Source organism: Ranitomeya imitator, chromosome 2, assembly GCF_032444005.1.
Source record: "Ranitomeya imitator isolate aRanImi1 chromosome 2, aRanImi1.pri, whole genome shotgun sequence".
Classification (NCBI taxonomy): Eukaryota; Metazoa; Chordata; class Amphibia; order Anura; family Dendrobatidae; genus Ranitomeya; species Ranitomeya imitator.
The window spans coordinates 402,740,464-402,984,256 of NC_091283.1; the positions used below are offsets into that span (position 1 = coordinate 402,740,464).

The 243,793-nt window shown below is 43.8% G+C and overlaps 1 protein-coding gene across 1 annotated transcript; it reads left to right on the forward strand.

Moving 5' to 3' along the window:
• Nucleotides 1-114,257: 114,257 nt before the first annotated feature.
• Nucleotides 114,258-237,477, forward strand: PIK3R5 (phosphoinositide-3-kinase regulatory subunit 5). Its single transcript, XM_069750641.1, has 19 exons — nt 114,258-114,394; nt 183,377-183,492; nt 186,496-186,596; nt 201,685-201,753; nt 202,096-202,234; nt 202,316-202,385; nt 206,100-206,274; nt 206,685-206,841; nt 207,690-207,770; nt 209,100-209,862; nt 209,993-210,149; nt 212,033-212,152; nt 212,435-212,554; nt 213,355-213,448; nt 215,670-215,746; nt 215,827-215,920; nt 216,694-216,776; nt 233,597-233,709; nt 236,184-237,477. Exons 2-19 carry the CDS (start codon nt 183,390-183,392, stop codon nt 236,323-236,325), a joined length of 2,658 nt encoding a protein of 885 aa, XP_069606742.1. The 5' UTR covers nt 114,258-114,394; nt 183,377-183,389; the 3' UTR covers nt 236,326-237,477.
• Nucleotides 237,478-243,793: the final 6,316 nt, after the last annotated feature.

A 243,793-nucleotide genomic window follows, 5' to 3' on the forward strand; every position in this document is an offset into this window, starting at 1 on the left:
CCCATCGGTCATCATCAATCGCCCCCAGGTCAGCCTCCCATTTCGCCCTTGCTCTAATAGGGTGCTCCGCCAGAAAAGAAAATAGAAGGAATTCATATATTCCCGAAATCACCCCCTTCGTGCCTCCCCCTTCAAGGATAAAATCCAGCATAAGATCCACCTGAATTTCAACAGGCCCTCTCTTACACTGTGCCCGGTACGCATGAGAAAGACGACGGTATTGGTACATCTCAGACTCCGGGAGTAAAAATTCTTCCTGCAATATCTCAAAGTCTCTAATTCTACCCTGATGTAAAATCTGGCCCATCCGAGAAATGCCTGCCTCCCTCCAAATATGAAATCCCTCCATCTGTCTAAACTCCTGTAGGACACAGTTGTTCCAAATGGGTGAGAATCTAGTGAGTGCCCGTACACCCCTAATTCCTTTAACTTTATCCCACACCTTGTGAATGAGCCTTACAGTGCAAAATTTAGAACCTTTCTCACGGAAATGTCCCCCCTCTAGGCCCTCACTCAACACCTTTGTCCCAATCAATGATCTCAGGCTGCAAGGTGCCCGCATCCCACCTGACCCATCTCCCCATCCCTTGAAATGCTGACACTGTGAGGCCAAAAAATACAACCACGGATTGGGCAATGCCACCCCTCCCTCCGTCTTTGGTCTCTGTAGGGTTTCCTGTTTAAATCTGGGGCTCTTCCCACCCCAGATCAGCTCACCAAACAAAGATCTAATCCTCCGAAACCTATTCTGCGATATCCATATAGGGGAATTGTGCAACACATAGAGTAACTGCGGCATCACAATCATCTTTATCAGGTTTATCCTACCAATTACCGATAAGTGTAGCTTTTTCCACGCCTGGACCTTGGTACGTATCTTACGCAGAAGAGGTGCCAAATTCAGTTCCTCAAAGCTAGTCAGAGGGAGTGCGATCTGAATCCCCAAGTACTTAAATTTCTCAACTAGCCTCAACCTTGTGACAGAGTCCCCCCCATCACCGTCCCCACTATCCCCATCTATCAACATCATATTCGATTTGTCCCAATTGATCCTTAAGCCCGAATAACTCCCGAATTGAATGTCCTTTTCTTAACAATCCTTTTAAGGCTGCGGCTATCCTGGTTGCTTGTGCACCATTTTCTACCACACTTTTTCCTTCTACTCAACTTTCCATTCATAAGCTTGGATACAGCACTCTGTGAACAGCCCGCTTCTTTAGCAATGACCTTTTGTGGCTTACCCTCCTTGTGGAGTGTGTCAGTGACTGCCTTCTGGACATCTGTCAAGTCAGCAGTCTTCCCCATGATTGTGGGGCCTACTGAAACAGACTAAAGGACCCTTTTTAACACTTAGGAAGCCTTTGCAGGTTTTTTGTTAATTATTCTAATTTACAGAGATAATGACTTTTTGGTTTTCATTGGCTGTAAGCCATAATCATCAACATTAACAGATATAAACACGTGAAATAGATCACTCAGATTGTAATGACTCTATATAATATGAGTTTCACTTTTTGTATTGAAGAACTGAAATAAATTAATTTTTTGACGATATTCTACTTTTGTGAGAAGCACCTGTACACCATGTTACAAATTATTATGCAAATTCCATTTTTCTCAGATTTTCCTAAATGGTCGGTGCAAATGACAGTCAGTATAATAAAAGTCATCACCCGTTAGAGTATACATGGAATTTTATTGAAGAAACCTCCCAATGATAACAGTATAATCTCCAAAATAAATAAAAACTCAAAATGCATTGTTCCAAATTATTAGGCACAGCAAAATTTCTAAACATTTTTTATGTTTTAAAGAACTGAAAATGCTCATTTGTGGAATTTGCAGCATTAGGAGGTCACATTCACTGAACAAAAAATCTATTTAACTCCAAAACATCCTATCAGGCCAAGTTACATGTTAACATAGGACCCCTTCTTTGATATCACCTTCATAATTCTTGCATCCATTGAACTTGTGAGTTTTTGGAGAGTTTCTGCTTGTACATCTTTGCATGAAGTCAAAATAGCCTCCCAGAGCTGCTGTTTTGGTGTGAGCTGCCTCCCACCCTCATAGATCTTTTGCTTGATGATACTCCAAAGGTTCTCTATAGGGTTGAGGTCAGGGGAAGATGGTGGCCACACCATGAGTTTATCTCCTTTTATGCCCATAGCAGCCAATGACTCCGAGGCATTCTTTGCAGCATGAGATGGTGCTTTGTCATGCATGAAGATGATTTTGCTCCTGAAGGCACGTTTCTGCTTTTTATACCATGGAAGATAGTTGTCAGTCCGAAACTCTATATACTTTGCAGAGGTCATTTTCACACCTTCAGGAACCTTAAAGGGCCCCACCAGCTGTTTCCCCATGATTCCAGCCCAAAATATGACTCCTCCACCTCCTTGCTGACGTTGCAGCCTTGTTGGGACATGGTGGCAATCCACCAACCATCCACTACTCCATCCATCTGGACCATCCAGGGTTGCTCGACACTCATCAGCAGGGGCGGATTATAATGAGGTCAATCTGGGCGGTAGCCCAGGGCCCAGTGGTGTGGAGGGGGCCCTGGGCAACCGCTCAGACTGACCGCCGCCATCAGGGCATTATTGCCCTGACTGGCGTATGGACCCGGTGGGCAGAGGGGGCCCGCATCGGGCCCCGTCTCATCTGCTCACGGGCCCCTACCGGTGCTGTGGCAGTTTAATGCTATTGACGTGCGGGCGCGCACCCGCACGTCAATAGTTAACAGCCGCCAGCCCATTGGAGGCTGGCAGCTGAAGTCAGCCGCAGCGTGCACGTTGCCGGCGTTTGATGTCATTGTCAGTCGCTGGCAAGTGGAGGGAGCTTCGCCGCTGGAGTGCGGACAGGTGAGGAGAACTCGTTTTTTTTTTTTTTTTTATTGCTAACGGCAATCCGGGAAACCATTCTGTGTCCATTAAGTGATCAATATTTCTGCATTGATGCCAATTTATTTTCTTAACCTAAACCACATTTCGGAGGATTTCAGCTTTCAAAAAAATAATTTATACAACCAATAGATGAATTTAATGTCAAGTTATAAGCTTTTGTTTACATAACATGGATAAGCGACATAACTTCTGTCAGGGAGTGTACACTGTATACTATATACAGAGCTCCTGTGATCACTGTATTACTTCTACACAGACACTGCAAACTAAGTACAGATCTCCTGTGAATACTGGCACTTATGGTGATAGTATTGTGTTGTTTTTTTTTCTTCTTCCTAACTGAAGGGTAAATTGACTAGATCAATGGATGTTTGACAGGTTATAGTTTCACACAGCAACTATTTTTCTGGAATAATCTGGTTCAGGTATAAGATGACCCCGTCGCATGACCCCGTCACATGACCAGGGGCCCACAGTGTCTGAACAGCCCGGGGCCCTGACTACCCTTAATCCACCCCTGCTCATCAGTAAACAAGACTGTTTGAAAATTAGTCTTCATGTTTATCTGGGCCCACTGCAACCGTTTCTGCTTGTGAACACTGTTTAGGGGTGGCCGAATAGTAGGTTTATGCACCACAGCAAGCCTTTGACGGATCGTACACCTTAAGTTTCGAGGGACTCCAGAGGCACCAGCAGATTCAAATAACTGTTTGCTGCTTTGTAATGGTATTTTGGCAGCTGCTCTCTTAATCCTATGAATTTGTCTGGCCGAATCCTTCCTCATTATGCCTTTATCTGCATGAACTCTGTCTGTCCTCTGTTTCAGTCACAAATCTCCTCATAGTATGATGATCACTCTTAAGTTTTCGTGAAATATCTAATGTTTTCATACCTTGTCCAAGGCACTGCACTATTTAACGCTTTTCAGCAGCAGAGAGATCCTTTATATTTCCCATATTGCTTGAAACCTGTGGCCTGCTTAATAATGTGGAAGATCATTTTTAAGTACTTTTCCTTTAATTAGAATCACCTGGAAAACTAATTATCTCATGTGTTTAAGATTGATTTCAGTGATCCATTGAGCCCTGAGACACAATACCATCCACGAGTTTATTTGAAAAAACAAAACAATTAAATCTTTGTGACACTTAAATTCAACTTGCATAATAATTTGGAACATGGTGTATATGTTGAAAGAAAACGTCATAGTTGGTGTTTCAATAGTTTAAGATCTCCACCCTATGTTTAAAGAGTTAGTAAAGGTGTTGTATTAAGTAAGAAAAGTTATCCTGTCCTGTGGATAGGTGAAATTTTGTTGATCACTTGGGGTTCCAATGATCTAAAAAAAGGGACACATTGGAGTCATATCTAAATAGAGAAGCAGCCAAGCAGGCACACCTTCGCTCTAGTTATCATCAATGGGACTGGTGGAAATATGCTGATAACCAAGGGCTCTGAATGGACAATGAATGGAGCAGAAGTGTGCATGCTTGAATGCGTAGATCCCCATTCTTGGGATCAGTGATGGTCACTGCGGTCGGACTTCTAACAATTATCAAGTCATCGGTCGCTCTCTGACCGGTGGTGATGATATCTTTTGTTGGTTCCTCCTCCTCTCACCTTCCCCTTACTGTTGGGGTTCCTTAAGGATCAGTCCTAGGCCCCCTCCTTTTCTCTTTGTATGCTGCCCTTATTAGACAAACAATCAGTAGATTTGGTTCTCTATGCTGATGACACCCAATTATACACTTCTGATATCACGCCTGCCTTTTTAGAAAACACCAGTCATTGTCTTACCGCTGTCTCTAACATCATGTCCTCCCTCTGTCTGAAACTGAACCTGTCAAAAACTGAACTCCTCGTGTTCTCTCCCTCTACTAACCTACCTTTGCCTGACATTGCCATCTCCGTGTGCGGTTCCACCATTACTCCAAAGCAACATGCCCACTGCCTTGGGGTCATTCTTGATTCCGAGCTTTCATTCACCCCCACATCCGATCACTGGCTCGCTCTTCTTATCTGCATCTCAAAAACATTTCTAGAATTCGCCCTTTTCTTACTCCGACTCTGCAAAAACTCTTACTGTTTCACTTATTCATTCTCGTCTGGACTATTGTAACTCTCTACTAATCGGTCTCCCTCTTACCAAACTCTCCCTGCTCCAATCTGTCCTGAATGCTGCAGCCAGGATCATATTCCTCACCAACCATTACACCGATGCCTCTACCTTGTGTCAGTCATTACACTGGTTACCCTTCCACTCCAGAATCCAGTGCAAATCTATTACCCTCATCCACAAAGCACTCCAAGGCTTAGCACCACCCTACATCTCCTCCCTCGTCTCAATCTACCACCCAACCCGTGCTTTCCGTTCTGCTAATGACCTGAGGTTAACATCCTCAATAATCAGAACCTCCCACTCCCGTCTCCAAGACTTTTCACGTGCTTCGCCAATTCTTTGGAATGCACTACCCAGGTTAGTACGATTACCATAACATGTGGGGAGGGTGCAGCGGCTAGTGGGATCGCACTGTTATCCCACTTCAGGAGGCAGAAAAATGTCCCTGCTGCCGGAATCCAGTGCTGGGGAAAGCACATGGTCCCGATGATTAAAGTGCAGTGAATATTCATTAGCTGCTTCCCCACCCACCTGTCAGCTGAGCAGTGAGGGGGGAGCAGCAAATGAATAGTCCTTCACTGAAACAGGGACACACATGGTTTCCCCAGAGCTGGATTCCTGCAGCAGCTGGGGAGATCTGTGTGTCCGCAGGAGGAGGCGGCAGCAGCAGGGGGCCAGAGGGGAGACACAAGATCGCTGTATACCTGCCTGGCTGTGCTGGATGCTGCGACATAAGGACCTGTGTGATGTCATGAAGTGGGCGGGCTGAAGCATCACATGATGGCACAGAGCCCTCCCTCTTCTGATGTCATCACAGGTCCTTCAGACTCTCCACTAGAATCTGAAAGCTTACTCTTATGACTTGTGCTGTGGAGAGGCAACAAAAGGGAGGGCTCTGTGTGTGTGGTCATGGGATGCTCCAGCTTTTCACCTCACCACAGTGTGGCTGGCTGCCACAATTAAAAGGTTAGTCTTTACAACACACAATAAAGCACTCTGCCGCTCCTGTGTTGAACTGTAACTCCCAGCATGCCAAAGGATCTGCAGGACATGCTGGGAGTTATAGTTCTCCCAATGGGATCTTAAAGCAGCACTCCAGTGTTATTTTCAGTTCTGGAGTGGTGCTTTAAATATAAGCCCTCTGCCCCCATTCTTATACTTACCCTCCAGCGTCTTCACATGGTACTTTACAGACACCACACAGGTCCCACAGCACCATCTTCTACCCGCAGCTTCCAACATAATAACATACTATTATATATAATAACACCACATATAATAGTATGTTATAAAATTTTATGACTTTTTTTTTTTTTTGCTTCAAATATTTTTTTCCCTATTTTCCACCTCTAAATCCTGGGTGCGTCTTATAGTCCGGTGCGTCTTATAGTCCGAAAAATACAGTAATCCCCAATCCCCACAGTTTTAAGCATGCCGTAAAAATGCATTTGTTCAGACTGGCCTACCGCCTCAACGCATTAACCTAACAGTCCCTGTGTGGCCCATTCAAAAAACTTAAACCATAATCAGGTTCCTCGCATCATGTTCTCACACACTTTATGCAGTTAAATAGCCCTCTGTGTCTGTACTGTTACATATTTAGGCTGATAACTGGTTCATGCAGCTTTACATGAACACCCGATCCTTACACTTTGGCTGGTCCGAACAACGAAAGCAATTGTTACCATCGACCTCTCGTGTCTCCCTTTTTCCTATATACTGTAAGCTTGCGAGCAGGGCCCTCACTCCTCTTGGTATCTATTTTGAACTCTGATTATTGTTATGCTGTAATGTCTATTGTCTGTACAAATCCGCTCTATAATTGTAAAGTGCTGCGGAATATGTTGGCGCTATATAAATTAAAATGTTTATTTTTTTTATTTTTTTTGGGGGGGTGGGTTAACTCCTTAGCGACCAGAAGTATTTTTGCCATTATGATTCTCCAGGTCATAATGAGTTCATAGACACCAAACATGTCTAGGTCCTTTTTTATCTAAGTGGTGAAAAAAATTTTAAAACTTTGCTAAAAAAAAATTATTGTTTGATTTGAACTTTTATATATATTTTTAAAAACTTTTTTTTTTTTTTACTTTTGGCATGCTTCAATAGTCTCCATGGGAGACTAGAAGCTGTCACAACCCGATCGGATCTGCTACATGATGATCAGATCGCCTCTATGTAGATAGAATTACTCACTTGCTATGAGCGCCGACCACCGGGTAGCGCTCATAGCAATCCGGCAGTAACAACCATAGAGGTATCCAGGAGATCTCTGGTTGTTATGCCAATGAACCAGTGACCCGCGATCACATGACGGGGGTCATTGGTGGGCGGATTTCCGGCCCGATGACCGGAAGCGCAAGTTAAATTCCGCTGTCAGATGCGCTGACAGCGGCATTTAAGGGGTTAATAGCCACGGATGGATTGCGATTCCACCCGCGGCTATTCCGGGCACATGTCAGCTGTTCAAAACAGCTCACATGTCCCAGGAAAGATGTGAGCTCACCGCCGGAGCCCACATCAAAGGGAGGGAGTCCGATGTCGGTGTAAATATATGCCCAACGTCGGAACGAGGTTGTTTTATGGTGTTCTTTGCCATTTATAGCAGCACATTTTTCAAAATGGTGCACACAATATGATGATTTTTTTGCAAAATAAAAAATGCTCGTTATTTTTATCTTTTTACATCATTTGAGAGCAGTAGCCAGATCTGTTAAAATGTCTCACTCGACTCTCACACTTGTACAAAAATGTGGGATATACAAATGAGGGGGTTGAACGGAGGGGAAGTAGAGTACATTTGTGCAAAAATGTGACTTTTTAAAAAGTAGCAAATGATGAATTGGTCGAAAACACACCCAAAATGGTGAACAGAGCAAACACCCCCCTCCCAAACCCCCCAGAAAAGTAGAAAATCGACTTAAATATAGGTACAACATAAAACCAGAAAAAAAAACAGACAAAAAATATACAAATATGAATTGGGCTCAAAATGCCTGCATACACAATGTCCATTTTTCAATTTTTTTGTCCAATTTCTGTATTAAAAAAAAATTGTAAATTACTAAATAAAAAGACATAAAATGTATGCTCCCCAATATACTGTATATCCTGCATGGTCTATGTACAATAAGGTGGGGGAGAGGTGTCATTTCTTAAAAAAAAAATGATGGACCATGGCAAAGTTAATTTCTTCTTTCTTATTTGTCTTTCTTTTTCATTTTCAATTTTTTTTAAGTTTTTATTTTACCTGCTATTTTTTTATTATTATTTTATTTATTTTTTATTGTTATGTCCCTCAATCTGTTAATCCTTGTTTAGCCGGTGTGGGGGAATTCTCCTACATCTCACTCTCTCTCCTTTGCCAGTCCCTTAATATTCAGCCTGAAATAGATGGAAAACCAAGCGATTTGACCTTTGTTCTGCCCCGATTTCCAGACTGAATAGGCCTTTAATGATTTTAATATTGATTCGACAAAAGCTAGCAGACAACTTTGTCTTGGGGGTAACAATGTTGTCTGAAAGGCCGGGTTGTAGAAGGCCCAAATGTCACTTTCTGTTGATCTGGTGGATGGTTTTCCTGTTTTATTCGAATTTCTGTAGGAAGGGAGTCATTTTCACATAATGTGCGGACCCTCGGAGCTCCCTCTTGGGCCCAAAATGAACCAATGTGACCTCTTTTGCGGAGGAGTAATGCCGAGGAGTGGGAGAAAGACTTAAGTGAAAGATTTCTTTGGACTTGAAGGATACATTTGCTAATTTATAGAATATATTTGAAAAATACTAGACGATATACAGAATAAACAAAAAAACAAAACAAAAGATAGTCTCCTCCGACTATGGCTAAATAGAAAAACATAAAAAATTGTTCTTAGCCCTTTTTAATTTGACTTTTAGCTGAGGCCTAGAGTTAAATTTAGAAGGACTTAAGATTTTAATCACTGGTCCTGTTATAAAAGCGCTATGCAATCACTGAGTAATGCAAGAATCACATTTGTAAGAAGACTTCCTTCACACGTAGGGCCGTATTGATCAGTTGCAGGTTATTTTGCTTTGTGGTATTCATTGACGGTTTTGCTCCAGATTCTGCACATGGATTATGAATTCTTACACAAAACCAAAAATAAATTTTTTGTCCTAAACCATTTTTTTGCGACTTTTTAGTACAAAAAGTCGCACGTTCCGCTGATATGTTGCCAAAATTTATTACAAAAATTTTAGACATACAAGTGAAAGTAGTTTAAACCACAAATCATGTCCAGCATAACGGACAAAAAAACAAGAAAAAAGGAGAACACCTACAATCAGGGCTTTGAAAAAGGCACAAATGAAAAGAAAAATGAGACGCAAGTGAAAAACAGGCAAAAACTAACCGAAACTGGACAAAAAAGGCACAAATGCAACATAGTTTCTTCTTTTTGCTTGGAAAAAATGCTCAAATGAATAGTGGGCTTCAAAGTGACATCTGGTCATATAAAAGCAATAATAAAAGATAACAAAAACAAAAATTCACACCAGACCCTCGCTCTGTAACAAAGAAAAAATAATAAACCAACAATATACATACCTTCCGATGATCTGTCACGTCCCACAATGTAAATCCATCTGAAGGGGTTAATTTTTTTTTTACAGGCAGGAGCTCTGCTATAATGCAGCTGTGCTCCTGACTGTAAAACCCCAGCGAATGAATGTAAAGTAGTTCAATGACCTGTAGTTACCTTAATTCGCGGTGATGTGCCCTCTGCTGGTTGTCCTCATATGAACTCGAGCCTGGGAACTTTTCTGATTTTTTCCCACGCTCGAGGGACATCCAGCAGAGGGCGCATCACCGCGAATGAAGGTAACTACAGGTCATTGACCTACTTTACATTTATTCGCTGGGGTTTTACAGTCAGGAGCACAGCTGCATTATAGCAGAGCTCCTGCCTGTAAAAAAAAATAACCCCTTCAGATGGATTTACATCATGGAACATGACAGATCATCGGAAGGTATGTATTATTTTGCTCTAATTATTGTATTGTTAACGTTGTTACTTATGACTTTTGTGTTTGAAACTGTTAAACTGTAAAGCGCTGCGGAATATGTTGGCGCTATATAAATAAAGATTATTATTATTATTATATTGTTGGTTTATTATTTTTTCTTTGTTACAGAGCGAGGGTCTTCAGGTGGATTACCAGGATAATAAAATATTCAAACAACCTGTGTTTTTATTTCATTAAAAGACTTTTTAATAATGTGTTTGTGTTTATTTTAACCATTTCAGACTATTGGATTAATAATGGATAGGTGTCATAATTGACGCCTCTCCATTATTAATCTGGCTTAATGTCACCTTACAATAGCAAGGTGGCATTAACCCTTCATTACCCCATATCCCACCGCTACACGGGAATGGGAAGAGAGTGGCCAAGTGCCAGAATAGGCGCATCTTCCAGATGTGCCTTTTCTGGGGTGGCTGGGGGCAGATGTTTTTAGCCAGGGGGGGGCCAATAACCATGAACCCTCTCCAGGCTATTAATATCTGCCCTCAGTCACTGGCTTTACTACTCTGGCGGAGAAAATTGCGCAGGAGCCCACGTCAATTTTTTTCCGCCATTTAACCCTTTAATTTAATAGCTAGAGCGCCCAAATTTTGCACATACACACTACTAACATTAGTAGTGTGGAATATGCCAAAAAAAATGGGAATATGACATGGTTTACTGTATGTAAACCATGTCTCATATCATGTCGGGTTTTGGAAGGAGATAGCAAAAGCCGGCAATTGAATTACCAGCTTTTAAGCTATCTCGCGCTGGATGAAATATTAATATATATATAGTGTCTCCCTAACATATATATATATATATATATTTATATATATATATATATATATTTATATATATATATATATATATATATATATATATATATAGACGGTACATATGTTTTTATTATTTTTTGAGCACATGGATCCCTTGTATATCCGTATGTCGGTTTTGCAAGCCTGCGAGAAAATCTCGCAGTACGGATGCCATACGGATTACATACGGGGGATGCCATGCGCAAAATACGCTGACACACCCTGCCTACGGAGGAGATACAGACCACTATTTTGGGGACTTTTCTGCGTATTACGTCCGTAAATTACGGACCGTATTTTTATACGCTGAGTGTGACGCCGGCCTTGGGCTGCTGTCACACTATCAGTATTCAGTCAGTATTTTACATCAGTATTTGTAAGCCAAAACCAGGAGTGGGTGATAAATGCAGAAGTGGTGACATGTTTCTATTATACTTTTCCTCTATTTGTTCCACTCCTGGTTTTGGCTTACAAATACTGATGTAAAATACTGACCAAATACTGATAGTGTGACGGCAGCGTTAGGCCACGCAGGCTGCTCACAGTAGCACCAGCAACATGCAACTTGGTATTACCATATTGAAAAACGGCTTCTGGGAGACTTCAAATAAATAGCCTCTTCTTGGCATTGCCCATGTAGTCTCCTGATGGAGACAGGAGGCTAGAAAGGAGGTATATCCTCTTCAGTGATGAAACACACTTTTGTCTTGGACACAATGATCGCTGGAGATTGATCTGAAAACTATGTGGGCAACGCCATGAAGAGGCCTTCTCAAGGGAGCATCACATCAACTCTACTTTCAGGATTATGGAGTGGCATAATGTGTGGTAGATAGACCCCTCTAGTTTTCATTCTAGGTACACTATTAGCTCTACGTTAAATTGATTTGATCATGGAACCAGTGGTGCGGTCATTTCTCCAAAGTGTCCCAGGAGCTGTTTTCCAACAAGACATGGCCTGAACGTTCTACTATGGCCTGCAGCATCTCCGGACTTGTGTCCCGTAGAGCACCTCTGGGGTGCCATTGGTCGGTGATTACACACGAGCTGCCAGCAGTGAATCTGATGATTTGCCCAAAGTGCATTCAGCGCAGCAGAACATTTCTCAGACGACCATTAATGACCTTACTGACAGTAGCCGAGGCTGTAAGTGCCGGGATTTCTGCATGTGGTGCTCATACTCCAGATGTTTTGAAAATTTTGTTTCCATTTTTCAACACTTTGCAGATCACTTATATGTCTATCCATCCTGTGATTTCCATAATTTCATGACTTTTCCTCCTCAGTGCTTCAATTTCAATGTTGAGGAGTGTGTTTAACTACATGTTTAGCATAATAGGGTTAATCTCCATGTTAATAGCGTTATGAACGTGCCCGACCGCTTTACTCAAAGTGCAGCACCTGGGAGAAAATGAACCTTATTTCTTCTGTGAGCAGCCGGTTTTCAGTCATGCAGTCACCACTCATAACACTGAGAGCAGTGGCTGTAAGCATGCCCTGCAGAGCTGCCTGTCAGTCAAAGTGCTGGGGTGTGCTTACAGCCACTGCTCACAGGTGACGAGAGCCACACCGACAGGCCTATATGACTGAAAGTCGGCGGCTCCCAGGAGAAATTATATCCTTTTTCTCCCGGTTGCCGAACTGAAAATACAGTACCCGAGAAAAAAAGGACTTTATTTGGGCGCCTTCATAACGTGATTAACCCGCAAATTAACCCTACATCTACAGGTTAATAGCATTATCGAACCCAATAGGTTTGCTTGAAATGCAGCAGATTTTATGAACAAAAATAAACAAAGGAAAAAACGCAGGATTTACATCCTTTGGAATTCAGACATTATCGTGGAAACCTGATTAATTGGAAAGGTTAAGATTGGGGATCACCATCCCATCCGAATGCCACTACTGCTAATACAGTTAGCCGAAACAGCAGTGACTCAGCTGTGTCCCTTCCCCGTTACAGCTCGGACTGGGCAGGGATCGGCCATATTGAGCAGGGGACTGCAGCTCTGACTTCTTCTGGAATCCAGTTACACAGGTAATAATATATTGTCAGCTAAAATCAGAAACTTACATGTGTTCTCAATGGGAGGTTCCAATTGTCACTTGTCGGTAATTAAGTCATCGCTGTTAAATACTAATGCTGGACTAAGTATTTCTTTTTTTTTTGAGTGAATGGTGTAATTTAATCTCTATTCACATGAATGGAAGCAAAGTGCCATTTGAAAAGTTAATGTCAAGAGACCTACATGATAGAGAAGTTGCCCAACTAGATGGTCAGCCAGACCATATCTCGCCCTAGAGGCACTTGTACGCAGAACAGTTTTAGGCTATGGCTGGTTTTCAAGAGAAGATATATAGCCTATGTTCACATGGAGTGAAAAAGTCACACCTAAAAAAACACTTTCTAAAATGTTTTTTGGGGGCAATTTTATAAAAACATTTTTTCAGCCTTTTTTTTCAGCTTGTTTTTTCATGCAATTATATAGATGTTTTTATTGAACCTCGCCAAAAAGAGGTGCTAAAATAAACAGTAAAAAATAGCAATTTACAGACAAAAAAAAACCCCCAAAGAATTGACATGATGTATTAAAAATGAGCGGAAAAATGCAGCATGTTCAACCAATAGGTGCATCTTCTCATTCAATTTGATGCCTTTTTTCATATGGATTTTGATGCAGAATATAAGCCAAAAAATGCATTAAAAACCCCTCTATGTGAACATATCCATAAATGGAGAATGATTTTGCCCAATTTTTATCCTACTCTTGGATTGATCTCACCAGTGCAAGTCAATGGGTCAAATGAAAAAATTGCACAGCACTCGGAAGCCAACCGTCTGCTGTCCTTTTTTTGGGGGCTGTTTGATATGAGAAGGTTAAGAAAAGTTCATAATTTTCGGGAGGTTTTTTCAGAGAAAAATTGGTAACACTCTGATGGTAAAAATTGAAACACCTATCACACGACGATGAAACTGATCAAAAAACACTGATGACTATATATTTAATTTGTATTTCATGTTTTTCTTATTTAATTATATTTTATTTATGGTTGTGTCTTTTATTTCAATTTATTTTTTCTTATTTGTATTACATTACTAAATACGTTTTATTTGTATTATATTATGCATGTATATATATATATATATTTATATATATATATATATAGACGGTACATATGTTTTTATTATTTTTTGAGCACATGGATCCCTTGTATATCCGTATGTCGGTTTTGCAAGCCTGCGAGAAAATCTCGCAGTACGGATGCCATACGGATTACATACGGGGGATGCCATGCGCAAAATACGCTGACACACCCTGCCTACGGAGGAGATACAGACCACTATTTTGGGGACTTTTCTGCGTATTACGTCCGTAAATTACGGACCGTATTTTTATACGCTGAGTGTGACGCCGGCCTTGGGCTGCTGTCACACTATCAGTATTCAGTCAGTATTTTACATCAGTATTTGTAAGCCAAAACCAGGAGTGGGTGATAAATGCAGAAGTGGTGACATGTTTCTATTATACTTTTCCTCTATTTGTTCCACTCCTGGTTTTGGCTTACAAATACTGATGTAAAATACTGACCAAATACTGATAGTGTGACGGCAGCGTTAGGCCACGCAGGCTGCTCACAGTAGCACCAGCAACATGCAACTTGGTATTACCATATTGAAAAACGGCTTCTGGGAGACTTCAAATAAATAGCCTCTTCTTGGCATTGCCCATGTAGTCTCCTGATGGAGACAGGAGGCTAGAAAGGAGGTATATCCTCTTCAGTGATGAAACACACTTTTGTCTTGGACACAATGATCGCTGGAGATTGATCTGAAAACTATGTGGGCAACGCCATGAAGAGGCCTTCTCAAGGGAGCATCACATCAACTCTACTTTCAGGATTATGGAGTGGCATAATGTGTGGTAGATAGACCCCTCTAGTTTTCATTCTAGGTACACTATTAGCTCTACGTTAAATTGATTTGATCATGGAACCAGTGGTGCGGTCATTTCTCCAAAGTGTCCCAGGAGCTGTTTTCCAACAAGACATGGCCTGAACGTTCTACTATGGCCTGCAGCATCTCCGGACTTGTGTCCCGTAGAGCACCTCTGGGGTGCCATTGGTCGGTGATTACACACGAGCTGCCAGCAGTGAATCTGATGATTTGCCCAAAGTGCATTCAGCGCAGCAGAACATTTCTCAGACGACCATTAATGACCTTACTGACAGTAGCCGAGGCTGTAAGTGCCGAGATTTCTGCATGTGGTGCTCATACTCCAGATGTTTTGAAAATTTTGTTTCCATTTTTCAACACTTTGCAGATCACTTATATGTCTATCCATCCTGTGATTTCCATAATTTCATGACTTTTCCTCCTCAGTGCTTCAATTTCAATGTTGAGGAGTGTGTTTAACTACATGTTTAGCATAATAGGGTTAATCTCCATGTTAATAGCGTTATGAACGTGCCCGACCGCTTTACTCAAAGTGCAGCACCTGGGAGAAAATGAACCTTATTTCTTCTGTGAGCAGCCGGTTTTCAGTCATGCAGTCACCACTCATAACACTGAGAGCAGTGGCTGTAAGCATGCCCTGCAGAGCTGCCTGTCAGTCAAAGTGCTGGGGTGTGCTTACAGCCACTGCTCACAGGTGACGAGAGCCACACCGACAGGCCTATATGACTGAAAGTCGGCGGCTCCCAGGAGAAATTATATCCTTTTTCTCCCGGTTGCCGAACTGAAAATACAGTACCCGAGAAAAAAAGGACTTTATTTGGGCGCCTTCATAACGCGATTAACCCGCAAATTAACCCTACATCTACAGGTTAATAGCATTATCGAACCCAATAGGTTTGCTTGAAATGCAGCAGATTTTATGAACAAAAATAAACAAAGGAAAAAACGCAGGATTTACATCCTTTGGAATTCAGACATTATCGTGGAAACCTGATTAATTGGAAAGGTTAAGATTGGGGATCACCATCCCATCCGAATGCCACTACTGCTAATACAGTTAGCCGAAACAGCAGTGACTCAGCTGTGTCCCTTCCCCGTTACAGCTCGGACTGGGCAGGGATCGGCCATATTGAGCAGGGGACTGCAGCTCTGACTTCTTCTGGAATCCAGTTACACAGGTAATAATATATTGTCAGCTAAAATCAGAAACTTACATGTGTTCTCAATGGGAGGTTCCAATTGTCACTTGTCGGTAATTAAGTCATCGCTGTTAAATACTAATGCTGGACTAAGTATTTCTTTTTTTTTTTGAGTGAATGGTGTAATTTAATCTCTATTCACATGAATGGAAGCAAAGTGCCATTTGAAAAGTTAATGTCAAGAGACCTACATGATAGAGAAGTTGCCCAACTAGATGGTCAGCCAGACCATATCTCGCCCTAGAGGCACTTGTACGCAGAACAGTTTTAGGCTATGGCTGGTTTTCAAGAGAAGATATATAGCCTATGTTCACATGGAGTGAAAAAGTCACACCTAAAAAAACACTTTCTAAAATGTTTTTTGGGGGCAATTTTATAAAAACATTTTTTCAGCCTTTTTTTTCAGCTTGTTTTTTCATGCAATTATATAGATGTTTTTATTGAACCTCGCCAAAAAGAGGTGCTAAAATAAACAGTAAAAAATAGCAATTTACAGACAAAAAAAAACCCCCAAAGAATTGACATGATGTATTAAAAATGAGCGGAAAAATGCAGCATGTTCAACCAATAGGTGCATCTTCTCATTCAATTTGATGCCTTTTTTCATATGGATTTTGATGCAGAATATAAGCCAAAAAATGCATTAAAAACCCCTCTATGTGAACATATCCATAAATGGAGAATGATTTTGCCCAATTTTTATCCTACTCTTGGATTGATCTCACCAGTGCAAGTCAATGGGTCAAATGAAAAAATTGCACAGCACTCGGAAGCCAACCGTCTGCTGTCCTTTTTTTGGGGGCTGTTTGATATGAGAAGGTTAAGAAAAGTTCATAATTTTCGGGAGGTTTTTTCAGAGAAAAATTGGTAACACTCTGATGGTAAAAATTGAAACACCTATCACACGACGATGAAACTGATCAAAAAACACTGATGACTATATATTTAATTTGTATTTCATGTTTTTCTTATTTAATTATATTTTATTTATGGTTGTGTCTTTTATTTCAATTTATTTTTTCTTATTTGTATTACATTACTAAATACGTTTTATTTGTATTATATTATGCATGTATATATATATATATATATATATATATATATATATATATAATTTTTTTAAGGATTTCATGCATTGATCTTCATTTGAACAGGACCAAAAAATATTAATACACCAGAAATTATATATATATATATATATATATATATATATATATATATATATATATATATATATATATATATATATATATATATATATAAGGATTTCAGGCATTGACTTTAATTGAAAACATTACTAAAGGTAAAATAAAGAGAGAGAGAAGATTTTTCAAGGATTTCATGCATTGGTTTTCTTTCCAATAGGGCAGAAATTGCTAAAAAATATTAATAAGCAAAAAACCCATAACATAATATATAGATAGATAGATTGATAGATAGACAGATATATATATTTATTTAACATCTTTGTCTTAAAGGATTTCATGACTTTTTAGGGCACAAATTGCATAAAATACTAATACCCCCCAAACCCTCCACCTAAAATATATATATATATATATATATATATATATATATATATATATATATAATTTATTTCTTCATTCCAATAGGGCAAACATTGCTTAAAATATTAATAAATCGTGGTAAAAATGATAAAATATTTGATTTTTCGATATTTGTTAAGGCTTTCATGCATTGGTTTAATTGGTTTTCATTCGAAAGTGAAAGAACTAAACAGTTTAGAGCCAAAATTGCTGAAAATAATACAAAAAATTAAATATATTTATTTACATATATAAAACAGAAAATTATAATAACTTTGATAGCAACTTAGAAATTAATTACTATAAAATTTAGACGTGACTCAAATTTTATTCCCTGTCCTTGCAATTTTTGCTTTCCAATCAAAAAAATATATATTATTCATTGCATGTAAATGTCAATATATACTGTAAAGTTTAAGCATTCCTTAAAGTATTATCATTATATCAATGTCAGGCATAAATAACACAAACACATTACGTCCTTTAAAATAATAATAAAAATAAATAAAATTCTGTTTTTCATGTTCACAACTCGCATCCATTTTGATTATTTTTTTGCGCGGAGGAAGCATAACCTAACTCCGCAATATTTATAAGTTTTGCGTGACAGCAATAATTAAATACGAGATACAATGGTATATCATTTGGGTTCCCCCCACCCTGCTCACAACACAAAAGGAGATCATGGTAAAAATGCTATTATTTTTTTTTTCCTGGCCCAGCAAGTAAAAAAAAAAATGTACGTTTTGTGGAAATCCTGGTATGAGACCGTTTTGGGCTGTTTCATTTGGAGAGTGACAGCTCTATTCAATTGTCGGCAAATAGCATTTTGTGTGTCTCTCTGGGGCTTTTTTCTTGAAGATTAGCCTGTGGGGGATGAATGGTGAGCATTATTCCAACCACTTGGTATTCTGAAATGCCAAAATAATTACCAGGGACTAATTCAAAGCATTTAGTAATTCCCAAAAAAGCAAATAAAAAGCAAGAAAAAAAAAGAAGCTTTTATTTAACGATAAAAAAGTAACTTTGTTCCTTTTTATTTTTAGATTAAAAAATATCTTTGGTTGTACGCTCCTTTTTTTGCTATAATATGGTCCTATGAAGTCACGATGGGAATGATTGGGACGTATCGGGATTGGCGCGGAGGTACGAGATGACAAATTGCTCATTTTCTTACCTTCTGTGATTTTTTGGGGGGGTTCTTCCCTCACGAGATACCAAGTGATGCTACATCAAGAAGTTCCTTCTAAAATCTGCAGCCACGTGTTGCGGGGAGCATCGTCCCTTGTGTTTTCCACCTGCTGTGGGTCTGGGTGTGACATTCCTAAGTGCTGGTAAGGGGTATCCAAGCTTTAGGAGGGGTGTGGAGAGCGGAGGGGGGCAGCGGCCTGAAGTGGTACTCTGCCCCGGACGGAGAGGGGTGTTTGGGGGGGATTTCATGGTTCTGTGGTTCCCAAAGAGTCTGAATCCAGGGAATAAGATCAGCTGCTCCTGTGTGCACAGGGACGAAAGAAAGAAACAGAAGCTTTTACAGTAGGAACAATCGCACAATAAGACGTGTTTATTTTCCACCCACATTTACCCGATTCCCCTCTGGAAACATAAATGTCATCATTCGCAGAAAGGATACAAATGTCTTACACATGGAAAGTGTGGGTTTAAAAATAAAAAGATGCCTTTAAAGGATTTTTATATTTCATTAATTCATTATTGCTCACTTAGGGCTTGTTCACATTCAGTGCTTATTTTATTATCTGTGAGGACAAAATGCAGCATTTTAAAGGAACAGCAAAATGAATGAGACTTCTATTTTTTAACCTTTCTTTGCATTTTTTTCTTCTTCTAAAAACAGTCACTTTCTAGACACTAAACACCATGTGTTTCTCATTGGGATTAAAATGGCTTAGCACCAAAAAACACCTATCTAACATTTATCTTTCCCTCCACCTATCTATCTATCTATCTATCTATCTATCTATCTATCTATCTATCTATCTATCTATCTATCTATTTATATCATATTGATCTATCTATCTAGTTATTATCTATCTATGATAAAAACATATATGCAAAAACAGGGTGCAAGGCCTCCCAGACAACTATCCCATTGTCATATAGATATTTCAAGTGGGTCACCCCAGTGTTGTTCAACATTTTTTTAAATGATCTAGATAAGAGAACTGATGGTAAACGAATTAAATTTGAAGATGATGCAAAGCTAGATGGGAGAGCTAACAATAAAGAAGACAGAGAAAGGATTCAGAAGGATCTAGATAAGCTGGAACAATGGGCAGCCACTAATAGAATGGTATTTAATAGTTGAGAAATGCAAGATTTTACATCTGGGCAAGAAAAACAAAAATTACATCTACAGAATGGGAGGAATAGAACTAAGCAACAGCACGTGTGAAAAAGACAAATAGATCACAGACAGCACGTGAGTCAACAGTGTGATGCAGCAACAAAAAAGGCAAGCACAATTCTAGGATGTATTAAGACAAGCATAGAGTCTAGATCACGTGAAGTCATTATCCCCCTCTACTCCTCCTTGGTCAGGCCTCATCTGTAATATTGTATCCAGTTCTGGGCACCACATTTCAAAAAAGACCTTGAAAAACTGGAGCAAGTTCAGATAAGAGCTACCAGGATGGTATTTTGACTGCAAAGTATGTCCTATGAGGAACAGTTAAAGGATCTGGAAATGTTCAGCTTGCAAAAAAGGCTAAGCGGAGACTCAATAGCTGTCTACAAATATCTGAAGGGCTGTCACAGAGGGATCATCATTATTCTCATGTGCACATGAAAACACGTGAAGCAAGGGAATGAAACTGAAAGGGAGAAGATACAGATTAGATATTAGAACAAAAATTTGACAGTGAGGGTGATCAATGAGTGGAACAGACTGCCACGGGAGGTGGTGAGTTCTCCTTCAATGGAAGTCTTCAAACAAAGGCTGTTTTAGTGAATCCTGCACTGCATTGATATTTAATAGGGAGGATGGATGTGATGACCCCGGAGGTCCCTTCTCTTCAGGAAGGCTGTTGACTGTCTGCTTTTCTTTTTTGCATCTATCTATCTATCTATCTATCTATCTATCTATCTATCTATCTATCTATCTATCTATCTATCTATCTATCTAACTATCTATCTAATATCTGTCTATCCCATGTCTATGTATCTATTATCTATCTATCTATCTATCTATCTGTCTATCTATCTATCTATCCCATATCTATCTATATATCTCTCTATCTATATATCCAATATCTATCTCATATCTATCTATCGCATATCTATCTATCTATCTATCTATCTATCTCATATCTATCTATATATCCCATATCTCTCTCATATCTATCTATCTATCTATCTCATACCTATCTATCTATTTATCTATCCCATATCTATCTATCTATCTATCTATCTATCTATCTATCTATCTATCCCATATCTATCTATCTATCTATCTATCTCATATCTATCTATCTATCTATCTATCTATCTATCTATCTATCTATATATCCCATATCTCTCTCGTATCTATTTATCTATCTATCTATCTATCTATCTATCTATCTCATATCTATCTATCTATCTTTCTATCTATCCCATATAATAATAATAATAATAATAATTTTTATTTATATAGCGCCAACATATTCCGCAGCGCTTTACAAATTATAGAGGGGACTTGTACATACAATAGACATTACAGCATAACAGAAATACAGTTCAAAACAGATACCAAGAGGAGTGAGGGCCCTGCTCGTAAGCTTACAAACTATGAGGAAAAGGGGAGACACGAGAGGTGGATGGTAACAATTGCTATAGTTATTCGGACCAGCCATAGTGTAAGGCTTGGGTGTTCATGTAAAGCTGCATGAACCAGTTAATTAATTTTTTTTTTTTTTTAATATAGGCCACACAGGGATCGTTAGGTTAATGCATTGAGGCGGTAGGCCAGTCTGAACAAATGAGTTTTTAGGGCACGCTTAAAACTGTGGGGATTGGGGATTAATCGTATTATCCTAGGTAGTGCATTCCAAAGAATCGGCGCAGCACGTGTAAAGTCTTGGAGACGGGAGTGGGAGGTTCTGATTATTGAGGATGCTAACCTGAGGTCATCAGCGGAGCGGAGGGCACGGGTAGGGTGGTAGACTGAGACCAGAGAGGAGATGTAGGGTGGTGCTGAGCCATGGAGTGCTTTGTGGATGAGGGTAGTAGTTTTGTACTGGATTCTTGAGTGGATGGGTAACCAGTGTAATGACTGGCACAAGGTAGAGGCATCGGTGTAACGGTTGGTGAGGAATATGATCCTGGCAGCAGCATTCAGGACAGATTGGAGCGGGGAGAGTTTGGTAAGAGGGAGGCCGATTAGTAGAGAGTTACAATAGTCCAGACGAGAATGAATAAGTGAAACAGTAAGAGTTTTTGCAGAGTCGAAAGTAAGAAAAGGGCGAATTCTAGAAATGTTTTTGAGATGCAGGTAAGAAGAGCGAGCCAGTGATCGGATGTGGGGGGTGAATGAAAGGTCAGAATCAAGGATGACCCCAAGGCAGCGGGCATGTTGCTTTGGAGTAATGGTGGAACCGCAAGCGGAGATGGCAATGTCAGGCAAAGGTAGGTTAGTAGAGGGAGAAAACACGAGGAGTTCAGTTTTTGACAGGTTTAGTTTCAGATAGAGGGAGGACATGATGCTAGAGACAGCGGTAAGACAATCACTGGTGTTTTCTAATAAGGCAGGCGTGAGAGGACTTTCACAGCATTTCTGGGAGAGCAAGTCGCCTCATAGGGAAGAAAGCAGCTCAGCCACTGAGGTGTAACTATCTATCTATCTATCTATCTATCTATCTATCTATCTATCTATCTATCTATCTATCTATCTATCTATCTATCTAATATCTGTCTATCCCATATCTATGTATCTATTATCTATCTATCTATATATCCCATATCTATCTATCTATCTATCTATCTATCTATCTATCTATCTATCTATATTCAGTGGCCAGTGTCAGGCAGCTGCTACAAAGGCAAATAAAATAATGGGATGCATTAAAAGAGGCATATCTATCTATCCCATAGCTCTCTCATATCTATCTATTTCATATCTATCTATCTATCTATCTATCTATCTATCTATCTATCTATCTATCTATCTATCTATCTATCTATATATCCCATATCTCTCTCGTATCTATTTATCTATCTATCTATCTATCTATCTATCTATCTATCTATCTATCTATCTATCTATCTATCTCATATCTATCTATCTATCTTTCTATCTATCCCATATCTATCTATCTATCTATCTATCTATCTATCTATCTATCTATCTATCTATCTATCTATCTAATATCTGTCTATCCCATATCTATGTATCTATTATCTATCTATCTATATATCCCATATCTATCTATCTATCTATCTATCTATCTATCTATCTATCTATCTATCTATCTATCTATCTATATTCAGTGGCCAGTGTCAGGCAGCTGCTACAAAGGCAAATAAAATAATGGGATGCATTAAAAGAGGCATATCTATCTATCCCATATCTCTCTCATATCTATCTATTTCATATCTATCTATCTATCTATCTATCTATCTATCTATCTATCTATCTATCTATCTATCTATCTATCTATCTATCCATCCATCTATCTATCCATCCATCTATCATCTGCAATGGAAAATCCACTCTGACTCTCTGTAACAAACACCTCCATATCTCAGTGGCACTATTATTTCTGATAAAATGACAGTCACCATAATGAAAACCTGACAGTCTATGTGTCTTTCAGGCACCATAGGTGATTGAACGTATTTGGCCTTTTGGTGTAAAAGAGCCACCCACACAGCAGAATCTGTTCAGATGATTGACACACTGTCGGGGCATTTTTCTCCTTTAAAACAGTAGAGTAAGTTGTAAGTAATGGTGGTGACAAACTAAAAAAAAATGTGATGAGCCAGCTGACTATATGTAGATATTTCCCAAGAGATAACAGAGGCAGCTTATATTTAGAACTGATTTTACTGGAGGTAATGTGGTAGATAACTATATACAGTTGTGAGGTAAATGGGTCAGCCAGTTCCTTATAGACGAACATTTGCAGACTGGCAGTTTCTCAGTGTGATATTGGCTGCTTTCAAGTTCTCTCTCTGTGGAGACCCTCCCTCAGTTACACCTCAGTGGCTGAGCTGCTTTCTTCCCTATGAGGCGACTTGCTCTCCCAGAAATGCTGTGAAAGTCCTCTCACAATGGCGGCTGTCCGCTGCCTTCCCTTCTATCTCGCAGTGGCAGGGCTCAGATCCATGTAGAGGCCTGTCTCCTGTCAGATTAAAGATAAACTTGGCACACACGTCGTGAGATGCAGTGAGAATTTAATAAAGTAGAGTACATACAGTAGACGTTTCAGTCAAATTTCAGACCTTCATCAATGTACTAAATAAAAGAAAATAAACCAAGTAAAATAAAGTATATACAAAAGGGTATTCAATATTAGGTCAGGTGGTAATAGATAATCGAGTGACAATATTGATTAGCACAATACGGAGCGTAAGAATAGCAACATAAGAATTGCAATTGGTATAGCCGTAATACGTGCAAACAGTTATATGCAAATCCTAGCAAAGAATTGGATGTTTGTTGTGAATTCTGCTTTTGGGCTCCCTCCGGTGGTTGTAGGTGGTAATGCAGTTGTCTCTGGGCTGCAGTCCTGGACAGGTGTATCTGCTGATTGCAGTTCTGACTGGAGTATTTAGGTTTGCAGGACTCATTAGTCCTTGCCAATTGTCAATGTTTCTTGGGAAGTGTTGGATCCCTTTCTGGCTTCTCCTGCTTAGCTGCCAATTCAGCAAAGATAAGTGTATGTCTCTTTTTCTATGGCACACAAACTGTGTGCTTGTTTTTTGATTGTATTCCTGCTCTGAGTTTAGTAGTCTCTGGAGTTGCAGATATACGTTCCACGTCTTTAGTTAGATGGAGGAATTTTTGTATAATCTGCTGTGGATATTTTTGGAAGGGTTTTAATACTGACCGCACAGAACTCTGTCCTATCTTTTCCTATTTTAGCTAGAGCGGCCTCTTATGCTAAATCCTGTTTTCTGACTGTGTGTGTCTTTCCTCTCCTACTCACAGCCAATATTTGTGGGGGGCTGCCTATCCTTTAGGGTTCTGCTCTGAGGCAAGATAGTATTCCTTTTTCCATCTTTAGGGGTATTTAGTCCTCCGGCTGTGACGAGGTGTCTAGGGCTTGTTAGGTACACCCCACGGCTACTTCTAGTTGCGGTGTTAAGATCAGGATTTGCGGTCAGTATAGTTACCACCTACTCCAGTGAAAGTTTTCATGCTGCTCCAAGGTCACTGGATCATAACAGATGTTATCCGGGTGAAATGTTCAACAGTGTGGTAAATCTAGCCATCATGACTAATAGGTGTGTGAAAAACACAGATGTCAGGAGAAGAAAATTGAAACGTACCTTCACTAAAGAGCTTATGGGTTTGTGGGTCACATAGGGTTAACAACCTAAAAAGATGGGGAGGAGAGCATGCCGTTGGTCACTAAAGAGTCCGGTACCATATAGCAGTGGGTGGTGCCCCGATAATATTACATACCCCCCTTGTGGTAAGGCGTCAGTCTTAGCAAGAGTCGTGTCCGGCACTGTGGGATTGAGATAGGAAAGTCTCAGTTGTGCCTCATAGTGCAGTAGTGCTGCGTTATCATGCGGGGATAACTTACCAAACCGGTAGGAGTGACGGACGCAGTATCCACCGCTAGTCCAATGTGTGGGGAAAGTGTCCGGGGGGTCCATTATATGGCGTGTTCGTTCCCTGATTGCGGAATCCGCACGGCCGGAAGTGACTAACCGGAAGTGACGTGGTGGGTTTGAGTGATGGTGTTCTGCGTTCCACCTTGCAAGAAGTGGGTGAAGTTTGCGTTCCACATTGGTGCATGCGCTTCAGAAATCTATGGACTGCCGCTATTGCATGGCTAGTAGCTATATGCCAAAAGTGAGGGAAGACGTGGTGATCCTGGAGACATTGGTGGTTAGTTAGTACAGGCGGTGGCTGGGGGCAGGTGTTTTAAGCCAGGGGGGGGGGCCAATAACCGTGGACCCTCTCCAGGCTATTAATATCTGCCCTCAGTCACTGGCTTTACTACTCTGGCGGAGAAAATTGCGCGGGAGCCCACGCCAATTTTTTCCCCCATTTAACCATTTAATTTAATAGCTAGAACGGCCAAATTTTGCATATACACACTACTAACATTAGTAGTGTGGAATATGCAAAAAAAAAGGTGATATGAGATGGTTTACTGTATGTAAACCATGTCTCATATCATGTCAGGTTTAGGAAGGAGATAGCAAAAGCCGGTAATTGAATTATCGGCTTTAAAGCTATCTAGCGCTGTATGAAGTAATAATATATATACATATATGTGTCTCACTGACATATATATATATATATATATATATATATATATACAGTGGGGCAAAAAAGTATTTAGTCAGTCAGCAATAGTGCAAGTTCCACCACTTAAAAAGATGAGGCGTCTGTAATTTACATCATAGGTAGACCTCAACTATGGGAGACAAACTGAGAAAAAAAATCCAGAAAATCACATTGTCTGTTTTTTTATCATTTTTTTTGCACTTTATGGTGGAAAACAAGTATTTGGTCAGAAACAAACAATCAAGATTTCTGGCTCTCACAGACCTGTAACTTCTTCTTTAAGAGTCTCCTCTTTCCTCCACTCATTACCTGTAGTAATGGCACCTGTTTAAACTTGTTATCAGTATAAAAAGACACCTGTGCACACCCTCAAACAGTCTGACTCCAAACTTCACTATGGTGAAGACCAAAGAGCTGTCAAAGGACACCAGAAACAAAATTGTAGCCCTGCACCAGGCTGGGAAGACTGAATCTGCAATAGCCAACCAGCTTGGAGTGAAGAAATCAACAGTGGGAGCAATAATTAGAAAATGGAAGACATACAAGACCACTGATAATCTCCCTCGATCTGGGGCTCCACGCAAAATCCCACCCCGTGGGGTCAGAATGATCACAAGAACGGTGAGCAAAAATCCCAGAACCACGCGGGGGGACCTAGTGAATGAACTGCAGAGAGCTGGGACCAATGTAACAAGGCCTACCATAAGTAACACACTACGCCACCATGGACTCAGATCCTGCAGTGCCAGATGTGTCCCACTGCTTAAGCCAGTACATATCCGGGCCCGTCTGAAGTTTTCTAGAGAGCATTTGGATGATCCAGAGGAGTTTTGGGAGAATGTCCTATGGTCTGATGAAACCAAACTGGAACTGTTTGGTAGAAACACAACTTGTCGTGTTTGGAGGAAAAAGAATACTGAGTTGCATCCATCAAACACCATACCTACTGTAAAGCATGGTGGTGGAAACATCATGCTTTGGGGCTGTTTGTCTGCAAAGGGGCCAGGATGACTGATCCGGGTACATGAAAGAATGAATGGGGCCATGTATCGTGAGATTTTGAGTGCAAACCTCCTTCCATCAGCAAGGGCATTGAAGATGAAACGTGGCTGGGTCTTTCAACATGACAATGATCCAAAGCACACCGCCAGGGCAACGAAGGAGTGGCTTCGTAAGAAGCATTTCAAGGTCCTGGAGTGGCCTAGCCAGTCTCCAGATCTCAACCCTATAGAAAACCTTTGGAGGGAGTTGAAAGTCCGTGTTGCCAAGCGAAAAGCCAAAAACATCACTGCTCTAGAGGAGATCTGCATGGAGGAATGGGCCAACATACCAACAACAGTGTGTGGCAACCTTGTGAAGACTTACAGAAAACGTTTGACCTCTGTCATTGCCAACAAAAGATATATTACAAAGTATTGAGATGAAATTTTGTTTCTGACCAAATACTTGTTTTCCACCATAATATGCAAATAAAATGTTAAAAAAACAGACAATGTGATTTTCTGGATTTTTTTTCTCAGTTTGTCTCCCATAGTTGAGGTCTACCTATGATGTAAATTACAGACGCCTCATCTTTTTAAGTGGTGGAACTTGCACTATTGCTGACTGACTAAATACTTTTTTGCCCCACTGTATATACCTATTCTATGTGTACACATTTATTCTACCTATTCTAATGTAAGCTGTCAGTGTGATTTTACTGTACACCGCACTGAATTGCCGGCTTTTCTCTCTAACACCGCTGCGTATTTCTCGCAAGTCACACTGCTGGTCCGTGTGTAATCCGTATTTTTGGGGCTTCCATAGACTTTCATTGGCGTTTTTTTTTGCGCAATATGGATGCGATTTTCTACGGCCGTAGAAAGCCGTATAATACGGATCAGTAAAATACGGCAGATAGGAGCAGGGGCATAGAGAATAATTGTGCCGTTTGTTTGGCGAGTTTTACAGACGTATTTTCTGCGCTCTTACGTCCGTAAAACTCGCTAGTGTGACACCGGCCTCATTAGTCATGATGGCTAGATTTACCACACTGTTGAACATTGCACCCGGATAACATCCAATTCCTTCGCTAGAATTTGCATATAATTGTTTGGACGTATTACGGCTATACCAATTGCAATTCTTATGTTGCTATTCTTACGTTCCGTATTGTGCTAATCAATATTGTCACTCGATTATCTGTTACCACTTGACCTAATATTGAATACCCTTTTGTATATACTTTATTTTACTTGGTTTATTTTCTTTTATTTAGTACATTGATGAAGGTCTAAAATTTGACCGAAACGTCTACTGTATGTACTCTACTTTCTTAAATTCTCACTGCATCTTACGACGTGTGTGCCAAGTTTATCTTTAATATTGTACGGCTTGGGCACCTACTTGAGCACCACAAATATAGTAGTGCCTACAGTCTTGTTTTCAATTACTGTCTCCTGTCAGAGTCTCACTTACCAGTCCTTGCTGTCATCACCATCTTTTTTTGACTGACTCAAATCTTAAGGTACCGTCACACTAGACGATATCGCTAGCGATCCGTGATGTTGCAGCGTCCTCGCTAGCGATATCGTCCAGTGTGACAGGCAGCAGCGATCAGGCCCCTGCTGTGCTGTCGCTGGTCGGGGAAGAAAGTCCAGAACTTTGTTTCGTCGCTGGACTCCCCGCAGACATCGCTGAATCGGCGTGTGTGACACCGATTCAGCGATGTCTTCGCTGGTAACCAGGGTAAACATCGGGTTACTAAGCGCAGGGCCGCGCTTAGTAACCCGATGTTTACCCTGGTTACCATCCTAAAAGTAAAAAAACAAACGCTACATACTTACCTACCGCTGTCTGTCCTCGGCGCTCTGCTTCTCTGGTCTGGCTGTGAGCACAGCGGCCGGAAAGCAGAGCGGTGACGTCACTGCTCTGCTTTCCGGCTGCCCGGCGCTCACAGACAGACCAGAGAAGCAGAGCGCCGAGGACAGACAGCGGTAGGTAAGTATGTAGCGTTTGTTTTTTTACTTTTAGGATGGTAACCAGGGTAAACATCGGGTTACTAAGCGCGGCCCTGCGCTTAGTTACCCGATGTTTACCCTGGTTACCGGAGACCTCGGGATCGTTGGTCGCTGGAGAGCTGTCTGTGTGACAGCTCTCCAGCGACCAAACAGCGACGCTGCAGCGATCCGGATCGTTGTCGGTATCGCTGCAGCGTCGCTAAGTGTGACGGTACCTTTACAGTTAGCTCCTCCGCATAACATGTGACTTTCTAAGAAGGTTGACTGCACTGCAGAGGCGTACCTAGGGTTTTGGTTTGGGGGGGACGAAGCTTCTGAGTGGGCCCCTAACCAGGTAACCTTAATTACAACTCGGTGACACGCCCTAATAGTGGAGGAGAACCTCAGCAGATGACCGCGATGTTACTGACGATAATCTCTATATAAAGACCAATATGGATATTACCGCCATATGGTCAGTGCTAAAGAAAAAAAGAAGAGAACAGGCAGCCATATGGTCCCATAAAAAATAACACTTTATTGAAAAACATTAAAATAACACCATACACAGAACAGGGGTACAGTAGGGGATACAGAGGCAACCAAATGGCAAATGCAAGAAAACAGACCAAAACCAGGTCCAAGGACCGTGCTGCTATGTTATTATAGCATTACATACCATCTCCCCGCATGAAAATGTAAACAGTACATAGTCCAGCAGATCTAGGGCAAGTGCCCTCATAAGGGGGATACACAGTAGGAGTTACGCATCTATCAGCATATACATAGCGGATGACATACCTCCAATAAACAGCACAGGTACAAGGAGCGGCAGGCCTGACCCCGACGCGCGTTTCGGAGCGCGCAGCTCCTTCATCAGGGGGTAGCCATACACAGTATGGCACACATAAATATGTGCCGCCGACAGGAAGTCAATATAGCGTGCAGAAACGCCCCCATAAGCACAGCCAGGCACCGGGCGGCGCGCGCCACCTCCAACATGGCCGCCGGCACCGGAAACACGTGGGGCCCCACGTGACCGGCGCCGGACGGCAGAAGCAGGCGCGCGCACCAACCCAGACCCCAGCGCGTGCGCACACGAAACCGGGCATCGCGCCGCCATCTAGAAATAGGTATGGAAGGGCGGAAGTGCAGAGTACAATACATATATGATACTGCACAAATTCCCCACAGATAAATGCCATAAAGGGAAATAGATACAGGATCAGTGTACTAATAAACAAGCCATAGAGAACATAAGTAAACAAAAATATGCAAAAAATAAATAATAACTAAATAAGTACACATAACTACAAAACGGACATAAGGCTAGTATTAACAGCCCGAACAACAATCCCTCTTATTAGCGTATAGAACACAACCATATGGGCAGTATACAGTTACAAAACGTGCATATAAATACTAAACATACAAATAAACATAAAGGGGCGGAAGCAACAAGCATAAGCATATAAATATATGTATATATACACACAAACAAGCGTGTTAAATATAATACAACAACTATACAAGATAACATTGTAGATGATAACAGGCTCCAAATTTTGACACGCAGACGAACACTGTCAGCAGCATCATATATATATGATTGCAAACCATCACCACTACATAAACAAAAGATAAAAACGAGAATTAAAATCAGATATAAAAGAAAAAACATTCGCCATGGATGACAAAATGATGTAAAATGCACAAGCAAATGTGGATCACAGGAATGGGGCAAAAGAAATATTTTCATTTAACCCGTCAGGGTAAATCGTACGCAGTGTCCAGATCCACCTTGACTCAAGTTGAGCAAGGCGTTTGGACAACCCACCGCCACGAATATTAATGTTGAGCAAATCTATGCCACGCACCCTCAACGACGCTGCATCGCAGGAGTGGAAGTCTCTAAAATGTCTTGGTAGTGTTTTGAGAGTGGTAACATCAAGACATGTGGTTGCCGCCTGAATACCGAGCACATGTTCTCTAACTCTGACCTTTAACTGCCTCGTGGTCAAACCAACATATATAAGACCACAAGGGCAGGTGGCATAATATATAACGTATCTAGATGTACAAGTAATACGTTTTTTGATGATGTAATTCTTACTACCGTCAGAGCTAGAGAACGATGAACAACGCTCAACATTAGGGCAGGCAACACACTTACCACATGGAGAACAACCACTCCGCGCAGCAGCGCCGTCGAGGAACGTTGGCACAGTCTGGCCAACATAGTGGCTATGGGTGAGCTGATCCCTCAAGTTTCTAGCACGCCGAAACGTCATAAGAGGATATTTAGGGAGAAACTTCTTGATTATAGGGTCAGCCTGCAAGATTGGCCAAGCTCTCTTCATTGCCAGTCGCATATCAGCATGCCTAGAATGGTAAGATGTAATAAACCTAATTTGATTACCGCCACTCCGATTGCCAGAATTATCTCCGTAAAGGAGACCATCCCGATCCGAGTGTTTAGCCCGATGATAGGCTTTCTTGAGAACACGCCTGCTGTATCCCCTCGCCAGGAAACGAGACGTGAGTTCGCCTGCCCGACTAATGAAATCTTGTTCACTAGAGCAGATGCGCCTCAAACGCAAGAACTGACCCACAGGGATTGCCTTGATCATATGTGGAGGATGACACGATGAGGCATGCAGGAGGGTATTAGTGGCAGTTGGTTTACGGAAAATATCCGTTTGTAGCCTACCCTCCGCATCCCTTTTAATCGTGACATCCAAGAAATCGATCCTCTCATTATCCCACACCGGGGTGAGACGAATGTTGAGGTCATTGTTGTTCAACTCAGTGACAAACCGCGCAAGGTCGACGGAGGTGCCCTGCCAGATAAAGAAGATATCGTCGATGTAACGTGTCCATAAAAGGACACGCTCAACCGACCCCTGTTTATCTGACAGGAAGAGGTCCCTCTCCCACATATCCAGGAAAAGACAGGCATAGGAGGGCGCAAAGGCCGCTCCCATGGCCGTCCCCTGGATCTGTAGGTAGAAGGACCCCTTAAAGACAAAAAAAAAAAAAATTATGTGTGAGAGTGAACTCTAGTAGCTCCAGGATGAGATCCCTCAATGATGGAGCAAGAGTCGAGGTATTCAGAAAATAGCGGACAGCACGAATGCCATCCTGATGCCGGATGTTGGTGTAGAGGGATTCAACATCAACTGAAGCCAGCAGAGTATCACTCTCTAAACACAATCCGTCGACCCTGCGCAACAAGTCACCAGTATCCTTGAGGAACGAGGGCAAGGAGGACACAAATGGCTGAAGGTAGAAATCGATCCATCCGTTCACGCGCTCAAGGAAATTCCCCCTCCCTGACACAATTGGTCGACCAGGTGGCACCAATGCGTCCTTATGTATCTTTGGTAGGAGATAAAGGGTAGAGATAGTAGGCTCCTTAACAACAAGCGCCGAAGCCAGCTCACGGGTGACAACACCGCCGTCCAAAGCCCTCTTAATGATGGAATCCAATTTGGAGGCAAATGCTGAGAGGGGATTATACGTTAGCTTCCTATAACAAGTAGTGTTATTCAATTGTTTGAAAGCCTCCCTCTCATACATTTGCTTAGGCCAGACGACGACGTTGCCACCCTTGTCAGCCGGCTTCAGCACTATATCGGGCAATTCCTGTATATACCTCAAACGTACCCTTTCTTCCTTGGTAAGATTGTCCCTCCCACCAAATCTGATGCGGAGGGTAGGCTACAAACGGATATTTTCCGTAAACCAACTGCCACTAATACCCTCCTGCATGCCTCATCGTGTCATCCTCCACATATGATCAAGGCAATCCCTGTGGGTCAGTTCTTGCGTTTGAGGCGCATCTGCTCTAGTGAACAAGATTTCATTAGTCGGGCAGGCGAACTCATGTCTCGTTTCCTGGCGAGGGGATACAGCAGGCGTGTTCTCAAGAAAGCCTATCATCGGGCTAAACACTCGGATCGGGATGGTCTCCTTTACGGAGATAATTCTGGCAATCGGAGTGGCGGTAATCAAATTAGGTTTATTACATCTTACCATTCTAGGCATGCTGATATGCGACTGGCAATGAAGAGAGCTTGGCCAATCTTGCAGGCTGACCCTATAATCAAGAAGTTTCTCCCTAAATATCCTCTTATGACGTTTCGGCGTGCTAGAAACTTGAGGGATCAGCTCACCCATAGCCACTATGTTGGCCAGACTGTGCCAACGTTCCTTGACGGCGCTGCTGTGCGGAGTGGTTGTTCTCCATGTGGTAAGTGTGTTGCCTGCCCTAATGTTGAGCGTTGTTCATCATTCTCTAGCTCTGACGGTAGTAAGAATTACATCATCAAAAAACGTATTACTTGTACATCTAGATACGTTATATATTATGCCACCTGCCCTTGTGGTCTTATATATGTTGGTTTGACCACGAGGCAGTTAAAGGTCAGAGTTAGAGAACATGTGCTCGGTATTCAGGCGGCAACCACATGTCTTGATGTTACCACTCTCAAAACACTACCAAGACATTTTAGAGACTTCCACTCCTGCGATGCAGCGTCGTTGAGGGTGCGTGGCATAGATTTGCTCAACATTAATATTCGTGGCGGTGGGTTGTCCAAACGCCTTGCTCAACTTGAGTCAAGGTGGATCTGGACACTGCGTACGATTTACCCTGACGGGTTAAATGAAAATATTTCTTTTGCCCCATTCCTGTGATCCACATTTGCTTGTGCATTTTACATCATTTTGTCATCCATGGCGAATGTTTTTTCTTTTATATCTGATTTTAATTCTCGTTTTTATCTTTTGTTTATGTAGTGGTGATGGTTTGCAATCATATATATATGATGCTGCTGACAGTGTTCATCTGCGTGTCAAAATTTGGAGCCTGTTATCATCTACAATGTTATCTTGTATAGTTGTTGTATTATGTTTAACACGCTTGTTTGTGTGTATATATACATATATTTATATGCTTATGCTTGTTGCTTCCGCCCCTTTATGTTTATTTGTATGTTTAGTATTTATATGCACGTTTTGTAACTGTATACTGCCCATATGGTTGTGTTCTATACGCTAATAAGAGGGATTGTTGTTCGGGCTGTTAATACTAGCCTTATGTCCGTTTTGTAGTTATGTGTACTTATTTAGTTATTATTTATTTTTTGCATATTTTTGTTTACTTATGTTCTCTATGGCTTGTTTATTAGTACACTGATCCTGTATCTATTTCCCTCTATGGCATTTATCTGTGGGGAATTTGTGCAGTATCATATATGTATTGTACTCTGCACTTCCGCCCTTCCATACCTATTTCTAGATGGCGGCGCGATGCCCGGTTTCGTGTGCGCACGCGCCGGGGTCTGGGTTGGTGCGCGCGCCTGCTTCTGCCGTCCGGCGCCGGTCACGTGGGGCCCCACGTGTTTCCGGTGCCGGCGGCCATGTTGGAGGTGGCGCGCGCCGCCCGGTGCCTGGCTGTGCTTATGGGGGCGTTTCTGCACGCTATATTGACTTCCTGTCGGCGGCACATATATATGTGTGCCATACTGTGTATGGCTACCCCCTGATGAAGGAGCTGCGCGCTCCGAAACGCGCGTCGGGGTCAGGCCTGCCGCTCCTTGTACCTGTGCTGTTTATTGGAGGTATGTCATCCGCTATGTATATGCTGATAGATGCGTAACTCCTACTGTGTATCCCACTTATGAGGGCACTTGCCCTAGATCTGCTGGACTATGTACTGTTTACATTTTCATGCGGGGAGATGGTATGTAATGCTATAATAACATAGCAGCACGGTCCTTGGACCTGGTTTTGGTCTGTTTTCTTGCATTTGCCATTTGGTTGCCTCTGTATCCCCTACTGTACCCCTGTTCTGTGTATGGTGTTATTTTAATGTTTTTCAATAAAGTGTTATTTTTTATGGGACCATATGGCTGCCTGTTCTCTTCTTTTTTTCTTTAGTATATTCCTATTGGCAGTTGGCCCCTTTATTATCCATTTAGCATATTTTGCATATGGTACTTTCACTTTACTCTATCATTATCTGAGTTTATAATATGCTGGCTTCAATGTTATTTTGTCATATGGTCAGTGGTAGATACCAGCCCTACAGAACATATAAGAGATCACAGCACAGTTACAGATAATCTCTTACCGCTGACGTCCTTTCTGATGGAATCGTTCACTTTTCCCATCTTTTCCATCTGGCCCAGACCGACATGACAACTTCTTCCAGCAACGACTCGTCTGCAGAGAATACAACGAAGACATATTTAACTTCTCATATTCCAGCCCCAACACCATCTATTCCCAACCTGCACAAACTCCTCATCCTGCTTATACCCCAATACTGAGCCACTGCTGCCATCTGTGACCCTATTACTGCCCCTGATACCCCAATACTGAGCCGCTGCTGCCGTATGTGTCCCATTTACACGTCCAGATAATTCTGGTACCGGAAAAATCGGTACCGGAATTATCTGTGTCCGTGTGCCGGTGCGTTTCTGTGGCACATCAGTGTGGCACACGTGCGGCACACATGTGCCGCCCGTGTGCCCACTGGGTACCACACGCACCGTGCCGGAGACAGCGCTAAAGTTTAGCGCTGTCCCCTGCATCGTGCTGAAGCCCCATTCATATCTTCCCTGCAGCAGCGTTTGCTGCAGAGAAGATATGAATAATAGTGTGTAAAATCCAGATCCAGGTCCCCAGCCCCCTCCCACCCCCTTCCCCGCTGCGATTAAAATACTCACCCAGCTCCCGGCTCCCTCGCTGCTTCCTGTCCTGGCCGCACCTTGTACTGTATGAGCGGTCACGTGGGGCCGCTCATTTACAGTAATGAATATGCGGCTCCACCCCTATGGGGGGACAGGAAACTGTCACCTCACGTACCGGAGCCACTGACGTGTGAAAGCGGCCTAACATTCATTGAAGATCTAAATGATGACATAATGACATCACTGGAAATTAAAAATGAGAGAAACGACAGTTCAAAAACTGAAAGTCAAGAGATGCAGCTCCATACAGACACAGAACCAAGACGCTCAATAATTGAAAACAAGGGAAGACCACCTCAACGTCTTTCATACAAGGCAAGTACAAATAAAATTTATGAACCTACATCTTGGGAGGACATATCTCAACTTTCAGAAGAAGAGGCCAACAAATGGATAAAGGCTGCAGAAACAGAAATAAAATCCATGCATGATTCAAAGACATGGACACTGACAGAGCTACCAGGAGAAAAAAGGGCTATAGGATGTAAATTGGTTTTAACCCATTTACCCCCAAGGGTGGTTTGCATGTTAATGACCGGGCCAATTTTTACAAATCTGACCACTGTCCCTTTATGATGTAATAACTCTGGAATGCTTCAACGTATCCCGGTGATTCTGACATTGTTTTCTCGTGACATGTTTCATGATAGTGGTGAAATTTCTTTGATATGACTTGTGTTTATTTGTGAAAAAAATTGAAATTTGACGAAAATGTTGAAAATTTTACAACTTTGAATTTTCATGCCCTTAAATCACAGAGATGTCACACAAAATACTTACCGTATATACTCATGTATAAGCTGAGTTTTTCAGCACATTTTTTTGTGCTGAAAATGCCCCCCTCGGCTTATACACGAGTCATTGTACCAGGGGGTTGGAGGGGGAGCGGCAGGAGCCGGCGGCTGTCACATCATACTCACCCACTCCTCACGCGATCACTGCAAGTCCTCTCTGCATCACTCTGTTGTTCCGGCGAGGCAGCTTCTTCCTGTGTTCAGCGGTCACGTGGTATCGCTCATTAAAGTAATTAAAATGGATGCGTCTCCGCTCCCATTGGCGTGGAGCGCATATTCATTAATGAGCGGTACCACGTGACCGCTGAACACAGGAAGCAGCTGCCGGACGTGCAGCAGCAGTGCAAGCAGAGTGAGGAGGAGGGGAGCCGAGCGGAGCCATGCATACAACGGGGAGGACAGAGGAGCCATGCATACAACAGGGGGATGACAGAGGAGCCATGCACACAACAGGGGGAGGACGGAAGAGCCGTGCATACAACGGGGAGGGCAGGGAGCCATGCACACAACAGGGGGAGGACAGAAGAGCCATGCATACAACAAGGGAGGACAGAGGAGCCATGCCTACAACAGGGGGAGGACGGAGGAGCCATGCACACAACAGGGGGAGGATGTCCTGCACCTGCCTTTTTTTGCTGATTTCATTATATTGTGTTTTTGAATTTTTTTTGACCATTTTTTTGCTTTTTTCATCTCTGTTCTTATATTATTGTTTTCCCACCTGCATTGTAGGGTGAGATAGGGCAGTGAGGGTTAGTCCACGTTGAGTGGGGGCACCAAAAAATCGTTATTAGGGTGCCAACCTCCACAGCCAGGCAGGTGACAGGAAAGGTTATTGCAGGGTATGCGCTAGACCTTGGTCAATTTTTAGGCAGAATTTTTTTTGCTGCCATATAGCACTGGGTTGGTGTGTGTTTTTAGATATATTGTTATAATAAAGTTTGTTTTAAGGGGATTCATGTTCACTAAGCTTGATTCTAGTTCCCAGTATGATACGTATTTTTTCTAGGAGGATGGAAGAGCCATGCATACAACGGGGAGGACAGGGAGCCATGCATACAACGGGGAGGACAGGGAGCCATGCACACAACAGGGGGAGGACGGAGGAGCCATGCATACAACAGGGGAGGACAGAGGAGCCATGCCTACAACAAGGGGAGGACGGAGGAGCCATGCACACAACAGGGGGAGGATGGAAGAGCCATGCATACAACGGAGATGAAAAACAGGGAGCCATGCACATAACAGGGGGAGGACGGAAGAGCCATGCATAAAAAGGGGATGACAGGGAACTATGCATACATCTGGGGGAGGACGGAGGAGCCATGCATACAACAGGGGGAGGACGGAGGAGCCATGCATACAACGGGGGGAGGACAGAGGAGCCATGCATGCATGTTTTCCATGGCAAAATTAGGTGCCTCGGCTTATACTCATGTCGGCTTATACTTGAGTATATACAGTAATAAGCAAAATTTTCCACATGTCTGCTTTACGTCAGCACAATTTTGGAACCAAAATTTTTTTTTTGTTAGAAAGTTATAAGGGTTAAAAGTTGACCAGCAATTTCTCATTTTTGCAACACCATTTTTTAGGGACCACATCAAATTTGAAGTCACTTTGAGGGGTCTATAGAATAGAAAATACCCAAAAGTGACACCATTTTAAAAAGTGCAACCCTCAAGGTGCTCAAAACCACATCGAAGAAGTTTATTAACCCTTCAGGTGCTCCACAGGAATTTTTGGAATGTTTGAAAGAAAATGAACATTTAACTTTTTTTCACAAATTTTTACTTCAGATCCAATTTGTTTTATTTTTCCAAGAGTAACAGGAGAAATTAGACCCCAAAAGTTGTTGTACAATTTGTCCTGAATACACTGCCACCACATATGTGGGGATAAACCACTGTTTGGGCGCACAGCAGAGCTCGGAAGGGAAGGAGCGCCGTTTGACTTTTCAATGCAAAATTGGCTGGAATTGAGATCGAACGCCATGTCGCGTTTGGAGAGCCCCTGATGTGCCTAAACAGTGGAAACCCCCCCTAAAGTGACCTCATTTTGGAAACTAGACCACCCAAGGAACTTATCTAGATGTGTGGTGAGCACTTTGAACCCCCAATTGTTTCACTAAAGTTTATAATGTTGAGCCGTGAAAATAAAACAGTCATTTTTTTTCCACAAAAATAATCTTTTAACCCACAATTTTTTTATTTTCTCAAGGGTATCCAGAGAAATTGGACCCCAAAAGTTGTTGGGCAATTTGTCCTGAGCACTGTGCATGACAAGAAGTTTCTCAGCTCGGGTAACCCGGATGTCGTCATGACCACATCGGGCTACCATGTAAGCGATCAGGACCCTGCGTCATGCTGTGGTGTCTCCCCCCATCATGCCACGGGTCTCTGATCCAAAGACAGAGGGGCTGTTAGCCCCTCTGCTGGCTCCGGAGCGCTGCGATCATGTTTGATCGCAGCGTTCTGGGGGTTGCTTGTGTCAGCTGAGAGAATCAGCTGACAATTGTCAGCGCTCCCCCTGGGAGTGCTGCTGATCGCAAGTGATATACTATTCTATCCATGGGAATTAAGTCCCAGGTTACATGGATACCGAGCAAGATTCATAGGTAAAGGCTATTCTCAGAAATATGGAGAACACTATGATGAAACATTTGCTCCAGTGTCAAACACACCACAATCAGAACTTTGCTTGCAGTTGCAGCAATGAAACAAATGCAGTTGAAACATCTGGATGTAAAGGCAGCATTTCTGAATTGAGAATTTACAGAATACATTTCCATGGAACAACCCCCAGGATTCAAGGATAAGAGGAAACCAAACATGGATTGTAAGCTATGGAAAAGTATATATGGTTTAAAACAAGCCACTAAATCGTGGAATGATAAAATCACAGAAGTACTCATAAATGAACATTTTCAAAGAAGCAAAGCGGATCCTTGTTTATATACAAAGACAGACAGATGGATCTATGTGCTTATATATGTGGACAATATTTTAGTTTGTTTTGAAAAAGAAAGGAATGAAGCGGAGAGAGTGAAAACTTTAGATCAATGCTTCAAGATCAAAGATCTGGTAAATGTGAAATGGTACCTAGGAATACAGATAGAAAGAGAAGAAGACCGAAGAAGACGGGAGTTTCCTTCTTAATCAAAATCACATTATTCAAGACATAATCGAAACATTTGGATTGAAAGATGCAAAATCAGTAAAGTCTCCAATTGAAACCAACTATCTGAAGGAAATAAATAGTGAACAGAATCTGTTACCGAATAATGAACAATACAGAAAGGCAATGGGAAAATTATTATATCTTGGGACTGTTACAAGGCCAGACATTGCAGCAGCAGTGGGAATTTTGAGCAGGAAGGTGTCAAAACCAAGCAAAATGGACTGGAATGCAGTGAAGAGGGTAATCCGTTATTTGAAAGGGACTAGCAGTGTTAAACTGAAACTACCTGCAAGTGAGAAATGCATTTTAACAGGATACGTTGATGCAGACTGGGCTGGAGATCCAATTGACAGGAAATCTACCAGTGGCTATCTTTTATTCCTCTAAGGCAGACCAATTAGTTGGACTAGTAAGAAACAATATAGTAACACTGTCGTCGACAGAAGCAGAATATGTCACCGCGTCACATGCCAGTCAGGAAGTTCTATGGTTAAGACAACTGCTAACAGACTTAGGACAAAAACAATTGGGACCAACAAAGATGTATGAGGACAATCAAGAATGTCTAGTTCTTGGTCAGATGGAAGGAGTTAATCCAAGAATTAACCCCTTTCTGCCATTAGACGTACTATTGCGTCCATGTGGGGTGGGCTTTACTTCCCAAGGACGCAATAGTACGTCATATGCGATCGGCAGCGCTCACGGGGGGAGCGCCGCCGATCGCGGCCGGGTGTCAGCTGTTGATCGCAGATGACATCCGGCACTATGTGCCAGGAGCGGTCACGGACCGCCCCCGGCACATTAACCCCCGGCACACCGCGATCAAAGATGATCGCGATGTGCCGGCGGTACAGGGAAGCACCGCGCAGGGAGGGGGCTCCCGACGGGCTTCCCTGAGCCCCCTGCAGCAACGCGATGTGATCGCGTTGCTGCGAGGGTCTCACCTCCCTCCCTGCTCCCTCCAGCCCCGGATCCAAGATGGCCGCGGATCCGGGTCCTGCAGGGAGGGAGGTGGCTTCACAGAGCCTGCTCAGAGCAGGCACTGTGAAGGCTGCAGCGCTGCATGTCAGATCAGTGATCTGACAGAGTGCTGTGCAAACTGTCAGATCACTGATCTGTGATGTCCCCCCCTTTGACAAAGTAAAAAAGTAAAAAAAAAAAATTTCAAATGTGTAAAAAAAAATAAAAAAAATATATTCCAAAATAATGAAAAAAAAAATAAAAATATTATTCCCATAAATACATTTCTTTATCTAAATAAAAAAAAAAAAACAATAAAAGTACACATATTTAGTATCGCCGCGTCCGTAACGGCCCGACCTATAAAACTGGCCCACTAGTTAACCCCTTCAGTAAACACCGTAAGGAAAAAAAAAAAAAAAAACGAGGCAAAAAACAACGCTTTATTATCATACCGCCGAACAAAAAGTGGAATAACACGCGATCAAAAAGACAGATATAACTAACCATGGTACCGCTGAAAACGTCATCTTGTCCCGCAAAAAACGAGCCGCCATACAGCATCATCAGCAAAAAAAAAAAAAAGTTATAGTCCTGAGAATAAAGCGATGCAAAAATAATTATTTTTTCTATAAAATAGTTTTTATCGTATAAAAGCGCCAAAACATAAAAAAATGATATAAATGAGGTGTCGCTGTAATCGTACTGACCCGAAGAATAAAACTGCTTCATCAATTTTACCAAATGCGGAACGGTATAAACGCCTCCCCCAAAAGAAATTCATGAATAGCTGGTTTTTGGTCATTCTGCCTCACAAAAATCGGAATAAAAAGCGATCAAAAAATGTCACGTGCCCGAAAATGTTACCAATAAAAACATCAACTCGTCCCGCAAAAAACAAGACCTCACATGACTCTGTGGACCAAAATATAGAAAAATTATAGCTCTCAAAATGTGGTAACGCAAAAAATATTTTTTGCAATAAAAAGCGTCTTTCAGTGTGTGACGGCTGCCAATCATAAAAATCCGCTAAAAAACCCGCTATAAAAGTAAATCAAGCCCCCCTTCATCACCCCCTTAGTTAGGGAAAAATTAAAAAAATGTATTTATTTCCATTTTCCCATTAGGGCTAGGGTTAGAGTTAGGGCTAGGGTTAGGGCTAGGGTTAGGGCTAGGGTTAGGGTTAGGGCTAGGGTTAGGGCTAGGGTTAGGGCTAGGGTTAGGGCTAGGGTTAGGGTTAGGGATAGGGTTAGGGCTAGGGTTAGGGCTAGGGTTAGGGCTAGGGTTAGGATTAGGGTTAGGGCTAGGGTTAGGGCTAGGGCTACAGTTTGGGTTGGGGCTAAAGTTACAGTTAGGGTTTAGATTACATTTACGGTTGGGAATAGGGTTGGGATTAGGGTTAGGGGTGTGTCAAGGTTAGAGGTGTGGTTAGGGTTACTGTTGGGATTAGGGTTAGGGATGTGTTTGGATTAGGGTTTCAGTTATAATTGGGGGGTTTCCACTGTTTAGGCACATCAGGGGCTCTCCAAACGCGACATGGCGTCCGATCTCAATTCCAGCCAATTCTGCGTTGAAAAAGTAAAACAGTGCTTCTTCCCTTCCGAGCTCTCCCGTGTGCCCAAACAGGGGTTTACCCCAACATATGGGGTATCAGCGTACTCTGGACAAATAGGACAACAACTTTTGGGGTCCAATTTCTCCTGCTACCCTTGGGAAAATACAAAACTCGGGGCTAAAACATATTTTTTGTGGGAAAAAAAAAGATTTTTTATTTTCACGGCTCTGCGTTATAAACTGTAGTGAAACACTTGGGGGTTCAAAGTTCTCACAACACATCTAGATTAGTTCCCTGGGGGGTCTAGTTTCCAATATGGGGTCACTTGTGGGGGGTTTCTACTGTTTAGGTACATTAGGGGTTCTGCAAACGCAATGTGACGTCTGCAGACCATTCCATCTAAGTCTGCATTCCAAATGGCGCTCCTTCCCTTCCGAGCTCTGCCATGCGCTCAAACGTTGGTTTCCCCCAACATACGGGGTATCAGCGTACTCAGGACAAATTGGACAACAACTTTTGGGGTCGAATTTCTCCTCTTACCCTCGGGAAAATACAAAACTGGGGGCTAAAAAATAATTTTGGGGGGAAAGATTTTTTTTTTTTATTTTCACGGCTCTGCGTTACAAACTGTAGTGAAACACTTGGGGGTTCAAAGCTATCACAACACATCTAGATGAGTTCCTTAGGGGGTCTAGTTTCCAAAATGGTGTCACTTGTGGGAGGTTTCTACTGTTTAGGTACATTAGGGGCTCTGCAAATGCAATGTGACACCTGCAGACCATTCCATCTAAGTCCTCATTCCAAATGGAGCTCCTTCCCTTCCGAGCCCTCCCATGCGCCCAAACAGTGGTTCCCCCCCACATATGGGGTATCAGCGCACTCAGGACAAATTGGACAACAAATTGTGGGGTCGAATTTCTCCTGTTACCCTCGGGAAAATACAAAACTGGGGGCTAAAAAATAATTTTTGTGGGAAAAAATTTTTGTTTTATTTTTACGGCTCTCCATTATAAACTTCTGTGAAGCCCTTGGTGGGTCAAAGCGCTCAGCACACATCTAGATAAGTTCCTAAGGGGCTCGGGACCATAGCACCGGCTATCCTGCACGTTACACAGTCGGTCTTTTCATGACATAGCAGTCACACTACAGGTAACCAGAACTGTCACTTTGGAATTTCTCTCTACATTGGGTATACTAATTGCAGGCTTTGGATTAGTGCTTAGCGCACACACCAGATATATTAGCAATTTCTGCATTATTCTGGCATAAAAGTCATGCACAGTTAGTCCCTATACTATGTAGGTAGTTGCTTGATTCCAGGACAATATATTCCTTTGAAGGTTTCTGGTTGCTATCTATATATATTCTTTACATCTTGATACCCGTTAGCACTTTGCTGTAGTTGTCATGACCTTATGGTAATATTACCGGTGCATTATATTTGGTTTTACGGTACTGTGCTGTGTTGACTCTATGTAGCTACATAGCTCTTATACCCCTGTGTACAGGAACCATTTTCGGTGCTATTTTTTCTCCCGTTGTAATCTGGTGTTTTTGTCACCACCCCCCTGTCTATTTTGCTCTTTTTCACTTATTTTATTATTGTTGTATTCTGATTTAATTATGTAATAAAAATTTACCTCTTTAATATAAAAAATAATTCCTTTCACTTCTTCTTCTGTTGTGGGATACCACACCAGGATATGTGTTTATGTATATCGAAGTGACCATAAGCAATATTGTGGACTATGGGTATATTAAGTTCCTAAGGGGGTCTACTTTCCAAAATGGTGTCACTTGTGGGGGGTTTCTACTGTTTAGGTACATTAGGGGCTCTGCAAACGCAATGTGACACCTGCAGACCATTCCATCTAAGTCTGCATTCAAATGGCACTCCTTCCCTTCTGAGCCCTCCCATGTGCCCAAACAGTGGTTCCCCCCACATATGGTGTATCATCGCAGTCAGGACAAATTGGGCAACAAATTTTGGGGTCCAATTTCTCCTGTTACCCTCAGGAAAATACAAAACTGGGGGCTAAAAAAATAATTTTTGTGGGAAAAAAATTTTGTTTTATTTTTACAGCTCTGCATTATAAACTTCTGTGAAGCACTTGGTGGGTCAAAGTGCTCACCACACCTCTAGATAAGTTCCTTAGGGGGTCTACTTTCCAAAATGGTGTCACTTGTGGGGGGTTTCAATGTTTAGGCACATCAGTGGCTCTTCAAACGCAACATGACGTCCCATCTCAATTCCTGTCAATTTTGCATTGAAAAGTCAAACGGCGCTCCTTCCCTTCCGAGCTCTCCCATCCGCCGAAACAGTGGTTTACCCCCACATATGGGCTATCAGCGTACTCAGGACAAATTGTACAACAACTTTTGGGGTCCAATTTCTTCTCTTACCCTTGGGAAAATAAAAAATTGGGGGCGAAAAGATAATTTTTGTGAAAAAATATGATTTTTTATTTTTACGGTTCTACATTATAAACTTCTGTGAAGCACTTGTTGGGTCAAAGTGCTCACCACACCTCTAGATAAGTTCCTTAGGGGGTCTACTTTCCAAAATGGTGTCACTTGTGGGGGGTTTCAATGTTTAGCCACATCAGGGGCTCTCCAAACGAAACATGGCGTCCCATCTCAATTCCAGTCAATTTTGCATTGAAAAGTCAAATGGCACTCCTTCGCTTCCGAGCTCTGCCATGCGCCCAAACAGTGGTTTACCCCCACATGTGGGGTATTGGCATACTCAGGACAAATTGTACAACAATGTTTGGGGTCCATTTTCTCCTGTTACCCTTGGTAAAATAAAACAAATTGGAGCTGAATTAAATTTTTTGTGAAAAAAAGTTAAATGTTCATTTTTATTTAAACATTCAAAAAATTCCTGTGAAGCACCAGAAGGGTTAATAAACTTCTTGAATATGGTTTTGAGCACCTTGAGGGGTGTAGTTTTTAGAATGGTGTCACACTTGGGTATTTTCTATCATATAGACCCCTCAAAATGACTTCAAATGAGATGTGGTCCCTAAAATAAAATGGTGTTGTAGAAATGAGAAATTGCTGGTCAACTTTTAACCCTTATAACTCCCTAACAAAAAAAAATTTTGGTTCCAAAATTGTGCTGATGTAAAGTAGACATGTGGGAAATGTTACTTATTAAGTATTTTGTGTGACATATCTCTGTGATTTAATTGCATAAAAATTCAAAGTTGGAAAATTGCGAAATTTTCATAATTTTCGCCAAATTTCCGTTTTTTTCACAAATAAACGCAGGTACTATCAAATAATTTTTACCATTGTCATGAAGTACAATATGTCACGAGAAAACAATGTCAGAATCACCAGGATCCATTGAAGCGTTCCAGAGTTATAACCTCATAAAGGGACAGTGGTCAGAATTGTAAAAATTGGCCCGGTCATTAACGTGCAAACCACCCTTGGGGGTAAAGGGGTTAAACACATTGATAGGAAGTTTCACTTCTTGAGAGATCACCAGGAACAAGGAATCCTAAATTTAGAGTACTGCCCAACTGAAGATACGACAGCAGATATTATCACAAAGGCATTGAATGCTGAAAGTCCTCAGAGACTGATGAAGATATTAGGCTTAACTGAATAAGTCCTTACTGTTGAGAAAGGATGTTGGCAGATATGCAACAGATACAGACTTATTTGTGTGCATGAGGAGTTTACACTTTTCTGACAGTAGATGGCGATGTTACTGTTATATGCTTAGTTGAATGTAATGCATATACTTGTTGTACTTTGGTTTCACTTTCTCTCTGATAAAAGGTCCTTTCGACTTCCTGTTATGCTGTATTAAGAAGCTGATACATGTACCTCATGTTCTGTGTAGATAAAAGTTGAATTACCCCATATAATCTACTTTCACAATTTTTTTCTGCGACCAAACTATGCAACATTCAATGGCATTGAGATCTGAGAAGCTTCCTGACCCAAAATGTCAATGTTTTTTCCATTGAGTCACTTAGTCATCACTTTTGCCTTTATATTGTCTCCTTCATGAATGTATAAGCCATTGTTCATCACCAGATTGTCCTGGATGATAGAAGTTGCTCTTGGAGGAGCTTCAGAGTTCATTCTTTATTTATGGCCTTGTTCTTATGGAAAATTGTGAATGATTCCTCTCCATGGATAAGAAGCCCCCACACATGAATGATCTCTGGACTATTTACTGTTAGCAGAGGAGTCATGGCAATGCTCATTTTTTCTTCCATGCAGAATCATTCTTCCATTTGTCCCACACAATCTGAAGTGGCTTCATCAGAGAAAATATTGATCAAGTAAATTCCTGACTTCCACAACTTTTCCTTCTTGGTGTTCGAATTTAAATGTTGAGGAGCATAGATGGCTAGCATTACCCCTTTTGCCCCTGCAGTAAGTCAGAGTATAAAATGAAACCCCTTGTTCTCCAAAGCGTTTTGATCGCTGGGGGCGCAACCACTTTGATCCCCACAAATCCAAAAATAGGCTTCCAAAATACCTTTATAGACTGGAGCAGTGCCATCCATGCGCACCATTTATTAGTTATGGGTCTGACGTACATTGCAGTCCTATAGACAATGAATGGAGCAATTACACCTATGCACAGCCACTGCTCCATCCCAAAAGGGTTAGTTCTGAAAACTTTTTTCAGCATAGAACAACCTCTATAATAGTAACCATAGCTGGCGTACGTTACTTCATTATATATTTGCCAACACTTTTATAGCAGCGGCATTTTAATGTGATGTTTCTACAAATAATAACATGGTTGTACCATACATAAGATACACCCATTGATAGAAATGGAGATCAATTATTGACCCCCACTCAAAAACTGGGAACCTCTCAACTGCTCTCAGTGAAATGAAAGTTGAGCTAGAGCACCTCCGATTCATTCATTTTCTATGCGACTGACGATAATTGTCAAATGCAGTACTCAAGTATTTCCAGGTGTCTAACGTAAAATTAATGGAGTGGAGGTGTAAATGCGAGATCACTGATCAATTCAGACAAAGCAGAGCCCTTTTTCCGATATTGTACCTCTGTGGTGATACTTAATATACTCAGATATATGACTCAGATATACGGCTGCTTGATATTCATCGAATTTTTATTAGCTTCTTACAAGATGTCACATGTGGAAGTTCCCAACAGTGAAGTGGCCCTGATGATGATGATGGGTCCTGGACTCACGGAGATTTGTCCATCAGTACTCAGGAGAGGAAAAAACCCCAGTGGAGGAAACCTCTAGTGAACCATGGCTGATGGACTGATCTTCTCCTGGGTGGTGTTGGATAATTGTAGCATATGCCATAGATCGGGGGGAATATACCAGTAGGCTCACTTATTCTGTGATTACATCTGACTGCAGAAAGTAATGAGAACAGAGCCCGAGACCGTTTTCTTCATTGTACTGAAGCATTGCTCATCTGCTCCTGACATGGTGCCTACCATATCATTGACTTGTCATAGCCGTCACCTCCAGCTGCACCCCATCTTCTTTGTGGAGGCACAGTGAGACCTCCGCTCTGGAGCAGTGATCTGCAGAAAGAGGAAATAAAACTGATCATGGAGCAGCCGAATATTACATGCACACGATTTACTTTTGTCACTTCTAGTGGAGCCTATACATTGCCGTAAATGGGAGCCCCCTTAGAGGTGGCTGCAGGCAGTCATGATGTGACGATAGTTGTGTGAAGATGCAGGGGATTTGGATTATTAATGGTCACGAAATGGTCACTTTTCCTCTCATCTTCCTGGAGAATCTCACCCGTAAACTATTCGATGTCATCACATGCTCTCGCACTCTTGCAATCTCCTGTAATAATCATCTTACCTTATGTAAGGTTTTGTGGTTGCACAATGTGATCCGTCTCTAATCGGGAGTCACCGGTGAGATCAGGAGAGGGCCGCACTGTACGCCTCGGTTTCCCCATTACAGTCTCTGGTGACATGAACGATCCGATCTGCTGCAATGTTCTGCATCGGGTCCTTGGTACATTGTTATGTAGAGCAGGAGACAACGACTGTGCATGCATCGCTGTGTCCAACAGAAACAGGAAAATACATAAATATTGTGAGACAGAACATCAATCTCCAATGAGGATACAATGGGAAATACTCATCAACATGTCTGACAGGAACTCTGACCTTTTTTCCCACAACAACTTATCAGAGCACCGCTTTCATTCTGCCAGAGCTAAGTAACCCATTTACAACCTATGACATATAGGCACATCATATGTCACCTCCCCCTGCTTGATGCGGGCTCCAGTGCTGAGCCTGCATGTTGTTCTGCACATGCCAGCTGATTTAATCAGTTGTCATGTGCCCCTAACAGCCGTGGGTGCAATCGTGATCCAACCACATCTGTTAACATGTTAAATGCCACTGTCAATCTCAGCGGCATTTAACATGGACGCTCAGGAAGCGTGTCATAAGACCTGCCTATCGGCACCCCGTCACATGTTCGCTGGGCACCGATGGGTTGGCATGACAAGAGAACCCTGTGGTTGTCATTTCTGCCCTGCTATGAGCACGGCCCAGTGGCCAGCCTTCATAGCAGATAAGCATTTCTGCTACACATAGCAGGGTTAAAGTCCTGGTTAGTGTAGCACAAGTGACTAGATGTCAGAGAAAAGATATGCAAAACTGGGGATCTCATAAAAACTATAGAAATGTATTTAAGAGATGCATGTTATATACACTACCGTTCAAAAGTTTAGAGTCACCCAGACAAATTGTGTTTTCCATGAAAACTCATACTTTTATTAATCAAATGAGTTGCCAAATGAATTGAAAATCTAGTCCAGACATTGACAAAGTTCAAAAAAAAGATTTTTATTTGAAATAATAATTTTCTCCTTCAAACTTTGCTTTCGTCAAAGAATGCTCCCTGTGTAGCAATTACAGCATTGCAGAGCTTTGGCATTCTAGCAGTTAATTTGCTGGGGTAATCTGGAGAAATTTCACCCCATGCTTCCAGAATCCCCTCCCAAAAGTTGGTTTGGCTTGATGGGCACCTTTTGGGTACCATATGGTCAAGCTGCTCCCACAAAAGCTCAACTGTAGCTGGTGACTGCGCTGGCCACTCTATTACAGATAGAATACCATCTGCCTGCTCTTTCCCTATAGTTCTTGCATAATTTGGAGGTGTGCTTTGGGTCATTGTCCTATTGTAGGATGAAATTGGCTCCCATCAAGCGCTGTCCACAGGGGATTGCATGGTGTTGCAAAATGGAGTGATAGCCTTCCTTATTCAAAATCTGTTTTACCTTGTACAAATCTCCCACTTTACCAGCACTAAAGCAATCACATTACCTCCACCATGCTTGACAGATGGCGTCAGTCACTCTTCCAGCCTCTTTTCAGTTGTTCTGCATCTTAGAAATGTTCTTCTGTGTGATCCAAACACCTCAAACTTGGATTCGTCTATCCATAAGACTTTTTTCCAATCTTCCTCTGTCCAATGTCTGTGTTCTTTTGCCCATATTCATCTTTTCCATTTATTAGCCAGTCTCAGATATGGCTTTTTCTTTGCTACTCTGCCCTGAAGGCCAGCATCCCGGAGTCGCCTCTTCACTGTAGACGTTGACACTGGCGTTTTGAGTGTATTATTTAATGAAGTTGCCAGTTGAGGACCTGTGAGACGTCGATTTCTCAAACTACAGACTCTAAAGTACTTGTCTTGTTGCTCAGTTGTGCAGCGGGGCTTCCCACTTCTCTTTCTACTCTGGTTAGAGCCTGTTTTTGCTCTCATTTGAAGGGAGTAGTACACACTGTTGTAGCAAATCTTCAGTTTCTTGGCAATTTCTCGCATGGAATAGCCTTCATTTCTAAGAACAAGAATAGACTGTCGAGCTTCACATGAAAGTTATTTTTTTCTGGCCATTTTGAGAGTTTAATAGAACCAGCAAATGCAATGCTACAGATTCTCAACTAGCTCAAATGAAGGTCAGCTTTATAGTTTTTCTAATCAGCCAAACTGTTTTCAGCTGTGCTAACATACTTGCTCAATGGTTTTCAAGGGTATTCTGTTATGTTTGCTAATGACAGGTGTTATGAAGGCAATCCAGAAACACAGTGTGCTTAGCGATCAGAGCGCACACAGTGATCTGACAAATACCCAAAAATACAAGAACGAGCTCTGAGACGTGGAAACTCTGTAGACTGCACACCTGATCCTATCCTAAACACAACTAAAAGCGGCTGTGGATTGCGCCTAACAACTACCTAGGCAACTCGGCACAGCCTAAGAAACTAGCTAGCCTGAAGATAGAAAAATAGGCCTGACTTGCCCCAGAGAAATTCCCCAAAGGAAAAGGCAGCCCCCCACATATAATGACTGTGAGTAAGATGAAAAGACAAAACGTAGGGATGAAATAGATTCAGCAAAGTGGGGCCCGATATTCTAGGACAGAGCGAGGACAGTAAAGCGAACTTTGCAGTCTACAAAAAACCCTAAAGCAAAACCACGCAAAGGGGGCAAAAAAAAACCACCGTGCCGAACTAACGGCACGGCGGTACACCCTTTGCGTCTCAGAGCTTCCAGCAAAACAAAAGACAAGCTGGACAGAAAAAAAGCAACAAAAAAAACAAAAAGCACTTAGCTATACAGAGCAGCAGGTCACAGGAACAATCAGGAGAAGCTCAGATCCAACACTGAAACATTGACAAGGAGCAAGGATAGCAGCATCAGGCGGAGTTAAGTAATGAAGCAGTTAACGAGCTCACCAGAACACCTGAGGGAGGAAGCTCAGAAGCTGCAGTACCACTTGTGACCACAGGAGTGAATTCAGCCACAGAATTCACAACAGTATTCTAACCATCCATTAGCCTTCTTACACAGTTAGCAAACACAAAGTACCATAGGAACACTGGAGTGATGGTTGTTGGAAATGGGCTTTTATACACCTATGAAGATATTGCATTACAAACCAGACGTTTGCAGCTAGAATAGTCATATACCACATTAACAATGTATAGAGTGTATTTCTGAATCATTTAATGTTAGCTTCATTGTAAAAAAAACTGCTTTTCATTCAAAAATAAGGAAATTTCTAAGTGACCCTAAACTTTTGAACGGTAGTGTACATCTTACAAACAAACAAATTAAAATGCTAAAAAATGCACATGGAGCACCCCCAGACACAGGGCCACGGGTTACTCGGTACCGGTCCTCTCTATCTCGGTTCTAGGGTTGTCACGGTGGCTGGACCCGGTCCGTGACCCTGCTAAGGGGCGTCCAATGAAAGAGGTGATGAAAGTCGGCTAAGGTTTCGTGACACCACCTGTGGTATTCGGTCAGGGTGACCGACGCTGCTTGGGGTCCACTGGGGTGATGTAATGGCAGCTAGATGGTATACCTTCCCACAGGTGAAGTATATCCCCAGTAGTGTAAGTGGTGATGATGTGAGGCGCAGTTAATAACGAAGACACAAGGTTGCAGTCTCTTTACCTTTTACTGAAGACTTCGGGATCTGCAATCCGGAGCACTGCTAACAGGGCTGGCTGAGACCGGCCGGTCCGAAGGCACATCCAGAGTTCCCTTTGCAGGTGGAAATCAGTGCCTACCACTAGCGCCTGTGTGTTGTAGTTCTTCCCTGCTGAGCATTCGGGATAGTCCTCACAACTTTCGTGTTCGTTCTTTCTCTCTCTCTCTCCATCCCCCAAGTTTATCTGGATAGAACGCACCCATTTGACGGGAAGGCTCGGAGCTATTCTGGGACCCTAGAGACGCCCCTCTCCACGCTTGCCCCCTATGTCTTCTTAGGTGATGTATGGTAGACAGCCAACCTATAATCAACTGTCCTGCTGTTATTTGAAGTAACGCTTGGAGTCAGTTACTTCCTCGGTGTTCCAGCCACCGTCTACGCGCCTCAGTAGGATGTTGCCGTTCTCGGGGCATGACTCCTACTGGCTCTCCTTTGTGCTTTGATCTCGTTTCTCACTTCTCCACAATATCCTTCTCTTCGTGTCCTTTCTTAGGATGCCGCCGCAAGGTAGTGCAGGCGCGGCTCCGTCACCTTCTATCCTTTCTGCTAGGTACCTGCCAGGAACCCACCCCTGACAGGTCCTCCCTGGAACTCTCCCAGGCTGCGTTCTGTCCTATCTTCCTATCCGACCCCCAGTTTTACCAGTGTGAGGAGTGGCCTAATACATAGTGTCTTTTGCTCCCCCTGGTGGCCGGAGTGTGAAGTGTAATGTGTGCTTGTGATACCTGGTCAGGTGAACTCCTTTAGTGCAATCAGACATAACATCACTCCCCTCAGTGGCAGAGCGACATTACTGCAACAACCAGGACTCTGGGGCACTGCACACACAGGCCACAACATAATTCAACAACATGTGATAAGGGCTCATACAAAACCTTTGTCAATCATGATGTTTGTAAGGAGACTGAACCTGTCAAAAACTGAACTCGTGTTCTCTCCCTCTACTAACCTACCTTTGCCTGACATTGCCATCTCCGTGTGTGGTTCCACCATTACCCCCAAGCAACATGCCCGCTGCCTTGGGGTCATACTTGATTCCGAGCTTTCATTCACCCCCCACATCCGATCACTGGCTCGCTCTTCTTATCTGCATCTCAAAAATATTTCTAGAATTCGCCCTTTTCTTACTTTCGACACTGCAAAAACTCTTACTGTTTCACTTATGCATTCTCGTCTGGACTATTGTAACTCTCTACTAATCGGTTTCCCTCTTACCAAACTCTCCCCGCTCCAATCTGTCCTGAATGCTGCTGCCAGGATTATATTCGTCACCAACCGTTACACCGATGCCTCTACCTTGTGCCAGTCATTACACTGGTTACCCATCCACTCAAGAATCCAGTACAAAACTACTACCCTCATCCACAAAGCACTCCATGGCTCAGCACCACCCTACATCTCCTCTCTGGTCTAAGTCTACCACCCTACCCGTGCTCTCCGTTCTGCTAATGACCTGAGGTTAGCATCCTCAATAATCAGAACCTCCCACTCCCGTCTCCAACACTTTTCACGAGCTTCGCCAATTCTTTGGAATGCACTACCCAGGTTAATAACATTAATCCCCATAGTTTTAAGCGTGCCCTAAAAAGGCATTTGTTCAGACTGGCCTACCGACTCAACGCATTAACCTAACTATCCCTGTGTGGCCCATTAAAAAAAAAACTTAAATCTTAATCAGGGTTCTCGCATCATGGTCTCATACATTGCATGCAGTTAATAGCCCTCTGTGTCTGTACTGTTACATACTTAGGCTGTTAACTGGTTCATGCAGCTTTACATGAACACCCGAGCCTTACACTATGGCTGGTCCGAACAATGAAAGCAATTGTAAAGGCCCCGTCACACATAGCGAGATCGCTAGCGAGATCGCTGCTGAGTCACAAGTTTTGTGACGCAACAGCGATCTCAGTAGCGATCTCGCTATGTGTGACACGTACCAGCGATCAGGCCCCTGCTGTGAGATCGCTGGTCGTGTCGGAATGGCCTGGGCCATTTTTTGATCGTTGAGGTCCCGCTGACATCGCTGAATCGGCGTGTGTGACGCCGATTCAGCGATGTCTTCGCTGGTAACCAGGGTAAACATCGGGTAACTAAACGCAGGGCCGCGCTTAGTAACCCGATGTTTACCCTGGTTACCATCGTTAAAGTAAAAAAAAACAAACGCTACATACTTACCTACCGCTGTCTGTCCTCGGCGCTCTGCTTCTCTGGTCTGGCTGTGAGCGCCGGGCAGCCGGAAAGCAGAGCGGTGACGTCACCGCTCTGCTTTCCGGCCGCTGTGCTCACAGCCAGACTAGAGAAGCAGAGCGCCGAGGACAGACAGCGGTAGGTAAGTATGTAGCGTTTGTTTTTTTTTACTTTAACGATGGTAACCAGGGTAAACATCGGGTTACTAAGCGCGGCCCTGCGCTTAGTTACCCGATGTTTACCCTGGTTACCGGGGACCTCGGGATCGTTGGTCGCTGGAGAGCTGTCTGTGTGACAGCTCTCCAGCGATCAAACAGCGACGCTGCAGCGATCCGGATCGTTGTCGGTATCGCTGCAGCGTCGCTATGTGTGACGGGGCCTTTAGCATCCACCTCTCGTGTCTCCCCTTTTCCTCATAGTTTGTAAGCTTGCGAGCAGGGCCCTTACTCCTCTTGGTATCTATTTTGAACTGTGATTTCTGTTATGCTGTAATGTCTATTGTCTGTACAAATCCCCTCTATAATTTGTAAAGCGCTGCGGAATATGTTGGCGCTATATAAATAAAATTATTATTATTATTAAGGAGACAAACTCCACGCATATCACTTCTTCCTCAGGTACAAATGACAAAGAGCTCATTGACAATATATATACCAAGTATAAATGATTTGAAATTAGTTACCAACTGCCGGAGGGAAAACACGAAAACACTGGCATCCGAGCATTCCAGGAAGTGATGCAAATAGTTAAGTCAAGGTCGCATGTATGGCATTGGCCAATGAGAGATGAGACGCAGCCAAACGTGGCAAAATAACACATACCAGTACTGGCGGAAGTAAAGCATGTGGTAACTGCTACGTATGCATGCCCGGCCACCGTAAAGACCGCAAGTCAATGTCTGAGTACCTTACAAAATGACCTACGATACTACAACTAAAGATGATCATTGGTATAAACATGCCGAAAGTAATAAATACGACAAAATGGCAAAACCAATATGGAATCAGCACTTAAATCAGACTCATATAATATTATTATATGCGTATACTAAATAATAAATAAGAGACCACCTAGTTAGAAGAATAGATAACTTACCGAAATTATGAAGTAGAGGAATACACACGAAGAGTTACGGTAAGTATAAAATTTATGACATAAACCCAATTTGTGAGATCACTTACTATAGAGTGTAAGTTGACATTACCACAAAGTGTAATTAATTATTTATTTATGACCCAATACTATTAATTGTGAACATTTCTTCAAGTTACAAAGTGCAAACAGTAAATTGTATGAAAGAGATGAGGACCATAATGTCCAAAATCCAAGCCAGGGATGACCAAGTGAAATCTGGAAAAATATTTAAAAAAATAAATTAGAAAACTGCAAGTGAATATGTCATACATAAAACAGCAATTTAATGAAAACCTAGGTTTCTTTGTAAAAACCTATGGAGCGCCCCCCGACACAGGGCCACGAATTCTCGGTACCGGGCCTCTCTGGTTCGGTTCTGAGGCTGTCACGGTGGCTAGACCCGGTCCGCGACCCTGCTAAGGGGCATCCAATAAAGGTGGTGCAGTCTGTCAGGGGTTCGTGACGCCACCTGTGGTGTTCGGTCAGGGTGACCGACGCTGCTGTGGGGTCCGCTGGGGTGATGGAATGGCAGCTGGATGGTAAACCTTCCCACAGGTGAAGTATGTCCCCAGGGCTTCCCAGTAAGGTGGATGGTGATGGTGTGAGGTGCAGTCAATAACGAGGACACAAGGTTGCAGTCTCTTTACCTCTTTACTGCAAACTTCAGGATCCTCAATCCAGAGCACGTTTAACAGGGCTATCTGAGACCGGCCGGTCCGATGGGCACTTCCAGAGTTTCCTTCTCAGATGGAAATCGTTGCCTACCACTAGCGCCTGTGTGTTGTAGTCCTACCCTGCTGAGCATTCGGAATAGTCCTCACAACTGCTGTTCTCGTTCGTTCGTTCTCTACAGCTCTCTCTCTTTCTTTAGTTCCAGATGTTACTAGTTTCTCGTCCCCCAGTATGTTTTGGCTAGGACGCACCCGTATGACGGGAAGGACTGGAGGTCGTCCGGGACCCTAGTGACGCCCCTCTCCCACTGTTGCCCCCTATGTCTTCGTAGGAAATTTAAGGTAGACAGCCAACCTATAATTAACTGTCCTGTGGAGTTCGAAGTAAGGCCTAGAGTCAGTTACTCCCGCGGTGTTCCAGCCACCGGCTACGCGCCTCAGTAGGATGTTGCCTCAGTCTCAAGGCACGACTCCTACTGGTACTCCTTTGTGCTTGATCTCGTTTACACTGTTCCACAATATCCTTCCCTTCGTGTCTCTTTCTTAGGATACCGCCGCAAGGTAGTGTAGGCGCGGTTCCGTTACGTTCTGTTCTGTTCGCTAGGCACCTGCCAGGTTCCCACGCCTGACAGGGACCCCTGTGTCTTCTCCCTGCAACACCCCCTGCCATGGGATGTTGCCTGAATCAAACCCCAGTCAGCTTCTGACTAACTTCCTCCCCAACCCCTAGTTTTACCAGTGTGAGGAGTGGCCCAATAAATAAAGCCTTTTTCTCCCCCTAGTGTGAAATGTAATGTGTGCTGGTGATACCTGGTCAGTAGAATTCCTTCAGTGCCATCAGACATACCATCACTCCCCTTAGTGGCAGAGTGTCATACTGCAACGACCAGATCTCTGGGGCGCTGCACCTACATACAAGAGTTCCTCACTATCATTCTCAATATTAACATTACTATATTTTTTAGAGAGGTATGGTGACTAAAAAAAATGCATTCCTAGCTTTCAGAGTTTTTTTTCTCTTTATGGGCTGGGTTAATTAATCTTGTAATTCTATTTTTTTCATTTCTTTATTTTTAGTGGTGGATGAATTTTTAGATTTTTATTAACTTTTTTATTTATTTATTCAACCTGCGGTTACCTGATCACTTATATTAATTTTTCTCTTTAAAAATTCTTGATTTTTAATGGTGAACTTTTGTGGTGTTTTTTTATTTTAGTTTTTTTTTTTACTTTATTCAATCTGCAGTTGTCTGATCACTTACACTACATACCACAGTATTGCAGTATGTATTTGAGCTTGAGAGGAGCACCAAGATGGCAGCAATAAGGGTGCTTTGAAATTTCGTCCCGTGGTAGATTGGAGCTGGCGTGCATGTGCACTGGGAATGAGTTAAATGCTGTCAAGAGTGATTGACAGCAGCACAGCGCAATCTCAATGGTTCAGCCATATGCAAGCTATGGAATACAGCCGTCCGACCGGTCGTGTGAAGAGGGGGCTCAGCTCCTGCGCCAGCTCCACACACGGTTATCCCAGCACAGGATATACAGTTACCTCTATATGCTTAATCAGATTGATCGTGTTGTCTGGTCAGAATATATTAATAACCTATACATAGCATATCGAATAGGTTGAGGACCAACCCTTGGCACCCCCATGATCAGTTATTACAAGCCACTGCCAAATGTAACCACATTCAACAAAGCTTCTCTGCACAGCCCCCTTCAATGTGTAGTGTAGCAGCCGCTGCCAGGTACTGCAGAACAGCTCCTATTCAGGAGAATCAGCATGTCCTGCAGTACCCAGGAGTGGCGGGTTCCACCCATTTTTTTGTTTCTTCTGCTGTCTATGTAATATAGGGCTGGGGCATTAATACACTTACCAATTGCTGTTTTCCCCAAGTTCCTGCGCTGCTCCAGTCCAATGCTAGGGCTAGGGCTCGTGAGCGTTGCTCTTCTTTGTTGGCTCACACAGGGACTGTTGTGCAGAGAGTCGGAAATTGTCACGTTGACCTAGAATAGGAGCTGTAAATCAGGAAAGACAGCGATCGGTAAGTATAGTAATACACCTAGGGCCGTATTTAGAGTTTCTGCTGCCCTAGGCACTTTTAGTGCTGCCTCCCCCATTGGTGAGTATGACACTATCGGCAGTGACTTTGGCAATAATTGCTGATGTGAACGTAGCCTTTTGCAGCAGATCCAGCAGTTTTTCCGCATCTGCTGCGTAACGGATCACTTACGGCAACAGTGCGTTCGGCCTCATTCATTCCCTATGGGACTTGCGGACATGTGTGGCACTTGCGGTTTTGTCGCGATCCGGCAAATGCGGTATTTGCAGCAATAGAAAAAAAACACGCTGCTAGCAGTGTTTTTTTTTTTGTCTCACGGCATGTGCAAAACCTCAAGTGCTGCACATGTCCGCGAGTAGCCATCACTACCTGTCCCTGCACCTTGCTAGCTCATCCCTAACCATCTCTCCCTGACCTAAAACTACACTATAAAGCTTTAGGAAAACAATTTATTACCTGACATATTCCTATAATAATGAGGGCTCCAGGCTTCACTGCCTGTGCTGCACTGTGTACAGACATCCCTCTACTGGACCCGGTAATCACCGCTCGCAGTAGCATACCGGCAGAGGTGTATCTAGGGTTTCTGGCACCCGGGGCAAGAGTTCATTTTATTGCCCCCCCCACAACCACCACCAAGGACATATGCGATTTGCACACTTAGTCATGTACCCACGAGCTCCTCTCCCCAATGCTCTCAATGTTCAGTGAAAAACTGAGAGAAGCAGGAAGAGAAGCTCGTTGTCACAGGACTATAAGGGTATGTATGAAAGTCGCATATGAGTGAAGTGTCCATGTGACGACTACTGGAACCTGCAGAGCTGAATCCTGACATCGCAGCTTCTGAATTCTCACAACCAATGCACTGCACACTTTTAGGATTCTTCCTTGCTGGTGGACAGTCATGTCAGCACAAGCATGCGATTTGTATACTTCTGACCACATTCCGACTAGACATGCCCGGCCTCGCTCAGTTCATTTTCATTGAGTGAGGCCACATATGTCTAGTCAGCATGTGACCTCATGTATGTAAATCACCAGCACGAGAGAATCCTGACAGCGTGCAGTGCGCACTGTGAGAAGTCATAAGTCTGCAGTCACAAAGAATAACTGCAGACTCATTACAAACCTGGACATCCCCTTTAATGCTCCAAACACAAATAAAAACATGACAGTTAGTCAGTATCACAAATAACATTTATATCCAGGTACCTTATAGATGACGTCGCCTCTGGAGTCGTTCTCCTTCTTTTCTTCATCTTGTCCAGACCCCATGATGAGTTTTCTCATCCACAGCCGTCTCTGCAGACTTCCATCTTCTCCGCTCTTTTGCAGAAAATCTCCACATGACGCCCTTAAAGATATAAGCGTTATTATGATCCTGAATAAAAAATTGCCCCTCATTATATTGTCTGCACAAAATATGACCCCCACACTGTCCCTCGCATGCTCTTCACACTGACCTCTCCTTTCCATACCGGCCCCCTCTTCACACTGTCCTCTCACACTGTGTACCCCTCCCCCCCCCCCCCCCCCGTACTCTCTCATCACACTTCTTCCTTGGTATACTGTCCCCTCCTGGCTGTGCCCTTACACTGTCCCTCCATTCTACGCCCCCACTACTCTGTTTCTATTCTGTGCCCACTCACTTTTCTCCCCCATACTGTCTCCTCATACTATTCCCCTCCCTCTTCATACTGTCTCCTCTCACATCCCCCTGTTCACCATACTGTCTCCTCATATACTTACCCCCTCACTTTTTATACTGCCTGCTCACACATACCCCCGACTCCACATTCTGTGTCTGCACACATCCCATCTCCCTCACTCCCCGAACTCTGTTCACATACATTTTTCACATCGCTACTCATACTGTGTCCGCATACATTCCCCCATTCGCTCCTCATAGTATCTGCACCCATCGCCCATACTGATTCCTCATATATGCCCCCCATACTGTTTCCTCAGATATGCCCCCCATTCCCCTCTACTGTTTCCTCATACATGCCCTCATTGTCCTATATTATTTCTTCATACAAGGCCCCAATCTTGTATGCATGGCTCGGCTTCCCCCCTCCCATCTTGAATGCATGGTTCGGCTTCCTCTCTGTCTCATCTTGTATGTATGGCTCTGCTCCCCCTGTCCCATCTAGTATGCATGGCTCGGCCCCCCTCGTCCCATCTTATATGCATGGCTCTGCTCCCCCCATCCCATCTTGTATGTATGGTTCTGCTCCCCTCATCCAATCTTGTATGTATGGCCCTGCTCCCCCATCCCATCTTGTATGTATGGCTCGGCTCCCCCCGTCCCACCTTGTATGTATGGCTGTGCTCCCCCGTCCCATCTTGTATGTATGGCTGTGCTCCCCCCGTCCCATCCTTGTATGTATGGCTCTGCTCCCCCATCCCATCTTGTATGTATGGCTCTGCTCCCCCCGTCCCATCCTTGTATGTATGGCTCTGCTCCCCCCGTCCCATCCTTGTATGTATGGCTCTGCTCCACCATCCCATCTTGTATGTATGGCTCTGCTCCCCCCCTGTCCCATTTTGTATGTATGGCTCTGCTCCTCCCGACCCATCTTGTATATATGGCTCTGCTCCGCCCCGTCTTGTACATATGGCTCTGCCCCCCCGTCCCATCCTTGTATGTATGGCTCTGCTCCCCCCCCCCGTCCCATTTTGTATGTATGGCTCTGCTCCCCCCGCCCCATCTTGTATGTATGGCTCTGCTCCCTGTCCCATCTTGTATGTACGGCTCTGCTACCCCATCCCATCTTGTATGTATGGCTCCCCCATCCATCCCCCATCCTCCTCCCATCCTCCTCCGTCCTCCCATCATCCTCCTTCATCCTCCCCCAAAAAAACACACAACTTGCTCAGGTGCCCCCCCCCCCGCATCCTGGCGCCCTAGGCACGTGCCCTCAAGTGCCTAGTGGCAAATACGGCCCTGAATACACCTACACTACATAGATATATAGACAGGATTAGGTAAAAAGATATAGTTGGGAGTGCTTCTTTAACCACCAGAAATAACGCTGTTGACCTGGAGAGGTTATTTTCTCCCTGCTGCATTCAGTTGCATGCAGGAGTCGGGCAGGTTAGTTACGCTATTTACCTGTAACCCCATATGTGCAGGTTAATAGTGTTATTTCTGGTGACAGGTTCCCTTTAAGAATGCCACAAACAGGGTTACTATCATGTTCTAGATGTATGGCTCCCTCTTGTGGTACGTTTTGTGTACTGGACCAAAAAGAAGGTATTTCTGTATTATATTGCAAGTTAAAGGAATTCTGTCACCAGGCGTTTGCTTTCTAATCTGATAGCATAATATAGAGAAATAGACCATGATTTCAGCAATTTCCCTCATATCACTTACTGGGCTGCTGGCTGCAGTTTCAATAAAATCACTGATTTATCCACAGGAGATTATCTCTAAAGGACTAGTAAACCTGCTGTCAGGTAGTCCTCCATATTTATTAGCTCTATATAACCCCGCCCCCACCACTGATTGGTAGCTTTCTTCTTATGCACAGTGTACAGCGGCCAATCAGTGGTGTGGGTGGGGTTATACAGAGTTCAGCATTCAGAGAACTGCTGGATCTGCAGTAGAAAAACTGTGATTTTATCAAATGGCAGCAAGCAGCCCAGTAAGTGACACGTCACTGGAATCAGGGTCTCAGCCCCTACATCATGCCGCTGTCAGATTGGGGAGAAAAAACCTGGTGACAGATTCCCATTAAAGGTTGTACAGAGTTAGAAAAACATAGCTACTTTCTTTCAAAAACAGCACCACATCTGTCCATATGTTTTGCATGGTATTGCAAATCAAATCCATTCAGTTTAAGAGAGCTAAGCTGCAATACCAGACACAACCCATGACAGGCATCTGCTTGTGGAAGATGGCAGCCATCTTTTTGTAATCCCGGACAACCTCTAACTCGAGGAGCACTTTGAATCTCGCTGACAAGTTATTAGCAGCTGTACTCACGTGCTGTATGTTTGATATAAAAGAAAATTCTTGACATCTTGGCTCTGGAATGGCATGGTACAGTCAATACCCCAATCTTAATATTGAATAGGCTTTGTTTTACTATTCTCTATTATTATACTTCAAACCAGTTCCGTGAGTTTCCAGTAGGTGGCACTGTAGTCCAGTGTAAAGATGGAGTTTGTATTGAAAAAAAAAATGATGGTGGCACAAAATACCTTCTTATTACACTGGTCAACACAAAAAAAATCATCAGCAAAGGTGATATGTCTGTTTTATGGAGTTTGATGTGCTGATTCCAAAAATATGCTTAGTTTTGCTCTATCACATAAAGTTTCTGAGATAGAAGTATTTTTATTATTATGTTATTTCTGCATTTTCAATGTATCTGGTTTTTCCTATGTTATTCCCATTTCTATGCTTGTCTTACTTAATTGTGAATTTTCTTACAGGGACAACATCAGTAAAGGTTTTAGCGACCTTTATGGGAAGGAGTATTGACAGTGCAGCAGTAGCATAGCTACCGGGGGGCAGTGGGTGCGGGCGCCCTGGGCCCAGTGTTCTGAGGGGGCCCACCCGGAGCTACGCTACTGTAACGGTACCGATACAGTTACTTTCTATGGCAGAGCAGGGAGAATCGATCTCCCTCTCCCTGCTCTGCCACCCGGCCGCTGTGCAGCCCCTGAGCAGGCGGGGGGGCCCGGTGCCAGCAGTGGGCCCCCGCTGTCATCGGAAGATCAGCTGTACCGGCATTTAGCCTATACAGCTGATCACAATGATGAGGGAAGGAGCGCTACGCTCCTTCTCCCATCATCCCCCTGTCAGTGTCGGCGTCTGACATCGCCGACACTGACAGCGGGCGCGATGACGTCACTGCCCTGTGCCCGCTGTCAGGAGATCAGCGGGAGCAGCGCAGGAACCAGGAAGAAGAAAGGTGATTATTTATTTTTTAATGGGTGCTGCTGCCATATTACACGGTCTGTCTATGGGGGGTGCTGCCTTATTACAGGGTCTGCCTATGGGGGTGCTGCCTTATTACAGGGTCTGACTATGGGCTGTTGCCTTATTACAGGGTCTGCCTATGGGGTGTTGCATTATTACAGGGTCTGCCTATGGGGGTGCTGCCTTATTACAGGGTCTGCCTATGGGGTGTTGCCTTATTACAGGGTCTGCCTATGGGGGTGCTGCCTTATTACAGGGTCTGACTATGGGGGCTGCCTTATTACAGGGTCTGACTATGGGGGCTGCCTCATTACAGAGTCTGACTATAGGGGTGCTGCCTTATTACAGGGTCTGACTATGGGTGCTGCTGCCTTATTACAGGGTCTGCCTATGGGGGCGCTGCCTTACTACAGGGTCTGACTATAGGGGTGCTGCCTCATTACAGGGTCTGACTATGGGAGTGCTGCCTTATTACAGGGTCTGCCTATAGGGGTGCTGCCTTATTACAGGGTCTGCCTATAGGGGGGCTGCCTTATTACAGGGTCTGACTATGGAGGTGCTGCCTTATTACAGGGTCTGCCTATGGGGTGTTGCCTTATTACAGGGTCTGACTAAGGGGGCTGCCTTATTACAGGGTCTAAAAGGAGGGTTTTTGGCGTGCACTCAGCCTGAATAGAGCGAGGTGCCGGTGTAATGGACCAAAGGCCCCTATATAATAAAATTAAAATTCACCGCACTCTCTTAGGATAATAATGAAAAGGTTGTGCCAATTTATTAGAGTATACTAGGAGCGCAACAGAATATTACAGTATATGCGATTAACAACGTTTCGGCTCCACCAGAGCCTTTGTCACGTATTCGCTTATTTCAGGCACAAGATAGTGTACAGATGGGGTTACCCCGATATTGCAGGTCCACACTACCCGAAGGGAGCCTCATTTAGAGTACTGAGTGTATTATCCAAGCTCACCGCTGGGATTCTTTACCCCATCTGTACACTATCTTGTGCCTGAAATAAGCGAATACGTGACAAAGGCTCTGGTGGAGCCGAAACGTTGTTAATCGCATATACTGTAATATTCTGTTGCGCTCCTAGTATACTCTAATAAATTGGCACAACCTTTTCATTATTATCCTAAGAGAGTGCAGTGAATTTTAATTTTATTATTACAGGGTCTGACTATGGGGGCTGCCTTATTACAGGGTCTGACTATGGGAGCTGCCTCATTACAGAGTCTTACTATACAGGTGCTGCTTCATTACAGGGTCTGACTATGGGGGCTGCCTCATTACAGGGTCTGACTATGGGGACTGCCTTATTACAGGGTCTGAATATGGGGGTGATGCCTTATTACAGGGGTTGACTATGGGGGCGCTGCCTTATTACAGGGGCTGCCTTTTTACAGGGTCTGACTATGGGGGTGCTGACTTATTACAGGGTCTGACTATGGGGGTGCTGCCTTATTACAGGGTCTGACTATGGGGGTGCTGCCTTATTACAGGGTCTGATTATGGGGGTGCTGCCTCATTACATTGTGTGACTATGGGGGTGCTGCCTTATTACAGGGTCTGCCTATAGGGGTGCTGCCTTATTACAGGGTCTGCCTATAGGGGTGCTGCATTATTACAGGGTCTGACCAGGGCCGGACTGGCCATCGGGCAGTTCTGGCAAATGCCGGAAGGGCCGGTGGCAGTAGTGGGCCACTCGAGTGTGCCGCTGTCGGCACATTCCCCCCGCTGTTGGCACACTCCCGGCCCCGCATTCAACTATACCGGCGTCATAGACGCCGGTACAGTTGAATGCAATGATGGAGGAGAGAGCATGTCTGCTGTCGCTCTCTCTCCCATCATTCCCCGCTCTGCCTGCCGCTGACACTGTGTGACCGGGCGGACAGACTGCAGTTTCTGAGACCGGAGCCAGGAGCAGCGCGGGGCAAGAGGTAAGGTGAGTAGCGTGTTTTTTAAAAAATTATTATTATATATCAATGATAACTGGATGTGGGGCTATTTGGGGGGGGGGGGGGGGGCTGCATTACATTCTATGGGGGCTGTGCTGTATTACATTTTATGGGGTCTGTGCTGCATTACATTCTATGGGGTCTGTGCTGCATTACATTCTATGGGGTCTGTGCTGCATTACATTCTATGGGGGCTGTGCTGTATTACATTCTATGGGGTCTGTGCTGCATTACATTCTATGGGGGCTGTGCTGCATTACATTCTATGGGGGCTGTGCTGTATTACATTCTATGGGGCTGTGCTGCATTACATTCTATGGGGGCTGTGCTGTATTACATTCTATGGGGCTGTGCTGCATTACATTCTATGGGGGCTGTGCTGTATTACATTCTATGGGGACTGGCTGCATTACATTCTATGGGAGCTGTGCTGCATTACATTCTATGGGGACTGGCTGCATTACATTCTATGGGAGCTGTGCTGTATTACATTCTATGGGGCTGTGCTGTATTACATTCTATGGGGGCTGTGCTGTATTACATTCTATGGGGCTGTGCTGTATTACATTCTATGGGGACTGGCTGCATTACATTCTATGGGAGCTGTGCTGCATTACATTCTATGGGGACTGGCTGCATTACATTCTATGGGGGCTGTGCTGTATTACATTCTATGGGGCTGTGCTGCATTACATTCTATGGGGGCTGTGCTGTATTACATTCTATGGGGCTGTGCTGTATTACATTCTATGGGGACTGGCTGCATTACATTCTATGGGGGCTGTGCTGTATTACATTCTATGGGGACTGGCTGCATTACATTCTATGGGAGCTGTGCTGTATTACATTCTATGGGGACTGGCTGCATTACATTCTATGGGGACTGAGCTGTAATGCTGGATACAGCTGTAATTATATGTTATATAGTCGTGTTACACTCCCCTCACTTCTTGTAACCTACAAGTGTACAAAAATATTATACAATCACCATGTGACAAGTGGGCCTGTGTGACTTCAAATGCCAGGGCTGAATTTTAGTCCCAGTCCGGCCCTGGGTCTGACTATGGGGATGCTGCCTTATTACAGGGTATGCCTATATGTGGGTGCTGCCTTATTACAGTGACTGCCTATGGGGGCTGCCGTATGCTATAGAGTCTGCCTATAGGGAGTGCATTATACTATATTGTGGACTATTTGGTGCATTATGCTACTGTATATGGAGGCTATCTAGGGGGCCATCATACAGTATGGAGATTACAGTGTGGGGGTCATTTTATATTGTTGGAGCCATCAAACAGTTTGGGGGCTACTAAGGGGTCAGTATACTGTGTGGGTGGTACTATACAGTGAGAGAGTATCATGCTGTGTATAGGGGAGCTGTACAGGGGGAGACTCGGGACTTTATTAAATATAAAGTGGGCAATTATTGTTATAGGGGAACTCAGGTTTCTGTGGCTATCAAAGGGACCCACAGGGCATTATTACTTTCTAGGGGCAAAATATGGCCACTGTTTTCTCCGGCACTTGCACCCAGCATTACTACATTATAGAGGGGTGCGTTAGAATTTAGAGGGCACAGAGAACCACACAGCAGGTGCAGTCATAGGGACACATACGGCAGCAGCGGCTCAGTTTTGGGGTATCAGGTGCAGTAATAGGGACACATACGGCAGCAGCGGCTCAGTATTGGGGTGTCAGGGGCAGTAATAGGGTCACATACGGCAGCAGCGGCTCAGTATTGGGGTATCAGGTGCAGTAATAGGGACACATACGGCAGCAGCGGGTCAGTATTGGGGTATCAGGGGCAGTAATAGGGATACATACGGCAGCAGTGGCTCAGTATTGGGGTATCAGATGCAGTAACAGGGACACATACGGCAGCAGCGGCTCAGTATTGGGGTATCAAGTGCAGTAATAGGGACACATACGCAGCAGTGGCTCAGTATTGGGGTATCAGATGCAGTAATAGGGATACATACGGCAGCAGCAGCTCAGTATTGGGGTATCAGGTGCAGTAATAGGGACACATACGGCAGCAGCGGCTCAGTATTGGGGTATCAGGGGCAGTAATAGGGTCACATACGGCAGCAGCGGCTCAGTATTGGGGAATCAGGTGCAGTAATAGGGTCACATACGGCAGCAGCGGCTCAGTATTGGGGTATCAGGTGCAGTAATAGGGACACATACGGCAGCAGCGGCTCAGTATTGGGGTATCAGATGCAGTAATAGGGACTCATACGGCAGCAGAGGCTCAGTATTGGGGTATCAGGTGCAGTAATAGGGACACATACGGCAGCAGCGGCTCAGTATTGGGGTATCAGGTGCAGTAATAGGGACACATACGGCAGCAGCGGCTCAGTATTGGGGTATCAGGGGCAGTAATAGGAACACATACGCAGCAGCGGCTCAGTATTGGGGTATCAGATGCAGTAATAGGGACTCATACGGCAGCAGAGGCTCAGTATTGGGGTATCAGGTGCAGTAATAGGGACACATACGGCAGCAGCGGCTCAGTATTGGGGTATCAGGGGCAGTAATAGGGTCACATATGGCAGCAGCGGCTCAGTTTTGGGGTATCAGGTGCAGTAATAGGGACACATACGGCAGCAGCGGCTCAGTATTGGGGTGTCAGGGGCAGTAATAGGGTCACATACGGCAGCAGCGGCTCAGTATTGGGGTATCAGGTGCAGTAATAGGGACACATACGGCAGCAGCGGCTCAGTATTGGGGTATCAAGTGCAGTAATAGGGACACATACGCAGCAGTGGCTCAGTATTGGGGTATCAGATGCAGTAATAGGGATACATACGGCAGCAGCAGCTCAGTATTGGGGTATCAGGTGCAGTAATAGGGACACATACGGCAGCAGCGGCTCAGTATTGGGGTATCAGGGGCAGTAATAGGGTCACATACGGCAGCAGCGGCTCAGTATTGGGGAATCAGGTGCAGTAATAGGGTCACATACGGCAGCAGCGGCTCAGTATTGGGGTATCAGGTGCAGTAATAGGGACACATACGGCAGCAGCGGCTCAGTATTGGGGTATCAGATGCAGTAATAGGGACTCATACGGCAGCAGAGGCTCAGTATTGGGGTATCAGGTGCAGTAATAGGGACACATACGGCAGCAGCGGCTCAGTATTGGGGTATCAGGTGCAGTAATAGGGACACATACGGCAGCAGCGGCTCAGTATTGGGGTATCAGGGGCAGTAATAGGAACACATACGCAGCAGCGGCTCAGTATTGGGGTATCAGATGCAGTAATAGGGACTCATACGGCAGCAGAGGCTCAGTATTGGGGTATCAGGTGCAGTAATAGGGACACATACGGCAGCAGCGGCTCAGTATTGGGGTATCAGGGGCAGTAATAGGGTCACATATGGCAGCAGCGGCTCAGTTTTGGGGTATCAGGTGCAGTAATAGGGACACATACGGCAGCAGCGGCTCAGTATTGGGGTGTCAGGGGCAGTAATAGGGTCACATACGGCAGCAGCGGCTCAGTATTGGGGTATCAGGTGCAGTAATAGGGACACATACGGCAGCAGCGGGTCAGTATTGGGGTATCATGGGCAGTAATAGGGATACATACGGCAGCAGTGGCTCAGTATTGGGGTATCAGATGCAGTAACAGGGACACATACGGCAGCAGCGGCTCAGTATTGGGGTATCAAGTGCAGTAATAGGGACACATAAGCAGCAGTGGCTCAGTATTGGGGTATCAGATGCAGTAATAGGGATACATACGGCAGCAGCAGCTCAGTATTGGGGTATCAGGTGCAGTAATAGGGACACATACGGCAGCAGCGGCTCAGTATTGGGGTATCAGGGGCAGTAATAGGGTCACATACGGCAGCAGCGGCTCAGTATTGGGGAATCAGGTGCAGTAATAGGGTCACATACGGCAGCAGTGGCTCAGTATTGGGGTATCAGATGCAGTAATAGGGACTCATACGGCAGCAGAGGCTCAGTATTGGGGTATCAGGTGCAGTAATAGGGACACATACGGCAGCAGCGGCTCAGTATTGGGGTATCAGGTGCAGTAATAGGGACTCATACGGCAGCAGAGGCTCAGTATTGGGGTATCAGGTGCAGTAATAGGGACACATACGGCAGCAGCGGGTCAGTATTGGGGTATCAGGGGCAGTAATAGGGATACATACGGCAGCAGTGGCTCAGTATTGGGGTATCAGATGCAGTAACAGGGACACATACGTCAGCAGCGGCTCAGTATTGAGGTATCAAGTGCAGTAATAGGGACACATACGCAGCAGTGGCTCAGTATTGGGGTATTAGACGCAGTAATAGGGATACATACGGCAGCAGCAGCTCAGTATTGGGGTATCAGGTGCAGTAATAGGGACACATACGGCAGCAGCGGCTCAGTATTGGGGTATCAGGGGCAGTAATAGGGTCACATACGGCAGCAGCGGCTCAGTATTGGGGAATCAGGTGCAGTAATAGGGTCACATACGGCAGCAGCGGCTCAGTATTGGGGTATCAGGTGCAGTAATAGGGACACATACGGCAGCAGCGGCTCAGTATTGGGGTATCAGATGCAGTAATAGGGACTCATACGGCAGCAGAGGCTCAGTATTGGGGTATCAGGTGCAGTAATAGGGACACATACGGCAGCAGCGGCTCAGTATTGGGGTATCAGGTGCAGTAATAGGGACACATACGGCAGCAGCGGCTCAGTATTGGGGTATCAGGGGCAGTAATAGGAACACATACGCAGCAGCGGCTCAGTATTGGGGTATCAGATGCAGTAATAGGGACTCATACGGCAGCAGAGGCTCAGTATTGGGGTATCAGGTGCAGTAATAGGGACACATACGGCAGCAGCGGCTCAGTATTGGGGTATCAGGGGCAGTAATAGGGTCACATATGGCAGCAGCGGCTCAGTTTTGGGGTATCAGGTGCAGTAATAGGGACACATACGGCAGCAGCGGCTCAGTATTGGGGTGTCAGGGGCAGTAATAGGGTCACATACGGCAGCAGCGGCTCAGTATTGGGGTATCAGGTGCAGTAATAGGGACACATACGGCAGCAGCGGGTCAGTATTGGGGTATCAGGGGCAGTAATAGGGATACATACGGCAGCAGTGGCTCAGTATTGGGGAATCAGATGCAGTAACAGGGACACATACGGCAGCAGCGGCTCAGTATTGGGGTATCAAGTGCAGTAATAGGGACACATACGCAGCAGTGGCTCAGTATTGGGGTATCAGATGCAGTAATAGGGATATATACGGCAGCAGCAGCTCAGTATTGGGGTATCAGGTGCAGTAATAGGGACACATACGGCAGCAGCGGCTCAGTATTGGGGTATCAGGGGCAGTAATAGGGATACATACGGCAGCAGTGGCTCAGTATTGGGGTATCAGATGCAGTAACAGGGACACATACGGCAGCAGCGGCTCAGTATTGGGGTATCAAGTGCAGTAATAGGGACACATACGCAGCAGTGGCTCAGTATTGGGGTATCAGATGCAGTAATAGGGATACATACGGCAGCAGCAGCTCAGTATTGGGGTATCAGGTGCAGTAATAGGGACACATACGGCAGCAGCGGCTCAGTATTGGGGTATCAGGGGCAGTAATAGGGTCACATACGGCAGCAGCGGCTCAGTATTGGGGAATCAGGTGCAGTAATAGGGTCACATACGGCAGCAGCGGCTCAGTATTGGGGTATCAGATGCAGTAATAGGGACTCATACGGCAGCAAAGGCTCAGTATTGGGGTATCAGGTGCAGTAATAGGGACACATACGGCAGCAGCGGCTCAGTATTGGGGTATCAGGTGCAGTAATAGGGACACACACGGCAGCAGCGGCTCAGTATCGGGGTATCAGGTGCAGTAATAGGGACACATACGGCAGCAGCGGCTCAGTATTGGGGTATCAGGTGCAGTAATAGGGACTCATACGGCAGCAGAGGCTCAGTATTGGGGTATCAGGTGCAGTAATAGGGACACATACGGCAGCAGCGGCTCAGTATTGGGGTATCAGGTGCAGTAATAGGGACACATACGGCAGCAGCGGCTCAGTATTGGGGTATCAGATGCAGTAATAGGGACTCATACGGCAGCAGAGGCTCAGTATTGGGGTATCAGGTGCAGTAATAGGGACACATACGGCAGCAGCGGCTCAGTATTGGGGTATCAGATGCAGTAATAGGGACTCATACGGCAGCAGAGGCTCAGTATTGGGGTATCAGGTGCAGTAATAGGGACACATACGGCAGCAGCGGCTCAGTATTGGGGTATCAGGTGCAGTAATAGGGACACATACGGCAGCAGCGGCTCAGTATTGGGGTATCAGATGCAGTAATAGGGACTCATACGGCAGCAGAGGCTCAGTATTGGGGTATCAGGTGCAGTAATAGGGACACATACGGCAGCAGCGGCTCAGTATTGGGGTATCAGGTGCAGTAATAGGGACACATACGGCAGCAGCGGCTCAGTATTGGGGTATCAGGGGCAGTAATAGGAACACATACGCAGCAGCGGCTCAGTATTGGGGTATCAGATGCAGTAATAGGGACTCATACGGCAGCAGAGGCTCAGTATTGGGGTATCAGGTGCAGTAATAGGGACACATACGGCAGCAGCGGCTCAGTATTGGGGTATCAGGGGCAGTAATAGGGTCACATATGGCAGCAGCGGCTCAGTATTGGGGTATCAGGTGCAGTAATAGGGACACATATGGCAGCAGCGGCTCAGTATTGGAGTATCAGGGGCAGTAATAGGGTCACATACGGCAGCAGCGGCTCAGTATTGGGGTATCAGGTGTAGTAATAAAGACACATATGGCAGCAGCGGCTCAGCATTGGGGTATCAGGGGCAGTAATAGGGTCACATACGGCAGCAGCGGCTCAGTATTGGGGTATCAGGTGCAGTAATAGGGACATATACGGCAGCAGCGGCTCAGTATTGGGGTATCGGGCAGTAATAGGGACACACACGGCAGCAGGGGCTCAGTATTGGGATATCAGGTGCAATAATAGGGACACATACGGCAGCAGAGGCTCAGTGTTGGGGTAACAGGTGCAGTAATAGGGACACATACAGCAGCAGCGGCTCAGTATTGGGGCATCAGGTGCAGTAATAGGGACACATACGGCAGCAGCGGCTCAGTATTGGGGTATCAGGGGCAGTAATAGGGACACATACGGCAGCAGCGGCTCAGTATTGGGGTATTAGGTGCAGTAATAGGGTCACATACAGCAGCAGCGGCTCAGTATTGGGGTATCAGGTGCAGTAATAGGGACACATATGGCAGCAGCGGCTCAGCATTGGGGTATCAGGGGCAGTAATAGGGTCACATACGGCAGCACCAGCTCAGTATTGGGGTATCAGGTGCAGTAATAGGGACATATACGGCAGCAGCGGCTCAGTATTGGGGTATCAGGTGCAGTAATAGGGACACATATGGCAGCAGCGGCTCAGTATTGGGGTATCAGGTGCATTAATAGGGACACATATGGCAGCAGCGGCTCAGCTTTGGGGTATCAGGGGCAGTAATAGGGTCACATACGGCAGCAGCGGCTCAGTATTGGGGTATCAGGTGCAGTAATAGGGACATATACGGCAGCAGCGGCTCAGTATTGGGGTATCAGGTGCAGTAATAGGGACACATACGGCAGCAGCGGCTCAGTATTGGGGTATCAGGTGCAGTAATAGGGACACATACGGCAGCAGCGGCTCAGTATTGGGGTATCAGGTGCAGTAATAGGGACACATATGGCAGCAGAGGCTCAGTATTGGGGTATCAGGTGCAGTAATAGGGACACATACGGCAGCAGTGGCTCAGTATTGGTGTATCAGGGGCAGTAATAGGGACACATACGGCAGCAGCGGCTCAGTATTGGGGTATCAGGTGCAGTAATAGGGACACATACGGCAGCAGTGGCTCAGTATTGGTGTATCAGGGGCAGTAATAGGGACACATACGGCAGCAGCGGCTCAGTATTGGGGTATCAGGTGCAGTAATAGGGATACATACGGCAGCAGCGGCTCAGTATTGGGGTATCAGGTGCAGTAATAGGGACACATATGGCAGCAGCGGCTCAGTATTGGGGTATCAGGTGCAGTAATAGGGACACATACGGCAGCAGGGGCTCAGTATTGGGATATCAGGCGCAGTAATAGGGACTCATACGGCAGCAGGGGCTCAGTATTGGGATATCAGGCGCAGTAATAGGGACTCATATGGCAGCAGCGGCTCAGTATTGGGGTATCAGGTGCAGTAATAGGGACACATACGGCAGCAGCGGCTCAGTATTGGGGTATCAGGTGCAGTAATAGGGACACATACGGCAGCAGGGGCTCAGTATTGGGATATCAGGCGCAGTAATAGGGACTCATACGGCAGCAGGGGCTCAGTATTGGGATATCAGGCGCAGTAATAGGGACTCATATGGCAGCAGCGGCTCAGTATTGGGGTATCAGGTGCAGTAATAGGGACACATATGGCAGCAGCGGCTCAGTATTGGGGTATCAGGTGCAGTAATAGGGACACATACGGCAGCAGGGGCTCAGTATTGGGATATCAGGCGCAGTAATAGGGACACATACGGCAGCAGCGGCTCAGTATTGGGGTATCAGGTGCAGTGTGAGACTGGCCTTACACTGTTACTCACTGTGATTATATCTGTCTTGTGATCTAGGATTCTGTATCCTTTGCAATTGTCACTATATCAGACACATATTCCTTCAATGGCTCCGTTTTGAAGTTTGGGGCGTTCTTCGGAATAAACACAAAAACTTTGCAACCAAAAACTCTTATATTAATCTTTATTTTTATATAGCGCTAACATATTCCACAGCGCTTTACAGTTTGCACACATTATCATCGCTGTCCCCGATGGGGCTCACAATCTAAATTCCCTATCAGTATGTCTTTGGAATGTGGGAGGAAACCGGAGTACCCGGAGGAAACCCACGCAAACACGGAGAGAACATACAAACTCTTTGCAGATGTTGTCCTGAGTGTGATTAGAACCCAGGACTCCAGCGCTGCAAGGCTGCTGTGCTAACCACTAAGCCACCATGGTTTCTTACCATGCCACGGTTTATATGTTTTTTTCCAGTTTTCTTGCAAAAAGTCTATTTTGTAGATACAGTAAGTAGCTGTCATTGCTGCTGCACCTCAATATTTCTCTGGTAGTTTGGAGGCTGTTAGCATATATCTTATCATTTCAGAGTTCTGTTTTTCCTTTCTGCTTCCCCGTTCTGTTCAGGTGTGTAGGGAATAGTATTTTGATGCTCTACTCCATTCTGTCTTAAGTAGTTTTCTATTTGGTGTCCTGTAAATTCACCTCCATTATCACTTCTGATGATGATTGGCTTCCTCTGAAACTTGTTATTTGACTTTGTCACATAGTCTTCTAATTTTTCAAAAACTTCACTTGTGTTCTTTATCAAGTACGTGACTGTGTAACTTGAGTAGTTATCTATGAGGATCATCATCTTTTAGCTCCTGATATGGTTACTTTCATGAGTCCACTTAAATCAGTGTGTAGCAGTCAAGTAGTCTTGTGCTTTTTGTCTCACTCTCTTTAGGATCCGTAGGCAAATCATCAACGTGTGCACATACCCTCACTGTCTTCATAGTTCCTCCTTGGGGATGGATCTGGCATCTCTCTGCTCTCATGTACATAAATTAAACAAACAATTCTTTTCTCTGGACGCCACCAAATCTCATGACCTCCATGTTCGCAGGCAGCAGCCCTAGCTATGTGCCACAGGCCACATTGATGAAGATTGAAGAATTTCATAATCTTAAGCTGTACTTCTGGCAGGGAAACCTGAAGCAGATGATACAGGCACATAGAGATACCTCTGTACATAGCAGTGTATCTTTATGTCCCTGTATTCTAGAGGTGAAGAAAAACTCAGTTTTTTTGTTTCTACAAAACTGTTAAAAAATAATAAGAAAAAAATTACACAAACGTCATTTTCTCTTTTTTTTTGTGAATCTCCCCAGGACTTGTACCCAAAGCCTCTATAATCGCAGACAACAGCTAAAAATATGATCCACGGGTTCCAGTGACATAAATGGGAGAATTTTCTATACTTAAGCTGTATTGCAAGCAGCAACCCCAGAAGATAATACTGGTACATAGAGATACACCTTTACATAGCAAGTATTTCTATGTCCCTGCATTTTAGAGGGAAAACAAAAGAAAGCATTTTTTTTTCTCCCTATAAAATTACTAAAAAATAATGAAAAACAATTACAATATGGACATTTTTAATGTGCTTAAAACATTATTAAAATAAGAAAAATCACAAATCAGCAAAAAATAAGGAAATATTTGGTGTGGTCTAAAAACATGTCGTGATTTTTTTCTCTATTAAACCCATTAAAATGTAATAAAAATGTAATGCTGAGGCTATGTTCACACGTAGCATATATGCTGCGTTTTTTCTACTGCTTTTTTTCCGCACATTTTCTGCAGATGTCTGCACCAAATGATGAAATAACAATCCTCTCTGATTATTGAGTGTTTGCTGTGTTTCTTTTCTGCATTTTTGGTGCAAATGTGAATCCATGTCTTTAATGCATTTTTAATACCACAGAAAAGTTTTGATTCTCCTCTTAAAAATGCTATTTTTTTTAATTAACATGCGTTTTTGTTTTTTTCAGGCTAGGCTTTACATAGGAGCTTATAGTGAAAAAGCACCAAAACCGCACAGTTCAGGAGTGTCTTTATTTGTACCAAGTGAAATCACATCCACTTTGCTTGGGTAGGTAAGGCTACTTTCACACTCGCGTCGGCCCATCGCAGTGTGTCGGGCCGATGTACCGACGCATCCTGTGACAACGCAGCACAACGAGGACAGCGGATGCATTATTACAACGCATCCACTGCCCCATTGTGAGTTGCAGGGAGGAGGGGGCGGAGTTCCTGCCGCGCATGCGCGGTCGGAAATGGCGGACACAACGCAACAAAAAACGTTACAAGCAACGTTTTTTGGTGCCGACGGTCCGCCACATCACGACGCAACCGTTGCACGACAGTTGCGACATGTGGCAATGAGTCGCTAATACAAGCCTATGGAGAAAAAATGCATCCTGCAAACAACTTTGCAGGATGGGTTTTTTCTGCAAAACGATGCAATGCGACGTGCATCGTACGACGCTAGTGTGAAAGTAGCCTTAGCCGTGTTCACATATAGCGCAAATGCTGCATGTTTTCTGTTGCTTACTTTGCACAGAAATTGTGCTGTGTTTAACTGTTCAAGCAAACTGGATTTGACTTCATGAAAACTGCGCCCGCTGTGCGTTAAGAACGTTGCTGAACTGTGTGGTTTTGATGCTGTTTTTTTCTCTAGAGGCTTCTATATTGAGACTAAAGAAACACATGTAAAATACTGCAGATACTTTTTTAAGTACAGAATCAAAGCTTTTCTGTACTATTAAAAACACTTAAAAACACTCACTGTGCATTCTGCCAAATAGTGACACCCACACTGTCCATCTTACGATTCATTGCCGTTTCTATAAAAAATAATGCCTCCACACCATCCCCCTTGTAAATTATAATGACACCCCATCCCTTCCTCATGAACTATGGCCACCACACTCCTTTATGAACAATAATTGTTAAACCCTCCTTCCTTAACAACTATGGCCTATACACTGTCCGCCCTACACACAGTACCTGCGTTATAAACTATAGCCTCCACCTGCCCCCATCGTCAGTGCCCCTCCCCACAATTCCCCCTCAGTATATACCACTCCTCCTCAGGGTTTACAGTAAAAATTCCTTGTATCTTTAGCTTCACTAAGGAATTCTTACCTTCCCCTCCTTTGTGGCGCTCTATCACATACAGTTTGCACCCCATGTACTACGCACATACAGCCTGTTCCCCCAACTCCAATGTCCCCCACATACATCCTGCACCTCCATGTATCGCTTACATACAGTCTACACCCCCAGATGTACCCTCCACATACATCCTGCACCCCCTCATATAACCTACATATACAGCCTGCACCCCCTCATGTAACCCACATATACAGCCTGCATCCCCATGTCCCCCCACATACAGCCTTAATCCCCATGTACCCCCACATACAGCCTTAATCCCCATGTACCCCCACATACAGCCTTAATCCCCATGTACCCCCACATACAGCCTTAATCCCCATGTACCACCAGATACAGCCTTAATCCCCATGTACCCCACATACAGTCTTAATCCCCATGTACCCCACATACAGCCTTCATCCCATGTACCTCTCATGCACAGCCTACACCCCCATATGTACCCCCTTAGAGCCTGTACCTATGTACCACCACATATAGCTTACACCCCCACATACAACCTGCACCCCATGTACCCCCCATGCACAGCCTACAGCCCCATATGTACCCCCATAGAGCCTGTACCCCCTGCATACAACCTATACTCCCATAAAGCCTGCACCCCCATATGTACCCCCATATAGCCTGCACCCTAATATATACCTCCATATAGCCTTCACCCCCATATGTACCCCATATGGCCTGCACTCCCATATGTACCCCCATATAACCTGCACCCCCATATGTACCCCCATATAGCCTGCACTCCCATATGTACCCCCATATAGCCTGCACCCTAATATATACCTCCATATAGCCTTCACCCCCATATGTACCCCATATAGCCTGCACTCCCATATGTACCCCCATATGACCTACACCCCCATATGTACCCCCATATAGCCTGCACTGCCATATGTACCCCCTTATAGCCTGCACCCTAATATATACCTCCATATAGCCTGCACCCCTATACATAACCCCACATATTAGCCTGCACCCCCCATATGTACATCCGTTAGAGCCTGCACCCCCAAGTACCCACAAACACAGCCCGCACCCCCATATGTAGCTCCACATATACCCTGTATGTACAACCACATGACCTCACCATACGTATCCCGCACATAGCCTGCACCCTGTATGTACCCCTGTTCTCTAATTACCTGTCACCAGTGCCCCTTCTTTTGCTGCTTTCTGCCCTGGAAAACATTTCACTTCCTGAAACCTGTAGCATGGCTCCATCCATAAGAGTCACACAGGCATGACGTCTTCACAAGTCCTTCACCTCTAGGATTTATCTTCTGTCAGGGCAGGGAGCTGATTGGTGCTTCTCTCCTCCCTCCCTTAAAAAAATGGCCATTTTGATGACTAGTCCAGCAGAGGTAAGAAGAATTCAAAATAAAGTTTCCCTCCTTCATGATGGCCCAGACCCCGCAACCAGCCGCACTAGGCACCCTAGTGGCAATTATGGCCCAGTCTTTCTAGAATCACATGAAGAGACAGAAGGATTTGTACAAGTGACATCCACAGAAGATCTGGGGTCAGTTCTCCCAGATGTTTGGAACAACCTCGTGCCGAGCTCCTTCATAACCTGTGTACAAGTGACAAGTACCGAGAAGAAGAGATGAAGGCAAAGGGCGGTCACCACATACTGATGGGATTTAGTTTTTTAATAATTGTGTTAATTGATGAAATTATACTATTAACCCTTCTATTTCTGAAAGCTTTTTACTTTGCAGCATTCTTTTCAAACCTGCCTAAAACTATTGCACGTTGCTGTCTACATCATACAGAGTTTGAAATATACACATTGGGTAAATGTTTTTTTTTTTTATTCTGGGTGGAAAACACTTCAGCAGGATAACATTCTCTAGAGGTTACATCAAGGCAGCCATAAATCAATGTCCCCTGGTAGCTGAGAATACCGAGCTGAAGGAACATGCATGGGCCTGCTACAGAGGCTGCAGCACCACAGGGTGCTGCGGGGAAGAGGATGAAAGTGTGTGTGATCCGTGCACCACATTTCCCCCTCCTCTGATTTTAAGGGGGTTTAATGGCGAACAATTCTCCTTGAGGAGAGTGCCAAAATTGTGTAAGGAGACTTATAGGCCATGCCACGCTCCTCTGGGAGTTTAAATAGGCAAATAGCCTCTTCAGAGAGGAAAAGGAAAGGAGCCCTGGAGCAACCTATTTATTCACTTCACGCTCCAGCAGCTCCAGTGGTGAAATAATCAAATTGTTTGAGGTTGCAGGTCTGGGTACTTTATGAGGCTGTTATGTTTGCACTATGGTGCACATTTTGGATTTCTTCAATGTACGGTAGTATTTTGTGGCACTTTTATGTGTGCACTGTATTGTACAGTTATGTGTATTGTGGTATAGTTTGGGTACTTTATAGCATTAATATTTATGCGCTAAATTATTTGTGCACCGTATTACTCATGCAGCGCCCCAGAGATCTGGTCATTGCAGTATGACACTCTGCCACTAAGGGGAGTGATGGTACGTCTGATGGCACTAAAGGAGTTCACCTGACCAGGTATCACCAGCACACATTACACTTCACACTCCGGCCACTAGGGGGAGAAAAAGGCTTTATTTATTGGGCTACTCCTCACACTGGTAAAACTAGGGGTTGGATAGGAAGTTAGTCAGAAGCTGACTGGGTTGGATTCAGGCAACATCCCGTGGCAGGGGGTGTTGCAGGGAGAAGACACAGGGGGGTCCCTGTCAGGCGTGGGAACCTGGCAGGTGCCTAGCGAACAGAGCAGAACGTTACGGAACCGCGCCTGCACACCCCGCGGCGGTATCCTAAGAAAGTGATACGAAGGGAAGGATATTGTGGAACAGTGAGAAACGAGATCAAGCACAAAGGAGAGCCAGTAGGAGTCGTGCCGTGAGACCGAAACAACATCCTACTGAGGCGCGTAGCCGGTGGCCGGAACACCGCGGGAGTAACTGACTCTAGGCCTTACTTCGAACTCCGCAGGACAGTTAATTATAGGTTGGCTGTCTACCTTAAATTTCCTAGGAAGACATAGGGGGCAACGCGTGGAGAGGGGCGTCTCTAGGGTCCCGGAAGAGCTCCGAGCCTTCCCGTCATACGGGTGCGCCCCTGTTGTGAATTCTGTTGTCAAGCTCCCTCTTGTGGTCACGAATGGTACTTCGGCTGGTTCTGTCCATGGGGCTGCGGCTTCTGAGTTTCCTTCCACAGGTGACGAGGTTAATTCGTTAGCTGGCTGCTCTATTTAACTCCACTTAGATCATTGCTCCATGCCACCTGTCAATGTTCCAGTATTGGTCTAGTTCACTCCTGGATCGTTCTTGTGACCTGTCTTCCCAGCAGAAGCTAAGTTCCTGCTTGTTTTTCTTTAGTTTGCTATTTTTCTGTCCAGCTTGCTATTTTGATTTTTGTCTTGCTTGCTGGAAGCTCTGGGACGCAGAGGGAGCGCCTCCGCACCGTGAGTCGGTGCGGAATGTCTCTTGCGCCCTCTGCGTGGTCTTTTTGTAGTTTTTGGTGCTGACCGCAAAGTTACCTTTCCTATCCTTAGTCTGTTCAGTAAGTCGGGCCTCACTTTGCTAAATCTATTTCATCTCTGTGTTTGTATTTTCATCTTTACACACAGTCATTATATGTGGGGGGCTGCCTTTTCCTTTGGGTAATTTCTCTGAGGCAAGGTAGGCTTATTTTTCTATCTTCAGGGCTAGTTAGTTCCTTAGGCTGTGTCGAGTTGCATAGGGAGTGTTAGGAGCAATCCACGGCTATTTCTAGTGTGTGTGATAGGATTAGGGATTGCGGTCAGCAGAGTTCCCACGTCTCAGAGCTCGTCCTATATTATTTGTAACTATCAGGTCATTCCGTGTGCTCTTAGCCACCAGGTCCATTATTGTCCTTACCACCAGGTCATAACAGTACAGGTGGCCCAAAGTATTAATGCATCTCAATAGAGGGATAAGAGAAGTTCTGAGACCATTTTTTTTTCTTTGCAGTGTGTTTTGTCTCTCTTTTCCCCTTTACCTCTGGGTGGTTCAGGATACAGGTGTAGATATGGACATTCAAGGTCTGTCCTCTTGTATGAATAATCTCACTGCAAGAGTACAAAACATTCAAGATTTTGTGGTTCAGAATCCGATGTTAGAGCCTAGGATTCCAATTCCTGATTTGTTTTTTGGGGTAGATCTAAGTTTCTGAATTTCAAAAATAATTGTAAATTGTTTCTTGCTTTGAAACCTCGCTCCTCAGGTGACCCTGTTCAACAAGTGAAAATCATTATTTCTTTGTTACGTGGCGACCCTCAAGACTGGGCATTTTCCCTTGCGCCAGGAGATCCGGCATTGCGTGATATTGATGCGTTTTTTCTGGCGCTCGGATTGCTTTATGATGAACCAAATTCAGTGGATCAGGCAGAGAAAATCTTGCTGGCTCTGTGTCAGGGTCAGGATGAGGTAGAGATATATTGTCAGAAGTTTAGGAAGTGGTCTGTACTCACTCAGTGGAATGAATGTGCCCTGGCAGCAATTTTCAGAAAGGGTCTCTCTGAAGCCCTTAAGGATATCATGGTGGGATTTCCCATGTCTGCTGGTCTGAATGAGTCTATGTCTTTGGCCATTCAGATCGATCGACGCTTGCGTGAGCATAAAGCTGTGCACCATTTGGCGGTATTATCTGAGCATAGACCTGAGCCTATGCAATGTGATAGGACTTTGACCAGAGCTGAACGGCAAGAACACAGACGTCGGAATGCGCTGTGTTTTTACTGTGGTGATTCCACTCATGCTATCTCCGATTGTCCTAAGCGCACTAAGCGTTTCGCTAGGTCTGCCACCATTGGTACGGTACAGTCGAAATTTCTTTTGTCCGTTACTCTGATTTGCTCTTTGTCATCCTATTCTGTTGTGGCATTTGTGGATTCAGGCGCTGCCCTGAATTTGATGGACTTGGAGTTTGCTAGGCGCTGTGGTTTTTTCTTGGAGCCCTTGCAGTATTCTATTCCATTGAGAGGAATTGATGCTACGCCTTTGGCCAAGAATAAGCCTCAGTACTGGACCCAATTGACCATGTGCATGGCTCCTGCACATCAGGAGGATATTCACTTTTTGGTGTTGCATAATCTACATGATGTGGTCGTTTTGGGGTTGCCATGGCTACAGGTCCATAATCCAGTATTGGATTGGAAATCAATGGCTGTGTCCAGCTGGGGTTGTCAGGGGGTACATGGTGATGTTCCATTTTTGTCTATTTCGTCATCCACCCCTTCTGAAGTCCCGGAGTTTTTGTCGGATTACCGGGATGTATTTGATGAGCCCAAATCCAGTGCCCTACCTCCTCATAGGGATTGCGATTGTGCTATCAATTTGATTCCTGGTAGTAAGTTTCCTAAGGGCCGACTGTTCAATTTATCTGTGCCAGAGCACGCCGCTATGCGGAGTTATGTAAAGGAATCCTTGGAGAAGGGTCATATTCGCCCGTCGTCGTCACCATTGGGAGCAGGGTTCTTTTTTGTGGCCAAGAAGGATGGTTCTTTGCGACCTTGTATTGATTACCGCCTTCTTAATAAGATCACAGTCAAATTTCAGTATCCTTTGCCGCTGCTGTCTGATTTGTTTGCTCGGATTAAGGGGGCTAGTTGTTTCACCAAGATATATCTTCGTGGTGCGTATAATCTTGTGCGTATTAAACAGGGCGATGAATGGAAAACAGCATTTAATACGCCCGAGGGCCATTTTGAGTACCTGGTTATGCCATTCGGGCTTTCCAATGCTCCATCAGTATTTCAGTCCTTTATGCATGACATCTTCCGAGAGTACCTGGATAAATTCCTGATTGTATATTTGGATGATATTTTGGTATTTTCGGATGATTGGGAGTCTCACGTGAAGCAGGTCAGAATGGCGTTCCAGGTCCTTCGTGCGAATTCTTTGTTTGTGAAGGGGTCAAAGTGTCTCTTTGGAGTTCAGAAGGTTTCATTTTTGGGTTTCATTTTTTCCCCTTCTACTATCGAGATGGATCCTGTTAAAGTCCAGGCCATTTATGATTGGACTCAGCCGACATCTGTGAAGAGTCTGCAAAAGTTCCTGGGCTTTGCTAATGTTTATCGTCGCTTCATCAGTAATTTTTCTAGTGTTGCTAAACCGTTGACTGATTTGACCAACAAGGGTGCTGATGTGGTCAATTGGTCTTCTGCGGCTGTGGAAGCTTTTCAGGAGTTAAAGCGTCGTTTTTCTTCTGCCCCTGTGTTGTGCCAGCCAGATGTTTTGCTCCCGTTTCAGGTCGAGGTTGATGCTTCTGAGATTGGAGCAGGGGCTGTTTTGTCGCAAAGAAGTTCTGATGGCTCGGTGATGAAACCATGTGCCTTCTTTTCTAGAAAGTTTTCGCCTGCTGAGCGCAATTATGATGTTGGCAATCGAGAGTTGTTGGCCATGAAGTGGGCATTCGAGGAGTGGCGTCATTGGCTTGAAGCCAAGCATCGCGTGGTGGTCTTGACGGATCACAAGAATTTGACTTATCTCGAGTCTGCCAAACGGTTGAATCCTAGACAGGCTCGTTGTTCGCTATTTTTCTCCCGCTTTGATTTTGTGGTTTCGTACCTTCCAGGCTCTAAGAATGTGAAGGCTGATGCCCTGTCAAGGAGTTTTGTGCCCGACTCTCCGGGTGTTCCTGACCTGGCGGGTATTCTCAAAGAGGGGGTAATTTTGTCTGCCATCTCCCCTGATTTGCGGCGGGTGCTGCAAAAATTTCAGGCTGATAGACCTGACCGTTGCCCAGCGGAGAAACTGTTTGTCCCTGATAAATGGACTAGTAGAGTTATCTCTGAGGTTCATTGTTCGGTGTTGGCTGGTCATCCTGGAATCTTTGGTACCAGAGATTTGGTGGCTAGATCCTTTTGGTGGCCGTCTTTGTCGCCGGATGTGCGTTCTTTTGTGCAGTCCTGTGGGACTTGTGCTCGGGCTAAGCCCTGCTGTTCTCGTGCCAGTGGGTTGCTTTTGCCCTTGCCGGTCCCGAAGAGGCCCTGGACGCATATCTTTATGGATTTTATTTCAGATCTCCCTGTCTCTCAAAAGATGTTGGTCATTTGGGTGGTTTGTGATCGCTTCTCTAAGATGGTCCATTTGGTACCCTTGTCTAAGTTGCCTTCCTCCTCTGATTTGGTGCCATTGTTTTTCCAGCATGTGGTTTGTTTACATGGCATTCCGGAGAACATCGTTTCGGACAGAGGTTCCCAGTTTGTTTCGAGGTTTTGGCGAGCCTTTTGTGCTAGGATGGGCATTGATTTGTCTTTTTCCTCGGCTTTCTTTCCTCAGACAAATGGCCAAACCGAACAAACTAATCAGACTTTGGAAACATATCTGAGATGCTTTGTTTCTGCTGATCAGGATGATTGGGTGTCGTTTTTGCCTTTGGCTGAGTTCGCCCTTAATAATCGGGCCAGCTCGGCTACTTTGGTTTCGCCGTTTTTTTGCAATTCTGGTTTCCATCCTCGTTTCTCTTCAGGGCAGGTTGAGTCTTCGGACTGTCCTGGTGTAGATACTGTGGTGGATAGGTTGCAGCAGATTTGGACTCATGTGGTGGACAATTTAACATTGTCCCAGGAGAAGGCTCAACGTTTCGCTAACCGCTGGCGCTGTGTGGGTCCCCGACTTCGTGTTGGGGATTTGGTTTGGTTGTCGTCTCGTTATCTTCCTATGAAGGTTTCCTCTCCTAAGTTTAAGCCTCGTTTCATTGGTCCGTATAAGATTTCTGAGGTTCTCAATCCTGTGTCGTTTCGTTTGACCCTTCCAGCTTCTTTTGCCATCCATAATGTATTCCATAGGTCGTTGTTGCGGAGATACGTGGCGCCTGTGGTTCCATCCGTTGATCTTCCTGCCCCGGTGTTGGTTGAGGGGGAGTTGGAGTATGTGGTGGAGAAGATTTTGGATTCACGTATTTCGAGACGGAAACTCCAGTACCTGGTCAAGTGGAAGGGTTATGGTCAGGAAGATAATTCCTGGGTCTTTGCCTCCGATGTCCATGCTGCCGATCTGGTTCGTGCCTTTCATTTGGCTCGTCCTGGTCGGCCTGGGGGCTCTGGTGAGGGTTCGGTGACCCCTCCTCAAGGAAGGGGGGGGGTACTGTTGTGAATTCTGTTGTCAAGCTCCCTCCTGTGGTTATGAATGGTACTTCGGCTGGTTCTGTCCATGGGGCTGCGGCTTCTGAGTTTCCTTCCACAGGTGACGAGGTTAATTCGTTAGCTGGCTGCTCTATTTAACTCCACTTAGATCATTGCTCCATGCCACCTGTCAATGTTCCAGTATTGGTCTAGTTCACTCCTGGATCGTTCTTGTGACCTGTCTTCCCAGCAGAAGCTAAGTTCCTGCTTGTTTTTCTTTAGTTTGCTATTTTTCTGTCCAGCTTGCTATTTTGATTTTTGTCTTGCTTGCTGGAAGCTCTGGGACGCAGAGGGAGCGCCTCCGCACCGTGAGTCGGTGCGGAGGGTCTTTTGCGCCCTCTGCGTGGTCTTTTTGTAGTTTTTTGTGCTGACCGCAAAGTTACCTTTCCTATCCTCAGTCTGTTCAGTAAGTCGGGCCTCACTTTGCTAAATCTATTTCATCTCTGTGTTTGTATTTTCATCTTTACTCACAGTCATTATATGTGGGGGCTGCCTTTTCCTTTGGGGAATTTCTCTGAGGCAAGGTAGGCTTATTTTTCTATCTTCAGGGCTAGCTAGTTCCTTAGGCTGTGTCGAGTTGCATAGGGAGCGTTAGGAGCAATCCACGGCTATTTCTAGTGTGTGTGATAGGATTAGGGATTGCGGTCAGCAGAGTTCCCATGTCTCAGAGCTCGTCCTATATTATTTGTAACTATCAGGTCATTTCGTGTGCTCTTAACCACCAGGTCCATTATTGTCCTTACCACCAGGTCATAACACGTCCCAGCCATAACATACCTGGGGGACAAGAAACTAGTAACATCTGGAACAAGCGAGAGAGAATTAGAAAGAACGAACGAACGAGAACAGCAGTTGTGAGGACTATTCCGAATGCTCAGCAGGGTAGCACTACAACACACAGGCGCTAGTGGTAGGCACTGATTTCCACCTGCAAAGGGAACTCTGGAAGTGCCCATCGGACCGGCCGGTCTCAGAAAGCCCTGTTAATCGTGCTCTGGAAAAGAGACTTCAACCTTGTGTCCTCGTTATTGTCTGCACCTCACACCATCACCATCCACCTTACTGGGAAGCCCTGGGGACCTACTTCACCTGTGGGAAGGTATACCATCTAGCTGCCATTCCATCACCCCAGCGGACCCCACAGCAGCGTCGGTCACCCTGACCGAACACCACAGGTGGCGTCACAAATCCCTGATAGACTGTACCACCTTTATTGGACGCCCCTTAGCAGGGTCGCGGACCGGGTCTAGCCACCGTGACAGCCTCAGAACCGAACCAGAGAGGCCTGGTACTGGGAACCCGTGGCCCTGTGTCTGGGGGCGCTCCACTCACATATTTGCGTAGAGTATGGTAGTGTTATTTAGGCACTCTATGGCATATGCATTCATTACCTGTATTGCCTAGCATTTCATGTAGTTTATGGCCACTTTCATAGTCTAGTTTTTGCACTCAGTTTTCGGATGCAGGTTCCACTTAACACGGGTCTATTGCAGTGGCGGACCCAGAAAGAAGAGGGCCCTTGTGCAAGAACAGTATATGCGCCCTTTGCAGTAAAAAAATGTTTCTATAGAAGCTCCTTGCTGCTTTGTAGGTGGGAGTGAGCCCCTGTAAGGCTGCACAGGCTGCACCAATGATATGACCTCCCCAAATAGGGAATTTAATCATACATCTTTTTAGAGAAAAATCAGCCACTTCTCCTCCCTTTCCCCCACCTCTTGAACTAATCATTCACACTGAAATTCTGAAAAAAGTTATACAAGTGGAGACAGAGCTTCAGACCACTGAGGAGTCAGGTTACATATCCTGCCCATATTAGGCCACATTCACACTAGCAGTATTTGGTCAGTATTTTACATCAGAATTTGTAAGCCAAAACCAGGAGTGGGAGATAAATCCAGAAGTGGTGACTTGTTTCTATTATACTTTTCCTCAGATTGTTCCACTCCTGGTTTTGGCTTACAAATACTGATGTAAAATACTGACCACATACTGAACATGTGAATGTGCTTTTAGTCTGTAGAGAGAGAGAAAGAGAGGAGGGGGTCAGGCAAAGGGAGTTAAATCAGATGTTGCTGCTTAAGGCCACATTCACACATTCAGTATTTAGTCAGTATTTTATCTCAGTATTTGTGGAACAATCAGAGGAAAAGTATAATAGAAACACGCCACTACTTCTGTATTTATCACCAACTCCTGGTTATGGCTTACAAATACTGACCAAATACTGAAAGTGTGAACGTGGTCTAATGGTAAGTGTTTTATATCATTGTCATAATGGATTCACAGCTACACTGCTCAATGCTGCTGTATAACATCCAAAATGACAGATATATATGACATATCCAATAAATGTGGATCCCACCTCTGAGATCCATATCCATTTCAACCACTTGTTGCTTTTTGCTGTCAGCGGAGAGGTGATTCTCTCCATTCATTCAAAAGTTACAGCAAGTTGCTTCTGGGTATATTCCATAAATCTGCAGCATGCAAATACCCCTGAATGCCAGAATAGACCAACAGGGGGCTTACACATCCATAAAAAATGCAGATTTACATGCTATTTGGGTCTATGGAAAAAGGATTGCCGGAACACCTTATGATTCCTCAGTGGGCTCGGGTCCTCGGCGGTCTCCCGAGCCAGTCACAGAGGGGACCCGCTGGTTTCAACACATTCAGTTGAAATGTACTGTGGTGTAGAAAGCCACGAGGGCCAGCATAAGGAACCTGGAGCCAGGATCAGGTTAATGGACTCAGTGGTTAGCACTGCAGCCTTACGGCGCTGGGGTTTTGGGTTCAAATCCCACCAAGGACAACATCTGCAAGGAGTTAGAATCTTCTCCCTGTGTTTGCATTGTTTTCCCCCTGGTTCTTTGGTTTCCTCTCACATTCCAAAGACATACTGATAGGGATTCTAGATTGTGAGCCCCATTGACGATAGTGCCAATAATGTTTGTAAAGCGCTATGGAATTAATGGCGCTATATAAGCAAGTAAAATAAATGGGGGCAGCACAAGTTTTTCATGGGGGAGAACAAAAAGGTGGGTCCTGCTACTGTGCAGGGTGACACTATGTCACTTTCTTTCTTCACCTGGTGTAGTGTATAAGTCAGGGAAAAAGTGAGGAATGTGCTCTCGAAGTCATCAGTTACTGATAACTGTGTTTTATTTTCTGAAGAGACCGTTCCTGGATGAAAGTAGTGATGGCGGTCTGTGCCAGATGAAGAAAAGTGAAGATGGAGGACTTGAAATAGAGATGTCACTGGTAAGTCCTGTACACTTACACTGTATACAGAGCTCCTGTGTATAATGTCACTGGTGATCGTTGTATTACAGATCTCTTATGTATAATGTAATTGGTGATCACTGTATTACCTGTAGACTTACACTATACACTGTATAATATATATAGAGCTCCAGTGTACTGCACACCATGTTCCAAATTATTATGCCAAGTATATTTTTCTCGGATTTTCCTAAATGGTCGGTGCAAATGACAGTCAGTCTAATAAAAGTCATCACCCGTTAGAGTATACATCGAATTTTATTAAAGAAACCTCCCAATGATGACAGTATAATCTCCAAAATGAATAAAAACTCAAAATGCACTGCTCCAAATTATTAGACACACAGTAGAATTTCTAAACATTTGATATGTTTTAAATAACTGAAAATGCTCATTTGTGGAATTTGCAGCATTAGGAGGTCACATTCACTGAACAAAAAAAGCTATTTAACTCCAAAACTTCCTAACAGGCCAAATTACATGTTAACATAGGACCCATTCTTTGATATCACCTTCACAATTATTGCATCCATTGAACTTGTGAGTTTTTGGAGAGTTTCTACTTGTACGTCTTTGCATGAAGTCAGAATAGCCTCCCAGAGCTGCTGTTTTGGTGTGAACTGCCTCCCACCCTCATAGATCTTTTGCTTGATGATACTCCAAAGGTTTTCTATAGGGTTGAGGTCAGGGGAAGATGGTGGCCAATGACTCAGAGGTATTCTTTGCAGCATGAGATGGTGCATTGTCAGCATGAAGATGATTTTGCTCCTGAAGGCACTTTTCTGCTTTTTATACCATGGAAGAAAGTTGTCAGTCAGAAACTCTATATACTTTGCAGAGGTCATTTTCACACCTTCAGGAACCTTAAAGGGCCCTACCAGCTGTTTCCCCATGATTCCGGCCCAAAACATGACTCCTCCACCTCCTTGCTGACGTCACAGCCTTGTTGGGACATGGTGGCCATCCACATGCACCCCCCTCTGAGGTAGATTGAATATCGAAACACGCGTTAAGAGGTACACTGGTACAGTGTTTTTCAACCAGTGTGCCGCGGCACACTAGTGTGCCGTGACACATGGTCGGGTGTGCCGCGGGGAACGGGAGTCAGCTGTTCTCTGTGCCGACTGTCAAGCTGACAGCCGGCACAGAGAAGCTGCAGCGCGCCGGCTCCCGGAGATCAATTGTACTCGCAGACATCTACCAGCTGCGAGTACAATTGAGGCTCTGACCGCTGGGTCAGAGCGACGCCAGCAGCGTGATCAAGTCATGTGATCACGCTGCTGACGTCACTATCCGGCGTGCAGGAGAAAGAAGAGACTTGGTGGTAAGTGCTCCTGTGCTGTGGAGCTGAAGACACCGAAGATTCAGCGTGGGGCGGGTTTATGGGGAGTATGTGGGGGGATTTATTAAGTGTGCGGGGGGGATTTATTAAGTGTGTGGGGGGATTTACTAAGTGTGGGGGGATTTATTCAGTGTGTGGGGGGGATTTATTCAGTGTGTGGGGGGGATTTATTCAGTGTGGGGGGGATTTATTCAGTGTGTGGGGGGGATTTATTCAGTGTGTGGGGGGGATTTATTCAGTGTGTGTGGGGGATTTATTCAGTGTGTGGGGGGGATTTATTCAGTGTGTGGGGGGGATTTATTCAGTGTGTGTGGGGGATTTATTCAGTGTGTGGGGGGATTTATTCAGTGTGTGGGGGGATTTATTCAGTGTGTGGGGGGGATTTATTCAGTGTGTACGTGGGGGGGGGGCTGGAATTTATTTAGCATGTGTGGGGCAGGGTGCATTTATTCTGTGGAAGGGGATGGATTTATTCTATCGGAAGTGCAGTGGATATATTCTGTGGGGGTGAGTGGGGAGATGGGGGTGGACACAGTAGCGAGGGGAAAAATGTGTGCTGACAGTACTGGTAGCAACGGTGATGGGATGTGTGAGGACAGTATGGGGAGTCGGGGGAATGTGTGAGGAGGAAATATGGAGAGAGCAAAGGGGTATGTTAGCAGGGGGGGATGTACAGGAGGAGGCTATTAGAAATGTGTGCAGACAGTATGGGGGGATGAAAGTGTGAGTGGACACATAATAGATACTGAGTAGTGTGAGGGTAACAGCCAGGAGGAGACAGTATGCCAAGTAGGAGGAGTGTAATGAAGGGGCACAGTAGAGAGACTGGGCTCTCTATGAGGGACACAGTATGAGAAGGCAGCGTGAAGTATGGAAAAGAGAGAGAGGGTAGTGTGGATGGCATGTACCATAAGAGGGACAGTGAGGGTCATATTATGTGCTGGGAATAAAGTGAGGGGCAATTATTTACTCAGGGGCTCAGCCTAGGGCAGATATTGTTATTCCGGAGCATTATAATAACACTGCTATCTTTAAGGGTGTTGTGTCGGGATGTGCTGCAGAAGACAGGAGAAGATGGAAGTCTGCAGAAACGAGCTCTGCCGGTGGATGAGAAGAGTCATCATGGCATCTGGACAAGGTGAAGATGAAAAGAAACCCTCCACAAACAACGTCATCTATCAGGTACCTGGATGTAAATGTGTTTTTTTTGTGATACTAATTCTCATTTTTATTTGTTAGGAACATTAAAGGGGATGTCCAAGGTTGTGATGAGTCTGCAGTCATACTATGTGACTGCAGACTTCTGAATTCTCACAGTGCACACTGCTATCATAATTCTCTGATGTTGGTGATTTACATACATGCGGTCACGTGCTGACTAGACATGTGTGGCCTCATTCAATGAAAATGAATTGACTGAGGCCGGACACATCTAGTTAGAATGTGGCCAGAAGTATCCAAATCACATACTTGTGCTGTCATGACCGTCCACTCTGGCCACCGGCAAGGGAGAATCCTGAAAGTGTGCAGTGCTTGCGCTGTGAGAATTCAGAAGCCTGCAGTCACATAGAATGACTGCAGACTTTCATCTCAAACCTGGACGCACCATTTTGTGCCATTTTGGTTGGTGGTGTGCCTCGGGATTTTTTAAGTATAAAAAGTGTGCCGCGGCTAAAAAAAGGTTGAAAATCACTGCACTGGTACATGACTTCAGGAAGGTTGTATTTTAATTACCTTTGATATTTCTCTGTGCTAGTATCGCGGTCTATTTTACCAGTCCAAGTCATGGTGTGTACAATGTGTTCTGATTTTCCTTTGAGAGCTATGGACTTTACTGGTTCTATTATACTATGATAAAAACTTTTCTCCTCATACCCTTTGCCCTCAGATGAAAATCGGACAGAATTGATATGTAATCAGATACTAGATATGTAATCAGATATTTGATTTATTTATTTATACTTTATTTGATTTTGTTGCACTATGCACTTTATCTAATCTCCACACTACATTGTGGATTGGCCATATTACTTATATGACCAGCATGGATGGTATTATACTCATTATTACCCCATTTATATTGTCAGGTTTTTCCATCTCTCTTTTAAACTGTCTGTTGGAGTATTATTTGATGTTTGCTATCTTGCATTATTGTACTGAGCTTATCATATCATTATCATGTACAGTGTTTGTGCTTTTTCTCATCATCTTTATGGTTAAGTTACATTTCCAACTTTTAATGTGCTTTTAACTAAATGTACCTATGTACTTTAATATATTTCTTTATGAGAGTCTATTCTGGAGGACTCTGTTTGTTCCTACATTCTCTTTGGTCAAGTTACATGTTAACATAGGAACCCTTCTTTGATATCACCTTCACAATTCTTGCATCCATTGAATTGTGAGTTTTGGAGAGTTTCTGCTTGTATTTCTTTGCATGAAGTCAGAATAGCCTCCCAGAGCTGCTGTTTTGATGTGAACTGCCTCCCACCCTCATAGATCTTTTGCTTGATGATACTCCAAAGGTTCTCTATAGGGTTGAGGTCAGGTGAAGGTGGTGGCCACACCATGAGTTTATCTCCTTTTATGCCCATAGCAGCCAATGACTCAGAGGTATTCTTTGCAGCATGAGATGGTGCATTGTCATGCATGAAGATGATTTTGCTCCTGAAGGCACGTTTCTGCTTTTTATACCATGGAAGAAAGCTGTCAGTCAGAAACTCTATATACTTTGCAGAGGTCAATTTCACACCTTCAGGAACCTTAAAGGGCCCTACCAGCTGTTTCCCCATGATTCCGGCCCAAAGCATGACTCCTCCACCTCCTTGCTGACATCGCAGCCTTTTTGGGACAAGGTGGCCATCCACCAACCATCCACTACTCCATCCACGCGGACCATCCAGGGTTTCTCGACACTCATCGGTAAACCAAAACTGTTTGAAAACTAGTCGTCTTTTATGTCTGGGCCCACTGCAACCGTTTCTGCTTGTGAACACTGTTTAGGGGTGGCCGAATAGTAGGTTTATGCACCACGGCAAGCCTTTGAAGGATCCTACACCTTGAGGTTCGAGGGACTCAGAGGCACCAGCAGCTTCAAATATCTGTTTGCTGCTTTGTAATGGTATTTTGGCAGCTGCTCTCTTAATCCAATGAACTTGCCTGGCAGAAACCTTCCTCATTATGCCTTTATCTGCATCAACACGTCTGTGTTCAGAATCAGCCACAAATCTCTTAACAGTACTATGATCACGCTTAAGATTTCGGGAAATATCTAATGTTTTCATACCTTGTCCAAGGCATTGCACTATTTGATGGTTTTCGGCAGCAGAGAGATCCTTTTTCTTTCCCATGTTACCTGAAAACTGTAGCCTGCTTAACCCCTTCACCCCAAAACCTGTTTTCACCTAAGTGACAGGGCCAATTTTTACAATTCTGACCACTGTCACTTTATGAGGTCATAACTCTGAAACGCTTCAACGGATCATGGTGATTCTGACATTGTTTTCTCATGACATATTGTACTTCATGATAGTGGTAAAACTTCTTCGATATGACTTGCATTTATTTGTGAAAAAAACAAAAATTTGTCGGAAATTATGAAAATTTAGCAATTTTCAAACTCTTAGTTTTTATGCCCTTAAATTAGAGAGTTATATCACATAATATAGTTAATAAACAACATTTCCCACATGTCTGCTTTACATCAGTACAATTTTGGAAACATAATTTTTTTTTGTTAGGACGTTATAAGGGTTAAAAGTTGACCAGCGATTTCTCATTTTTGCAACAAAGTTTGCAAAACCATTTTTTTACGGACCACCTCACACTTGAAGTGACTTTGAGGGGTCTATATGACAGAAAATGCCCAAAAGTGACAACATTCTAAAAACTGCACCCCTCAAGGTACTCAAAACCACATTCAAAAAGTTTATTAACCCTTCAGGTGCTTCACAGGAATTTTTTGAATGTTTAAAAAAATTGAACATTTAACTTTTTTTTCACAAAATTTTTAATTCAGGTCCAATTTGTTTTATTTTACCAAGGGTAACAGGAGAAATTGGACCACAAAAGTCATTGTACAATTTGTCCTGAGTACGCCGATACCCCATATGTGGGGATAAACCACTGTTTGAGCGCATGGCAGAGCTCGGAAGGGAAGGAGTGCCATTTGACTTTTCAATGCAAAATTGGCTGGAATTGAGATCGGACGCCATGTCGCATTTGGAGAGCCCCTGACATGCCTTAACAGTGGAAACCCCCCACAAATGACCCCATTTTGGAAAGAAGACCCCCTAAGGAACTTATCTAGATGTGTGGTGAGCACTTTTAACCCCCAATTGTTTCACTAAAGTTTAGAATGTAGCATTGTGAAAATTAAAAAATCATTTTTTCTTTCCACAAAATGATGTTTTAGCCCGCAATTTTTTTTTCCCCAAGGGTAACAGGAGAAATTGGACCACAAATGTTATTGTCCAATTTGTCCTGAGTACGCTGATACCCCACATATGGGGGGGAACCACCGTTTGAGTGCATGGCAGAGCTCGGAAGGGAAGGAGCACCGTTTGAAATGCTGACTTAGATGGAATGGTCTGCAGGCGTCATGTTGCATTTGCAGAGCCCCTGATGTACCTAAACAGTAGAAACCCACCACAAGTGACCCCATATTGGAAACTAGACCCCCCAAGGAACTTATCTAGATGTGTTGTGAGAGCTTTGAACCAACAAGTGTTTTCTACAGTTTATAACGCAGAGCCGTGAAAATAAAAAATATTTTTTTTTCCACGAAAATGATATTTTATCCCCTATGTTTTTATTTTCCCAAGGGTAACAGGACAAATTGGACCCCAAAAGTTGTTGTCCAACTTGTCCTGAGAACGCTGATACCCCATATGTTGGGGGGAACCACTGTTTGGGCACACAGGAGAACTCGGAAGGGAAGTAGCACTGTTTTACTTTTTCAAAGCAGAATTGGCTGGAATTGAGATCGGACGCCATGTCACGTTTGGAGAGCCCCTGATGTGCCTAAACAGTGGAAACCCCCAATTATAACTGAAACCCTAACCCAAACACACCCCTAACCCTAACCCCAACCCTAACCCTAGCCCTAACCCTAGCCCTAACCCTAGCCCTAACCCTAGCCCTAACCCTAACCCTAGCTCTAACCCTAGCCCTAACCCTAGCCCTAATGGGAAAATGGAAATAAATACATTTTTTTACATTTTATTATTTTTCCGTAAGTAAGGGGGTGATGAAGGGGGGTTTGATTTACTTTTATAGCGTTTTTTTGGCGGATTTTTATGATTGACAGCTGTCACACACTAAAAGACGCTTTTTATTGCAAAAAATAGTTTTTGCATCACCACATTTTGAGAGCTATAATTTATCCATATTTTGGCCCACAGAGTCATGTGAGATCTTGTTTTTTGCGGGACGAGTTGACGTTTTTATTGGTAACATTTTCGGGCAGATGACATTTTTTGATCGCTTTTTATTCCGATTTTTGGGAGGCGGAATGAACAAAAACCAGCAATTCCTGAATTTCTTTTAGGGGGGGCGTTTATACCGTTCCACGTGTGGTAAAATGGATAAAGCAGTTTTATTCTTCAGGTCAGTACGATTACAGCGATACCTCATTTATGTATTTTTTTTATGTTTTGGCGCTTTTACACAATAAAAACTATTTTATATAAAAAAATAATTGTTTTTGCATCGCATTATTCTGAGAGCTATAACTTTTTTATTTTTCTGCTGATGATGCTGTATTGCGGCTTTTTTTTTGCGGGACAAGATGACGTTTTCAGCGGTATCATGGTTATTTATATCCATCGTTTTGATCGCGTGTTATTCCACTTTTTGTTCGCCTGTATGATAATAAAGCAATGTTTTTTGCCTTGTTTTTTTTTATTTTTTTGTGGTGTTCACTGAAGGGGTTAACTAGTGGGATAGTTTTATAGAGCGGGTCGTTACGGACGCGGCGATACCAAATATGTGTACATTTATTGTTTTTTTTTAATTTACATACATAAATGGATTTATTGGGAAATGTTTTTTTTTTTTTTTTAATTTGGGGATTTTTTTTTTTTTTTACACATTCTATTTTTTTTTTTACTTTCTAACATTGTCCCAGGGTGGGACATCTCTGTATTAGATCAGATCGTTGATCTGACACTGTGCATAGCACACAGTCAGATCAACAATCTGATAGGCAGTTTAGCTGGTTTTCCAGCGCCTGCTCTCAGCAGGCGCCGGCTAGCCAGGTCATTTCATGACCCGGAAGGAGTCCGGTGGCCATCTTGGATCCGGGCACTCCTTCCGGGTCACCGGAGCAACGCGATCTCATTGCGTTGCTCCGGTGGGAGAGCGCAGGGAGCCCCCGTCCCTGCGCGATCCCCCTCTATGCCGCTGTCACTACTGACAGCGGCATCAGAGGGGTTAAATGCCCGCGATCGGCGGTAGCGCCAATCGTGGGCATTGCTGCGGGGTGTCAGCTGTCATATACAGCTGACACCCGCACCCGATCACCGCGGCGCTCAGCGCGAGACCGCGGTGATCGGTGCGCCGTACTAGTACTGCTGCTGGCACAAATGCAGTGCCAGCAGCGCAGTACTAGTACGGCGCGTGGCGCGAAGGGGTTAATAATGCGGAACATCATTTTTAAGTAGTTTTCCTTTAATTAGAATCACCTGGAAAACTAATTATCACATATGTTTAAGATTGATTTCAGTGATCCATTGAGCCCTGAGACACAATACATCCATGAGTTTATTTAAAAAAACAAAACAATTAAATCTTTATGACACTTAAATCCAATTTGCATAATAATTTGGAACACGGTGTATAATATAACCGCTGGTAATAACAGTGTTGCTAGTATTGTGGTTTTTATTAATGATCAGTATTGTAATATCTCAACTATATCATAATATGTGGTCCAGTCATGGTGACTATGTCGTCTGGTCACAGTGTAGCGGTATTTCTCCCTTGTATGTGGTATTATTTGGTTGCTATATGTTCGTAATATTGGTCTGGTCACTGTGTGGCAGTATTTCTCCCTTGTACAGAGTGTGGTATTATTCTGTCACCGTGTGATGGTAATATGTAGTTCAGTCATAGCGTGCTGATATTTGTCCTTGTATGTGGTATTATTCGGTTACGATGTGGTGGTAATATGTGGTATGGTCATGGTGTGGTGGTAGTTCTGCCCCGTCTGTGGAAATGTTTGGTAGCTTTATGCTGGTAATATGTATTCTGGTCATGGGGCGGTCCTCATGTGAGCCAGTTTCTTTGTAGCGCTTGATGGTTTTTGCCACTGCACTTGGGGACTCTTTCAAAGTTTGACCAATTTTTCGGACTGACTGACCTTCATTTCTTAAAGTAATGATGGCCACTCATTTTTCTTTACTTAGTTGTTTTTTTCTTGCTATAATACAAATTCTAACAGTCTATTCAGTAGGACTATCAGCTGTGTATCCACCAGACTTCTGCACAACACAACTGATGGTCCCAACCCCATTTATAAGGCAAGAAATCCCACTTATTAAACCTGACAGGGCACACCTGTGAAGTGAAAACCATTCCCGGTGACTACCTCTTGAAGCTCATCAAGAGAATGCCAAGAGTGTGCAAAGCAGTCATCAAAGCAAAAGGTGGCTACTTTGAAGAACCTAGAATATAAGACATAATTTCAGTTATTTCACACTTTTTTGTTAAGTATATAATTCCACATGTGTTAATTCATAGTTTTGATGCCTTCAGTGTGAATGTACAATTTTCATAGTCATGAAAATACAGAAAAATCTTTAAATGAGAAGGTGTGTCCAAACTTTTGGCCTGTACTGTATGTCATCTGGTCATGGCATGGCAGTATTTCTCCCTTACATGTGTTATTCTGTAACTATGTGGTGATAATATGTTGTCCAGTCATGGTGTGGCGGAATTTTCTCCCTTGTTTGGGTATGTGTACATGATCCTGAGTTGCTGCAGGTTTGAGTACTTATGCAGCGTCATACCCGTAGCAGCCAGATGTTACAGAATAGTGGACATCATATCAAGAAATCTCATGCCCACTATGGTTCCAGAGAAGCCAATGGATCACCCACAGAAACTGACACGTGGCACGTCTTTCCAGACCGCAGCAGAAAATTAAATAAATTCTGTAAAAAGCAAATCAAGGCAGCAAAGATTGAGACAGAGAGACTCATTGCAAGAGAGAGTAGAAGTAGTCCCAAAATATTCTTTAACTACGTAAAGAAACTAAAAAATGATAGTGTTGGCCCCCTTAAAAATAGTCTGGGTGAAATGGTGGATGAGGATGAGGAAAAAGCCAATATGTTTACTAGGGACTGTTCATGTCAGACTAATCTGATCAGCTTCTATGATGAGGTAAGTTCCGGACTGGACCAAGGGAACCCAGTGGACGTAGTGTATATGGACTTTTCAAAAGCTTTTGATACGGTGCCACACAAAAGGTTGATACATAGAATAATGGGTATAGGGGAAAATATGTGTTAGGCTAGTTTCACATTTGCGTTTGAATCTGCAGCGTTTAATCCGCATCCGCAAGTGCAGTAAAAAAGCATAGAAACACGTACAAATGCATCATTTTTTAGACGCATGCGGGAACGCATGCGGTTTATAAAACGCCACGTTTTCACGCTTTTCGTCATGCGTTTGCATTTTTTGTGCGCATGGTGGAAAATTTTACAAGAGAAAAATCTAGATAACCAGACACCGCCAATGGGACTACAGAGGCGTGTATTATGGGATATCTATATATAGACCCTAGTACTGATGGATCTTTGCATGGATAGCTTTTATTTCAACCTGGATTTAAGCATCAAGCTTTTTCTTGCCTGTGCGTTTGCTTGGGAGCAACTCAGAAATCACGAAAGGCAGAGAAGGACACGGCGTAGGCGTTTTTGGTGACACCCCATTATCGAACTACGTGAGAGCTGTGGAGCCTATCACACGATATAGGGCGAGCTTAATGCCAACCCGGACAAATTCACGGAATATATCAGGATGTCGCAAGACTCTTTTCAGGATTTGCTTGGTCGTGTCCAAAGAGTCATCCGGAGACAGGACACCCAGCTCCGTAGAGCGATTCCAGCAGAGGAACGTCTCCTGGTTACCTTAAGGTACGTAACAATTCTAAACAAATGCCAGTCATAATTGTTGTTGGTCTGACATGTATTCTTTGTATTTTCCTTTATGTCTTTAGCAGAACAACACCATAAATAGAATTGATTGTAATTTAATTTTTATTTATTTTATTACAGATTTCTGGCAACCGGAGACAGTTTATCATCCCTCCACTTTCAATACCGGTTTGGAATTTCCAACCTGTCCGGAATAGTTGCGGACACCTGCTGGGCTTTGTGGAATGTTCTCCGGGATGAGTTTATACCCCTACCCACCGAGGACATGTGGATGGGAATTGCAGAGAAATTCTGGAGTGTGTGTGATTTCCCCAACTGTTTGGGTGCGGTGGATGGAAAGCACATCCGTATTATCAAACCAGCCAGAACAGGATCGGAGTACTTCAACTATAAAAAATATGTTTCTGTTGTTCTCATGGCAATAGCAGATGCGGACTGTCGCTTCATCGCCATGGACATTGGAGCTTTTGGCCGTGGCAACGATTCCCAGATTTTCAAGAACTCGGATATGGGCCAACGTGTGTATGGCAAAAATTGTAATTTTCCACGGCCACGACCTCTCCCCAACACTCAAGGCCCACCGATGCCATTTGTTATGGTTGGGGATGAGGCCTTTCAGATGTGTGAAAACCTACTGAAGCCATATTCCAGTCGGGACTTGAGCCACACTAAAAGGATCTTTAACTACAGACTGACCAGGGCCCGAAGAACAGTAGAGTGTACCTTTGGTATTCTAGTCTCAAAATGTCGCATTCTTGGCACAGCCATTAATCTAAAAATGGAGACAGTTGATGAGGTGGTCAAAGCCAGTGTGGTTCTCCACAATTACATAATGGCTAAGGAGCAACCCAATATTGAACTGGATGAACCAGTTGCAAACCCATTGCCAGATTACCAGCATCACCCGCTGCGGTCAACTGCTGAAGTTGGCCACATGCAGAACCAATTTGCTGCCTTTTTTGATTCTGATATTGGACGTGTGGCATGGCAGGACAATATTGTGTAAATGTCCTGTTGGGTTTTGGTCTGTACCAGTTATGTTTTAAATGTTACTAATATTTGTTGTTAATAAACTTTTTTTTTTGTATCTTGACCGTGTCTCCTATGTATTTCCTCTACAAACCACTTAGGTTGTTAGTGGTAAGGTTGCTGACGTCATTGCGTCCTGATTCTGTTCTGCAGTATCTATTGGATGCAGACTGAAGAGACAATGGCTGTCATACAAAACAGATCTATACTCATCAAGTCAGGTGTCAGAAATAATGAATTCATGATACACATAACAGCCTCATGAATTCACTATTTCTGACACATGTCTAGGTGAGTATAGATATGCCTTGCATGACCTCTATTGTCCCTTCACTTTGTGTGAAATAGATTACGTACACATAAGAGAAAATGGAGGTTATACAAGGCAGTTCTCTACTCACCAGGTCAGGTGTCCTAACTAATGAGTTTTTGGACACATGACCTGTTGAGTTTAGTTCTGCTTTGTATTGCCAACATTTTCTCTTCAGTCTGCAACACTAGTCACAGAGTAAGAAGAAGGAAGAGATTATGGAGAAAATACAAGTATAAATTTTTTGGGCCACCTCATATCTCTATACCAAAAACACACAAAGCTGCAGTGTTGTACTAGCTAACTACTGGAGCTATGAGGTGGCCAAAAAATAAAGTGTGCGGCGCAGTGTTTTATTTGGCGAATGGTGTGTGTTGCCGGCGGCGAAATACACAATTAACCAAACATTTTTTGGGGTAAAAAACATTATTATTTATTTTTACACCCCAACAAAAAAAATTAACTGCACCTGCTTGGGGTAGAGTGCTGGAAACGGGGGGTATGTAGCTGTGAAGCTTGACTCACTTTGGAAGACGCAGGGGTGGCAGGAGAAGAGGCAATTAAATTACTGGGGTCTGGTAGATCGGGGATGGGGCTCGACGCATGAGAGGGCTGAGACACGCTGGAAGGGGGGGGTGAGGGGGAGGAATAGAAATAGTCCGCTGTTTCTTTTTCCCTTTTTGGGATCGGCGCTGCGGTCTGGGGGGCCTCGGCGGGCTCATTTCTTGCAGCCTGGTCACAGTGGCCGAACTGTCAGGGTCTTTGTCCCGCTGCTGCATCGTTACGGTTGGAGGTTGGAAGGCCATGCCAGGGTCCTGCTGCTGCATGGTGGAGCGGAAGGCCATGCCTGGGTCCTGCTGCATCGTGGTGGCGGAGCGGAAGGCCACGCCATGGTCCTGCTGCTGCATAGTGGTGTCAGTGGAGGAGGTCCAAGCTGGAGCAGCAGTTGTCATGGTGGTGGCGGTGGCTGTCCAACAGCACTCGGCATGGTGGTGGTGCTGTAGTGGTGTCCGGCAGTGCTTGGAATGGAGGTAGCCGTGCAGTGGTATGCAGCAGAGGTCGGCATTGATGCCAAGCATGACAGTGTAGGCACAGGTGGATATGCCGCCACTGTCTGCTGAAAACACTGACTCTGCTGCATAGCCTGCACGTAAGCAGGAGGTCGGCTTTTACTTGGTCAAGGCATTTGGTGACCTCCTGGATACGTGTATTCATGTGGCTAATGGCAGTATCCAGGCGGTCACCCATCGCCTTGACTCCATCGTGAAAAACCGAGCTCAAGTGCAAAAACTCGGGCATGAGTAACCTGTCCGAGGCCCTCTGCCACTGCCGGGAAGAGCCCCCCCAAAAAAGGGGCAGAGGACTGGGAAAGGGGAACACCTGATGGACCAGCTTCCTGGTCTTCAGTTAGTGTGGCAGGCCCACTTGCTGCAGCGCTGCTGGATGGCTGGGATGGGTGTTGTGAACAGGTAATTCAGAACCACAATGGACCTTGAAGTTCAGAGCACACAAAGTGACCTGACAATTACCAAAAACATAGGACGACCTCTGAGACGTGGAAACTCTGCTGACCGCAATCCCTAATCCTATCCAACCACACTAAAGGTAGCCGAGGAGCGCTCCTGACCAGACCTATGCGCCTCGAGCCCAGCCTGAGAAACTAGCTAGCCCTAAGAAGGAAAAATAAGCCTACCTTGCCTCAGAGAAATACCCCAAAGGAAAAGGCAGCCCCCCACATATAATGACTGTGAGTTGAGATGAAAATACAAACGCAGAGATTAAATAGATTTTAGCAAAGTGAGGCCCGACTTACTGAATAGACCGAGGATAGGAAAGATAGCTTTGCGGTCAACACAAAACCCTACAAACAACCACGCAGAGGGGGCAAAAAGACCCTCCGCACCGACTAACGGTACGGAGGTGCTCCCTCTGCGTCCCAGAGCTTCCAGCAAGCAAGAAAAACCAATATAGCAAGCTGGACAGAAAAAACAGCAAACAAAAATGACACAAGCAAAACTTAGCTTATGCAGGATAGACAGGCCACAGGAACGATCCAGGAGGAAGCAAGACCAATACTAGAACATTGACTGGAGGCCAGGATCAAAGCACTAGGTGGAGTTAAATAGAGCAGCACCTAACGACTTAACCTCATCACCTGAGGAAGGAAACTCAGAAGCCGCAGTACCACTCTCATCCACCAAAGGAAGCTCATAGACAGAACCAGCCGAAGTACCACTCACGACCACAGGAGGGAGCTTGGCCACAGAATTCACAACAGACGGGTCCGCGGCTGTCTGATGAAGGACTGCTCCAGAACCAGGGTCAAGAGTGCTGCTCCATGTGCTGTGAAAAAAAGAAAAAAAAAATGAATACAAAACTTTTACAAAATGCCAACTCCTGTGGAATAGAAACATACAGATTATGGCAATACAACACAACCTAATACACCAAAAAAATTACTTACGTTCTCTGGGCAAGGACCGGTCTCAAAAAATGCCAGAATGCGGTGGTATTTATATTTTCGGATCCTTGCTCCAGAACCACTAGGAACACTGCTCTCTTGACGAAGGTCCTTGTTGAAGCGGTCCTTCATGGAACGCCAACGTGTTTTGACTTTGAGCACTGTTGAAAAAACAAAAACTAATGGTTAGACAATGCACTTTTGACCGTGATCACACAACTGTGTATGATGAGAGAAACTCCTGAGAGTTGTGTGATCCCGGCCAAGGTCACTGCAGTAGCACACCGCATTGCAATACTTACAAAATGCATTTCGGACCCAAGTCGGGGCGTTGTCCCAGCCATCCCACATCGCTTTGGCCACCTCATTCCATAGGCGCCGGATCGTCACGTTGTCTGAGTGCTGCGGAACCCGGGTGTCCCACAACAGGACTCGCTCATGGACCAGGGAGATAAGGAGGTCATTTTCAATGAGGTCCTCATCCCATTCTGGAACCTAAAAAATAAATATACACATTAAGGTTGGAGACATTAACATAAGGAAAAGAAAGAAAACAAAGACAGAAAACTGGCATGAATATTGAAAGTCAAGAAAAAAAAGGAGTCCAGAACAAAAATGTAAAGAAAGAGGAAAGTCAAGAAAGGAAGATTCAAGAATAGTAAAGTGAGGATACAATAAACAGTCAGCCAGGTATACTTACACGCTGCCACCTTGTCACCCGACCGTGAACCCGGTGCTCCTGCTCAGCCTCTGCCACAGTGGAAGAAGTACTCTAAAAAAAATTGTCACATGTGTAGATGTGACAGTGAATACTTACCAATCTGAGGAGGTGAGTACTCACTTCACTGACATGTTTGGCTTGTGCAGGCCCAGGACGTTGCTCCTCCTCAGAAGAAGATGACATTCTGATGCTTGCAGAAAGAAAGAAATGGCAGAAATTAGGACATATAGAGACAGAAAATAGAAAATAAAGACATTGGCTGGGATATACTTACATTGTTCAGAGTGTAGATTCCTTCCTGTGTCTGCTCTGCAGCGTCTGTAAAGCTTCTCTGTCTGCTGAGTAGTGATCTGCAAATGTCCACTCCCTCTCTTTATCACTTTGTATGTGGGGGGTGGCTAATCAGTGTCTAGACATGTTTTCCTGTGGTGTAACGCATGTGTTCACAAACACAAGCAAACGCATGTGCTTGCAGCTGCATGCGTACACATAGACAGCAATGCGTTTTTTTTTGCCGCATTCCTTCCGCTAACAACCGCATATCTTTCTAGGCGGCAAATTGATGCCTCTAAAATTACTACATGTAGCGTTTACCGCACCAAACTGCAGACAACGAAACGACATATGCGTCGTCTGCAACCAATCGCAGACACATGCGTCTCTAATGTTAAATATAGGAATACACAACGCATGCGGATAATTGCGGAAGAAATGCTGCGGACACAACCGCAAATGTGAAACCGGCCTAAGTGGGTTGAGAGCTGGCTCAGGGATTGGAAACAAAGGGTGGTTATTAATGGAGCACACTCAGACTGGGTCGCGGTTAGCAGAGGAGTACCACAGGGGTCAGTATTGGGCCCTCTTCTTTTTAACATATTTATTAATGACCTTGTAGGGGGCATGCAGAGCAGAATTTCAATATTTGCAGATGACACTTAACTCTGCAGGGTAATCAACACAGAGGAGGACAATTTTATATTACAGGATGATTTATGTAAACTAGAAGCTTGGGCTGATAAATGGCAAATGAGCTTTAATGGGGATAAATGTAAGGTCTTGCACTTGGGTAGAAGTAATAAGATGTATAACTATGTGCTTAAGGGCTCCTTCTCACTTGCAAGAAATACGTCCGTATCATGTTAAAACGCTGTTCTGGTGCCAGCACTCCAGAGCGGAGTGTGCGGCCGCACAGCAATACATGGAGCTGCACTCTCCGCTTTGGAGTGCCGGCGCCAGAGCAGGGTTTTAACATGCGAGACTCGGACATATATCTCGCAAGTGAGAAGGAGCCCTAATTGTAAAACTCTGGGCAAAACCGTCAATGAAAAAGACCTGGGTGTATAGGTGGACGACAAACTCACATTTAGTGGCCAGTGTCAGGCAGCTGCTACAAAGGCAAATAAAATAATAAGATGCATTAAAAGAGGCATAGATGCTCATGAGGAGAACATAATTTTACCTCTATACAAGTCACTAGTTCGACCACACTTAGAATACTGTGTACAGTTCTGGTCTCCAGTGTATAAGAAAGACATAGCTGAACTAGAGCGGGTGCAGAGAAGAGCGACCAAGGTTATTAGAGGACTGGGGGGTCTGCAATACCAAGATAGGTTATTACACTTGGGGCTATTTAGTTTGGAAAAACGAAGGCTAAGGGGTGATCTTATTTTAATGTATAAATATATGAGGGGACAGTACAAAGACCTTTCTGATGATTTTTTTAATCATAGACCTGAGACAAGGACAAGGGGGCATCCTCTGCGTCTGGAGGAAAGAAGGTTTAAGCATAATAACAGGCACGGATTCTTTACTGTAAGAGCAGTGAGACTATGGAACTCTCTGCCGTATGATGTTGTAATGAGTGATTAATTACTTAAATTTAAGAGGGGATTGGATACCTTTCTTGAAAAGTATAATGTTACAGGTTATATATATTAGATTCCTAGGGAGTTGATCCAGGGAACTAGTCTGATTGCCGTATGTGGAGTCGGGAAGGAATTTTTTTCCCCAAGGTGGAGCTTACTCTTTGCCACATGGTTTTTTTTTGCCTTCCTCTGGATCAACATGTTAGGGCATGTTAGGTTAGGCTATGGGTTGAACTAGATGAACTTAAAGTCTTCCTTCAACCTTAATAACTATGTTACTATGTTACTATGTATTTGCATATAGCTGTAAGGTGGATCCCTAGGGGCAATTCCCCCTGTGGGTTCCAGACACGACGCTGTATGGAAATGTGAGTGCCAACCTTTATGAGTAGTACTTAGCATCTGTCACCCACGTGCCTACTTTAGTTTTGAAATCCTGTTTACTGACAAGGCTTGGGGTATACGATCATACAAATTGCTTATCTTCCTCATATGGCAGCACTCACACTATAAGGGGCTGTTACAGTAAACTGTTGATGAAAGAAGCCACTGGTTCCTGTTTTAACCACACAGACATCGCTCAGTGCAGGGTGTGGGCCTGTTAACCCCCAAAACATTCTACTGTGTAGATATAAACAAGTCATTATTCCCAGACAAATAACCAAGTTTCCCGCTACGCACAAAACATAGTTGTCATCACCACTCGTCTTGGAAAAAACAACTGGATTGGACTGAACAAAATCTCCCTCTTGATGGATCGCCGCTGACAATCCGCCTATAGACAGTCTATAAGATCGTTCACATGCAGCATTTTTGCAGCGTTTTTTTTTCTGCAGCCGAAACCTGCTCTCTTGTCAGTGAAAACAGTGCACTCAAAATGCCCGTTTTGCTGCATTTCGTTGCGTTTGACTCATGATCAGCAGTGTTTTTTTTCCTTGCACTGAGGAGGAGCAAACACCCCGAAACACGTTTCTGCAAATTGAGATTCTGGTTTGGCTTTTAACTTATGTCATGTGACTCGGCTCGTTAAAGGGTTGATATTGACATTTAGGATAGCTACTTCCAACAGGTAGAGCTAGAGTTCTAGTCCTCTTTCTCTCTGAAGAGGCAATTTGCATATTTTAGTAACCAAAAACGCAGGCAAAAATTTTTGCTATTTTTTTACAGCGTTTTTCAATTTTTATTGCTTTCTATGGCTGAAAAAATGCTGCAAAATGCTGAAAGTAATGACATCCTGCAAATTTAAAAAACACCGCAGTTCTCAAATTCAGTCAGGAGAAAAAAAAACAATTGTGGGCATGACATTTCTGAAATGTGAGAGTTTTTGCTGGTGCTGTAAAATAGTAGTTTTAATTTGCATTAAAAAAAACGCTGCAAAAATGCTCTGTGTGAACAGCGTCTTGCTGGTTTCACATATGCGTTTAAATCCGCAGCGTTTAAAACGCATCCGCAAGTGGTGAAAAAACGCCTGTAAACGTGTACAAACGCTGCGTTTTTTAGACGCATGCGTTGTCGCATGCGGTTAAAAAAACGCCGTGTTTGTACACGGTTACATGCGTTTTTTCCTGCGTTTGCGCTTTTGGTACGCATGATGAGAAATTTCACAAGCTGGTCTTTGTTCATTCTGCTTCACAAAAATCGGAATAAAAAGCAATCAAAAATGTCACGTGCCCGAAAATGTTACCAATAAAAATGTCAACTCGTCCCACTAAAAACAATACCTCACATGACTCTGTGGACCAAAATATGGAAAAATTGTAGCTCTCAAAATGTGGTAACACAAAAAATATTTTTTGCAATAAAAAGCGTCTGTTAGTGTGTGACAGCTGCCAATCATAAAAATCCACTAGAAAACCCCTTATAAATAGAACTCAAACCCCCTACATCACCCTTATCTAGGGAAACATTAAAAATTAAAAAATTAAAAAAATGTATTTATTTCCATTTTCCCATTAGGGTTAGGGCTAGGGTTAGGGTTAGGGTTAGGGCTAGGGTTAGGGTTAGTGTTAGGGTTAGGTTTAGAGTTAGGGTTTGGATCCCTTTATCACCTTGATGGTGGCTTAGGGTTAGGGTTAGAGCTAGGGTTAGGGTTTGGATCTCTTTATCACCTTGATGGTGGGGGGTGGCTTATCAGTGTCTAGACTTGTTTTTCTCTATTGACATAGACAGCAATACGTTTTTTTTACGCAATCGAACACATGCGTTTTTTTGCGGCAAAAAAAGCCTCTAGAAATTACTACATGTTGCATTTCCGCGCCAAGACGCAAGCATCGAAACGACGTATGCGTCGTCAAACGTGGCCAAACGCATACAAAAAAAAGCATGTGTTTTTAATGTTAAATATAGGAAAACACGACGAATGCGTTTATATGCGTTACAAACGCACCGGCAAAAAACGCAAATGTGAAACCAGCCTTAGTCAGTAGAGGCTCAGCTGCTCTTGTGATTTTACTTCTTCCATATTGGAGTAGGGTGTAAATAATCTCTAGATTGCAAGCTTCCGAGTTTTCATTGGGAGTATCAAGCAGCATATGGTTAAAAACTATTAGATGAAACAGTTCTACTAAAGGATTGGCTAAGGGTCCGTTTACATCAGGGATGGGGATCCTCCGGCCCGCTGGCCGCATGCGGCCTGCGATGGCTTGTCATGTGGCTCACGGGAAGGTCCCCGGAGTCCGTAATGCTCGGGCGGCAGCCATATCCAGCCAGCTGCCGGCCCTTTAATGCAGTGCACGGTACGCAGCATTCATTACAGAACGCTGCCTGAACTGCGCATGAATGATTACATCATCGGGGTGGGCGGGGTTAGCGGCCAATGCGCTCCCGTCCTCCTGTCCCGGAAGAGGGGCTGCTGCCAGAGAGTCCAGAACGATCTCTGTGCCGGCAGCTCTGTGCTTGTCTGCAGGTGATCTGTGCCCCTCAGCTATATGCCCCCATGTCATCTCTGTGCTCCCTTGTGATCTCTGTGGCCCCAGCTATGTGCCCCCCATGATTTCTGAGCCCCATGGGTTATGTCCCCCTGTGATCCCTGTGCTCCCAGCTATTTGTCCTCTGTGATTTCTGTGCTCCCAGTGATCTGTTCCCCCTGTGATCTCTCTGCCCCCACAGCTATGTACCCCCTGTGATTTCTGTGCCCTCCATCTATATGCCCCCTGTGATCTCTGTGCCCCCAAGCTATGTGCCCCTTGTGATTTCTGTGCCCTCCAGCTATATCCCCCCTCTGTGATTTCTGTGCCCTCCAGCTATATGCCCCCTGTGATTTCTGTGCCCTCCAGCTATATGCCCCCTGTGATTTCTGTGCCTTCCAGCTATATGCCTCCCTGTGATTTCTGTGCCCTCCAGATATATGCCCCCCTGTGATTTCTGTGCCCTCCAGCTATATGCCCCCTGTGATTTCAGTGCCCTCCAGCTATATGCCTCCTGTGATTTCTGTGCCCTCCAGCTATATGCCCCCTGTGATTTCTGTGCCCTCCAGCTATCTGCCCCCTGTGATTTCTGTGCCCTCCAGCTATATGCCACCTGTGATTTCTGTGCCCTTCAGCTATATGCCAACCTATGATTTCTGTGCCCTCTATCTGTATGCCCCCTGTGATCTCTGTGCCCCCTGTGATCCCTGTGCCCCCCTGCTATGTACCCCCTGTGATATTTGTGCTCCCATGTGATCTGTGCCCCCTGTGCTCTCTGTCCCCTTCAGCTATATGCACCCCAGCTATGTGTCCCTCCATGATCTCTCTGCCCCAGCTATGTGAACCCCAGCTATGTGCCCCTCCATTATCTCTGTCCCCTCCAGCTATGTGCACCGCAGCTATGGGCCCCTCCGTGATCTCTGTGCCCCCCAGCTATGTGCCCTCCTGTGATCTTTGTGCCCCCTGTGATTTCTGTGCCCCTCTGTGATCTTCATGCCACCCCTGGAAAAGCAGCTGTGAGAAGCAACATGATCAGTATCACCTAACATCACAGCTGCACCTAAGAGAAGCAGCTCCAGCTGTCATATTAAGGGTGAGTTATCATAAATAATTGTTTGTCTAAATATACCGGGGTCATTTTCAAAATGATTATTTTTATGTGGCCCCCGAATGATGCTAGAAATTTCCAAATGGCCCCCAGCTGGAAAAAGGTTCCTCACCCCTGGTTTACATGAACCAACAGTATGCACTAATCAACTGCCAATTAGTAAATGTTTATTGATAAACCTTCTGACCGTGCTAAACAAGGTGCACTGAGCGATATATAGTAGATTATTAAGTAGTCGTTGTACTCGGCAGCACGAGTCCTGTTCACATAGGATGATGTGGTGCTGAGAACAATGAGTTTTAAACAAACTTTAAAAAAATAATTTCACCTGACGAACGACTGACGATCGGTAAATATTTATCGCTTAATCTTCTGATTGTGCTAAACGATGCACACTGAGCGATATGTAGTAGATCATTCAGTAGCCATTGTACTTGGCAGCACAAGTTCTGTTTATGTAGGATGATGTAGTGCCGAGAACAATGATTTTTAAACAAGCTTTAAAAAAATTATTTTACCTGGTGAACGACTGCCAATCTGTAAATGTTTATCACTTAAAGTTATGACCGTGCCAAGGCCGATTTCACACTAGCTTTTGTGTCTGCAGCATGGGGCTGAGTACGCATACATCCGCATCGTCCTGTGTACCTATATTTAACATTGTGTACACAGGGACATGCGTTGTATGCGCATGCGTGCGGATGCGTCCCCGTGCGTCGTTTTGACATGCCCGTCAAACGCAACATGTTCACAACGCTCATATTTAAAGGGAATCTGTCACCCCGAAAATCGCGGGTGAGGTAAGCCCACCGGCATCAGGGGCTTATCTACAGCATTCTGTAATGCTGTAGATAAGCCCCCGATGTTACCTGAAAGAGGAGAAAAAGACGTTAGGTTATACTCACCCAGGGGCGGTCCCGCTGCTGGTCCGGTCGGATGGGCGTCTCAGGTCCGCTGCGGTGCCTCCCATCTTCATTCCATGACGTCCTCTTCTGATCTTCAGCCACGGCTCCGGCGCAGGCATACTTTGTCTGCCCTGTTGAGGGCAGAACAAAGTACTGCAGTACGCAGGCACCGGAAAGGTCAGAGAGGCCCGGTGCCTGCGCACTGCAGTACTTTGCTCTGCCCATGCTGTCCATTTCCTTGTGATCCTCCTAGGGATGGTTCTACTCCTTCATTGGAGTCCAGCTGGGTTTAATTCACCCCTTAATGACCAGAGCTTTTTTCGGTTTTTGTTTTTCGCTCCCCTCCTTCCTAGAGCCATACCTTTTTTATTTTTCCGTCAGTTTGGCCATGTGAGCGCTTATTTTTTGTGGGACGAGTTGTACTATTGAAAGATACCACTGGTTTTACCATGTCCAAGTGTGGTGAAATTGCAAAAAAAGTGCAATCCCACACTTGTATTTTCTTTATAACTGACCTGCTATTATGATTTTCCAGGTCATTATGAGTTCATAGACACCAAACATGTCTAGGTTCTTTTCTTATCTAAGTGGTAAAAAAGAATTCCAAACTTTGCTTAAAAAAAAAATTGCGCAATTTTCCGATACCCATAGCGTCACCATTTTTCGGGATCTCGAGTCGGGTGAAGGCTTATTTTTTGCGTGCCGAGCTGACGATTTTAAGGATACCATTTTGATGCAGATATGTTCTTTTGATCGCCCGTTATATGTTGCGGAGGACAAAAAAACGTAATTCTGGCATTTTGACTTTGTTTTATCGCTACACTATTTAGCAATCAGGTTAATCCTTTTTTTATTGATAGATCGGGCAATTCTGAACGTGTCGATACCAAATATATGTAGGTTTAATTTTTTTTATTTGTTTTATTTTAAATGGGGCAAAAGGGGGGTGATTTAAAGTTTTATATTTTTTATTTTTGGGCAGCACGGTGGCGCAGTGGTTAGCACTGCAGCCTTGCAGCGCTGGAGTCCTGGGTTCAAACCCCACCAAGGACAACATCTGCAAAGAGTTTGTATGTTCTCTCCGTGTTTGCGTGGGTTTCCTCCGGGCACTCCGGTTTCCTCCCACATTCCAAAGACATACTTATAGGGAATTTAGATTGTGAGCCCCAACGGGGACAGTGATGATAATGTATGCAACCTGTAAAGCGCTGCGTAATATGTTAGCGCTATATAAAAATAAAGATTATTATTATTTTTATTTTTTTTTCATATTTTTTTAAAAATTTTTTTTACTTTTGCCATGCTTCAATAGCCTCCATGGGAGGCTAGAAGCTGGCATAGCCTGATTGGCTCTGCTACATAGGAGCGATGCTCAGATGGCTCCTATGTAGCTGAATTACAGCATTGCTATGAGCGCAGATCACAGGGTGGCAGATCACAGGAATCTGGCATCAACAACCATAGAGGTCTTCAATAGACCTCTGGCTGTCGTGCCGACGCATCGCTGACCCCTGATGGCCGGAAGCGCTTGTTAAATTCCGCTGTCAGAGTTTGACAGCGGCATTTAGCTAGTTAATAGGTGCGGGTGGATCGCGATTCCACCCGCGCCTATTGCGGGCACATGTCAGCTGTTCAAAACAGCTGACATGTCCCGGCTTTTATGTGGGATCACCGCCGGAGCCCACATCAAAGTGGGGGTTTTCCCATCGGACATACTATTCCGTCCGATGGCAGAAAGGGGTTAAACTGATAGGACTTGATTTGGAAAGACCTCACAGCTCACAGTGCATGTCAGACCAAATAAGAATCATGAGGTCAAAGGAACTGGCCAATGAGTTCAGAGACAAAATTGTGGCAAGGCACAGATCTGGCCAAGGTTATAACAGAATTTCTGCAGTACTCAAGGTTCATAAGAGCACAGTGGCCTCTATAATCTTTAAATGGAAAAAGTCTGTGACCACCAGAAGTCTTCCTAGACCTGGCCATCCAGCCAAACTGAGCAATTGTGGGAGAAGAGCCTTGGTGAGAGAGGTAAAGAAGAACCCCAAGATCACTGTTGCTGAGCTCCAGGAATGCAGTAGGGAGATTGGAGAAAGTTCCACAAAGTCAACTATCACTGCTGCCCTCCACCAGTCGGGCCTTTATGGCAGAGTGGCCCGATGGAAGTGCAGTGCCCCAGGGTCCTGGTCGTTGCAGTAATATCATTCTCCTCTAGGGGGAGTAATGTTACGTTTGAAGGCAATAAAGGAGATCTCTTTACCAGGTATCACAAACATGCAACACAATTCACACTCCAGTCCACCAGGGGGTGTTATGCTCCTATTTATTAGGGCACGCTTCACAATTAGGTAAAACTGGTGGTCTGGATAGGAAGTTAGGCAGAAGCTGGCTGGGCTTCACCCAGTGAGCTGCTAGCTGAGCTCCGCTCAGTTAGTGGGTCCCTGACAGGGGTGGGAACCTGTCAGAGGCCTAGACAGAAGGCCATGGAGCTGCGCCTGCCTCACGAGCGGCAGTATCCCAAGAGACACGAACAGCGAACTGTATTGTAGAGGGAGAGAAACGAAGTCATAGCAAAAGGAGAGGAAACCAGAAGGAGTTCTGCCCTACACAGGCTGCCTCCTTCTGAGGCGCAGGATCCGGTAGCCGGAACACCGAGGGCGCAACAGTTCTTTATGCCTTGCTCCAGAGACCGGAAGGACAGCTAATTCCACGTTACCTGCCTGCCCTATACCCAAGAGGCACGGTGGCAACTTGTGGGGACTGGGGCGTGCTCGAGTCCCTGTAAAAAGCCTCAGGCCATCAGTCATACGGGTTTGTCCTATCCATCCGGGGGACAGAGAGAGACACAACATCTAAAACATCTACAATAGTTGTGAGGACCTTATGAGAAGCTCAGCAATAAGGTACTACAACACCCAGGCGCTGGAGGAAGGCTACTGATTTCCACCTGGATAAGGGGACTCTGGATTTGCCTCCAACCCGGCCGAACTCTGTCTGCCCTGTGATCTGGTGCTCTGGACTGTGGATGCTGAAGCCTTCAGTAAAAAGGTAAAGAGACTGCAACCTTGTGTCCTCGTTCTTCACTGCGCCTTACACCATCCACCATCCACACTCTGGGAAGCCCTGGGGACACACTTCACCTGTGGGAAGGTATATCATCTAGCTGCCATAACATCACCCCAGCAGACCCTGAGCAGCATCGGTCACCCTGACTGAATACCACAGAAGGCGTCACGGACATTATCCCTTTAAAGACCTTTCCCTTCTTTTATCAACGGACGTCCCTAGGGCCACGGACCGCGTCAGCCACCATGACATCCCCCTTGAGAACCGAAGGACCCTGTACCGAGTACCCCTAGCCCTTGGGGGCGATCCAGAAGCCTCTCATTGGTGCAAGACATATGAAAGCCCGCATAGCGTTTGCTAAAAAAACACATGAAGGATTCCCAGACTATGAGAAATAAGATTATCTGGTCAGATGAGACAAAGATAGACCTTTTTGGTGATAATTCCAAGCGGTATATGTGAAGAAAACCAGGCACTGCTCATCATCTGCCCAATACAATCCCAACAGTTAAACATGGTGGTGGCAGCATCATGCTATGGGGGTGTTTTTCAGCTGCAGGGACAGGATGACTGGTTGCCATTGAAGGAAACATGAATGCAGCCAAGTACAGAGATATCCTGGATGATTACTTCTTCCAGAGTGCTCTGGACCTCAGACTTGGCCGAAGGTTCACCTTCCAACAAGACAATGACCCTAAGCACACAGCTCAGAACAACTATGTGACCATTCTTGACTGGTCCATCCAGAGCCCTGACGTAAACCTAATTGAGCATCTCTGGATAAACCTGAAAATGGCTGTCCACCAACGTTCCCCATCTAACCTGAAGGAACTGGAGAGGATCTGCAAGGAAGAAAGGCTTCCCTAAATCCAGGTGTAAAAAACTTGTTGCATCATTCCCAAGAAGACTCATGGCTGTACTAGCTCAAAAGGTGCTTCTACTCAATACTGAGCAAAGGGTCTGAATACTTATGACCATGTGATATTTCAGTTTTTCTATTTTAATAAATTTGCAAAAATTTCTACATTTCTGTTTTTTTCAGACAAGATTGGGTGCAGAGTGTCCATTAATGAGAAAAAAAATGAACTTTTTTGAATTTACCAAATGGCTGCAATGAAACAAAGAGTGAAAAATATAAAGGGGTCTGAATATATTCTGTACCCACTGTATCTGTTTACACTGCAAGATTATGGTGATTCCCTTTTGCATATAAATTATTGGAACAGATCCCTTTACAAAAGGGGATTAAACTTGCGCTGCTTTGCCGTCAGCTGCCATAAGATTTTAGGAGATTGCAACTTATGCATTTGCCTACTATACAAGTGCACGCCATCCTCATATAACAGGGCAGGCCTCTGCACAAGGAAGCATTGCATTTGGCCATCCTCCCTGGGAGGGTGAGAGGTGTACGGTATCCTCCCCTCCTTCTGTCACAGCCTGTCACTGACACACAGCAGTTTCCTTAGACAAGATGTGTGTGACATGGGTCAGATGAACACCTGGCATCTCTAGGGACCACCGATTCTGAACTCCTGCCCCTTTGCAGGTGGATGGCAGACAAGCCGTAAAGGAGCCAAAGGTAAGAGCAACTAGTCTCTCAGTTTGCAGCATAATAATAATCTTTATTTTGATATAGCGCTAACATATTCCGCAGCGTTTTACAGTTTGCACATATTATCATCGCTGTCCCCGATGGGGCTCAAAATCTAGCATCCCTATCAGTATGTTTTTGGAATGTGGGAGGAAACCCACGCAAACACGGAGAGAACATACAAACTCTTTGCAGATGTTGTCCTGGGTGGGATTGGAACCCAGGACTCCAGTGCTGCAATGCTAACCACTGCACCACCGTGCTGCCCACTGATTACACTGATACCTGTGATCAGGATTGTGCTCAGTGACTACAGGCAGTGTCAGGTCGGCGCCGTTATACTGATTACACTGATACCTGTGATCAGGATTGTGCTCAGTGACTATAGACAGTGTCAGGTCGGTGCCGTTATACTGATTACACTGATACCTGTGATCAGGATTGTGCTCAGTGACTATAGACAGTGTCAGGTCGGCGCCGTTATACTGATTACACTGATACCTGTGATCAGCATTGTGCTCAGTGACTACAGTGTCAGGTCGGCGCCGTTATACTGATTACACTGATACCTGTGATCAGGATTGTGCTCAGTGACTACAGTGTCAAGTCGGTGCCGTTATACTGATTACACTGATACCTGTGATCAGGATTGTGCTCAGTGACTATAGACAGTGTCAGGTCGGTGCCGTTATACTGATTACACTGATACCTGTGATCAGCATTGTGCTCAGTGACTACAGTGTCAGGTCGGCGCCGTTATACTGATTACACTGATACCTGTGATCAGGATTGTGCTCAGTGACTACAGTGTCAAGTCGGTGCCGTTATACTGATTACACTGATACCTGTGATCAGGATTGTGCTCAGTGACTATAGACAGTGTCAGGTCGGTGCCGTTATACTGATTACACTGATACCTGTGATCAGCATTGTGCTCAGTGACTACAGTGTCAGGTCGGCGCCGTTATACTGATTACACTGATACCTGTGATCAGGATTGTGCTCAGTGACTACAGTGTCAAGTCGGTGCCGTTATACTGATTACACTGATACCTGTGATCAGGATTGTGCTCAGTGACTATAGACAGTGTCAGGTCGGTGCCGTTATACTGATTACACTGATACCTGTGATCAGCATTGTGCTCAGTGACTACAGTGTCAGGTCGGCGCCGTTATACTGATTACACTGATACCTGTGATCAGGATTGTGCTCAGTGACTACAGTGTCAGGTCGGCGCCGTTATACTGATTACACTGATACCTGTGATCAGCATTGTGCTCAGTGACTACAGTGTCAGGTCGGCGCCGTTATACTGATTACACTGATACCTGTGATCAGGATTGTGCTCAGTGACTATAGACAGTGTCAGGTCGGTGCCATTATACTGATTACACTGATACCTGTGATCAGGATTGTACTCAGTGACTACAGGCAGTGTCAGGTCAGCGCCGTTATATAAAAATAATATATCATTAGCAATGCAATGACAATTTAAAGGGAGTTTCCACTTTAGCTTAAACTATGCAGCAAATATTTGGGCGAATTGCATAAATCGGCTATCTCGAGCTTAGTTCTTGTTTTTTATTTGGAAAGGGGGTGTGCAAACATTTTGCGTATTGAGCATTATTTGGAGAAGTGATGCAGATTTGTGCAATGTACTTTTTTAAAATGTATGGCTGTTTTGCCTTTCAGTGGTGCAGGAAAGCTGGGTGATATTGTTTCTACCCAGCTTTCCCAGGAAGGGCTAGAACTAGTGCAATATCTGGCAGCGCTCGCCGGGATGTTAGGGTTGCAAAACTCGTGTGTGCTGCATCATAGACTGAGTACAGGATGTCCTGGGTCCCCCCGTCCAATACATACTGTACATAATGGAACGTTTTGACAATTTCACTTTCCTTACAAAACGAGAGAAAAAAGAAAAAAAATTAAAAAAATATGTCGGTAGTGGTTAATGACGGACAGGAACTGGGCGAAGGAAACGCTGCCAGATTCATTGCAGTGTGGCTTTGTTTCTGGAAATGCACCGAGATGAGTCAAGTGTGGACTGTCCCTTACTGAAAGAAACTTCACAAGGTGGAAAGTCATTTGAATCATGAATATGGAAGTTTTCAAGACGCCCCCCCCCCCCCCCCCCGGCGGTATCTGGGACTCTACAAGGGGTGGGCTGCAGGTATCGAGGACATCTAGGAATTGCCAGATTTGTAGATGGGATACATTACTATATGTTATACTAGTAAAAAAAAGGAGAAATATAAAAAAAGTGAAAATATACTTTTTTTTCTGGTAGTGCTTCCAAGTCTATAAATGCCATTTAAAAATCGTAAAATAAATGAGTAGATTCCGCTCAGTGGATGGGGGAGCCCAAACACGCTGGACAGCGGTCAGATGAACAAGTGTCAGCCCCATACACATACATGCTCGGCAAACGTGTACGTATTTTCAATGGGGAGAGGAAAGAAAGCTGTAGCTTATCTTCCCTGAGGATAAAAAGATTAGGCACATTAATTCATATTGCCCAATCTAGTCATCACATAGGCCTACAACGCTGACATGCGGGCATCCTCTACATCTACAGGATAGAAGGTTTAATCATCACATATTCTTTACAGTATGAGGAGTGAGACTATGGATTCTTCAGTTTTACCAGCAGTGAGAGTAGGAATTATTTACTGTACAAGCATTGAGACTCTAGATTCTTTACTGTACAAGCAGTGAGACTCTGGATTATTTTCTGTACAAGCAGTGGGACTCTGGATTATTTACTGTTATCAGTAGTAAGAGTGAATTCTTTACTGTACAAGCAGTGAGACTCTGGATTATTTACTGTACAAGCAGTGAGACTGGATTCTTTACTGTACAAGCAGTGAGACTCTAGATTCTTTACTCTCCGAGCAGTGAGACTCTAGATTCTTTGCTGTACAAGCAGTGAGACTCTAGGTTCTTTACTGTACAAGCAGTGAGACTCTGGATTATTTACTGTACAAGCATTTAGTCTCTAGGTTCTTTACTGTACATGCAGTGAGACTATAGATTATTTACTGTACATGCAGTGAGACTCTAGATTCTTTACTGTACGAGCAGTTAGACTCTAGGTTCTTTACTGTACAAGCAGTGAGACTCTGGATTCTTTACTCTACAAGCAGTGAGACTCTAGATTCTTTACTTACAAGCATTGAGACTAGATTTTTTACTGTACATGCAGTGAGACTCTAGATTCTTTACTGTACAAGCAATGAGACTGGATTCTTTACTGTTATCAGTAGTAAGACTGAATTATTTACTGTACAAGCAGTGAGACTCTGGATTCTTTACTGTTATCAGTAGTAAGACTGAATTCTTTACTGTACAAGCAGTGAGACTCTGGATTATTTTCTGTACAAGCAGTGATACTCTGGATTATTTACTGTTATCAGTAGTAAGACTGAATTCTTTACTGTACAAGCAGTGAGACTGGATTCTTTACTGTACAAGCAGTGAGACTATATTCTTTACTCTACGAGCAGTGATACTTTAGATTCTTTACTGTACAAGCAGTGAGACTCTAGGTTCTTTACTGTACGAGCAGTGAGACTCTGTATTCTTTACTGTACAAGCAGTGAAACTCTAGATTCTTTACTCTATGAGCAGTGAGACTCTGGATTCTTTACTGTACAAGCGGTGAGACTCTAGATTCTTTACTGTACAAGCAGTGAGACTCTAGGTTCTTTACTGTATGAGCAGTGAGACTCTGTATTCATTACTGTACAAGCAGTGAGACTCTAGATTCTTTACTCTACGAGCAGTGAGACTCTGGATTCTTTACTGTACAAGCGGTGAGACTCTAGATTCTTTACTGTACAAGCAGTAAGACTCTGGATTCTTTACTGTACAAGCAGTGAGACTCTGGATTCTTTACTTACAAGCATTGAGACTAGATTTTTTACTGTACATGCAGTGAGACTCTAGATTCTTTACTGTACAAGCAGTGAGACTCTGGATTCTTTACTGTTATCAGTAGTAAAACTGAATTATTTACTGTACAAGCAGTGAGACTCTGGATTCTTTACTGTTATCAGTAGTAAGACTGAATTATTGACTGTACAAGCAGTGAGACTCTAGAGTCTTTACTGTTATCAGTAGTAAGACTGAATTATTTACTGTACAAGCAGTGAGGCTCTGGATTCTTTACTGTTATGAGTAGTGAGACTGGATTCTTTTTTGTTATCAGTAGTGAGACTGTTACAAGCAGGGTAACTATGGATTATTTAGTGTACGAGCAGGGAGACTATGGATTCTTTACTGATACATGGAGTGAGGATTTGTATCCCTTACTGTATGATCAATAAGGATATAGATTCTTTATTGTACATGAAGTGAGATTGTGGAATCTTTACTGTATGAGCAGCAACATTATGGATTTTTTTACTGGAAAGAGCAGTGAGACTGTGGATTTTTTGCTGGTACGAGCAGTGAGACTATGGATTATTTACTGCTACGAGCGTTGAGGATATGTATTCCATACTGTACGGGCAGTGAGGCTATAGAACCTTTTTACTGTATGAGCAGTGAGACTATGCATTCTTTACTGTAAAAGTAGTGAGACTAGTTTTTGCTGTGTGAGCAGTGATACTCTGTATTCGTTCTTGTATGAGCAGTGAGATGGTAGTTTTTACTGTACGGTTTCTTTACTGTACAAGCAGTAAAGACTATGGATCCTTTTTTGTATGAGCAATAAGACTCTGTATTATTTAATATATGAGCAGTAAGACTCTGTATTAGCACCATGGAATTAATGGTGCTATATAAATAATAATAATAAATATTATTTACTATAAGAGCAATAAGACTATGGATCTTTACCGTATGAGTAGTGAGACTATGGAACTCATTGCCTCAACATGTTGTAGTGGTTGATTCTCAAAGCAAGTTCAAAAAGAGCCTGGATGTTTTTCTTGGCAAATATAATATTACAGATTATGGGTACCAGATCCTGGAGATGGGACCTTGATTCAAAGACCTAGTTACTGTATGTAGATGTGGAGTCAGGAAGGATTTTTTCCCTTAATATGGGGCAATTAGTGTCTGCCCAGGGCCGGACTGGCCATCTGGCAATTCTGGCAAATGCCAGAAGGGCCTGTCTGGTCATGGGCTGCCTTGTCTGCTACGTTGTTAACAGAATCAGTGTTCTCAACACACCCATACTGTTAAGAGTTGTGATGGAGCACAAAGTCGCTGACTCCATCACTTACCCCAGCAGGCCACAGGCATTATTAAAAATATTGGTCTTGTAGTAAGTCTTGCTTTCCTCCATCCAGGGTAATATTAGTAATATATCCCATCTGGTGCTTGGAAACGGGGACAACATGGTCCTGTGTGATTGCAAATGCCAGGGCTGAATTTCAGTCCTTGTGTCTGCCCCATGGTTTTCTTTATCTTCCTCTGGATTAACATGTTAGGTTATAGGCTGAACTTGATGGACTTAGTTTCATATTCGAGAGAAGACATATCATTAGAACAGCCATTTCAAGCATTGAAGCTAACAATCAGAGGAATCCGCATAGCTGGATGTTTAACTATTTCTATAAGGAAATATCTGCAGGAATTTGGGCTTAGTAAGTAGATTTCCATCCCTGAGAGGATTCGTCAGGTTGCTTCTTGTTCCTGCCGGAAGAGAATATTTCCACCTCAAATGTCTGCTTCTTGCCTTAAACTCCTCACTGGGACCCTCACCGATCTCAAGACCCTTTCCCTGTTACCCACATGATCACATGTTTGAATGCATTGATGGTCGAGCACGCTTGCTGCTGCTTTATCTAACTTGTATTGGATTAATGGAAACAAGCAGCACAGAGGATTTTAGCAGAGGAATGCACTGGTACTGGGAGAGGTATAGATGAGGAGAGGGCTACACATTCAGGAATTAGCTTGACGTTAGTAGCTGTAAAAGCTTTCTTCTCTTTTTTGGATGGCATGTTCAATGTTAATGGGGGGTAAACAAGTGAAAAGACCATGACAGTGATACAAGACTGTAGGGGACTCGGAAGTCAGGATATGGCGTTGAGTAGCAGGAGGCCGCGATGTGAGAGAACGCGGCTTTGTTTGGTGATCTACATCCTCTTCTAGACAATTAACCCCAGATCGGTAGCCAGATAATGATCTAGACCTATTCACGGTCATAGAGATAAAATGGGGTCAGATAGATGTTAATCTGGCCTTTTCCATGGGGGACCTGCTGTATGAATGGGGTTCTAGCATTTATCTCACCCTCTCCCCATCATTGACAGACAGCTTCATTAGGTGGAGGAGGAGGAGGATGGAGCGACTGCCAGATATCAATGTTGGGTGATTGGAGACTGAACTGAACAGGCTATAAAGGCCCCACATTAAAGTTGTCTGCTGAGTTTTTAGAGGACAGAGGTGTCTGGATACTTTTCCATGTCTTTTTAAATATTTGTTTTTCCCCAATAAGGACAAGATCAGAAGATATGCAAAGTTTGTTTGTAGTCTTCAACCATGATGACATAATGACATAACGGACTAGTAGTGTGCTCTGAGCTTGTCTTGAGGGAGGAAGCATGCTTCTCCGGTCCGGTAGTGTTCTGTACCTGTCCTGAGGGAGAAAGCATGCTGCTCTGATTCGGTACTGTGTTCTGTGCTTGTCCTGAGGGAGGAAGCATGCTGCCAGGTTCCAGTAGCATGTTCTGTGCCTGTCCTGAGGGAGAAAGCATGCTGCTCCTGTCTGGTAGTGTGTTCTGTGCTTGTCCTGAGGGAGGAAGCATGCTGCTCCTGTCCAGTAGTGTGTTCTGTGCTTGTCCTGAGGGAGGAAGCATGCTGGTCTGGTGGTGTGTTCTATGCCTGTCCTGAGGGAGGAAGCATGCTGGTCTGGTGGTGTGTTCTATGCCTGTCCTGAGGGAGGAAGCATGCTGGTCTGGTGGTGTGTTCTGTGCCTGTCCTAAGGGAGGAAGCATGCTGCCTGACTCCAGTAGTGTGTTCTGTGCCTGTCCTGAGGGATGAAGCATGCTGGTCTGGTGGTGTGTTTTGTGCCTGTCCTGAGGGAGGAAGCATGCTGCCTGACTCCAGTAGTGTGTTCTGTGCCTGTCCTGAGGGATGAAGCATGCTGGTCTGGTGGTGTGTTCTGTGCCTGTCCTGAGGGAGGAAGTATGCTGCCTGACTCCAGTAGTGTGTTCTGTGCCTGTCCTGAGGGATGAAGCATGCTGGTCTGGTGGTGTGTTTTGTGCCTGTCCTGAGGGATGAAGCATGCTGGTCTGGTGGTGTGTTCTGTGCCTGTCCTGAGGGATGAAGCATGCTGGTCTGGTGGTGTGTTTTGTGCCTGTCCTGAGGGAGGATGTATGCTGCCTGACTCCAGTAGTGTGTTCTGTGCCTGTCCTGAGGGATGAAGCATGCTGGTCTGGTGGTGTGTTTTGTGCCTGTCCTGAGGGAGGAAGCATGCTGCCTGACTCCAGTAGTGTGTTCTGTGCCTGTCCTGAGGGATGAAGCATGCTGGTCTGGTGGTGTGTTCTGTGCCTGTCCTGAGGGAGGAAGCATGCTGGTCTGGTGGTGTGTTCTGTGCTTGTCCTGAGGGAGGAAGCATGCTGGTCTGGTGGTGTGTTCTGTGCTTGTCCTGAGGGAGGAAGCATGCTGCCTGACTCCAGTAGTGTGTTCTGTGCCTGTCCTGAGGGATGAAGCATGCTGGTCTGGTGGTGTGTTCTGTGCTTGTCCTGAGGGAGGAAGCATGCTGCCTGACTCCAGTAGTGTGTTCTGTGCCTGTCCTGAGGGATGAAGCATGCTGGTCTGGTGGTGTGTTCTGTGCTTGTCCTGAGGGAGGAAGCATGCTGGTCTGGTGGTGTGTTCTGTGCTTGTCCTGAGGGAGGAAGCATGCTGCCTGACTCCAGTAGTGTGTTCTGTGCCTGTCCTGAGGGATGAAGCATGCTGGTCTGGTGGTGTGTTCTGTGCCTGTCCTGAGGGAGGAAGCATGCTGCCTGGGTCTGTGTGTTGACAACAAAATAACAGCTGTGAATCCAGTCTCGACATAGGTGTAATTTATAGGGGTATCGTCATCTTGTACATTTATGGCACACTCACAGAATATTGCGTAAGTGATTAGTAGATGCTAGTTTCACCAATGGTACTTGCATTTGCATTCAGAATGGGGGCGCTGTTAGTGGAGAGGTGGCCAGAATTCTTATTCTTGTGTATAGCAATTCTGAACACCTCTCCGCTGACAGCAGCATGTGATGTGGCCCCGTTCTTGAGATGGCTGTGGGAACCATTGACGGAAACCACATCTACTATATATTTATGGCAGATGTGGAAGGTGCATTGTATTTCTCGTGAACGGAAGGAGGACATTTGTCCACATACTTTCTGAGAAATCTCTGAATTGTCCATTGCAAGAGCAAATCAATTCTAGATATTACTACTTACTATAAATATCAGTCTGATACAGAGACCAAAGGCAACTGCTGCTACCTGTATAGTAAGGGAGTATTCATTATTTTATACTAAGATCTTGAGCAGTCTACATTATAGGTCAGTCTGCAATTTGATGATGTCACAGAGTAGCTGCAGTGAGGTCACAGTCTGTGGTTAGATAGTCATGTCACGGTGAGAGACGAGAGGAGGTCACTATGATGGTATGTATGGTGACCTCACAGTGTTGGTACAGTGATGTCACACAATCTGTGGTTGGATAGTGATGTCAGAGAGAACCAAGTGTCAAAACAAAAAAACCTTTATAAAAAATGGCACCAATATCACAGAGTGGGAGCAGTGATGTCACACAGCCTAGAGATTAGTGAGGTCATACATTCTATGTAGCATGATGGTCAGTGTTCTGGATGATGTCACAGTAAGAGAAGAGAGTTGGTCACTGTGATGGTATGTATGGTGACATCACAGAGTGGGAGCAGTGATGTCACACAGCCTAGAGATTAGTGAGGTCATACATTCTATGTAGCATGATGGTCAGTGTTCTGGATGATGTCACAGTGTAACCTCAGTGAGGTCACACAGTCCATGTAGTAGGTCACTCTTTGAATATTATGACGAGATCAGTGCAGTCAATCACAGTCTCCCCGATATACAGGATAGGAGACAACTTGCTGATCACTGAGAGGTCCAGCCACTGAGACCTCTAGCAATCCTGAGATCACAGCAATGGAACCCCAAGAATGGGTTGCGGAGACCCATCCTGAATGGATTGCAGGGGCACCTGCTCAACCTCTGATCCATTCATTAACAGTGGGATTGAAGAAAGCTGAGACACTTGTGTAGAACCTCAATATCAGGTTCAGTACTGATCCCAGCAGTCGGACCTGCAGTGATCAGCAAGTTATTCCTTATCTCAGTGAAAGAGGATAACTTTTTTTTGGGGGGTGGGGGGCGAATAACCCTTTACTCTTGCATGTTAAACCTTTGTTTGTGTGACCTCTATGCAATTTGTGACAGCATTATACAAAACATGGGCTTCGAAAAGGTCCGGATTATCATATTGATGAACTATCCCAGAGACCTGTCATCAATATCAGGTCTGTGGGCGTCCAACATTAATTGAATAGTATATATCATCGTCCAGTCACAGACTTTCCTTCCACTGCACGTTGTGACATCATCCAAGCATCGGTTTAATCTGCTGCCTGGCTCTGCTTTCTATCACAAACGTCTTCTGACCCATGGGCAATCACTCTGTCATAACCAATAGACTGTGTGATTTTACTGCTCTTTGGGACATCATCCTCCAGCCTATGATGATGTCACAGATTGACCACAGTGAGATCACACAGTCTAAATAACTGGCAAGTTTGAGATTGGATGACACATAGGGAGGGACTCTGCAGTCAAGCCATGTGAGGAGTTAGTCTGCAATTCCATAGTGATGTCATAGGTGACCATAGTGGAGTCAAAGCTGAGGCACAGGGTCAACTTTTCTTTGAAATTTTAGATGATAAAATGAGCAGTCTTCGATCGGAGCTTAGTCAAGGATACCAAATCAGCCTTACGCTCCCCGTGCACATTGGACTAACCTCGCCCAAACCTAAGCAGTCCGAAAATCCGACGACCGATCCTTTTGTTCTCCCTGAGATAAGCTGGTGTCAGTGATGTCTAGCAGCGGTACTTTCATAGAGAACACCGGGGCGTTAGGCAGAGAGCACAAGCATGTCGGAGAGACGGCCAAGAGAGCTGCTGGCCAAGATGGTGACCGACAGCCGTCCAAGGAGAATGGGAGGCTTTAGTATGATAGTTTGAATGACCCAATAGACACATTTTTGTAAAGGCTTTTTGAATTTGATCATCATTTTTCTAGAATTGCTTCTCCTAATTGTTTAGAAACTATGCAACTATGTGATAACAACCTAATGAGGTGAGACAATGCTTTATCACGTGTCTGTCTTTGTTGCTACAACTCTGGGAAACAACACCTTTAATATAGTTCAACACATTACTGTGTTGCTCTAAGGATGTAGAAAGCGTTTCTTTTGGTTTAGTTGTGTAAAAAGAAGTGGGATTCTGTGTTGTATCTTAAAGGAATATTCAGGGCAAAACTGTGTTCTGCCAAATGCAGTGTCTGACACAGGGTATCAATGATTACCAAACTTAGAATTCAACATCTTTTTGGTCTTGCTCTAGAATTAACCATTTTTATTTTATTTTTCCTGGAAATTCCTTTAAAGTGTAAGTGTCATTTCAGAAACCTTTTGACATGTCAACATTTTGGTCTGGGTGCTGGGACCCCCAGCAATCATTGAATTAAGAGAAACAGAAATGACCAGCCGAATGCTAATCTTTTGTTACACCGTAGACATGCTCTACAGGTTTTTTATTTGGTCTTATCTTCTGTGACATAAGAGAGCAGCACTTGGCTAAGAGCTTCTGCTTTTATCTGATCTATTAATAAATAAATAAAATACATTTTCTCTGACAGAGAAGACCAGTGCTTGGCTAAAGGTACCGTCACACATAACGATATCGTTAACGATATCGTTGCTTTTTGTGACTTAGCAACGATATCGTTAACAAAATCGTTCTGTGTGACAGCGACCAACAATCAGGCCCCTGCTGGGAGATCGTTGGTCGCTGGAGAAGGTCCAGGACTTTATTTCGTCGCTGGATCTCCCACAGACATTCAGCGATGTCTTCACTGGTAACCAGGGTAAACATCGGGTTACTAAGCGCAGGGCCGCGCTTAGTAACCCGATGTTTACCCTGGTTACCAATGTAAAAGTTAAAAAAAAAACACTACATACTTACATTCCAGTCACGTTCCTCAGCGTCAGCTTCCCTGCGTCCCCCAGTGTCAGCGCCGGCCGGCCGTAAAGCAAAGCACAGCGGTGACGTCACCGCTCTGCTTTCCGGCAAGCGCGCTTACACAGAGCAGGGAAGCTGACGCCGGGGGACGCGACAGGAATGTAAGTATGTAGTGTTTTTTTTTTAACTTTTACAATGGTAACCAGGGTAAACATTGGGTTACTAAGCGTGGCCCTGCGCTTAGTAACCCGATGTTTACCCTGGTTACCCGGGGATTTCGGAATCGTTGGTCGCTGGAGAGCTGTCTGTGTGACCAAACAGCGACGCTGCAGCGATCGGCATCGTTGTCTAGATCGCTGCAGCGTCGCTTAATGTGACGGTACCTTAACAGCTTTGGATTTTATAAAAATAAAAATAAATAAATAAAATAAATCTGTGAATGAGGAGAGCAGCACTCCACTAAGAGCTTCTGCTTTTATCTTATTCATTAATAAGTAAAATAAATCTTACGTGACAGAGAAGAGCAGTGTTTGGCTCAGAGCTTCAGGGTTTATTTGATTAATAAATAACTTAAATTTTCTGTGACAGAGGTTCTGCTTTTATTCAATTAATAAAATAAATCTGTGACAGAAGTAAGCAGAGTTTGGCTAAGAGATTCTGCTTTTTATTTAATAGATTAATAAACGAATAAAATGAATCTGTGACAGTGGAGCACATCACTCAACTAAGAGCTTGTTTTATTTAATCAATTAATAATTAAATAAAGTAAATCTATGAGAGAGGACAGCAGCATTCAGCTAAGAGCTTCTGCTTTTATTTAATCTAATAAAAAAATAAAATAAATATGTGACAGAGGAGAGACATGTTCGGCTAGGAGTGTCTGCTTTTATTTTATTTATAAATACATAAAATATATCTTCTGTGATAGAGAAGAATAGTAAAGAACTTTGTTTAATTTTAATTATTAACATATGTAATAAATATGTGACAGAGGAGAGCAACACTTGACTGAGAGAATCTGCTTGTATTTCTTCTATTAATAAATAAAATAAATCTTGTGTAACAGAGGAGAACAGCGCTCAGCTAAGAGCTTTGGCTTTTATTTTATTTGTAAAGAAATTAAATGAATCTTCTTTGCCAGAGGAGAAGACTCCTAGGAGCTTCTACCTCTTTATCCTATGGTCTCAGCATCTAGCTCTCAATTAATCAAAACTTTTCACATGTCTCTATGGCACATCAAACCTTTTTTTTTTTTTAAATGACAGCTCCATGATATCTATGAACGAGGATCACTCTCATACATATTATTAAATTTATAATGCAAAGTTTTCACTCTTAACGGCAATAGTGTTTTGTTTTGTTTTTTTACCACATTGCTCTAATTTTTTAAGATTTGGTAATTTGAGTAGAATATATCTATAAAATCACATCAGGTCAGTGAGTGATGAATGTGCTCTGTGTTTTTGTTTTGCGTTACGCTGCTCTGTTATCAGGTCACATTAAAACTGTAATGACCTTTATAGCAGGATTTTTTATGACTCATTAATGACGTTATTCTCATAAAAAGTGATCATTAACCCCCCTCATTAGTTACCAAAGAGATCACATGAATAGAAGAAACAACAGTCCCTGTCCTTCCCCTCCACACTCAAAAATACATACTTGGGGTTTTCCAAAACCTTATTCTTTCACCTATCATCCCACATCTCCATAAATATCTTATTTTATGTCCTGCAGTTGGTTTCTTGACATTCGCTGTTCTTCTTATGTGGTCAGCTGATATTACATACCGCCTAAACATTTGCCATAATTTGCTATGGCAATGAGCAAAGGTCAATAAACCTTTATTAGATACCAGTGATGTACAGAGATACCAAAAACTACATCCCTACCCCACCTAACAACCTCTTTAAGAGTACTTTGATCCTACATGACTACTTTCTGCCAATTTTGTACATATTGACGTAGAGTTGTTTGTTAAAATTTTTGAGCCCGGTTCTCAGGATCACTGGGATGCTAGCGATCACACCTCTGGACATCAGGAACTATCCTATGAATAGTGGATGTCTTCATATCTTGATACAAATCATTTAAAGGGAATCCGTCCACAGGACTTGCTATGTAATCTGAGAGCAGCATGGTGTAGGGGCTGAGACACTGAATCCAGCAATCTATCACTTACTGGGCTGTGTGTTTTTGTTTTAATAAAATCTGTGTTTTATCAGTAGGAGATTCACTACAGGACTAGGTGTCTTGTGCCTCCTAGTCCAACCACGCCCTCACCACTGATTATCAGCTTTCTGTCAATACTCGGTGTACACAAACAGCGTATGATAGAATAAAACTCGACTACTAAAGCCACTAAAAATGGGAAATTACTCTTGAAAAGTGGAAAAACAGCAATGATGAATCAGGGCCTATGTATCCAGAAGACAGACGCTGTTCTACAGCGCTTCTGCCTTCTCCTCGGGCTTCGGGGCTGTTGGAGAAGGCAGAAGCTTTCCATGTGTCCCGTATATTTACAGTGGTACATGATGAAAGCTCAGGATCACACACACATGCATCGTCCTAAACAGGGTACGATATGAAATCTGGAATGGGGTGCCTCTATAGTATGTACATTGGGGTCTATACGAACTAACCTTACTATTATGTTGCTATTAAGCCTATAATTAATGAATAAAAATGGCAAGTGACAGCAAGGTTATACATAACAGGTCCGATTCAGCACTGGCACTTCTCTACTTTTCTGGAGTAATTTTCTCCCTTTTTAGCTGTTTTACTATTTGCGGCTTATTCTTTATAAGTTATGTGCCACTTTTTTATGTTTTCTGTCTTTTTTAAGTCTTTTTTTTTTTCAATTTTTCCTCGACAACTTTGCCCATCCAGATGTTTTAGACAAATTCATGAAATACAATTTTTAACAAAATGTCACATTCCCCAGAGTAAAATTTCACTTTGTCCCATATTGTGATTTTTTTAAAAGGATGAACTTGGCACACAAAAAAAACATCAGCGGATACCAAAAGACAAATAAAAAAGAAAAGTGACTTCAATAAATCACAATTAATGAATCAGATACAACGTGTATTTTTTCTGTTCTGCAAAATAAAGATTTCAGAGATTTATAAATGTTCTTTCCAAGGGATTTTAGGTCACAAGATACATGAGGCCAATAGTTCACCTGTTTGGTTTTTCTTTTTATGCACGTTTCCAATAGCAGAGAGCACGACGGCCGCAATGTGGTTACTATTTTGTAGCTAATCGGCTGAATTTTTGTGAATATTGCTTAACATGAGATAGCACCTGTCTCCATTGTACATAGCTATTTTTAACAAGATGATGAAAATCGTCTGACAAGGGTTGTTCGGTTAAGACAACGCCGAGCTGTATGTTCTAGTAGGGTATATGGATGAAAACGTGGGGTGTCTCTTATTCAAGACTCTATTGCCGGTACAATATTGATTTCAATGGCTGTCAAGTAAGGACTCATGCACATGTCGATGACCTGTGCATGGATGAAATATGGCTCCTTTTTTTCTGTCAATCAGCATGACGTCTGTAGTCACACTCCATCAACAGAGCAAACTGGAAGAGAAAGAGCTGCTCTGTTGATGTAAGGCCAAAGGAAGCAGGAAAGTCACTGCCTAAGATGGGAGGTACTGCCACCATGCAAAACAGGCAGGTAGCTGGCAAGTCTCATATAACCCATTTAATATAGCAACAATCGAGCATGTGCACTCCATTGTGATGGGGTTAAAAGTTAACGTTGCGGATTCCAGCAGTTGGACCTTCATTTATCAGTGATTACTTTTTTTCACTGGACAACCCCTTTAAGTGTGTGTCATACAGAGCCTTTACATTAGGACACATTTTGTACCCAAGTTTATTTTCCGATCATCCATCTCAGATGCAGGAACGGCATGGACACAAGGTGTGGGCACCGGCAAGGTACATGTAGTTTCAAACAAATCTCGAAAAGATTCACATCCCCGACTAATACATCCATTAACACCTTAATATTAACATTACTTACATATAGTCTGCTAATCTGTAACTCCAGCAGTCTTCAATATATAGGTTGCACGACCAGATATCTGCACATTGGGGACACTTTTCAGAAGTCTACTGTTCAAATGCCCAATCCCTCATTTTTTTGCAATTTGGGGTCATTAAAAGGCCCAAGTCAAAGATTTCTGCAAAAATGAAAATTTACAATTGTGACGTGAACATTAAGCGCCAACATTTTTCACAGTTTTCTGACTTTTTAAAAAATTGTACAGTGGGGAACTATGCTAAGAAAAAAAAGAAGAAGCCATACTCATCCCTGCAATCTGCCTCCTGCTCCAGCACTGCTGCTCTGACAGTCACTGGATCACTGACGGAAACAACGACTTCCCGACAACCTGTCATCAGCGAAGACTGAGCAGTAGCACTGGAGCGAATAGCGGATTCCCAAGGATAAAGGGTGGACCATGTTTGGCACTTTATTACGGCAGACTCGTGAATCCTCACAGTGTGCACAATACATGCTGTCAGGATTCACCAGTTCTGGGCGATCATGTGACCACAAGGATGCAATTTTGTTACACTTACGATCACGTTCAGACTAGACGTGTCCAGCCTCACTTATATTGAGCAAGGCCACTCATGTCTAGTAGTCATGAAACAGCATGTATGCAATTCTCCCGACACCGGAGAATTCTGACAGCGTGGACACTGCGCGCTGTGACGATTCACAGGTCTGCAGTCACAGAGTAAGCCTAAGCCTGGACAACCCCTTTAAGTAGAAAGCTTTCTTTATTATTTTATCAGCATGAATTCACAATTTTTTTTTTTAAAAAGGACATAATACCCCTTTATCATTTAAAGCAAGGGCAGTGAGGATCATGCTCACAAGAGCTTCAAGTCTGTAAAGAAACAGAGGCGATGGAAGAGGTGGGAGGTTTTTTTTATTACTACAGCCCTGCCATCTTTTATACTACATAGGAGAGAACCATGCATGAGCTAGTAACCAACCAGATCTAGGTACAGAGGTGAAGTGCATAAAGCTGCGTGTACTTTGGGCTCCTTGGATCTGGAATCAGGCTCTGAAAAATAATGTAGAAGGGAAAAGACTGAGAAGAATTAAATTAATGTCATAGGACTGCCTATAAGCAGTTGTTCTTAGGGAACATTAAAACTGTTGATATTGGAAATTTACTGAATTGTCTGGGGTAGCACATTTCAGAGAACTGGTGCAGCACAAGAGAAGTCATTGTGATTGGAATGGGTTATTCAGACTATGGAGGATGTTAAGCCCTCCATGCACATTAGATTAACATCAGCAAAACTCACCAATATCGACAGGTTTAAATGACAGTCTTACAGTTACATGAAAAAGTTTGGGCACCCCTATTAATCTTAAGCTTAATGTTTTATAAAAATTGTTTTTTTTTGCAACAGCTATTTCAGTTTCATATATCTAATAACTGTTGGACACAGTAATGTTTCTGCCTTGAAATGAGGTTTATTGTACTAACAGAAAATGTGCAATCTGCATTCAAACAAAATTTGACAGGTGCATAAGTATGAGCACCCTTATCATTTTCTTGTTTTAAATACTCCTACCTACTTTTTACTGACTTACTAAAGCACTTTTTTTTGTTTTCTAACCTCATTGAGCTTTGAACTTCATAGCCAGGTGTATGCAATCATGAGAAAAGCTACTTAAAGTGGCCACTTGCAAGTTGTTCTCCTGTTTGAATCTCCTCTGAAGAGTGGCATCATGGGCTCCTCAAAACAACTGTCTAATGATCTGCAAACAAAGATTATTCAACATAGTTGTTCAGGGGAAGGATACAAAAAGCTGTCTCAGAGATTTAACCTGTCAATTTCCACTGTGAGGAACATAGTAAGGAAATGTAAGAACACAGGTACAGTTCTTGTTAAGGCCAGAAGCGGCAGGCCAAGAAAAACATCAGAAAGGCAGAGAAGAAGAATGGTGAGATCAGTCAAGGACAATCCTCAGACCACCTCCAGAGAGCTGCAGCATCAACTTGCTGCAGATGGTGTCACTGTGCATCGGTCAACTATACAATGCACTTTGGACAAGGAGAAGCTGTATGGGAGAGTGAAGAAGAAGCCGTTTCTGCAAGCACGCCACAAACAGAGTCGGCTGAGGTATGCAAAAGCACATTTGGAGAAGCCAATTTCTTTTTGGAAGAAGGTCCTGTGGACTAATGAAACCAAGATTGAGTTGTTTGGTCATACAAAAAGGTGTTATGCATGGCGGCCAAAAAACACAGCATTCCAAGAAAAACACTTGTTACCCACAGTAAAATTTGGTGGAGGTTCCATCATGCTTTGGGGCTGTGTGGCCAATGCCGGCACCGGGAATCTTGTTAAAGTTGAGGGGCGCATGGATTCCTCTCAGTATCAGCAGATTCTTGACAATAATCATGAATCAGTGACAAAGTTGAAGTTACGCAGGGGATGGATCTTTCAGCAAGAAAATGATCCAAAACACCGCTCCAAATCTACTCAGGCATTCATGCAGAGGAACAATTACACTGTTCTGGAATGGCCATCCCAGTCCCCAGACCTGAATATCATTGAACATCTGTGGGATCATTTGAAGAGGACTGTCCATGCTCGGCGACCATCAAACTTAACTGAACTGGAATTGTTTTGTACAGAGGAATGGTCAAAAATACCTTCATCCAGGATCCAGGAACTCATTAAAAGCTACAGGAAGCGACTAGAGGCTGTTATTTTTGCAAAAGGAGGATCTACTAAATATTAATGTCACTTTTCTGGTGGGGTGCCCATACTTATGCACCTGTCAAATTTTGCTTGAATGCAGATTGCACATTTTCTGTTAGTACAATAAACCTCATTTCAAGGCAGAAACATTACTGTGTCCAACACTTATTAGATATATGAACCTGAAATAGCTGTTGCAAAAAAAAACAGCTTTTATAAAACATTAAGCTTAAGATTAATAGGGGTGCCCAAACTTTTTCATATAACTGTATGTGTATGGGGGCTTAACTTCTTCCAAACTCTGAATCACCCATTCCAATCCCCATGACCAGTTCTCTAGAATGCGCTACCCCAGACAATTCAGTTAATTTCCAATATCAACAGTTTAAATATTCTCTAAAAAACATAAGCTTTTGAACAGTACTATCACTTTATTTATTTAAATTGTTGGGGGACTTGAGGATCCAGCATGTCCGATTTCGGACAACTGATCCTTTTGTGTTCCTTGAGAAAAGCACCCACCAGAAATGTCACGGAGATCACAGGAAAGCTCAGCAGAGTGAGTACTCCTGTGTACGGGAGAGCTCAGCAGAGTGAGCACTCCTGTGTATGGGAGAGCTCAGCAGAGTGAGCACTCCTGTGTACGGGAGAGCTCAGCAGAGTGAGCACTCCTGTGTATGGGAGAGCTCAGCAGAGTGAGCACTGCTGTGTACGGGAGAGCTCAGCAGAGTGAGGACTCGTGTGTATGGGAGCACTGCTGTGTATGGGAGAGCTCAGCAGAGTGAGCACTCCTGTGTACGGGAGAGCTCAGCAGAGTGAGCACTCCTGTGTATGGGAGAGCTCAGCAGAGTGAGCACTCCTGTGTATGGGAGAGCTCAGCAGAGTGAGCACTCCTGTGTATGGGAGAGCTCAGCAGAGTGAGGACTCGTGTGTATGGGAGAGCTCAGCAGAGTGAGCACTCCTGGGTATGGGAGAGCTCAGCAGAGTGAGCACTCCTGTGTACGGGAGAGCTCAGCAGAGTGAGGACTCGTGTGTATGGGAGAGCTCAGCAGAGTGAGCATTCCTGTGTACGGGAGAGTTGGGGGAGACAGCTGCCGGCCAAATGAACAACTTGACAAAACATTGTTCATCTGACAGCCATCTTAGGTATTTGGGGGGCTTTAGTCTAAGCTCATTGGCAGGTTGAAGAGCGGGGGGCGAGTGATCGGCAGAGATGAGAGAGAAGATATAGAGTGATGCAGCACTGTGCAGAGCTTTATAGGAGACAGTGATAAGGTTATGTAGTGGAAAAGCAGTGCAATGACTGGCACAGAGTGGTGGCATTAGTAAAGCAATTGGCCAGAAAGATGAACCATGGCTACTGAATTCAGGACAGAGTAGAGATTAGTAAGGCCAATGAGAAAGTCTAATTTTTTTGAGCGTATTTTAAAAAACATTCAGCCCCATAATGCCCAACACCAGAAAGAGTCGGCTTTGAGTCACATTTCTCTGCTTGTAAAATAGGTCAAAAGTATAACAAAAAAAAGGAAATAAAAAACAAAGTAGAAACTAGGTTAAAGAAGGTCGGTATCTGTGCTGCAGTACAAGGCAGAATGTAGATCTCATTTAGTCATTTTACAGCATTGCTGAGATTTGCAAAACTATAAAAGCCCTATATTGCAGAATACGCAGACCTCACATGACAAGTCAGCAGCTCAATAAGTGGACAAATGACTACTGATAGGACTGAGCTGCATGTAAAGAGACAGGTGCTCGCATGTATGGCGGCTTTGCGGTATTGGTCCTATGATAATGGAGGAAAGATGAAGAAGTGTTTACACCACAAATAAAGCCAAAGTTGCCATCCGGTCATCTGCATATTACGGCACTGTCTTCATCCAACTGATCAAAAGTTGCACAAACAACATAGTCTTAAAGACCTTAATAGAATTTCATGCCTCATAGAACAGCTGCAGTGTAAAGCATGGTGGAGGATTCTACAACAAATTCCAATGCAAACAATGCTTTTTGGCGGTTACAATGTCCCAAGGATTTCACATTTTAATTTTATGTCTCTGATGCAAATACTAGGGTCTAAACTATGTTTCTGGATTTTCAAGGAAACAGGAATAGAACACACCTTACTTTTATGTAAATATCCATTATTCCCCACAGTGCTCCAAACTAGAGCTGAGCAAATTTGTTCGTATTTGGTTTCGATTTAGATCAGCAGCGAATATTGTTTTTGCAATATTCATTGAACACAGCCGAACATCATTATAGTCAATGGGAGTAGAAATTACCAAATATGTTCGGAACCGAACAACAAACACATTTGGCACCAATATGGCAAATTGAGATTCAGCGACCTAATGCGAATAAATTCGCTGAACTCTACTCCATACCAATAACACCAGAGCTGTAACAAAATATCTGTCTGATTGTTCTGCTTATCTCTAGTTTTTACACCATTTTACAGACTAACCTACTTAAAAGGTGAAGTAATTGTGTGAATACATTGCATTAATTGAAATTGAGTTACAGCCCATATTATACTCCAGAGCTGCACTCACTATTCTGCTGGTGCATTCACTGTGTACATACATTACATTACTGATCCTGTACTGATCCTGAGTTACATCCTGTATTATACCCCAGAGCTGCACTCACTATTCTGCTGGTGCAGTCACTGTGTACATACATTACATTACTTATCCTGTACTGATCCTGAGTTACATCCTGTATTATACCCCAGAGCTGCACTCACTATTCTGTTGGTGCAGTCACTGTGTACATACATTACTTATCCTGTACTGATCCTGAGTTACATCCTGTATTATACTCCGGAGCTGCACTCACTATTCTGTTGGTGCAGTCAATGTGTACATACATTACTTATCCTGTACTGATCCTGAGTTACATCCTGTATTATACTCCAGAGCTGCACTCACTATTCTGCTGGTGCAGTCACTGTGTACATACATTACATTACTTATCCTGTACTGATCCTGAGTTACCTTCTGTATCTCTTTTTATTATAAAAGTACCAAACAAAACTTACAGGCAAAGCTTACAGACAAATTCAAAACAAATTATTTACAATCCCCAAAAAGTCCAATGTCCAGCAGATTTATACAAACAAAATGTTCCTCCATTTCATTAATACCCCCAGCAAGGGAAGAGACCTCAACCTATATCCTTTTTCCCCCTCATACACACATACCCACGCATTCATCCCTAGAAAAATAAACAAGTCGGCCAACTGCCCTAAACAAAGTAAATAGGCCACCTGGCCGAAACTTAATCATATATTTTTATATATTTTTAAATTTTATATATATATATTTTTTTTTTATAATTTTTTTTTTTTTCCTCCTAAACTATACCACCACCATTCCCCCAAAGGTCCCACGAAAGTTTGTGGCCTATCACACCAGGTCCCACGAGAGTTTGTGGCCTATCACACCAGGTCCCACCAAAGTTTGTGGCCTTTCCTATACAGCAAGGTCCATAAAAGTTTATGGCCTTTTTTTCCTCTTCTTGGCATCCCGCCGGACGTCCATTCTCCAAAACCCATTCCCCCACCCCCCAAGAAACCCCCCACCCCACCTAAACTAAATCCCCCTACACGCATCATAATACACATGTAACATATATATACAACCTTATAATAACATATCAATAATAACATAATAATAATAACCACTACACACCTTAACCATGACCAAAGAACAGGCCCAAGTTCAATGCTTGCAAGCCCTATACCCAGGTTACCAATTACAAAACAAAAATCTGTAAGTGAGGGTTACAGCCCACCACCAGGAACTGGAGACCAGAGGCTCTCACCCTAATCTACCGCACATCACCCTGACCCTCCCTAACAACACAAAAGAGAAAATCCTGTCCCTATAGCCCTACCAATCTCTCCCTACCTGCCCCTATCTGTCCCTCACTGACCCTCACTACCAACCTAATACTAACTACCTGTCCCTAAAGACTGTCCCTATCTGTCCCTCCCTGTCCCTACACATCTATCTGACCCTACAAAATAAAAAGATAAAAAAGACTAACTCAACCCTATCACAGGCACACAGAACCTAACTCTCCCTAGGGCACATTAAAGGAGAAACCCCTCCATAGAAGAGAGGCCCTCCCTGCACCCAGCCTCTCAAACTCCAGCACGCGCACTTTTGCCAGGTCACCCAGGATGTTCCTAATCACCTCTTCCCCGGGGAGGACTTTCCGCTGAGTAGACACTAGACACCGTGCATTCCACGTGTGAAACCTAGTTACTAAACTAACTAAGAAAACAGTGCCCCGATCTCGGCCACCAAGGGACCTGAATGCCCCATAGGCCCACTCCGCATAGGAAAGGCCTGCCAGCCTGGGCCAGCCAATGGAAGCACCCACCCTGCTATAGACCTCTGTATTAAAGGGACACCGAAGCAGGAAATGCTCCATGCTTTCAAGCATGCCGCCACACTCCTCGCGGGGACAATCCCGGTCATCAGAGCGTCTGCACTTCAGGTTGTCCCTCACATACAGCTTCCCATGGAAGCAGCGCCAAGCCAAGTCCCAAAACTTCAAGGGGATCCGCTTAGAGTTCAATAACCCGAGCCCCACCTCCAGATCCCAGCTTGGGCAATCCCTGAGCGCCAGGGGCTTCTGAAAGTGGGTCAACAGGACCCTATTGTCAAGAAACCTTCTCAACATGGTCCTGATCTCCCACACTCCCAGACCCCACCGACGGATCACCTTCAGAACTGGGGTAGCATAAGCCGGAAGATGCCCATGAGGTGTACGAAGGTCCTTCACCTGCCCTCCTGTCTCCCATTCCTGGAAGAAAGGCCGAAACCACCCCCTACAGGAGAATACCCACAGAGGAGCCCTCTCTAACCAGAGGTTGGCGATGTTTGCCTTAAGAAAGGTGTTTACTAGAAACACCACTGGGTTGACCATACCCAACCCTCCTAGTCTCCTCGTGCGGTACGTGACCTCCCTCTTGATTAGGTTCAGCCTATTTCCCCATAATAATTGGAAAAACAGGCTGTAAACCCGTGTCCAAAGAGGCTCTGGCAAGATGCAGACGCTGCCCAGATATATTAGCAAAGGAAGCAAATAGCCCTTGGCAAGACTAACCCTTTCCCTTAGGGTCAAAGACCAACCCTTCCACTGATTCACCTTCTGAGCGGCAATCTTAAGTCTGCCCTCCCAGTTTTGCTGGGGATAGTCCCCCGGGCCGAAACTGATGCCTAATATTTTTGCTGTGGCCTGAGGCCCTGAAAGGGTGTCCGGGAGATCAAAACTTGGATCTCCCCCTCCCAGCCAGAGACTCTCACACTTGTCCCGGTTGATCATGGATCCGGATGCCACCGAGTAGCGTTCAACCTCAGACATCACCCAATCTGCCTCCTCTCTCGAGGATACAAAAAGGGAAACATCGTCAGCGTACGCCACTACCCTCAAGGCGGCCTCAGGATCCGCCTGGTCCATCCTGACTCCCACCAACGGTCCACGCTCCACCCTCCTTAAAAGGGGGTCAATCGCAAACACGTATAACAGTGGGCTCAGAGGACAGCCCTGGCGGACACCAGACCTCACCTCAAAAGGGTGTCCGACCCAACCGTTCACTAGCGGAAAAGTCTCTGCCCCATTGTATAAAACTCTCAACCAATCAACAAACCTCCCAGGCAGACCATATCTCAGAAGGACGGACCAGAGGTACTCATGGTTAACCCGGTCAAAGGCCTTCGCCTGATCTAAGGACAGCAAGTACCCCTTCCAGTGACCCGCCCTGCCCTGCTCCACTGCCTCCCGGACACCGAGCACAGCACTAAATGTACTGCGGCCTGGAACAGAGCAGTGCTGGGCCCCCGAAAGGAGCCGGGGCGCAAACTGCACCAACCGATTAAAAAGCACCTTTGCCAGAACCTTTCGGTCCGTATTGAGAAGCGCTATGGGACGCCAATTCTCAATACGGGACGAGTCTTTACCCTTTGACAGGATAATCAGGGCTGACTTCCTCATTGAACTGGGCAGAATGTCCGAGGAGAGACACTCATTAAACATCTCAGTCAAGAGGGGGACCAAAGAGTCCCTAAAAGTCTTGTAGAACTCGGATGTTAAGCCATCCGGACCGGGCGACTTTTTGGGCCGGAGCCCATCAATCGCCCGTCTCACTTCCTCTTCCCTGATTGCTTCTGTCAAAACATGAAGAGAGGGGTCATCCCCTGGCTCAGGGATGGTTTCAGTCAGGAAAGCCGACATCTCATCTCGATCAGGATCCCTCCTCCCCAAGAGGTGCAAGTAGAAGGATCTGACCACCTCCAGAATCCCCGATTTGGATCTGTTCAGGGACCCCGTACTGTCAATCAGTCCTCTCACCATCTTACAATTCACTGACAACCTGCAGTTTCTGTAAGGGTCGGGTGAGCGGTACCTCCCGAAATCCCTCTCAAAAACCAAGGATGTGTGCCTATCATACTGGCACCCCTTGAGCAAGGTCTTCACCCTGGAGATTTCCTCTCGGTCCCCTCCAGTCGAGACGAGCTGCTCGAGTTTCCTCCCCAGCTCCCGATACAGGCGGTACCTGTTCAGGCCCCTGAGGCTCGAGAGCTGACGGAAGAACCCCGCGACCCTTCTTTTGAAGATCTCCCACCACTCAGACTTACTGCTACAAAGACCCAAGAGAGGTACCTGGCTCTGAAGAAATTCCTCAAAGGACTGTCTTACTTCTGCCTCTTCCAGAAGGGACGAATTCAGCTTCCATAGGCCTCTCCCCATGCGGGGGGTCTCTGTAACATTCAAAGTAAAGAAAATGAAACAGTGATCGGAGAACTCCACCTCAACAGCGGACACTGCAGAAGAGACGGCTTCCTCCTTTAAAAAAAACCTATCTATCCTAGACCTACTGCTTCCCCTAAAAAAGGTGAAACCCCCGTGACCTGGGGTGTGCCGGATGTGGACATCCACCAGGCGAGCTTCGCTTACTATGCTATTCAAGGCTACGCTATCATAAGCCAGCCGGTCTCCGGGGCCTCCCCTATCACGGAGTCTGGTTACAGTATTAAAATCCCCACCGAAGACCACCTGCCGGCTTGTAAAAAGATAGGGCTTGATCCTCAGGAAGAGACATTTACGGTCCCACTTAGATTGCGGGCCATAGATATTGATGAGCCGAAGCTCCTGTCCCCTCATGAAGACGTCAAGGACCAAACATCTCCCCATTTCTACCTCAATCACCCGTCTGCATTCCACCTCCGCGGTCTTAAAAAGGACCGCTACCCCGCTATACGGCTCGGCCGCAAGAGACCAGTATGAGGGCCCACTCCTCCATTCCCTCTTTGCTTTGTAGATGGACCCCAGGTCCGTTAGTCTGGTCTCCTGCAAAAATAAAATATCAGCCTCAACCCGGGTGAAAAAATCAAAGGCCGTAAATCTAGCCGTATCTGACTTTATGCTGGCGACATTAATTGAGGCCAGAGTCAACGGGGTAGGTTCCGCCATCATGGGTGATTGAGTTAGATGGCCTGTTTTTTAACCGTACCTCCTGATTTCCTCTTCCCCTCTGAGGAGGAGCCCCATTCACCCCTCCTCTTTAAAGACACCGAGGTGTCCATATCCTCCTTTACAGTACAGGACTTCCCAGAAATAGATTCCTCGCCCCTGGACCCCGAGGTAGTCCCCCCCCCAGAGGAGTGTGAATCCCCCGGAGGACAGACCTCACCATTCCCCGAAGGCACCCCAGATGTTGCGTCCGGCCCCTCACCCCCGACCTCCGACACAGCAGAGTCATCGAGGGCTTGGAACCGATTGGAGAGGGGGATCAGAGGGGAGTCGGTGAGCCCTTCCGTAGGCACCCCAGTGGCCAGGGGGGGGGCCTAGATTTTTTAGCCTTGTTCTTCTTCTTCTTCCGACTATTACCGGTACGATTGTCACCTGTCTTTTTAGGCTGCTCCACCACCTCTTCATCCAGACTTTCATACTGGGAAGAGTTATCAGAAGCAGCCAACTCCTCCCTCTCCATCCTCTGGATCTCCTCGCTCACCGCCTTCTCCCCCAGGGCCTCAGAGGCTTCGGCTGCCGCGTCCAGGCTGGGGGCAGTCATCACCCCAGTTGCCTGAGGCTTATCCTGCCCCCTGCCCTTACGGCGCCTCACCTGTTGCCACTGGTGGGCAGATGTACCAGCCTCGCCTTTCCTCACTGACCCCTCAGCTCCCCTCAAGCCTCCACCCTCAGCCCCAGCAGAAGCTGCACCACCAGGGACCCCCCCGGGGCTCCCCCCTGCCGGGCCAGAGATGGTGCTGGAAAAGGAACGGGGGCAGCGGCTATACGGGTGACCTAGGTCACCACACAGGTGACACCTAATGTCACCACAGGCTGCGGCAAGATGGCCTACCCCGCCACACAAGGCACATTTCTGCACCTTGCAGCCTGCGCTGAAGTGGCGGGGATCACCGCACCTGTGGCAGACCTTCGGTTGCCCCTGGTAGAAGATCTGGATTCTGTCCCTCCCCATAAATGCTGAGGAGGGGATGTGGGTGACCGTACCTCCTGAAACCTTCAACTTTACCATGAAGGTCCAGCCCCCTGACCAAATGCCAAACTCGTCCCTATTTTTCTTAGGGACCTCGGTGACTTCCCCATAACGGGAAAGCCACGTCATTATGTCGACCCCAGAGAGTGACTCGTTACCTGTCAGAACGGTCACCCTCTTTACACTATTTTGACGAGACACCGCCTGCACGGCAAAGTCTCGCCAGCCGGGCTCCCCCTTTGCCAGTTCAAAATTCGACCAGAAAAGCTCCAAGCCCTCCGGCCGAACAAAACTGACATCGAAGAAGGAGGTGCCAAACAGATGAATCAGGGCAAAGATGTCCGTTGCCCTGAAGTCCATCTTCAGAAGGAGCTCCACAACCCTCGCCCTTGGCGGGCACGCTTCACTGCCCCTCCACCGAAGACGGACCACATTCCGCCTGGCCACCCCCTGCCCGGCTGTCGGGAGGGACCAAACCGTTTCCCCTTCCCTTTTATCTTGGAAGGCAGCCAGGCCGTGTCTATCCAGCCTAAAGGCCAAGTCCACCACTCTTCCCTCTACTTCGATCGTCCGTTCTCCCTTTTTGAGGGCCTCCAGGAAACGGCGCCGCAAGACGCTATCCCTGAGGTCCAGAGGCGAGGAAACCCCTTGACTAGACGCCGAGGCTCCAGCCACCACCCCCGAATAACTCAGAGGACCTGTGGCCGGGGGGGCAGATGGACCGGCCCCCTCCCCCCTTCTCCCACTACCATCAGACACCGTACTCACACTTGCCACGATATTCACACTTGCCACCTCAGACGCACTACCACTCGCATCCTCAACCACAGACACTTCCATACCGGCACCCTCCTCATCCACTCCCACTCCATCAGTCTCCCCACTCCCACTCACCTGCACACTGGGGTCAGTATTATTTTGCCTCACCTTTTGGGTATTTCCAGGTTTTGTTTTCCCACTGCTACCGCCACCTACTGGTGGCATCTTCCCTGCTGGGGGGTTTGGAACACACAGCGCTGCTGTCCCTTTAAGAGTCCTGCTGCCATTGGTTTTAAGCAGCACTGTCTTACCTTCCACCACAGCAGGCACAGAGCTTCCTCCCTCACTGGCAGGTAGGAAGTCAGGAGCAGACCCGCCTCCAGCTCCATCCTGCCTTGTGGCCGGAGCCCCCACCGCAGGTAAGCCCCCCGACACAGGGGACCCCGCCAGGCAGGCGCCCTTGCTGTTATCTGCTGCAGCTGCAGTTCCTGCACCATTGCTGACTGCAGCCAAGACCTTTTTTTTTTCTTTTGCTTTGGAAACCACGCCCCCAGCCTCCAGCCGCACAGCACAGCTATCCAAAGCTGCTCCTACATGGGCAGCGGGTGCCGAGGAGGCCACGCCCCCTGAGACCGGACCCCCAGAGCCGATCCAGAGCTGGATCCACCCCCCGGAATCCCCCCAGCGGTACCAGTCCCCTGAGGCACAGCACCCCCCACCACCACACCCTGGGCCACAAACAGCCTGGCCACAGCAACTCCAGCGGATGGCCCCAGGCTAGGCCACTCCCCCTCAGCATCCACCAGCGGCGGTGCCCCCAATGCAGGAGACCCCGACTTCACCGCAGACCCCGCCAGGGGAGCTTCCACCATTTTCTTTTTATGAGCCTGCTCTGCTGGAGCCGCAGGCCCCTCACCCTTTACTTTACTAGGTGCCTGGGTCCCCAGAAGCGATCCAGCTTTAACGGATCCGTAAGTGGGGGACCCGGACACCCCAGCGCTCACCGCCGGAGATGCGGTCCCGGCTGTCACTCTCCTGCCCACCACTGGGCCGCCCTCCACATCATGCTCCATATCAGACACATCACTACCCCCTCCGTTACCACAAACAGAGGCAGCGCCCTGCGTGTCATGGCCTGTAATCTCCCCGCTCCCTCGCTGCGGACCCACAACAGAGGCCGAGCCGGGGTGGGTAGCGGGTGCCGCACAGCGGGACCGGGGGGCCCCAGAGAGGGGGACATACACAAATTTCTGCACAGTTGATGTTTTCTGCTTATTCCTCTTCTTAGCCTTTCTCTTCATCCCCCTCCTGGTTGCCTCGTCCTCGCAGATCTCATCCCCGAACCTCAGCTGGTTAAAACGGACCGGGGACTCGATCTGCCGGATCTGCTGCATGACGAGGCAGCCCCCTTCACTGCTACTACTCCCACCATCCTCATCCTCCCCTTCGCTCCCGCTGTCCCCTGAAGGGCCAGAATCTGACGGGAGAGCCACCTGCTCGGGGGCTATCCCGCTATGAGACGCCTGGAGATCTCTTACCAGGCCACCAGGCGGTGGGTAGGGCACGACCTCCTCCTCGCATTCCTCTTCCTCATCATCCTCCTCCACCACCTCCTCCACCACCTGGCCGGAGCTCAGTGACCCCTCCAGAGCCCCACCGGCCATGGCTCTGAACCGGTCATCGTTCTCCAGCTTTTCACGGAAGGCCCCGCTACCATCCAGGATCTCACATCTCCGGCTTTCCAGGTCTTGTATGGATTTCTTGATCTTCTTGACCGCGGCGGATAGCTCGGCCTTCTTATTGCCGGAGGCCCTGTCAGACCTCTCCTTAGCTACCCTCAACTCCCCCCAGAGGGATTTTAGTTTCCTTGAGGCGTCCTCATACTCGCAGAGGTGCGCATGGACGCGGGAACCATAGACCAGGGCGGATTCTCTAGCCGCCTTGGTGCCCCAACCAAGAAGCACCGCTGCAGCACCCCTGCTCGTACTCGGCCTACCTCCGGGGGAAGGAGCCGCCGCGGCCTCAGGGGTCCTACGGGTCTTCATGTTGGATCCTTGGCCAGATCTTGTGGCCCTAGCCGGAGTTGGAGTCCTCCCACCCCCCGCCGACTTGGACCGGGAGGTGGGAGCCGGGGGCCCAGCCCCGGAGGCCAGTCCCAAAATGAGCCTTCTTTCCTGGGAAGGGGGCAGACAAAAAGTCCTGGATGGAAAACTTTACCTCCCTTCCCAGGAGCTCTCTCTAGGCAGCACACAGAGCACACGGCAAACAGGCTCCGCCTCTTCCTGTATGACACTCCAGAGCTGCACTCACTATTCTGCTGGTGCAGTCACTGTGTACATACATTACATTACTTATCCTGTACTGATCCTGAGTTACCTCCTGTATTATACACCAGAGCTGCACTCACTATTCTGCTAGTGCAGTCACTGTGTACATACATTACATTACTTATCCTGTACTGATCCTGAGTTACCTCCTGTATTATACACCAGAGCTGCACTCACTATTCTGCTGGTGCAGTCACTGTCTACATACATTACATTACTTATCCTGTACTGATCCTGAGTTACATCCTGTATTATACTCCAGAGCTGCACTCACTATTCTGTTGGTGCAGTCAATGTGTACATACATTACTTATCCTGTACTGATCCTGAGTTACATCCTGTATTATACTCCAGAGCTGCACTCACTATTCTGCTTGTGCAGTCACTGTGTACATACATTACATTACTTATCCTGTACTGATCCTGAGTTACCTCCTGTATTATACTCCGGAGCTGCACTCACTATTCTGCTGTGCAGTCACTGTGTACATACATTACATTACTGATCCTGTACTGATCCTGAGTTACATCCTGTACATGCTGCACTTGCTAGAGCTGCAATCATAGTTCTGCAGGCAGAGCTCACATCAAAGAGTATCCCTTGCTTGTCCAGAGTTTGGATAGTTCACTTTGATCATGTGCATTTTGGCAGGCGCACCATGTAGATTGGGCAATTTACAGTCATATGATGCTGACAAAAAAAGGAAATAATAAATCATTTGCAACATTTCGGCTTACTTTAAGCTTATTTTAAGCGCGCATGAAAAAAAAGGCTTAATTTAAGCCAAAACATAACATTTTGGATTAAAAATAAGCTTTTCCAAATATCCGATTTCATTGGTATGCGCACTCATCGACCTTTTTTTTTTTTGCATTTTGTAAAGTACTGTGTGTGAGACGGAGGAAAACCAAGGTTGATATTTTAAAATTTTCACAAATTTTCGAAAATGTGCAGTGATGACACTGCTAAAAACCGATACAAGTCGATCCACCTCAGTCCTAACTTTAAGGATAGATTACACAACCTATATACCGTACAGACCAAAAGTTTTTTCATGACTATGAAAATTGTACATTCACACTGAAGGCATCAAAACTATGAATTAACACATGTAGGATTATATACTTAACAAAAAAGTGTGAAACAACTGAAAATATGTCTTATATTCTCCATTCTTCAAAGTAGCCACCTTTTGCTTTGATGACTGCTTTGCACTCTCTTGGCATTCTCTTGATGAGCTTCAAGAGGTAGTCACCGGAAATGGTCTTCCAACAATCTTGAAGGAGTTCCCAGAGATGCTTAGCACTTGTTGGCCCTTTTGCCTTCACTCTGGGGTCCAGCTCACCCCAAACCATCTCAATTGAGTTCAGGTCTGGTGACTGTGGAGGCCAGGTCATCTGGCGTAGCACCCCATCACTCTCCTTCTTGGTCAAATAGCCCTTACACAGCCTGGAGGTGTGTTTGGGGTCATTGTCCTGTTGAAAAATAAATGATGGTCCAACTAAACGCAAACCGTATGGAATAGCATGCTGCTGCAAGATGCTGTGGTAGCCATGCTGGTTCAGTATGCCTTCAATTTTGAATAAATCCCCAACAGTGTCACCAGCAATGCACCATCACACCTCCTCCTCCATGCTTCACGGTGGGAGCTAGTCATGTAGAGTCCATCCAATCACCTTTTCTGTGTCGCACAAAGACACGGTGGTTGGAACCAAAGATCTCAAATTTGGACTCATCAGACCAAAGCACAGATTTCCACTGGTCTAATGTCCATTACTTGTGTTCTTTAGCCCAAACAAGTCTCTTCTGCTTGTTGCCTGTCCTTAGCAGTGGTTTCCTAGCAGCTATTTTACCATGAAGGCCTGCTGCACAAAGTTGTTGTAGAGATGTGTCTGCTGCTAGAACTCTGTGTGGCATTGACCTGGTCTCTAATCTGAGCTGCTGTTAACCTGCGATTTCTGAGGCTGGTGACTCAGATAAACTTATCCTCAGGAGCAGAGGTGACTCTTGGTCTTCCTTTCCTTGGGCGGTCCTCATGTGAGCCAGTTTCTTTGTAGCCCTTGATGGTTTTTGCCGCTGCACTTGGGGACACTTTCAAAGTTTTCCCAATTTTTCCGACTGACTGACCTTCATTTCTTAAAGCAATGATGGCCACTCGTTTTTCTTTACTTAGCTGCTTTTTTCTTGCCATAATACAAATTCTAACAGTCTATTCAGTAGGACTCTCAGCTGTGCATCCACCAGACTTCTGCACAACACAACTGATGGTCCCGACCCCATTTATAAGGCAAGAAATCCCACTTATTACACCTGACAGGGCACACCTTTGAAGTGAAAACCATTCCCGGTGACTACCTCTTGAAGCTCATCAAGAGAATGCCAAGAGTGTGCAAAGCAGTCATCAAAGCAAAAGGTGGATACTTTGAAGAAGCTAGAATATAAGACATAATTTCAGTTGTTTCACACTTTTTTGTTAAGTATATAATTCCACATGTGTTAATTCATAGTTTTGATGCCTTCAGAGTGAATGTACAATTTTCATAGTCATGAAAATACAGAAAAATCTTTAAATGAGAAGGTGTGTCCAAACTTTTGGTCTGTACTTTATGTCGGTGAGACATACAAGGATGTGTTGCCCTCTCCGGACATGGAGGGGTTAAAAATTGTTGTTGCAACATTAAAAAGCAGAATTCTGCCACATACCAGGAAGTGAGAAGAACAGGGGGAAGTTGGGTTTTGCAAAGCTGATGTTTACAAAGTTTCCCTTCCACCTTGTCATAGGACAGAGCATGTTAATGAGAGATGCAGTAAGCATCACAAAAACTTCACACCGCACACGGGGCAGGGTTATGTAGCTGATGGACAACATGGATTGCAGGTTCCATATTATTACTGTACGGCTATCTGATATGAGCGGTTACATGTTCCAGCCCCCGAGGACCAAGCATGCTCTCCCTGAGGAAATCCTACCTATGCCTTACTCCTTTAGGACCCGACTTTTTTTGTTTCTGTGTTTTAATTTCCGCCCCCCCCCCCCTTTCTAAGAGCCACAACTTTTTGTTTTATTTCTCCATCAATATAGCTGTGTGAGTATGGTTATTTTTTAGTGAAGTGAGTAGTAATCTTGAATGACATCATTCATATTACTATACAATGTACTGAGAAATGGAGGGTGGGGGAATCCAAGTGGGGTAATTTTTTTTGTTTCTTTTTTAGGGAATTAATTGTACAGTCAAAACAACCTGGCAAAATGGTTCTACGTGTCTGTACGATTACAGGGATACCAAAGTTTTATTTAGTTTTTTTTTACAATATATATTTTAGTGGCTAAAAAAAAAATTCATAACTTTGGAAAAAATAAAATAAAAGTTTGTTTTGTGTTGCAGCTTGTTGAGATATCTAACTTTTATTAAAACTTTTCTGTCTGTGGCATTGTGTATGGGCTTAATTTTTTTAAAAGCTTTTTATAGCATTTTTGAGGGGAAGCCCTCCTATAATTTTTTTTTAAGAAATCTGTGTATATGGGAGGGATTTTTTAATTTTCATCCATAATCCGTACTGTTCAGATAAAAAATAAACTGAAATCTTTTGTGGTGGAAAAAAATAATGAACCAAAATAATGTGGTTGCATAAATATGCACACCCAAAAAAGTAGCATTTTGTTGAAGTTACCCTTTGAATTTATAACAGCATTCAGTCTTTTTGGGTAGGAGTCTCTGGCAAAAATTAAGAGACCGCTGCAAAATGTTCAGTTTTAGAACCAAAAACACATGGGCTACTTGCACAGTGAACAAGTCTGTAGAAACCTGTTCACACCACCAAGAAACCTGAAGACACCAAAAGAGCACAGCGAGGTCAAAAATACTCTGTTGTAAAGAAGTCACAGTAAATGAGCAAGTGCTGGTCAAAAAATGAAAAAAATACAGGGTATTTAGTTAATACGTTTTTTTGCAAAAAAATGTATATTAAGCTGCTCCACCAATCGCCAAGGTATACCCATAATAGAGCAGTCCTATCTAATGTACATAATCCCTATCTGATGTATTAAAAACCTGATCATCTGTATAGTATCTGTATAAGCAGGGTTCAGAGAGAAAATATACATGTGGACATCGAGGGTGGAACAGCTTCCATGCAAATGGCCCACAGAGGAGTGGTGGACTCCCCAGTCTTGTAGAAACAAGAAAACAATTATAGAACCAAAAACACATGGGCTACTTGCACAGTGAACAAGTCTGTAGAAACCTGTTCACACCACCAAGAAACCTGAAGACACCAAAAGAGCACAGCGAGGTCAAAAATACTCTGTTGTAAAGAAGTCACAGTAAATGAGCAAGTGCTGGTCAAAAAATGAAAAAAAGACTTGTTCACTGTGCAAGTAGCCCATGTGTTTTTGGTTCTATAATTGTTTTCTTGTATTTTTGACCTCGCTGTGCTCTTTTGGTGTCTTCAGGTTTCTTGGTGGTGTGAACAGGTTTCTACAGACTTGTTCACTGTGCAAGTAGCCCATGTGTTTTTGGTTCTATAATTGTTTTCTTGTTTCTACAAGACTGGGGAGTCCACCACTCCTCTGTGGGCCATTTGCATGGAAGCTGTTCCACCCTCGATGTCCACATGTATATTTTCTCTCTGAACCCTGCTTATACAGATACTATACAGATGATCAGGTTTTTAATACATCAGATAGGGATTATGTACATTAGATAGGACTGCTCTATTATGGGTATACCTTGGCGATTGGTGGAGCAGCTTAATATACATTTTTTTGCAAAAAAACGTATTAACTAAATACCCTGTATTTTTTTCATTTTTTGACCAGCACTTGCTCATTTATTGTGACTTCTTTACAACAGAGTATTTTTGACCTCGCTGTGCTCTTTTGGTGTCTTCAAAATGTTCAGTTTGTCTGATTTTTCTCGTTATAGGTATATTTTTAAGTAAAATGTAAACTGTTCTTTTATTCTAGAAACTTCTGACAACATGTCTCAAAATTTCCAAGCAATAAATTTTGTATTTTTTTTCTGAAAAAGAAAATTTGGTCAAAATAAAAACAAAACAAAAGTGTTTTCAGACCTCAAATAATGCAAAGAAAACAAGTTCATAATCATTTAGAAACAACAATACTAATGTTTTAACTCACGAAGAGTTCAGAAATCAATATTTTGTGGAATAACCATGATTTTTCATCACAACTTTCATGCGTCTTGGCATGCTGTCCACCAGTCTTTCACACTGCTTCTGGCGCAAAAATGTAAGCAGTTCTTCTTTGTTTGATGGATTGTGACTATCCATCATCCTCTTGATTACATTCCAGAGGTTTTCAATGGGGTTCAGGTCTGGAGATTGGGCTGCCCATGACAGGGTTTTGATGTGGTGGTCTCTTAATTTTTGCCAGAGCTGTATATCTCTAAATAAATCTAAACAACATGAGTACACATATTTGTTATCGCCTCTTCCGCAATGACCCAACCTATAACACTACTAGTTCACGGTGCTAGATCTCACTGGATCTCACCGCAGCTCAGTCCGGCTGGGAGCGGAGCCTCAGTGACTGGAGGTAACCTCTATGATGTCACTGCCGGTCACTGACGCTGCGCTCGCAGCAGCAGCTCATTCACCAGTGGTTCTCAGCCTGGACGGTCGCATCTTGGCACCGTCTGGGTTGAAAACTACTTATCCCCCAGACATGGATTACGGGGTGGGACAGAACGACTGACAGGTGATGGATATTGTTGTTTTTTATTTTTCGTTTATTACAGGAGATCAAGGGCTTTGGTGGAATAGGCGTTAGGTGAGTATAACTGTGTTTGTTATTTTTTTATAAAAATGGAAAAGTGTGTTTTGTTTTATTTCTAATAAAAGACTTTATTCTGGCTGTGTCTTTATTTGCTATATAACTATAGGATTAGTAATGGATAGGTGTCTCATAGACACTTCTCCATTACTAAGCCGTGGGCTTGATGTCACCTGACAATACAAAGGTGACATCAACCCCACAAATATGAACCCCACTTGCCACAGCTACAGGGCAAGTAGGAAAAGCCGGGCAAAGAATCAGAATTGGCCCATCTAATAGATGTGCCTTATCTGGGCAGCTGCAGGCTGCTATTTTTAGGCTCAGGGTGGTCAATATCCATGGCCCCGTACCAGCCTGAGAATACCAGTCCCCAGCTGTGAGCTTTAGGAAGGCTGGTTGTCAAAAATGGGGGGACCCCTATGCCGTTGTTTTTAATTATTTATTTACATAATTTAAAAAAACAGCGTGGGAACCCCTCTATTCCTGATAACCAACCTTGCTCAAGTTGACAGCTGAGGGTTGCAGGCCCAAGCTGTGAGTTTTGCCTGGCTGGTTATAGAAAATACAGGGGAACCCACGCTGTTTTTTTCATTTGTTTATTTATTTAAAGCACAGGCGGCGGCTGCTGCTGAATACCCTCATCAACCGCTCCTGCTGTCACTGTTATTAGCAGCAGTCCCGTCAGCCACTGCCTGCTGTCTCTTTTATCACTTAAATGTAACTCTCATAATTCTCCCCATCGCCGACAGAGCAGGGGAGAATGATGAGAGCTGCGTTCAGCACCCGGGGAACAGCGCTTACTGTAACGCTTCTTCTCAGGCACCGATGCGTGTCATATGGATGACATCCATGTGTGTTATGCATGTGCACATGTGCGGGATGTTTTGTGGCCCGAGCTGACATTAAAAAATGAACATGTCAGCGTGTTTTGCCCACGGACACACGGTCCGTGGAAACACACTGACATGTGCACAGACCCATTCACTTGAACAGGCAAATAGTGCTCTGTTCCTCCCAAGTCTCTCCATATGGCTAAGTAGCACTGTACAGCCACATATGGGATATTGCCATGTTCAGTAGAAACTGTGGGACAAATTTTGGTGCCATTTTTACCTACTTCTTGTGTGAAAATGTAAAATCTTTGGCTAAAACAAAATTTTGGTGGTAAAATTTTTTTTTTTTTAATTATTTTGTCTTCACTGCCCAATGGTATAAAATAATTTAAAACACCCATGGTGTCAATATGATCAATGCACCCCTAGATGAATTAATTGAGAGGTGTAGTTCGTAAAATAAGGTCACTTATGTGAGGTGCTGCTGTTCTGGCACACCATGGGCTCTCCTAGTGGGTCATGGCACCTGGAAACCATAACAGTAAAATCTGCACTATAATATGGCGCTCCTTCCCTTCTGAGCTTTGCACTGTGCCTGAAAAATATTTCCTGATTACATGTAGGGTATTGGCACACTCAGGGAAAAAATGGACCTCTGTTTATTGTAAAAAAAAATCCTATTAACCCTTAGAAAAATTAAAAATTTGGGGCTAAAGCAACATTTTAGTGGCAAAAAATGTAAATTATTCTTTCTTCACGGCTCAGTAGTATAAAATTCTGTGAGGCCCATGTGGTATTAATATGATCACTGCAGCCACAGATGAATTAATTGGGGAGTGTAGTTTGTAAAATGAGTTCACATATAGGGGGTTTCAGTTGTTCTGGTACCTCAGGGGCTCTGCCAATGTGACATGGCTCCCTCAAACCATTCCAGCAAAATCTGAAGTCCAACATGGTGCCTCTTCCTTCTGAGCTCTGCACTGTGCCTCAAAAGTAGTATTCCCCTACATATGGGGTATCGGCGTACTCAAGAGAAATTGCACAACAACTTTTGGGGTCCAATTTCTCCTCTTACCCTATGGAAAATAAAAAATTGGGAGCAAAAAGATTATTTTTGTGGATAAAATATGATTTTTTTATTTTTACGGCTCACACATCTAGATAAGTTCCTTGGGGGGTCTAGTTTTTAAAATGGGGGCACTTGTGTAAGGTTTCCACTGTTTAGGCACATCAGGGGCTCTCCAAACGCGACATGGTGTCCGATCTTAACTCCAGCCAATTTTACATTGAAAAAGTAAAATGGCGCTCCTTCCCTTCCAAGCTCTACCATGCGCCCAAACAGTGGTTTACCCCCATATATGGGGTATCAGCGTACCCATGACAAATTACCACAACAACTTTTGGGGACCAATTCCTCATGTTACCCTTGGGAAAATAAAAAATTGGGGGCAAAAAGATATTTTTTGTGGATAAAATATGATTTTTTATTTTTACGGCTCTATGTTATAAACTTCTGTGAAGCACTTGGGGGTTCAAAGTGCTCACCGCACATCTAGATAAGTTCCTTGGGGGGGGTCTAGTTTCCAAAATGGTGTCACTTGTGGGGTTTTTTCACTGTTTAGGCACATCAGGGGCTCTCCAAACGCGACATGGCATCCGATCTCAATTCCAGCCAATTCTGTGTTGAAAAAGTAAAACGGCGCTCCTTCCCTTGTCAGAATCACTGGGTTCCATTGAAGCGTTCCAGAGTTATTACCTCATAAAGGGATAGTTAGAATTGTAAAAATTGGTCCGGTTATTAGCGTGCAAACCACTCTCGGGGTAAAGGGTTTAAAGGTGGAAATTTTTTGAAATAATTTTGAAATTATTCTTCTTGATATGATTTTTTTCACATGACATTAACCTTGCATTTTAAAGGGAACCTGTCACCCCCAAAATCGAGGGTGAGCTAAGCCCACCGCATCAGGGGCTTATCTACAGCATTCTGGAATGCTGTAGATAAGCCCCCGATGTATCCTGAAAGATGAGAAAGAAAGAGGTTAGATTATACTCACCTGGGGGGGGGGGGTGGTCCGGTCCGATGGGCGTCGCGGTCCAGTCCGGGGCCTCCCATCTTCTTACAATGACGTCCTCTTCTTGTCTTCACGCGTACTTTGTCCTGTTGAGGGCAGAGCAAAGTACTGCAGTGCGCAGGCACCAGGAAAGGTCAGAGAGGCCCGTCGGCTGCGCACTGCAGTACTTTGCTCTGCCCTCAACAGGACAAAGTACGCCTGCGCTGGAGCCGCAACATGAAGACAAGAAGAAGACGTCATCGTAAGAAGATGGGAGGCCCCGGACCGTGACGCCTATCGGACAGGACTGCAGTGGGACCGCCCCTGGGTGAGTATAATCTAACCTATTTTTCTCATCTTTCAGAATACATTAGGGGCTTATCTACAGCATTACAGAATGCTGTAGATAAGCCCCTGATGCTGGTGGGCTTAGATCACCTTCGATTTTGGGGGTGACAGGTTCCCTTTAACAGGGGTGTGTAGACTTTTCAGATTTTCATGTTCATTGGGTATATATTGTCATAGACAAAAATTAAAATCCATAAGACATCTCCGGAGAGGGGGCATATCACCCTTTTATTGAACATATGGGATTAATCATAACACAGAAAATGAGAAAGAACACTTCAACTTCAGCTGAAGTAGGATGCCACATTGAACATGTGGAATTAATTATAGCTGGGGAAGAGAGAAACTAATTATAACTGGAGAAGGGAGAGATGACATTTCAACATCTATTGAAGTAGGGGCATCCTGCAGGTAAGGTGATCAGGTAATTACAACTGTGAATCTGATGGGAACCATACGAAAATGCTAGGATTAATATACAGAGAATCTGATGGGAACTATGCGAAAATGCTAGGATTCAAATACACAGAGGCAGGGAAGTACACTTCCTAGGGACAGAGCTTCCTCTGATTAAAGCACTGTTCTGAGACGTTCTATAGCCAGTCAGTGGTGAATATATCCCATGGGGGTGGAGCCACATATTCATTACTGTAATGAGTGGTACCATGTGACCGCTCAGTACAGGAAGAAGCTGCGGCGCTGGAGAACCAGGGACACTGCGCCAGGAGCAGGTGAGTATAATGGGGAGGAGGAGCGCTGTGCGATATTCACCTCTCCTCGTTCCGGGCGCCGCTCCATCTTCCGCGTCTTCTGCTGTGACGCTCAGGTCAGAGGATGCGATGATGTGGTTAGTGCGCGCCCTCTGCCTGAACATCAGTGCAGAAGACGCTGAAGATGGAGCGGCGCCCGGAACGAGGAGACGTGAATATTGAAAGTCCCGGGGGCCTAAGCGACGAGAGGTGAGTATGTGATTTTTTTATTATCGCAGCAACAGCATATGGGGCAAATATCTTTATGGAGAATCTTATGGGGCCATAATCACCGTTTGTGCAGCACTATAATGGGGCAAATGTGTCTGTATGGAACATCTTATGGGGCCATAATCAACATTTCTGCAGCATTATATGGGGCAAATGTCTGTATGGAGCATCTTATGGGGTCATAATCAACATTTGTGCAGCATTATATGGGGCAAATGTGTATATGGAGCATCTTATGGGGCCATTATTAACCTTTATGCAGGATTATATGGGGCATATTTTAATATGGAGCATCTTATGGGGCCCATCATAAACTTTATGGAGCATTATATGGGGCGTACTTTGCATGGAGCATCTTATGGGGCCATTATTAACCTTTGTGCAGCATTATATGGGGCATATTTTAATATGGAGCATCTTATGGGGCCCATCATGAACTGTATGGAGCATGTTATGGGGCTCCTGATTCAATATGGATATTCAAAAACACTTAACCTACTGATGTCTCAATTAATTTTACTTTTATTGGTATCTATTTTTACTTTTGAAATTTACCAGTAGCTGCTGCATTTCCCTCCCTAGGCTTATACTCGAGTCATTAAGATTTCCCAGTTTTTTGTGGCAAAATTAGGGGGGTCGGCTTATACTCGGGTCGGCTTATACTCGAGTATATACGGTAATTGTATATACTGTATTGTTTTCCCATTTTGTAAAATCGTTGTATATTTTTTGTAAACACTGCCTACCTTTCCGGATTAAATTTTAAAAATGTAATAACTGTAATAAATGTTTGGCATTTCTGTAGTGATGAGAACCCGCCTAAATTACAGGTGCATGGCTCCAGAAGCACACGCTGGGCATAATGTACTGGTCAATACAACGGCAGTTTTCAATTTTCACTCCGCAACATCGAAGGGGGGTTCTGCTGTGTTGACACCCTCAAACCATGACACCCTCAAACCAGTGCAGCAAAATCTGCACTGTAATATGGCTTTTCATCCCTTCTGAGCTTTGCACTAGGCCTCAAAAGTGGTTTTTGATGACATATGGGGTATTGGTGAACTCAGAAGAAATTTTTGGGTCCATTTTCTCTTGTTACCCTTATGAAAATGCAAAATTTGGAGCTGAAAAAGAATTATCTGGGAAAAATTTGATTTTTTTATTTTCAAGACTCTATGTTATGAACTTCTGCAACGCACCCGTGGGTTCAATGTTCGCAATACACATCTAGAAAATATCCTAAGGGGCCTAGTTTCCTAAATGGTGTCACTTGTTTGGAGTTTTCTCTGTTTAGGCACATCAGGGGCTCTCCAAACGTGGCATGGCATCCGCTAATTACGCCAGCAAATTTTACATTCAAATGGCGCTCCTTCCCTTCCAAGCCATGTCATTCACCCAACACCAGCACAACAAATTTATGGAGCAGTTTCTCTTGTTGCCCTTATAAAAAAGCAAAATTTGGAGCTGAAAAAAAAATTTATCTGGGAAAAATTTGATAATTTTATTTTTACGGCTCTACGTTATAAATGTCTGTGAAGCATCTATGGATTCAAGGTGCTCAATACACATCTAGATAAGTTCTCTAAGGGGTCTAGTTTCCAAAATGGTGTCACTTTTTGGGGGTTTCCACTGTTTAGTCACATCAGGGGCTCTCCAAACGTGACATGGCATCTGCTAAATATGCCAGCAAATTTTACATTCAAAAAGTGAAATGACGCTCCTTCCCTTCCGAGCCCAGCCGTATGCCCAAACAGTAGATTTCCCCCACATATGGGGTATCGGCATGCTCAGGAGAAATTGCACAACAAATTGTATGATCCATTTTCTGCTATTACCCTTGCGAAAATAACAGAAATTAGGTCTAAAGGAAAATTTTTGGGAAAGAAAACTAAATGATTATTATTTTCCTTTCACATTCCAAAAATTCCTGTGAAGCACCTGAAGAGTTAATAAACTTTTTTGAATGTGGTTTTGAGCACCTTGAGGGGTGCAGTTTTTAGAATGATGTCACTTTGGGTATTTTCTGTCATAAAGGCCCCTCAAAGTTACTTCAAATGTGAGGTGGTCCCTAAAAAAAGGGTTTTGCAAATTTTGTTGTAAAAATGAGAAATCGCTGGTCAACTTTTAAGTTTTTACCCTTATAACTTCCTAACAAAAAATAATTATGTTTCAAAATGCGCTGATGTAAAGTAGACATGTGGGAAATGTTAGTCATTAACTATTTTGTGCGATATGACTCTCTGATTTAAGGGCATAAAAATTCAAAGTTTGAAAATTGCAAAATGTTAAAATTTTTTGCCCAATTTCCATTTTTTTTCACAAATAAACACAAGTCATAGCAAAGAAATTTTACCATTATCATGAAGTACAATATGTCACGAAAAAGCGTTCCAGCGTTATTACCTCATAAAGTGACAGTGGTCAGAATAGTTAAAAATGGCCAGGTAAGGAAGGTGAAAACAGGCTTCAGGGTGAAGTGGTTAAAGAGTTCTCCTGCGCTGCTGCTCTCCTGTGCTCCAGCACTCCTGCTCTCTTCTGCTCCAGCACTCAATCACTGTTCTTTTCCCGTAGTCCAGTTCTGTTGCTCTCTTCCGTTGTGGCACTCCATCACTGCTGCTCTTCTGTACTCTGGCACTCCATCACTGCTGCTCTTCTGTACTCTGGTACTCCATCACTGCTGCTCTCCTGTGCTCCAATGTTGCTGCTCTCTTGTGCTCCAGCACTCTATCACTGTTGCTATTCTGTGCTCCAGCACTGCTGCTCTCCTGTGCTCCAAGGCTGCTACTCTCCCGTGCTCCAGCGCTGCTACTGTCCTGTGCTCCAGCGCTGCTACTCTCCTGTACTCCAGGGCTGCTACTCTCCTGTGCTCCAGCGCTGTTGCTCTCCTGTGCTCCAGGGCTGCTACTCTCCTGTACTCCAGGGCTGCTACTGTCCTGTGCTCCAGCGCTGCTGCTCTGCTGTGCTCCAGGGCTGCTACTCTCCTGTGCTCCAGCGCTGCTGATCTCTTCTGCTTCAAGACTCAATCACTGCTGTTGCTCTCTTCCTTTCCGGCACTCCATCACAGCTGCTTTCTTTTCTCTGCTCTAGTGCTACTGTCTCCTATGCGCCAGCACTGCTGCTTTCTTGTGTATTGGCACTCCAACACTGCTGATTTCCAGTACTCTGGAATTTGCTCCAGCCCTGCTGCTCTCTTGTGCTCCAGCCCTGCTGCTCTCCTGTGCTCCAGCCCTGCTGCTCTCCTGTGCTCCAGCCCTGCTGCTCTCCTGTGCTCCAGCCCTGATGCTCTCCTGTGCTCCAGCCCTGCTGCTCTCCTCTTCTCCAGCCCTGCTGCTCTCTTGTGCTCCAGCCCTCCTGCTCTCCTGTTCTCCAGCCCTGCTGCTCTCTTGTGCTCCAGCACTCCATCACTGCTGCTATCCTGTGCTCCAGCGCTGCTGCTCTCCTGTGCTCCAGGGATGCTGCTCTCCTGTGCTCCAGCCCTGCTGCTCTCCTGTGCTCCAGCCCTGCTGCTCTCCTGTGCTCCAGCCCTGCTGCTCTCCTGTGCTCCAGCCCTGCTGCTCTCTTGTGCTCCAGCCCTGCTGCTCTCCTGTGCTCCAGCCCTGCTGCTCTCCAGTTCTCCAGCCCTGCTGCTTTCCTGTGCTCCAGCCCTGCTGCTCTCCTGTTCTCCAGCCCTGCTGCTCTCCTGTTTTCCAGCCCTGCTGCTCTCCTGTGCTCCAGTCCTGCTGCTCTCCTGTTCTCCAGCTCTGCTGCTCTAGTGTTCTCCAGCCCTGCTGCTCTCATGTGCTCCAGCCCTGCTGCTCTCTTGTACTCCAGCCCTGCTGCTCTCCTGTGCTCCAGCCCTGCTGCTCTCTTGTGCTCCAGCCCTGCTGCTCTCCTGTGCTCCAGCCCTGCTGCTCTCCTGTGCTCCAGCCCTGCTGCTCTCTTGTGCTCCAGCCCTGCTGCTCTCCTCTTCTCCAGCCCTGCTGCTCTCCTCTTCTCCAGCTCTGCTGCTCTCTTGTGCTCCAGCCCTGCTGCTCTCTTGTGCTCCAGCCCTGCTACCCTCTTGTGCTCCAGCCCTGCTGCTTTCCTGTTCTTCAGCCCTGCTGCTCTCTTGTGCTCCAGCACTCTATCATTGCTGCTCTCCTATGCTCCAGCGCTGATGCTCTCCAGCGCTGCTGTTCTCCTGTGCACTGGCTCTCTAGCATTGTTGTTCCAAGGAGAAAATGAACTTTATTCCTCCCCAGAGCTGCCAGCTTGCAATCATACAAGTGCCTATAGATGCCGGTTAATAGTGTTCTCCAAAGTGATAGGCTCCCTCAAAAAGTCATAATATATACAATTGATCAATAAAGATTTGCAGGAGCCTGGTCCCGCGGAAAAATCAGTAGTCCATAGCCATCAGACCAAAGCCCTGTGATCCTCCTCTTAATTGACTTCAAATTTCCTATATAGGTCTGATAAAATTTTAGCTGCCCTCAGTTACCACTAGAGGGGGCTAAGTTTAGTATGTAAACATTAGGCACTTAACTCCTCCTAGTGGTCACTAAAGATAATTAGAACTTCATCACAGGAAGTTTGTCGTTAAATGTTCAAATCAACTAGACAAAGAATTTGAGCTGAAATACTAATAGATCAAACAGTGGAAAACTTCTATATGTAAATTAATTGTTATTTAAACACCAACGTCTTCCTCCTAATAAAAGTATTATAAGTCATTCAGCAGTCGAGCGCTCATGGAGTACAATTAAAATGCCGTGTACGTAATCACCTAAAGGGGATTATTTCCAAGTCTACTTCCTGCTTAGTCTTCCAGTGAATATCACTATTAATAGATCCATTGTGGAAAAGGAGAAGTGGTAAGTGTGTAAAAAACACCATACAAAGCCTCTGTAGCCTGCCCACTCAGGAAAGCAGCGCCAAGACCAGTGTATCTATTCAAATTACAGCAAATGAGTGTGTGTCCTAATATAACATCCGCTACTGTAGTGTACACTGTATGTACCAACACATCACCATTAATAGGACTATACATGGATATGCCCAGGCTACACCAGCATGCTCCATATCCTAGTATACAAGAAAGTATACCAGCTGTACATACATAAATATAAACAAGAGATACCCAGGTTATACCAGCGGTACATGTATAAATATAAACAAGAGATACCCAGGTTATACCAGCTGTACATATATAAATATAAACAAGAGATACCCAGGTTATACCAGCTGTACATGTATAATTATATACAGAAGATACCCAGGTTATACCAACTGGACATATATAATTATATACAGAAGATACCCAGGTTATACCAGCTGGACATATATAATTATATACAGAAGATACCCAGGTTATACCAGCTCTACATATATAATTATATAAAGAAGATTCCCAGGTTATACTAGCTCTACATATATAATTATATGCAATAGATACCCAGGCTATACCAGCTGGACATATATAATTATATACAGGAGATACCCAGGTTATACCAGCTCTACATATATAATTATATGCAGAAGATACCCAGGTTATACCAGCTGTACATACATAAATATAAACAAGAGATACCCAGGTTATACCAGCTGCACATATATACTTATATACAGGAGATACCCAAGTTACACCAGCTGTACATGTATAATTATATACAACAGATACCCGGGTTATACCAGCTGGACATATATACAGTAATGATATACAGAAGATACCCAGGTTATACCAGCTCTACATGTGGAATTATATACAAGAGATACCCAGGCTATATCAGCTGTACATGTATAAGTATATACAGGAGATACCCAGGTTATACAAGTTGTACATGTATAATTATATACAAGAGATACCCAGGTTATACCAGCTGTACATATATAATTATATACAACAGATACACAGGTTATACCAGCTGGGCATATATAATAATATACAGGAGTTACCTAGGTTATACCAGTTGTACATGTATAATATAATTATATACAGAAGATACCCAGGTTATACCAGCTCTACATATATAATTATATACAGAAGATACCCAGGTTATACCAGCTGTACATACATAAATATAAACAAGAGATACCCAGGTTATACCAGCTGGACATATATAATTATATACAGAAAATACCCAGGTTATACCTGCTCTACATATATAATTATATACAAGAGATACCCAGGCTATACCAGCTGTACATGTATAATTATATACAGGAGATACCCAGGTTATACCAGCTGTACATGTATAATTATATACAGAGGATACCCCAGTTATACCAGCTGGACATATATAATTATATACAGAAGATGCCCAGGTTATACCAGCTCTACATATATAATTATATACAGAAGATACCCAGGTTATACCAGCTGTACACACATAAATATAAACAAGAGATACCCAGGTTATACCAGCTGGACATATATAATTATATACAGAAGATACCCAAGTTATACCAGCTGTGCATAAATAATTATATACAGAAGATACCCAGGTTATACCAGCTCTACATATATATTTATATACAAGAGATACCCAGGCTATACCAGCTGTACATGTATAATTATATACAGAAGTTACCCAGGTTATACCAGCTGTACATGTATAATTATATACAGAGAATACCCCGGGTATACCAGCTGGACATATATAATTATATACAGAAGATGCCCTGGTTATACCAGCTCTACATATATAATTATATACAGAAGATGCCCAGGTTATACCAGCTGTACATACATAAATATAAACAAGAGATACCCAGGTTATACCAGCTGTACATGTATAATTCTATACAACAGATGCCCAGGTTATACCAGCTGGACATACAGTGGGGCAAAAAAGTATTTAGTCAGTCAGCAATAGTGCAAGTTCCACCACTTAAAAAGATGAGAGGCGTCTGTAATTTACATCATAGGTAGACCTCAACTATGGGAGACAAACTGAGAAAAAAAAATCCAGAAAATCACATTGTCTGTTTTTTTAACAATTTATTTGCATATTATGGTGGAAAATAAGTATTTGGTCAGAAACAAACAATCAAGATTTCTGGCTCTCACAGACCTGTAACTTCTTCTTTAAGAGTCTCCTCTTTCCTCCACTCATTACCTGTAGTAATGGCACCCTTTTAAACTTGTTATCAGTATAAAAAGACACCTGTGCAAACCCTCAAACAGTCTGACTCCAAACTCCACTATGGTGAAGACCAAAGAGCTGTCAAAGGACACCAGAAACAAAATTGTAGCCCTGCACCAGGCTGGGAAGACTGAATCTGCAATAGCCAACCAGCTTGGAGTGAAGAAATCAACAGTGGGAGCAATAATTAGAAAATGGAAGACATACAAGACCACTGATAATCTCCCTCGATCTGGGGCTCCATGCAAAATCCCACCCCGTGGGGTCAGAATGATCACAAGAACGGTGAGCAAAAATCCCAGAACCACGCGGGGGGACCTAGTGAATGAACTGCAGAGAGCTGGGACCAATGTAACAAGGCCTACCATAAGTAACACACTATGCCACCATGGACTCAGATCCTGCAGTGCCAGACGTGTCCCACTGCTTAAGCCAGTACATGTCCGGGCCCGTCTGAAGTTTGCTAGAGAGCATTTGGATGATCCAGAGGAGTTTTGGGAGAATGTCCTATGGTCTGATGAAACCAAACTGGAACTGTTTGGTAGAAACACAACTTGTCGTGTTTGGAGGAAAAAGAATACTGAGTTGCATCCATCAAACACCATACCTACTGTAAAGCATGGTGGTGGAAACATCATGCTTTGGGGCTGTTTCTCTGCAAAGGGGCCAGGACGACTGATCCGGGTACATGAAAGAATGAATGGGGCCATGTATCGTGAGATTTTGAGTGCAAACCTCCTTCCATTAGCAAGGGCATTGAAGATGAAACGTGGCTGGGTCTTTCAACATGACAATGATCCAAAGCACACCGCCAGGGCAACGAAGGAGTGGCTTCGTAAGAAGCATTTCAAGGTCCTGGAGTGGCCTAGCCAGTCTCCAGATCTCAACCCTATAGAAAACCTTTGGAGGGAGTTGAAAGTCCATGTTGCCAAGCAAAAAGCCAAAAACATCACTGCTCTAGAGGAGATCTGCATGGAGGAATGGGCCAACATACCAACAACAGTGTGTGGCAACCTTGTGAAGACTTACAGAAAACGTTTGACCTCTGTCATTGCCAACAAAGGATATATTACAAAGTATTGAGATGAAATTTTGTTTCTGACCAAATACTTATTTTCCACCATAATATGCAAATAAAATGTTAAAAAAACAGACAATGTGATTTTCTGGATTTTTTTTTCTCAGTTTGTCTCCCATAGTTGAGGTCTACCTATGATGTAAATTACAGACGCCTCTCATCTTTTTAAGTGGTGGAACTTGCACTATTGCTGACTGACTAAACACTTTTTTGCCCCACTGTATATAATTATATACAGAAGATACCCAGGTTATACCAGCTGTGTATAAATAATTATATACAGAAGATACCCAGGATATACCAGCTCTACATATATAATTATATACAAGAGATACCCAGGCTATACCAGCTGTACATGTATAATTATATACAGGAGATACCCAGGTTATACAAGTTGTACATGTATAATTATATACAAGAGATACCCAGGTTATACCAGCTGTACATGTATAATTATATACAGAGGATACCCAGGTTATACCAGCTGGACATATATAATTATATACAGACGATACCCAGGTTAGACCAGCTGTGTATAAAAATTATATACAGAAGATACCCAGGATATACCAGCTCTACATATATAATTATATATAAGAGATACCCAGGCTATACCAGCTGTACATGTATAATTATATACAGGAGATACCCAGGTTATACAAGTTGTACATGTATAATTATGTACAAGAGATACCCAGGTTATACCAGCTGTACATATATAAATATATACAGAAGATACCCAGGTTATACCAGCTGTACATATATAATTATATACAAGAGATACCCAGGTTATTTTGAGTGACACCATTCTCTTTCTCACATAATCTATTTTAAAACAGGAAAAAACTCCAAGTAGATAGAAATTGTGAAAAAAGCACAATTCTAAAATAGTTTTTTAAGAACTGTTTTTAAGGTGTATATTTTGTGGTAAAAATGACCTGGAAAAATGATTCTCCTCATCGATACGATTACGGTGATATCAAACATGTTTAATGTTTTTATTATTTTAGAGGTGAAAAAAATCAGGTTACTGCCCCCAAAAAAATTTTTGTGGTTGTATATCAAATTTCCGAGACCAATAGTGTTTTTTTTTTGGTTGATGGAGCTGTGTAATGACATATTTTTTACGGGACGAGATGATGTTTTTATTGATATTATTTTGGGATATATGTGACGTTCTGATCACTTGTTGCAGCATTTTTTATGGAATTTCAGAGACCAAAATAACATAATTTTGGTGTTGTTGATTTGTTTACCGTTTATGGTGTGTATCGATTGGGTTAATAATGTTTATATTTTGATAGATTGCACTTTTCTGAACACAGCAATACCAAATATGTGTATTATATATATATATAGATAGATAGATAGATAGATAGATAGATAGATAGATAGATAGATAGATATACACTAGATGGTGGCCCGATTCTAACGCATCGGGTATTCTAGAATATGCATGTCCACGTAGTATATTGCACAGCCCACATAGTATATTGCCCAACCACTTAGTATATTGACCAGCCACGTAGTATATTGCCCAGCCATGTAGTATATTGCCCAACCACTTAGTATATTGCCCAGCCACGTAGTGTATTGCCCAGCCACGTAGTATATTGCCCAGTCACGTACTATATTGCCCAGCTACATAGTATATTGCCCAGTGACGTAGTATATTGCCCAGCCACATAGTATATTGCCCAGCCACGTAGTATATTGCCCAGCCACGTAGTATATTGCCCAGTCACGTACTATATTGCCCAGCTACGTAGTATATTGCCCAGTCACGTAGTATATTGCCCAGTCACATAGTATATTGCCCAGCCACGTAGTATATTGCCCAGCCACGTAGTATATTGCCCAGCCACGTAGTATATTGCCCAGTCACGTACTATATTGCCCAGCTACGTAGTATATTGCCCAGTCACATAGTATATTGCCCAGCCACGTAGTATATTGCCCAGCCATGTAGTATATTGCACAGCGACGTAGTATACAGCACAGAGCCACGTAGTATACAGCACAGACACGTAGTATATTGGCCAGTGATGTAGTATATTGCCCAGCCACGTAGTATATTGCCCAGCCACATAGTATATTGCCCAGTCACGTAGTATATTGCCCAGCCACGTAGTATATTGCCCAGTCACGTAGTATATTGCCCAGTCACGTAGTATATTGCCCAGTCACGTAGTATATTGCCCAGTAACGTAGGATATTGCCCAGCCACGTAGTATAGTGCACAGCGACGTAGTATACAGCACAGAGCCACGTAGTATACAGCACAGACACGTAGTATACTGCCCAGTCACGTAGTATATTGCCCAGACACATATGTAACAGGTTAAAAAAGACTTAAAATAAAAAAATAAACATATACTCACCTTGGGAGGGCCCCTTGTAGTCCTGACGGCTGTGTGCGGTGCACGCGACAGCTTCCGGTCCCAGGGTTGGTATGAGCGCAGGACCTGTGATGACGTTGCGGTTACATGACCGTGACGTCATGGCAGGTCCTTCTCGCATAGCATCCTTGGCACCGGAACCTGCCGCTTGCACTGCTGAGGACACCGCGCACGTCGGAGGGTGAGAATAACCTTTTTTTTATTATTATTATTTGTAACATTAAATCTTTTTACTATTGATGCTGCATACGCAGCATCAATAGTAAAAAGTTGGTCACACAGGGTTAATAGCTGCGTTAATGGAGTGCGTTACACCGCGGCATAACGCGGTCCATTAACGCTGCCATTAACCCTGTGTGAGGGCTGACTGGAGGGGAGTATGGAACAGGCACTGACTGCGGGGAGGAAAGAGCGGCCATTTTGCCGCCGGACTGTGCCCGTCACTGATTGGTCGTGGCAATGGTCGTGGGCGTTTTGCCACGACCAATCAGCGACTTGGATTTCCATGACAGAGGCCGCGACCAATTAATATCCGTGACAGAAAGACAGACAGAAAGACAGACAGACAGACGGAAGTGACACTTAGACAATTATATATATATATATATATATATATATATATATATATATATATATATATATATATATATATACATATATGTATACATCTTTTTTTTTAATAGAGTAAAAGTGGTGGAGATTCTAACTTATGTTCTGGTTTTTTTTTTAAACCCTTTTTACTTTTCAATGTTTTTAACAGTCATTTTAGGGGACTTGAATTGCTTGTTTTTAAGGGGCAAAAGGGGGGATTTGAACTTTTATGGGGGTTTTTTCTCATATTTTTTACAAAAAAATGTTTACTTTCACTGTTTTTAATAGTCCCTTTAGGGGACTTGAAGCTGTGCTATATACAGCGATGCCACATAATTGCTGCATATAGTGAAAATTAAGACCTGCAGGGTTGTCTTCAGGGCATTACTGCCCTTGGTGGCATATGGGTCTCGGTGAGGGGGCATTATTTGGTCACTATGTAGTGGTAATGGTCATGCTGTCATGGTATTTGTCCATGTATTTGGTATTATTTGGTCCCTATGTGATGGTAATATGTGGTCTGGTCATGGTGTGTCGGTGTTTTTTCCTTGTATGAGGTATTATTCGGTCACTATGTGGTGGTAATATGTGGTTCGGTCATGGTGTGACAGTATTTGTCCCATGTATGTGGAATTATTCGGTCATTTTAAAAAATGTATGTTACACATTTCCCTAAAGAAAAATAAATAAAACTATACCTAAAAAGAATATAGGGTATTTTAACAAATGTTTAACAGGTTAGAGTAGAGTACGGCCCAGCCAAAAGAATCTGTCTTATCATGGTGGTGGCTGTAACAATCTTTTGGACAAAACAAAAGCTGCTGGCTATGTATGTGATCTGGTGTTCGATGGGAACTGTTAATGTGTGATTCGTGAGGACGTGGTGCAGAAGTGGAATTTTTCCTAAAGTGGGCTGTGGAACTGTGGAAGGTGGAGGCTGGGCGGAGTCTCAAGGGGGCCTGAAAATGTTGCCAGTATGGGGCCCTGAAATCACTTTTGGCAGCCCTGAAGCCCGGCAACAGGCAGGATTTCAAAGGAGCTCTGTAATGACAAGCGTGGGGGCCAGGATATCATATCAACCCATTGGAGACCCGCGATCACATCATGGGTGCGCAGATTTGTGCATGGAATGACACGCCCCAGTGCCGGTGCGTGTTAAATGAGTATGACAATGGTATATAACAGGCTAACAATCGCAGGCTGAGCTCCACCCACGATTTTCAGTGGCAGGTACTGGCTGTAATACACACCTATGATCTGTCTGGCAAGCGGCAGGCTCACCCCCCCTTCTGTCTTGCGCCATACATGTACGGACGATATCGTGAAGGGGTTAAAGGTTATTTTTTCAAAAGTCCCCCATATTTTATATCTAAAAAGGGTCCCCTTTAAGAGAATACTACTTCCACTAGTCGTCCAAACTACAGCTAAAGAAATTGTGGGTTGTGGAAACATCATTACAAGAACTAGTATAAACTATGTGGTCAAATTATTTGAGTGGCTCTAGACGAAAACAAAGATTTCTCTCTTCAGCTCGTACAGGAGAATACTGCTAGCAAACCTCTCCGTACAGAAGATAATTACCATTTACAGTAGAAATGACCTTCGGAGAGTGGTCAGCCCAAATTAAATATATATTGCACGTGTTTCCCCTCCCCCTCTCCAACCCTCATAAGCTTGGCTTAGCGTTCCGATCAAAGACGAAAATTCCACCATGTGGTTACATCTCAGATCTGCTTCCGCGCTCTCCACGTACTGATTTCTTCGAACTGGAGATGAGTTGACTCAGAACAGGAAACCTCACTTCTTCAAAGCGCATCTTTCTCCACAGCGACGGTGAAAGATGGACAAGGGGGAGAGAAATCTATGTACAGAGGCCTATATGCAAAAGAAAGTCATGAGATGTTGGGAGGGTCTACGTAGTCAACCACACAATGACTGTGAAATGTGACCCCATAAGTCATGGTGGGCAGAGTATGGTTTCCTTCTCCTCCTTACTTTCTGCATCTCTAAGAACAGATCACACATTGCTAATTGCTCGTCTGCTTCATTCCACATCTGGTCTTCTGTGAATCAGAACTAAGTCACCAGGATAATCCGTGAAATGGAGGGTGGTAAGACCAGTATGAATGAATCTTTTCCTATGTTTCCTGAAACTGGTCTACACCCCATTGAGATATTTGCTTTTTTTCCCCCTTCATACGGCAAAATGAAAGACCATTTTTCATCAGTTTTGCCGGATCTGATTTTCAGCCAATATGTCCATTTTTACCATCAAGTGTTTCTTGTATGCCAAAATAAAATCCAAGCTTCTCCTACCTATTTAATAGTAAAAAAAAATGGTCAGCACTCAGACAACACACCAATGGTATCCATATGCCGCCAAGTTTTGTCTGTCATGGACAAATTGATTTGAATGGGTAAATGTGGGTCTGTGACTGAGATAAAAAAAGTCATGTGCCAAAAAACACAGACATGTGAACAGCCCTGTGAACTATAATGGGTATGTTTTATATACGTGAAAAATAACACAACGTGAACGTGAAAAATGGAAGTCTGAATTAGGCCTTAAAGAGAATCTGTCAGCAGGTTCTTTTTATGTAATTTGAGCGCAGCATCAGGTAGGCTGAAAGCCTGATTCCAGTGATGTGTCACCTACCGGGGTGCTTATTGTTGTGTTTTACCATCAGGAGATTATCACTAGAGGACTAGTTGTCTCATGCCATCTAGTCTTCCTTCTCTGTGTAACACCACACCCAGCACTCATTGGGAGGTTTCTGCTTATGCACAGAGCACACAGCTGACAATCAGTGGTGTGGGCAGGGTTATACAGAGCTCAGTGTTCAGAGAGCTTGTAGATCTGCAGCAGAGAAAACAGCAATTTTATCAAAACTGCAGAAGCAGACCAGTAAGTGACACATTGCTGGAATCGGGGTATCTGTCCCTACATCATACTGCTCTCAGATTATGTGGCAAACCTGCTGACAGATTCCCTTTAATGAAAGAAAAGAAAATCCAAACAAAAAAAGTTAAACTATGCAAAATATTAGGGTGATTCATTAGTACTATGAAGTTTAGGAGTAGAACTCGACAATTTCCTGTAGAGAGCAACTTTTGACTTACAACAAGACTTTATTTGACGTTCTCATTTCCCAAAGGTTTGTTAATTGAAATTGTGACCCAAATTACATTGGATGAGATTTATGTATTGTCCTCGGTTACCTAAAATTACACCAAAAAAAGTGTTTCTGTATAGCCAGGGTAGGGAACACAGTGCATTTTCAGACTATCTATACAAAAAGAGGCGATCAACTGGTAGATCACTCTGTTCCCTACCCTGGCTATACAGAAACACTTTTTTTGGAGTAACTTTAGGCAACCGAGTAGAAAATGATCAGCTCAAAAATCTCAATGCAGAGGACCGTAAGGAGACCAAAGAAAATGTAGGAACGAACAGAATCCTCCAATACTGATTTTCATTATAAAAGAATAATTTTATTGAAGAACAAAATATTAAAAAAAAAAAAACATTAAAAGTTGGAGATGCAACTTAGCCACAAAGATGATGAGAAAAAAGCAAACACTGGACGTGATGATAATTTTGAAAACTAGATGAAATGATACAAGGTATACAAGGTAACGAACATCATATAATGACCCTACAGACAGTCTAAAGTAGGATGGAAATACCTCTATGATTTAGATACGGTAATATCAAATATAATACCACCTATAGTGGTCATTAGGGTTGAGCGAAACGGGTCGAAATTGTTCAAAAGTCGCCGACTTTTGGCAAGGTCGGGTTTCATGAAACCCGACCCGACCCCAGTGGGGGGTCGGCCATGAAGTCGGCGATCTTTTGAATCTGGAATTGGAATTCCGATCCCGATTCCCGATATGTTTAAGATATCGGGAATTGGTATCGGAATTCAGATTAAAGTGTAAAATATAGAATTAAAATAAAAAATATTGCAATACTTACCCTCTGACGCGCCCTGGTACTAACCGGCAGCCTTCCTCCTTCGAATCCGCGCTTCTAGGACCTTGCCGTGACGTCGCGGTGACGTCGCGGCTTGTGATTGGCCGCGCGGCCGCCCATGTGACCGCTCGCGCGGCCAATCACAAGCCGCGACGTCACCCGCGACGTCACCGAAGGTCCTGGAAGGGCTGATTCTTAGGAAGGAAGGCTGTCGGAAGGAAGCAGGGCGCTTCCGAGGGTGAGTATATACCTAATAGGAATATACTCACCCTCGGAAGCGCCCTGCTTCCTTCCGACAGCCTTCCTTCCTAAGAATCAGCCCTTCCAGGACCTTCGGTGACGTCGCGGGTGACGTCGCGGCTTGTGATTGGCCGCGCAAGCGGTCACATGGGCGGCCGCGCGGCCAATCACAAGCCGCGACGTCACCGCGACGTCACGGCAAGGTCCTAGAAGCGCGGATTCGAAGGAGGAAGGCTGCCGGTTAGTACCAGGGCGCGTCAGAGGGTAAGTATTGCAATATTTTTTATTTTAATTCTATATTTTACACTTAAATATGGATCCCAGGGCCTGAAGGAGAGTTTCCGCTCCTTCAGACTCTGGGAACCATGGAAACCCAATGCACTGCATTGGGTTTCGAGTTTCGGCCGACCCCGACCCCGACTTTTTTATAGGATCGGCCGATTTCACTCGACCCGACTTTTCCAAAAGTCGGGTTTCGTGAAACCCGACCCGATCCTATAAAAGTGAAGGTCGCTCAACCTTAGTGGTCATAATAATCGTATAACCAATCTGAAGTACAGTATAAAGATATAAGCAAAGTGCATAGTGCAAACAGGATCAATAGAGTATAAAATGTATGGTATATAAGAAAAATAACTCTATCTGTAAGTACAGTGTCCGGTTATTTAACAATTATGTCCGTTTTCATCTGAAGGCAAATATATATTGAAGAAAAATTCACAGCATGATAAAATCATTAGAGTTCGTAGCCTTCAGAGGAAAACCAGAGAGAATGTGCACACCATAACACGAGATGGTCAAATGAACCACAATAGATGAAGATGAAACTATCAGAGGCAAATTAAATACAACCTGTCTGAAGTCACGTACCAGTGTACCCCAGTGTAACCGAGGACAATACATTAATCTCATCCAATTGGCAGCAACATAGTATATGCCATAAAGAACTTCTTTTGAGGAAAAGCCCAACAAGGATTACTTCCATGGGAATAGTGCATTTTCACACTATGTTAGGACTGGCGGAACGCACCAAGTAAGATGATATAGATGCGTTCGCAGTCCGGGGTTCACCGTGCAGGCGAAACCCGCTGCTAGTAAACGACAGACTATATGGCGGTACTAAAAGTATAAACACGTGGGTTTAACCTCACCCAACGTGAAGAAAGCGATCCTGTTAAGTCACAGGACCGCGGTACCGCACATAGAGCGCGAGCAAGTAGTCAGCGAACTTAACCCCGAAAGGGATTGAAGTCCGATTAGACCCTAGCTGGCACAACACCGCAACTGGGTGTGTAATGAACCTTATTAGTAATAAATGAGCACAAGAGTGCGTGCGATGCCGCACTGACGGACGCCACTAACCACCCAGGCTTGGGTATGGAAAGCGCAATGCAAGCGCACGGCGCCGTACTGGCAGGCACAGCTATAGGACGCTGTGATGTGTGTAACATACAGATGGATAGTCGGACGCTAGAGAGCTACCATCATCCGCGAGCAATCAACAACTCTAGGGAGGGATACTTAGGAGCTTTCATCCATCGACATACATCCATCTACACACACACACAATAATTGTACACTCGCGCATGGCCGTGCGGTCATGCGCAGTTTATATAGTTGCAGGACAGGAAGTGGCCACAGAAACTTTGCCCTTCCAAGACCTGCCAAGAGGACCAATGGAATGCGCTGCAGAGCCTGAGCACATGACCCTCGATCTCCAACGGGAGATCTTGCCCTGGGCATGCTCAGTGTGCGCAAATAAGGACTTAGTCCCAGAGAAGTCCGCTTGTTGCTGACCAGCACTGACTTTAATGGCAGGAGCTGAAGAAGCAGCAGTAACTCTCTGTACAGAGCGAGACCGAGCAAGACGCTGGGACCGACGTCCCTGCTGAGCAGACTCCACTGCGGCTGGATAGGAATGGGAGACCGCAGCGGAGACGGCCCGAGATTCCCCCTGTGCAGAAGTGGGAACTCGAGACCTAACATGGCCCCCCCCTTCCTTGGGCCTCGCTACGCTCGAAGGCAGCAATGAGCTGTGGGGCCCGAATGTTTTCAGCAGGTTCCCATGATCTGTCCTCTGGGCCATAACCCTTCCAATCCACCAAATAGAACTTTTTGCCGCGTACCACCTTGCACCCCAAAATAGCGTTCACCTCATAATCGTCCGTAGACGAACCTGATGTCCCGGCAGATGACTCGGAAAACCGGGACATGTATACGGGTTTCAAGAGGGATACGTGAAAGGTGTCGGTGATACCCAAGCGTGGAGGAAGAGCCAGACGGTAGACCACGGGATTAACCTGTTCGAGAACCTTGAAGGGACCCAAGTAGCGAGGAGCAAACTTAGTGGACTCAACTCGCAGCCTGATGTTACGGGCGGAGAGCCACACCAAGTCGCCAGGGACAAAGGTCGGAGCGGGGCGCCGATGAACATCGGCGGAGGACCTCATTCTCTCCTTGGAGGCCCGAATGGCATCCTGCGTGTGATCCCAAATGTCCCGTGCCTCCACAGCCCAGTCTGCCACCCTGGAGTCAGCGGAAGACACAGGCATGGGCACAGGAACATGCGGATACTGGCCGTAATTTAAGAGGAATGGAGTCTGACCGGTGGAGTCGGCTACGGCATTGTTAAGTGCAAACTCTGCCCACGGTAGCAAGGATGCCCAGTCATCCTGCCTGGCATAAACAAAATGTCGCAGATATGTGACCAAGGTCTGGTTGGCCCTTTCAACCAACCCATTCGTCTCTGGATGATATGCCGAAGAGAGATTTAACTCAATACTGAGTAGACGACAAAGCTCTCTCCAGAATCGAGACGCAAACTGGGGACCCCGGTCACTAACAATTTTGTCTGGCATACCGTGTAGGCGAAAGATATGCTTGATAAACAAGACAGCCAACGCCCGTGCAGATGGTAGCCGTGGAAGAGGCACCAAATGCACCATTTTGGAAAAATGGTCAGTGATCACCCAGATAATGGTGCAGTTACGAGACTTGGGCAAGCCCACCACAAAGTCCATCCCGACCATCTCCCAGGGCCTGTCCGCCACGGGCAGAGGATAGAGCAAACCAGCTGGCCGTTGCCGAGGAGTCTTGTTCCTGGCGCAAGAGACACACGCCTGAACATACTCCGCGACATCACGGGCCATATGCGGCCACCAGTATGTCCTCGCCAGTAGCTCAGATGTCCTTTTAGTACCAAAATGTCCACCCACCCTGGACGAGTGCGCCCAAGAAAGAACCTCCGGTCGCAAACTGGATGGAACAAAAGTCTTGCCCGGGGGCACAGACTCCAGCGAAACCGGAGCCACAGTTCTCAAGCTCTCGGTGGGGACAATAAGCCGAGGCTCCTCCTCCTCCTCCGCAGATGACACAACGGAGCGAGAGAGAGCGTCGGCCCGAATGTTCTTCTCCCCAGAAAGGAAATGGAGGGTGAAATGAAACTGGGAGAAGAACAAGGGCCATCTGGCCTGGTGAGAATTCAACCGCTGAGCTGTCTGCAGGTACACCAAATTTTTATGGTCTGTGAAGACTTGGAAGGGAAAACGTGCTCCCTCCAAGAGATGTCTCCACTCCGAGAAAGCCAACTTCATGGCTAGCAACTCCCTGTCCCCGATGGAATAATTCCTCTCTGCTGGTGCGAAGGTCTTGGAGAAAAAGAAGCATGGATGCTTCCGACCTTGAGCATCCTTTTGGAAGAGGACTGCTCCAGCACCAACAGAAGAGGCATCCACCTCCATGATAAATGGCTTATCAACATCGGGGCGATGTAGAATGGGAGCGCTAGTGAAGTGTGACTTTATAGAGATAAAGGCCTTGGAGACCTCCTCAGACCACAATTTGGGATTCGCCCCCTTTTTGGTGAGGGCAACCAAGGGAGCTACCAAAGTTGAGAAGTGCGGGAGGAACTGGCGATAATAATTGATGAATCCCATAAAGCGCTGCACCGCTTTAAGAGAATGGGGTTCCTGCCAGTCCATCACAGCCTGTAGTTTGGCAGGATCCATAGCCAATCCCTGGGCTGAGATGATGTAGCCTAGGAAAGGTAAGGACTCCTGCTCAAACATACACTTCTCCAACTTGGCATAGAGAGAGTTTGCCCGTAGGAGGTCGAAGACTTTGCTAACATCTCTCCGGTGGGAGTCAATATCTGGAGAGTAGATGAGAATATCATCCAGATAGACTACGACCGAGGTGGAAAGCATATCCCGGAAGATATCGTTCACAAAGTCTTGGAAAACGGCTGGGGCATTACAGAGCCCGAAGGGCATCACCAGATATTCATAGTGCCCATCCCTGGTGTTAAACGCCGTCTTCCATTCGTCCCCCTCACGGATGCGAATCAGGTTGTAAGCACCCCGCGGATCTAATTTAGTAAATACCCTTGCTCCCCGAAGCCTATCGAATAGTTCGGATATCAGAGGCAAAGGGTACTTATTCTTAACGGTGATGGAGTTAAGACCCCTGTAGTCTATGCATGGACGCAATTCCCCATTCTGCTTCTGCACGAAGAAGAATCCTGCCCCAGCAGGTGACACTGACTTCCTGATGAACCCTCTTGCCAGATTTTCCTGGATGTACTGTGACATTGCCTCCGTCTCCGGGAGAGATAGCGGATAGACTCTACCCCGGGGAGGCTCAGCACCAGGCAAGAGGTCAATAGGACAGTCATAGGGGCGGAAGGGTCTCCGCCGCCTCCTTGGAGAACACGTCTGCATAAGACCAATACTGCTTGGGGAGAGAGGATAGATCTGCGGGTACCTCTGTTGTAGCAACCTGAACGCACTCCCTCTGACACCTACCCCCACAAGATTCACCCCATCCCAGAATTCTGCCTGAGGACCACTCGATATGAGGAGAGTGGTACCGTAGCCAAGGTATTCCCAACAGGATCTCATCAATTCCCTCTGGAATGACGAGCAGAGAAATAATCTCCTGATGAGATGGCGACATGGACAGAGTAAAAGGGATGGTCTGGTGTGTTATCTGTGAGGGCAGTGTCGACCCATTCACCACTCGTACCGTTACAGGTTGAGCTAGCATAACCAGGGGTATTGCGTGACGTTGGGCGAAGGCAGAAGACATAAAATTGCCCTCCACCCCAGAATCCACGCAGAGCTCTACTGAGTGGGAGAATGAGCCTATAGTAATTGTCCCCTTAAAGGAAAACTTAGAGGCAAACATCGCCGTGTCTAGTGTACCTCCACCTACAACCACTAGACGCTGACGTTTCCTCGACCGCTGAGGACATCTGGTGGCTAGATGTCCTGACTGCTGGCAAACATGACAGACCCTGAGTGCACAAGCGGTCCGGGATTTAGATCCCGCTTGTGACACTTCTCTGGCCTCATGTGACTCAGGAACCAGGACCGGAGATTCCAGAGGTTTGGCGAAAGTAGGAGCCAGCCGAAACCTCTGCCTACACTGGGCTCGCTCTAACCTCCGCTCGTTAAAACGGAGATCAATTCGAGTGGAGACTGTTATTAACTCCTCCAGTGTGGTAGGAATCTCCCTAGTGGCCAGAGCGTCCTTTACGTGGTCAGCCAAGCCCCTCCAAAATATGGGGATAAGAGCTTTATCCGACCATTCCAGCTCAGATGCTAAAGTGCGGAATTGGACGGCAAAATGACTGACCAAGGACTCACCCTGAGTTAATGCCAGCAGTTGGAGCGCAGTATCATGGGTGACTTGAGGTCCTAAAAAGACCTGTTTCAGAGTGCTCAAAAACAGCGGAGCACTCTGCACCACATGATCGCCACGCTCCCACAGCGGCGTAGCCCATTCCAACGCCCTGTCCGACAATAGAGATACAATAAATCCCACCTTAGCCCGCTCTGTGGGGAAGCGTGCAGTAAGGAGCTCAAGATGAATAGAGCACTGACTCACAAATCCCCTACAAAATTTGCTATCACCAGAAAATTTTTCTGGCAGCGGGAGGCGAGAAAATGTCGGAACAGGGGTGGCAATGGACAAAGTTGCTGCAGCCACACTGGCAGCCTGTACAGCAACTGCGGTCACATCCACAGCTGAGGTTGCGCTCTCGAGAGCCGCCAACCTACCCTCCAGCTGCTGAATATACCGGAATGATTGCTGTTTGTCTGTCATCACTAGCCAGACCCTGGCGCTAGTGTAATGTTAGGACTGGCGGAACGCACCAAGTAAGATGATATAGATGCGTTCGCAGTCCGGGGTCCACCGTGCAGGCGAAACCCGCTGCTAGTAAACGACAGACTATATGGCGGTACTAAAAGTATAAACACGTGGGTTTAACCTCACCCAACGTGAAGAAAGCGATCCTGTTAAGTCACAGGACCGCGGTACCGCACATAGAGCGCGAGCAAGTAGTCAGCGAACTTAACCCCGAAAGGGATTGAAGTCCGATTAGACCCTTGCTGGCACAACACCGCAACTGGGTGTGTAATGAACCTTATTAGTAATAAATGAGCACAAGAGTGCGTGCGATGCCGCACTGACGGACGCCACTAACCACCCAGGCTTGGGTATGGAAAGCGCAATGCAAGCGCACGGCGCCGTACTGGCAGGCACAGCTATAGGACGCTGTGATGTGTGTAACATACAGATGGATAGTCGGGCGCTAGAGAGCTACCATCATCCGCGAGCAATCAACAACTCTAGGGAGGGATACTTAGGAGCTTTCATCCATCGACATACATCCATCTACACACACACACAATAATTGTACACTAGCGCATGGCCGTGCGGTCATGCGCAGTTTATATAGTTGCAGGACAGGAAGTGGCCACAGAAACTTTGCCCTTCCAAGACCTGCCAAGAGGACCAATGGAATGCGCTGCAGAGCCTGAGCACATGACCCTCGATCTCCAACGGGAGATCTTGCCCTGGGCATGCTCAGTGTGCGCAAATAAGGACTTAGTCCCAGAGAAGTCCGCTCGTTGCTGACCAGCACTGACTTTAATGGCAGGAGCTGAAGAAGCAGCAGTAACTCTCTGTAAAGAGCGAGACCGAGCAAGACGCTGGGACCGACGTCCCTGCTGAGCAGACTCCACTGCGGCTGGATAGGAATGGGAGACTGCAGCGGAGACAGCCCGAGATTCCCCCTGTGCAGAAGTGGGAACTCGAGACCTAACACACTATCTATACAAAAAGGGGTGATCATTGTTGAGCTTTTCCTCAAAAGAAGTTCTTTATGGCATATACTATGTTGCTGCCAAGTCTAGATGGTATAACAGCAGAGCTAGGTCCTACAGACTTTGTGCTTATTTTTAACACAACAACATATGAATGTGGCAGTTTTGTGGTTTGAGGCGTGATTTTTTTTCTCTATGGGGCCGGTCCCTTTGTAAAAAGCAGCATACTCCAGCTAGATTAAACCAGAGCCGCAAAACTAAACAGGATGAACGGGGCTGAAGTTGGTTTGATGTCTGACAAACAGAATTGTGAGCGCAGATGTTTATCTCTCATTTGCCTCTCTCGAGGACTGAAAATAACATTACACTAAGATGAAAAAAAACTTACACAAACGACAATCATTGGAGAGATTAAGCTTGAAGCAAAATAAGGTTACTTGAACCATAACCATGACCATTTCCAATACCCCAGAGTCACGCACAATAGCTAAAAATGTGGTTTCTTATTCTTTTTAGCAAATTTTATTTATCTAGGCTGCGCACATACACACTCACATCACAGTAGTGCGTCCTAAATACAAAGCTAAGCAACTTTCTAAATAGTCTTCATTAAATTAGTTTTACCATTTTGTTTGAGCTCTGTAAAAATGTTACAAATCCAGCGGAGCTCAAGATCAGTCCTGACGGCTCTTTCTGCTCTCCCTTCTGTCAGTATTAGGGCTCGTGCAGATGACCATATTTCGAGTCCAAGAGTGATCACACAAAAAATGTTATACTACAGAACCGTTGGACAGAGTCTGTCCAAGGAAAAAAATCACAGAATACTTGATTTGCATCATATATTCATATCGCACTCGGCCATGCAAGTCAGAGAGGATAATATTGGACTGCGCGCAGATGACATCAGAGTGCAATCCAATTTTCATGGACTGACAGAATAGAGAAGATGGATAATTTTTTTATCCATCGTCTCCTCATCCAGGAAAATTGGATCACGCTATGATCACACACTGATCAAATTCTGATCATAATCGACCCAATTTTCTCAGATGAGAGAAAGTACTGTTGTGTGACCCTAGCCTTAGAGATAGCAGAAAGGAGGAGGTGGTTGTACACAGACCTCCAGAAAGGTGAGAGAGGAGAATGTATGTACAGTCTCAGGGAGGGCAGAGAAACCAGGTTGATATATTAATTAATGGAGACAACAACACCCTGGACACAGATAAACTCAGACCTCTCACCCAATCTATATTATTGGGAGGGCCACACAGACCTCACATGCAGCCTATGTTACTGAGAGAGACACACATAGCTCACTTCAATCATGTACTACTAGGAAAGATACACAGACCTCCCTTCCAGACTATATTACTTGGATGGTCACAAAGACTTCACACCCAGCCTGTATTACTGGGAGATAAAAAGAAACCTCACATCCAGCCTGTATTACTGAGAGAGACATAGAAATCTCACATCTAGTTGTATATTACTGGGAGAGACACAAAAACCTAACATCTAGCCTATATTAATGGAATGGAGACACAGACCTCACATCCAGCATGTATTACTGGGAGAGAAACTCCCACTAGAGAAAAACTGCATATGAGGGAGTCTAAAAATGAATAAAGCAATGAATATACATACATGCATAATTACATAGGTTGAAAAAAAGACATAGGTCCATCAACTTAAATTTTTCTCGGTCAAATAACAATAATCACTGACGGGAAGCTGTCAGAAAGCAGCACCAAACACAGTGTCTTTTTGACACTCTTGCAGGCCAGAATATGATGGGTTTTTTTACACAGAGAAAAGAGCACTAATCAATGCTTTTCTATGCAATATCATCTTGAATTTTTAGTATGAGAGTGGAAGTGTCATATGCTGGAGCAATGAAGGCTGTAAAGTGATGTGAAGATGCTCTTAACGTGAGTTTTGCCCTCTCAGCTAAGCCAAACTAGATGTTGGTTCTTGGCTTGGACCTTTATCTGGTGGTAGACCAAGGCAAGATGACCTTTACTAAAAAGTAGTTGTGTAGCCCTGCCCTACTTTTTCGATCACGCCATGAAAAAGTTGTTTGAGATTTCTTATTCCTCCTTATTTCTACAACTGCACCAAAAAAATCTACACATTGTAGATGAATTAAAACCTACAAATCCTGTGTTTTCCCTTAAGATTTATACCGGGCAGGCGGTGTTTAATGCCTGCAGGTTGGCCTGGTGCCCACTCCTGGGAATCCTGTCATTCTGCGGTCACTATGAATGGGTCCATTCAGACAAGGAATATAAAGCCACTTGACCCACTGTCAGGTTGAGCTAGCTTATTGTATGAAGCACGGGAAAGGGAAGCTTAATACAGAGGAAAGGAAGTCTTAATTTCCTATTGCTATTAGTTGAATGCAGGAAGGAAAAGTAATAGAGCCAACACTTCATATGATTCTATATAAAATTAAATGTCGAATATGTTTATTTAATGTGCAAGGGATGAATTTACAAAACTTGACCAATCCTTCATAGCTTTTTCTGTTGATTATAGCTATGTAAATAGTAAAGATATATATATAGACATCAATGGGGAGTGACATTACATGGATTACACTCAGGACATGCATTGTGGGGAACTAGGATTACCTATAAGGAATTCACGGCATATGGAGGAATATCCCATAAACATTCAAGAAGGGAATATCTCTTAAAGCAGTGTTCCCCAACTCAGGTCCTCAAGAGCCACCAACAGGTCATATTTTCAGGATTTCCTTAGTATTGCACAGGTGATATTTGCATCACCTTCACAGGCAATAATTCCATCACCTGTGAAATACTAAGGAAATCCTGAAAACATGGTCTGTTGGTGGCTCTTGAGGACTGGAGTTGGGGAACACTGCCTTAAAGGATAAGGAATCAATGATAGTCTAGGTCCTGAGAACTCCACCGATCACTCAAACTACATGGCCAAAGTATTCAGCACGTGCATGTGTGCATGTGCTATTGTGAAAGGACCTACAGACAAACTCCGATCCCTTCCTCTGCGGCTGCCACTCTTTATTGTGCTTCATGTTAGGTCTTTCAATGTCCATTTGGACTCACCCATGTTTGAGTATTGAGACTGTAATGTGTTCAGTTGCCAATTGTTTAGAGATTACCAGCATTCAGTTGCTTCTGTTGCTGTCATCTCCTCAGACTCTTGTGTTTGCCCTATTTGCTACTGTTGCTTCTGAAAGCTGACAGTTAACCCATCATTTGCTTTAAGCATCACACACTGTTATTAGTATCTGTTCACCTTATCTGCTGTGGTTTCTATAACTTGCATTTAGTATGAGAGTGGATGAGGCATATGCTAGAGCATTAGAAGCCCCTTAAGTGATGTGAACATGCTCATTCTGTGACCTGCTGGTTAACCCATGATTTGCTGTAAGCATTACGAACTGTTATTAGATGCTGTTCACATTATGCTACAATTTGTTGTGGATTCTGCTACCTACATCGGAGTTCTATTTCAGACCTGCTGTTTTCCTCTTCATCAGCCCTCCTGGTTCTCCGGCTTCCGATGTTTCCTGTCTTGCTTGTTTTTCTGCCATCCAGCATAGTCTGTGGTCCGGGTGTTAAATGTTCCACGTGCCTTCCAGATTGCTGCGCCAACATTCTGGGTCCACGTGTTCACTCTGACCTGTGGCTTCATTAATTAACCTCCCCGGGTAAATTCAAGACAATCTTCAGTGGTTTTAAAGGGTAGCGATATATTAATGTTACACTTTAAATGTGGTCACACATATGAAATAATTTTTGGTATACAGATTATTTCTCTCAACAATATGAACAACCCTTCTTTTTGCCAATATCATGTGTCAGGGAGAGTTAGGAGACATCAATTACCGTAAGTAGACAATAAAACAAATATCGGTGGGTTCAGTTGAGCAATGTATGGACACCTTTAGGACTATACAATAGGCACTTGCACAGCAATAAGCATATCAAGTCCACACGAGACCACTTATGACGTATTGCCTTTTAAAAGGTCACACACGACGTTGTTTGCCTTTTCTCCTACATTAGTTCCCCTTTTATTTTGCTCAGACTGACATACAAATGCTGGGTTTTGCACTATGAGATAAGAAAGAGGGAAGTTGTAAGCTCTAGCGCCTTGTATCTTACTTTACAGTCACCATTTATGGTGCAGGATAATGTCCCATTCACAGAAATTACTGGGGTAATTTCCTACTATGTGAAGAGGACCAATGTTTCAATATCGAGCTGCCCAAAACATAACTAAATGTGCTGATAATCAGAACTCCTACAGACCTGTCCCCGGCCAAGGAGCTCGTCATAAAAATGATTGGTTAAACCTTTATGCAAACTTATGCTATATCGATGAATATTGCAATATTAAGTATTTTCATTCTATAAATTATTTTCCACCAATTTAAGATATTTTATTGGCTTATATTTTTATATTTAGAAAGTGTATTATCAATGATTTATATACATGCAATAATATTTACAAACGCATTCATCACAATGACGTCTTCAAAGGCTCTGCCGTAATATCAAGTGGGCGCAATATATCATGGCGATTAAATATTTTCTATCTGTTTTCTTCTATTTTGTCCTAGGCCACCGACCAGTAACTAGAATCTAATGTGTGCTGTGTTTATTGGGTGCCATGGGTTGCTTTTGGGGGAGAAGTGACAGCTCTTCAATTGGCGGCAGTGCCTTATGGGTATGTCCATGCAGGACATTTCCAGTGTTCAATTCTTCAGTCGAAAATAGCAGCAAATCAAGCATAAATCGACAATTTTCACTTTGGATTTTCCGCTAAATCCTCCTTAAACACCAGAACGCTTGTAAAAATGTCCTCATTCACTTCTATGAGAAATCCACTTAGCTGTTCACATGAGAAGTTTTTGTAGTGTTTTATTGCTATTAAAAGAGCTATCTCTGAAATAATTTTCCTACTAATATGCTGTTAATAACTGTTTTTCAGTGATTGGCAGCATTTCTAGAATAAAAATCATTTTTTCTGTCCTTGTTCCCTTTGGTGCTACTTCTTATTCATTCTGCTGAAGACGAGCTCTAGATAGAATCAGTCTCCTTCTCCCACTGGCAGCATAGTCCCTATTTATTTCTCTTGTATAAGGAGTTCTCAAAGCTATGTTGACATGTACTACAGAGATTCCGCTCCTTCCCTGACAAGCAGGGCAGAAACCGTTTCTATTTGGTGCTACTTCTCATTTATTCTGCTGAAAACAATCTCTAGACAGAATCAGTCTCCTTCTCCCACTGGCAGCTGATTTATTTCCCTTGTATAAGGAGTCTTTGCAGCTATGTTAGGCCAGTCTCACACGTCCAGATAATTCCGGTACCGGAAAAATCGGTACCGGAATTATCCGTGTCCGTGTGCTCACGTGGTACATCAGTGTGGCACACGTGCGGCATCCGTGTGCCGCACGTGTGTCGACTGGGTACCACACGCACCGTGCAGGAGACAGCGCTACAGTTAAGCGCTGTCCCCTGCATCTGGTGCTGAAGCCACCATTCATTTCTTCTCTCCAGCATCGTTTGCTGGAGAGAAGATATGAAAAATCTTTTTTTTTTGGGGGGTGTTTAAAAAAAAGATCCCTGTCCCCACAGGACAGGAAGAAGCGCCAGCGAGGGAGCCGGGTATTTTATTAACAGCGGGGGGTGAGAGGGCGCACAGGGGGTGGGAGGGGGTTGGGGACAGAGATCTTTTTTTTAAACACCCCCAAAAAAAAGAAAAAAAGAACGATGCTGGAGAGAAGAAATGAATAGCGGCTTCAGCACCATGCTGGGGGGACAGCGCTTACTGTAGCGCTGTCTCCTGCACGGCACACGGACTGCACACGGACATCCGTGTGCGGTACGTGTTTTACACGGACCCATTGACTTTAATGGGTCCATGTAATACGTGCGCTCCCACGAACACTGACATGTCTCCGTGTTTTCCAAACGGACACACGGTCCGTGAAAACAAGCTGACATGTGCAGAGACACATTGATTTTAATGTGTCTACGTGAGTCAGTGTCTCCGGTACGTGAGGAAACTGTCACCTCACGTACCGGAGCCACTGACGTGGGAAACCGGCCTAAACATGTACTACAAAGGTAAACAAGCAGGGCAGAAAGCCATTTCTATTGGCTACTCAGCAGTGAACACGGCAGGGCGGCTCCAGGATTATGCTGGTCTTGTTTGTTGAGATACAAGCTGTAGTTTTTATCATAACCATTTTGAGGTCCATTAGACTTTCGGATCTCTTTTTACTCCCTTTTTTTGGGGGGAATCCTGTGTTTTTGCAATTTTTTTTTTGCAATCATTATATGGGGAAAATACTATGATATTTTATTCTTTCAGACAGTTACATATGTGGTATGCCACACGTAACTTTTTTTTTTACTTTTTAGATTTCTTTTTTGGGGGAAAATGGGGTGATTTCAGCTTTTCTAAACTGTATGTGCATATATTTATATTTTACATTTTTTTAGGCTTTGAACCTGTGATTGCTTATACACCGCGATACTACAGTAAAAGCGCTGATCTTGTAGGTGTAAAACCATGGCCTTCAGTAGACCCCAGACTACCAAGACACTGTCATTGATGCTTGGTATTGTGAACAGAAGATCACTATGCAGTTAATTTAGAGAGGTAGTGAGCATGTGTGACCACCAGCACATTGCTAAGCCACCATACTATATATGTAAATGTCATAGCACTTCACCAGATCATTTTTCTTAAGAGTTTATATTAAAAAAAAAAAAAAAAACTTGTAGCGTTATTTAGATTCACATACTATTCTTTGCAGGATTAAACCCTTTACGAATGATAAGGTCATTTCGAGGTACTGCTCTAGAATACAATGATTTATGAAATCTACTTCTTTCAGGACATGCCTTAAAATGCAGAACACATCCTGCACCGAGGACAGGATTCAGCATGCGTTGGAGAGGTGTCTGCATGGGCTCAGTGCTAGACCTGGATCTTCCTCCTCCACTTGGACAGGTAAGATCTCTGTAAATAAGCTATCACGAGGTACTACAACGCGTTTCGCCTAGTCTGTGTTCATCTCCGTGGAAAGTCTCTGCTGCTGTCTGTAGTGTAAACTGGTATTGAACATGGAAAAGTGATTGTTCAGGATTAGAAGAAAATGAATCCGTGCCTGACCCCCGACCACAAAACTCCCATCCATGGTCTCTGGATAGCTGTATAAGATGGATGCTCAACCTTTTTGGAAATTTGGAAAAAGCCCAGTTCTAGTTACATTTTTCAACAACTATATGGTACATATCCAAAAAGCGAACTTCCACCTTTTATTCTGTTGCTTGTAAGACCAACATTTTGACTTCTGTAATTTTCACAAAAAATCTTGGGCATATTCAGCTTTTTTTTCCTGACACAGAGCTTTGGATTATTATGCATAGACAAAAGAAAATTCTGTCTTCCTTTATTAAAGGGGGCAAAGAAGCATACTACATACTGTCTTACTATGGAGGTTCACTATTACACAGTATGCAGCAAGTTCATAAGCTCCCCCTAGTGGTGGCTGCAGGTTTCTATCTTAGGCTACTTTCACACATCAGGTTTTTGGTTTCAGGCTAAATCCGGCTCTCAGGAGAAAAACCTGAACCGGAAAAAATCAAAACCGGATCCGGTTTTTCCCCCATTGACTTGTATTAGCGCCGGATTGCTCCGGATGGCCCAGCATTCCTTCCAGTTTGATACCGGATACGGCGTACACTCGTTTCCGGCGTCTGGAAAAAACGTCTACTGTAACGTTTTTTGTCTCCGGCGAAAAAGCCTGAAGCGCTTCCGGCTGTTTGCTAGAATGGAAGCCTATGGGAGCCAGAAGGTGCTGGATGCAGAAAATGTCGGATCCGGCGGCCTGATCCATTTTTTTAAACTGAGCATGCTCCCATTTTTTTTTTATCCAATAATCTAGATAGGCTAGCCAGGTCCGTCAAAAAAACGGGTCCGTCGCATCAGTTTTTCACAATCTGCGCCGGATCCAGTTTTTCCAACATTCGCCGGATTTAGCCTGAAACAAAAAACCTGATGTGTGAAAGTAGCCTTAAAGGGACACTGTCACCTGAATGTGGAGGGAACAATCTTCAGCCATGGAGGCGGGGTTTTTGGGTTTTTGATTCACCCTTTCCTTACCCGCTGGCTGCATGCTGGCTGCAATATTGGATTGAAGTTCATTCTCTGTCCTCCGTAGTACATGCCTGCACAGTCTGCAATCTTGCCTTTCGCAGGCGTGTACTATGGAGGACAGAGAATGAACTTCAATCCAATATTGCAGCCAGCATGCAGCCAGCGGGTAAGGAAAGGGTGAATCAAAAACCCAAAAACCCCGCCTCCATGGCTGAAGATTGTTCCCTCCAAATTCAGGTGACAGTGTCCCTTTAAGGGGATGGTCCGAAATTTACAGTATATTGATTTTCATCCTAAATGTCGATCTATTTATTTTAATAATATATTTTTTTCTAATATGGTTTATTTCCATTTTGATGACAATTCCGTTGAAAATCCCCAGTGCATGGGATACTCGAACGTGACATCATTAGGTGGCAGAAGCTGCAGCAGTGTCACCACCATGAAACGAAGAATCATCAGTGACGCTCGTTTCAGGGCTTGGGCTAGTCCCTGCTGTACTGAGCATGCATCGGTTGTCAATTCCTACTGTGTAATATTCTTTACAGTGGCAGCGCGCTTCCTCACCAGTTCTGATAAGAAGTGACGAGGCGGTAAGAGAACACATTGTCAGTGTGTATGGTAAGGAGATTACCCAGACAGCAGCAAAAGGAGAGACCAGCCTGCCCCCGATGTCACTTTCGAGGGCGAGGATGGTTTCTGTTTTCCCTACTCGCCAGGTTACCTCCTTACAATGCACACTGACAGTGCACTTTCTTAACAGCTCATCACTTCTCATTAGAGCAAGCAAGGGAGCGCACTGTCACTGTGCACTGAGAAGAATATTGCACAGTAAGAATTGACAACCCACATATGCTCAGTACAGCAGGGACTAGCCCAGGCCCTGAAACGGATGTGACTAATGCCGCTTCGTTTCAGGGTGGGCACAGTGACTGCAGCCTCGTTTGAGTATCCCAGTATTCTCAAACAAACAAACAAAGTGTCGTCAAAACAGGAATAGGCACAAAAAATATAGCAGTTAGATTAGAGATGGAAGGCTAGGGACTTTTTAATTAAACCATATTAGAAAAATGATGATATTATTAAAATAAAATTTAGAGAGACATTTAGAATGAAAATCTGTATTAGTTTTGGACCAATCCTTTCATGTAGACCTACCACTTGTCAAAAATAATATGTAATTTCTTACCTGGTGTAAATGGTGCTGTTCTCCTGAATCTGGTGCATCTCTCTGTTCCTGAGCTATGGCCTCCTCTTACCTGTATATAAATCTAGGGCTTTTTTAGTCAACTGGGCGTGTCATCACGAAGATGTCCAAAGAGAAAAGTTGAGGGCCATACCCACCTGGGTAACAGAAGAGGAGGCCATATCTAAGGAACGGAGAGTCGAAGGAACAAAAGAAAAACATCTCCGGATTCAGGAGAACAACGGCATTTACACCAGGTGACAAAATGACATTTGTTACAAATGACAGAAAAATATTTAGAATTGAGAGTCCTCAGTGGTTGATACCTTTTAATGGCTGACTGAAAAGATGGTAACATATTGCAAGCTTTTGTTACAAATGACACACATCCTAAAAACTGAACTCTGAAGACTATAAAAAGCTATTAAGATAGGTCGGTCAGCTGATGGAAATTGCTTATGTGAAGAACAGACTAATAAATATACCGCATGGTATCAGCTTACCTTCACCTAGCTAACAAACTTCATTTGTATAAATAAGGGAAGTGTTCTGATATTTCTTAGCACCGTGAGAAAGTAACTTTTCACACACTTCACTGTAACTTACAACGGTTGACCGTGCACCTTGTAGTCATATCACTCATTGTCACAAACATTGTTACCTTCCAGCGGGGCTTTGTCTTAATTACTGGAGCTTGGAGGAGCTGGTGAATCGTGAAGCTGCCAATCACATTATACTGGCTGAGAAAATCCTGGACAGGACAAGAGAGGTGAGGAATGACCCCATATATCAACTCCTACTAGAGTCCAGTGAATCATTCGCAGGAGACTGGTCCAGCGGCCACTGTGAACCACCGTCTAACTGCCGGAGATCCCCGCGCCTCTTCTGTTTTGCAGGCACATCATGACATCATCATTGTGGCGTGATGCGTGCATGAAGTCACGCTGTGCAAAATAATCAGAAGAGCTGCCAAGGACTCTAGCAGGTTGGAGGAGGTTGGCATGGCTTCTGTCTAGTGGCCTTAGACCACAGACGTGGCCACTGTACTACGTTTCTGTGATTTGATCATCTCTATCTCCTACCATATGCATATCACTTGCCATGGGTTATTCATGGCTGTTCCAATTGTCAGTTCTCCTTACCATCAGCTAGAAAAGAGAATCAATGGGTTAAATAGACTTCAACTAACTCTGAAGACCCTCATATACATTAAAATTGAACAAACCACACACTTTTGTAGAGGTCGGCCAACTATCTAATTTGTATTGTGGTCTCCATAGACTTTTGGATGAAGTAGAGGGACAAACTGGACATGATGCATTACAATGCCCAATCCTTGTGTATCTTACTCTCATATCACCACTAAAAACACATGAATATCCTGCTGAACTGAGCGTGTATGTGTATGAGGGAGGTAGGAGAGATAACTGTTAGGTGAAAAAGTGCTGACCGCCATCTGAAATAATATACAGCAAGTCGGCTGAGGTCTCAAAATTCAATTCTCAGGATATAGCAAAAAGAAAGGAGAGTAAGGCTACTTTCACACTAGCGTTTTCTGGCGGCCGTCACAATGCGCCGGCGCGACGTATCGACGGATGCGTCAAAATATTGAAAAACGGATGCAACGCATACAGTATTTCGACGGATCCGCTAGACGGTTCTGTCGAAAAACTGGATGCGTTGCATCCGTTGTGTCCGTTTTTACCATTCGTTTCATCCGTTTTTATGACGGATCCGTTTTCCATGCCTAAAAAAAATGTGAGTCTCCCAAATGTGATTGGCTACTGGAAAATAGGGAAAACTACATATTGACTGTTTTTACAGCCCATCTTTGAAAGGGTTTAGAGAAAGTGGCAGAGATGGAAGGAGTGCATGTGAAGATTGCGAACGTAGTTACTGATGTGATTTTTGAGACCAGTCAGCTGGATATAATAGTTCGGGAGAAGGAGGCAGCAGCAAGACGGAGGATGCTTCTACAGCGACGACTATGGATACATCCCATAAATGCACTGCGGATGACCCGAGGCGTCCATTCTACTCTCTACACAGAGTTGCGGCAGAACCCGGAGAAATTTTTTAATTATGTAACTAGAGCCAGATGAGTGGTGGAGTGCGCGTTTGGCATTTTAACCGCAAAGTGGCGAGTGCTGCTAACTGCCATAAAACTACACACACAAACAGTGAATGAGGTTGTCAAGGCCTGTGTGGTGCTGCATAACTATGTTCTATCCAAGGAGCCTGTTTCCATGGAAGATGAGGACTCTGACACAACCTTGTGGGATAACCAAAGCAGCTCTGTTCGCTCCGCAGGTTCTGTTTCCAGAATGAGGGACCACTTTGCTCAGTATTTCGTGTCACCTGTAGGCAGAGTGCCATGGCAAGACAATAGATAGTGTGAGATCTTTCTTTCATGTCTCGGTGATTTTTGTTTCTGTACAAAGTGTTTTTATTGACACCAAGTTTTATTCATTAGTTTGCAAAAGTTTTGTATGTTTTGTAATAATGTTACCTTTTAAACGTGTGGTGTGTCATTTTTTTTTACCTTTTGTTTGTTACCATACCAGCATACCTAAATGAAGGCACTGCATGAAAAAGTAGTTTTTAAACCCCAAAAAATTTTATTAAACTTTTTTTTACCTTTTTTCCAAAAGTTTACCTTTTTTTTCAACAACTTTTGTAATACCATATTTTTTTAGAAAACTTTTTGTTGTAAACACAGTTATAAAACTTTTTTTTTAAATATTTCAACAAGTAATTTTTTGAAAATGAAAAAGATTTTTCACATAACACAACAGTTTCACAATTCTTTAAAGTTTGGGGTGGAGATACTAGCGGAGGGGCTGGAAGGTTGGACCACATCGATAGGTTGGGAAAGCCTACTGGGTTTAGGTGTAGTGGAAGGGGGGAAAAAAACAGGAGGCTGAGCAGTGGGGAGTGTTGTTGGGGTTGGTGGAATACTAAATGGGGAAGGAAAGCTTGACAAGGAAGAAAACATTGGGGAGGACATTGGGATTTGGGGCCGGGATGGGAATTGGGACCGGGTTGGGTATTGGGACTGGGTTGGGTATTGGGACTGGGTTGTGAATTGTGACTGGGCTGGGAATTGTGACTGGGCTGGGAATTGAGAGTGGGCTGGGAATTGGGACTAAGCTGAGAATTGAGACTTGGCTGGGAATTGTGACTGGGCTGGGAATTGTGACTGGGCTGGGAATTGTGACTGGGCTGGGAATTGGGACTGGGCTGGGAATTGGGACTGGGCTGGGAATTGGGACTGGGCTGGGAATTGGGACTGGGCTGGGAAAGTTGTTTGGAAAGGGTTGTTTACAGAGACAGTGGCTGTGGGAGAGGTGTGGGAGTTGTTTGGGCTTCTGAGGTGACCTTCACTAGAGCAGCATGGCAGCCTTGCATTACCCGCATCTGCTGGTCAACAGTAAGCTTTTCCTTGCTCCTGAGCATGGATTGAAAGAAAAGGTTGTTTGGTGATAGGCTGCATTCAGATGCAAGTCAATCCAAGCGACTGCTGTGTTCACTGATGCGTGTTTGCACCATGTTGAACCCAGCAGTCACTTGCTCTTCCAAAATTTTGAAAGAGCTTTGGAAGGATGCATTCAGATGTAAGAACTCAGGAGCATAGCTCCTTTCTGGACCCCTCTGTTGCTGCAACCACGAACCTAATGGTGGTCTAGAGGTGGCAGGATCAGAGGGGTGGAGTAAAGGGAACGCTAACTGTTGACCAGCAGCTTCAAGTAACGAAGGCTGCAATGATGCTCGAGTGCTAGCGGCGGTGGAAGTGGATGGGGCAGAGGTACCGGAAGGGTCAGACGAGGGGTCAAAGGGGTGGGGTCTACCGACGTGGCCCTCGGTGGCGGACTCCTGAGAGATCGCTCCAGAGGGGTCCAAGGTAGATGCAGGCGCACGATGGCTGCAGACGGTGCTGTGAAATAGGAAAAAAAACAATTAATATAGTGATAGGAAAAAGCCCTGACTGAAACCCCAAAAGTTAGACAGGTAAACATGGTGATTTATTCAATGGGCTGTTGAATACTTACGTTCTACTCAGCTTTGTACCCTGAGGAAGGACAGGGCACGGCTGTGTTTATACCGAGTCCTTCTCCGTCGTGCTGAGCCACTCGGGGCCTGCATCTCCTGGTTAAACTCCCTCTTGAAGCGATCCTTGAGTGACTGCCACCGCTTCCTAACCTTTTCACCTGTGAAGACAAGAATGAAATTTAAAAAAGGGTTAATTACAACACATTCCATTCAGCTCAAAACATTATGGAAAAGTGAATACTAACATTCTTGAGTCTGCTGCCTTGGCTGAAGGTCCTCCCACCTCGGCAAAACATTTTGGTATACTTCCTCCCAGAGCCGACGGGTCACATACATATCAGCATGCCTGCGGTCAGCCATGTTCCACAGCGGTTCCCGCTCGTGGACCTCCTCGATGAGGCGGCCCACATCAATGCCGCTGTCCTCACCATCTGAGTCGGGAGCACGCTGTGAAGACTGTGAAAAAAAAAATTAATACACTGAAACACAAAACTACCAAGAGAAAAAATAAAAATAAAAAAACAAACTGTTAGGAGTCGAGTTTCCTCTGCTGCACAGGGGGAATCTCGATCCGTCTCCGCTGCGGTCTCCCATTCTCCTCCAGCCGCAGTGGAGCCTGCTCAGCAGGGACGTCGATCCCAGCGTCTCGCTCAGTCTGACTCTGTGAGAAGAGTTACTGCTGCTTCTCCAGCTTCTGCCTTTAAAGCCAATACTGGTCAGCAGCGAGTGGACTTCTCTGGGACTAAGTCCTTGTCTGCGCACACTGAGCATGCCCAGGGCAAGATCTCCCGTTGGAGATCGAGGGTCATGTGCTCAGACTCTGCAGCGCATTCTATTGGTCCTCTTGGCAGGTCTCGGAAGGGCAAAGTTTCTGTGGCCGCTTCCTGTCCTGCAGCTATATAAACTGCGCATGACCGCACGGCCATGCGCTAGTGTACAACTTTATACGTGTGTTTGTTGTGAGTGCAAGTCGTCCTTTAAATACCCCTACCCTACTGTATGATTGTTCGCGTATGGTGTATGGCTGCTATCTAGCGCCCGACTTAACACTCAACGTGTCACACACGTGTCAGCGTCCTCTGCTGTGACCGCCAGTGCGGCGCCACGCGCCTGTGTGCGCTTCCTGACCCATGTCTGGGTACTTAGTGGTGCCTGCCAGCACGGCACAGTTTGCACTTCGGTGCCTCTATTGTATATACTTTTCACACCCAGTTGTGGTGTAGTGCCAGCAAGGGTCTAATCGGACTACTATCCCTGTTGGGGTCTAGTTCGCTGACCACTTGCTCGCGCTCTATGTGCGGTACCGCGATCCTGTGACGCAACAGGATCGCTTTCTTCACGCTGGGTGAGGTTTAACCCACGCGTGTATAGTTATGAGTACCGCCATATCGTCTGTCATGTCCTAGCAGCAGGTTTCACCTGCACGGTGGACCCCGGACTGCGAACGCATCCCTTACATCTCTCTTGGTGCGTTCCGCCAGTCCTAACACAAACTCACTGCTGGCTGACCGCGGCAGCAATTACTCCGACTCTGGGAGCGGCTGGGAGGATCTTCATGGCGTTGGCCAGAATGTGCAGCAGACTAAAAAAAAAGAAAAATAATTAGGTTTGATGTAGGCATATGTTGTATGTGTACTGTGATCTATGATGAAGTGTTTTGTATGTGTTGGGTGCTCTGTGATGTGTGAAGCGACTTACACTCTATGGGCCCGCTCCTTGTATTTCTCCACCCATTTTGTTTCCTTCTGAGAGGCCCTCGGCTGCTTCAGCTTCCTGTGAAAACATAATTAATGCATATATTGATTAACCGAAATTTTAACTGTAGCACCAAAAACTAAACATTTTTAACTTACCGCCACACGCTGTCGCTCTGGAGGAGGGCTCCCCGAAGAAGACATTTTTGCTGTGGTCCCTGGTGGCTCTGTAAGTAAAAAGACACTTGTAATCTGCTATACATTGAATTTGCAGATTTGTGGTCTTCAAAACTTACATCTGGAAAGTGGCTTGCTATGTGTGTGCACTGTCGTGGTGGTCCCTGGTGGCTTGCAAAAGGTGGCTGTGGTCCCTGGTGGCTCTGTAAGTATAAAGAATTTATAGTTAGACCCACCCCCCAAACTAGGTAATGTAAAAGATTTAATAACCACCCTGTTCAAATTATGTGAGCAATGATCATGCAGACCAACACCAACAGTTTTGAGAATCAAACCCAAAAACAAATATATAGACTCAAGGCACACCAGTCTGAGCTGGATTACCTACTTGAATAGTATGTGCAAGCTGTAAAACATTTTCCACCCACCCAAACAAAAACGAAAAAAAGAAAAAAAAACATGTAAAATTGAAAGGCTTAAACACCATGTGAAAATTTATTGACCACATATGTGATTTTAAAAATATCCCTTTAAAAAGTACTAAAAAAAAATAAACCTTTTAAAAATGTTCAATTACCTTTAAAAATAAACCCTCAACCAACTCAGTATTGCATGTATGGCCATTTGTACATACACCAGTTTAAAATTTACCTTTGTGAAATAATACTACGGACATTTTTAAGAAAATTTTTTTTCAATTATTTTCTAATTTTCTTTTTTTTTACCATCACAATTAGGAGCTAAAATGCTCTTTATTTTAAATACAAGTACATCAACTGGAAATGTTTTCAACACTAAAACAAAAAAAAATTGAAAGAAAAACACCAAACACACACGCAAGACACATGCTCACACACTGAAACCACATACTGCACAGACCACACTGCTTGGTAAATACATCACATTAAAAACAAAAATGCACGTGCACTCACTCAGTCGCACGGACGCATGCACCCACAATCACCCAGACGCATGCACGAAAGCACACAGGCGCATGCACAATGCACGCAAACACACAAAAACACACAGCCGTATGCAAACACACACAGATGCACAAAAGCACAAAGGTGGACAAAACCACAAAGCCGCACACAGACACACACACACACACACACACACGCATGCACCCACAGACGCACGCAAAAATGACAGGATACACACTGTCTGGATGCTGGCAGGCCTGAGGCTGGAGCTGGACGCTGGCTGTCTTCACAGTGGCAGGCCTCAGGCTGGAGCTGGGCTCTGGCAGGACGCTGGCTGTGCAGGACGATGGCAGGCCTCTGGCTGTATTCAGGTTTAGCTCTGGCTGTATTCAGTACGTCATACAGACACAAACACATGCAAACGCACACACAGACATGCACACACATGCACACAGACGCACGCAAAAATGGCAGTACTCACACTGGCTGGAAAGCTGTAGCTTGAGGGAATCTTCTGGCAGCACAATCAGGCCTCTGGCTGCCTAGGTTCTATAGCAGGCAGGCCTCTGGACGCTGGCTGGCTGGACAGATGCTGGCTGGCTGGACGCTGGCTGGCTGGATGCTGGCTGGAGTCTTGCTGGCACATTGGGGGTTGAAGCCCCAGGCCAGGCTTATATAGAATTGGGGGTGTCTGGTGAGATTGGCTACAAAATCCTGATTCTGAGCATGCTCAGTGTAAAAAAATGTATTGCAGCGCTAGATTCCGTCATACGACATATCACGATGGATCCTGCATCCATAGGCTTCCATTCTAGCCAACGACGCATGCCGCAGGATGTGTCGCGACACGTTTTCCCGACGCAGACAAAAACGTTACAATCAACGTTTTTTCCAGATGACAGGCCGCCAAATTCCGACGCATCCGTTGCACGACGTACACTACGCGTGACAATCTGTCGCGATGCGTCGCCAATACAAGTCTATGGGAAAAAAACGCATCCTGCGGATTTTGCAGGATGCGTTTTTTTCACAAAACGACACATTGTGACGTCAGCCTAATAACGCTAGTGTGAAAGTAGCCTAATCTCTACCAAATAATGGCTGAAATCCTGGGGATGACATCATTGGTCACATCTTCTGGAAAACATGACCTGATGAGCATTCTCAATTGAAAATGTAATTTTTTTTAAATCATGCTTTCCTTATTTAGGCAACTTTTATAAACAACCTCAGAAAGCAAGATGTTTCATATTGAAGTCCACATGTCTGAATGGCATTTCACTCATAAGAAACACTCTGACCTTCCTGTGACATGAAGACACTATGACATAAGAAGTAATAGAATAACATAATCAGTAAAGGTACCTTCACACTGAGCAACTTTACAACGAGAACGACAACGATCCGTGACGTTGCAGCGTCCTGGATAGCGATCTCGTTGTGTTTGACACACAGCAGCGATCAGGATCCCGCTGTGATATCGCTGGTCGTCGCTGAAAGTCCAGAACTTTATTTGGTCGTCAGGTCGGCGTGATTCGTCATGTTTGACAGCAAAAGCAACGATGCCAGCAATGTTTGTTCACGGAGCTAACAACCAGCGAGAACGATAAGTACGTCACTGGATCGCTCCTGCACCGTTCTGGAGTTGCTGTGTTTGACATCTCCACAGCGACCTAAACAGCGACGCTCCAGCGATCTAGTTTAGGTCGGATCATTGTCTATATCGCTGGAGCGTCGCTAAATGTGACGGTACCTTAACATAGCAGTCACTTACAGATCATTGAAACTTCTAAAATATTTACTCTAGGTACAAACTACTATAATACTGACCCATATACAAGAATATAACTACTATAATACTGCCCCTATACACAAGAATATAACTGCTATAATACTGCTCCTATGTACAAGAATATAACTACTATAATCCTGCCCCTATGTACAAGAATATAACTACTATAATCCTGTCCCTATGTGCAAGAATATAACTACTATAAAACTGCCCCTATGTGCAAGAATATAACTACTATAATACTGCCCCATGTACAAGAATATAACTACTATAATACTGCCCCTACGTAAAAGAATGTAACTACTATAATACTGCCCCATGTACAAGAATATAACTACTATAATACTGCCCCTACGTAAAAGAATATAACTACTATAATACTGCCCCCTATGTACAAGAATATAACTACTGTAATACTGCCCCTATGTACAAGAATATAACTACTATAATACTGCCCCAATGTACAAGAATATAACTACTATAATACTGCCCCTATGTACAAGAATATAACTACTATAATACTGCCCCTATGTACAAGAATATAACTACTGTAATACTGCCCCTATGTACAAGAATATAACTACTATAATACTGCCCCTATGTACAAGAATATAACTACTATAATACTGCTTCTATGTGCAAGAATATAACTACTGTAATACTGCCCCCAATGTACAAGAATATAACTACTATAATACTGCCCCTATGTACAAGAATATAACTACTATAATACTGCCCCCTATGTACACAAATATGACTAATATAATACTGCCCCTATGTACAAGAATATAACTACTATAATTCTGTCCCCTATGTACAAGAATATAACTACTGTAATACTGCCCCTATGTACAAGAATATAACTACTATAATACTGCCCCTATGTACAAGAATATAACTGCTATAATACTGCCCCCTATGTACAAGAATATAACTACTGTAATACTGCCCCCTATGTACAAGAATATAACTACTATAATACTGCTCCTATGTACAAGAATATAACTACTATAATACTGCTTCCCTATGTACAAGAATATAACTACTATAATACTGCTCCCCTATGTACAAGAATATAACTGCTATAATACTGCCCCCTATGTACAAGAATATAACTACTGTAATAGTGCTCCTATGTACAAGAATCTAACTACTAGAATACTGCCCCCTAAAATATATGTTAACAATCTATCTATATATATAATTGTCTAAGGGTTTAATTGTCAGTTTGCCCTGGAAATCCCACGTCGCTGATTGGTCGAGGCCGCCAGGCCTCGACTAATCAGCGACGGGCACAGTCTCTGATTGGTCGAGGCCTGCTGACTTCGACCAATCAGCGACGGGCACAGTCTGCCGCGAATTCTGGAATCATCATTGTCCTCCACTGCTGTCAAGTGCCGCCATTGTGTTGTCTAAGGGTCTAATTGTCTGTCTGTCTCGGAAATCCCGCCTTGCTAATTGGTCGAGGTCAGCCGGCCTCTATGGGGCCATAACTGCATGGAGCATTATAATTCGTAACTGAGCAAAATACTACGTGACTGGGCAATATACTACGTGGACATGCATATTCTAGAATACCCGATACGTTAGAATCAGGCCACCATCTAGTACTTACAATAATACACAATATTTTCACATAATAGACATAATACACCTGCTTGATCTCTTACAAAGCATGGTCATGTCAGGTGCAATGTTTCCCTTGAGGTTGATGGGAGCATACAGTCAATGAAGCAAAACATATTCTCTACCATCTGCTCTCTGAATGGAAGTTGAGGGGAAGAGACATTGCTTCCTGAGTTTACTCTCTTGTCCAGATCTCAGCTGGTAACAATAAGCCCACAAGACAAACAAGAAGGGCTCTGCAGGAAGAAGGTTCTAGTTTCCAAACTTTAAACTCATAACAAACAACATGGAGGTCATTAATCAAGACAGGTGACATGAATTATCCCCCAGAGCCACCACACGACCTGCACCTAGACAATGGGCCATCACAGTCACTGTATTGCTTTACTCTACTATGACCGCTTGTTTATACTGATTGTCATTTTGAGCTTCCTTCATGAACTAAATTCACACTGTACGTATCAAATAGGCAAGTCTTTACGGAAACAGGACAGACATGTCCCAGCATTGTATGTATGAAGCATCAATATCCACCGCACACAATGTTATACCAAAACCTAGAAAGATGTCATGCAGGATGGAAGCAGCACAATAAGGCTACATTCCCACAATGAATTTTTGGTGATTTTTTAATGCTGCATACAGTTATATGAAAAAGTTTGGGCACCCCTATTAATCTTAAGCTTAATGTTTTATAAAAAAAAATTTTTTGCAACAGCTATTTCAGTTTCATATATCTAATAACTGTTGGACACAGTAATGTTTCTGCTTTGAAATGAGGTTTATTGTACTAACAGAAAATGTGCAAACAGCATTCAAACAAAATTTGACAGGTGCACAAGTATGGGCACCCTTATCATTTTCTTGTTTTGAATACTCCTACCTACTTTTTACTCACTTACTAAAGCCCTTTTTTTGGTTTTCTAACCTCATTGAGCTTTAAACTTCATAGCCAGGTGTATGCAATCATGAGAAAAGCTACTTAAAGTGGCCACTTACAAGTTGTTCTCCTGTTTGAATCTCCTCTGAAGAGTGGCATCATGGGCTCCTCAAAACAACTGTCTAATGATCTGAAAACAAAGATTATTCAACATAGTTGTTCAGGGGAAGGATACAAAAAGCTGTCTCAGAGATTTAACCTGTCAATTTCCACTGTGAGGAACATAGTGAGGAAATGGAAGAACACAGGTACAGTTCTTGTTAAGGCCAGAAGTGGCAGGCCAAGAAAAATATCAGAAAGGCAGAGAAGAAGAATGGTGAGATCAGTCAAGGACAATCCTCAGACCACCTCCAGAGAGCTGCAGCATCAACTTGCTGCAGATGGTGTCACTGTGCATCGGTCAACTATACAACGCACTTTGCACAAGGAGAAGCTGTATGGGAGAGTGATGCGAAAGAAGCCGTTTCTGCAAGCACGCCACAAACAGAGTATTCATGCAGAGGAACAATTATACTGTTCTGGAAAGGCCATCCCAGTCCCCAGACCTGAATATCATTGAACATCTGTGGGATTATTTGAAGAGGGCTGTCCATGCTCGGCGACCATTAAACTTAACTGAACTGGAATTGTTTTGTAAAGAGGAATGGTCAAAAATACCTTCATCCAGGATCCAGGAACTCATTAAAACCTACAGGAAGCGACTAGAGGCTGTTATTTTTGCAAAAGGAGGATCTACTAAATATTAATGTCACTTTTCTGGTGGGGTGCCCATACTTATGCACCTGTCAAATTTTGTTTAAATGCAGATTGCACATTTTCTGTTAGTACAATAAACCTCATTTCAAGGCAGAAACATTACTGTGTCCAACAGTTATTAGATATATGAAACTGAAATAGCTGTTGCAAAAAAAACCAATTTTTATAAAACATTAAGCTTAAGATTAATAGGGGTGCCCAAACTTTTTCATATAACTGTATGTTAAAAAACCTGCAAGTAATCCATTTTTGATTAATGTGTGCAGAAATGGTGCAGAAAATCTGCAAACATCAAAAGCTCACCAAAATCTCATTGTGGGAACGCAGCCTAAGAGTCTGTTACTTTCATATACAGTCATGAATGAAAGTGTTCACACACAGAAAACGAAGTATTTCTCACAGACAATTATTGCAATTATACTTGTTTTGTTATACACATATTTATTTCCTTTGTGTGTATTGGAACAACACAAAAAAAACAGAGAAAAGGCAAATTGGACATTATTTCACACACAACCCCAAAAATGGGCAGGACAAAATTGTTAAATTGTTGGCCCCTCTCCAAAATTGTGGATAAACAACTTTGTTTCAAGCATGAGATAATCATTCAAATTCACCCATGGCAAGCAACAGATGTGGGAAATATGAAAATCACACCTGACCCAGGAGGACCCTGTTGTGAATTCCGCTCTTGGGCTCCCTCCGGTGGTTGTAAGTGGCACTTTTGTGAGTTCTGCTCTTGGGCTCCCTCTTGTGGTTTCTAGTGGTATGGCTGCTCCTTGGAGTTAGCTGTCATCAGCTGCCTCCACTTATCTTCTCTTCTGCTCTGCTATTTAGGTCTGGCTCTGTCTTCAGCCAGTGCCACTTGTAAATGGTTTCTGGTTGGATTCACATCTCTTTGGAGTTCCCTGTTATCCTGACCAGTTCAGCTAAGCTAAGTTTGTGCTTGCTCTTTTCTGTCCATAGATTGTGGACTTATCCATTCTGTGCTTTCTATGTTTGTCCAGCTTATCAGTGTGAATTTATTCTGTCTTGCTGGAAGCTCTGGGAGGCAGATTTGCCCTCCACACCTTTAGTCAGGTGTGGAGTTTTTTTTGTAAAGTCTGCGTGGATTTTTGTAGTGTTTTATACTGACCGCACAGTATTCCATCCTGTCCTATCTATTTAGCTAGACTGGCCTCCTGTGCTCATCCTGGTTTCATTCTGTGCATGTCTTTTCCCTCTCCACTCACAGTCATTATTTGTGGGGGGCTAACCTATCCTTTGGAGATTTTCTCTGAGGCAAGATAGTTTTCCTGCTTCTTTCTTTAGGGGTAGTTAGCTCTTTGGCTGTGACGAGATGCCTAGGGAGAGTTAGGAGCATTCCACGGCTACTTCTAGTGTTGTGTTGAGCTTAGGGACTGCAGTCAGTACAGTTACCACGTCCTTCAGAGCTCGTTCCATGTTGCTCCTAGACCACCGTATCATAACAGGACCCCACTGCTGACACCAAGACATAATAAAGATAGACTGCAGTTTGCCAAAATGTATCTGAGTAAGCCAAAATCCTTTTGGGAAAACGTTTTGTGGACAGAAGAGACCAAGATAGAGCTTTTTGTTAGAGAACATCATTCTACTGTTTACTGAAAACTGAATGAGGCCTACAAAGAACACAGTACCTACAGTCAAATATGGTGGAGGTTCAAAGATGTTTTGTGGTTGTATTGCTGCCTCTGACTATGCAAGGCATCATGAAATCTGAAGGTTACCAACGGATTTTGGGTCACAATATAGTGTCCAGTTTTAGAAAGCTAGGTTTGCAACCTAGGTCATGGGTCTTTCAGCAGGACAATGACCCCAAACATACTTCAAACAACATCCAGAAATGTAAACAAATAGCCCAAGAAGTCTTAAGTTGCCAGCAATGGGTCAGAATTTAAATCCCATTGAACACCTATGGATAAATCTTAAAATTGTTGCTGGTGAGAAAAGGCGCCTTCAACTTTGAGAGACGGTTTGCAAAAGAAGAGTGGTCCAAAATTCCAGTTGAGAGGAGTACGAAGTGTGTAGATGGTTATAGGAAGCGATGGATTGTAGTTATTTATTTCAAAGGGTGTGTAACCAAATATTAAGTTGAGGGTGCCAACAATTTTGTTCGGCCCATGGGTTTTTGTGTGAAATTATGTCCAATTTGCCTTTTTTCTTATTTATTTGTGTTGCTGCAATACACACAATGGAAATAAACACATGTATAACAAAAGGTGTAATTTCAATAATTTTCCGGGAGAAATACTTAATAACAATTTCTTTATTGTTTTCACTATGTTATTTTTTAAGGTGTTATTTTGTATCATTTATACGTTGTTTTGTATTTTATTTGTGTTTATTTTGACTTAGTGTAGCAGGAGAGACAACCTGTGTTATCCCTGCACCTCTAAGAATACAGTGATTCTATCATGTTTAGATCCTTAGAATTTCTCAAAAAAAGAACACTATATAGACCTATCTTCTGACATGGATAACAATAGGGATCACTGAGCTGTAAACTCAACATATTCTTAAAGGCTTTGTCCACTATTCGAATCAGAAAATTCCCTCAATTACTATTTTCCCCTATATAAAATGTAAAAAAAGCCTGTAGTCATCTCCGTTCTAGTGCTGTTCCAGCGGCATCGCCGGTGAATCTCCTGTGACATTATATTGTCATGTCAGCCCTGCAGCTGCCATGGTCCATGGCTTCACGCTCACTGAAATCATGGATGCCACACTCTGACTCCCTCCACATTTTAGCCATATCGGAAGGAAGTGAGAGTGGCGCAGACCATTAGCGGATGCTGATTGGCTGCAGGGGAAACATCACATAATTATGTCACGCAAGCCCTGGGAGAACGGAGCCAGAACAGGAAGTGAGAACAGGCTGTTTTATTTTACATGGGGAAATTTAGTAATTGAGAAGGGGCTATCCGAGTAGCAGATAACCCCCTTAACATCAAGGGCCTGTAGAACTATTAATAATAACCATCATTGTGAATTTTCATTTTTTTTTTTACTTAAATGGATGAATTTGGGGCTAGAAATTATTTTTGCAGATTGGTTTCATGAAAACTTTTAGCACTGTCTGACTTTATCAGACTCTATAATTTCTCTGCACATGAAAAATTGCTGTGGTCATAGATCAACTCGGAGGAGATGGAAAGAAAGCTAAAAGAATTAGAAATTCTACCGTTGGACTGTCAAAATGAGCTACGTTAAAGGGGTATTTCCATCTCTGAGATCCTATCCCAATATGTAGTAGGTGTAATAATTATAATATTAGCAAATACCTCCAATTTGAAATGTAGCATAGTTCTTCTGATTCGCTATGTCACCCCTGCATATGGGGTAAGCGACATAGCTAATCAGAAAAACTATACTACATTTCTAATTGGAGGGATTTGCTCATATTGTAACTATTAGAACTACTACATATTGGGATAGGATCTTGGAGATGGAAATACGCCTTTTTCTGCAGCCAGCAATAGACAGTGCAACACGGAGGCTATAGAAGATAAAGAGTGCAACATTTTTAATGAAACTCTATTCCAAACATTATTTTTTTTTAGCAAAAATATCTGCATTTAAGTTAGAAAAAGAAATTGTTGCCAAAGGTGAACCACTCAATATTCTACAGAGCTCCAAAGTTCTAGAAATCGATCGGGGTCTCAGTTTTATAGCAGGTACAGTCTATGTGACAGATCTTTGGAGAAACAGAAATGCAGAAAGCTGATGGTATGATTTTTTTGTTTGTTTCTTTTTTTTTTAATGGAGGGTGAATATTTCAAATATGCGCAATTAATAAATGTCAAGGCGTCAGGAGGCATTCATATCCCAAATATCCATACAACTTTCTGAACTATGTGAATTATTTTATTGTTTTTCAGGCCCAGGAAAAATGCGAGTATGAGCTTCTCACGCCTCTGGCCTTGATGTTTCATTTTGCAGTTATCTTGGTAAGCAATCATTAGTATATGAGGGATGACAGTCCGAAGCCTTACAACAGATGACCATATGGTGCCCCCTACTGGTCACGAGTCAAAAGTAAATCCATTGTTTGACTCAAAGCACAAATAAATACAGTATATAGCAAAAAAAAGCATAATACTGATTAAAAAAAAGAAAAAAGTATACAAAAGCAGGCGATAAAGATGTCTTTGAATGGTGCTAGAGGTGTCTACAATTTAACAACTGGTCACTTCTGAATGTAGCAGAACAGATTTTATGCATTCGCTAATATTCACCAATATTGTCATAGCGGTAACAGTGTTGCGCCCATCTGTCTATCTTCATTGCAGGCCCCTTGGATTCCGGAAGAGTGCACCCTTCTATCTAAAGCCTTCGAGACATTTCATGTCTTCCTTACTTGGCCAGCTCCATACTGCGACATTTACCAGGAGATCCTAAGCTTTATCAGTGAGGAGCAAAAAGCTCCAGGTATTATTATTATAATACTTTAATATCCACTGTTTTTTTTTTTTACAAGTTACTAGTTAATGATGTAATATCTTTTGGCAGGAATCACCTATCAGCGTCTAGTTAGAGCAGAGCAAGGTCTATTAACGAAATCCTCCATGCCCAGCATTGTGTAAGTAAAGCGAGGTGAAGATTTAACGAGAAAACGTAGATATCGATGTCAGTCTTAATTTACGAGTATTTTTTACATCTGGAAATACGACCAAATGTAACGTCAAGCTGTTAGAGCACTTGGAATGAAGACTAGAAGGATCTGGCTACCATATAGTGATGTTTCCACTGTGAAGGCATCTTCATGGTGATGCCCACATAGTCTCCAGACCAATCTCCTGCTATGATTGCGCCCAAAACAAAAGTGGGACTTATGACTGAATAGGATAGACCGCCATTGCCATCTTACTCTGCACCATAACAGCATTTGAGAGCGGTGGTGTGAGGTCAAAGGAAAACCTTCAGACCTGAGGCCATTGTTTCTCCTCTAGATGAAATAGAAACCAGCAGCTCCCCGCCATCACACTGTGGGATACCAATGGAATGACAGAGGGAGAGATCTCCCTCTTACACTTTATATGCAGCTGTCATAATTGACTGCAGTATGTAAGGAGTTATCTGAGCCACTGTAAACACTGTGATCAATCCCCTCTGATATAGCACTGGGAATTGATCACTATTAACAAAGTTGGAGCCCTGTTACCACAATCCTGTGACAAATAATAACTGCCTTTTCATGCCCTAATGGAAAGTGATAAGTCCAATAGGACCGGACAAGGAAGTGAAGTTTTTTACCTTTGCATACTTTGTCTTTGAAGTCATATACTGTTACAGCAAAGGAAATAATTATTTGATCCCGTGCTGATTTTGTAAGTTTGCCCACTGACAAAGACATGAACAGTCTATAATTGTAAGGGTATATTAATTTTGAAAATTGAGAGATAGATTATCAAAAATAAAATCTAGAAAATCATATATCTATATATACAAGAGGCATCGTGATTACTCGCTAATCCCGCCCCCTGCACAGTAGCTCCGCCCCCACCACATCACCACACATAATCCTGCCCCCCACCCCATTACCACACACAATCCCGCCCCCACCACATTACCACACACTATCCCGCCCCCACCACATTACCACACACAATCCTCACCACATCACCACACACAATCCCGCCCCCCCACCACATTACCACACACAATCCCGCCCCCCCACCACATTACCACACACAATCCCGCCCCCCCACCACATTACCACACACAATCCGCACCACATCACCACACATAATCCCGCCCCCCACCACATCACCACACATAATCTCGCCCCCCCACCCCATTACCACACATAATCCCGCCCCCCACCACATTACCACACATAATCTTGCCCCCACCACACATAATCCTGCCCCCCACCACATTACCACAGATAATCCCACCACATTACCACACATAATCCCGCCCCCCACCACATTACCACACATAATCCCGCCGCACACATTACCACACGAGGCTCCGTTCCCACACATTACCACACGAGGCTCCATCCCCACACATTACCACACGGGGCTCCGTCCCCACACATTACCACACGAAGCTCCGACCCCACATATTACCACACGAGGCTCCGTTCCCCCACATTACCACGAGGCTCTGTCCCTGCACATTACCACACGAGGCTCCATCCCCGCACATTACCACATGAGGCTCCGTCTCCACACATTACCACATGAGGCTCCGTTCCCCCATATTACCACACGAGGCTCCGTTCCTCTACATTGCCACACGAGGCTCCGTCTTCACACATTACCACACGATGCTCCGTTCCCCCACATTACCATACGAGGCTCCGTCCCCACACATTACCACACGAGGCTCCGTCCCCACACATTACCACACGAGGCTCAGTCCCCACACATTACCACATGAGGCTCAGTCCCCACACATTACCACATGAGGATCCATCCCCGCACATTACCACACGAGGCTCCGTCCCCACACATTACAACATGAGGCTCCATTTCCCCACATTACCACACGAGGCTCCGTCCCTGCACATTACCACACAAGGCTCTGTCCCCACACATTACCACATGAGGCTCCGTTCCCCCACATTACCACACGAGGCTCCATCCCCACACATTACCACACGAGGCTCCATCCCCACACATTACCACACGAGGCTCCGTCCCCACACATTACCACACGAGGTTCCGTCCTCACACATTACCACACGAGGCTACGGTTTGTTTTTTATTTTACACTGTGAATAAAATGTATTATTAGTATTATTCAGATTTTTAATGATTATTATTGTTATTAACTTCATTTTAAGTTAATTTACTACCTGCATAAGCGCTATTGAATGTTGTCATTATTTACTTTAGTTTAATCACCAGCAGCGTTAATTAGATAGCAATGAGCGTGCCGAGCGTTAGCATTTTGCTGTGAGAAATAAGAATTTGATCCCTCTGGCAAACAATACTTTGTCTTTGGGTACCGTCACACTATACGATTTACCAACGATCCTGACCAGCGATACGACCTGGCCGTGATCGTTGGTAAGTCGTAGTGTGGTCGCTGGAGAGCTGTCACACAGACAGCTCTCCAGCGACCAACGATGCCGAGGTCCCCGGGTAACCAGGGTAAACATCGGGTTACTAAGCGCAGGGCCGCGCTTAGTAACCCGATGTTTACCCTGGTTACCAGCGTAAAAAAAAAAAAACAGTACATACTTACATTCCGGTGTCTGTCCCTTGCCGTCTGCTTCCCGCACTCACTGACTGCCGGCCGTAAAGTGAAAGCACAGCACAGTGGTGACGTCACCGCTGTGCTCTGCTTTCACTTTACGGCCGGCAGTCAGTGAGTGCGGGAAGCAGACGGCAAGGGACCTGACGGACACCGGAATGTGAGTATGTACTGTTTTTTTTTTTTACATTTACGCTGGTAACCAGGGTAAACATCGGGTTACTAAGCGCAGCCCTGCGCTTAGTAACCCGATGTTTACCCTGGTTACAAGCGAACGCATCGCTAGATTGGTGTCACACACACCGATCTAGCGATGACAGCGGGAGATCCAGCGATGAAAGAATGTTCCAAACGATCTGCTACGACGTACGATTCTCAGCAGGATCCCTGATCGCTGCTTCGTGTCAGACACAGCGAGATCGTATGGATATCGCTGGAACGTCACGAATCGTACCGTCGTAGCGACAAAAGTGCCACTGTGTGACGGTACCCTTTGTCAGTGGGCAAACTTACAAAATCAGCAAGAAATCAAATAATTTTTCCTTCTCTGTATGTATGCAGACCTTTTGTTATGGGGCAATTTTTGGGTTGTTTATTTTAGGTTTTGTTTGTGCAACAAATTCTAGCTTGTTCTTTTCGTTGGAAAAGCTGAAATTTTTACTAGTACTATTTTGGAATGGATGAGACTTTTGATAACTTTTGATTTCTACTTACTCCATTTTTGGGAGCTATCTTGGCTTTGTTTTATCTATTTTATGGTGTTCAAACAAAGTGATAAGATTATAACTTACAGCAGTACAGTCACAGATACCAATGAGTACTTTTTTGTGTACTTTCTTTACTTTTTTCTTTTAGATAAGGAAACATATTTAATAGGAAAATATTTGGGGGTTCCTATTTTTTCTTAATAATTGTAAACATTTTATTGCTTTGTATTTTTTTTCTTTACATTTTTTATTAATTCCATAAGGGTCCATTAGATCACATTGTCATGTCTTAAATGCATAGAGCAGGACGGAAACTTTAATGCACAGTTCGGTTGCTGATCGGGACACAATTAATGCCTTAAGATTTCACTTTCTTCTAGGACGGTGCTGTTGGTGAATCCTGTAGAGCTTCCTAAAGAGTTTTTGTCAGTCACTGACCGTCTAAGAACCATAGAGCAAACTGCTGAAAACACTTACATTTCCCTTATTCAGCATCTGTACCAAGCCAACCTGGGGCCATCCTCCCAAATCACTGTCATAAAGGAGAAGCTTAAGGTAGGTGTCCACTAAATGGGTGGATTTTACCAAAGCACCAAATATTAAGTAAGAACCATTGTGTGGAACTTTTACCACTTGCTCAATATCCAGAGGAAAGTTAAGTTAGTCCGCACAAGATGAGAGTCCCCCAGTGTTACTGCGCCATCTTTGTGGGGGTACTGTGCCAAGCCCCAATTTGTTAATACAGACTCTCCTGCAGAAGAAGGAGTGTGGGAACACTGGTACCTTGCTTCCTTATTAAACAATGCAAGTTCTGTGTGACCCAGGAGTACTGCATGCTATGGTGGACCTGGTCCAGGCTCGCAGGATCTGAAATGGGACAGGGAGAAACTTTGATTGGTTCCACTAACTACTGTATGCATCTGATTATACTATAATGTATGCCTTTATTTTATTTTCTTTTTTAGTCTAAGACAGAAGAGGAACTTAAAACCCTCTTTTCCGATTTGACGGACACTGTAGAAGAAGCGTTCAATGATGGCGACCTGGAGAAGAATAGGGAGTGGATAAAAAAGAAGCTACAGGAGATTGGGAAACAAGGTGGTTTTCTAGGGCACCAAACAGGTGAGGATTTTAGAGTTTTCTTTATGCAAATTGTATCTTCAGAGAAGAAGAGGACTAATACTCTATAGCGCCACCTACTGGAAGCAGCAATCCTAAAAGTAAACACTGACCCTTTAACGAGCCTTGCAATATGACTTAGGATTAAAGCCAAAGCAGAATCACGATATTTAGGGATGTTGCCCCTCGTCAGTGCAAAGTATGAGGTCTGATTTGGCTAGTTGAGAGGCTCTGGACTGCGGTCTACGGGTAACGTTTTTCCTTGGGGAGAGTGACATGTCAAGCCTGGCATATCAGAGTGAGGAAACATAAGATCACTGCTTCCAATAGGTAACGCTAGTGTTCAAGTCCTCTTTCTCTCCGAAGAGACAATTGCATATTTAATTTCCCAGAGGAGCATGCATGGCCTATAAGTCTCTGCACGCTGACAAGCCAGGCTTGACATGTCACTCTCCAGAAGGAAAAAATATGACCCCATAGATCCCAGAGTTTTCTTTGACAATCTTCCAATGCGCCACAGATGTCCCCAGATGGGTTGTCCAGTTACATTAAATATCGGGCCATGGCTGCTTGTACTTTAAAAACAACAAACCAAGCAGTACTTACCTACTTTTGCCCATGCCGATACAATAACATCTCTCTGTTGGTCCATGCCAGTATTTGTTGACAGGGCGGCAGTTGACAAGTTACAGCTTGTCTACACTACCTGACCATTGCAGTGAATCACCGGTAGCGCCAGTCATGTCGATGTAGACGGCAAAGGATGCCATAGCCATCAGTGTCATGTACCCAATATTGAGGTTATGTTACCTAAAAAAATGACAAATATTTTCTTCCCTCTATCCAACTAGACATCTCATTAGACCAGTTCCAGCCCATCTGTCTTCCAATTCCCAAATGTTACACATACACCTGGGATCAAGATAACTTTGGTAAGTAGATATATACACAGTATATGTAGTATACTTACTTTGAAAATCCATGCCGGATTGGCTGTACAACCTTTTTTCTCCCTTACATTAAAATTACCAACTTTGACTGTAATCATGAAACGCTTGTTTTAATTTGAACTAATTGCAACTATTCGGTTGTGGATTCTTTAAGTAAGTACACCAACCTCATGCGGTCTAAGAGATCTAGTTAATCATGAATGTAATTTGTATTGTGAAATCTAATGACGGATCAGTAAGTAAGCCAATCAATGAATGCGTGTAATTACGACAAAGTCTAACCACAGACATTGGAGGAAACTCATCAAGCTAAATCAGATTTCAGACAAAAAACCTGTCTTTCGTGACTTGTAATTATATTTATTATGTATTCTAGACACTTTCTGCTTCTTGGTCACTAAAAATGGACGTTGTTTAGTTGACATGAGACATGGCCTAATGTGCAACAGCGCGAGACAGAAAAAGTTGCTAAGTTTGTGACAAAAGTACTTTATTTCTCCCCCTTTTGGCACAGTTTCTGCAAATGTGTGACTTTTTGTCCTAAAAAGTGGTTAAAAGGTTATAGACAAAAAATGATGTTCATTTTTTTTTTTTTTCTTTGAACAAAATTTTGTGGATCGCATGCAACATTTTGGAAAATTCCGCACAAAAACCCCAACCAAAAAATGTGACTTAAAAAAATATACACAAAGAATGAATCAGTCCCACAAACTTTTACTCTCGCACCCTTCCCCAACCCCCCAAAAAAGGCACTAAAAAATGATAGATAGATCAGACAGCATGACCCGTAAATCTGAGACATTTTCAGACTGTCTTCTCCAGCTGTGTTTTTTTTTTATTTGGGTGCAGATGTTTAATAAAGTTAGTTTTATTTGCCAAAAATGCATTGTTTCTTTACTTTGTCATTGCTTTTTATGAGTGAAAAATCGCTGCAAAAACGCCGTAGGTATTGACGTGCTGTGGATTTCAAAAACACTGCTCTCAACACAGTTCTCAAATTTGGTCAGGAGAAAAAAAAACAAGAGTGTACATGAGATTTCTGAAATCTCACAGCTTTTGCTGGTACTGTAAAAAGCAGCTTATAAGTTGCATAAAAAAGCTGTAAAAATGCTGACAATTAGTATTGATACATGTGCCGCATTGTATATCAGCAACTGATCTAATTTCCCATAAGCGGCTTCCCCCACTAGCCCCCTCTTTGCCCACCCCAATCACGTAAACATTTGCCGTTTCATTCGAAGAGCCATTTATGCCTTTTTTTTCTGTCCTCCAACGTCATCAGATATTAATTGCCTCATTCCTCTTTGGCAGACGTACTGAATAATATACTTTTATCTGAAGAAGACACTAGAGCAACCAGTCTTTCTCCAGAAAATGAAGTCAATGAGGAGGATGACGTTGATGTTGAAGAGGAAGAAGAGGAAGAAGAACTGGAAGAGGTAGAAGAGGAAATTCCCAATGATACTAACCAGCGAGATTCTGTATTCTCTAACGCCTCCAGACGTTACGTGTACTGGAGCACGCCAAGTAATGTACAAGAGGAAGCCAACATGACCAGCATCTCCAACCACTCCATGCAATTTGTCTCCAACCTCTCCAGCTGCGTAGATAGTGGATATATTGAAGACAGCGATGACAGTTCTCAGGAGACACCAGAAAAGGTGGATTACCGAGAAGAAAAGGTCAATCGAAAATTCACTCAGAAGATCTGTAAACTTTTTAGACCCAAGAACCATCTATCCAAGGGCAAGTCAAAGACTGATTTAAGTAATTCTCCCACCTATTCTATGACAGGATCTATGTCTCACCTGCAGAATATACCATTAAGACGAGCCGGTAGCTTATGTACGCCCCAGGTGAGACGAGTGCCAGTGAGGTCAAAAAGATCTCAGTCGCTTCCCCAACATGCTCTTGGAGCTCATATCTGGGAAATTCAGCAGAACCAAAAGCTGGCTTTAAAAAGGAGACCTTTCCTGAGCTCTAATGAGGACTCTAAAGCTTCCACGTTGAGGGTTGTAGTGTTCGGTTCTGATCGAATTTCTGGAAAGTTAGCGAGAGCATACAGCAACCTAAGGTGAGTACCGGTGAATTTCTGCTTCCTTTTACCTAAATTATGTAATGGTGGAATATAATCAAATCTCGTGAGACCTTGATATCACCAAGTAATGTTTCCTTCATTCATTGTCTACGTCTTTGTTATTCAGGTTGAAAGAAAGTAAATGTCCAATGCTTACACGGTTCTTTAAGCTGCAGCTGTACTATGTGCCAGTAAGAAGAAACCGTCTTTCCCCAACAGTAACACTGACAAACATAGACTCCCCCTTAAAATCTCCAAGTCCATCAGCAAAGACTATCCCAGAGGTAATGTCTACCTAGAGATAAACAGTTCATCTTCAACAGTGCATTGTGTGATAAATTACAGAAACTCTGGTAAATAGCAGAATTGTGAATGCAGCTCCTGATGTGAGTGTTAGGGTTTTTTCCTCCAATTTCCAGCACCAGTCCACTCCTCTTCTGAACCACGTGACGGCTATTCTGACTCACATCATCACACGGTGCTCTACGTGTGAGCCAGCAGTCACTATTACGATGTAAGTCTATGGAATCTCGTTATGACACAGACATACTCTTGTAAAGACAACTTCCAGCTCACACATAGAACCCACTGTAATCCGGTGAGTCGGAATAGCTGGCACGTGACTCAGAAGAGGAACGGAGCTACGCTGAAAACTGGGGAAGACAGCGATCAGTGAGAATATAGCACACTTACACTACATTACACACACATTTACACAGGTGCTTCTTGTCCAATTTTTTATTTTTCATATCACTATATTTTAAAAAAAAAATTACAATTTTCACACTGGCCATTAAAGGGAACCTGTCACCCCCAAAATCGATGGTGAGGTAAGCTCACCATCATCAGGGGCTTATCTACAGCATTCTGTAATGCTGTAGATAAGCCCCCGATGTAACCTGAAAGAGGAGAAAAAGAGGTTAGATTATACTCACCCAGGGGCAGTCCCGCTGCTGTCCGGTCAAATGGGTGTCTCAGGTCTGCTCTGGCACCTCCTATCTTCATTCCATGACGTCCTCTTCTGGTCTTCATGCCGCGGCTCCGGCGCAGGCGTACTTTGTCTGCCCTGTTGAGGGCAGAGGAAAGTACTGCAGTGCGCAGGCGCTGGGCCTCTCTGACCTTTCCGGCGCCTGCGCACTGCAGTACTTTGCTCTGCCCTCAACAGGGCAGACAAAGTACGCCTGTGCCGGAGCCACAGCGTGAAGACCAGAAGAGGACGTCATGGAATGAAGATGGGAGGCGCTGTTCCGGATCTGAGACACCCATCGGAGCAGGACCGCCCCTGGGTGAGTATAATCTAACCTTTTTTTCTCCTCTTTCAGGTAACATCGGCGGCTTATCTACAGTATTACAGAATGCTGTAGATAAGCCCCTGATGACTGTGAGCTTACCTCACCATCGATTTTGTGGGTGACAGGTTCCCTCTTAAGCCTAATATATTAGATTTCCTGTTGGGTACAGGGACATTAGCAGTTATAGACTGATTCAGACCCTATTGCATTTTATTGAAGCATTTAAAGGGAACCTGACAGCTGATACATACTAGCCGAACCACGGGCAGCATGTATCAGACACGGGCTGCATGATTTCAGACAGGTATGTATGACTCTGGAATGCAGGAGCATTTCAGAGAAAAACAACATTTAAAAGGACCCACCTTTCTGACTAGTCTCCTGTGCGGCTCGGTCCCCGGCAGCTTCTCCCCACCTGCTCCCCTTGAGCGACAGGTCTCTTGCCGCATGTGTCAATCACTGGCAGTGAGCAAGGAGAAGTCAACGGGAACCCGCCTGTTCAATTCGTCTCCTGGCAGCTTTTACAGTATGTTTTTCTTTGACACAGGCTTCCCTTAAAGAGAGTGCACTAATGAGGGCAAATGTCATTGTCAAGGAAGGTGGTGGAAGTGAGCTGTAACATCACCCATTGTTAATGGTGGATCCTGTGTTATCTACTGTATAGAAAGAAAGCGTTAGTCTAGTATAAGGCCTAGTCCCCAGATTTTTGTTTCTTCAATATACAGTAGATAGTGATATGAAAAACTACAAAAACAAACATTTACCATGAAAACCTGATTGAAGAAATAGGTCATCTTTGAGGACTACAAAGTAATTTGACAAGAAACCTTTTAAAAGTTTAACCATGACCTAAATTCCATAATGCCCTCCACCAGGACATGACAGCAACCGAGGAAAGCACTAACGACATCTCTCACTACATCGGAATGTTGGATCCATGGTACAAACGGAACATCTTAGGTCTGATGGATCTTCCCACATCTGTCCTCTCTCAGGTAATTAATAACAATGAGGCACTAGAGGCCATAGAAGGCAATTTACAACTTTCCATATGACTTGGACTCCTAAGTACATCATGTATGTGACAAAGCCAAAGCGCAAGGTAGACCAACACTGGCCGTGAGGTATGATTATTTCTTGGCTAAATCTAATTTTTATTGAAAAGTGTTGGAACCATGAACAATGTGGAAACAAATGACACATTAGGGGTGTTTTGATCAGGCAATTAAATGCAAAAAACGTGATAAGCGATATACCTCTTCCATAATCTCCTGCAGTCCTCTACACCTGAAAATGGCTTAGTAGAGACCCAAAAGATGCCCATCCTTGCCGACATGGTGCTGTATTATTGCCGTTTTGCCAATCGCTCTCTACTTCTCCAGTTGTACCAAGCCGAGGTAAGCACAATTTCCATCAAACAACTGTCTAGAAAAAGCTCTGTAATGCACCAATATCTCCTCTGCATTGTCATAATGTTCTCTCAAAATCTACATCGATGTCTCATATCTCAGCAACCAAAAGAAAAAATAATAACAACCTTGCATTCATTCACTTGTGAAAGAAAAAACTGTTCTCTTCTTATATAGATGCCTTTTTCTGGCAATTTTGGAGTAGAAAATGCTGGAAAAAAACTCCCAATGATATATGATAAATAATAATTTCTATGTAAAAACAACTTGCTGTTTACACATTCAGACTTTTGAGCTTCTTTTAAATATTTTTTTTCAGCGTTTTATGCATTGTTTAAAGGAATAAAAAAAAAAAAGTCTGTTAAAAATAGCCAAAGAAAAGGAAATGCTAAATAAAAAAGTCAGCAAAAAATCAATTAGAAAGAAATTGTAGCAAACAACCAGAAAATGCTTAAAATAAAAAAGCTTCGGATTTTCAAAACTCTTGAAAAAAAGAACAATTCCTTAAGCATCTTCTACTTTTAAAAAAATATTTCTGAATGCCTGAACTGGCCCCCCAAAAAGCAAGCAATCTGAAAATTTTACTTGCAGTACCCTGTTAAACCATATGGAGTGCTGTTTTGAAGAAACATCCACTAGCAACACACAAAAGCTCAACACTGAGGTTCATCTTGACTAAGAATTTAGAAATGGGAAAACGCATAGTAAAACTCAGTGTAAGAATGTAGAACAAATTCACTGAAATATTTCTCTGATACATGGTATGTCCCATTTTCTTTTACCTTTAGATCACATTTGATGGCGGCAGAAAACAAACAGAGGTTTTCATCCAATCTCTGGAAATGGGGCATTCTGCAGCCTTAAGAGCTATCAAAGCTTCAGGTAAGGACTGCTGTGAAAGGGGTTATGTAAATGGTAAAAGTCTGTATGAAAAATGTATAGACCCAGATTCATCACTTGTGTTTTTGTAAGTGACTGTTTGTTTGCCTTGGGGTATTAGTTGCTGATTTTTTATGGCAAATTGAACAAAAATCAAAAATACTCTTTTTTTCTTGTCTTTTTCCTTTTGTTGCATCTTCTTAGAGCAAAAACTTGCATGACCTTTTAAGATGTTGCGTTTTAGTCTTTAAAAAAAATTAGATTTTGCACTCAAGTGAGTACTGGAGTACAATTGTGCAAATAATTTTCAAAAAGTTGCAACAAATGAATTAGACGTAAACATGGCGTACACATGCTCACATTGCCAAAGATTAAAATTTAAAAAAATAGGTGAAATCAAGTAAAGCCAATTTTTAAAAAAATGCAAATCAGTTAACAATAGAGGAACAAACATATAAGTCACTATTAGGAGAGAGTCAGTCGGTTGTATAACTTGGATGAGGATCGCAACACAATGTTCGGACTTTCCATCGGCACTCCCCACCTAAGCATGACAGCTGCATAGAAATACATGCCATCATGCTTGGGTCGAGAGTAGTGATGAGCGAGTATGCGCCTTAATCAAGTTTCTCCGAGCACGCTCGGGTGGTCTCCGAGTATTTCGGCATGCTCAGAGATTTAGTTTATGGGTTAGTAACTGGCTTAGTGATAGAAAACAGAGGGTGGTTATAAATGGTATAGTCTCTAACTGGGTCGCTGTGACCAATGGGGTACCGCAGGGGTCAGTATTGGGACCTGTTCTCTTCAACATATTCATTAATGATCTGGTAGAAGGTTTACACAGTAAAATATCGATATTTGCAGATGATACAAAACCATGTAAAGCAGTTAATACAAGAGAAGATAGTATTCTGCTACAGATAGATCTGGATAAGTAGGAAACTTGGGCTGAAAGGTGGCAGATGAGGTTTAACAATGATGAATGTAAGGTTATACACATGGGAAGAAGGAATCAATATCACCATTACACACTGAACGGGAAACCACTGGGTAAATCTGACAGGGAGAAGGACTTGGGGATCCTAGTTAATTATAAACTTACCTGGAGCAGCCAGTGTCAGGCAGCAGCTGCCAAGGCAAACAGGATCACGGGGTGCATTAAGAGAGGTCTGGATACACATGATGAGAGCATTATACTGCCTCTGTACAAATCCCTAGTTAGACCGCACATGGAGTACTGTGTCCAGTTTTGGGCACCGGTGCTCAGGAAGGATATAATGGAACTAGAGAGAGTACAAAGGAGGGCAACAAAATTAATAAAGGGGATGGGAGAACTACAATACCCAGATAGATTAGCGAAATTAGGAATATTTAGTCTAGAAAAAAGACGACTGAGGGGCGATCTAATAACCATGTATAAGTATATAAGGGGACAATACAAATATCTCGCTGAGGATCTGCTTATACCAAGGAAGGTGACGGGCACAAGGGGGCATTCTTTGCGTCTGGAGGATAGAAGGTTTTTCCACCAACATAGAAGAGGATTCTTTACTGTTAGGGCGGTGAGAATCTGGAATTGCTTGCCTGAGGAGGTGGTGATGGCGAACTCAGTCGAGGGGTTCAAGAGAGGCCTGGATGTCTTCCTGGAGCAGAACAATATTGTATCATACAATTATTAGGTTCTGTAGAAGGACGTAGATCTGGGGATTTATTATGATGGAGTATAGGCTGAACTGGATGGACAAATGTCTTTTTCCGGCCTTACTATGTTACTATGTTACTATGACGCAGCTGCATGATTTGCGTCTGCTAGACAGCTTTGAATACATGTGACTGCTTACCTGTTTGTTAGGGAATCCCCACATGTATTCAAGCTGTCTAGCAGCCACAAATCATGCAGCTGCGTCGACATAAACTAAATCTCCGAGCATGCCAAAATACTCGGAGATCACCCGAGCATGCTCGGAGAAACTCGAGTAACGAGCATACTCGCTCATCACTAGTCTAGAGAGCTGAAGGCCAGTCTCAGCATTGCATTGCGATCCTCGTCATAGTTATACCGGAGTCTGATTCTTCCCTTTAAAATGATTTTTGCTCTAGAAAAAGGTACAAAATCAACGATAAATCAGATCCCATAATCTGGACTGCTCGGAATTTGTACCGATGAGTGTTATAAAACCATAGTCAAAAGTTGGCAACATGGTGATTTAGGGCTTTCTTTTAGGACCTGGCTGCAAGAGACTTGGGATTGATGGAGATCGAGAAGCAATTCCCTTTACACTACAAATTGTTTACAGTAAAGTAGGTATAAAATCCATATAAAAGTTCTACTAACATGGAAAGGACAATCAGATCATAGCATTGTTCCCATTATTTTTTAGTCCAGCGTAAGTGGCCGGAGCCGATGGAGTGATGGAGAAAAGTTGTGTACATCTGTAAGCCTTAGAAAAGCGTGCAAGACATTTGAAGAACTTGGTGAGGGACTCAAGATGTTACAATTCATAAAAATATATAATTTTTTTATTTTCTGGAAACTGAAATTAAAAGTTAAATTACTTATTAATGCACCAGAATATCTAAAATGTTATGGAAGGCAAAGACCGGTCAACTCCAGTGGTGATATTAGTGTACAGCCTAAGGGTATGTGCACACGTCAGGATTTCTTGCAGAAATTTTCCTGACAAAAACCGGACATTTCTGCCAGAAATCTGCATGCGTTTTACCGCGATATTACCGCGATTTTACCGCGTTTTTGATGCGTTTGACGCGTTTTTGGTGCGTTTTTTTTGCGTTTTTCCCCAAATGCATAGAATTGCGGGAAAAACGCAGAAAATCCGCAAAAATAATGAACATGCTCATTTTTTTACCGCGATGCGTTTTTTTCACGAAAAAAAAAGCATCCATGTGCACAAAACATGCAGAATGCATTCTAAATGATAGAATGCATATTGTATGCGTTTGTAATGAGTTTTTATAGCGTTTTTAGCGCGAAAAAACCTGAACGTGTGCACATAGCCTTACAATGTAAGGAGGGCAAGTGGAAGGTCACTGATGAATGAAGAAACAAAATCTCATGCATTGCAAAAAAATATTTTACTGGTCGTGGAAGAAACTGTGGGGACAGGACTGCATGTAAAAAGTTATCAAGAGAAATTATAGACATTAAGTATACAGAATGCTTTCTCTTAACACATCCTGGTATAGAAATAACAATGTGTCCTTTTTTTTGCTAACATTTTTTTTGAAAGATTCCAAAATGGAATGTCTAAATCTCACTGTACGGGAAGTGGTGAAAAGACAGAACTCCAAAACAAAGAAATGTTTTAATCAGGTAGGAACCATATTAGACCAGAAATTACCAATTTCTACAGCATAATTAATAAACACTGCTCATTTAACTGCAGTGGCATGTAAAAGCTTGGGCACGCACTGTTATTGTGAATAGTTAAGCAAGTGGAAGATGAAATGATCTGTAAAAGTTACAGATGACATATTTACTTTGCATTTTAGGGAAAAAAAATAATATATACACATATATATATATATATATATATATACCGTATATACTCGAGTATAAGTCGAGATTTTCAGCCCAAATTTTTGGGCTGAAAGTGCCCCTCTCGGCTTATACTCGAGTCAAGGTGGGTGGCAGGGTCGGCGGGTGAGGGCGCTGAGGCATACTTACCTGCTTCCAGCGATCCTGACGCTCCCCGCCTGTCCCACGGTCTTTGGGTGCTGCAGCTCTTCCCCTCTTCAGCGATCACCGGCACCGCTCATTAGAGAAATGAATAAGCGGCTCCACCTCCCATGGGGGTGGAGCCGCCTATTCATTTCTCTAATCAGCGGTAACGGTGATCGCTGATAGAGGAAGAAGCTGCGGCACCGAAGACCAGCTGTGCGGGAGAAGGAGCCGGACGCCGGGAGCAGGTAAGTATCGCATATTTACCTGTCCACGTTCCAGCCGCCGGGCGCCGCTCCATCTTCCCGGCGTCTATCTGCACTGACTGTTCAGGTCAGAGGGCGCGATGACGCATATAGTGTGCGCAGCGCCCTCTGCCTGATCAGTCAGAGCGGAGAGACCCCGGGACCGGACACTGGGAGCTGCAAGCAAGAAAGGTGAGTATGGAATTTTTTTTTATTGCAGCAGCAGCAGCAATGGCACAGATATATGTGGAGCATCTATGGGGAAATATGAACGGTGCAGAGCACTATATGGCACAGCTATGGGGAAATATGAACGGTGCAGGGCACTATATGGCACAGCTATGGGGAAATATGAACGGTGCAGAGCACTATATGGCAGAGCTATGGGGCAATATGAACGGTGCAGAGCACTATATGGCAGAGCTATGGGGAAATATGAACAGTGCAGAGCACTATATGGCACAGCTATGGGGCAATATGAACAGTGCAGAGCACTATATGGCACAGCTATGGGGAAATATGAACGGTGCAGAGCACTATATGGCACAGCTATGGGGCAATAATGAACGGTGCAGAGCACTATATGGCACAGCTATGGGGAAATATGAACGGTGCAGAGCACTATATGGCACAGCTATGGGGCAATAATGAACGGTGCAGAGCACTATATGGCACAGCTATGGGGAAATATGAACGGTGCAGAGCACTATATGGCACAGCTATGGGGCAATAATGAACGGTGCAGAGCACTATATGGCACAGCTATGGGGCAAGAATGATCTATTTTTTTTTTTTTAAATTCATCGGTAAATGCTGCATTTCCACCCTAGGCTTATACTCGAGTCAATAAGTTTTCCCAGTTTTTTGTGGTAAAATTAGGGGGGGGTCGGCTTATACTCGGGTCGGCTTATACTCGAGTATATACGGTATATATATATACAGTGGGGCAAAAAAGTATTTAGTCAGTCAGCAATAGTGCAAGTTCCACCACTTAAAAAGATGAGAGGCGTCTGTAATTTACATCATAGGTAGACCTCAACTATGGGAGACATACTGAGAAAAAAAAATCCAGAAAATCACATTGTCTGTTTTTTTAACATTTTATTTGCATATTATGGTGGAAAATAAGTATTTGGTCAGAAACAAACAATCAAGATTTCTGGCTCTCACAGACCTGTAACTTCTTCTTTAAGAGACTCCTCTTTCCTCCACTCATTACCTGTAGTAATGGCACCTGTTTAAATTTGTTATCAGTATAAAAAGACACCTGTGCACACCCTCAAACAGTCTGACTCCAAACTCCACTATGGTGAAGACCAAAGAGCTGTCAAAGGACACCAGAAACAAAATTGTAGCCCTGCACCAGGCTGGGAAGACTGAATATGCAATAGCCAACCAGCTTGGAGTGAAGAAATCAACAGTGGGAGCAATAATTAGAAAATGGAAGACATACAAGACCACTGATAATCTCCCTCGATCTGGGGCTCCACGCAAAATCCCACCCCGTGGGGTCAGAATTATCACAAGAACGGTGAGCAAAAATCCCAGAACCACGCGGGGGGACCTAGTGAATGAACTGCAGAGAGCTGGGACCAATGTAACAAGGCCTACCATAAGTAACACACTACGCCACCATGGACTCAGATCCTGCAGTGCCAGACGTGTCCCACTGCTTAAGCCAGTACATTTCCGGGCCCATCTGAAGTTTGCTAGAGAGCATTTGGATGATCCAGAGGAGTTTTGGGAGAATGTCCTATAGTCTGATGAAACCAAACTGGAACTGTTTGGTAGAAACACAACTTGTCGTGTTTGGAGGAAAAAGAATACTGAGTTGCATCCATCAAACACCATACCTACTGTAAAGCATGGTGGTGGAAACATCATGCTTTGGGGCTGTTTCTCTGCAAAGGGGCCAGGACGACTGATCCGGGTACAAGAAAGAATGAATGGGGCCATGTATCGTGAGATTTTGAGTGCAAACCTCCTTCCATCAGCAAGGGCATTGAAGATGAAACGTGGCTGGGTCTTTCAACATGACAATGATCCAAAGCACACCGCCAGGGCAACGAAGGAGTGGCTTTGTAAGAAGCATTTCAAGGTCCTGGAGTGGCCTAGCCAGTCTCCAGATCTCAACCCTATAGAAAACCTTTGGTGGGAGTTGAAAGTCCGTGTTGCCAAGCGAAAAGCCAAAAACATCACTGCTCTAGAGGAGATCTGCATGGAGGAATGGGCCAACATACCAACAACAGTGTGTGGCAACCTTGTGAAGACTTACAGAAAACGTTTGACCTCTGTCATTGCCAACAAAGGATATATTACAAAGTATTGAGATGAAATTTTGTTTCTGACCAAATACTTATTTTCCACCATAATATGCAAATAAAATGTTAAAAAAACAGACAATGTGATTTTCTGGATTTTTTTTTCTCAGTTTGTCTCCCATAGTTGAGGTCTACCTATGATGTAAATTACAGACGCCTCTCATCTTTTTAAGTGGTGGAACTTGCACTATTGCTGACTGACTAAATACTTTTTTGCCCCACTGTGTATATATATATATATATATATATATATATATATATATATATATATATATATATACATATACATACAGTGATGGCCAAAAGTATTGACACCCCTGCAAATCTGTCAGATAATACTCATTTTCTTCCTGAAAATGATTGCAAACACAAATTATTTGGTATTATTATCTTCATTTAATTTGTCTTAAATGAAAAAACACAAAAAGAATTGTCCTAAAGCTAAATTGGATATAATTCCACACCAAACATAAAAACGGGGGTGGACAAAGTATTGGCACTGTTCGAAAAATCATGTGATGCTTCTCTAATTTGTGTAATTAACAGCACCTGTAATTTACCTGTGGCACCTAACAGGTGTTGGCAATAACTAAATCACACTTGCAGCCAGTTGACATGGATTAAAGTTGACTCAGCCTATGTCCTGTGTCCTTGTATGTACCACATTGAGCATGGAGAAATGAAAGAAGACCAAAGAACTGTCTGAGGACTTGAGAAAGCAAATTGTGAGGAAGCATGAGCAATCTCAAGGCTACAAGTCCATCTCCAAAGACCTGAATGTTCCTATGTCTACCGTGCGCAGTGTCATCAAGAAGTTTAAAGCCCATGGCACTGTGGCTAACCTTCCTAGATGTGGACGGAAAAGAAAAATTGACAAGAGATTTCAATGCAAGATTGTGCGGATGTTGGATAAAGAACCTCGACTAACATCCAAACAAGTTCAAGTTGCCCTGTAGTCCGAGGGTACAACAGTGTCAACCCGTACTATCCGTCGGCGTCTGAATGAAAAGGGACTGTATGGTAGGAGACCCAGGAAGACCCCACTTCTTACCCCGAGACATAAAAAAGCCAGGCTGGAGTTTGCCAAAACTTACCTGAAAAAGCTTAAAACGTTTTGGAAGAATGTTCTCTGGTCAGATGAGACAAAAGTAGAGCTTTTTGGGCAAAGGCATCAACATAGAGTTTACAGGAGAAAAAAATAGGCATTCAAAGAAAAGAACACGGTCCCTGCAGCCAAACATGGCGGAGGTTCCCTGATGTTTTGGGGTTGCTTTGCTGCCTCTGGCACTGGACTGCTTGACCGTGTGCATGGCATTATGAAGTCTGAAGACTACCAACAAATTGTGCAGCATAATGTAGGGCCCAGTGTGAAAAAGCTGGGTCTCCCTCAGAGGTCATGGGTCTTCCAGCAGGACAATGACCCAAAACACACTTCAAAAATCACTAGAAAATGGTTTGAGAGAAAGCACTGGAGACTTCTAAGGTGGCCAGCAATGAGTCCAGACCTGAATCCCATAGAACACCTGTAGAGAGATCTAAAAATGGCAGTTTGGAGAAGGCACCCTTCAAATATCAGGGACCTGAAGGAGTTTGCCAAAGAAGAATGGTCTAAAATTCCAGCAGAGCATTGTAAGAAACTCATTGATGGTTACCGGAAGCGGTTGGTCGCAGTTATTTTGGCTAAAGGTTGTGCAACCAAGTATTAGGCTGAGGGTGCCAATACTTTTGTCTGGCCCATTTTTGGAGTTTTGTGTGAAATGATCAATGTTTTGCTTTTTGCTTCATTCTCTTTTGTGTTTTTTTCATTTAAGACAAATTAAATGAAGATAATAATACCAAAGAATTTGTGTTTGCAATCATTTTCAGGAAGAAACTGAGTATTATCTGACAGAATTGCAGGGGTGTCAATACAAAAAAGAGAACACTTAAACAACAGAATATAACTCCAAGTGAATCAAACTTCTGTGAAATCAAACTGTCCACTTAGGAAGCAACACTGTTTGACAATCAATTTCACATGCTGTGGTGCAAATGGAATAGACAACAGATGGAAATTATTGGCAATAATCAAGACACACTCAATAAAGGAGTGGTTCTGAAGGTGGGGACCACAGACCACATTTCAGTACCAATGCTTTCTGGCTAATGTTTTGCCCATTGTAAAACCTTCAGCCTGCGCCTTTTGAAATAGTCTATTGCGGATTTTGACGTGTGTTTAGGATCATTATCCATTTGTAGAAGCCATTCTCTTTTCAACTTCAGCATTTTTGAAGTTGGTGTATTGTTTGCATCAAGAATTTGTTAAAATGTCATTGAATCCATTCTTCCTTCTACCCGTGAAATGTTGCCAGTGCCACTGGTTGCAGCACAACCCTAGAGCAGGATTGATCCACCCCCATGCCTAATGGCTGGGAAGATGTTCTTTTCCTGAAATTATGTGCCCTTTTTTCTCCACACATATCTTTGATCATTGTGGCCAAATAGTTCTATTTTAACCTGATTGATTCACAGGACTTGTTTCCAAAATTCATCAGGCTTGTTCAGATGTTCTTTTGCATACTTCTGACCCTGAATTTTATTGTGAAGATGCAGGAGAAGTTTTCTTCTCATGACTCTTCTGTGAAGTCCATATTTGTGCAGATGTCTCTGAACAGTAGATTCTATTTTGCCTCTAGCAATCCTATGAGCAGTTCTCACTGAAATTTTGGTCTTTCAGACCTTATTTTGACCTCCACTGTTCTTGTTAACTGCCATTTCTTAATTACATTTCTAACTGAGAAAAGGGCAACTTGAAAATGCTTTGCTATCTTCTTAAAACCTTCTTTTGCTTTGTGGGCTTCCACCTTTTTCATTTTCAGAGTGCTAGGTAGCTGCTTAGAAGAAACCATGGCTGCAGTTTTTTGGCACAAGGTTACAGGAGGCTGGATTTTTATAAAGCTGGGAAATTTGCATCATCTGGTCTTTCCAAACGATGATAGTGAACAAGCCATAACCATAAGAGACTAATTAAGGTTTGAAACCTTGGTCAAAGTTATCTGAGCACACAAATCTCCAAGGGTGGCCAAACTTTTGTGTCAGCACATTTTCTATTTTTCTTTTTGTTATTTTTAAAAAGTAAAAAATGACTATATATATATATTTGCCTAAAATACAAAAGAAATGTTTCATCTTTATTTTAGCATTTTTACACATCATTTCATCTTCAACTTGCTTAACTGTTCTCAATAACAGTAATACTGACCGAGGGTGCCAAGACTTTTACATGTCACCGTATATAAAATTAAAGGGAACTTGTCAGGTCCCATGTGCCCCCAGAATCACCAGCAGTTGTGCCTACATATCTAAATTCCTGTCCTAACAGTTCCTTTATTACATTAAACACATAAAGAGATCTTTGGAAAAATGATTTCTAAAGTATGTTTGTGATATGTAAATGAAGGCTTTGACTAGTCACTGGGGTGGTAGTTTCCCTGGTCTAGTCTGCCCACTTAGCATGTTATTACGCCCCTGTGGGCATGATGACATAACTTGCAAACGTTGGAGTCATCGCCAGAGCTGTACAAACTGCGGCTTCTTTCCCTCACTACATTGATCCAGTGAAGCTGGGTTTATGCATGCTGACTTCAGAAAGGTGCACTGCGCATGATCACCAGTACAGAAGACTTCCAATCATGTACAGTGCTCCTCTCTGAGGCTGGCACGTGTACACCCGACTTCAAAGGCTCAATGTAGTGAGGGAAAGAAGCTGCATGCATGCTCAAGGTTTGTATAGGGCTGGCGATGATGCCCACAGGGATATGGTAACATACTAAGTGGGCCAACTAGACTGAGGAAACTAACGCCTCATCGACTAGTCAAAGGCCTCATTTACTATCATAAACAGACTTTGAAAACACTTTTTCTAACCATCTGTTTATGTGCTTAATGTAATAAAGGGACTGTTAGGTAGGGAATTTAGATAAGTAGACACAACTGCTGGTAGTTCTAGGGGCATGAGAGACCTGACACAAAACCCATGAGGCATATTTTATACATTGAGAAATGACTCTAATACTGCCCCTATGTATAAGGCCGGCTTCACACTTGCGAGTTTTACGGACGTAAGAGCGCAGAAACTACGTCCGTAAAACTCGCAAAAAATACGGCACAATTATTCTCTATGCCCCTGCTCCTATCTGCCGTATTTTACTGATCAGTATTATACGGCTTTCTACGGCCGTACAAAATCGCAGCATGCTGCGTTTGTCACCGTACTGCGCAAGAAATACGCCAATGAAAGTCTATGGAAGCGTGAAAAATACGGATTTCACACGGACAAGCAGTGTGACTTGCGAGAAATACGCAGCGCTGTTAGAGAGAAAAGCCGGTAATTCAGTGCGGTGTACAGTAAAATCACACTGACAGCTTACAGTAGAATAGGTAGAATAAATGTGTACACATAGAATAGGTATATATATATATATATATATGTCAGTGAGACACATATATGTATATATATTAATATTTATTCCAGCGCTATACAGCTTGAAAGCCGGTAATTCAATTACCGGCTTTTTCTTTCTCCTTCCTAAAACCCGACATGATTTGAGACATGGTTTACATACAGTAAACCATGTCTTCTCTCCATTTTTTTTTTGCAGATTCCACACTACTAATGTCAGTAGAGTGTATCTGCAAAATTTGGCCGTTCTAGCTCTTAAAATAAAGGGTTAGGGGGCGTGGCCTAGCAGGCGATGTGAACAGACGTGCAACAGAGCTCTCCCGCTTCATTATCTCTGTATTAACCCCTTAGAGGCGCCGCCGAGCGCAAATCATACTCTCAGGAGTGCACATAGTCTCGGGGAGCGAGGTGTGACCCGAAGGAACGGAATCTTATCTGAGGATGACACGCAGGAGACAGAAGGAGCTGACAGCTGCGGGAAGCTCACAGGCCCAAGATGGCGCTGAGACTGCAGAGGAGGCGGCGAGGGCAAGCGCTGCTTATCAGAGGAAGATGGATGTGATTGCTAAGTTGGAGCGATTTGCCAGGTCAGAGGAGGCTGTAAATCTACAGTCAGAGGCTGGAAGTGTGGAGTCTGGAGCAGCTGGTGCCCCCGGAGATCAGCAGGAAGGAGGGGCTCAGCTACAGTGCAGTGGGTCAGACCAGGGATCTCCTACAAGGGCCGCAGGAGCTGTTCTGCCTGCACAGTCTGACATGCCAGAAATGGAGGAGCCGACTCTGAAGGACATATTTTCAGTGGTGATGTACTGTAAGTCTGCCCTGGGGGCTCTAAACCTACGAGCGGATGAATTAAAGGGAGAGATGGTCGCTTTAAACTCTGCTATGCGTAAAGTTGAAAAGAGAGTGGAAGAGGTGGAAGAAAGGGTTGGGAGTGCAGAAGATCGGATTGGTGAATTGTTAAACAGGGAAAAAAGTATATTCAACGTATTGCTGATCTGGAGTTTAAGACTGATGACCTTGAAAACCGATCCCGCAGGAACAACCTAAGGATTGTGGGGGTCCCAGAAAAGGCGGAAGGGAGCAACCCCACGGCTTATATTGAGGCATGGCTAAAAAACGCTGTGGGTGGAGATGGCCTTACTAAGATGTTTGCCGTTGAAAGAGCGCACCGTGTGCCCACCAGACCCCTCCCCCCCGGCTCGGCCCCAAGAGTTATCTTGGCTAAAATTCTGAACTATCAGGACCGAGACATTTTGTTGAGGAAAGCCAGGAATTGTGATGAGCTGACCATTGATGGTAATCGGGTCTCCCTTTATCCGGATTACTCTGCGGCGGTCCAAAAGCTTCGGATGAAGTTTGGAGAGGTCAAGAGGAGGTTGCGAGACTTAGATGTCCGTTATTCAATGATTTACCCAGCAAAATTAAGGGTGGTGGCTCTGGATCGGGTGCATTTTTTCCAAAATCCAGAGGAGGCGTCACAATGGCTGGATCTCAATACTAAGCATGTCAAAACGGGGCAGACCCGCTGAAACTGATTTAAGTGCTACTGAGGCAATTGTTAACCCTTCACTGTTATGTTTGGTTTGATAGTTAACTGGTACTTATACTGTGACTTTATGGTATATTGATATCATCAGGTTGTGTTCGGCGGCGCAACGAAATTTGCATTTTGGCTATGGTGGGCGGGGGAGCTGAAGGAACGCAGAGTTTTTATCGTTAGGCTGTGAAACAGCGTTCCCAGATCTCAAATTGAGAGGGAGAGTTTATTTTGATATTCTAAGAGTAGAGAGGAGTTGGGTGGGCTTAAAGAGAGGGGAGAGATAGAGAGTTATTTCAGTTGGGAATTGGGGATGGGGGGGGGAGGAGGGAGGGGGTGGGAGTTGGGGTTGAGACCTTAGGGAGCTTGAACTCATTCATTGTTTCTATAAGCTATAATGGGTGGGGAGGTTAAAATCCTAAGTTGGAATGTTAGGGGCCTTGCAAATGCTACTAAAAGAACAGCTATTTTCCAATATGTACTGAAACAGAGGCCTTCAGTGATATGTCTGCAGGAAACTCACCTAGTGAAGGAAAAGGTTGCTATTCTACAGAAGAGATGGGTGAGAAAGGCGTATCACTCAACGTTCTCAAATTATGCCAGAGGTGTGTCAATTTTGATACACGTTAGTGTTCCGTTTGAAGAGATTGAGGTAACCACCGATAAAGACGGCCAATTTGTGTTTTTAGTATGCAAGATATTTAACAGGTTAATTTGTATTGTGTCAATTTATATTCCACCACCATATTCCAAGAAAAAGATACAGGAGATTCTGGAAATTACGGGTAGGTGGGATGGGGTGCCCCTCCTTATAGTGGGGGATGTGAACAATATATCTAATGATCACTGGGACAAGGGTAGACATGCAGAGTTGAGAAGTGAAGGGAACTCTACTCCTTTTGGAAATTATCTAAGAGAAATAGGATGGATAGATTTGTGGCGGGTGCGTAATCCTAGGACATATGCCTACTCATGTTATTCAGCAACATACGGATCTTTATCTCGCATTGATGTGGCTTTGGGAAATGGGGGGGTGAATAATCTAATACATGAGGTGGAGTATAGGCCTAGAGTAATATCGGACCATAGCCCAGTACTGGTCTCTGTACAAATGACTGGGAAGAGTGGTCTGACGGGGTTGGGATGGAAATTTCACCCCTCCTGGCTACAGTATTTGGATATGGAACAGGTGGGAACTGAACTCGGGGAGTTTTTCAGGATAAATGAAGGGAGTGCGGGGAATCTTGTAGTGTGGGACACCATGAAGGCATACCTGAGAGGAATTTTATTCCGGGACATCTCGAGACATAAAACTAAGTCTAAAATTCAAGACAATGCAGTGATGGAGGAACTGAGGGTGGCGGAAGAGACACTGGCCTCTCAGAATTCAAGAGAAGCACAACTTCGTATGAGGGCGGCTCAGGTAGCGGTCGATGAACTCCATATGCGTAGGGCAGATAGGTTGAGAGCCTTTCAAAAGGAAACATTTTATTCTGAGGGAGAGAAGGTAGGACATTTGCTCTCGGTGGTGGTTTCTGCGCAGCGGGATTCTTCACATGTATACTCCATAAGAACAGAGGAAGGTAAAACGGTTACTCAGGGGGGGGAAATTTTAGACGTTTTTCGGAGATTTTATAGTAAATTATATTCCTCTAGGGTGGATAAAAGTCCTGAGGAAATGAATAGATATCTGAAAGAGGTTGACTTACCCAGACTAGGTAGAGAGGAAAGGGAGTGGATGGATAGACCGCTTGGGGAGGAAGAATTGAAGGCGGCTTTGGCGAATATGGCGGGGGGCAAGGCTCCGGGGACGGACGGTATCCCAGTAGAGGTTTATAAAATTCTTAATGCAGAGTTAATGCCCAAATTGGAGCGAGTGTTCTCTGAGTCGTTGGAGAGGGGAGTGCTGCCCCCATCAATGAGAGAGGCCATCGTGGTGGTTATTCCTAAAGCTGATAAAGATCCTCAACAGCCGGAGTCGTATAGACCAATTTCACTTCTAACGGCTGACATAAAGATTTTGGCGAAGGCCCTGGCGAACAGGCTGACCCAAGTGATCGATAAATTGATTCACCCAGACCAGTCTGGCTTTATGCCCAATAAATCCACGGCAATTAACTTGAGAAGGCTATTTTTAAATATGCAAATTCCTGCAGACAATGCCGGAAAAAGAGTTGTGGTGTCTTTAGATGCCCACAAGGCCTTTGATTGTGTGGAGTGGAGTTACTTGTGGTCGGTACTGGATCGCCTGGGGTTTGGTCCAAAATTCATCTCCTGGGTTAAGTTGCTGTACTCGTTCCCAATGGCAAAAATTAGAGTTAATAATAATTTGTCAGAGAGTTTCCCGCTGTTTAGGGGTACCAGACAGGGGTGTCCGCTGTCCCCGTTGCTCTTCGCTCTGGCCGTGGAGCCGTTAGCGGCTAAAATAAGAGGTGCTCAGGAGGTTAGAGGTTACATCTATGGTAGGAGGGAAGACAAAATTGCATTATATGCTGACGATATTTTGTTGTTCCTGGAGGATTCTGAAAGGTCCCTGTGCAATGCGGTTGCTTTGATTGAGGAGTTTGGTCGGTTTTCGGGTCTCACAATAAACTGGGATAAGTCTTGTATGTTGTTGATTGAGGGGGACAGTATGGGCAGTGGAGAGAGGGCGATAACCACAAAATTAAAGATTGTTCAAAAATTCAAATATTTGGGTATTCAGATTGCTCTTCCTCTAACTACCTTTGAGGAACTGAATTTAAGTCCATTAATGCAGAAAATTCGTACCAAGATTGCGGCATGGAACAAATTACATTTATCGGTGGTTGGTAGGGTGAACCTCTTAAAGATGATTGTAATGCCACAGTTGTTGTACGTGCTACATAACTCTCCCATTTGGATTACACAATGCAGATTCCGTAAGATTAGGTCTTTGTTTGGGGAATTAATATGGGGAGGAAAGAGTCCTAGGTTTAAACAGGAGATACTTCAGAGGGCCAAAACAGAGGGGGGTCTTGCACTTCCTAATCCATGGCTATACTTCTTAGCAGCACAGTGTCAACATCTCAAAGGATGGGGGGAGGAGGCAGGGAGTGTGCAAATACCTAATAGCTTGAGGTTCTTACTACAGGCAGACGTTTTGAGTGACAGTTTGGAGGGAGGACAATTCAAAAAAATGGGTTCACATGGGTGCACTATCAAATTAATTCACAGAGTATGGGAAAAAGTCAAACTCATTAGGGAAGTGAGTGGGTTCACCAGATTCTCGCCTATTTGGGACAACATTTATCTACCGGAATTTAGGCAGAGGGAGGGTTTTCACTTTTGGTCTGCAGCAGGTATTAAATGGCTGGGGCAGCTGATAAGTCAGGGCAGACTTAAAACATTTGAGGAGTTGCAGGAAGAATTTCAGTTGCCACGGTCTGAATTGTTCCAGTATAATCGTATCTCTCATGCTTATCAGGCACAGAATAAAAGGGGAGCCATAGTGGTACAGATTGATCTCATGATCGACTATATCCTTAAGAATAGCTGCACGAAGGGGGCGATTTCAGAAATATATGGGTTTCTACTTTTTTCTTTCCTGGAAAAATATCCCATCCGAGCCAAAGGGAAATGGGAAGCTGAATTGGGAATAATTGACAATGATAGATGGGAGTCGGTCCTAGAATATGTGCCCAAGATATCAATGAGTGAACCAGGCAGGCTATCACAGTTATTCGTAATCCATAGGGCCTATAGAACCCCTGACAGGTTGTTCAAGGCTGGGCTTAGGCAGAACTCGGACTGCCCTCGGTGCTCACAATCCCAGGCGGGGATATTGCATATGATGTGGCAGTGCCCTAGACTGTCCTCCTTCTGGATAGTTGTTTTAAATCGTATTGAACTGGTGTATGGATGTTCTGTCCCTAGGGTTCCACTGACTTGCATATTGGGATATGTGGAGGAAATTGTTACGGACAACATGTTTAAAATAGCTATTGCACGATTGTTATTCATTGCTAGGAAATTGATCGCCAAATTTTGGATTAGAGAGGAACCTCCAACAAGAAGAGACTTTCTTAAGCAAGCGGAGCATATACTTACTTACTTATACTTACTTAATGATAAACTTACCTGGAGCAGCCAGTGCCAGGCAGCAGCTGCCAAGGCAAACAGGATCATGGGGTGCATTAAAAGAGGTCTGGATACACATGATGAGAGCATTATACTGCCTCTGTACAAATCCCTAGTTAGACCGCACATGGAGTACTGTGTCCAGTTTTGGGCACCGGTGCTCAGGAAGGATATAATGGAACTAGAGAGAGTACAAAGGAGGGCAACAAAATTAATAAAGGGGATGGGAGAACTACAATACCCAGATAGATTAGCGAAATTAGGATTATTTAGTCTAGAAAAAAGACGACTGAGGGGCGATCTAATAACCATGTATAAGTATATAAGGGGACAATACAAATATCTCGCTGAGGATCTGTTTATACCAAGGAAGGTGACGGGCACAAGGGGGCATTCTTTGCGTCTGGAGGAGAGAAGGTTTTTCCACCAACATAGAAGAGGATTCTTTACTGTTAGGGCAGTGAGAATCTGGAATTGCTTGCCTGAGGAGGTGGTGATGGCGAACTCAGTCGAGGGGTTCAAGAGAGGCCTGGATGTCTTCCTGGAGCAGAACAATATTGTATCATACAATTATTAGGTTCTGTAGAAGGACGTAGATCTGGGTATTTATTATGATGGAATATAGGCTGAACTGGATGGACAAATGTCTTTTTTCGGCCTTACTAACTATGTTACTATGTTACTATGTTACTATGTTACTTTGGAGAAAAGTATCTACACCAAAAGGAATAAGCTGGACATCTTCCACAAGCTGTGGCAACCGTGGATGGACTTGAATTAGGATGATAAATGAGAATATAGGGAACCTAGTATTCAATGGAAATATAACGGATGTTTATTCAAATGGTTGTATGATGATGGGAAGTGGGGTGGCTCTGGCTGAGGTCTCGGGTTGGGCAGGGTGGGGGGGCTCTGGGTCGGGGGGGAAAAAGTTATCTGTAAATGTTTAATGAAACATTGCCATGAGAAATATTCTGATTGTTTATTCTTTGCGGATAATAAAAATCTATCTGATATAAAAAAAAAAATAAAGGGTTAAATGGCGGAAAAAATTGGCGTGGGCTCCCGTGCAATTTTCTCCGCCAGAGTAGTAAAGCCAGTGACTGAGGGCAGATATTAATAGCCTGGAGAGGGTCCACGGTTATTGGCCCCCCCCTGGCTAAAAATATCTGCCCCCAGCCACCCCAGAACAGGCACATCTGGAAGATGCGCCTATTCTGGCACTTGGCCACTCTCTTGAGAGCTTTCTAGGAAATTTCCCACGATCTATGAACATCCAGCAGAGGGCGCCTCACCGCAAATGAAGCTAAATATAGCTCATTGATCTATATTTAGACTCATTCCCAGGGGTTTTGCAGTGAGGAGCAGCCTGCATTAGCAAAGCTCCTTGCTGCAAAATGTTTTAACCCCTTCAGAAGGATTTACATCGTTGGACGTTACAGATCTGCGGAGGGTAAGTTTATTGTTGGTTTATTATGTTTTTTCTTTCACAGAACGAGGGTCTTCAGTGACTGGATTGGGCGTAGAATAAAATACTCCAACAACCATTGTTTTTATTTCATTAAAATAATTTTAAATAATGTGTTTGTGTTTTATTTAACCCTTTCATTCAATTGGATTAATAATGGATAGGTGTCATAATTGACGCCTCTCCATTATTAATTAGGCTTAATGTCACCTTACAATAGCAAGGTGGCATTAACCCTTCATTACCCCATATCCCACCGCTACACGGGAATGGGAAGAGAGTGGCCAAGTGCCAGAATAGGCGCATCTTCCAGATGTGCCTGTTCTGGGGTGGCTGGGGGCAGATATTTTTAGCCAGGGGGGGGCCAATAACCGTGGACCCTCTCCAGGCTATTAATATCTGCCCTCAGTCACTGGCTTTACTACTCTGGCGGAGAAAATTGCGCGGGAGCCCACGCCAATTTTTTCCGCCATTTAACCCTTTATTTTAAGAGCTAGAACGGCCAAATTTTGCAGATACACACTACTGACATTAGTAGTGTGGAATCTGCAAAAAAAATGGAGAGAAGACATGGTTTACTGTATGTAAACCATATCTCAAATCATGTCGGGTTTTAGGAAGGAGAAAGAAAAAGCCGGTAATTGAATTACCGGCTTTCAAGCTGTATAGCGCTGGAAAAAATATTAATATATATACATATATGTGTCTAATGACATATATATATATATATATATATATATATATATATATATAGACAACATATATATATATTTTTCTTTTTGGGACACATGGATCATTTCTATAGCGGTATGTTGGTTTTGCAAGCCTGCGAGAAAACCACGCAGTACGGATGCCATACGGATTACATACGGAGGATGCCATGCGCAAAAAACGCTGACACACCCTGCCTACGGAGGAGCTACGGACCACTATTTTCGGGACATTTCAGCGTATTACGGCCGTAATATACGGACCGTATTTTCATACGCTGAGTGTGAAGCCGGCCTAAGAATATAACTACTATAATACTGCTCCTATGTACAAGAATATAACTACTAAAATACTGTCCCCTATGTAGAAGGATATAACTAGTATAATACTGCCCCCTATGTGTAAGAATATAACTACTATAATACTGTCCCTATATACAAGAATATAACTACTATAATACTGCTCCTATGTACAAGAATATAACTACTATAATACTGTCCCCTATGTAGAAGGATATAACTAGTATAATACTACTCCTATGTACAAGACTATTACTAATATAATACTGCCCCTATATACATGAATATAGCTACTATAATACTGCCCCCTATGTACAAGAATATAACTACTATAATACTGTCCCCTATGTAGAAGGATATAACTAGTATAATACTACTCCTATGTACAAGACTATTACTAATATAATACTGCCCCTATATACATGAATATAGCTACTATAATACTGCCCCCTATGTACAAGAATATAACTACTGTAATGCTGCCCCTATATACAAGAATATAACTACTATAATACTGCCCCTATGTAGAAGGATATAACTAGTATAATACTGCCCCTATATACAAGAATATGACTACTATAATACTGCCCCTATATACAAGAATATAACTACTATAATATTGCCCCAATGTACAAGAATATAACTACTATAATACTGCCCCCTATGTACAAGAATATAACTACTATAATACTGCTCCTTATGTACAAGAATATAACTACTATAATACTGCCCCCTATGTACAAGAATATAACTACTATAATACTGCCCCAATGTACAAGAATATAACTACTATGATACTGTCCCCATGTACAAGAAGATAACTATTATAATACTGCCCCATGTACAAGAAGATAACTACTATAATACTGCCGCTATGTACAAGAATATAACTACTATAACACTGACCCCCTACAGTTAGGTCCATATATATTCAGATGCAGTTGAAGTTCAGACGTTCAGATTTCATGTGAGGGTATCCACATTAAAATTTGATGAAGGGTTTAGGAGTTTCAGCTCCTTAACATGTGCCACCCTGTTTTTAAAGGGACCAATAGTATTTGGACAGATTCAATAATTGTTTTGTTTAATGTTTTGTTTAAAATTCATTGTGGTAATGTCTATAACCAAAATTAGAAAAATGTTGTCTCTGTCCAAATATATATGGACCTAACTGTATGCACAAGAATATAACTACTATAATACTGGCCCTATGTGCAAGAATATAACTACTGTAACACTGCTGCCTATATACAAGAATATAAGTAATCTAGTACTGCTTCTATGTATGAGTATAGTCATTATATATAATACTTGTTCTACCTAAACTAATTCACTTCCATTCTTTTCCACAGATCAGCATTTCACAAATAAAAGTGGACAAAGCTCAAATTATAGCACAGAATGGCGGGACTTTTCCCTTGTGCTTGGACCAAGATGAGCGCAAAATTCTTCAGCGAGTTATAAAGTGAGCCATTGTGTGTATAGTAGGTCACAAAATCTAGTTCATCATCAGCCATGTGTTCAGCATTAGATTAGCAGACCAACAGTGTTTGGAATTTTTACATGAAAGCACAGTAGGTCCCTATTAAAATAAAAGACACGTATATATCCCGCCTAGAAAATATATAAGAATATTTTAAGGCGGTTTCCTCACTATAATAATTTTTTCTTATGGCTGATACAGATGACTGTAATGTGGCAGTAGTTTAGCAAAATTTCCAACTTGACAGAGGGCCTTATTACTTGAACTTACAACATCATACAGTGGGGCAAAAAAGTATTTAGTCAGTCAGCAATAGTGCAAGTTCCACCACTTAAAAAGATGAGAGGCGTCTGTAATTTACATCATAGGTAGACCTCAACTATGGGAGACAAACTGAGAAAAAAAAATCCAGAAAATCACATTGTCTGTTTTTTTATCATTGTATTTGCGTATTATGGTGGAAAATAAGTATTTGGTCAGAAACAAACAATCAAGATTTCTGGCTCTCACAGACCTGTAACTTCTTCTTTAAGAGTCTCCTCTTTCCTCCACTCATTACCTGTAGTAATGGCACCTGTTTAAACTTGTTATCAGTATAACAAGACACCTGTGCACACCCTCAAACAGTCTGACTCCAAACTCCACTATGGTGAAGACCAAAGAGCTGTCAAAGGACACCAGAAACAAAATTGTAGCCCTGCACCAGGCTGGGAAGACTGAATCTGCAATAGCCAACCAGCTTGGAGTGAAGAAATCAACAGTGGGAGCAATAATAAGAAAATGGAAGACATACAAGACCACTGATAATCTCCCTCGATCTGGGGCTCCACGCAAAATCCCACCCCGTGGGGTCAGAATGATCACAAGAACGGTGAGCAAAAATCCAAGAACCACGCGGGGGGACCTAGTGAATGAACTGCAGAGAGCTGGGACCAATGTAACAAGGCCTACCATAAGTAACACACTACGCCACCATGGACTCAGATCCTGCAGTGCCAGACGTGTCCCACTGCTTAAGCCAGTACATGTCCGGGCCCGTCTGAAGTTTGCTAGAGAGCATTTGGATGATCCAGAGGAGTTTTGGGAGAATGTCCTATGGTCTGATGAAACCAAACTGGAACTGTTTGGTAGAAACACAACTTGTCGTGTTTGGAGGAAAAAGAATACTGAGTTGCATCCATCAAACACCATACCTACTGTAAAGCATGGTGGTGGAAACATCATGCTTTGGGGCTGTTTCTCTGCAAAGGGGCCAGGACGACTGATCCGGGTACATGAAAGAATGAATGGGGCCATGTATCGTGAGATTTTGAGTGCAAACCTCCTTCCATCAGCAAGGGCATTGAAGATGAAACGTGGCTGGGTTTTTCAACATGACAATGATCCAAAGCACACCACCAGGGCAACGAAGGAGTGGCTTCGTAAGAAGCATTTCAAGGTTCTGGAGTGGCCTAGCCAGTCTCCAGATCTCAACCCTATAGAAAACCTTTGGAGGGAGTTGAAAGTCCGTGTTGCCAAGCGAAAAGCCAAAAACATCACTGCTCTAGAGGAGATCTGCATGGAGGAATGGGCCAACATACCAACAACAGTGTGTGGCAACCTTGTGAAGACTTACAGAAAACGTTTGACCTCTGTCATTGCCAACAAAGGATATATTACAAAGTATTGAGATGAAATTTTGTTTCTGACCAAATACTTATTTTCCACCATAATATGCAAATAAAATGTTAAAAAAACAGACAATGTGATTTTCTGGATTTTTTTTTCTCAGTTTGTCTACCATAGTTGAGGTCTACCTATGATGTAAATTACAGACGCCTCTCATCTTTTTAAGTGGTGGAACTTGCACTATTGCTGACTGACTAAATACTTTTTTGCCCCACTGTATATGCCTATGATCCTGGAAATTCTGGGCCAGGTGTTGTGGCCTCAAAGGGGTTGTCCACTCTTTAACGACACCGCTTGAATGCCAGTAGAGGATAACCCCTCTAATATGGATGCTATTATGGGTAGTGATGATAGTGCTCCGAAATGCTCAAGTGCTCGGTACTCAAATCGACCACGTCAGACACTTGGACGTGCTCGACTCGAGTAGCGAGCATAATGGAAGTCAATGTGAAACTTGAGCATTTTTCTGGAGGATATACGCTCTCGCTCTCTGCTATAGCTCACAAAGAGTCCATCTGACAGAGGAGTCCTTGCATCACCAATTATGAAACCATAGTTTGGTTGTCTGAATGAGCCCTGAAGTCGATTGCTGCAGGTCCGGCTTTAGAATTCCTCATCAATTATCTGTTATTGCTGGATAGGGTAGATCTGTAAAAGCCTCAGTTTGTTGCCAGGTCTGGGTCAAAGTGTAGGTTTCGAGAGGAGGACATCATATTTGAGGTCTATGATTTAACCAAAAATAGTTTGGAACATATAACTAATGCCAAGTAAATTTCCTTGTGCTCCAGGTGCGAGGTGTCTCCATGCTACAAACCTGAAATCCGAGACTTCCGCCATATCTACAGGCCTCACTGGTCACAGACCTCCCAGGACCAATTCGGCTCCCTTTTGTGTTTGCCGGTGGCAACGTTCAGTGGTGCTCAACTGTAGATGGAAGATGTGAAGATGGTTCGCCTATGTCCTCAAATCATCAATTTTGAACGACTTTATGATTATTACGTTATTTGTATATTGATGCACATAAGTGGAAACGCACCTTCTTTACGGTACAAGCGTAGGTCCATAAGGTGATCTGGAGGCCATTCTGCTACTTTGTTGATTGGCAAGTGAGATGAACATTAAAAAAGAGAAAAGACAAGTGCAATACTTGCGGATACAGATTTCTGGAGCTTTCTACTACTGATGGGCCAATGGTTTTTCACAATGGCTTAACTTTCTTGTTAAACAAGTTCGATAAATAAAATGATCTTGTCATAGTCAACAGCTCTGTGTTCTAAGAATTTATAAGGCCTGCATGGAAACCAGATTTTACCCTACAACATAGAAATAAGTCATTTAAAGGGTTATTTCCCACAATCACATTATTTTTCACAAGCACAGAATCAGGTTAACTATATAAAGAATGAATCTAATATTCAGTTTCTTACTTGTACCTTTGTATAATTTTTAATCTACCTTCGCACTGTGTGCTTCCAGCTCAATAAAGCTGAATGAGCAGATGTCTTATTTTCTTCTAAAACTACATTTCCTAGCAGCACCTTGCTTCTCCTCAGTGCTGTAGTGTCCCTCAATTTGCTCTTCTGTGTGTATATATACAGATTAATAGGAACTGAACACAGCAGTTAGATAATAAATATACATTAAACTTTCATAAACATAATCTCCGCCGTAAGCACTGCACATGAGCGACCTAATCTTTTGGAGTTACAAAAGTAGGGTTAACACAGCCTGAAGGGGGGCATAACTAGGGGGTAATTACTGCTAAACTATGCGGATTTGTAAAATTCCTCTGTTGCCACATTTTGTAAAAAGATGATGTAGATTATTAAAAAATATTGTAGATTATTAAAAAACGTATTTATGATTTTTGGAATAACCCTTTAAATTGTTGCTCATTTTTGATTTGCACCAATTTTTCCCTATGAAGTTCATCGTTTTTGTAAATATGTTGATTCTGAAGATATACTGTACTCAGCACTTAACATTTTTGGAAATTGGAATTGTTCCTTTGTGTTTTTATGTGTATTTATTATGTTCAGCTTTAAATATTCCAACTTTTGTAATTATAAAATTTCAATTTTCTTTTGTGATTTATGTTTTTATTTCCTTCCTCCATATATGGATATATAGAATAATATTTTGTTTCATACATCAAACAATTTTTAAAAAATATCTATCAATAAAAAAAAGCATTAACCTGATCGCTAAACAGTGTAGCGAGGAAAAAAATTAGAAAAGCTAGAATCACGTTTTTTGGTCGCCACAACATTGCATTAAAATTCAATAACGGGCGACCAAAAGAACGTATCTGCACAAAAGTGGTATCATTAAAAACGTCAGCTCGGCATGCAAAAAATAGGCCCCCACCCGACCCAAGATCACGAAAAATAGAGATGCTACGGGTATTGGAAAATGGCGCTTTTTTTTTTACCAAAGTTTTGAATTTTTTTTTACCACTTACATAAAAAAATAACCTAGACATGTTTGGTGTCTATGAACTCGTAATGACCTGGAGAATCACAATGGCAGGTCAGTTTTAGCATTCAGTGAACCTATCAAAAAAGTCAAACAAAAAACAAGTGTGGGATTGCACTTTTTTTGCAATTTCACCACACTTGGAATTTTTTTTCCCGTTTTCTAGTACAAGACATGGTAAAACCAATGGTGTCGTTCAAAAGTACAACTTGTCCCGCAAAAAATAAACCCTCACATGACCATATTGACAGTAAAATTAAAAAGTTATGGCTCTGGGAAGGAGGGGAACTAAAACGCAAAAACGAATAAGGGCCGCGGCGTGAAGGGGTTAAGGGCATAAAAATTCAATGTTTGAAAATGGCAAAAAAATGTTGTCAAATTCTCAATATTTTCATAAATAAATGCAAATCATATCAACCAAAATGTACCACAAAAATGAGGTACAACATTTCACAAAAAAGAAAAACAGTCTCAGAATCACTGGGATATGTTGAAGCATTTCAGTGTTATTACCACATAAAGTAACACTGGTCAGAACTGTCAAATTTGTCCTTGACAGTAAGGTGAAATTAGGCTCGGGGCTGAAGGTGATAACCAACGCAGATTAGGCTTTCAACAGTACCACTTTTCTATTTTGCATTCAACTGGTGAGATGTATTCTTTAACCCCTTCATGACCCAGCCTATTTTGACCTTAAAGACCTTGCCGTTTTTTGCAATTCTGACCAGTGTCCCTTTATGAGGTAATAACTCAGGAACGCTTCAACGGATCCTAGCGGTTCTGAGATTGTTTTTTCGTGACATATTGGGCTTCATGTTAGTGGTAAATTTAGGTCAATAAATTCTGCGTTTATTTGTGACTAGCTGAAGTGCCCGGCGTTGCCTGGGCATAGTAAATATCTGTGGTTAGTTATAGCACCTCACTTCTCTTATTTTCCCATCACGCCTCATTTTCCCAATCACATCTTTCATTTTCCCCCTCACATCTCTCATTTTCTCCCTCACACCTTTCATTTTCTCCCTCACTCCTCTCATTCCCCCCTAACACTTGTCATTTCAACCTCACATCTGTCATTTTCTGATCACTCCACTATTTTTCCTCACTCCTCTCATTTTACACTCACACCTCTTATTTTCACCTCATCACCTCAGTATATACATGTTTGTCATCTCCCTTATATATGTCATCTCCTGTATATAGTATATACCTGTATGTCATCTCCCCTGTATATAGTATATACCTGCTGTGTGTCATCTCCCCTATATATAGTATATACCTGAATGTCATCTCCTTCTATACATAGTATATACCTGTATGTCATCTCCTTCTGTATATAGTATATACCTGTGTGTCATCTCCCCTGTATATAGTATATATCTGTGTGTCATCTCCTCCTGTATATAGTATATACCTGCATGTCATCTTCTATATATAGCATATACCTGTATGTCATCTCCTCCTGTATATAGTATATACCTGTAGGTCATCTGCTCCTGTATATAGTATATACCTGTATGTCATCTCCTCCTCTATATAGTATATACCTGTGTGTCATCTCTCCTGTATATAGTATATATCTGTGTGTCATCTCCCCTGTATATAGTATATACCTGTGTGTCATCTCCCCTGTATATAGTATATACCTGTGTGTCATCTCCTCCTGTATTAGATCTCGTTCACACGTTATTTGCTCAGTATTTTTACCTCAGTATTTGTAAGCTAAATTGGCAGCCTGAGAAATCCCCAGCCAACAGGAAGCCCTCCCCCTGGCAGTATATATTAGCTCACACATACACATAATAGACAGGTCATGTGACTGACAGCTGCCGTATTTCCTATATGGTACATTTGTTGTAGTTTGTCTGCTTATTAATCAGATTTTTATTTTTGAAGGATAATACCAGACTTGTGTGTGTTTTAGGGCGAGTTTCGTTTGTCAAGTTGTGTGTGTTGAGTTGCGTGTGGCGACATGCATGTAGCGACTTTTGTGAGATGAGTTTTGTGTGGCAACATGCGTGTAGCAACTTTTTGTGTGTCGAGTTGCATGTGACAGGTTAGTGTAGCAAGTTGTGTGCAGCAAGTTTTGCGCATGGCGAGTTTTGCGCGTGGCGAGTTTTATGTGTGGTGCCTTTTGAGTATGTGCAAGTTTTGTGTGAGGCAACTTTTGCATGTGTTGCAACTTTTGTGCATGTGGCAATTTTTCCGCATGTGCAAGTTTTGCGTGTGGCGAGTTTTCCATGAGGTGAGTTTTGCACTTGTGGCGAGTTTTGAAAGAGCCTAGTTTTTGCATGTGGCGAGTTCTGCGTGTGGCGTGTTTTGAGCGGCGACTTTTGTGTTTCGACTTTTATGTGGCGAGGTTGGTGTATTTGTGGTGAAATGTGTGCTGAGGGTAATATGTGTTCAAGCACGTGGTAGTGTGTGGCGCATTTTGTGTGTGTGTTCATATCCCCGTGTGTGGTGAGTATCCCATGTCGGGGCCCCACCTTAGCAACTGTACGGTACATACTCTTTGGCGCCATCGCTCTCATTCTTTAAGTCCCCCTTGTTCACATCTGGCAGCTGTCAATTTGCCTCCTACACTTTTCCTTTCATTTTTTCCCATTATGTAGATAGGGGCAAAATTGTTTAGTGAATTGGAAAGCGCGGGGTTAAAATTTCCCCTCACAACATAGCCTATGACGCTCTCGGGGTCCAGACGTGTGACTGTGCAAAATTTTGTAACTGTAGCTGCGACGCCTCCAACACTTTTCCTTTCACTTTTTCCCCAATATGTAGATAGGGGCAAAATTGTTTGGTGAATTGGAATGCGCGGGGTTAAAATTTCACCTCACAACATAGCCTATGACGCTCTCGGGGTCCAGACGTGTGACTGTGCAAAATTTTGTGGCTGTAGCTGCGACGGTGCAGATGCCAATCCCGGACATACACACACACACATACACACACACATTCAGCTTTATATATTAGATAAAAACGGAAATTTGGCGAAAATTTTGAAAATTTCGCAATTTTCACATTTTGAATTTTTATTCTGTTAAACCAGAGTTATGTGACACAAAATAGTTAATAAATAACATTTCCCACATGTATACTTTACATCAGCACAATTTTGGAAACAAAATTTTTTTTTGCTAGGAAGTTATAAGGGTTAAAATTTGACCAGCGATTTCTCATTTTTACAACGAAATTTACAAAACCATTTTTTTTAGGGACCACCTCACATTTGAAGTCAGTTTGAGGGGTCTATATGGCTGAAAATACCCAAAAGTGACACCATTCTAAAAAATGCACTCCTCAAGGTACTCAAAACCACATTCAAGAAGTTTATTAACCCTTCAGGTACTTCACAGCAGCAGAAGCAACATGGAAGGAAAAAATGAACATTTAACTTTTTAGTCACAAAAATTATCTTTTCCCAATGGTAAAAGGAGAAACTGAACCACGAAAGTTGTTGTCCAATTTGTCCTGAGTACACTGATACCTCATATGTTGGGGTAAACCACTGTTTGGGCGCACGGCAGGGCTTGGAAGGGAAGGAGCGCCATTTGACTTTTTGAATGAAAAATTGGCTCCACTCTTTAGCGGACACCATGTCACGTTTGGAGAGCCCCCGTGTGCCTAAAAATTGGAGCTCCCCCACAAGTGACCCCATTTTGGAAACTAGACGCCCCAAGGAACTTATCTAGATGCATAGTGAGCACTTTGAACCCCCAGGTGCTTCACAAATTGATCCGTAAAAATGAAAAAGTACTTTTTTTTTCACAAAAAAATTCTTTTAGCCTCAAGTTTTTCATTTTCACATGGGCAACAGGATAAAATGGATCCTAAAATTTGTTGGGCAATTTCTCCTGAGTAGACCAATACCTCACATGTGGGGGTAAACCACTGTTTGGGCACATGGTAAGGCTCGGAAGGGAAGGAGCGCCATTTGACTTTTTGAATGAAAAATTATCTCCATCGTTAGCGGACACCATGTCGCGTTTGGAGAGCCCCTGTGTGCCTAAACATTGGAGCTCCCCCACAAGTGACCCCATTTTGGAAACTAGACCCCCCAAGGAACTTATCTAGATGCATATTGAGCACTTTGAACCCCCAGGTGCTTCACAAACTGATCTGTAAAAATGAAAAAGTACTTTTTTTTAACACAAAAATTCTTTTCGCCTCAATTTTTTCATTTTCACATGGGCTATAGGATAAAATGGATCATGAAATTTGTTGGGCAATTTCTCCCGAGTACGCCGATACCTCATATGTGGGGGTAAACCACTGTTTGGGCACACGGCAGGGCTCGGAAGGGAAGGCGCGCCATTTGACTTTTTGAATGGAAAATTAGCTCCAATTGTTAGCGGACACCATGTCACGTTTGGAGAGCCCCTGTATGCCTAAACATTGGAGATCCCCCACAAATGACCCCATTTTGGAAACTAGACCCCCAAAGGAACTAATCTAGATGTGTGGTGAGGACTTTGAACCCCCAAGTGCTTCACAGAAGTTTATAACGCAGAGCCATGAAAAAAAAAAAATATTTTCTCAAAAATGATTTTAGCCTGCAATGTTTTATTTTCCCAAGGGTAACAGGAGAAATTTGACCCCAAAAGTTGTTGTCCAGTTTCTCCTGAGTATGCTGATACCCCATATGTGGGGGTAAACCACTGTTTGGGCACATGCCGGGGCTCGGAAGTGAAGTAGTGATGTTTTGAAATGCAGACTTTGATGGAGTGCTCTGTGGGCGTCACGTTGCGTTTGCAGAGCCCCTGATGTGGCTAAACAGTAGAAACCCCCCACAAGTGACCCCATTTTGGAAACTAGACCCCAAAAGGAACTTATCTAGATGTGTGGTGAGCACTTTGAACCCCCAAGTGCTTCACAGAAGTTTACAACGCAGAGCCGTGAAAATAATAAATACGTTTCTTTCCTCAAAAATAATTATTTAGCCCAGAATTTTTTATTTTCCCAAGGGTTACAGGAGAAATTGGACCCCAAAAGTTGTTGTCCAGTTTCTCCTGAGTACGCTGATACCCCATGTTTGGGGGTAAACCACTGTTTGGGCACACGTCGGGGCTCAGAAGGGAAGTAGTGACTTTTGAAATGCAGACTTTGATGGAATGGTCTGCGGGCGTCACGTTGCGTTTGCAGAGCCACTGGTGTGCCTAAACAGTAGAAACCCCCCACAAGTGACCCCATTTTAGAAACTAGACCCCCCAAGGAACTTATCTAGATATGTGGTGAGCACTTTGAACCCCCAAGTGCTTCACAGACGTTTACAACGCAGAGCCGTGAAAATAAAAAATCATTTTTCTTTCCTCAAAAATGATGTTTTAGCAAGCATTTTTTTTATTTTCACAAGGGTAACAGGAGAAATTGGACCCCAGTAATTGTTGCGCAGTTTATCCTGAGTATGCTGGTACTCCATATGTGGGGGTAAACCACTGTTTGGGCACACGTCGGGGCTCGGAATTGAGGGAGCACCATTTGACTTTTTGAATACAAGATTGGCTGGAATCAATGGTGGCGCCATGTTGCGTTTGGAGACCCCTGATGTGCCTAAACAGTGGAAACCCCTCAATTCTAACTCCAACACTAACCCCCCCACACCCGTAACCCTAATCCCAACTGTAGCCATAACCCTAATCACATCATCATTTTCCGCGGATTTCCAGTGTTTTTTGTGCGGATTTCATCTGCGGATTCCGCACGGTATTTTCCGCACCATGGGCACAGCGGATTTGGTTTTCCATAGGTTTACTTGGTACTGTAAACCTGATGGAACACTGCTGCGAATCCGCAGCGGCCAATCCGCTGCGGATCCGCAGCCAAATCCGCACCGTGTGCACATGGCCTAATTCTAAAGGTATGTGCACACGCTGCGGAAAACGCTGCGCATCCGCAGCAGTTTCCCATGAGTTTACAGTTCAATGTAAAC

What these genes read in the sequence shown, in the direction of transcription:
- PIK3R5 (XM_069750641.1), top strand. Translation starts at nt 183,390, where the DNA reads ATGCAGAACACATCCTGCACCGAGGACAGGATTCAGCATGCGTTGGAG. An exon ending in AGAGCATACAGCAACCTAAG is followed by an intron (nt 209,863 to 209,992) that starts GTGAGTACCGGT and finishes TTTGTTATTCAG; the next exon opens with GTTGAAAGAAAGTAAATGTC. An exon ending in TCCAGTTGTACCAAGCCGAG is followed by an intron (nt 212,555 to 213,354) that starts GTAAGCACAATT and finishes TTTTACCTTTAG; the next exon opens with ATCACATTTGATGGCGGCAG.